The 250,588-nt window shown below is 50.5% G+C and overlaps 1 protein-coding gene across 5 annotated transcripts; it reads left to right on the top strand.

Annotated features, from left to right (window-relative positions):
* The first annotated feature begins 4,277 nt into the window (after positions 1–4,277).
* LOC116945009 (pre-B-cell leukemia transcription factor 1-like) lies at positions 4,278–239,422 on the top strand. 5 transcript variants are annotated; one of them, XM_032959053.2, is made up of 10 exons: positions 4,278–5,279; positions 5,534–5,596; positions 33,939–34,012; positions 191,518–191,771; positions 193,044–193,234; positions 195,979–196,114; positions 208,186–208,234; positions 211,366–211,478; positions 215,549–215,638; positions 236,665–239,422. In XM_032959053.2, the coding sequence occupies exons 1-10, from the start codon at positions 5,071–5,073 to the stop codon at positions 236,755–236,757; spliced, it is 1,272 nt and encodes a 423-aa protein (XP_032814944.1). In that variant the 5' UTR covers positions 4,278–5,070; the 3' UTR covers positions 236,758–239,422. The 5 variants fall into 5 exon arrangements, with proteins under 5 accessions (XP_032814944.1, XP_032814940.1, XP_032814941.1 ...); XM_032959049.2 differs by having other exon boundaries at positions 4,281–5,279; positions 208,186–208,345; XM_032959050.2 differs by having other exon boundaries at positions 4,283–5,279; positions 191,518–191,762; positions 208,186–208,345.
* The last annotated feature ends 11,166 nt before the right edge of the window (positions 239,423–250,588 follow it).

Raw genomic sequence — 250,588 nt, forward strand, 5'->3', positions numbered from 1 at the left:
TTAAACGGGGGGGGAGGAGGGGCAGTACAGAAAATAGGTTGTCGTCTTACCTGTTCCAAAACTGTTGAACGTTATCCTCCCTCGTACGCGTGGGTTTTTAATTATTATTTTATTTAATCCAGGTCGATTCCAACAAGACCTAGCTCATGGAGGGATTTGCCAAAAAATATAAGTGAGTCTTGAGCCTCGGTTGAGCAAATAAATTGTTGTTGTTGTCGACGCAAGTGGTTGTTGTAGTAGTTTTGAATGAATGACTCCCTCCTGCATTGGGAATGTGGAATTTCCACCACAGGCTCAGGATCCGTGAACAGAGGGTGAGCGTTTGATTTGGGTAGACACTGATTTCATCATAATCATCGATTGTCAATAATCATCATCAATTGTCCATCATCGTTATCAACAGGTGTCATCCATCAGCATCATAATTATCAATACTTGCTCATAATCAATAACTGGCAATCGCCATTACAATTTCTTTATAATCAATCACCATCTTTATCAATGAGTGACCATCGTCATTAATATGGCATGCGGCCATTGTTGTCGTCAGTAACAGCAGCATCATTAAACGGCAATCATCAGCTAAACGAACTATACGACCACGTGAGAGAAACCTCGAGATTAAACAAATACAAAGATCTCCCGTATAGCTTTGACAAGCTATTGGATGGAGTGCTGTGAGCGAGCATCTATTTTGGCCGGCATGGCACACGAGGGTGTGTGGGTGGTGTGGGTGGGTCAGCACCACCCCCGGCCCACTTTGTCTCCCCCAGTGCTGATGTTTACACACCGAACTAGGTACTCATTTAAGGCTGAGTTCACGCACACACACAAAGTCAGGAGGACAGGGTTTGTCGCGAATGATGTGCCGGTGTTAAGTGATTCGAGCCGTAATCTGCGATGGGCCTTGGGGGTAATTGATTCCGTGGAGGTGACACATTTGCAGGAGAATGCCTTCCACGCCTGTTCTTCGGGTGCTTGGTGTCCATTAACCGACGTCGTGTGGATGTGCGTGCAAGGGTCTCGTTATGTAAGTGTACGAGGATATGTTTAAAGTCAAGGACAGTGCAACCCGGAGGTTCCAATTTCGATTTCCCGGTGCGGCAATTGGAACAATTGGTAAGTTTTCTTAAATTCCCACCCGCCACCCAGAAATATAAGTGGGTCCACAGACAGTCCGTTGATCGTCGTGTCGCATGTGGTAAGGTAAAGTTTTGGGTGAGTACTTTCACCTCTTCCGAGACGTCTCCAGGGATTCTCTCAAGGCTCCCTCTCGTGATGAAGGGGACTCCTCCTTCGATCATTGTGCGCGAGTTAAGCAATTGCAGGTGCTGCGCCTTTACCGTCACCGCACGCGTGGGAAATACGATGTACACGGTATGCATGTGCCTTGTCGCCGCTATCAGGAGTTGGGGGTGTGGGCTCACTTTAGCTCACTTTAACGAAGGGCGAACATCTCTGGTGGCCACCGTGGGCTGGTGTGGGAGTTGAAACGGGCGCCACGTGGGTTACAACAGTAGCAGTTTAACACGGAGTCGAAGGCTTTCGCGACCAATATTATCCATAATATATGGGGGGGGGGGGGGGGGGTTAAACCCGTCACCACGCGACGCAGCCAATTAATAAGGTTTGTCGCGTAAACAAAACGTGCCAATTACTTACCGGTTCAGCAAAACCCGGCGTGTTGGAGAATAAAAACCCACAAAACTTTTACAATTCGAGTAACTGTGACGTCCCGCCGGTAATTACAACCAGCCTCACAAGGCGACAGGCAGAATTGTCATTCATTTATATTGAACGCGATCAAACCCCCTCCAGCCCTCCCACGTCTATTATGCACAACAATAGGCGTTTAGAGAGAGAGGCCACGGGGAAGCGGTTGCGGGTCCGACGTTGTGCCGGCGTTCGTGGCGGGCTTGCAGCCGGAGGGCAACTTTTAATTTCTCCCCCCAAACAAACTCCACGAAACGCACGAAGGTGGCCCTTGGCATCCTCGCCACTGGTTCGGGAAACACGCGTGCTCTACGGCAGGGGGTCAAACGACAAACATCAGCGACAAACGACGACGACGTCGATCGAGTCGACGTGGAGAGCAAAAGCATTTGTTGACTGCACGTGCTGGCGTGCTGATACGCATTGGTTTAAACTGGTATAAAGGCGCAGGCCCTGAAAATGTCTTGCTCATGCCACTGCTGCCGGAAGGACCACCACCACTAGAGAGAGAGAGAGAGATAGCGCTCGAGAAGCTAGAAATCTTCGTGTCTTGGCCTACTCTTCCACACTGTACTGTACAATGTTGGCATTGCGTCTGTTTGTTTGGACGGCGAACTCTTTAAAATAGTCGGGGGGGATAGGGGGGGGAAGGTACACGTTGGTTTCGCGTCTCGGAATGTGTGGGCGACGATGCAGGCGGGATGCGGCTGCTGTTTCCCACGTCACATGGTTATTTTTTTTTTGGTATAGCAATGGACAGTGATGTTTTACTCTCCTTGGAATCGGCTATGATTTGTGCCTTTGACGTCCCTGTCGGCCCTGTTGCTGCTGCTGCTGCTGCGTCTTGATAATTCACGTGAAATGTCAATTATGCATCAACGCAGTCTGGGTTTTGTTTGTTTGTTTATATCTATAAAGAAAACCTCAAAAATAGGACCCTCCCTGTATTTGTTATGGTCCCGTTCCGTGTGTTCACGCGAAGTTTTAATATAGAGCGCAGTTTTCACATGCACTGTCAACAGTAAGTTTACAGATTCTGCGTTTTATAGGTGGAGATCTTGTTCACAGTCGCTGCTGGCGAACTCGGATCAGTAAACTGTTCAGGGTTATGAGTTGTGACGAACACGCCAATGTACAGCGTAGCCCAGATGTCACGGGACCCCCATTTAATTACTACAATTTAATTTGTTTATTTTAAAAGTGTCGTTTATTTAAAACAGAAATGAACATGCAAAGGAATGTAAAATGTTAGGGGTCAATTAATTGGAGGTCACAAGACATCTGTATCACGCAGGAGATAGCGCGCGTGAGACTGCATGCACGTGTGGAGCGAGCGTGTTACAAGGCGGTGGTGTCTCAGACACAGAATAGCCGAGCAGGGTTATGAATAAATAAATAAACTACAATACTAGTTTTATTTTATTTAACCAGGTAAGGCCCACTGAGCTATATAGATCTTTTTCAGAAGCGACCTGGCCACAAATGATAGCTCAACGAAGTGGCTTATCATGTGGAAATGTATAGCAGCCAAATGCTCTAAACGCACATTTCTGAAAATGGAGGGGAAAAAACCGGAGGACTCGGAAAAAAATCCACGCGACCACGGGGAAAGAGGACATGAAAACTCCAAATATACAGCAGGCGTCAGGGTCGTGATCGAACCCACGATATTCCTGTATACCAGGCGAGGCAGTTAACATATCCTAGCCACCGTGGCGCCCGTAACAATGTGGAGTGGAGTGTGCGTGTTTCCTAACACACGTACACAAAAAATACTTGAACAAAATCAAATATATTGGCCCAACATCCCAAAGGAAATCTTCCTGGAAATGAATGAAACTTGCCAATGCTTTTCATGCACGGTTAAGATATAAATGAGCGTGTTGGCGTTCATTTGGTTATCGGCAGTCCGTATGATTTTAGCTCTTGAACTGAGAATGCACATGCAGTTAAACATGAATAGGAATGTTTATGGCTTAATATTGTCCAAGGGTATGGTTTCCACATTTTAGGATTAAATGTTAAAGCATATTACCATTGTGGTATACTTCTTTTGAATATATAACAATTTCTAACAAAGCTCATGTTTGAAAATAGACATGTCGAAATACATATTTATAAGATGTGAACAAATTTTAATTACTGAAATTTGTGATAACATGGAGTAAGTTTAACACGGTACAATTAGTAGTCAGTAGCTAACGTTTTATTTAGGATTTTACTGCAAGTTAAATGCATATATTTGTTTTACATTCAACATGTAACCCAGTTTCTCCATTGAAAAATCAGAAAACACTGGGGCAAGAAAATGCCATGGAATGTGCAATGGCCTACACAAAGCGTAATCCACAACACAGCCCCGAACAGGCACACAAAAAAAACCACACGGAGCTAATGTGGACGGGCTTTTCGCTTAGCTATATAAAGGACACCATTCAATCAATGCGCGTCTCCGTCCAATCACACCGGGCGGCAGGCGGAGCTCGCGATGTGCAAGCCACGTGCCATTGGCTTGTGAGCCCCGGCTTGGTTTGATGATGGGTTGTACTGGGAGTAAAGCAGAGAGAACAGAGGGGGGGGGGGACACAGCGAAGAGAGGCAGTGTGGTTGGTGGTGGTGGTGGTTAGTAGTGCTGCCCATGGTGGATTGCAAATACTACCTCGGTCAAGTTTGCTGAGCCAAGGGCCCGCACGCCCGCACGCCCGCCTTTATATCCCTTGAACACTGGGGGGAGTTTGGGTTTGGAAGAACGACGAAGAGGGGGTAGCAGGCGACTGTGGTGGTGGTGGTGGGGAGGAGGAGGAGTGGAGGATAAAGGGGGAGTGAAATAAGAGAGAGAGAGAAAAAAAGCCACCCGAGCTGACACTCGGCGCGGCGCAGCGTGGGCGCACAGAGCACGCGAGAGCGGTGAACGACGGAGGCGGGCCACGAAGACGGACAGCGCGCATCCACGTCCCGTAGCGTTTCAAGTCGGCGCTGTGTTCCTACGCCGGGGTGGGGGGGGGGCTTTTTAGCTATCGACTGGCGGGCGGAGAAGCTTCTTTGTGCTCCTACCAAAGACAGGTTTCTTCACATCACCAGCTGTATACAGTGCAATCGGGAGAGGAGGGGGGGGTGGGAGAGACTGTGTGCGTGTATCTGTCGGATAACCTACAACAGCGCACGGCAGCCGTAGCCCCAAAGAGACGAGCGGGGGAACCCTTTTACTCTTAATTTGCTACGAAGCTCTCGCAAAGCAAGCGGCAAGCGAGCCCCCGTCCACCACTTCGACTGCGCGGGCACAACAGGGGCGGATCTCGCGCCACTTCAATTCGCCCAGGTCGCGGTTTTAAAAAAAAAATCATTGCGGGGTTCCAAATGATGGACGAGCAAGGTCGACTCTTGCAGAGCCACATCGGCGTAGGCATGGGCGCCTTGTCGGGCGCCGTAGGCATGGGTCACCCGCACATGGGGCCTCCGGATGGGGTGGACGGTGGAGGAGGCGGAGGCGGCAAACAGGACATCGGCGACATCCTGCAACAGATCATGACCATCACGGACCAGAGCTTAGACGAAGCCCAAGCCAGGTGAGATGCTCTAGTTTGCAATAAGAGCTGTAACAGTTGTTGAGTGGTTAACCGCGCGCACACACACACACATATGTATGTATGTGGTATTAGCGTTTGAGAGAGTGTGTGTGTGTACATGCGCGCGTGTGGTTAAATGTTGAGTCGGTCTTAAGTGTCTCTCAACTCCGTTGGCAACCCTGAGCCAGCGGGTGGAAATTTCACGTTCCCTTGTTGTGTCTTCCATGGGTCAACCACCGTTGGCTTTCCACAAGGTGGTGCTCGATTTATCAACCCCGGAGCGATGATGATGGGCTGAGTCGACCCGCGCGACCGAGGTTTGAACTCCCAGCCTTCCTTCCGATCGAGTGGCGCACTCAGAACCCACCAACTCTACCTGCACGTGTAGTCTCATTGTCCAGTTTTTTTTTCTATCGAAAGTGGTAGTCATGTGGATAGACTGGGACCCGTCATGGGAATGTGGAATTTACGCAAACTGGATGAGGCCCGCCACCTGATGAGACCCGTTTTGTTGCTAGTTTTGGAAAAACGCGGATTTAAACACAGCACGCGTGCTTCTGTAGAGAGCTACTTTAAGTAAATTAGTCTGAGGAGTGTGTGTTTAAAGTATAATAAGCGGCGGGCACTCCCGTGCAAGGAAGTCTTGAGACTCAATGAGGCTTTACTCGGTAAACTATTACTCTCATAATGTATGTATATAAATACACACACAATGTGTGTGTATATAAATACACAATGTGTGTGTGTGTGTATATACACACACACACATTGTGTGTATATATGTACGTATGTAAAGCGTATCTGGTGACGAAACTAATACCGTCCCCGTGTTTAAATTGTGTAAATTGTTTGGGTGCGCGTTGTGACGACTTCGCGTGCAACACGCGTGGAGCGGGCCCAGTGTCTTCTTGCCACGCGGGGGGAGCGGTGGCGCTGCGGTTAGCGCGCTACGCTGCGCTACGAACCCGGAGTCCCGAGGTCGATTCCCGCTCACGGCCAATCCCCAGGTGACGATTATCTGAAACCGGTTCCTGAGCCAACTCCGCGTTAAAAGAGTGACCCGTTGCGGTGTGCAGTGAACATCGCCACCGGGGAGACAAAGGCGGTCGGGCGTGGTGCAGGCCACGGCACCCCCTCGTGCGCCACAGTGCCAGTGGCCTTCATAGGTGCTGCTGCTCGCTCACGGCACTTGCCCCAACAGTCTGTTAAGGCTACACGGGGAGATAGATCTTTGTCTTGCCGTGCACCATATGTGTATACAATAACCCAATGTGTTATTGTATAACATCAATTGCTTAGGTGAAAATAAATGTCTCGTATTTTATTGAACGCTTATATAGCGCACGTTACAGTGTCATTATTTGAATATAAAATAAAATCAATTTATTTTGCACTATTTACATCATCAGCTGCAGTCGCACACGATAATACGCCCAGCCGGGTTATTGCGCCATATATTGTGCTGATACAATGCATAATATTGTATCGCTGACGCTCATTGACCAAGTGTGGTGAAGTATGGTCAAACAACCCCACGTGACCCCACACGCCGTGGGGGAAGCCTTAATCTAGCAGCGGCTTTCACAAAGAGCTGCAAATATTATTGTTGTTATCATTATTATCCGTAGCAGTGTAATTGCAGCGCATGAATACGAACGCTAGCCATTCCTGCCTATTATAAATAAGATGAAACATTGCCCAAGCATTCTCCTATAATGTACACAAAAAGGCAAAGATCACCCGTGTAGCCTTAATAGACTTGGGGCAAGTGCTGTTAGCGAGCACCCTAGGAAGGCCGGCATGGCACACGAGAGGAGGTGGGTGGACCAAGCACCGCGCCCGGCCACCTTTGTCTCCCCAGTGACGATATTGACACATCGCACCGGGCAGTAATTCGAGGCCGAGTCGACCTAGAGGGGAAGCCCGTAGCCACGCCACGCTGTACAACATACCGAGGTGTCTCGTCTCTACCTGCTACTTGCACATTGAACGTGTGTGTTGGTGTATTTGTGTGTGCGTGCTCGTAGCGATGCTCGCTACGAGCACGTGCTCCTTACGGTCTACTAAGGGGGGGGGGGTGGGGGGTTCTGTTGTCTTCGTGGCACACGGCAAGAGTTGAACGAGCAATGTACGGGGGACAACATTCGTAAAAATGGCTATGCTCTCTGCACGTTGTGTATATATATACACAAAGACAGAGATCCCCCGTATAGCCTTAACAGACTGTAGGGGGCAAGTGCTGTTAGCGAGCACCTATGAAGGCCGGAAAGGTACACGAGGGGGTGGGTGGCCAGCACCACGCCCGACCGCCTTTGTCTCCCTAGTGGCGATGTTTACTCACCGCACCAAGTACTCATTTGAGGCTGAGTCGACCTAGGGGAAGCCCGGGACCGCTTCAGATACTCGTCACTGATGTTGGACGTGAGCGGCAATCGAACCCGGGTCGCCGGGTTCGATTGCGCGCTAACCGCTACACCACCGCTCCCCACTCTATACACACACACAGGCGGAGCCCGTGAAGAGTTCGGCCGTGCTAAGTTCATGGAAACTCGGGGGGGCTCACCTCTGGTGGTGCAGCAGCAGCAGCAAGAGACTTGGGGGGGGGGGCTGATGATGAGCGCGAGACGTCGTCCTCGTCTAGAGAGGTCTCCGTCAACTTCGCACAGAAGTTGTGCAAAGTCGTCGTTTTGCTCACGATGTTTGGGGGGATGTTGGATTTGGCTGTACATTGTGCGAGTTGCTTGTGCATAGCGTACGTGTGTGTGTGCGTATATATATACACACAATTATGTGTTTTAGTTTCTACACCTGGAAGTGTAACAATGCACATGCGTGTTTGTATATACAGTACACACATTTCCGCGTAGTGTATATACTATGCACATAGTTGTATTTGTGTGCATATACAGGCCACAGCGTAACGTATGGTTTGTGTTATCGGCTTATTGTGTGTGTGTATGGTGAGTGGGGGGTAATTCCACGGTAACGCAATTACACAATATTAACAACGCAATTACACAATATTAACAATGGAATTACACAACATTAACAATGGAATTACACAATATTAACAATGGAATTACACAACATTAATAACGCAATTACACAATATTAACAATGGAAGTACACAACATTAACAATGAAATTACACAACATTAACAATGCAGGCGCAAACAATAGCCACGGCACAGACTTCCATTGTCTTGACATTCAACAAAACGACGCGAGCCTAAATTTATAATTTCTGTGAACTTCCGTGATTTGGTAAAGGGACTGCCCCCGTGCTGTGATTCCGTACACCCTGGAGCTCCGTCTCAACGTATACACACACACACCACGCAGCTATACAGTACTCCTATACCAGATCTAGTAATGTGTTTTGTAAATGCACGAATGTGTTTACGCGTGCCCGATGCGTTTCTGCAGATAATATCGCACGGGATATTCTGATCCGTGTACTCGTGACGTTTTGTTAATGCAGCGTATTGCATGCAATGATGATACGATTCGACACATACCTATAAGGTTGTGAGTGAATGCTTGCAATGGCCCAGTGAATCACTGCTACGTTACAATATTGACTTGGCGTTCATTGCTACGAGTTGCTAACCCAGTCGTCGTCCACACAGTCCTTGCTTCTTGGTAGAATGACAAAATCGGTATCCCAAACCCAAATTGTTGTGTGCTCGTGCATACGCTCATAAACAAAGCCCATATGGCGGCTGTTGGCAGCGTACCGTGCGAAAGAAGTTTAACACACGCAGGGCAGACAACATTGGTTCATCGTGGCAATTGAACTTCGCCTGCCCAAGTACGTGTACGGTAGCGTATGACGAGCGCGCCGATCGATATACATCTGTGTGCACAACACTCGCCTGCGTACCGGGCGTGCGTAATTTAGTGCGATAGGACTTCACGCACCGCACGTTGATCTAAGCGGAGTTAGTCACCAAGTGGATAAGGCTCGACCCGCGGTTGGGTGAGTTCGTAGTAGCGTGCACGTAAAGTAAACTGGGGGGGGGGGGGGTATGGCATCGTTTACGCGAACTCGTGATAAGTTTCGATTGCGTAATTGACTCATTAAGTTCCGCGAGAGATTAATAATTCACAAACGCCACGAAAACTAGGCACAAGTAAATGGCGAGGCACGCGCTCACACGCACACACACAGCATGGTGATCATTTAAATTCTACTAAAACACCCAATACTAATCTCTCGCGCGCCTACGTGAAATGGAGTGGAGTAGTGGCGCAGTGGTTAGCGCGCTCCGCTATGAACCCCATCAACCTGAGTTCGAGTCTCAGCCCTAGCAAACATCAGTGACGAGGGATATCTGAACGCACGCACCCCCTTCACAGATCCGCATTGACCAGTGTGGTGAAGTATGGTAAAAAAAACCCGTGGCAAGACTAATACGGTGCTAGGGGAGGCATTCATCCGGTAATGGATTAACAAAGCGCTGCATAGTGATTGCACAGTCGTATCTATGCACGTGTGCAACACTTCTTAAAGCAAGTGCAGTTATAATGCTTACAATGTCTTGCGGCCTTCAATTAAATTTGTAAAGATATAGTTTAAAAGAAGACTTGACCGCACATATTTCTCGGAGGCGATCTCCGCGTGACAATGTTACGGTCACGTTAGAGCGATGCATCCATAATAATCGCAACATTTAGGCGAAGTCGAAGCCGCGTCCTCTTACCGAAATTAAGGCCAGATGATATGGCATGTTGTGTCCAGGTCACAAGGGTCAAGCGCATTACATTGGCGGTGATGTGGCCGCTCGTTGCGGTTCAAGGACGAACGGCCGTCCTGGTTAATACTGCGGTTTATATTCCTGGTTAACGCTGCGGTTCGTATTAAATATCCCGTGACGTTATTTGAAAGAATAAAAAACTCGGATCCGAATATCAGAATCCGAATATTTATTTATACCGGAGGAATCCGATGAGCCATAAAGCTCTTTTTCACAGATGTCCAGTCGGGTCGCAGGCTCGGTTGGGCACGCGTGCGGGCGACGGTCGTCGTCGAAAAAGTGTCCGAATGTTGAGAATTACTCGCAAATTACCCGATTGGGTGAAGCCACGTGAAGCGACATCGCCCCACGCCGACTGCGCAACTATTGCAGACCACGTCCCGCGAAACGCAGCGCCTTCGTGAATGCGTCGCGCTGTTAGAATGGCGCGAATACTACATGGCCCTCGGATTTAAATTTGGTGATGCATTACATCGTTGTTCAAAAGGATTTTGAAAAAAAAGTATAATGGGCGACATTTCGGGCAATGGTTCTTTTTTTTAGCGCACAAACAATTGCCCAAAATGTCCACTATTATATATTTTTCCCTATTAAGGCCACCGTGTTATTGACCAGTGTATTGAATATATATTCTCGTTAATTGCGCTTGTGCACCAATGCAGCAAACCATTTGTAAGTGTTCAGCACAAGGCTTGAAGCAATATTAAAGAATATGGGTGTACCCAATCAATTTAGAAGCTCTATATTATTTGGGTGGGGGAGGGCAAGGTAATGTAGCATTTCAGATGTTTCTAGTTCTAAGCAATAGGGCTCACGGCCGTATCTGTGCGCGATTGATTATTTCTAACGCTTCGAGAACACCATTAGAATTTACATCAATCGTTCAGCCACGACTTATCTGTCGGTGCGCACTGGATGACACATACAGCAATCTCGTAATCACGTCACTTCCGTGATACAAGCGATGTGTGGAGGCAAGGGTTGGTGGATCACGAAGAGATTCGTGAAACTCGCAGCCGAGCTGCGATGTGATCGCGGCTAATGGTCTGAGAGCCCAGTGGGTTGGTGAATCCGTCTGTGTGGAACCTTGAGTGGTTATCTCCTTTTTCTCATCGTCGTGAGCATCGCTCCCAAAAGGGAACCAAACAACTAATGATAAAAAAAAAATATCTGGCCAAATATCGCTCCTGGAAACAATTATTGAGACTCGACTAAAGTTATTGTATAAATAAATAACATTAATATTCTTATTTTTAGTGACATAAACAAAATTTGGAGATCTGCCTATTGACTGTCAGGGAAAGTGAAATAAGCTTGGGGCAGGACAACGTGACGAAGAGAGCATGTTGACCGCTGGTCGGTCGAGACCAGCGACGGAGTGGCAGCCAAAGGAAGGGAAGCCCGAAAGAGCGTCCGCCGAGGAGATGCAGCGATGAGATCGTCTGGAATGTACGGCGAGCAAGATGTATGTTTTGTTTTGTTTGCATCGCATGAACCACGAAAGACGGCGACGACTTGTGGGGAAAGGCCTTCATCCAACAGAGGCTAGATCTCGACTGACGGTGATGACATCGCTATCGAGAGAGGTGCGATTGCACGTGGTCTATACCCAGGCCAAGGGATTGGCAAGGGAGCACGCATTGCTAATGCACGCATGCAATACACACAATAGTAATCGTATACATTCTGTAACTGAACATTAAGATGCTCACCAACAATAATGTGATAAATTAAACATTTATAATTTACCGCACTTTGTCAATCCACTGCCGGATGAAGGGGGCATCCTCGCGGTTATTTGGCTGTACTTGGCGGCGCTTTGCCAGTGTACGTTGGTGAAGACGAATGCCTGACAACCGGTTCACGTAGCAAGCGCCACTGATTTTGGCCGTGGCCGGAAAATTTATCTGCACTCGCCCGAGATTCGTAATGCCGTGCGCCAACAACTGCGCCACCACCACTGTGACCTCACCCACCACCGCATTGCGTCGCACCGCAATACAAATGCGACGCCGTGTATTAGCGCTACCTATACGTACGACTGTATTGCGTTGCCTGCACATGGGAGGATGATAACTTGGAAGCGTGGCGGCAATCGTCGTCGTAGATTCATTCGGTGTGCCTCGTATGAAGGTGTGCCAACCACGGACGCTCTAGTCTACCGTGGCGGAAAGGTCGGCGTCCTCTCTTGGGCTACACATTCTTCGTTTTCATAGGCCACAGTGCTATTGTCAGAATGTTGTTGGGTGTTTTTTTTTATTACCTGTGCTTGTGCACCACTCCCTGCTATCACAGCTTAATCCACATCATCATCATCGCCGAATAGTTCTAAGCAACCGATTGGTTATTTTTGTTCCAATCTCTCCGCTGACCCCCCCTCCCCCCCATGCACACGCGTGCAATGAGTTAGATTCCTAGGGCCGCCAATGCCCAATTGTGTGTTGTTGTTGTGACCTGAGCCATTCGGTCACTGCGCTTTAGGGTCGGAGCCCGTTTATGTTGTTGCTTTGTTTGGGATGTGGAGCTTATTATGTCCCAACAGAATGTGGGTGAGGAATGTATAATGCGGTGTGTGGGTATGCGTTAGCACAAACTATGATGAATAAAAAATAAATATAGTGTCAATTATGAGCACGGTAGGTCTTTAAGTATAAACAAGATATGTGTAGTAATACAAACGATATGGTCAAGATAATTTTAGATTTAATTGCAAGAGCAGCATACGAGAAAGAGCAACGTTCATAGCTAAGTTTGGGATGTTCGGAACGTGGTGGGGTTTTGTCTTTGTCGACTCAAGACTTGTCATGAGGATCCTGCATCGATGTGTTTGCCCAACAGCGTATTAATTATTATTATTTAAAAATTATGATTCCTTAGTGTATGAGAAAACCTAAGCGCGTAACAAACACAATACAATCTGCACGCATCGGCACAGAACCTACTTGTTGTGCTGCCAAAACCTTCCACATTGACTTTGGAGTGACAGAATGCTTCGGGGGTGGTGGAGGTGGAGGGAGACATTCCGCAAGTATTAATATTGCGAGCATTATTAATTCTGTGAACTACACACACACACACATACACGCACGCTTTTACGGGGTTACTATTCGGCGAATTGCGACAATGCGTCTGTAAGGAGTTACTCGAACGATCAGATCTCGCAGTTGCGAATCCGGCCTCTTATAATTGCAAACCGAATACTCACTCTCTCGTGTTACTTATCGTCGTATTCGCGATTAGTGCGCGCTACTTTTAAAGGCGCGTCACTCCACTTGTGCAGTGCATTTGCAATGCGCCCCGTTAGTTCAATGTTGCGTGTATATTTGTCTATATATATTGAGACGTAAGTAAGGGGACTATGAATCGCGCAAGTGCGCTCCGCATTGCACGTTGCATCTTCAGTCCGCCTAAACAAACGCTTCTGCAGAGTTCAGACAGAGGGATTAACGCGGTCTCGTAACGATACCTGTGAGCATTACGCACCGCGTCGTTTAAACGCATCCCGTGTAAAGATAATAACACTAATAATCACCTTCACACGACTGCTAAACACCCCGTTCTAATTACACACTGTTATGCACGGGTTCAACCCTGACACGATATGCTTTATTGCACGTGCGGGGAGCGGCTGCGTCGTGCAAACCCCGAGTTGGATGCCCGCTCACGACCAACAGGTTTGGGGGGGGGGGGGGTGCTGACCAACTTCTGACACCGAAGCCCTGGGACCCCTTCCGCCCGTAGGTTTACTCGGCCGTAAATCGTTTTGAGTGGTGCCCCAGCACGGTGTCTTTTTTATTATAATTATTATTACTACACGCTTTTATTTAACTAACTCTGTCTGTTGTTGTTGTATGATCAAATCTTGCAACTCCATTTGTACCCACTTCCCAATGTGGTATCGACTGCAAACTTGGTATACTTAAGTCATACTGATGACAATACTATATTCTATCATAAAAAAGACATTTAAACGTTCCTTATTTAAATGTTATGTTTCGGCTTAGGTCTAATTGTCCACGCTCAACTGACGTTGGCTGTAAATCACCACGGGCCCTTACGTTGTGGCAACCTTCGGGACCACTTCCTGGAGTCCTTCCATTACTAGTACGGTACATTTCATTAAAGCGTGTTAAAAAAATACGTTTAAAAAAAATATTACTTATTTAAAACATCGGCACCGGCGCGGAGACAAAGGCGTGGTGGTGGGGGGGGGGCGGTTTTGTGTGTTGGGCAACCCCAACAACATCCACGTGCGCCGTGCTGGTGAGAGTTGTGTGGTGTGGGGGGGTCTTCCTCTTCGTGCGCTGAACGCACGTGGCCTCTCGGCCGCTTTATACCGGCTGGCTGCAGCGTCACGTGTAGGGGATGAACGATTTGGGGGGGGGGAAATAATCATATTGCGATTTTGCTGATCGATCGATTGCGATTTGATTTGCGATTAACATTTTTTTAACGTCAAGCTTCTGTTCAATATTCACTGTGTAATCGATTTATAACACGTGATGGAGCATTTACCACGTGATCCCATCGACATATGAACTGCTCTTCTCTATATATTCTAATGCAAGGATGAGAACTTAAAAGATATTAATTGCTTCCAACGTGCATTTATTCAAATGTTTTCATTGAAATAAAACAATCAAACATAGAACAATTGTTAAGTTTAGTAAATGAAGTTATAATAAATACAAAATAAATCAATTCCAATAAGAAAGTAAATAGGACTTTTCAAATCGCAAAAAAATCTCAGCCTTTGTGATTTGCTAATCGCATTGTGTCAAATTGCGATTTCGATTTTAAATCGATTAATCGTTCAGCTCTAGTCACGATCTACCGAAAGACGAATTACTCTGTTTGCCGACGACGACGATGACCACCATCATCATGATGATGATCATGATGATGATGATCGTGATGGCAATCGCCTGGGATGACCGGGGTATCGAACTGCGGTGTGTCCGGGTTTCGTAGGCTCGGCGTGCTGACCAACTCACGTACCACAACTCGCACGTGAAACAAGGCGACTGTATACCGAGTGTAAACCGAGTAATAACCATGCAGGAACGATGTATGTATGATATGTGTGTGTGTATAGAACTTCCAAGCTCATTTAATATGGATTATAATAACAACATCTCTGGGTCTGGTCCGTGGCCACCTGCCAGGGTTGGGAGGGTGGGGGGGATAGCAGACTTCGCCAAATCCACGTGGTTTTCTAATGTGCACCTAGCCTGGCACGAGCGCCGTGGTGGCGCCACGTGCACTCTGTGCGGAATTGTGTCTGCCCGACACAGTGCTGTTCCTAACATACAGGGCTCCTGTCTTCTGCATACAAACACGCGTGCACGTGCTCACGTTACACGACGAGTATATTCACAGTGATTCTTTTACGCGAGAGAAAACCCCCCAAAAATTAAAACTCTGAACGGGCTTCGCTTGCGGGCAGACACCGAGGCACGGGAAACCAAAGTAACCACCACACACCACGACTCGTGACACACCACCATCACCACCACCATCATCATCATTATCACCGCCATCATTACCACCATCATCACCACCACCATCATCATCATCATCACCACCACCATCACCACCATCATCACCACCACCATCATCAACACCACCACCATCATCATCACCACCACCACCATCATCATCACCACCACCATCATCATCACCACCACCACCATCATCACCGCCATCACCACCATCATTACCACCACCACCATCATCATCACCACCACCATCACCGCCATCATCACCACCGCCATCATCACCACCACCATCATCATCACCACCACCATCATCACCACCACCACCACCATCATCATCATCACCACCACCATCATCACCACCATCATCATCACCACCATCATCATCATCACCACCACCACCACCATCATCATCATCACCACCACCACAATCATCATCACCACCACCATCATCATCACCACCACCATCATTATTACCACCATCACCACCACCATCATCATCATCACCACCATCATCATCATCACCACCACCATCATCACCACCACCATCATCACCGCCATCATCACCACCACCACCACCATCATCACCGCCATCATCACCACCACCACCATCATCACCACCACCACTATCATCATCACCACCACCACCACCATCATCATCACCACCACCATCATCATCACCACCATCATCATCACCACCACCACCATCATCACCACCGTCTCCCGGAACGTAACGAAACGACTACACCGACGAAGTGAGAGACGGCGAGGGGAGAGAAAGAGAGGAGAGAGGGGAAGAGGGAAACTCATTTAACAATCTGGCGACGTCGCTGCGGAGTGACTGATGATGTCATTCGAGGCGGTAGTGGTGGTTGTTGTTGTTTGTTGTTGTTGGTGGTGTTGGTGCCGGTTGTGTAGCCACCCGGGTTCGACTCCACCAACACCAGTGACGATTATCTGAACCGGTCATGGGTCTCCCCTGGGTCGACTCGGCCTCGAATGAGTACCTGGTGCGGTGTGTAAACATCGTGACTGGGGAGACAAAGGCGGCCGGGCGTGGTGCTGGCCACCCACCGACTCGTGCGCCGTGCCGGCCTTCATAGGTGCTCGCTAACAGCACTTGCCCCAACAGTCTGGTAAGGTTACACGGGGGATCTTTGTTGTTGTGATGCTGCGACTGCGTTTTTTTTGGGGGGGGGGAGGAGGATTGTAACAACACAAACAACAACATCACAAAACACATTCCACAATAACACCGTGGACTTAGAAAGAAAAATATATATTACAAGAGATATTTAATGAGTTTGTGTTGGCACACCGCACAGACTTCTCTCGTTTTGGGCCGAGTCGATCTAGGGGATAATAAGTTAAAATTTTCTTGTTGTGGTTTTCACACCTGATGATGATTGCTTGTGTTGCAGTCGAAACGTCGTGAGAATTTTATTGTTTTTTTATTTTTATTATTTTATTGTTTCCCTTCTACGTGGTGACTTTACCGAAAGAACCAAGAATATTACAGAATGTTATTGTTTTATATTTGTATTATTTTATTGTTTCCCTTCTACGTGGTGACTTTACCGAAAGAACCAAGAATATGATAATCAGTTCATCTGTCTGGCCGGTTTCGTTTCCTTCACTTTGCCAAGAGAGGAGCTTCATGATTTACTATTATACAACAGGATTATACAACCGCGTACACTTGCGAATTACTTGCAAAGCGCTTCATACAATTAGAGTATCTCCCGTAAATTAAAAAAGGCATAGTTAGTAGTTGGCGCTCTGAGAATACGTGATGCGTGTTTTTTGTTCAAACTGCGCTCATCATTATACAAAGGCAAAGATCCCCCGTGTAGCCTTAACAGACTTTTGGGGCAAGTGCTGTTAGCGAGTAGCACCTACGAAGGCCGGCATGGCACACGAGGGGGTGGGTGGCCAGCACCACGCCCGACCGCCTTTGTCTCCCCAGTGGCGATGTTTACTACACACACCGCACCGGGTACTCAACTTGAGGTTCAGATAATGATTGTCACCGGTGTTGATGGCCTTGAGTGGGAATCGAACTGGGGTCGCCGGCGTCGTAGAACAGCGTTGCGTGCTCACCGTTACCCCACCGCTTGCGATGACTTACACTCATTCTATGCACAGGTTTATTTTGTTTTGCATTCCGGCCGGTGTATCGACGAGGCTCGAACGCCGCGAGGAGGAGGTGGGGGGGGCGGTGGCTCGTTCTCGTTCTCGTCGTGCGCGGTGCGCTTGACTCGACGCGTCAATCGTCCGCCAGCCAACGCAGCAGACTCGTCGCAAGAGCCTCCCGCCGCTGCCGCCACCACCACCACCACCAACAACAACACCACCACCAATGCGCGCTTCGCTTTATCTTCACGGCTTTTCATTTCGCTCGCGGCGACTCTTCTTCTCGCAACGCAAGCGCGTGAGCGCGCGCCGCGCACTCTCTGGGTCGGTCGCGCCGTGTACCGCGGCGAATATCAATAACGGCATGTATTATTAACGTTATGGCGTTAGCATGTGCGAGTACAATAATGATTTCAGCGCTTTATAACACGGGCAGCCCGGGGGTGGATGGGGTGGGGGGGGGTGTTGCAAGTGGATGCCTTGCGGCGGCGGCGGCGGCTTTGGCACGCCACGATCCGCAACCAGAGCCGTGCGCGCGCATCGGTCCTTCTGGTTGCCGAAAGGGCTGCATTGTGTGACGTCGTGGTCATTGCACGCAAAGTGATGCCACAAATGAACCACAATACCTCGCCGATCTCGTTCGAGGAGCGGAGACCGTCGTCACGCGAGCTCCGGTCGTCATCCTTGCTGCTGCTGCTGCTGCTGCAGCGGCGGCGGTGGCTTTCGGCTTCTCGCCACCGAACAAAGACGGCGGTCACCGCATCGCGCGGCGCTTTCAGATGCGCTTTTGCGGCCGTCTGGAACGCTCTCGCTTCCGTTATTAGGAAGCCACTCGAGCCTGTGCACTTTAAAATCTCAATTGACAAATTCATTTCTTTAGAACTGCGTTTTGTGTTTAGTTTGTTGTACTTCCCCCCCCCCCCGCCGTACCTCCAATTAACATGGTCGGCTACGTACGGGGCGAAAGAAGTTCAACCGACACGCACGCGTAACGCGGAGGGACGGTGGTGCAGTGATCCGGCCACCTGAGTTAGATTCCTCCCCCACACCCCCGCCCACGGCTAACATCAGTGGCGAGTGATCGTTGAGCCTGTAATGTGTTCCCCACCCTGCCCCTTTGCTAATTCGCATGGACCAGCGTGGTGAAGTATGGTCAACCAACCCACCCTCGTGATGGTGACGAGGCCTTCATTCATGCAGCAGCGGATTGAAAATAGGTTTATATGAAATAATAATTGTATTTATATCACGTGTATAGTGTATGTATACGTCTTGTATAATAGTCCTGTAGCTGTGTATGTAGTAATTAGTAATGTGTATGTGTTATGTATGTAATGTGTGTGCGCAATGCCGCACTTGTGTGTGTAAGGGTAGAATAATGTACGTGCAATGCGAATGTGATGTATGGACGCAATCTGTATGTATACACGTACGTAATGTATCATCAGATTTCTATGCGAGACTCATAATAAAACATGTAATATACGGGCATGAGAGTTGGTGTCTACTATTCATTCAGATAACCCGTCTTTACGGAAAACATTATCAAAGCTATCCACTGCACTTGGCTATAGGCAAGAATAATATATACAATAAACTCTATGCTACCAGAATAACTTAGACTTGCAGCCCACGGATCTTGCATTCTATAAATAACAGTGCTACATAATATCTGACAAAGCGGGAGCAGCATATGTAGTTACGTTAAGACCAGCTTGCTCTGTGGTATACTTATATTATGCACGGTGAAGCACGTGTGTGTGTGTGTGCGCGCACACACTCGTCGACACCTATAGCATATTCAAAATAATCATCCAGTTTTATCCACTGCTGGATGAAGGCCTCCGCAAGCGATGCCACGGATCAATCTCCCGTTGTATCTTCTCCCTCCGTGCACGTGACCCCCCCCCGACGATCTCGCGGTGGTACCGTTTTCCTGCAGCCGTGGCCCTCTCCCGTTGCGCTGGCTGCCGTTCCGCCGCCAGTCTCGTCCACTGGGTCGTAGGGCCTTGGGGTTCTGGCGAAGTGGCCCACCCTGGCCAACCCCAATTATTTTGTCCTCGACAGCCGATGCGGCGATGCCTCATTTCCATTTGGTAACCGATCCGCGTTCTCCTCCATTTCTGTCTCGGTTCCCAGCCATGGATATCTCCGTGGGTTAGTGCCCACTTTTCAGATCTTGTTCCGCTTTTAGATCGATCCGTTCACGCTTGTGTATCCCCATAATTTAACAACAACAACAACTATATTCATAGGAGTTGGTGCTAGTTTGACGGCATATATATTTTGACAGCATATATATTTTGATCGTTTTCCCCCCTCGTACGTGTGGGGCTCCCCAGGCACTCCGGGCTGCTGCCGCTCGCAGAATTTGCTCGTTAAGGAATTGGACAAACTACTCGAGCAGGGCTCCCCTTGAAAACGAGTCTTGAGACTCGACGGCAAAGATGCCGAGTAAAATAAAGAGTTGGCCTATTGTGAGTGCACCTACAGTAGGTTGGCAACTGGGGCAGGCTCGTGTCGATTTATAGCGACGCATCGGAATACATTAGTTATGCTAAATTAATGATCAGTGTGTGCGTATGAATATTTGATGTGTGTATACGAACCTCACTGCTTCCTATCAGAATAGGTTTGTATCTTAAAAAAAACTAAATATAGATGTTATTATATAATTGTTTTCCGGTGGCCTTAATTCAGCAGTGAGTTGACAAATGACTTTATACACAGTTCACCTAGAAGAGGGTTTTTGCCAGCTTTTTATCAGCTTTTGCGGCACACTCCACGGGCAGCGAATCGCTCAGGTTCGCTGATGATGGGTAATGGGCACTGTGTTTGTAAATGTTTACTTGCCGCGAGATTTGAAGACATTTGGAACTTTGGGATGAGCCCTGCCTCGTGTGAGTGAAACCAATCAACTTCCAGAGCGTTTTTTAACTTTCTGAGCCACCCCTACTGGACATCTGTGTGAAAAAGAGCTTCACAGCTCATTTGATTTCTCCAAGATATTTAATCAATCTATCACAATTATCAATCTTCATTAGAGAGCTGACTTTATACTCGACTTCCTGTCCCGCCCATATATTTTGTAATCGGCAGGAACGCACAATAAATACGCACATTGCATACGCACATTACATACACACGGTACATGCGCTCAATGTAAAAATCCCACGTTTAGCTATACAGACACGTAGGAGGCAAGCATTGTTAGCGAGCACCTATTATTAAGTAAGACCGGGGACGTCACACAACTGCTGTCCGCGCAATGGCACGAATATATTTAAACATCAAATTGTAATAATTATGATGTGAATAATTTATTAATCTTTTGCGCAACCAACGTACAAATTGTTTGGTGATCCTGCCGCGGGAATCGAACTCGGGTCACCAGGTTCGGAGCGCTAACTGCTACACCACCGCTCCCCACACACAGACACATAGAGACCCACACACGCACACACATAGAGACCCACACATGCACACACATAGAGACCCACACACACACATAGAGACCCACACATGCACACACATAGAGACCCACACATGCACACACATAGAGACCCACACACACACACATAGAGACCCACACACACACATAGAGACCCACACATGCACACACATAGAGACCCACACACACACACATAGAGGCCCACACACACACATAGAGACCCACACACGCACACATAGAGACCCACACACGCACACACATAGAGACCCACACATGCACACACAGAGACCCACACACACATAGAGACCCACGCACACACATAGAGACCCACACATGCACATAGAGACCCACACACACACACACATAGAGACCCACACACACACACATGGAGACCCACACATGCACACACATAGAAACCCACACACACACATAGAGACCCACACACACATAGAGACCCACACACACGCATAGAGACCCACACATGCACACACATAGAGACCCACACACACACACACATAGAGACCCACACACACACATAGAGACCCACACACGCACACACATAGAGACACACACACACATAGAGACACACACGCGCACACACATAGAGACCCACACATGCACACACACAGAGACCCACACATGCACTGTGTTAGGTGTGGCTGGTGGGTGGCTGAGAGATGGGACGCACGGATAGAGTGGGGCTGCTGCTGTGGCCCCTGTGCATGGGACACCAAGACACTGCGACGTTACCGCTGTGTCGTAGCGCATTGATTCAAGGGCAATCCCAGCAGCAGCATTCTCCTGTAGCGCCAAGTACGCTGTCGTGCCTCGCAACGTAGAGGGGCGATACATTATACACTACAAGGCGTACAGCGTATTAACGCCGACTGTGATAGCTGAGTCTGTATCGCTCCTCTTATGCAGAGGCTAACGCTGCATCACATATGCATGGTGTGTACTACTGGTGTGTCGTGTACGTGTGTGCACATGGCAGTACAATACGGTATATACCTGGGGTGCACTGACACGTTGTACTCGTATGTCTAAAGTGTAGACGTGATGTGATATACAATGTTGTATACAAACGGTATCAATACAATGTTTGTGTAGTGTATACGCAATAGTCTATACCATGCACTGTATACTTTTGTATTATATACCTAATGTAATATATAATGTATACAAAATGTGCTTAATACACTCTGTTCTTAATTAAAAGGAAGACATCTTAATTATTTGTCGTTATATATGTAGAATGTTGACCTAATATGTGGAATGTTGACCTAATATGGTATGCGTTATATACATGATGTGATCTATGTATACGTTGTCCTCATATCTAGTGCGTGTGCACGTAATACGCTGCATCCTTAACGCATGCATGTTGATTTTATATGCAATACACGACACAATGTATACATAACATGCGTTGATACAATGTGCTAGTCCCGTATGCAAAGTCTGTGGGCAATACGCACACATGGGGCTCTGCTAGGCCATACCCAGTAAACATGCAACGTTGAGCCAACATCCTATGCATACTGGGTTAGCTAGGTTGAATGTATGATATGTGAGACCCTGCATAGACACACATGCGCACTGTATATGATTTAATATATGTCTGTGTGTTATTACTGCGCTCTGGATTGAATATCCAATTGTGTGGCTTTGTAGATGATAAATAAAATGGAAATGGTGTGTTGCGTTAATAGCATCGGTTAAGATATATGGATGGTTTAATTGCATTGGCAATCGAGTAGGGTAGTGTAACTGATTCGTTAAAGTATAATTCTAAGTGGGATTTATCTAAGGGTAGCGATTCGGTTACGCATTGGGTTACAATACAATAACATTATTGCATTGTATACAATACTATTGTGTTTAGTTGTCAAACGGCACGTGTTGTTGTCTAGAGTGTAGCGGCGATTACCTTCTAGAGCGCTCTAATTGTGTTTGTGTTCAAAATAAAAACGTGTTGCCTGCCGAAGCTGCGATGTTGGCAGTGGCGCACGAGCATGCATAACAAATAGACACAATACAGAAGTCAATAACATCGTGGCCTTAAGAGAATAACATTTCTCGTAGGCACCATATCAAGTAATGCAATGATGAAGGGCACTTGCCCGTAACGTTGTCTCTTATAAAACATTTTTTTTTTATCTTTTAAGGCCACAGTGTTATTGGCGAAATGTGAGATTTCGTCTATTTTGTATCTATCGCATGTATAATACAGCAGAGCGTGTCAATAACAACGTCTGTCATGAAACAACGTGATCTCTATATTCTTGGTTCTTTCGCTAAAGTCACGTGATCTCTCGTTGCCATATTCTCGTTCCTTGACCCGAGCATTCTGATTGCATTTCGTCGTCCAACAAGCGGCGGCCTCTGCGTGGTTTTTCAATCAACGGATCTGTTTGCGGCGTCATGATTTTGCCAACGGACACGTTGGGCCATACATCCAAGCCCGCGTACAGATTGTGCGACTGAGTTTCCAGAATTTTGCTTCTGCTCAATCAATGCTGATAAAAAAAATGATGCACTCCCAGACGGCCGTATGCGCGTATGATGAATTTATTTCGCCCACCGTACGTAGCCAACCGCGCCGATCGCAGGCGCGGTGCGAAGGGCAACAAAGTAAACACACAAAAAGCAGTTCTAAAGAAGTCGATTTTAAATCTAGACGATTTAAAAGGGCACAGCTCCAGTGGCTTCCTCATACCGGAAAGGAAGAACGTCCCAGCTGCCACCGAAGCGCCTTCTGAAAGCGCGCAATGCAGAGTGACCGTCTTTGCTCGATGGTTAGCCGTTGGGCCGAAATGTTGTGAAATAAATACTTTCATGTCTTTTTGTCATGGTGGAGAGACGTATAAGCGAAGGAAGACGTATTGTTATTTGTGTGCTCCACGACGATGCTGGTGATCATCATGTCGCACGCTTTTTTGTGGGGTCTGAATACTTGTCGTGTCGTCACGTCGCATAATTGACAGCCCCCTTGTCAATCCGCCGCTGGAATAAGGCCCTTTCCGCGCCGCGCCGCTCGTCACGTGGTTCAGCTGTGCTCCACCCACGCTTGTCCATACTTCACCACGCTTGTCAGTGCGGCTCGATGAGGTGGGACGAGGAGGCAGGACCGGTTCAGATGCCGCTTGTCGCTGATGTTTTGGCCGTGCTGGGGGACTTGAATTGAGATCGCTACTTTCGTAGCGCAGCCACTACACCCCCCCCCCCCCCTCCGTGAGGGTTATGTATATCTTGCAATGCGTATTCTCGGCTCGAGTGTATGCCTGCACATTCATTGTATACTCCTATAAGTGTATTGCTTATCATGTCGTATACGTGCTTTAACCATGTAAGTGCAGTGAGATTCGCCGTCTCAGTGTTTAAGGTTGACCATGTAAAGAGTCAATGTATTCTATATGAAAGTAAAATGCCCTTTCGCCATGCGAGAGCTCAATTGCATTCAATACATGTTTATGTGTGGGACTGAAGATCACCTTGTACGCATCGATGGGGGTTTGTATATGACGTTGTGCACATGTGGGTTGAATGTTAATACAATTAATCCTTTTTAACATGTAGGCTTTCGCGACCAATATCATCCATAATAGAGTTGGTAAATGTTGTGGCTTGGCTCTCCAACACACCGGTGTGCTGTACTAGTGACGAATTGGCATGTTCTATTTACGTGACAACCCTTACTATTTAGCTGTGTCGGGTGGTGGCGGGTTTTAACGACACATATTTACGCTATCTAACCTAAAAACCTCTATTATGGATAATTAATCCTGTTTAAAGTACATGCCTGTCATACATGATAAACGCATACCGGTGGCATTGGCCAAACACCCCAGGGCAACGGTCACCTGTAAATGGGCCTTGAGACTCAGTGAGGTTTTTTGATGAATAAAAAGTATTATTGTTACGTATATAACAGGTAGTGAATAGACACAAACAGGAATTGTATATATAGTAGAACCTGTTTTCTTTTAAGAGGCCCAAGTATGCATATTAAACACATCTTTAACATTTTACACGTAGGCTTTCATGACCAGCATCGCGATTTCGTATTAGTTTCTTTTGGGGTTAATATCACTGTGGAGGTCGGATGTTCTTTTTTTTAAACTTATAACAACCCTCCACTGACGGAGTCAGTCAAATCAAGTTGCCGCAATGGACAAACCAAATCAGTTGGCACGTTTGCCCATAGCGTCACGACGTGACTGGCGCTGTCGGATGGTGAAGGGCTAAAGGTGAAAACATTTCACTTATAACTACGACGATCGAACCCAATGTAAACCGATTTTACGACTTAACTCTGGAACACATTTAGTGTCTGTCTAACGCTGATCGATCGGAATGCAATCCGATCATTAGAAAAGTACGAGCACTCGGCTAGGATACCGAATTCAACTCGTGAAGATGCCTGCAGCAGTAGCGCGTGGAAAAAATCTGAAGAAAAGGTGAGCTCCTAAACGCGCAGCTCAATCTGGAAAACTACGTTTGGATTGTTCCAGCTTACCGCTTTGTCGTCCAGTTAGCACGCTGGCACACGTGCGCGTACAGTATTCACTCGTTATTCACGAACTTGCTATCCGCGATTTTGGCGATCCACGAATCGCATCTAGAACTCGATACGAAGTGCAGAGAGAGTGAGATGCAAGTGCTCAGTTAAAGTGATGTGAGAGAATTGTCACGTATTTAATCGCTTATTTATGCATTTATGAAAGAAATTCATTAAAAAAATGAGCATCTCCGGGATGTATCCCTCGCGAATAACGAGAGAACGCTGGTATTTATAACGGAGGCTATCCTCCGCTCATATCCTGCGTCTTACCAATCCTACAACCCATATTCTACCACAGAGGTCATCCTTCGGCTATCCCTCACCGCGGAGGTGGATATTCTGCCGCGCTCGCACACTGAGCATTTATGCAGACATATCTGTGCTCGCAGGTATACCTACGTAGCGGGTTCCGTGCAAACAACTGTTATTACGACAGCCGCGAATATAAAAAAATGTGTATCTCTGAATTTTGACACTCTAACATGAAGCCAAATGACTTTACGCGTACAAGAACGTGCGCACGCACGCGCGCTCTAAATGCAGACGAATGCGTGACCGCCACCCACCCTGGGCAGGTTTGTATCGGCATGTGCTCTTGTAATCAGAAGCCCGGCGCTCGTATTATTAGGGCAGTAAACACGCGCGGGCGCCAGCCGGCAGGCGGGCGGTGCGGGTGTCACGCGTTGCCCGCGCCGAGAGACCTCACGATGCCGTAGCCGCCCGCCCGTGTATCTGTCGCAAAGTCGCTCGCCGCATGCGGTGTCTGCGCGGCTGCAAGTCCGTGGGTGCACGCACGCGGCCGTGGCCTCACTGCGGCGAGACTCACTCACTGACTGGCTGGCTGGCAATTGGAAGGTTCTGAGTTCCAAATCCCAGTTGTGTGTGTGTGTTGGTGGGGGGCGGGGGGGCTGTTGGGGTGGGGGCTGTTTGTCAATCTGGACAGTGGTGGAAGCTGTCGACTGTTGCAGAGGCGGTGTTGGGGCTCATGGGTCGGAGAGGGCCCAGGCGCTGGGGTTACGAAGAGCAGGGATGTCGGGTGGGGCGCCCACTGCCAATTTAACGCCTTGCGCCAGCGCCCACGCCAACCACATTACGCCGCTGAACTTGGCTCATCATTTCTCTGGGGTCGATGTAAAATAAGCACCGTTTGGTGCAGAGTTGCACCTGCTTTGCAGTTTTATAATGATGATAGTAAAAATCTTGCATCGGGCATAGCATTGTGGAATTTCCACCAGGAGATCATTGCGTGTGCGGTGGTTTACACGTGCGTTCGCGTGTGAGCGTGTCTCTGCGATGTCGAGTTCCTCACGCGGTGAAGGCTCCGTTAATCAATCGGCTTATTGGCTTGTTTTATTTAAAAAAAGTGAATTTGCTTGTAAATATTTTTTGGCTTATAATGAAGGTACATTTTGTGGGGCTGTAAAGTAGTATTGCTACGTGGATTTGCATTCCGTATTGGGTGCGCAGTTGATATGTTCTGTAAGCCCTGCTCTTTAGACGTGGGATTTTTGTTGTTGTTTAATTACCTATGGAAATATTCAACTGCAGGGTAATGTGGTAGTCTAGAGAGTAGGGGTTGTTGGCCTATCCGTGCGTCGTTTGGGCTGTTGGCTTATCCGTGCGTCGTTTGGGCTGTTGGCCTATCCGTGGGTCGTTTGGGCTGTTGGCCTATCCGTGCGTCGTTTGGGCTGTTGGCCTATTCGTGCGTCGTTTGGGCTGTTGGCCTATCCGTGCGTTGTTTGGGCTGTTGGCCTATCCGTGCGTTGTTTGGGCTGTTGGCCTATTCGTGCGTTGTTTGGGCTGTTGGCCTATCCGTGCGTCGTTTGGGCTGTTGGCCTATCCGTGCGTCGTTTGGGCTGTTGGCCTATCCGTGCGTGGGGTTTCTCCCGGAGCACTGAGTTCCCTCCGATGCTCAACCAAAAGAATTCGAGAAGGAATCGGCCAAACATCCCAACCCGGACCCTTCTTGGCGGAGGCCCGCCTGTTCAAATGAGGCCCTTTTTGCTGGGGGGTCTTTGTATTGCAAAGCGGAGCAGGGTCACTGTTTAATGCACTTTCTTCGATTGCCGGCCACTTATAAAATCGGTGGTCCTGGGCCTCCTGTGGGTCAACTTGGCCCGAAATAAGTACCTGGTGTGTGCGTACGAGTGCAAGGGGACAACGGTGCTAGCGCGTGCCATGCCGGTGTTAAGGGGCGCTCACTATCAGCACGCTCGCTCCTGCAGGAAATGGGGATCATCACGTCCCTTGTATGATAGGTGAATTACCATACACAGGAGTGTTAATTCGAAGGGAGAGAGATAATGAAATACAGTCTTCCAAAAGAATGGGCACGTGGGAAAAACGATAATATGTAGGCGATGATGGGATGAGATTTGATTCTCGTGACCAGCTTGTTCTGAACAATAGGTGTTCTGCTGTTGTGAAGTTAGATTCAGGACACCATATAATGTACGTGAATATATATGTATTGTGTGTATTCTGTGACGGATTTTCGTGAAGGACGCTCGTGGGCAGTTGGAGGCAGTCTCCCTCCAACAAAAATGGAGGGCAGAGGAGCGACGCTCACAACAACCGGCAGAGCGCCAAGCAGCTAAAATGCAGCGAGTGGGCACAGCTGGTGCAACTGCCAGTCATCTCAGTCAGTCAACCAATGGCACCTGGGTCTGTCCCGTGACCTCCTGTTCGCGAGCCTTCGACAATCCACGTGGCCTCCAAGTGCACCTGACATGGCACAGGTGCCGTGGTGACGTCACTGCCACTTAGTGTTGTTGTGTGTGTACGGTATGTCCACAGTTTAATGTGTAGTTATAGGTGTGGCACTGTATTTATTCGTGTGTATATTCTCTGTGTGTAAGGAGCGGTGGCGCAGTGGTTAGCGCACTGTGCTATGAACCCGGCGACCTAAATTCAATTCCCGTTCACGACCAAAAACAGTGGGGGATATTTTAAGCGATCCTGGGCCTCCCCGAGGTCGACTTCGCCACAAATGAGTATCTGGTGTGGTGTTTAAACATCAACACTGGGGAGACGAAGGGTGGCCAGGCCTGGTGTTCGTCGGTACTACTCGCAAATAACGCTTCCCCGAACAGTCTGTTAAATACTTCACAGTGGATCTGCATCTTTTTTTTTACATGCCGCTTTCGCGACCAATATTATCCATAATTGAGGTTTTTTGGGTTCGATATGGTTGTCGCCTGATGAGGCTGGTTGTAATTACCGGCGAAACGTCGCACTCTAATTGTAAATGTCGTGGCTTTCCTCTCTAACACACCGATGTGCCAAAGTAGTGACTAATTGGCCACGTTATGTTTACATGACGAGCCTTACTAATTGGCTGTGTCGGGTGGTGGCGGGTTTAACGGCACATTTATACTTACGCGAGACCTAACCCAACCCCCCCCCCCCCTCCCCACCTCTGTTATGGACACATGCAGCAATTTCATATTTTACCCATGGAATGTAAAAATGGGTCTTCAATGCTCTTTTTCAGGGGGTTCCTGCCATGTAAAGTCTGCTGAGTCATTTTTTTTTGGGGGTTCGATCCAAATCGTCTCCAGCGGGAAGCAAACCTGAGTGCCCAGAACAAAAGGCCCGATGTACAACAAGGGGGCGGGGGGGGGGGGGCGGGGTGGATGACCCTAAACAAAAATCGACACAAGTCGATCAAAAACCCATTTTGGTGAACTGCCTCTCGCTAGGCCCCACCTCCAGGTCGGTATCCCGCACAGCACGATCGCTGCGCCTCCACGCAGCGAACCCCCGCACGGGATGTAGTAGATGGCAATGCCCCCCACCCCCCACCCCCCCCCCCCCGTTCTTCAATGCCCCCTCCTCTTCGTACCCCAGGGCGCCCCGGCCAATCCGGTGACCTTGGTTTAGATGGGGGGGGGGGCGGGGCGGCGGGGGTGGGGGCTGGTGCAAAATCCCGGGGTGGCACAAGACAGTGAAGGTGAAGCAAACGCGAAGCGCTCGAGAAGACCGAGCGACGGGCACGGTCCGTTCCGCGTCTTGTCGCCGTGCGCTCAGCGCTCGCTCTCTCAGCACGCTGCGTGTATGCGAGGAAAAGGCCGCGGCAGCCGTCGCTTGATTGCTGGTCAGTTTTTTTTTAAATCAACATTTTGACTTGATTGATTGTAACAATTCGGAAGGTGCGGGGCGGGTGGGGGGGGGGGGCGCTGAACGTAGCCCCCCCCCGCTAGCCCCCCTACTGCTTTTCGACTGTCCTGGGCCCTGGGGTAGTTGCACCGCTTGCAGCAAATGTGACCGACCGTCCGACCAACAGGCAGCAGTGTGATAGAGACCCGTTTCCTCATTAGTCGTGGACCGGTTTTCTCATTATTAGGACTCATCAGTAGAGCACAGTCATCGTTCTTCACTGCTGCCAATATCTTGCTTCTAGAGACCTCAATTTATAGAGTCCCCCCCCCCCACCACTTCTACAGCATGGGGGGGGGGGGGGGAACCATAAGCTCACCTGACGGCAACAATAATTAAAACCTGCCACTGATGGGGAGAAGACAAACAAAATCGTAACAGAGAGAGAATTAGTGCCGGACGAACAGCGAGGCCTTTGAGCGGCAACGCAAACGCTCCCGTTTGTCCCGGGCCTAGTCATGGGGAATATCTCATCAGCGAGCGATCTGAGCTACGCCGTTGGAGGATTTGTGCCGCCGGCCGAGCGCACCTGGCCGTGGGAGGACTGCCGTGAACGCCTGATGATGGACGGACGGAGGGGAAAATCCTGGGCAGAGTTGTTTGGGCAGGGAGAGCCGTGTCAACATTGTCCTGGCTAATTAATTCATTAAGCGAGGCATATATTTTCTTTACACACACACACACGCCCGTATACATATTTATTCATTTTACGCGCCCAATGATATATTGCCCCAACGAGTAGGACACGAAGGTGCGTTTTACGACGCCAGGGGTTTCGGATGTGTTTAATGCGGTTATAAATGTGACAAACACGGCGAGCGGACAAGATGAGCGTGCGGCACGTAACGCCGCACGCAACGTGGCCGCCTCCCTGCGTGTGTGTGCGCGGGCGCGTGTACACGTGTGTGTGTGTGTTGTTACACGCGTGTACACGTGTGTGTGTGTTGTTACACGCGTGTACACGTGTGTGTGTTGTTACGCGCGTGTACACGTGTGTGTTTTTTACACGCGTGTACACGTGTGCGCGTGTGTGCGCCTGTGTCGCAGTGGCCAGGCGACGTATACACGGTGCTCCTCCATCAGGGTCGTTTAATGGGAAAGTGAAGACATAAATAAAACGTGTGAATACACACACACAGATATATGTTTTTACGCGGTGTGAGTATTGTGCTCGGTGCGTATTGTTTGCAATAACGCGCGTGTCCCCGTGCAAGCGGTTCCCTTTTTTGTATTCATTGAACTGAATGAGCCACTATAAAACATAGGCCACACAGCACATGCATATGCATGCGAGTGGTTTTAGAGTGCATGCATATGCCTCCTCTTTGTCATATGCCTGCACATATTGCACTGTACGCGTGTTCTGTATGATGCCTGTTTGTATACGCGTGTTACACAACGGGGTAGACGGAGAGGTGGCATAGTGATTGGCGCACTGCACGAACGAAACCGTCGGCCTGAGTTAAATTCCCGGTGAGCGGTAATCTGAACCGGTGCTTTCCACTCCACCTGCCCCCCTTCGCCAAACCCACATTGACCGGCGTGGTGAAGTATGGTTTAAACAACCTCATTGACCTACGGCAGGATGAGCAACCTTACATTCAGCAGTGGGTTGAATTTTTATTTTTGTATTTTTTTAGCTCGTGGTATGGAGAGCTTGGGTAACTTGGCCGGGGTGGCACTGCGGTTGTGAGTTCGAAACCCAGGCAAGAGCCGGTTCAGCCGATCGTCCTTCCAGCGTCGATACGATGAGTATCTTTTGCGTGAAAAATCAAGAGTGTGTATGTATGTTGCACTTCTTTCGCACCGTACGTAGCCACACTTTGCTAATCGGAGGTGACCATTGTACTAGAGGGACCGGCCCCCCCCCCGCCCCGCCCCGCCATAGGGAATGAGGGATTTTCACCACTGTCTCTCCCCGGACGAGCCGATGGGGACGATCCGCCCCACGTTCGACACGTACACGCCCAGGTCCTCAGAGCACTTGGACACACAAACACCGGTCGCTATCTACGTGCAGCGGCGCCGCGCGCAGAAACGCTCGCATCCGTGCATTGCGTGGCGTCTCACCCCGTTGTGGTTTCTCGTTTAATTAGAGCGCTCGGGTTCCCAGAGTCCGTGCCCTCGTGTCGCGCAGGCACGGAGCGTTCTCGCCTCCGCGTGCCCTGTCTGTACGTAGCGGCACGATTGCGCGAAAAGCCTACACGCCTGTGCGTGTGTTCGTGGCAGCTTTAACAGCGTTTTTTCGGACTTTGATTGACAAAAGCGATTTGCTTGGATTGGACTATCACCCCACGCAAGGCCTTCTTTAAACTGCCCTGAGACTCGGTTGCGGCTTTTTGCGTGCATACAGAATTCCGGTGATAAATAATATGAGTCCGTGTATAATTTTTCGATTTAAAGCTTTCGTGACTGCAAGGATTCATCTTCTTGGTTCTTTCGGTAAAGTCACGTAGGATGTGACTTTACCGAAAGAACCAAGAAGATGAATCCGTGTATAATAACTCGATTCCTTAGCGCACTCCTCACACATCTGGTGTATCGGCTGGCCCAGCGGTAGAGCGAGCGACGCACAATCGGAAGGTTGCGAGTTCAAATCCTGGTTGTGGGTTGACTCAGTCCATCATCCCCCTGGGGTCAATAAAATGCATGCCAGTTTTGGGGGGGGGGGGGGCGGTAAGTCAACAATGGTTTCTCTTTGCCTCAACTCACCCTCACCATAGGAACGAGGAATTTCCACCAGTGGCTCAGGGCTGTCAATTGGAGATGAGCATTGAGGTGGTAAATCACGTGCCTTTATGTTTCCACCCCCCACCCTGAATGCCTCCCTGCCCACTGCGAAAACAGACGCTGCTCCATGCAGCTCACTCCTTCCTTCTCTCTCTGTCCTCCCCTCTCATCATCATCATCATGTTCCGCCTCTCAGTCCCCACATCCTTGGCCCAGTCATTCATTCTCCTCCCCCACGTCCCGTGCCTGTCTCGAGCTCCTCCCTTCTTCCTGCTGCTCATCTTGAGCCACGTGGCCCCTTTGTCTGTCCCAGGTCCCGTTTCACCGTTCCCCTGTCCGTGCATTTCCTCTTCTTTCTCATTATTTCTCTTCTTTCGTCCCTTTCCCATTACACTTTTCTTCGTTGGTTTATCATTTCATCGCCTCTACTCCCCCTCCTCCTGCGGTGTGCCACGGGTTCAAACAAAGAGTTTTATTTGTGCAGAAAATCACTTCGACTTTGAGGCTGTCCACTGCCCGTAAATGCAGGGCGCTCGGGTACTGCTGTACCGCCCTTTATTCTCGCCTCGCAGCGTATTCGGATATAAAATGTTGCCCCCCTCTATGTAGCCCGGCGCCTGTGCCCCTCCGGCCCCCCGGAAGGGCCCCGTGGAGTTGCACTGCCCGCACACTCCTCGATAAGCTGCGCTGGTGTGCCGTGCGGTGCGTGGGGGATAATGCTGTCAACTGTTCCGTCCTCGCGTATGATGGCAGCAGCGATACGTTCCGCAGCTAAAATGCCAATGTCGAGGTCTGCTAGCCATGACGAGAGGGGGCTTCAGGAGCGAGAGCATTCGTGTAGGTCTCCTCCTCCTCCATTGAAGCAGCACAGACTAGAGTGGGTTTACTATGCAATCTATAGCATTGGGTTTCATGGCCACTGAAAACTTGGACTACCCTCAACAGCTGGAGGACAGGCCTAGAGAAGATGCGGTGGCCACTTGCTCTACAAGTGGAGCGTGAGGGTGCAGCCCAAATTGTGGCCGTGGCGACCACCCGAGTCAGACGATGGCCTCACGTACCGAACTCCTGGCCCTGAGAGATCCATTCCCGGCGGCATCGCGACCGCTCTCTCTCTGCCTCGCCTGAAGCCGTTAAATGGATCGCTAACCTCGAACTGCTTCCTCAGCCATACAGAGGAGAAGAAGAAGAAGAAGAAGATGATGGCATGGTCGCAGTCGCACACTGGTTTGTCATGTGTCTCTATGAATCTCTACGTATCTCTCTGCGTGCCTCCTTTAGGTTTACTGTGTACGGTCCATAGTTTGGGTTGCACGGCCAGTTGCAGGACCGTGGCTCGTCTTTGACTGCGGTTGTTTGTGCCGATTGCAGAAAACACGCGCTCAACTGCCATCGGATGAAGCCCGCGTTGTTCAGCGTGCTGTGCGAAATTAAAGAAAAGACAGGTAAGTCCGGGACACTTAGCGGTACGGCTTGCGAGCGTGCGTGCGTGTCTAAATGATATGTACCAGATGATTGATGCGATTGCCTTGCGCGTGCGCTGTCTTGACGGCTGATTGTATGTGTGTGTGTGTGAATGCGTGGTATGCGTGTATGGAAATATAATGGGGAGCGGTAGTGTAGCGGTTAGCTCGCTGCGCTATGTACGATTCCTGCTCACGGCCAACACCGGTGACGATTATCTGAACCGGTCCTGGGCCTCCCCAAGGTCGACTTGGCCTCAAATGAGTACCTGGTGTGGTGTGTAAACATCGCCACTGGGGAGACAAAGGCGGCCGGGCGTGGTGTTGGCCACCCACCCCCTCGTGTGCCGTGCCGGCCTTCGTATCATTCACACGAGATTGTGCTCCAAACCTTCTTTTAGCTCGTACCATTCCCAGCGATATGCATTATATTTACATTTGCGGTGTGCGCATGTGTTAACGTATGATAGTATAACTACACATTATATATCATTGCTAAATACATTTCCGGGACTGTGTGAGCAGCGGTGCGGGAAGAGAGGGCTGAGCATTTTACCACTATCATCATTAAATTAAAACATTGCAAAAAAACACGTGTAATAAAAACATTAGCATATTACTTGTGCGTTTTTAAATATACGGAACCACATTTGTTATTGGCAATAGTCGTCACATTTTCAGCCAGCACGCTTTTACTATATTCTGCTATAAATTTGTTTATACATCTTTAAAAAAAACATTGCTTAAAGTGTGTACGCAAACATACACAGAGTGATAAAAGTATGTGGTGTGACAGAGAGCGATGCATGCCCTTGATGAAGCTGTGTCATTTCTCAACATGGTCCCCTTGAAGTGCAATGCACTTGGTCCATCATCATTATCATCATCATCATCATCGATGTCCCAAGGCTTTTAATCCCCACCCGGACAAACTCTTTATCTCACTCGCTCACAGCTCACGTCGCTTCATCTCCGCTTGACTCAGTCACTTTCCCCACAAGTTGTTCCTTAACTGGAGAAATCGGGAAGGCAACGGGAGCTCGGTCCAGTGAGTATGAGTTTTCTCCAGATTTATTAGAAACAAAAATTCATAATTTTTGTACCATATTTCTCTGCATTTCTTCTCATTTCACACCAGATGTCTCTGGATTTCCTCTGATTTTAGACCAGATTTCTCTGGATTTACTATGATTTTACACCAGATTTCTCTGGATTTACTATGATTTTACACCAGATTTCTCTGGATTTACTATGATTTTTACACCAGATATTTGAATATCTTTAATATTTCACGAGCTTCTCAGGAATCCTCCTCTCTCAATTTTGTCAAGATTTTTCTGAAGATAGTTTTTTTCCTCCTCCATATGCACTTTATATGCACTTTTTTATTGAATGTAACAATTTCAAACACCTGTAACATGATAGTTAATCCACGACACTATTTATCTAAGCAGTCACCCTTTGTCGAAGGTCCCCTCCTTCTATGTCGGGCCACAGGCAGGCTTCATCGCCTCTTTTATCCGGCGTTGCATTTGCGTGTAAGCTGCTCGATGTTGCGGTAACAGCTGTAACAGGAACCCTTGCGGTAAATTTTTCAACGCAAGCTTTCGCGACCGGTATTATGATTCATAATTGTTTTTTTTTTGTCAGATCGCGGGAGTAAAATGTGTGTCGTACACTCTGCTCCACCCAACACAGCCGATTTCTATAAATCGCCCGTGGTTGGGTGGTGGAGGGTGTACGACACACACTGTTTACTCGTGCGATCTGACCCGCAAATCAATTATGAAACCATGCAATACACACAAACACACGCACAGATTTAAACTGCACGCAAAACAATACCTCCGGAATTCTTAGCTCTTTCGGTAAAGTCACGTTGAAGGGAAACAATAAAATAATAAAATGTATATAAAACAATTATTTTATTGTTTCCCTTCAACGTGACTTTACCGAAAGAGCTAAGAATATGAATTACTGCAGTCACGAAAGCTTTAAATCAAAATACCTCCGATATTAATATAAACGACGATAACACAATAAGAGAGAGAGAGAGAGATTCACTTGCGGGTGCATTTTGCCACCGACACGCAAACACATTCTACGTCGGCCATAAGTTGACCAGCATTGGCCCCGGCGCGCGGTACGTGGTGGCGTGATCGTGCGATGGAATCGCGACACGGCAGTGCGATACGCGGCAGGATCTCCTAAGCCGCGTCGTTTGAAACGCACCGCTCATTTGCATTAATTTCGAGGTCCTATCACGTGCAGAAGGCACGCATTTACTCAAGCATAAATCCACATCTATTAGATGTGGCACCATTATTAAGCTGCACACACTGTCCCTTGTATAGAATTAGCAAACAACATTCTGGTAAATGTCCTATCATGTTTCAAAACCCACACAGTGTCCATGTTATATATTTATATTTCTGCATATAAGCGAGCTGCATCCGTTTGTGTTTGCATAATGTGTCCGTGCACATACGAGTGTGTGTGTGTAATGTATAACATGCTGTGCGTACACACACACACACAGCCATTCTCACTCCACTGCTGTATGAAGATCTCCCCAGCACAATAATAAAATGTATCTGTAATCCAGGTCGCCCTCTGACGCCTTCATTACTCAGGTCTCATTTCGAACCCGTTGTAAAATATAAACCGCTCACGGTCGCCAACAAACAAACAAAAGCAGCCGCGACCAAATCCCCCACCGGCGGATGAAGGCTTCACGGCTGCCACTTGCCGCCATCCCTTACGCGGCCTCGCCGTGCGCGGGCCCCGCCGGCTCGGCACGTAACGTCATCGCCCCATCCATCCGCGGCGGTTTCGCTCGCGCGCGGCTCCCGTCCTTCGGCTGCCGTTCCGTCGCCAGTCTCCGCCTCGTCGGCCGCCGCCTCCGTTGTCGTCGTCGTCATCGTCGCCTCCGGCCAGCGTCGTGTCCTTCCGAAGCACGATATTTATGTTCCTCGACGGTCAATGCGGACGCCTCTGGTTTGCGTTGTGGGTGAATCATTACCGCACCGCCCTGTTGTTGTTATGAAGTGCTGTCCTATTGAATGCGCGCTCGTGTGTTTTGACACCGCCACGTGAATTTGAAAACATGGTCGCAATTTATGTGTTTTATAGATGAGCTCTGTGGCTTGCGTGCGCGTGCCTGTGTGTGTACTATGTGTGTATGCATGTTGAACTTCTTTCGTACCGTACGTAGTCAACCGTGCGAATCGGAGGTGCTACATGTGGGGGTGGGGAGGGTGCCTACGAGCCCGGCAAACCTGAGTTTAATTCCCGCTCGCGGCGACAAAAATATCTGAACCGGTCCCGGGCCTCCCCTAGGTCAACTCAGCCTTAATTGAGTACCTTGTGTGGTGTGTAAATATCAGCACCTGGAGAGACAAAGGCTACCAGGAATGGCGTTGGCCACCCACCCCCTCGTGTGCCGAATCAGCCTGAGTAGGTGCTCGCTAACAGCACTTGACCCGACAGTCTGTTTAAGGCTATACGGGGAGCTCTGGTTGCCTAACAGCCCTCCGACTGAGCCAGGCAGTGGCTCGAGCAAAATACAAAACATGGTGGGGGTGGGGGTTTACGGTAACCTAGCCCATCATCTCTCTGCGGCGATAAAAAACAAAGTACCACTCTGGACAGTCACAAATTGCATCGTTCTACGGACGTACAGGCCTTCCTCGTGAGAATGTGTCACTTGTCAACGCTGGCTCAGGGTAGCTGACGGAGATGAGTTTGTCCGCATGTGTTCCATGGGAGCGTTGGGAGACATCCTCGAAAATTCTCGCCCAGACTCATTACCCTTCTTCTGCAAAGGGAAGCAACACGTGTGTGCCCGTGCAATTGCTCGGCACAGACACGCGCTCGGTCGCTTTACGGTGCGGTTTTGTAGCAATTTTAAAATCTTTATATCGGAGCTGGAGCAAACTACCCCGCAGTCGATGAACCGTATTTCGCGGGACGTCTTCACAACACTGCGTGGGCAATTTTCCTCCGCTGAAGCACCTCGCCGCATCATTTGTTTACGCATAAAAAACAGTTTTGTGTAATGCACGGACGCGCGTAAATACATTAGTCCCCGCGCTCATATCGGGGGCAGTAAACATCGTACCGTGACGTGTGGACGCCGCCGCCGGCCACAGGCCGGCCGTGCGATACAGGAACGAGGACTCCTGGCTGATTCACGATGGCATCGCACGCACGCGCGCGCGCACACACACAGTCGGCGGCATCGAGTCAAATCAAGCCGCGCCGTAGCCTCTTTCTGCTCGAAACGAGCTGCAAAGGTTCGTCGCTCCGTCTTTCATTTGCTCGGGCCCTTAAGCCTGCGCTGGACATTCTATATTTCCATGGCAGGGGCCCGCTGTCTGTTCCCTGGGATATAACGGCCAGACGACTCTGTAGAAATGCGGCGTGCGCCGTTTTGTATTGTTAGCCGCCAAAGAAATGTGCACGAGTGCGGTTGAACGACGGTTACCATTGCGAGCCGAGCCATCTCACTGCTGCGACACCTCAGAGCAGTGGGGAGCGGTAGTGTAGCGGTTAGCGCGCTGTGCTATGAACCCGGCGACTCGGGTTCGATTCCCACTCACGGCCAACAGCAGTGACGATTATCTAAACCGGTTCCTGGGCCTCCCCTAGGTCGACTCAGCCAGTGTGTAAATTTCGGCACCGGGGAGACAAAGGCTGGGCCACCCACCCCTTCGTGTACCATGCCGGCCTTCATAGGGGCTCGCTAACAGTACTTGCTGCTACAGATTTTGAAGGCTATACGGGGGATAGCCGGCGCCTAATTTGTGTGAAGATGCACTGGTGTGTCTCACCGTGTGTGTGTGTACGAGCGTGCATATTGACGCGACACGAAAAGCAAAACGAGGCTCCCCTCGCGAAGTGAACAATGTGCCGGCAATTACCGTTTACGATTTAATTGTTTGACAAGATGATCGTTGCACCTTGTCTTTGCGTACTCGCTGCTTATTATTATTACTACTATATCGCCAACTATATTGCCTAAGCATTTGTAAAGAGCGCACATGTTGACGGCGGTCGCGTTGCGCACAGTATGCAAGCGAAGGTGGTGGGATCATTTAGCAAAAAGTTATCTTTCATTACAACACGTTTGGTTTTGTGATGCTGCATTACAACGCGCTTGGTTTGTGACGCTGATCGTGCAAAAGCACAATCGACAACGACAAAAACCTGGGCACCTTGGTCAGTAGTAATAATAATTCTAATGTATAATGCGCGTTCCATTCTCGGATCCCAATGTGCGTTCACACCGCCCTACGGAAGATTAATTCTGAACGACAGGAGATGGCCCTGTGCAGATGGGCCAATTGGAAGTCTCTGTTCTGTGTTTAAAACAGTTGTTGTGTCTGTTACAGACACTTTTATAACAACAACAAAAATGGATTCAACGCGTGAATAATAACGTAAATAATGTATTCGAATGATCATGCGCGGCGTTAATCTTGCACATAAAACTTGCACGTCGTTTGATCTGCCATTATTGTTGGTGCGACGATCACATTTAGCCGAATACCATAAATAACCGTCGCGTGGACAAGAGTCGTGAATTGTTGGGTGTCTCTCTCCTACACTCGACTGTATTCGCAGCGTGTGCGGGCCTCTCTGTTTATAAATAACCCTGTCATGTGTGTATCGGTTGACGGACAAAAAAAAAGCAACCCTTTTGGCCGGTCACCCAAGTAATTACCAGCGGAGTGGCTCGTCTGGTATTTTCGTCCGTCCAGAGCGGTGCAGAGACGCGCCCGCCCGCCCGCTCGCCCGCTCGCCCGCCCGCGCACCTGGAGACTCTTAGCAACGTTGGCTTGCTCGGCCACGGCTCAAGCAAAAATCCGCGCGCGCGTGGGAAAAAAAAGGAAGTACCGTCAAAAATTACCCGCGCGTGTCCGTGCGCTTCAGAAATTGCGTTTGGCGTTTGGATCGGAATGACAAACCGCAGGCACACGAGAACTCTGACCCTCCCGGGTCTCGTCAGAATATCGCAAATGTGTGTATAACGACAGCTGTCATAAATATGCCACGTATTGCCCCGTGGGCAGTTTGGCCCTTACGGTGGTTTGGCCTAACAGGTATTGCAATGCAACTTGACAGAGCGCACACTGTACGGTGGACGTTAATGGAGCATCATAATAATAATTTGCACCTATATAATGAGAACGTCGGTGCCTCCTTGCGTCAGCGACCGTCCGGAGTGTTGCTCACCTCAATTGGTGGTCCTGAAGCATTGCTGGAAATTCCACATTTACATGGCAGGGATCATGACGTCCATAATAGAGCCACTGTTCACTGCCAATAAAGCGGTATCTATTTTATCGACCACAGAGGGATGATGGACTGAGTTGACACCCGGTTGCGATTTCAGAATTCGCTGTACATTTGAAAGCAATTATGGACAAATTAATTTCATGCAATCCTTGCCATTGGAATGTGGAATTTCCACCTACACAAGGATAAGGACAACCCAGTGCTCGTTAGAGAATAGGAAACACCCACACCTTTTTAAATATATTATCGCTCGATAATTTGCATAGTTTGAATCTTAAACACGATTCAGGGTTTGTTAGACAGATTTTCTCTCAGAATATTGCAATAACTTTTGCTGAATTTTGCAAATAAATTTCCCTTCCAACTCTAATGCATTTTTATTCCTGCTACATCCCTCTTACCAAATTTGGGCAGTGTTCATGAAATTAGATTCCTCGTTTACAATTTATTTTCTGCGTCTTAACTCGGATCAACTGAAACACACTTTTTTGCGTCATGCTGCGTATGCTAATGATATCGCAATTGCAAATCAATTAATACCAAACAAACAGCACACAATAAGCAAACGGCGCCATATGGCAAGGGTGGGTTGCGGATGATCAAACAGTGGATAAAGACTGGCTGATTCACTGGAGAGAGAGAGCGAGAGAGAGACGCGGGGAGAGAGTTCACTCGATACAGAATTAGAATCTTTATCTTTTTCCTGCAGGAGGAATCTGATAAACTAGGAAGCTCTTTTTTCACATGTCCAGAGTGCACGCGGGGATCAATGCGCTCTGAAGTCCACAACCCTCTGCGCAATTGTCTTCTCCGCTTGAAAGGCCTTCCCTCTAGCTCAGGGGTGGGGAACCTTTTTTCTGCCAAGGGCCATTTGGATATTTATAACATCATTCGCGGGCCATACAAAATGATCAGCTTAAAAGTTAGCCTGTTATATTTGGTCAAACATTTAATTAACTCACCCCTAATGTGGTGGCTGTAACTGCTTCTCTTTGGTGAGGCGTGTGATGATGTTAGCTGATATTGACGATGTTGCTACTCGCAACTGCTTTTCCAGGTTTTGCTCTACTTAGATTTATTGGATTTCAAGTCCCGCCCTGCGGTTGCCTTGGCAGGGCCAGAGACCAAATGATTTCGCGGGGCCTCATACGGCCCGCGGGCCGGACGTTCCCCACCCCTGGCCTGTGTCTGTGTGTGTGTGTTCGCGGACAGACGCGGAAGCATTCGCTTTAAACGGAAATCTCAGACCGACAGTCACTTGGCCACTGGCAAGTGTGCTCAGTCTGTGTGTCATTATATCGACGACGTTATGTCAATATTTTGCTGCGAAACATAAAAGCCATCGGTGGCTGGAGGAGTAACGGGGTGATGACTGATGATAGCGACTTGTGGTCGTGGGGTTAGGGTTATCGTTTGTACGGCAGTGGCTGTTGTATTTATAGGGTTGTGCTATTTTGACTGTGGGACATTTCGGTACGGTCCTGTGTGCGTGCTGTAGAATGCCCCTTAGAACGCAGGCACTGTTTGCGCTCTGTGTGCTACGCTAGTGCTGCGCGCCTAAAATATTCTGTGTATGTGTGTATATACCACGGTTGCGTTACAGTGGGGGAAATTCCACATTCCTATGGCGGGTGACATGATATCCATGGGAGCAACCATCACTGATCGATCCACCACCAAGTGGTGTAGCCTCAACAGTCAGTAGCCGTTTTATCGACCCCAGAGGCATGATGATGGTGATGACAGTGAATATGATGCGAGTGATGATAATGGTGGTGGTGGTGTTTACGATTGAAGAAATAATGGCGGTGATAGTGGCACTGATGATGATGGCGATTAAAGTGATGATGATTAAAGTGATGGTGACCAAGGAGTAGATGATGATGAAGATGGTAAAGAGGACGGTGGCGACGGCGATTTAAAACGTTCACGACGTTGCGGCGGTGACGATCTTTTGCCGTCCGAGTCAATCCCGGCCGGGGTTTTGACCCTTGACGACCCCCGTGGCCCGAATCCGCGCGCCACCACCGCTGCTCCACCTCCTCCTCCTGCTCCCTCTCCTCCTGCCCCCGAGCCGGAGTGGGGGGGGGGCAGCCTGGTCTCTCCCATGATCCGTGAGGCTGGGGGTGGTGGTGGTGGTGGGGGGCGGGGGAAATGTGATAATTGCAGAAACCGTTTGCGGCCCCTAAAGTCTGGCCTCCCTCCCCCCTCAGGGCAGCCCCTCATTAAAGTGCCCCCCTGCAGGGGCCCCGGGCTGCACCACGGCGAGGGAGAGAGAGCGAGCGAGCCTCCTCGTGTCCTCTCCGACGTTGCAGCCAAACTCCTGCGCTAAATTTAAAGCTGCTTATGTAGCCGCTCGAGAATTTGACCTGTAGCTGCCCCCACCCAGCCACCCACCCACCCACCCTTTCCTCCCCCCACTACCACCCCTCCCTAACAAACCCAGCACCAGATTTGGCAGCGGCCAACTTCGTCGTTGTTGTTGCTGTTGTTTACGGGTTGTACCCAAGCTCTGTATATTTTGGAGTGTTTGTCTGTCTCTCTCTCTCGAACCCGTGGTCGTGTAGATTTTACTTCGGGTCCTCCGGTTGATTTTTTTCCCTCCACGTTTAGAATCAACGTCGCGCGTTTAGGGTCTTCGACTGCTGCTTTAACAAACAACAAAGTCCACGTGATGATGATGATGACGATGAGCCACTTCGTTGGGCTATCATTTGTGATAGGCGGGTCGCTTCTGAATAAGAGCCCTACAGTCCAATGGGCCATACCTGGTAAAAAAAAAAATGTTGTTTAGTTATAATTGTTGTTGGGCACGATGTTCAACATTTCGTTCTGTACCCTCCTGGGAGCTTCTTCAGCAACTTGAGAACTCTTGTTGGTCGGATGACATTGAAGATGTAACAAGGAAATCTATAATAGTCCAGTAAACGAAACTCTAAACCGTCGTACCCTCTGAGCAATTGTCTCTCTCTCTCTCTTTATTCAGAGGCGACCTAGCAACACGTGATAGCGCATCAAAGTGGCTTGTATCATCACCACCATTGCACGTGGGAATGTTAGTCACTGCCATATGATCTAAACTCATGTTTCTAAACGTGGAGGGCAAAACCGGAGAAACCCGGAGAACAATCCATGCGACCACGGAGAGAGAGAGAGAGAACACGCGAACTCCAAATATATAACGGGCATCGTCAGAGTCCAGGATCGAACCTACTACCTCCAGTGGATAGTGGCCACTCTAAGTCGTAACTCACGGTGAACGTTTTATCTCTCCTAAACGTGTTATTTGGTTGGATGTTCTAAGTTCAAAAGTAATTATATCCGTGCTTTACTACCATTGGGTGGGATTCATAATATACTGGCAGCTCTAAGGCATTGGTGGAAATTCCATAGTATCATGGCAGGGTCCAGTTTATCTACAGGGCAACCACTGTTACGTTCTAACAAAATGGTAACGGATTTGAATACCCCTAGAGGGATAATTCATGATGCCCTGCATTGAAGGCTTTAGATTTTTTTTTAAATAATAAACTTAACATCGCAATAAAAGATAATAGCAACATGATAGTTGGTGCAATTGGGGTAAAATGAAACAAATAATAGTACTCGCACGATTCAAATCGTGTGTATCGTAAGCATAGGGAGCAATAGCAATCGATGAAATGATGCATTTTTATTGCTTTATATTTTTATTTTATTGTTTCCCTTCTACGTGACTTTACCGAAAGAACCAAGGATATAAATGATGCATCATTACAGCCTTAATATAAAAAAGACAAAGATCCCCCGTGTAGCCTTCAGCATACTATTGGGACAAGTCCTGTCATTGACCAATCATGACCTAATACACACACACGCACACACGTACTATTTAATTGGCTGCATTAACGATTCTGGAAAATCCTTGGCTGTGGGAGACTGGCAATGGAGACCCAACGGGGAGGCCTAGAATGGCCACTCTATCCAATCAGAAATGAGACTGTTTTTTTTTTACGTTTCAATGTCCCTGCAGATCTCCGCGAGGTGAAGTGTGTGCGATGCTCACAGTGCTTGAAGTGTCTGTCCAAAGTGCGATGTCTTTACACGTTTCAAGCGTAATAGTGAAATAAATACAGTATGATATATTTCCCCCACCTGCCATCTCAAGTTATTTCTGCATTTTATAAATCCCGCAGGGTGCAGCGTCCACACCGTGCTACTGCCTCTGCCTTTTTTTCTGTCTCCCTTTCCCATCCGACAGACAGGGGGGAGACGAACGGTTAAAGCAAAAAACAAAAATCCTGCAAGCGTCCTTTAACCTTACCACGATTTGCAGAATTGTCCTTAAAAACAAAAAAAACATTTCCCGGTAGTTTCTCCCAGAGCCGTTCTTCTGCTCGACTGGAAATGAGTCTCAAGACGCTGATTCCCCAAACAAAGACTTTGTTTTTCCTCTCTGGAGTTGAGAGCGACAAGGCTCTCCGTTGTCAAATCTGCTGTTTTTGGCTCTTCACGCATCGAATCTCAAATTCACTGGGCCCAGAAACTCGCCCTCCTGTAATCAAGTTCTCGAAGCCGATTATATTTTGAAACCAGTTCACCCGAGAACTGAACCTCACACCACCAATTTCTAAAATCCATTCTCCGTTTTTTTTTTAGACACAAGTTACTTACAACTCATTCGAAAACACATAGTCCCAGCCTCCTGCAGCCAAGTCAAAGTGTTTAAGGTAAAGGCGCATCCCTGCGGAATTGCTCACTCCACTTCTGGCAGAAGGTCCTCCGCTAGAGAGACCTTTACGCTGTCCGTACAGCTTGGGAGATGTGGGAGTACCTACACTTTGCCCCACCATATATATCAAACCAATAATCTGGAAAGCCCAATTCCCCAGTATTAAATCCAAGCATCCCGAAGAAGCATCTTTGTGTTAGACGGGATGAATAAGCTCAGACTCCTGCCGGCTCTTTCTCTCTCTCTCGCTCGCTCACTCACTCATTTGCACGCTCGCGCGCTCCCTCACTGGCTCGCTCACTCGCTCCCTCACTGGCTCACTCACTCGCTGTCTCGCTCACCCACTCACTCACTGGCTCTCTCGCTCACTCACTCACTCGCTCTCTCCCTCACTCACTCGCTCACTGGCTCTCTAGCTCACTCACTCACTGGCTCTCTCGCTCACTCACTGGCTCTCTCCCTCACTCGCTCGCTCTCTCCCTCACTCACTGGCTCTCTCGCTCACTGGCTCGCTCGCTCTCTCGCTCGCTCACTCACTGGCTCTCTCGCTCTCGTGAACGAGCTAATGTCTGCGACTTGAGGCTCCTTTGGCGCTGCAGCGGATGCGTTGACCCATGCCCTCTTGGGATAAAGCAGGAGGGGGGTGGTGGGAGGCGGTGATGGGGCCTGGTGGGATGGAAGGGCGGGGGTGGATGTGCTGGCCGTGCGGATGGGGTGGGGGTGGTGGGAGGGGTGGGGGAGGGGATGGGTGCATGGGTGAGTAGCGGTGGGGGAGGGTGTGTGGAGGTGCATTGGGGTCAAAAGTTGCCACTTGTGCGACGGGACACGTGTGTGGTGGTGTGCGCGCGCTATGTGCTCGCCGCGTTTGCGAGTGTGCGGTGTTTATTCCCCCCTCCTCCTCCCTGTCTCGTGTTTGTTTTGTTTGGCCAGAACTAATCCAAAGTGGATTAGTGGGGGGGGGGCTTTGGAGCATCATAATATTTGCCAAGACCGCCCAGGGAATGCGTGCGGTTCCTCTCTCTCTCTCCGTGTCTCCCTGTCGCTTCTCTAAACAAGATGCAGAAGCCTGAATATTTCGTGTGTTGCACGCAATGAGACCGTGTGATCTCTCGCTATAAATCACCGCGCGCGTGCGTGTGTGTAACGTGTGCGTGCGTGTGCGCGCGCGTGTGTGTGTGCGTGTGGTCGCCTTGGCCTTAAATGGGCACCAAAGCGCGGTGTGCAAACATCACCACTGGGGAGACAAAGGTGGCCGGGTGCCGTTGCTCTCCTTGCTATTGTTACGTGTGCCATGCCGGCCGGAATAGGTGGCGTTCGCTAACAGCGCTTCGCTCCAACAGCCTGTTAAGTTTACACGGTGGGGGTGGGGGTGGTCGTTGTCCTTTGGAATGCAGAGCTCTTAAGAGGGAAAGGGATGAGCTTAAATCCCAGTGACTTCATCGACGAGCATCATCATCCATCGTCGTCATCGTCATCATCACGACATTTCGGTCATTGGTGTCTCAATCATTGATCTCAACCATCCTTCACCCAATATCAGCGTAATGAAATCGCCGCATGGTCGTCGGTGATATCATCATCATCATCGGCAGCCTCGTCACTTTGCGACGTCCTGACCCTCTGGGAGAGCACCACCTGGACGGTGCAGTCAACAGCGCCTGTGCCCGGTCACTGCCATGGGAATGTGGAATTTCCAACCAGTTTCTCTGCTGCCACTCCCTCCACGCGCGGCGATGTCCGTGTGAGCGCGGTGCGTAGATCACTCCACCTCCCTCCCCGCCCCCTCCCCAAGGGCTGTCCCAGCCGTCTCGTTCTGTCTGCCTCGTGGTGCTCACGGGCCCCCCCCCCCCGTTAACTCCGAATCTCGGTCCAAGTCGCGACGCCGCCGTGTCCCCCCCCCCCCCGTCGCCCCCCCCCTCGTTGCCCCCCCCCCATCGCCCGCGACTTCCCCCGGCCCTTACCAAACCAGTTCTGCATGGGCGTCTTCGCGCTCCCTGCTGCCGCTACGGCGAAGTTGTCCTCGTTTGTGATTTGCTCGGCTAATTTGTGTTTCACTTCCATTTAATCGCTTGCCTTGTGTTCCGTGTGTGTATGTCTTACGTAGACTTGTGTGTGTGTCTTACGTAGACTTGTGTGTGTGTGTGTCTTACGTAGACTTGTGTGTGTGTGTCTTACGTAGACTTGTGTGTGTGTGTCTTACGTAGACTTGTGTGTGTCTTACGTAGACTTGTGTGTGTGTCTTACGTAGACTTGTGTGTGTGTTACGTAGACTTGTGTGTGTGTCTTACGTAGACTTGTGTGTGTCTTACGTAGACTTGTGTGTGTGTGTCTTACGTAGACTTGTGTGTGTGTGTCTTACGTAGACTTGTGTGTGTGTCTTACGTAGACTTGTGTGTGTGTGTCTTACGTAGACTTGTGTGTGTGTCTTACGTAGACTCGTGTGTGTGTCTTACGTAGACTTGTGTGTGTGTGTCTTACGTAGACTCGTGTGTGTGTCTTACGTAGATTTGTGTGTGTGTGTGTCTTACGTAGGCTTGTGTGTGTGTGTGTCTTACGTAGACTTGTGTGTGTGTCTTACGTAGACTTGTGTGTGTGTCTTACGTAGACTTGTGTGTGTGTGTGTGTCTTACGTAGACTTGTGTGTGTGTCTTACGTAGACTTGTGTGTGTGTCTTACGTAGACTTGTGTGTGTGTGTGTGTTACGTAGACTTGTGTGTGTGTCTTACGTAGACTTGTGTGTGTGTGTGTTACGTAGACTTGTGTGTGTGTCTTACGTAGACTTGTGTGTGTGTCTTACGTAGACTTTTTTGCGTCTCTTACGTAGACGTGTGTGTGTGTGTGTCTTACGTAGACGTGTGTGTGTGTGTCTTACGTAGACGTGTGTGTGTGTGTCTTACGTAGAGGCCCGGTCCCGGCCATACAAAGGTGGAAACGGCCACCGCTGCTTTAAGACGAGCATCAGACCAATTCCGCTCACGCTCTGTCTGTACACGATGAGAGACGCTCGGCCATCGATGCCGTTGCAAAGCTTTGCCTCGACACGTTTCGTCATAACGACAAACAAACAAAACAAAAACAACCATGGCAGTTTTCTCTTAAAAGTCCGGGTTCGTCGATTTACTCAGACGCATGCCCTGCAACCCCCACCCCCCCTAAGGTGGTGGGTCTGAGCGCCCCCCCCCCCCTCTAAGGTGGTGGGTCTGAGCTCCCCCCCCCTAAGGTGGTGGGTCTGAGCTCCCCCCCCCCCCTAAGGTAGTGGGTCTGAGCTCCCCCCCCGTAAGGTGGAGGGTCTGAGCTCGTGGTATACGAATTTCCGCATTCACGTGGTCGGTAGGTAGGTAGGGGCCCCCAGTGTCTCTTTCTCGAAACGGCCGCTTGTTGAACCCGCCACACGGAGCGGTACTCGCTTTGCTGACCTCAAAGTGATGATGGGCTGGAACCTGACCTCTGGGTCCCGGGTGTAAATGTTTAACAAATCGCGAGTCCCAGGGCTTGGCGCGGGACATTACTCGCCGTCGACGATAGCCATGGCCAGGAATTGAACTCGGCTGGCTTGGGTCAACAGCTTGCGCACGCAACTGGGGTGCTTTAATCAAGGCAACTTCACTTCACATCTTCCACCCCTCCCCTCCCCCACCTCTTGCCCGATGCGCCACCAGGAATTATGACGAATGTTTAATTGTCTGGCGCGGGGTTAAATCAAGGATAGTTAATTTCCCAATGAACAGTTGTTGTTGTTCTTGCCTCTCCTGCCCCAGGTTTCTGAACCTCTTTCTTGCTGTTTGTAAACTGTGCCGCGACCACAATAGGGCGACGGAGCAAAGCGTTCAACGAAAATCGTCGTCGTGGTGTTAATCTGTGAATGTGTGTGGGCCTCCCCCCACGCCTCCTCCTTGACTGCGTTCACGTTTAATGAGTGCCCAACTGCGCACGATAAATAAACACGAGCGGGGAAGGAGGGGGAAAAAAAAGCCTCTTTTATTTTGAACGTCTCCGAAATAAAACCACGCTGCCCCCCCCCCCCGGCCCCCCTCCAGGTATGGCCTTTTTCTGCTTGGCCAGCGAAGACTTTGTCCTACGTGGTTGGCCCCACGAGATAAGGGGGGGGGGCTGTATGGACGTTGGCAGGGCTGGCCGTGTGGCAGCGGAGAACAGCGGCGACACTGAGAAAGGGAATGCTGGCGATGAGCGCGCCTGTGTGTGTGTGTGTTCATGTGCGTGTGTGTTCATGTTTAACTCGTGGTTTCGTGGTAATTAATTGAAGGTGGAGGGGTTACCAGCCCCTCGCACCCGTCCAGAGCCCCCGTTTAGCCCCTGTGGTGGACACATATGCCATGAGGGGAGGAGCCAATCAAAATTGGATCTCCCCCCCACAGCACTGTCCACGACAAAGTTGCCCGTCCGGCACCGCGAGGAGGTAGGGGGTTGTTTTGCCGACCAGTCGACCCGTGGCATCTGGGTATGCCCCGTGACCTCCTGCCAGCGGGCGTTCGACACTTCACGTGGCCTCAGGGTGCACATAGCCTGGCACAAGCGTCGTGGTGACGTCACCGCCACTTAGTGGCGAATGGCGGTTGTTGTTGTGTGTGTTCATGTGTGTGTGTGTGCGTGTGTGTTCATGTGTGTGTGCGTGTGTGCTCGTGTATATCTGTGTGTGTGTTCATGTGCGTGTGTGTTCATGTGTGTGTGCGTGTGTGTTCATGTGTGTGTGTGCGTGTGTTCATGTGTGTGCGTGTGTGTTCATGTGTGTGTGCGTGTGTGCTCGTGTATATCTGTGTGTGTGTTCATGTGCGTGTGTGTTCATGTGTGTGTGCGTGTGTGCTCGTGTATATCTGTTTGTGCGTTAATGTGTGTGTGCGTGTGTGCTCGCGTGTGTTTGTGTGGAGCGGGAATTAGTTCTCGGCTTTGCCTCGGTCGACTCGGCCTCAAATGAGTACCTGGCACGGTATGTTGTAAACATCGCCACTGGGGAGACAAAGGCGGCCGAGCCGTGGTGTTTGGCCACCCACCCCCTCGTGTGCCGTGCCGACCTCCATAGGTGCTCTCTAACAGCACTTGCCCCAACAGCATCTTAAGGCTATACGGGGGATCTTTGTCTTTTTTGGGTGTTCATATGTGTGTGTGTGTCCGTGCCTGTGTGGGCGTGTGTGCTTGCGTGCTCGTGTCTGTCCGTGTGTGTGGTGTGTGCGCCAGTTATCATCGTGTAAACTGTGCCTGTTGCTAAGCCACCAGGCAACACGATGAGCCTTTTGATGCGCCCACCGCATCGGCTCCGAGACTCGCCCCCCTCCGCCCCTGCCCCCGTCCACAGCCCTAACGAGCACCGGGTGCGTTCATGCGCCCCGAAGCCCACGCGCACGGCATTACCTGTGCCGGCAGCGACGAGCTGCATCTGAGACGAACGAGCGACTTGAGATCGGGCAAGCGCTGTTTGACAAGTCGCGCCGATGAAGGCCTCGGAGAGCACAAGACTGTGTGGGGTTGCCAGCACCGCGCCCTGGGCCATCCCCTGTGTATGTTTACACATCGCACTGGGTACTCGTTCGAGGCCAGGTCTCCCTTGGAGAGGCCCAGGACCGGTTCAAATATTCACCACCGTCATTGGATTTGTAGCGCAGTGCAGTGCTAACCACTGCGCTACCGTTCCCCCATTTGAGACGGACGCGGTGCTGATAGCAACTGTGTCGGCCTATAAGGTGCTTGGCAAGGGGCTCTTGCTGTCAACCGTACGAAGCTACGCTGAGCATCGTTGTTGGCGTCCGTGTGGCGTCGAAATGGATCCGGCGTTGCTCCACGCGCCGAATTACAATCCTGGAGGCTCGTGTGCTTGTTTCCCGGTCCGCGCTGCAATCTCGGCCTGGTTTGGGCTTCACCTAGGTTAGCTCGGTCAACAACAAAAAATACCTGCCGCGATTTTGCCAACGACGCAAGTCCCGACCACACCACCACCGCACACGCCCGTGTGTGTGTGTCCACGCTGTGCCAATGGGTAACAGATCCTGGCGACTAATTGGGGCGCTTTGGCCAGTCGGCGTTACGCGGCTAAATAAGGGGCCCTCGCTGTCTCGGCGGTTCGTACGCTTGAAAATTCATCCGTCCAAAAAAATATAACCTGACGACGCATTGAAGCAAAGCCTCCCCCCCCACCTTAACAATCGCACAGGTGTTTTACTTCTTCCCTCTGTCCGATAAACAAGACCGATATTTCCACATCATTGCGGGCTCGCCTCCAAGACAAGCCGCAACCAAACCTCTCCTATCCGTGCCGAGTAATTTATTTCTCATTCTCGCCGGCTCCCCCGGGGACACGGGCGAGCGGGCTTTTTTTGAGCGATCAATTGTCCTCGCTCGACTTGCCAGACTCTTACTCGGACCCATTGCGAACTCTCAGCATTGATTTTGCGGTAGGGCCAGGTACCATTTAAAAAAAACAGCACCCACCTAATGGACGAGGCGTTTAAAAGCCTCGTATATTTTTTTTAAGACGTTTGTCAATGGTGGTCACGCTATTGATAGACTACGCCTGGTCACAGGACTGTAGTATTTCCACCACTGGCCAAGCAAACAGATACAGGCGCCTCTCATTGCCCCTTTGAGCATGGGGGTGCCAAGGTGGTGAGATGTTAACCACCTCGCCTCGTATACGGGAGGTCGTGGGTTCGATCCCGACCCTGGCGCCTGTAGCTATATATGCTTGGAGTTTTCGTGTGTGTCTCTCCCCGTGATCGCGTGGATTTTTCTCCGGGTCCTCTGGTTTTCCCCTCCGCATTCATGAAACGTGCGTTTCGAGTGTTTGGCTGCTATACATTTCCACGTGAGAAGCCACTTCGTTGAGCTATCACTTGTGGCCGGCTCGTTTCTGAAAAAAGAGCTACATAGCTCAGTGGGCCTTACCTGGTCAAATAAAAAAAAATAGTTTAAAAAATCGTATCAGTAGTAATGACTCGCAAAGGCTGCGAGCCGGATATTTTATTCTCGAGTTTGTTTTCTCGATATCCTGCGCCCTTTAATACGTTTAATAAGCCAACCCTCCATGCATGTTATTAGCGAGCGCTGCCCACTCGCTTTGCTCGGCGATGCGTGCGGCGAGACACCCCACCCCCCCCCCCCCCCCCTGCATTACGGAGGCCGCATATTCATGAACCACGCAAAATCCTTGTCGTGGCGCAACCAAGAGTGGAACAAACTGTTAGGTTCTTGCATTAGTCGCTTGGGCGAGACAAGCTGCCGGGTCCGCGCGTGTCGGAAAGCGCTCCCGCGGAAGAAATCACGCAAACGATGGCAATTGTTTATTTAGAGCAATTGTTGCAAAGCCGTCGGAACGGCCTCTCCGTTAACGGCCTTGGCGAGTCCCAGCTTTTATTAGCTCTCAATCTGGAGGGCGTTTTGTAAAGGCGTGTTGGCGTGTGAAGTTGGTTTTATCGTGGTATATATATCCGTATGTATATAGATGGCCTAATTGGTAGGTTTTGTTGAATTCCGCGTTGGTTCTTGGCGAGAGAGGGAGAGATTTGACCGTGACTGGCTTCTGTCGGAGATGGGGTGGGGGGTGGCACCGCTGTGACGCTCGTTTTGCACCAAGGGTCACTCGCGTGTGCGGAGCATGTGCACTTCCACCTCAACGTAGTGTAGCGGGAGCGGTAGTGTAGCGGTCGGTGTACTGCGCTACGAACCTGGCGAGCCGGGTTCCATTCGCGCTCACGGCGAACACCGGTGACGATTGTCTGAACCGGTCCTGGGCCTCCCCTAGGTCGACTCAGCCTCAAATGAGTACCCGGTGCGATATGTAAACATCGCCACTGGGGAGACAAAGCCGGCCCGGCGTGATTGTTGGCCACCCACCCCTCCGTGTGCCGTGCCGGCCTTCATAGGTGCTGCTCGCTAACAGCACTTGCCCCAACAGTCTGTTAAGGCTACACGGGGGGGGTCTTTGTCTTTGCACCTCCACCTCAACGTTGCACCGTCGCAAAAACCCGCCCTTATTCGCGTCCGAGGCTCTTATTCGCGTCAATTGACGCACATTCACCGCAGGCTCTCGTTGAAAACAACAACGACAACACAAATGGAAGCGCATAAACTTGAGCTGTGCCGTTGACGCGCGACGGTTCACCCCGACGCAGTCGGATGCCAACGTGTGGGCCACCGGGCCGTTTTGTCCGCGGCACTACCGGCACGGCTCACTCCGTTAACGGATGGCACCGCGTCACCAATCGCCACGTCCCTGGGGAATCGAACCGTCGGACCGGCGTGAGCTGCCTCCCGGGGTTGGGGCTGGCATGCAATCGAGAGACAATTTGGGAGAAAGCGTGTGTGCTCTCTCTCCTCGCTCCCCTCTCTCTCTCTCTCCTCACTCCCCTCTCTACTCACTCCCCCCTCTCTCTCCTCACTCCCCTCTCTACTCACTCCCCTCTCTCCTCACTCCCCTCTCTACTCACTCCCCCCTCTCTCTTCACTCCCCTCTCTCTCCTCACTCCCCTCTCTACTCACTCCCCTCTCTCCTCACTCCCCTCTCTCCACACTCCCCCCTCTCTCTTCACTCCCCTCTCTCTCCTCACTCCCCTCTCTACTCACTCCCCCTCTCTCCTCACTCCCCTCTCTCTACTCACTCCCCTCTCTACTCACTCCCCCCTCTCTCTTCACTCCTCCTCTCTCTCCACACTCCCCCTCTCTCCTCACTCCCCTTCTCTCTCCACACTCCTCCCTCTCTCTCATAATTCCCCCTCTCTCCTCACTCCCCCTCTCTCTCCACACCCCCCCTCTCTCTCCTCATTCCCCCTCTCTCCTCACTCCCCCTCTCTCTCCACACTCCCTCTCTCTCCACCCCCCCCTCTCTCTCCTCACTCCCCCTCTCTCTCCACACCCCCCCTCTCTCTCCTCATTCCCCCTCTCTCCTCACTCCCCCTCTCTCTCCACACTCCCTCTCTCTCCACACTCCCCCCGCTCTCTCCTCACTCCCCCTCTCTCTCCACACTCCCCCCGCTCTCTCCACACTCCCCCCGCTCTCTCCTCACTCCCCTCTCTACTCACTCCCTCTCTCTCCACACTCCCCCCTCTCTCTCCACACTCCCCCTCTCTCTCCACACTCCCCTCTCTCCTCACTCCTCCTCTCTCCTCACTCCCCCTCTCTCCTCACTCCCCCTCTCTCTCCTCACTCCCCCTCTCTCTCCACACTCCCCCCCTCTCTCCACACTCCCCCTCTCTCTCCTCACTCCCCCTCTCTCTCCACACTCCCCCCTCTCTCCACACTCCCCCCCTCTCTCCTCACTCCCCCTCTCTCTCCTCACTCCCCCTCTCTCTCCACACTCCCCCCTCTCTCTCCACACTCCCCTCTCTCTCCACACTCCCCTCTCTCCTCACTCCCCCTCTCTCCTCACTCCCCCTCTCTCTCCACACTCCACGCCGCGACTCTCCAGAGAGCCAGAGAGAGGCGATCGGAGGCTCCGCAGAGCAGTCAAAGGGTGGTGGTGGGGGGGGAGAGAAAAATAAATCAGAGTGCTACAAAGGAACTCATTTCGCATGCTGACTCGAAGCTGGGGGGATTTGACCCCTGCCATCCTGGCATTTGATTTAAAACTTCAAGTTCACACGAGTGTCCTTCCGTCTCCTCCCCCGTCTCCTCCTCTCTTTTGTTGTCCCACTGTCTTCTTCCCGCCTGGTGTGACACGCGGCGGTGACGTTATCAGTTGCCCGAGTACTCGCTGGTTTCGCGCCCCGTCTTAACCTAATCCCGTATTCGATGCTTTCTAAGCAGCGTAATCCGATTTGCTCGATTGTCTCGATCGGTCGTCACGAGTCAGCGGTGGAAACTCCATGTTCCTCGGGGTAGGGCTTAAACTTTCTGAAGCAAATCAACCGTTAGTTTCTCACAAAGTGGTACTGACTTATCCATCCCAAGTTGATGATGAGGTGTATTTGCCCCCATACCAGGATTTGAACTTGCACCCTTTCAGATCGCGAGTTGGGCCACCTGTCAGTCTCCGCCCATCGCGGTTGACAACATGAGTACCACTTTTGTGCAAGGTCAAAAAAGTGGTCATGCGATGGACAAACTTTGCCCCACCATAGGAATGTGGAATTGTCACCACAGAATCGGGACCACCCATGAAGATGTGCAAGCCTCCAATGCTCTTTTAGGCAGGTGAACGCTCAGAGGATCATGATGATGATCAGCAACATCAATCTACTGCCAGATAAATAAATCTCTCACAGAGCCCTGAGACTCCTCTTCGAAAGGAATTTTGCGCAACACCTTTGGCTGATTAATTTACTCAGTATTTTACGAGACATTTAATTCACTTGTAGAGCAAATGTCTTTCGTTTTTTTTACAAGTCCCGCAAACGATCGGTTATATATTTATTTTGCAGCAGGCACCGCGTTAGGACACTTTATATATTCCACGTCCGTGGCTGCTTTTCAACGTTGCCGTGTCACTCGCCCGCAAACGCTCTACGCAACGGTTCGCGCATGCGATCTCTGTGCACGTGTGTGCGTGCGCCTGTGAATGAACACTCGCGCGCAAATAATCATCTTTCGTTTTAACCCTGCGCGACAGAGAATCGCGCGCGAATATTTATCCCGTGTCCTCCACCTTTCGCGTGGCCGCGTACAACGCTTTCTCTCGCATCTCTTCGCCTGTTCGGCACCGGGTAGCCGCCGCCCGTGTGAATGGAAACAGATGTTGCAGCATGATAGGGGCAACCCAGGGCTGTAAAAGCAATTGTCCACTTAATGATCTTCGCAAGTGAGCACAGATCATAAACCCTAATCTCTCTCCAAACGAACACGCCGCTCTATCCCATGCCCGCTCTGCTCCCCGCCTCTGCTGCAACAGCCCCGGCCTAAGCTATGCACTGTGGCCCTAAACACAACACCACAGCATTCACCTACTCCCCCCCCCACCCCTACCCCCACGCCTTTCAACTCGCCACACTCATTGCTCCTCGATCCTAACGACGCAGCCTGATTTACGTTCATCGTGCGGCGCACGGGCGCTCTGTTTGTGTGTGTGTGTGCGTGCCATTGATCGTGCCGTCGTTGCGCGCGCGCGTGCCCCCCAATCGCCGAGTGAACTTTGCGGTGGAGGCGAAATTGTTGGGAGTCATTTATGTTGGTTGGAATCCTTCATCGTCTTCGTGACTGATTCGTCGTCGCCGTCGCCGTCGTGGGGGTGATGTGACAGCAATTGTGAGAAGGCGCATTGAAGATTTGAAATCGGCTGGTGAGAGGTGGGGGGGCTTAGGGAGGCCTTCATCCAGCAGTGGATAGACCGCGGCCGATGACGATCAAGGATATCATCTTAACAGGATAATGTCTTTTTCATTGTGAAGCTATTTGGTGAGTAGAGCAAGTAGGTTGCTACATCTACCCCCCCCCCCCCACCGTATTACGAGGACAGTGTCGCATTGGGTTTTCACTGCTGATTTGATTTCCTCCCATTGAGCAAAATGATAAACAAATTATTTGGCCACGCATCCCCAATGCAGGACCCTCATGCAAATAGCTTTTTTTTATCTTGAGACACAAATGCATTTCGACAATATCCTTAGAATATTTTCTTTCGTGAACATCTGCTTTGTTTATTATTATTATTATTTGACGTACAGTACCACAGCAGTGTGTGTAGTCAAGTCATCGTCTCTGCCACATATTGCCCTGCTTTGGGCTCATATGGATTACACCCACGTCATATTCCTCTCCCGACGTGAGCAATGCTTCAGAGCGGGCCCGCTCCGCAACATCACTACGCGTCTTCCGGGCGGTTATTTTGCACAGCCCGCAGTGCGCAAACTTCCTTGGAGCCCAAGCATTTATGTCGGAGAAGAAGCCGCGGCTGGTTTATAAACCGGTGACCTCAGGACCCGGAGGCGCGAGTGTGCTCACCGCTGGACCACCCATCCGCCCAGCGAGAAAAAAAAAAGAATACAGGGAGCCCATTGATAGATCGACTTGGAAATGTGCTAGGCCCCGCCGCCATCGCCGTTGCCGCCACCTCCCCCGCGCTGTGCGCGAGGGCTGCGCCGAGTTCAGGCACAGCTGGTGACATGGAGGGTGCGTGGGGGGGTTTCTCTCAACTCGTGAGACCCACGGCCCTCCACCGCCCCCCTCCCCCCGCCGCCCCCCCCCCCCCATCATCGTCCCTCCGTAACCCGCAGCGCCCGGCCTTCGCAGCTTGAAGACCCAACAAACACAACACTATTTTAGGACCGTTAAGAATACAGAAATGTCGCGTCGGCGTTGACCTTAGGCTTGGCTGTGTCAGCGGCTTGGGGTTTCTCGCTCAAACGATTGTTGCATCAAGTGGCTGGGTATGCAGCCGTGGGTTCAGCCAAATTTGCGTGGGAGTCATTGGTTCGATTTCCACTTACAGTGGCCTGATAAAAAAAAAATCATTTTCCGTTGGGATTTATCACCACATTCCGTTATAATGTCAATGTTGATATACGTAAGTGCATCTGGTATTTGCGGCATTCAAATATCATAGAGGCTATCGCGAAGGCGCCATGCTTTGTAAGCTTTAGGAGAACATTTTGTCTTGAGCCTACGGCGGAACCAGCGTGAGAGTTGGCGACAAGTCGCCAGCACGATAACCGGCGATGAGTTTCCACGTGGGTGAGCCAGACGCTGCAAAACTGCGGGGGCTTATAAGTACCTCATGAGCATCACTCCACCCAGTGAGCTACTGTGTGTCGTTTAAGGAATTGGCCGAAGAAAAAAATCCCAGCATGCGATCCTCCTGAAAACGAGCTGTTTCAGCTCGGTGAAGCTTGACAGAAAAAAAAACGAATTTTTTTAAATCTTTGCCAGAATTCTCAACCGGAACGTGTTTATAGCAACAGAATTGAGACATTGTCAGTGGATCTAATTTTCTATCGTAGTCCTTGACCCCCTTTGGCAAGAAGCTCTTCAGCAATTTTCAACTGCCAATTAGTCATTGTTTGTTTGAAGCCCAAAGTGTCCCCATGCTCGCATGAGTGCGGGGCCTTGCTTGTCTTCATTGGCAGCAATGAGCCAGTGGTGGGAGCTCTGTGTTCACACGATGGGGTCCAGGCTCTCCATGGGACCACAGTTGTTCACAGCCCACAGAGCAGTACTTTATTTTATCATCCCCCAGAGGGATAATGGGGATAAGCCGACTCCCGACTGGGATTTGAACTCGCGACCTTGCGATTGTGAGTTGATGGCTATAACCGGCGGCGCCATCTGGACAGCAAGTTGGTTATTAATGAATAATAATCCGCTGTTAAATGTTTCATGACAGATATGTGAAACCGTGGGACAGCAGCGGCCAGATTTAGTTCGGTAAAAATGTTTAATTTGCATAATCTAGCAACAGAACTTTGCCCGTGGATTCCTCCACCTTTGTCGAGGTCTACCAGACGGTTGCTTCTCATCTACGCACTGCGTCCAACCACCGCACTGCAGGTCATCTCACTTCGCTTTCTGCTCCTTTATTCGCACTGCTCGCTCGATTGAAGAAACGTGTCAACTCTTTAGCTTATTACACCTCTTCGATTGTCGTTGGTGTATTTGGTTGCTTTGTACTTTGGGTCCGTGCTCAGCAGCGCCGGTTGAAGACGATAATCTGCGCACCGTCTGACGGGTGAAGTATTTCCGAGTCCCGATGAGATGCGTACACGCTCGTGTGTGTGTGTGGGGAGCGGTGGTGCAGCGGTTAGCGCGCTACACTACGAACCCGGCGACCCGAGATCGATTCCCGCTCACGGTCAACACCAGTGACGATTAATTATCTGAACCGGTCCCGGGCCTCGCCTAGGTCGACTCAGCCTCAAATTAGTGCCTGGTGCGCTGTGTAAAACATCGCCACTGCGGAGACAAAGGCGGCCGGGCGTAGTGCTGGCCACCCACCCCGTCGCGTGCCGTGCCGGCCTTCATAAGTAGGCGCTCGCCAGCCGCACTTGCCCCAACAATCTATCGAGGCTATACGGGGGGGGGGGGGGGTCTTTGTCTTTGTTCGGCAGTGGTCTCGGCCTCGTTGTGCGTGTCACCCGCACGCTGCAAGACGCTCCGCCGCTCGTCGCGGCGCAGTTCTTGGCACAGAAACGATTCGTCGCGGTGGTCCCGGTTGCCACGAGAGAGAACCACAACGGAAACAAACACAAAAATCACGATCCCTCCGTCGTGTTTTTTTTATTGAGCGGGAATTTTTTTTCCCTTCTTCAAATGCCAAGATTGGCGTTACATAATACCCTTGGGAACTTCCAGCCAACATTAATGAGAAGCTGCAGGGCCTCCGGTGATTAATTCCTAGCTTGTTGTTGTTGATGTTAACAATGGTGAAAGAAAAAAAAAGTTAATTCAAATGAAACTTAAAAGCAACGAATGTGTTGGCAGTGGTGTGCAGTCCCGGACAGCAAGACGTGCCAGTTGACGCCGCTAGATCCCAGAGAAGCGCACCACATTAGGCCGACGTTTCGGGCAATGGCCCTGCTTGAGAGCGGAGTTCTTGCACGTAACTAGGATCCGTTGACTGAAACCCCAGGCTTTGTTCGGTTCTCGAGTGTTTGGCTGCTATAAATGTCCACGTGATCAGCCAATTCGTTGAGCTATCGTTTGTGGCCAGGTCGCTTCTGAAAAAGAGCTGTATAGATCAGTGGGCCTTGCCTGGTAAAATAAAAAGAGTTTAGTTTAAATAGTTTAGTGTCTATGTAAAAAAAACATTCAGTGAATTTGTTAAATTAATGTTGGTAGGTTAATGCGTGCAAAAAAGGCAATATATGTTAAAAACAACCCTGAGTAATGAATTGGCCAGGCAGGTATAGCATGCATAACCCCCTCCTGAAGATGAAATTAGACTCCGATAAAGATTTGATTGGCCATGGATTGTAATGACTGTGGTAAGGATTTGATGGGTCATGGATTGTAATGACTTTGGTAAAGATTTGATAGGTCATGGATTGTAATAACTTTAGTAAAGATTTGATAGGTCATGGATTGTAATAACTTTAGTAAAGATTTGATGGGTCATGGATTGTAATGACTTTGGTGAGGATTTGAATGCAGTGTAATTACAGCGCCCACTATTAAATGACCACGTGTGCATGGCAGTTATGGGGTGAACTTGTTTGAAAGTCAAACTTAAGGCGATTATTAAAAAAAATATGAGGCGCAGTCCATGTGAACATAAAATGTACTTTTGGTTGTACGAAGGCAACACAGTGGGCAAGATTAAACATGTTATCGTACAGCTGTTTTGACAATGATAACAAACAAAAAAAATCGAACTCTTAGAATTAATAAAGAAAAAGTTTAGATGTTACAATGCTAGGAGAGCAACGAGTGCGTTAATTTGAGTGTCTCGAGGTGTGTTGTGAAAGTCGCAATGCTGCTGCTGGGAGAGGTTTCACTTTGTGTGTGCGAAAGAGCTTTGGAGGAGGAGGGGGGGAAGGGTGGGGGGAGAGCCGGGGGGTGGGGGGGGAAGCCCAGAGGGAGAAAATACAAAAGTGTTTGTGGCTGCATATAATTTACAGCCAATTGTCAATCCACTGCTGGATGATGGCCTCCCCATGCTGCGTCGGCCATACGACTTGTTTAACTCGCATGAGCCAAAACCTTTACTTTGTTTAACTCGCATGAGCCCAGATCCTTACTTTACTTTGGTAAGGATTTGCCTCCGAATAAGTTAACCCCATAACTACCAATGCACACCGAGGTAAAGATTAGATATGCAATGGATTGCAATTACTTTGGCAAGGATTTGACGGGTAATGCAATGTAATTCTAGTGCCCACTATTTAACGACTCGTGTGGCATGGTAGTCACGGGGTTTAACTTGTTTGAGAGTCGAACTCGCAAAGCATTTATTTGAAAGTTGCAATGTCGCTGCGATTGAACTCTGTGGGAAAGAGACCTTGGGGAGGGTTGGGGTGGGTGGGGGGAGCCGGGGGAAGGGGAGCACGGGGGGGGGGGCCCAAAAAAAATCAAAACTGGTTTTGGCCGCATATTTGTGAGCGCAACGTGCAAAGTGCAGACGCCCAAACGTTCTCGCTGCTCGGGCAAAGCTAAAAATAATAGCGGAGACTCTGGCGGATTTTTTTTTTTATATTCAGGGATTGGTGGGGCTCGGATTTTTAAACCTAAAGCGTGCATGCGTGCGTTCGTTCGAGGCACTCCCCGCTGGCGTTTGTCGGGCGCCGGGTCCCGCGTGTCGTTCGGGCATCGTCCCGCGCCGGTGTATCGCGAAGATCGCCTCGATTCGGAATGGCGCGGCTGGACAAAAGGTTCGGGGAATTGACTTTTTGTCTCGCAACGGTGAGCGAGTGAATGCTGCTTCGTAACGGAGAAATGTGTGGTGGTTCAAAGCAACAAATTGTGGGCGATTCATGTATTTTTTTTTTAGTCGCACTGTAGTGTTTGCAAAAATCATTCTTGCCGCTACAACTATTATTCTTGTTGTTATACAATTTACCGCTCTGGTAAGTTAAGTGGTTGCCCGATGGAAAGTTTGGCGCTTGCCATCGGGAATGTGGAATTCACACCACTGAAGGGTCTCGCCGTGGGAGATGAAAAACGCATTCCAATTATTCATCAAGAAGTCTCTCCGACTTTGCCAAGGGATCGCATTTCTTTTTTGTTCAGTGTCAGTCATTAATATAACAGTGTTGAACAATCAGATGCTTCAGAAGTTGGTTAGTGGCCATTCCTGAACAGTAAAAATCCATCCTTGACCAATCTTACACACACAATGCACCTAAAAAAACAGGTAATGCTTTTTAAAACAAATTGCAATGAGGTGGTTTTGAGTAGTTTTTTTTCTATTTATACAGTATTCAGAATTCAGGCAAACCCTCAATGTCAGCAGTATTAACATTTGTTTTGCTACGTTGCAGTATTGACAAATTTTGCCGAAACGTAAAAATACAAAAAATATAAAAGAGAAAGAAAACCCAGCACGTCGGGTGTCCCGTTACGGGAGAAAACAACACGGCGCTTTTACATGTAACATCCACACGAGTCTTTGAGTTTGACTCTAATCAGCTACGGCCTTGACGCATCTGTGAGCCTGCGTGCGCACGCAGTTGCGTGCTATCAAAATGACACAATAAACCCTCCGCTGTTTCCCAGCAGTTGTTGTTGGTGGCACAGCGGTGCGCACTGTACCGCACTGCGGACCCGGCGATTCCTGGCCATGGCTATCACCGGGAGCGAGTGACATCTGAACCGCTGCCTGGCTGTAGCCGCCTTCACTCATCCCACATTGACCCGGCCTGGTCAAGTATGGTTTAAACGACTCGCATGACCGACACAGCATAGGGAGGTCATTCATTCAAATTGTGGATCGACAATGGGCTGTAAATAGATGTATTTTCTCGCAGTTGTCCTGCCCGCCTTTTCGATGCGGTTTTGCGGGTCGTTACCGCGCGCTGTTCGGGAACGGTGTCCGACGCTTCGCTGCACGTGCTCCCGAAGTTCACGAATTACGTTTTTTTGTTGCTGGTATCGGTTCGAGAAAAAGCGTCCCGACACGCGGAGCGAAACGTCGGACATCGAAACACGCGGCACAGCACCGAAACGCGCGGGAGGGCGCTCCGACCCGTGCTCTCGTAAAAGGTCAAAGTGCAGCGCACCGATTTCACCCTGCACCTGAACACTCGCACACCTCCCGCTGTCGCGCTTCGCGATCACCGTACGTGTCGCCGTTCCCTCGCTCTTTTGTATTCCTCTCGCCACACCTCGTCTTGGGGTTGTTGTCCCATTAACGACCCGGCAAGGCGCCACAGTGCAGGCAGAATAGTAATACCACGACTTGAATGGCGCGAGGTCACTTCCTGGTCCGCTGTCGAGCCTGGTACGTCGTCTCTCTGAGGTTGACCAAATGAGTAACCGCTTCGTGGGAAGCTGTCGTGTGGATATCCCTCGCCCCCGTCATATGAACGTGGAATTTCCACCCGCGGCTCAGGGCCACCGAACGGATTGAGCACCCGTCGGCGTGCCGGCTTGAGCAGAGAGTTTTTGTTAAGTTCGCTTTAAAGTGCCATCGCGAGTGAAGGCGCGGCGTTCTCAAACGTTGCATTTCAGTAGGGGCCCCTACTTGAGATGGCGAAAAGGGTAACGAAATTACGATTATTGACAATCGTACGATTCATTGTACCGTTTCGCAACAGCGCCATTGTCTTTGTCGACGTGACACGAGGTGGTGGAGTGGTGGTGGTGGTGGAGTGGTGGTGGTGGTGGCGGGGAGGTTTCTCAGCCGGCTGCGTGGAACCACTTTCCGCGCGGCCGGCTTGTGGGGGGCAGGGGATCGCGGGCCCGGGTTAGGCGCAACACAAAGGCGGAGGGGGAGGAAGACATTGCCTTGGGTCATGAGGCCCCGTGTGTGGGTCGTGCCTGTGAGCCAGCAGCAGCACCCCCCCCCCCCCCCCGCTGGTTAATCCCCTCTTGGTTGCTCCTAACAACCAGCACGAGGTGAAAGGTCACGCTGGGCAGGGGTCACCGCAGTTGAAGTCCCCAGCGGTGCGGCTTTATTTATTTATTTTTGTTTTGTTTAATTTCTCCGGCCGGCCCCCGGCCGCGGCGTTCCGTACAAAGCCATTCCATCGGGGGCCATTGTGCTTTTATTTCCTTTAAATATTTTTTTGTTATTCTCTTCCTCGCCCGCAATTGCAAAGCGGCTGGGTGGTTTTCTGGGATTAGTGTCTCTTTAAAGAAATAAAAAAACGCGGAAAGATAGTGGGGGGGGGGGGGGGAGTGCACACGATGGGGGGGGGGTGGGGGGAGAAACAACAACAAAAAGCAGAGAGAGGAGAGAGAATCCGTCGGTGGCTCTGTCGGAGAGATTTGCGCAGATGTGTGCCCGTCTTAATAAGCAAGGGCCCCATCGCATCGTCTCCTGGTGCCCGCAATTTGGCTGAAGGCCACCCCCCCCCCCTTTTAAAATACGATTCATCACTGCATGCCGTTTGACTGCGCGGTAAACTGCTTGTTGTCGGAGCCGTGAGGAGCGCGCTCTGTCAGCGCGCGGGGGTCACTTACGGGCAGCGAGGATCGGGGGGGTGGGGGTGCCTTTTTACCCTTTCGACCTGTCGTCGCGTCTGACCCCGGGCCCATCCCGACGCCTGTGTCAGCAAGGAGGAGCTTGCCCAGTGGCGGCGCAGGCCCACGTGGGGTTCGGGCACCCCCATATATAAAGTTTTTTTTTTATAATTTTTGTGTTAAATAATGTTTTTGTAGTTAGGATATGCTGCAGATATATATAAAAATGAAAATCCCGTTGAGAGGACAGAAGGGAGGTAAAGATAAGAGTGATGTCGATCGTAGTGAGCTGAGAGAAATGTAGACAAGCTGTAGTGATGACACATGCGTACAAGAGATGATACGCACCCCTATATTTTATTCACGAATCCAAGGTCTCTTGAGCTACTTGGGGGGCCCTATGTTTTTTCGTGCTTTGCTCACGCCCCAGTATCGTGACTGGGCTCGGCGGTAAATATGACACGTGCCCTTAGAATTGATTCACGGGCCCTTGAGAATGTTCACAAATGGTACGTAACAAGTGGGCTTCAAGAGAGCATCAGATTGTATGAGCTTGGTTTTGAGGCGGTGGTCGTCAGCCATAGCGTACTGGTCTCCTTGGTTCTATGCGTGCTGCTGTTAATGTATAAATAATAATAATAAGGGTACAAACGATGCGGCTAGAGCGCTTGAATCGCAATTGTCATGCCGTGAGTTCATATCCCGGTCAGGGGTCAACTCAATCCATCGTACCTTCCACGATCGACAAAATGAGAACCGCTTTGTGGGACGTCAACAGCGGCGGATCTCCGGACGGACCGGCTCCTGCCATGGGAATGTGGAATTCCCACCGTGGGGCTCGTGGCCGCCGGGCAGGGATGACCGCCGGCCCGTTGCTCGTGCGAGCTCTGGCTTTACGGGACCAATCGTGGGCAAAGCAAAAATAGTCTTGATATCTCCACAAAATAATAAAAGTAGCGGAAGCTCATGGAAATAAGTGAACGAGTGCAATGCTACCTTAAAAAGGGTGCGTGTTTAGACAAGAACCGCAGCGTCTTTCTCAAAAGGAACAAAAAAAAATTGCCGTTAAGGAACAAAAAAAACCCACCCACAACTCGACTTTGGTAATTATACATTTTCGTTGGAAATGCATCCTAATGGGAACGGTAGCATCGCGCGCCGCTGCCACTCATTGCTGGTTAACGTTGTAATTATCTGCGATTCTTGGTACCGGGGAGGGCAGAGAGGAGTCGCGCTACCTGGTATGCGCACGCAACTGTAATTAGTCTCAAGTATCATCGGCCTTTGTATGCGGCCCAGAACACGCGCCGCTCTGGGGCAAGGACGGGGTTTTGTGAGCGTTTTTTTTTTCTTGCGAGTGTGGTTTCGTGAATGTCTGTCCGTCTTTCCGAATGGGTTTGAAACTCTGTCTTTTGTCTGTTATTTGTGGAGCGGACGTGTCAAAAGGGTTGGCGCGGCGCTACGGACTCTCACCAATGTTGGCTTTGCAGCCAGGCTTTGCAGCCAACATTGGTGAGAGATTATCTGAACCGGTCCTGGACCTCTCCTAGGACGGCTCGGCCTAGTGCGGTGCGTAAACATCGCCACTGGGGAGACAAAGGCGGCCGGGCGTGGTGCTGGCAACCCACCCCCCTCGTGTTCCGTGCCGGCCTTCATAGGTGCTCGCTAGCAGCTCTTGCCCCAACAGTCTGTTACAGGCTACACGGGGGATCTTTGTGTACACGTGAGTACTGTTATCAGTTGTGTGTATGTATGCGTGTGCCTCGGCGTATGTTTGTATGTTTGTGCGCTTACATGTGTCTCTGCGACGTGCGTCCGTGTGTCTTTCTCTTTTGTGCGTGTGTGTGTGTGCGCACGGTTATATTTTTAATGTTGGCCCAGGGACCTGGCTTGAGAATGCGGTGGAATTAATTAATTGTGGAATTTGACGCTGACTCTTGGGCAGTGTCAGAAAACCGCCTACAGGTGTGTGTGTGTGTGCTCGCGTGTGAATGCGCCTGTGTTTTTGTGCATGCGTGCGTGTGCTGATTCCTGTGTGTGTGTGTGTGTTGATTCCTATGTGCGTGCGTATTCTGATTCCTGTGCGCGTGCGCGTGTGTACGTGCATGCGTGTGCCGATTCCTGTGTGCGTACGCGTGCGTGGGTGTGCTGATTCCCGTGCGTGTGCTGATTCCTGTGTGCGAGCGTTGTCGCGTGTGCCGGTTTCTGCGTGCGTAGCTGCGTGTTTGTCAACGTGTCCGTGCGCACCACCGCTCTTCGTTTGTAGTGAAGCGGTTGTCGTCCTGGCCACCCGAGTTCAATTCCACGCCGTGGTGCCCGACACCGGCAGCCATAATGGGAATCGAAACGTGGCACACACCTCCCCCCAAGCTTGACTTGGCCTAAAATGAATTCCCGAAGCTGTGTGACTAGTAACAGCGGTGCGGGCGGCAAAGGGTGCAGTTTTGACTGCACATCACTGCCATGTGCACTGTTCCGGCCTTGATAGGTGCTCGCTAGCATAATTTGCTGCACCATCTTTGAGGCTAAATGTATTGGAGAGTGGTGGGAAATCTGCACGCGCTGTTCCCGTGAACTACTCTCAGTTGACTCTGCCACCTGTGTTAAGGACTCAAGTCTCTCAGGTCATTGAACCCAGGTCATTCGGATCAGAGTGCAGTGCTTGCATCCATATCAAGGCAAACCACTCACCAAGGCACACAAAGACACCGTTCCCGCAGTTTAGCATCATAGACGGTAAGGGGCCGGTGCTGTTAGCGAGCACCTATTGAAGGCTGCCAGGCTGTTTCCTCTCATCCACACCACGTTCACTCATCGGTGCCACCGCAGGTCACCACCTCTCTCTCTCTCTCTCTGCGTCTTGCCTCGCACTGCTCCACTTGGGAATTCGCTTTCCCCATCATCGTCTCTGTTTTTGTTTTGTTTCCAAAGCTCCGTTCATAACCTTGGTCAATTCAAGAAACGTGTTCACGTCTCGTATTCTGTTTACAACTTCGAGAGCGCTGTTTGTTGCCGGCCACTCGATGGTTTTGGGCCTTGGGTCTCTCTGCGCCGAGCCAGTGTGTGAAATGACCATCATCACACATGGCTCTGACACGCGATTGCTGCACCGCGCATACCCACAGACCTAGAGTGAAAACTCGTGTCTTTAGGACCGCTCTTTGTGTGTGACAGTTTGTTGTCCTTCCCCCGCACCTCCGATTCGCACGGTTTGGCTACGTACGGTGCGAAAGAAGTTCAACATACGTGTACAGACCCCCCCCCCCACCGCCCCCATCTCATTCTCCGGGCAGTTGGGTGCCTCGCTCACGCGATGAGACGGCTCCCATCTTTGCGCGATCCTCCAACCCCACCCTCGTGACCCGAGCTCCCTCTTATCGACAACTCACCCCCCCCCCCGTGACGGTGTCCATTGTGTTGACAGCACTCGCTCTCTTTAAGCAGTAGCCAGGAGCACGCTTGCTCTCTCCATCCCTCGCCTCCATCTCTCCCCTGTCCCTCCTGCACTCCCCCGCTCGCTCCCCCCGCTCGCTCTCTCGCGTCTGCGGCCAGGGGTGAGACAGCTGAGGCCTTTAATGTGCGCGGCAGCTTCTTCTGCCATCGGGGCAGCAGTGTTTGGGTTGCAGGCGATTTGTGGGGGGAGGGAGGCTGTGCTTGGGTTGCGAGTTGCAAGGGAAGGCGCGCGGAGAGTGGGGGGGGGAGGAGGTACGGGCAAGGGGTGAGCGGTGTGCGCGCGCCCCACGTTGTGTTTGTGAATATGTGTGCGTGGGTGCACGTGTATCTGTGTGTGAGGCACAAAGAGCCGAGAGACCGCCCGCAACCCCTCCACAGACCCCCCCCCCCCCCTCTATAGCCATGCAAACTGTTGGGTGGGGAGCTGTTAGCGAGCACCTGTTGAAAGGCAGAATGGTTACACAAGTAGGGGGTCGCCATTGAAAATTATATTTTTTAGGTCAATGGGCTTCACCCGAAATAAACCGTGTGACCAGTGCCAGCCTTTGTCTGCGCGCTGGACCAAGTTCTTGGTTCCAGGCCGAGTTGCTCGCTTGCGGTCAGGACTCGAACTCGGGTCGCCGGGTTCGTAGCGCCGTGAACTGACCGCTACCTGAGCGCCGTGCTGCTCAGGCACGTGGACACACGTGGTGTGCGAGGAGTGTGAGGACGTGGAACAAAGGCGCTGTGTCCCGCTCATGGCCAACACCGGTGACGATTATCTGAACCGGTCCTGGGCCTCCCCTAGGGAGACAAAGGCGGCCGGGCGTGGTGTTGGCCACCAACCCCCTCTAGTGTGCCGTGTCGGCCCTTCGTAGGTGCTCGCTAACAGCACTTGCCCCAACAGTCTGTTGAGGCTATACGGGTGGGATCTTTGTCTTTGTACTTAGGAGGTCGAATCTAAACCTATCCTGCGCCTCCCATAGGTCAACTCGGCCATAAATAAAGTATCTCATCTGGTGTACGAACACCACCACTACTTATTTGTGATGCGAATGTTTGGCGCTGGTCCTGTGGACCAGTGTCCCTCAATCTATGCGGCAGTAGTAGAGTTAGTCGTAGTAGTATATGTTGTCGTAGTAGATGTTGTATTAGTAGATGTCGTGGTAGATGTGTGTGTGTGCACACAGTACAGAAATAACAGTACGCACACAGTACACGCACAATGTTGTCCCACGTTCGAACGCATAGCTTGCACGTGAGTGAATTGAAACCGCATCATGTCGCGAATTTTGGGTAGAAAATACGTCAGCCGCACACACTCACACACATACACCGCGCGAAATCGCACAAAACGGGACCCGCGTGGAGCGAGCGAAACCAGTAATCCCTGCTCGCGAACGGGCAAAGTTTCTCCCAAACAGTCTGTCCGCGCGGGTATAAACTTTTAAAGGGGTCTGTTTCAGGATATCGCAAAGCGGCGCTTGCTGCTGCTGCGGTTTGTGAGGCCAAGTTGTGGGGGGGGGGGGGCGGGGGGGGGAGGTCTTTGTATTGGCGCGTGCCAATGTCGGTACTGCGCAGCGTGTGCACGACGGCACGCGCCAATAGCCCTGCGAGTACCACTCACATCCTGTTATGAGCGGTACACGGGGAACTTTTTGGCAGCGGTCATTTTATTCCTTTGCTACGATGTTTGCGCAGCGGGAGGTGGGAGGGGGGTGGTGGTGGTGGTGGTGGGAAAATGCCAGTTCACGGGTGGAGTAGGTGCTGCCGGTCGTGGCGGGGGTAGGCTGCGTGTACCCGGCACGTCCATGCCAATTTTTTTCCAATTCGGCCACTGGGCAACGAGCGACACCGCAGGGCGGACGGCGCCGCGCGCGGAGTTCCCGAGTTGGGAGTCCTGGCCGTGACGCCCGTCGTTCCTGGCCGCCACCGTGGGCCCCGTTCGGCGTCTGAACCCCTCTATTTAACCCCCCCCCCTATTTTAACCCCCCCACCACCACCACCACCACCGTGATATCCGCCAGGTCAGCTCGGCCTAAAGCAGCAACACGTGGAAGAGGAAAATGGGGTCAGCGAACATCAGCGGGCGCGTGGAAGACGGGGTTGGGGGGTGGCTTGGTGATCGTAGGGGGTGAGGGCAGGGGGTGGGTTTGGGGGGGGGGTGTTTTGTTTCGGAAAGTTTCCATCTGGGAATCTTGCCAAGGACACGGGGTGTTTATTTAGATACGCGTCTGTCTCGGCCACTAATTTATTCATTCGCGCGGCCATAAAATTATCTGTTGGCGCGCGTGCTCGTGTGTGTGCGCGCGCGCGCGCCCATCTACGTGGGGAGCGGTGGTGTAGCGGTTAGCGCATCGCGCGACGAACCTGGAGACCCGAGTTCGATTCCCGTTCACGGCCAACACCGGTGACGAATATCTGAACCGGTCCTGGGCCTCCCCTAGGTCGACTCAGCCTCAATTGAGTACCTGGTGCGGTGTGTGAACATCGCCACTGGGTAGACAAAGGCGGTCGGGCGTGGTGTTGGCCGCCCATCTCCTCGTGTGCCATGCCGGCCTTCATAGGTGCTTACTCGCTAACAGCACTTGCCCCAACAGTCTGTTACAGGCTACACGGGGGATCTTTGTCTTTGTGTTGCCCATCTACGTGGACACACATTCAGCGGTTGGCGCACTGCTCTCTACGAGCCTGGCAACCCGAGTTCGAATCCCGCTTATGGCCAACAACGGCAGCGAATTTATAAACACGTACATGGGTCCATCCCGGTGTGTAAACAGCACCACGTGCCAGTGCTAGTCAACGCAACTCCACTTGTCCGCCGCTCTCACCTTAAGAGGCGTTCCCGAACAAAAACTTGTGCCCCCCAAAACAGTCTGCGGTGACTACTGGACGTCTGCTTCGTCTGCTTCTGCGCGTGTCCAGCTCCCAACTGTTGTGGCGTTGCCAAACGGCGCCTTGTGGAAGAACAATCGATGCCTTCGGCTTACTTTCACGGGAGTTAGCTGGTGGAGCTGGTGGTGGTGGTGGGGGGGGGCAGGAGAAAGTGTGGCTGGCAGGAAAAAGCTTTTCCTATACTTAAAAAAAATGCTTTAATGATTCCTCACTTGGATTAAGGGACTTTGATATGCTAATTCTGCTGCATTATGGCCTAAATAGGATTAAGGGGATAAAGGTTGGTGGGTGTATTTAGGGTGGCGGGAGTTTTTTTTTAATGTGTGCATCCGTCTGTGTGTCCCTGTGCGTGGGCGTGTGTGTGCGTGCGTCCCGGTATGTGGGGGTGTGCATCCATCTGAGTATGTGTGCTTGTGTCCCCGTGCATGTGTGTGTGTGTGTGCGTGCATCCGTGTGTGTGTGTGCGTGTGGATCCCCGTGCGTTTGCGCGCGTGCTTATGCGCGCGTACTTTAAATTAACCCCTTGGCCCTCTCCCGTTTACGAACAAAAATCTAAATGTGTGGTGGAGGAGCGGGCGGCGTGATTCCACCACAATGGCTTTCGTTGTGTCCCCTCCACCGCGACATGGGAACTCCTTCGAGCGCCACTCCGCTCACGCCATTATTACATTCACGTGGAAATGCATTTCCACGCTCATGCAAATGGCCCGACGGCCGTGCTCCCCGACCGAGCGAGCCACTTTCCCAGGGCTAGGCAGTTGTGCGTCGGCCAGTTCGGCAGTTCGGTTGCCGTCGCGGCTGCCTGGAAAAATTGTGGTATGCGCCCGCGCGCGTACGTGTGTGCGTGTGTGCACGTGTGGAGGAACGGTAGTGTAGCGGTTAACAAACCCGGCGACCCAAGTTCGATTCCCGCTCACGGCCAACACCAGTGACGACTATCTGAAGCGGTCCTGGGTTTCCCCTAGGTCGACTCAGCCTCAAATGAATGCTTGGTGCAGTGTGTAAACATCTCCACGAGGGAGACAAAGGCGGCCGGGCGTGGTGCTGGCCAACCAACCCCTTTTTGTGCCATGTCGGCCTTCATAGGTGTTCGCTAATGGCACTTGCCCCAACAGTCTGTTAAGGCTATTTAAGGGGTGGGGGGGGGGGATTTTTTCGTGAGTGGAAGGAAATGAGAGGAAAGGGAAGAAGGAAAAACATGGTGGTGAGATCCAGCGGTTCGAACAAGGAGAGAGAAAAAGAGGATCGGGATTGAACGGGGCGGCGATGCTCGCCAAAGATAGAGAATCGTGGCGGATATTTATTTGGCCACATCGTCGCTCGTGCGGTGATGGGAGGGACAGATCATGCCGATCCGCTTGTTGATATCAATGACTCTGTGACAAAATTGTTCAGAGTGTGCCACTTTATGCCGAGATATTTGTCCCAAATATTATGGGGGGGGGAGAAAAAAAATTCCCACCGTAACTAATGTCAGCACGAACATTGTTGGAGATTTATTTAAAAATGAAGCTGAAGGGCGACAGGGTATTGTGGGATTTTCCCAGAATTCATTGAGGTTTTTTTCTTCCGCAGCCTGTACTTGCACGGTGCTGAGTCCTGTGAGGGATTTCCTTTTAAACTCCAAGGTTACCAACTTCAAAATCTCACGTTTTCAGAACTATCCGGGCTGCCTCCAGTGCATCTCTCGTCGTTAGATCCCCACAATCTGTCTCGTACCTCGGTAAAGCACCGACCTTCGATATCACAAATGAAATTCATCTTTGGTTTCTTAATTTACAGCACAACATCTGTTTCACTAAATAATAGCTCCACAATAATAAAAAAGCAACAACTCTTGTTGAAAAAAGGAAATGTTGAGTTATGATGTTAATAGCACGAAGCCTTATTTATTTTACGGACCCTTATTTTTTTATTTAATCACCGGGCCTCGAGCGTGGTCCAGGGCTACTGTAACCGCGTTGCCCATTCGTTATAAACAAGCAAAGTGGTAATTGCGCTAATTTACTTAATTGTGCAAAATTTAGTCAAGTGTTATTAGCGTAGCGTTGCGTTGTGCTTTGTATCATTTTACTGCTCCCTGATAGCCACTTGTAAATTAGCACTTAATAAAAACATGAAATAAAACAAAAAAGATTGGACCCCTGCCCACGGGCTCAGCTTCAGCGCATCGCAGCCTCGTTAATATGGGGAACCCATCGTGCTGTGAGCAGCCCTCGTATGGGAGGGCAGTCGAAAGCGAGTTAATAGTTGCAAGTGATTTCCCGCTCAAATGAGCGTTCAGGCTGTTGCTCGTCTCCTGCCTACAGCCCCGAGCCGACCGGTGGAAATTCCACATTCCTACAGTGGGCGGAGAGGGCGAGTCTATCCGAGAGGTCGGCCACTGATGACTTCTCCACAAAGCGATGCTAGTTTTTGATCCTGGAGGAATGACGAGCATTTGAACTCACAACTTTCCGATTGCCGCTTGTCGCAATTACCACTGAGGCTTAAGCATTGGCCGTAGTACGATTTAAAAAAAAAAATTGTTCAAAGATACCGTCGTAGTTTGATGTTGAAGATGGTGTGTGGTTGGGAAGAGCTTTTGTTCGGTGGTGTTATCTAAGCTGATAATTATTGTCTGTGTGTTAAGGATAGACTTGCCCCTGCCATCGGAATGTTTGATTTGAACAATTGGTTTACTATTATGTGTCGAGATGGGCACTTTTATGAAGTTAGACGTGAAGACACTTAGACTTTTTTGACTGGACAATCGATAGATTTTTATTTTAGTTTATTCACTTCTCCGCCACAATTCTTCAAATACACATTACAATTAAAATTGACATTGCATCTAAATGCAAGTGCATCTCAGGATGCTGAACTTAATATTTAAATGACGAAGACGATAACGACCATGTAAAAAATATCGAATTGAGCCAAAAGCCACAAGCTGTGCTTAACGCACAACATGGTGGTGCCAATAAGAAATCCTCACTTTACCGCTCAACGCCAAAAACCACCCCGTGGTTTTGATTAGCTCAAAAATAAACACGGGACGTGCGTGCGTACGTACGGGACACCGAGGCATTCGACCAAACGTGTCGAGGCAAATCTAACAGGAAAGTGTGATAGCTGACAAGGGGTAAGGTGAGGTGGGTGGGGGCTGGGGGAGGGTGGTGAATTACGCAATATTTGTTGTTGTTGTTGTTGCTCATTTGTGTTGAAATATCGTGTTGATTATTTTCTCTGGCAAGGGTTTGGAGCGGGCAGACGTGACCCGTTGCCAACAGCGCGTTTCCCAATCGTACGTTTGGTTGAAATGGTTTTTTTTGCGTGCTTTGACGTCCGCCCTGCTTGAGTCTAAACGCTGTGGCAAGTTTTAGGGCGCCCGCGTTTGCCAGATAAATTTGACACTGATGCCTTGTTTTTTCAGCACTTAAAAAAAAAATCGCGAGTGGCCGCTCCATGGGGGCTGTTCCTGCGTGCTGGCGTCCCCCCCCCCCCCCCCCACAATGCTACAAGCAGTAGACCTGCGATGTCATGAGCAGGCCAAAGTCGACCTCTTGACGCGTAGTAGGCCGCCGCCCCCCCCCCCCCCCAAAAAAAAACAGTCGTGACATTTTAAAAAGAACGTCAAGAACGATTTCGAAAAACTCGTAACCTTTTTTTGCACTGGGTGCGAATAAGAAATCCTCACTTTACCGCTCATCCACAAACACCACCCCGTGGTTTTGATTAGCTCAAAATAAACAAGGGAAATGGTTCTCACCCGGCCTGTGGTTCCGTTAAACTCTGATGAATGCACCTACTACGTTCTAAACTGTGCCACAAATGAACCACAAAACCTTGCTGATCTCATCAAGGAGCACAAACCATCATCACGTCAACTCCGATAATCCTCGCAGCAGGACAGAAACCCTAAACGGGGTTGAATTTCTGAAACGCCTTTTAAAAATAAATGTCCACAATTATATTTGCCATACGGGAGCCATTCAATTGCGAAAATTCAGTCAGAAGGTAAATATATTTTGAAAGAGGAATATTTGTACGGCATGTAAAATATACATTTTCTGTTGGTCTTAATCGCTTACGAAGAAAGAACGAGGTCATTGTTTTAAATGTGGACAGATTTGTTAAGGAAAAGCCCAGATTTAGTATGATGGTTTTTGGCTCGGGCTCATATGGTAAAAAAAACGTTAACAGGCTAACACTGACACCAATACAAAGTGAAATTGAACACAACAACAAAAAACACACAGCCTCCTGTTAAAACAAGACACCTCCTTGTTTCTCAAGCTACTGTGAAACACAAGATTTGGCCAGTTAACTCTCAATTCTCAAAGCGCCCTCCCACTCCCAGTCCCCCTTCAGCCCCCCCCCCCGCCCGTTCCAACTCCCCAGGACGCTCCGATCCTGGGCCATTTTCCCACATTATCACCGCTTCCCTTTGATTTTCGATCTGGCCTCCCACCGCTCGCCAACAAACTCCCGTTTTCTCTCATTTCCACATTTACTCTTCGGCTCCAAATGCCTCTTCCCCAGTGCCTTGGACAAACAGGCTCCGTGCCATTGTTTCCTCAACGCCTCCCTACCCCCCCCCCCGTCCCCCCCCCCCCAAGTCTCGCCTGGGAAAGTTGTAAATGCGGCTTTTAGGCACAAATGGCTCCACGATTTGGTCCTCTCCAGCCTGCCCCCTCCTAACGGGCCTTGCCGCCTTGAATTTAAATGTGTATTTATTTACTTTACGCGGCTATGGTGTCGGCGGTCGTTTGTTCAGACTTGGCCGCTCGTTGGGTTGGTAACTGTGGAGTTGTGTCACGATTAGGCTTGGAATGCTGGGTTTAGATGTTGGGAAGACAACTTACGTGGCAAGGACTCAGAAAGAAATATCACACGTGGGCTCACGCATTGCTCCGAATCACAGAGCATGTCCTTGGATCTTATTTTCGGGAACTCGGCTTTAAAATGTGTTCAATGTGGCAAAATGGTCCAAAATCTTGCAACATGTTGAAATGTGTTTGATGTCGGTTTAAAGTGGGTGTGTGAATTATTGGTTCCCAAACTCTCCCTCTCTCTAACACAAACACATCCCAGATTTAGGCTGTTGGTGAAATTGCTGTTAGCGAACACCTATGAAGGCTTCAAGGCTGGCGTGGCACATTCAGAGGGTTGTGTGTCCAGCATCACAAAGGCTCTCTCTTCTGTGTCCACACAGTGCGGATTTAAATACTTTGCCATACAAAAGTTCCTCAATTTAGATTAACTGGTTCAGATACCGACATCCGCTGGTGTCGTGTGTCTCGGTTAGGAATCGAACCCGGTTATTCAGATATAAAACTAAGCTTTTTATTTTACCAGGTAAGGCCCATTGAGCTGTGTAGCTCTTGTTCAGAAGCGACCTGGCCACAAATGATAGCACAACGAAGTGGCTTATCACGTGGAAATTTATAGCAGCCAAATACTATAAACGCCGTGACGTTGATTCTAAATGTAGAGGTGAAAAATCAGAAGACGCGGAGAAAAATCCACGTGACCACGGGGAGAGACAACATGCCAACTCCAAATACACAGGCGTCAGAGTTGGGATCGAACCCACAACCTCCTGTATACCAGGCGAGGTAGTTAACATCTCGCCTCCGTGGCGCCCACAGTGGCGCCTAAAGTGGAAAGATGCTCACAATGTAACTCCGGCTCTGAAAGCTGCTGCATTCATTCACTCGCTTCACTCTCCCCGAGTTATAAATACGAATGTAAAAATAAATAAAACGGAGTCAGGCACGAGTGAGGCCCAATACAGATATGCGGGACTTTGCATAACATTTCTTGGAAGAAAGGCACAGCACTAAAACGAGCATCGTTTTTGGAAGCGAACGTGTGTGTGTGTGTGGTGGGGGGCAAAAGTGTAGCGGTTAACGCACTGCGCTATGAACCAAGTCACCCGAGTTCGATTCCAGCTCACGGCCAACACCAGTGACAAAATATTCTGGGCCCTCCCCTAGGTCGATTCAGCCTCGAATGAGCACCTGGTGCGGTGCGTAGTAAACATCGCCACTCGGGAGACAAAGGCGGCCGGGCGTGGTGCTGGCCACCCACCCCCTCGTGTGCCGTGCCGGCCTTCATAGGTGCTCGCTAACAGCACTTGCCTCAACACAATGTTAAGGCTATACGGGGGGGGGGGGGTGGTGGGAATCTTTTGGCTTTGCCTGTACACACATGCACACGTAAACGCGCGCGCGTGCGCGTTTGCTTCCCCTCCTTCCCCCCCTCCCAGCTCACATCTGTTAATGACGCTTTTCCATTGACAGTAGGGGGTACCACAGTTATTTGCATAATGAAAAACAGCCTGTCACTTTGATTGGCAGTGAGGTTCAAAGGCTGGAGGGGAGGTGTTTAGAGGGAACACGGAAAGTCTGTCACCAGAAAATAACGGTCCGTCGCAACAACAAGAAAACAAATTTGGGATGCGTTTCGTTGTTTATTTATTTGCTATCTCTCCTTATTTATATAGCTGTGTCTCCAAAACGCACGCTGTGCTCAATGGGGGAGCCAAACTTAAAATGTTTATGACGGAAATTGAGCACCGAGTCCCCTGCTCGCGGCTGCAATTACTTAAAACGATAAAAACCTAATTCACATGATGACACAAATCTCGGAGAAGTTATTTTGAAAATTAGCACTGCACAAATATTTTAATGGTGACATTATTGTAGCAGGGGGTAACGAATGTAGCAGCTCCAGAGAAGACCATTTGGTATCTTTTATTTTATCGTTTTTTTTTTAAGCTGTGAAACATCTCCCCCCACCTCGTCCTCCTCCTCCCCACCACCTCGCTTGTAAGGAGTGTCGCGGTGGAAATGTTCGGTCTGTTCGTTGCGCCGATTCGGTTGACGGAAGGGGCAGATACACGAAAGGCAGCTCACGTTTAAATGTGAAGTTGATTTCGTGGGAAATAAGCACCCTGAAATAATAACGACGACGACGAAGCAGCGCAAGTTTCGCTTTAGTGAAGCCTCACTGAAGGGGATTTTTTTTCCTCCCACCCCCCCCCCCCCCGCTTGACACACTTCGTCAGTTTTTCGGTTGATTTGTTTTTTATTTCTCACGAGTTTGACGAAAACGTGGGACGCCTGAAGAAACCCCCCCCCCCCCCCCCATGGGATGCGAGGGGATAATTCGCGCGTGTTCTCACAGCACCTTTACTTAATGTACCCCCCGCCCCCCCCCCCCCTTTCGGCACATGTCAAAATCCGTGACGGTTTTTTTCGCGATCCACCAACCCCCACGCTCACAAAAGCGCCGTCAACCACTACCCGGCTGCGAGCAGTTGTGGGGAAGCCTCGGGCCAAATTTGCGGCGGGGAAATAATTGGGGTGAATATGAAAGCTCTCATTACAGTATTGTAGTTAATGTAATTGTAAAAAGTTGTTTAGGAATATTGCGCTAAACGTGATCCATTAAGACCGAACATTACTCCAAAAGTAAACTACAGAGTTCCTTTGAAATTTAGCCACAGGGAATGCACACTTAAGCCATAAATCAACTTTATTACTGCACGCGAGAAGATCAAACCCAAACAGGCTTTTTGAGAGGCAACTAAAAAAATCCCTTTGGTTTCTATCCAAGGGGGTTATAAGTCTAAATGAACGGGAGTCGTGTCAATTAAATTAGGGCTGTGGGCAAGAACACAACATTATGTTTATATATTTTTTTTCTCCCTCCGTGTAACTTTGAGAAATGTGTTTTTTTTATGGAGGGAAAGGAGGGGATTAAAAACTCCGCTCGGTATGAATGATTTAAGAAGGAGGGGGGCGGGCGGGGGTAGTGGACGTGGCCGCGCGCTGCCCGGTAATTGAATCGAGTTGCGGGCCGCCCTTCAGGAGAAGTGCCGCGCGTTCGCTCCTCGGGAAGGGAGAGGGCTGACGCCGCCGCCGCCGCCGCCGCCTGATCGGACTTCTGCCAACCGAAGTGACATTGACGCGCGACGGCACCGTCGATAAACACCGCGCACCGCCACCCCCCCCCCCGCTCGGGCCCTCGACCCCGCGGGCCGCGGGGTGAGGCGAAGTCGGCCCCCCAATCTTTAACCAGGTCCGGGAACATGGCTCGCTTTGACCCACACAAGCCGGCTGCGGTGGCCCTTATTTGTTGTTGCAAATATATTTTTTTAAAATTCTTTTTTACCCTCCCCCTCCGCCAATCCACCAGCCTACTTGGAGTTGTTTATTGAATTAGTTTCACCACGAGTGGAAGGTGGGTGTCGTATTGAGGGAGGGAGGGAAGGGGGACGGAGAGGAGAGCGGTTGGAGGGAGTTTTGCTTCGAGGCACGCATGCGGTAGCAAGAATTCGTTCTTGGAAATGGAGGGCCCTGGCTCCTGGGGCTGATGATGTTACCGGACTCTCGTGGTGCCGTTTGTGGGTCGTTTTCAATCGCGTGGCCCTTGTCGCAACACGAGAAGCACATTCGAGCGCTATCTGTGCGTGCAGGACAACAGCGACGTGCCCCTGTGGTCTGAGAGCCTCGGTGCGTGCCTGTGGGTGAAGCAGTGGGGAGCGGTGGTGTAGCGGTTAGCGCGCTGCGCTACGAACCCGGCGACCAGAGTTCGATTTCTGCTCGCTGCCAACGGCAGTGACGATTATCTGAACCGGTCCTGGGCCTCCCCTAGGTCGACTAAGCCCTAAAGGAGTATCTGGTGCGATGTGTAAACTTCGCCACTGGGGAGACAAAGGCGGCCAGGCGTGGTGCTGCCACCCACCCCCTCGTGTGCCGTGCCGGACTTCATAGGTGCTCGCTAACAGCACTTGCCCCAACAGGCTATATGAGGAGGATCTTGTCTGCGTGGATGTGTAGGTGCTTGCTAACAGCACTTGCCCCAGACTTCTGTTCAGGCTATATGGGGGATATTTGCCTTTGTAGCGTAGGAGACGTTTTTTGGTGTCAAATGTAATGACTGAAATAAGGGGCTGTCAGATCTGCTTAGTCACGGATTTTTCTTTCCCGGTCTGGCAAACGAAGGCACCACAATCCTTCCATTCAGAGCAAACTTGATGGCAATATGTGGAGCTGTAACAACCACTCCCCACGCGGGCCCCATGAGGGGGATGGCTTTAATGATAAACACGAAATGAAAAATGGATATTGCCGCGCACCGTGGTAATAATTAGGCTGAGTGGACCCCCGACCAGGATTTGAACTTATTACCTCACTGATTGTAAGTCAGATAACGATCGTCTCTCTAGGGCCGATAAAATGAGGCACTGCTTTGTGTAAAGTTAATAGCGGTCGCCCTCAGAAGAGAAGCGATTCCCGTCACGGGAATGTGGAATTTCCACTGCTGGTTCAGGTGCGCCATTGGGAGTCGAGCCACCGCCAATTGCTCGACTGGAGTGGAGGAGAAACACCACATTTGCTCGGCGATTTGACCGGTCATTGTTAACGGAGCCATCGGTCACATGCTTGGCATAAAGCTGTATGAATATGCGCACCCGCTGAACGTGAGACGTTCACTTTGCCATGGACACGCTCTTCACGCGACGGCGTCCAAGGGTACAGCCCTGAGGTTGCCGACTCGCACGACCGCTCGCCCAAATTGCGTCACGCTTGAGAGGAACCCACCCGCCCTCCCCGTCCAGGAGGAATTTTGGCCTACTCTTCCATGCTGACCGGACCGCCTTGAAAGAGGTGGGAGCACCTACACTTTACCCCACCGTGTGTGGTGGGGTAGCGGTTGGCAGGGTGATTTACAAACTTGGCCGTTGTTTCAGCTGCTGCGCCTGGAGGTTCATCCTCGTCGGCCGCTGAGCAGGACCACCTCATTCGACTGCTGAGGATCAGCGAGGCCTTTCTGTATAAATAAATAACCATTGCTATTACCACAGATATTATGTTTGGACGATTGATAGCCTTTAATTGTAAGTATATTTTCTGGACAAATGTACGGTGGACAGCTCAGTCCAATTGGTAGGCATTTCCCAACATTATGCCTGCTAACGTGAAAATAATAATAAGAAAAATTCTATCCAATTTAGATTTTTCATAACGTTGGACTTGGCGTCAGTGGGGGGTAAAGTTATTGCAATAATGTCTGCATGGCTAAAGAAGCCTATTATGGTATATATATTTTTTAAATATGCAGACTGCCCAATTTAATATATCAAATTAACACACGGCCAGGCATACGGCAATTTAAATTTTATCGGAATTATTCTTTCTTATTATGCATTTTTTAAATCTTTCTCCGATTCTTTATTATATATATTAAAAAAAAAACCTCCGCGCGGTCTCTCAGAATGCGCGCACGCGTTCTCGCTGCCACTATCGCCGCCGCCGCGCTCGCCGAGAGCCTCCCGCTTAAAAATGTGAAAATTGAGTTTACGGGAAAAACCCAATCTCGCCTCCTCTCGCATTGCCCTCCACCCCACACTCGGTGGCTGGCGACAAAAAATAATTAAACGTATTAACGCATGCCTGGTCAGTACTAATAAGAACACGATAATTAATAGTCTACAAAAAGGCTGCCACCAAATTGTGCGCTTGGAAGAAAAAAAAAAGGGAGACATTTTAAATCCGTTTCGTAATGAGGTTTTCTTCTTCTTCTTCTTCAACACAGAAAAAAAAGCATTGTAAGCTTTTTGAATTACGTTGGTTCAGACGGGTAGTTTTTTGTTTGACGATTTTGTTGTTCCCATTGCACTCAGTGAACGTATGTCGTCGCACGCAACGACATCGCGTGCGCCCTCAAGTTATACGGATTTTGCGGGCGATGCTTTAAACCAAGGGCGCGAAAGAATTATTTAGGGGATTTGTCTCTTTGTGTGCTCCCGTGTCGCGGACGTGAAATTGACACGGTGAGCTGATGTGGTTGATGTGGTTGACGCCCGATGTGGTTGACGTCACATCGGTGTGGTTGACGCGACATCGGCGTGGTTGACGTCACATCGGCGTGGTTGACGTCACATCGGTGTGGTTGACGTCACATCGGCGTGGTTGACGCCACATCGGTGTGGTTGAAGCGACATCGGCGTGGTTGACGTCACATCGGTGTGGTTGACGTAACATCGGCGTGGTTGATGCCACATCGGTGTGATTGACGTCACATTGGCGTCGTTGACGCCACATCGGCGTGGTTGACGTCACATCGGTGTGGTTGACGTCACATCGGCGTGGTTGACGTCACATCGGTGTTGCTGACATCACATCGGCGTGATTGACGTCACATCGGCGTGGTTGACGTCACATCCGCGTGGTTGACGCGACATCGGCGTGGTTGACGTCACATCGGCGTGGTTGACGTCACATCGGCGTGGTTGACGTCACATCGGTGTGGTTGACGCGACATCGGCGTGGTTGACGTCACATCGATGTGGTTGACGTCACATCGATGTGGTTGACGTCACATCGGCGTGATTTACGTCACATCGGCGTGGTTGACGTCACATCGGTGTGGTTGACGTCACATCGGCGTGGTTGATGTCACATCGGTGTGGTAGATGTCACATCGGCGTGGTTTACGTCACATCGGCGTGGTTGACGTCACATCGGTGTGGTTGACGTCACATCGGCGTGGTTGATGTCACACCGGTGTGGTTGACGTCACATCGGTGTGGTTGACGTCACATCGGTGTGGTTGACGCCACATCGGTGTGGTTAACGTCACATCGGTGTGGTTGACGTCACATCGGCGTGGTTGACATCACATCGGTGTGGTTGACGTCACATCGGAGTGCTTGACGTCACATCGGCGTGGTTGACGCCCGGCAACGGAGTGGGCTTCTTTGCAATCCTTATTGCTCGGCTGGCATGGCAGCCAATTTAAATGACTTAACATATATACATTTCTATTTGCATAGACACACACATATATAACAAAACCAATACGATTGCATTTGACTTGATGTGTAAAATAGGGTCGGGGAAGTTGAAAGATTTAAAAAACGGTCAAGCAGCAAAGAAATGGGAATAATCACAGCAGCATATGAAGCGTTAAGGAATAAAGTGTGCCACGTCATAGGTAATTCATCACATTAATGTATGGGTACTGCTAAGGTTTAATATTGGCTTTCCCCCCCCCACACCTCCAATTTCTTTTCCCTCTCTCTTCATGTGGAAAACACAGTCGTCTTTACTTACGCTATCCGCTTTAGCCACTGCCTTAGCAGAAATCCGTGTAAGAACGGCATATGCGCACTTAGTCGTGTCCAACAATTCGGTGGACACCGATTCGGGCGCCGATATGCGAGCGTGGGTACGGTGGCGGAGCGGTTGGCACGCTTCGCAAAGCAACCGAAGTTCGATTACCTAACCGCGGTTAACGTTGCCGGCAAGTGGTATCAGTACCCGTCCTGGGCCTCTCCCAGGTTGATTCGGCCTGAAATGAGTACCCGGCTCGGAAACGTGAGCATCGTTGAACGGGCGGACGAAGGCATCAAGGCGTGCGCGTTGCCGGCCATGCCATTCTGACGCCTGTGCGAAGGAGCTTTGTAGCTCATCGGATTCCTCCAGTAACGAATACACATTTTGACTCTTGATTCTGATCTCCCTCTTCTGCCGCGTGAGCCTTAATAGGTCAAAAAACACTCGGAACGTGCTCATTCAGCGTGCGTGTCTGGGTAACACTAGCGCCACTGTCAGTGTAGTGCGCTGTGAACTCGGCAACCCGAGTTCAAGTCCTGCTCACAGCCTCATACCGGTGACGATGATCGGAACCGGTCCTGGGCCTCCCCCTAGGTCGACTCAGCCTCAAACGAGTACCTGGTGCGGCGTGTAAACATCACCGCTAGGGAGACAAAGGCGGTCGGGCGTGATGCTGGGCCACCCACCCCCTCTCGTGTGCCGTGCCGGCCTTCATAGGTGCTCGCTAACAGCGCTTGTCCCAACATTCTGTTGAAGGCTACACGGGGAATTTTGTCTGCGTGATACTCCGAGACTCGTAACGAGCGATGCCACAAAATGGCACCCTGCCTGCCAAAATAAATCTGTAAAAATACTTGAGCCAGCTTCGCGAAAGCTAAATAAGTGTCCAATTTATTTACTTACTCCAGTGGAAAGTTCATGAGAAGTTTTTAAAACACACGAAGTTGTTTTGTTGTTGTTGTTGCTCTATCTGCTCAATAAACATTGATCGTCGGGCCAACGATTCTAACTGCATCCCAACGTTGGCTCAATGTTGGCTGAACGTTGGCATGTTTACTGGGATGTCTCGGGCAGGTTTAACTGGCACATATTTTGGTCATGCCTTGGCATGCATGAGTGCATGAGAGTGAATTTTGGTGTTTGCTTGAGTGCACGTGTGTGTGTCTTTGTCTTTGCACACCGCGCTGCGCTACGAACCTGGCGTCCCGGGTTCGATTCTTGCTCACGGTGACGATTATCTGAATTGGTCTTGGACCTACCCGAGGTCGACTCTGCCTCAAATGAGTACCTGGTGCGGTGTGTAAACATCGCCACTGGGGAGACAAAGGCTGGCCACCCACCCCCTCGAGTACCGTCCCAGCCTTCATAGGTGCTGCTCGCTAGCAACACTTGCCCCTACAATCTGTTTCGTCTGTACGGGGAATCTTTGTCTTTTGTGTGTGTGTGTAGGTGCGTGTCTGTGTGCGTGTGTTGCTGGAGATGTTCTGGCTCCGCGCCACGAGCGATTAGGAGGGGAGCGGGGAGGGTTGAGTAGCGGAGGCTAAGCGAAAAAAAAGATCTCCCGTCCGTGCTTAATTGTTTTTACAGGATATGTAAATTATGCAAATGAGCCCGTTATGAATATCGGGCATAATGAGAAGGCGCCCGCTATAATAATTTAGCGGGTTAATTGCTAAAAAAAAAACCTCTAATTGTACGTCTGACTTCGTTAATTGATCGTGACGAGAAGGCGCGCGGGCGGGCGGGGGGGGGTGTACTGGGCGCTCCTGAGCCCGCGTCCTGTGCTGTTGCGCGTTCGTTTTATTCCTTATCGTTGTCCCGCGATATCGTCGATAATGTTTGCGTTTTATTTTTTCTTGCTCCTTCCCTGGCGGGCGCTTGGTGGCCTGCCCTCAGCCCTGCACAGCCACTAGAGGCCACGATACAAATGTAAACAACGACAACAACGATACAGATGTAAACAACAACGACGAATGAATTGACACGTGACCACCGCCCTCACCGCCGAATGAGTGGAGAATCGTCACACCCTCAATTTTTTTAACGTATAAAATTGAGCCCAAAAAGATATAAATCTCAATTTACCCCCTATGCACATGAATAAGATAAATGCAAAGATGCAGGTGTAAGTCATGGGTTTAAGTGTCATCGTCATTGGCAACACAACCGTGCAGTCAAGGAAGTGGCACCTATCTCCAGCTTTGGTCTTGAGCCCTGTGGGGCAACACTTAATTCCATACTCCCACGGTGACTCTCCGACACGCGCAACGAGCCGGGGGGTTGTGTCGGGGGGGGGGGCCTGCAGTGCGCAAGTTCAAATCCCTAGTTTGGCGATGGTGGGTGGGGGAGGTCGTCTCAGCCCGTCGTCAATTTTCTGAATGAAACGAAATAACGTGGTAGCACGTTGGCAGCGGTGCGTGATCACAGATAGCAAAAGCCCAACGCACCCGTCGGTAACACCGTGCGGCTGTAGTCGATTCGGGCAATGGTCCTTCGTTGAAAGCGCAGCACCTTTTGGAGGTTGATAAAGGCAGAGTACCACATTGTGCAACGTCACCATGGGAACGTGGAATTGTTGCCACTGGCTCGAGACCAAAGCTGGGGAGAGGCACCGCTCTGCGGCACGATTGTGCTGGCAGGCAACGACGCTTCACGCACAAGAGTTACACACTCATCTTAACATGTTTTTACATATCCTTAGCTCTTTCGGTAAAGTCACGTTGAAGGGAAACAATAAAATAATAAAATATATATAAAACAATAAAAATTCTCACGACGTTTCGACCATAACACAAACGTCGTGAGAATTTTTATTGTTTTATATATATTTCATTATTATTGTATTGTTTCCCTTCAACGTGACTTTACCGAAAGAGCTAAGAATATGAATTACTGCAGTCACGAAAGCTTTAAATCAATGTTTTTACATGCGCGTAGGATTCGCGTCGGTGTTTTTTTTTTGTCAAAACGATTTGAAGTATCAACCTAGAGGTGTGACTATTCTCACACGTGGGAGGAGACCGGAGCACCCGGAGAAAACCTCAGGCGTGCGAGGGGAGCAACACTCCATCCCCGCGCAGATGGAAAAGGTGGGAGTGCACATCTGGAGTACCGCCTCCTCCTCCTGGTAGGCAAGGGCACGGCACCTCCTGGACGCCCGCGGGAAGGGAATCTCACAACACTCTGTCGCACGAGTCGCAGTGCCTGCCGTGGCATCGGCGACACACACCGTATTGAAATACATAAAATAGGAATGCAGACAATATACGTCTCCCCCATATATCTGCCTCTCCGCATAAAGAATAAAAGTACTTCTCACGCGACGCATCGGCCCCGCGGCCTTGTTGGGAGCGTGCAAGGCTGTGTGGCGTCGATTTGGTGCGAGGGACCCCTGAGCCGGTTTTGACGCACGAGTGTCTCGTCAGCGGAGCCAGGTGCCGCTCGAGCCAGTGCTGACGAACTTGCCGGGTGTTACGGGCAAGGGAGAACCCTCTCTTGAAGATACTGGCCTTGGTTGGACGCAAAATCATATTAAATGTGAGCGTCATTGTGGGGAATGTACATAAGACGAGGGATCAGCTGGGCATCGTATCGGGATTTGAGAGATTCCCAGATGTTTGCCGAGCATCTCACGTGCAATGGTTTTGAGATTTTCTGGTTTCTGTGCCGGTGAAGATCACTCGAGGTTTTTAACTAAATATAATTTGGCAAACCCGTTGTCTTTCACGTTGCACCACAGTTGAACCACACGGTTTCCGTCCGCTGTCTTTGTTATAATTAATGAATAAATCGATTACCCCTTTAATGGACACTCTGCACCAAAAACACACACCCATTCACTTATATGTCGGACCCTACTGATGTAAGTATAACAGGGCTCGGAGTAATAGGACTTGTAATTACACTTCCAATGAGCGCTGCAATTGGCACATTAACCTCAATTAATATGCAATTGCATTTTGACCAAATGTATATCACACAAAGTAATTACGGTACCCGTAATTTTTTTTTGCCCTGCACCCCCACCCCATACCCCGCTCTGAATGTGAGACGCCACAGATAATGCATCATTGTAATTGTACCGTTTAATTTTTTAAACGCTTTGTGCACTTGGATATGTGTGCATGTGTGTGTGCGTGTATGATCCGGCTGGGTGGCGCTTGGGGTTCGTGTTCGGTTCATAGTTGGGAGGGTTGGGAGCTCAAGTCGCCGTTGATGGTCGAATGCGACGCAGCTCATCATCATTTTTTAGCGGTCAATAAAATTGGAGTCTCCGGTCGTTGGCATAGGAACGTGGAATTTACACCATTGTTTTAGAGCAACCAGTGAACACCATCCAACGTTAATTTGAGTATGTATGCACTTTGACCTTTGCTGTAGGGTTTATTAACTGTATAACTGTGACCTTTTAAGAACACGGTGTATGCATGTGTGCACGTGCAATGATTGGAATACTTGCAGCGCTAATTGCAGTGAGCTAACATTTCACTCCGACCGTAAGTCGATCAAGCATCGGGATTCGGTTGTATTCAGTGCATGCAGAATCTATCATGGTATGAATCTATTGGGGGAGGGGAATATCTGGACCGATCCTGGGTATCCCCTAAGTCGACTCATCCATAAATGAGTACCGGGTGCAACCTGTAATCGTCAGCACTGGGGAGACAAAGGCGGCTGGGCCTGGTGCTGGTCACCACCAAATCCCTCGTGTGCCGTACTGGCCAGCACTTGCCCAAACAGTCTGTTGAAGCCACCATACTGGGGATCTGTGTGTGTGTGTGCGCGTGCTTGTTTGATTGTGTGCGTGCGTGTTTACAGAAAGTGCCATTAATAATGCATGCAAATTGCGGCACGGCTCCGAAATTGATAAATCACAAGAGCCGTTATTTATTTAAGGATTTAGATTCCAGAAGACAGGACGGAGATATGTTAATTTCTCCGCCATATATACTCACCATATATTTTAATTTCTGTTATTTCTAATGTCTAGAGTTATTCTACAGGATAATTTAGCATTGTTAAAGAAAAAGAAAAATGTCGAGGCACAACATTTATCAGATAAATCCAAAGCCAGTTTTTTTTGGTAGCAATGACATTTTTTTTCTCAGTGAAAAACTAAAATACATTTAACAAAAATCCCAGTGTTGGGCAGCTGTCAAACACCGTCCGTCCACCTTGTCTCTCTTCCACCAACACAATCTCCACCACCTTGGCCACACACCCTCTCTTCACCCGGCATCCACCGTTCCCCAAACAGTGCCACCAATATCAGTTGCCCCATTACTGGCATAAATCCTGCTTGGGACTTTCCCGAGGCTTTAGACTTTTCAAATTTGTTCCAGCTTTGTTACCAAAACTGTAACAATTCTTTTTTTCAAACCTGAATTTTTTTTCATTTTTCAGAAAAAATATTTGTGGGTTCTCAACAACAAACAAAAAAATTAAACAATTTTGTATTGTCAAAATATCCTCAATGTTCATATTCCACAGTTCCCAACACCCATCCGTGTCCCAAATCAGTCCACTCACTGCAGAGATATGGACTGTGTGCCTTTTGAGAGAGACGGGAGAGAGGGAGGCAAGTGATCGTGAGCAGGGGAGGGGGGTGCTGTGGTGCAGTACATGAGACGAGGGTGGATTATTTTCCTAATTAAACCGGGGTTGCATTCTGCTAGCTCAGTCGGACAGCTGTCGCCCTAGGCACGGGAAGCCGAGAGAAAAAAAGCCTGGCTGAGCTGCGATTTCAGGAATAATTATTTGTATATATAAAATTGTCAGCGGACAACAAATGCCCGAGCGTGTACGGATTTAATTCCAAATGCTAATATTGACAGCGCTTGATTTCAACTGGAGTTGTCCGAGGCTCAACTCTGGAAACATATATTTTTCAACTTCCCGCCATGCTGGTGTCAGGGGAGGGGTTTGGGGGAGGAGGGGGGCTGGGGGGGCCCACTAAATATTTAAATATTCCATGAGAATTTTAGCTCTCAATATATTGCACCCTTCCGTTTTGTTTGTTCCTTTAAGTCGTTTCAGCCGGACAAGAAAATCACAACCGGAGCCATTTATAAAGCAGGGTTTGTGCGTGTTTTTTGAGACTCATATTGAAACAAGGCGCTGCTGCCTTCGTTGAGATTGAAGGGAAATGACTTTGAAAACCACTTCTGTGAGAAAAAAATCACCGAAAACTTTTGCAATATGAAAGGGTTTTGAGCCAAGAAAAAAAACCCACTACTTATTTATCCATTCCCTGCTGCCACTGCCAACTCAGCGAATGTGGAGGGGGGAGGGGAAATCTCAAGCTCTGCTTTTCACACAGGTGTTCATTTGACCAACACATCCCGTTAAATATTTTAACGGCGAGACGGCTTCCATGGGGAGAGGCTGGGGGGGTAGGTTTTGCAGGCGCGGTCGCGACAGGATACACGCAGCCTCACGAAATTCCCGTTTTGTCCATTAGCAGGCAAAGTGTTGCTATTTATATCGTTGCGTGCCAAGGCTCACGTGACGTTGCCTTTCGTGGGAGCGAGTGGGTGAGAGGTCGGGCGCTAGCGATGGGAGTTGGTGATTCGGTGGGGGGGGGGGGGTAGCTGAATGGACATCTCTAGACGCACCGTCGGTCGCGGAAGTATGTATGCTGAACTTCTTTCGCTCTGTACGTAGCTAACCGTGCTAACCGGAGGTACGGGCAAAGGACGAAAACACTAAACACAAAAAGCAGTTAGAAAGAAATGAGTTTGTCAATCTAGATTTAAAAGTGCTTATCTCCAGTAACTTTCTAATTTCGGAACGAAGAGCGTTCCAGACGGCCGCAGAAACGCATCTGAAAGCACGTGGTGCTGTGACCGTCGTTGTTTGATGGTTAGCCAAAAGCTGCTGCTGCTGCGAGCATTTGGTACCATGGGTGGTGGCAAGTATTTCGGGTTTCCAGGTTCTGTATTGTGGAGGATATGTGCCAACGTATTAATACGGTTGCTGCAAAAGTTCACTATTATATGGCGATTTAAAGATGTTGGTTCATCTCAAGTTTGCAGCCGCAATGCGGTACCGAGCAAGTCAAATATTTGGTCTTGGCCCCATGAAAATATTCCGCCATTTAAGGGCTGCTGGGCCAAGTGCTGTTGGGGAGCACCGTTTAAGCCCGGCATGGAACGCGTGGGGGTGGTGTGGTCTCTCCAGTGCTGTTGCGTACTCGTGGCAAATGCCATTTAAGGTTAAGTTGACCAAGCAGAGGCTTATGATACGTTCGGAAAGCCCTTGCCAATGAGGTACAGGGGTTTGGTTTTTAACCGAGGTTGGCAGATTGTAGCCTGGTGCATGATGCATCACAACTCAATGCACACGTGCACACACACATGGACACAGATACCCCGTTTCGCCTACACAGGCTACACAGTCTTTTGGAGCACTTATGATGGCCAGCACGTCATACGAAGGATTGGTGTGGCCAGACTCACACTCTGCTGCCTTTGTCTCCCAGTGGTGATTTTTCCAAACCACACCAGGTACTCATTTTAGGCTGAGTCGACCTAGGGGAAACCCAGCACTGGTTCAAATAATCGTCACTGATGTTGGCCATGAACGAGATTTGAACTCAGGTCGAAGGGGTTCGTTGTGCAGCGTGCTAACCACTGCACTACTGTTCGCTTACCAACACACCACGCACAACAACAACAACAACCGCCGTTCGCCAGTGACATCACCACAGTGCTTGTGCCATGCTAGGTCCACACACACACACCACACACACCACACAGACACGTAGGCAAAAGAAGCACGGCAAACTATTGCAATGGGTCACTTAAAGATTGTTTCCAAAACGTTATTAATTACAGCATTTAATTTCAGTAATATGTAATACCAATCTAGCCCTAGCAATTTTGGTATAATATACATTCATATTATAAAACTTCTTTGTAAAATAAGAGATGTTCTTTATTACATTGTTACTGTTGCTTTGCTTTATAAACTAGATTTTTTTTTACTTTTACATTAAATAACACAATATCAGTGTCTAGACGATTGCAACTCTATATAAATTAGAGGCAAATGTGCGCCCACAAGCGTGTATCACATGTACATACGCTGCACATGAAATCAAAGATTTTCTGAAGCGCAAAAAGTTTACACTGCTGTTAGGGAAAGAGAAAAAAAAGAGAGAAAAACATTTATTTAAATGTTTAAAAGTTTAGAACTTATGTCTAACACGCGTAGATTTTTTAAAAAAAAAATCGGAGCTATATCAGAGAACACCAAAACAATATAACTTGAATGCCATTAGATTACATAACGGCAGGGATTTCATGGGCTCTGAACACTTAGCTCACAATTATAAGATGGCGAGTTCAAATCCCGGTCCCGAGTTTACCCAGCATATAATCCTTTCCTTCCATTAAATCGAGTAGAGGACAAGGCCGTCACGTGTCCACTCCGACCAATCACCCGCCCAGACATGTGAATAGACATTCACATCTCTGATATTTTCACAAACGGTCATGCGTTCTTAATCTCCCGTTCGGCAAAAGTATTTTCCCGTGTTTAAAGATATTTTGCTCTTCTTTGGCATTCTGTAACCAATCGGTGCACGGTGGCGTCACTTGTCATTTTCAATCGAGGTTAACACACGTGACCTCATGAAAAACAAGACTAGGCTTTTTCTAGCAATAAAACAAGGGGTGTTAAGACGTTCAAGCACCAAGTAGAAACCTTTTGCTAGGCATCCAGTCTGCGATAACCACACACAGTACTTTTGGCAAACCATGCAAATAAACATGTTCCGACAATAGATGGGCATTGTCCTTGAAACTACAACCAGAGGCAGCCTTCTTTATGGCCTTATCTCAACCGGTGTTAGACCAGAGAACAACGCCAAAAGGCGAACAGCACAAAGGCAATGCAAGTACAGGAACACTTTTAGCTCGGGTCGAGCAGTTGTATCTCTGTGCCGGTATCCAAAATGATCAAATAAGAAGAGGTTTAACCCTTTCGGGCAATAGTTCATAGTTCATGTATTTGGTATAGCCCTGTGAGCCATTCGGCTCTTGAATCGGGTGCAACCGCAACAAACAAAAAAACTTGAACAAGAAAACATATTAAAGTGATTATGTGACTGTGCAAACAGAAAATACAGGGAAAAAATATCAAAATATTCCTGAAATAGCACCGTACACCAACGCTGTGTGCAAAAAATCCCAGTGGGATGCAAGTCAAAATAACAACAACAACAACAACAACCACAAGACAACTAAGATTAAGGACATCAGTCTAACCCCGTATACAATAAACACAAACATGGAAATCACCAAAATAAAAGCCATAAATGCAATGTAACAGTGATCATAGGGACTGTGACCGAATTTTTAACAATAAACTGCATAAATAAATTATAACACCAAAATCTAGAGCCATATTTTAGGCCACTGAATAGCAGTGGCAGCTAGGGGTGTACAACTCCTCTAGAGCAGTTTTGAGTGAAGATCTCATAGGTAGTGATTCAAGTTGCAGTTTATTGGCAATAAAACAGGGGGTGTCAAGATGTTCAATCGCCAAATAGATGCCACAGTTCCCAGCGAGTTGGTCGTCCGTCATTGTGCTACTCCCACAAATGATAACGCCGCCAGTTTGAAAATCCTGCTTATACCGGGCCACTTTTGCGTGTCACCCCCTCGCCCCCCTGGGCTCAATAAAATGACTCTCACTTTCTGGAACGTCAACGGATGCCCTCCTTTGGAGATGCTCGTCTCCACCATGACAATGTGGCATTTCCATTGCGGCCTTAGGTGGGCTGCCAATGGAGACAATTGCTGTCCTGGTGGGCACTTGAGGAGAGAGACTCCATTTGACTTCTCGGCAATTAAACCGACTTAGTGGGCACACTTTGCCATCCGACCGCATTTGCGTCGCCGCAAAGGAAACATATATATGGATAAATATTAAAAAATAAAAGATAATACTTGAGTATTCCTCAGCCAATAAGTCTTCTGTTTTTATTTTGTTATTCCACTCTCCTGCCCCCCCTCCCCCCTTGGCATTATAGCTTCAGTGCACGGGCACACGATGCAATGACGTCCCAATGAGGAATCGCGAGCGGCAAAGTGATGAAAATTTCATCGGTAAAAAAATATTTCCGTAATAGCGTCTCATTGTTGTTAAGTGCTTTCATCACTCGGAGTGATTCCAGTGCTCGTACCCTTCCCTACCCTTCGGCCACCAAGTGAGAGTTGTACGGCATCTCACAAATACAATCGCACAGCTGTGCGTTGGCGCTTGCTTTACCCGTTCATTCAATACAAAACGATTCCCCTCGCTCAAATTATGAGCATTGAGGCAGGCATTGGTGGTGCCGCTCCTGCTTACAGCCCCGCAGAGCCAGTGGTGGACAGTCCACATTCCTATGGCAGGGATGAGTTTCTCCGTGGGATCAACCACTGTTGATTCCCCCACAAAGCGGTACCTATTTTATCGGACCCCCCCCCCAGTGATGATGGGCTGAGTCAACCCTCTTAGCCAGGAGTTGAACTCGCGACCTTTCCGATTGTGAGCTGCTCGCGCTGCCGCTGAGCCACCCGGCCGGATATTATTTTGTATTCGTTACAAAACTTTATTTCATCACGTTGCTTATTTATATATTTCGGGAGGGGCACATTTGAAACATTGGTGATGTTGACTCCTTGTGGCCACAGGCAGGAGCCCGGGGAACGGATGTTATATTTTGGTCGTCTTAAGTGGGCTGCTAATGGAGTCTGCTCATTAAAATGTCTCAGTGCGCGCGTTTGTGCACGTGCGTGTGTGTGTGTGTTGAACTTCTTTCGCACCCTACGTAGCCAACTGTGCTAATCATAAAAAGCAGTTTTGGGATGATGGGCCGAGTCTCAATCGTCTGGGGAACGGCGCCGGGAGTGGCGGCGCAATGGTTAGCGCACCGCGCTACGAACCCAGCGAGCCGAATTCGATGCCCGTGCGCGGTCAACGCCACTGATGAATATCAGAACCTGTCCTGGGCCTCCCCTAAATCGACGCAACCTTCAACGAGTACCTGGTGCGGCGTGTAAACGTCGCCACTCGGGAGACAATGACGGCCAGGCGTGGTGCTGACCACCCACCCCCTTGTGTGTTGTGCCGGCCTTCATAGGTGTTACTCGCGAACAGCACTTTCCCCAACAGTTTGTTCAAGAGCGGTGCTGCGGTGGTGTGTCTCTTTGCCATTTAAAACAATCGCATGAAATGAGGTCACAAGATAACATCAACATTAAAACTCCCCAATAAAATGTGGACCCTTCGTCGGGATTTCAACTTGTACCCTTCCCGACCGATAGCTGTGGCGAGTTGACCATTGTGCCACCCAGCCAAATTGTACTCCGAGACTTGCCCCTCCGTTATGGCCTCCTTTCGGGAAATTAAATATGACGTGGCAAATATCCCGTGTTCTGAGAATACGTATATATATAAATAAGCAAACACTCAACGCGTTCATCAATACCACTGACTTAAAAGTAACAAAAAATACATTAAAATTTATATTTAATGTTTACTTCCATATCGAGATGCAAAATGAACTGCGCAAAGCCAAGCGCAAATCTGCATCAAACCGAACGCTTTAAAACAAAAAAAAAGGAATTCCTACAATATCCTCGTCCGATGCTATCACCCCCCATAAAAAGTGACGCTTCGCCAATCGTGAAGCATCCAGGGCGCTTACCGCGAAGGGGCCTGCTGCCGTGCGCGACGCCGCCGCCTAAACAAGACGCCGCGCCGCCCCTGTCGGCAGCGGTGAGCCGCGGTGAGCCGCGGTGCCACCGCAGGAGCTTGCGAGGCACCTCGCTCGCCGGCAAGCGGAGCGTCTTCGTGCACAGCACACGGTAATGAATTCCTCTCAAGTCAATTTGCATGGCGGCTATAAATAGAGCAACAACGCCCGGCGTGCGTGCGTGCGTCCGTAGAGGGTGCGTGTGTTTGTGCGCGCGTGCGTGCGTGTGCGTGGGGAGCGGTAGTGCATGTGTTTGTGCGTGTGTACGTGGGGAGCGGTAGTGCATGTGTTTGTGTGCGTGGGGAGCGGTAGTGCGTGTGTTTGTGTGCGTGGGGAGCGGTAGTGCGTGTGTTTGTGTGCGTGGGGAGCGGTAGTGTCGCGGTTGGCGTGCTGCGCTGTGAATCTCGGTGCACCCGGAGTTCGATTCCCGCTCACAGCCAACACCAGTGACGATTATCTGACCTGGACCTGATCCTCCTCTAGGCTGATTCAGCCTCAATCGGGTACCTACAGTGCGGTGTGTAAACATTTCCACTCGGGAGACAAAGGCGGCCGGGCGTGGTGCTGCCCACCCACCCCCTTTTGTGCTGTGTCGGCCTTCATAGGTGCTCGCGAACGGCACTTGCCACAAAAAAGTATGTTAAGGCTATACGGGGGATCTTTGACTTATGAGAGAGAGGGGAGTAGTGGCTCACACTACTTGGGGAAACACACACACACATATATGGGGGGTATACCACATATGCCCCCTGCAGACCGCGTTCCTGTTTTAATAAAAATATACTTGCTGTACTACCATCACGTCCATGCCACTAATAACTGCTTGGTTTAAATCGCAGCAGATGTGTTCTAACTCGCATCAGCCTTCGCACAGTACAAGATGGCTGAATCTATAGTCCTTGCCACGTGAATGAGGAATTTCCACCACTGACTTGGCGCAGCCAATGACGATGATTACCCCCCCCCCCCCGTCGTGTACGATCGAACGGAGAAGGGACCCCTTGCACTCGATCTTGAAGGCAACGCCGCTCGGCTCTGTCGCTGAACCCACTTTCACCTTTCTTGGAGATCATCAGCCAGCACCGAACTGTGGGTTTCTGCTTCCCCCCCCTCTGCCTCCCCCCCCTCTGCTTCCTGTGCCTGTTGCGTACGACAGCCACGCCGACGTAACCCCCCCCCCTCCCCCTGCTAAGGTGGTCCCAGACGAGCGTTTCTCCCTCCCGCGGTCGCAAGCAGCGCCCCAGTGCCGGCTGTCTCATTACCCTTCACTCTTCATCGCTCCGCACCATCCATCATTTCCCACGACGTCCCCCGAATCTCCTGTGATATTTTTTTCAGACGCGTGCACGTGTCTGCGTGCGTGTCGCGTTGGGGCGTGTAGCGTGCGGCGGCACGGTGGTTCGTGCACTGCGCCGCGATTCCGGACGACACGAGTTGGATTCATGCACCTGGTGTACGCCACAAGAGGCGTGGTGGCATTTGGCATGTGTCTTTCGGCGCCCTAGGTCGACGCAGCCTCAAATCAGTGCCTGGTGCGGTGTATAAAAGCACCGCCATTGGGGAGACAAAGGCGGCCGTGCGTGGTGCTGGCCACCAACGCCCTCGTGTGCCGTGCTGGGCCTTCATAGGTGCTCGCTAACAGCACTTGCCCCAACAGTCTGTTAAGGCTATGCGGGTGATCTTTGTCTTGTTGTGAGCTCCTGCAGATGGCTGTTCGTCACCGTGCACAAGTCCGGCCTGGCCACGAGCTCATAATGCGCCACGGTGCGTCGTGTCCGTGCTGTAAAGTCGCTTTTTTTATCTACCTCTTTAACCGTAAAAAAAAAATCACCACATTCGTAAATCGCGCTGTGGCCTTAAAAGGAGAAATATAATAGGTGACGCAGGGCCATTGCCTGAAACGTTGCCTGCTGCATACCCACTGCACTACTGCTCCCCCCCACACACACACACCCACATCTATATATCTAAATCAGCTCGAGCAATCCTGTAAATCACGTGACTTCTGTATGGCCACACCAGCTCTGAAACTCCCTTTCCCCTCTCCCCACCGCCCCCTCTGAAAACGCACGCCGCTCCTCCGTGCAGCAGCTTTGAGGCCTCTTTCCTCCTCCCTCTCCTCATCGCTCCGGACGCTCTTTTCTCTCGCTCTCCTTCCATCATTTTCCTTCCTCTTCTCTCTTCCGTTTTCCCCCCTTTTTTATTTTTCCCGCACGTTGTTTCCTTGACACCGCTCCCTCCCCGTCCGTACTCCCCGTACCCGCGGAGTGCCGCGGGTACAAAAGTCGCCCGTGCGCACGAAACGTTGAAGCACGCTCGAGACAGATCTCCGTATCGTGCGCGGTATCATCCACGCTGTAGCGGAGCGTCCGATTTGCGCGTTCACATTCAGGTCAGCGATCGGGTTAATCCCATCGTCGCTCGATGGTTTGTCAAGTCTGTATCGCTTTGCGAGAGAGAGGCCCCACACGGCTGGTCGTCCTGTAGAGAGACCGGCCCACCTGCCATAGGAATGTGGAATTAACGCCACTGGCTCAGGATCGCCGACAAAGTTGAGCAGCGCCCAACGCTAATTGAAGGGGGGGGGGAAGGTGGGGGGGGCGGAGGGGTCACACTTTGACTTTTTAAATATGCCCCGAGAAATGTCGATCGCTTAAATCTCTCAGCAGAGATCAAATGTTCCCATTACCGAGGTTTCAACTTTAGACCGAGATTGAGCTTTCTAGAATGTTAATACCGTGATAAAGGAGGCCATTCCTTAAGGGAAATACATTTATTTTATTTAAAGACATATATTAATTATAACATCAGATTATAATTAATTGCTGTGTAAGCTGTTTAACTGGCAGGCTTGTGTTAATCATAGTGCAGCAGCGATTAAGGCGAGCGGACTGGGGTTTTTTTTTAACCTCCGCGTTGTGCGTGTGACAGGCCACGTGCAGTGTTGTGTACGTGTGTGTGTGTGCGTGTGACAGGCCACGTGCAGTGTTGTGTACGTGTGTGTGTGTGCGTGTGACAGGCCACGTGCAGTGTTGTGTACGTGTGTGTGTGTGCGTGTGACAGGCCACGTGCAGTGTTGTGTACGTGTGTGTGTGTGCGTGTGACAGGCCACGTGCAGTGTTGTGTACGTGTGTGTGTGTGCGTGTGACAGGCCACGTGCAGTGTTGTGTACGTGTGTGTGTGTGCGTGTGACAGGCCACGTGCAGTGTTGTGTACGTGTGTGTGTGCGTGTGACAGGCCACGTGCAGTGTTGTGTACGTGTGTGTGTGTGTGCGTGTGACAGGCCACGTGCAGTGTTGTGTACGTGTGTGTGTGTGCGTGTGTGACAGGCCACGTGCAGTGTTGTGTACGTGTGTGTGTGCGTGTGACAGGCCACGTGCAGTGTTGTGTACGTGCGTGTGTGCGTGTGACAGGCCACGTGCAGTGTTGTGTATGTGTGTGCGTGTGACAGGCCACGTGCAGTGTTGTGTACGTGTGTGTGTGCGTGTGACAGGCCACGTGCAGTGTTGTGTACGTGTGTGTGTGTGTGTGCGTGTGACAGGCCACGTGCAGCGGCAGGTGCGTGTGTGTGGTAGTGTAGCGGTTTAGCGCGCTGCGCTACGAACCTGGTTACCCGGGTTCGATTCCCGCTCATGGCCAACACCAGTGATGATTATCTAAACCGGTCCTGGGCCTCCCCTATGTCGACTCAGCCTCAAATGAGTACCTGGTGTGGTGTGTAAACTTCGACACTGGGGAGACAAAGGCGACCGGGCGTGGTGTTGGCCACCCACCTGCTCATGTGCCGTGCCGGCCTTCATAGGTGCTCGCTAACAGCACTTGCCCTAACAGTCTGTTAAGGTTGTACGGGGGATCTTTATCTTTTTGTGTGTGTGTGTGGGACATGAAAATGGATTTGCCCTGTGTGGGGTGAGTGATTCGCTCGTCGTTCTTCTTGCGTTCGAGATGAGTGCTGGGGATAACCGTCGCCTTTCTTCAAATGCACGCGCCTCTTACACATTGCGTGCGTGTACAACGGTAATTGATCGCTCGCAAAAATGCGTCGGGTAAAATTTAACATGCCATGCATATTTTAATAATTACTATTTATATTTTGATTTAAAGCTTTCGTGATTGCAGGGATTCATATTCTTGGTTCTTTCGGTAAAGTCACGTAGAAGGGAAACAATAAAATAATAATAATATAAAACAATAAAATTCTCACGACGTTTTGACTGCAACACAAGCAATCATCATCAGCTGTGAAAACCACAGCAAGAAAATTTGAAAGTGGCATTTTTTTAACGTTAGCACCACGGAGAGCGATTTGACAGTTTGTTCAGATGGACGAGTCCATCTATGTTCGGAAAAGAGGAGGGGGGAGACGAAAATAATGAATGCGGTCTGAAAGCCACCGTAAGCGTGAACAATCAATTAAGACCCGAAATGGTTTATCAAATCCTTCCAACCGAGAAGATGGATTCTGGCTTAGCAATCAAGAGGTCGTGGGTTCGACCCCGACCCTGATGCCTGTATATTTGGAGTTTGCGTGTTTTCCCCATTGTCGCGCGAATTTTTCCTTGCGTCCTCTGGTTATTCACTTCCACATTTAGAATCGACATCGCGCGTTCAGAGTATTTGGCTGCGATGAATTCAACATGATCGGCCACTTCGTTGAGCTATCATTTGTGGCCGGGTCGCTTCTGAAAAGAGCTACGTAGCTCAGTGGGCCTTACCCGGTAAAATAAACCAAAAATAGTTCATGGTTGACTGGTCCGCGTGCTCATTTTTTACTTTGTAAGCCTACCGGGTCCAGCTGCTACCGCTGTAGTGCACCATAGCCAGGAATTAAACCCGGATTGCCAGGATCGGAGCCAATTTCACGTTGTATCTCGGCGAGCAATTGGTGAGACACTCTGCAGGACTGTTGAGTCCACCTGAGGATGAAACCGTTCCACAGTCGTGCCTTCGTTTTCACCGCTGCCCGCTGGGACATCCATCCGAGTCTGTGGTGCTGAATGACAATGTGGACACATCATTGGGCCTCCTTTGCCAGTACCAAAAATATAATAATAGGGTTTTCCCCTCTTTTTTCTGGCAACAAAACTGAAACCTGTTTTTACAAGGATTCATGTCTGCATTAACCACAATACCTGCAGTCAAAATGCAAACAAAAAACACACTGATAATATATGGCATTGTCCTTGAAACTGATTGGTCCACACCAGAGGCAGCTTTCTTTAGAGCCTAGTCTCAATTGGTGCTAGACCAGATGTGGACACACTTAACAGTTCTCTTGTGGTGGTGGTCTGGATAAGGCCGAGAGCTCTTGTGCATGCAGTGCAGCAGCACACCTCTCTGCGCGTTGTTGAATCTGCTCGTTGTCTCTTGTACAGCGAACCTGTTGTACGTGACCGGCAGCCTCTTTTGTCATACAGACATCTCGATATGTACAGCACACCGGACTGTCAGCTTAAAAACAACAGCAAAACGGCACGTGATTATCGTTCATGCTAAACAAACGATTGCAACAACCCGAACATACGATGCAAATGCGATGACAGTCATCCCCCAATACAGCTCCAACAGACTGTTGGGGCAAGTGCTGTTAGCGAGTAGCGCCTATGAAGGCCGGTACGGCACGCGAAGGGGGTGGGTGGGTGGCCAGCACCACGCCCGGCCGCCTTTGTCTCCCCAGTTTACACACCGCAGTGGGTACCTCGAGGAGGCCCCGGGAACAGTTCAAATATTTGCCAGTGATTTTGAGTGCGAGCAGGAATCGAACTCTGGTCGCCGGGTTTGTAGCACAGCACGCTAACCACTATACTACCGCTCACACGCGCACGCTGACATACACGTGCACTGTGTACAAATATAACACGCACACAACAAACACGCAAACGCTGCGTACAAGTTTGCGTCACATACACAGTGCGCAAATGTGCGTCAGACACAGACACTCCCGCACAAACACGTACATACGCACGTGCACAGTCTCACACGCGCGCGCGCGCGCACACACACACACACGTGCGCGCATGCTGCTGCTGCTGCTGTGTGTGTGTACAGGTCACTTTGGTGAGATTGCTAGTGCTTGGCTCATGCCAATTCCATGCCGGGGCATGCGCCCCATTCATCAGCCTCTATCGCTCACACACCATCGATCCAGCGCCACACTCCCACTCCTGCCACCAAATTAAAGTGCTATTGATTTTTTGTGTTGCTCCCCCCCCCCCACTTCTCCCTGCCCCCGCCTCCACCCCCGACCGCCTCCTTGCAGTCTTTTTTTCTTCCTTCCGCCGCCACCGCCGCTGCAACCTCTCCCGCGCCGCTGCGGTGATGATGGGTGGCGGCGGTGAAACCGGTTTTTAGTTTGTGCTGAACTTTATTGTTTGAGGAAATTGCATAGAGGATTTCTTTTGAACGGCCCCCGGCCCCCACCCCGCACCCCCCACCCACCGTTTATTTCGATGAATTTGCCGTGCCGTATCGTTGAGTGGCAGGGCAGCAGTGGTTAGCGCAGCGTGCGTTGAAACCGCGTGACGCGAGTTAGATCCCTGGCCACCGCTAACGTCGGCGGTGAGTGATATGCGAACTACCCCGGGCCTGTCCTTGTGCGCCTTCGCCACTCCACATTGACCAGAAATGGTGAAGTATGGTCAGAGAGGAGCCTGGCATCCTACATTGCTTCGGGGAGACATCCATTCAGCAGTGTGTCGGCAAATGGCCGTACGCTTTAAATTATTTTGACCGTTGTGTAAAAATCGAGCTTCTGGTCACAGTGACGCACGCCTGTAATAATGCAGTGATTTGAAACGGGGCAGGGTTGGTGAATTTCGCAGTTATTACCATGTGGGTGAAATGCCCATCTACACAGCTATGCGATTGCTCTTTAAAAAGCGCAGTAGAGAAAAACAAAATTTGACCTGTACGTGTGGATATTTGGCTTGTTATTCCACTATAATATGCGTGGTACTCCTCCAGTGTATTCTCATCCGCCAAAATTACCAAAAATAAATTGGCCAAAAAGCAGGGCTCGCCTGAGAAACGAGGTTTGAGGCTCGCACGTTAGTGGTAGGCTTTCCTCGTGTAAAGAATGGGACTTTTCTATTGTTATATATTGTAGCACCTGAATCTTAACACGATTATGAGGGCATAAGTTATCCAACCAGGTACCACGACCAAAATCTGTAAAGTGCTTTTTGATTATCTTCAGCGTTCAAATATGCATGTGTAATCTCAGAGTTTTATATCAAGAGATTTGAAATGCAGAATCTTTAAAAAAATTATTTTATATAGGAGAGACTCAACTGCACAGTTATGAAAGAATGCATTAATTTACAATGGGCGAGCAGATGAAAAATTTAAAGTGTCTTTCATAAAAAAAAAATCCAATCCAACCTTTTCTAAGAAGCCCAGCATAAATAATTCAACCGTTGCTTTGAGTTTGTGACACAAATGATTGTTTTTAATGTAAAATGTATGGAGAGTTCTATCGCTGGGCTGGTGGCTATGAATATTGACGCGCAATGATGGCCTCAAATATTCACCGCATTCTGTTTCAAGCACCTTTGCCTGCCCTTCTTTTTTTTCCTTCCCAAGCAATGCCGCATTCCCATGTCACGGCGGTCTTTATTATTTATTACCGCAAGAAAGGCAAGAAAGAAATGAAGAGAGAAAAAATAAAAATATATCTTCACCTCCCCGCCATCCCCCCCCCCCGCCCCAAACCCCACCCCACGAAAAAAAGAGAACGGCGCAGTTTATTTTTATATTGCGTTGATAATCATCGCGAGCAATGTCAAGACAATGTTAAATATGCGCCAAATATGTTCTAAAGATTTGTGCCGAATGGTGAGATTGAAGCAAATTGCGAAGGGTGGTGGCGGCCGCGGCGGCGGCGGCCGCGGCGGCGAGCGTGGGGGTTTTGATGCAGATGAATTGAGTTGTGTACGTACGGCGGCGATTTATAGTGCGGAGGAAATCGCGAGCGTGCTGCCATTGACCTGGTGACATTGACACGAAATGCGTTTCATGGGTAGGACGGGGTTGGGGCGAGGGGGCGGCGGGGCGTCGGGTAGGGGGGGAGTGGTGGGCTGCTGATCCATTTTCCTTTTGGTGCTGGATCATAAATGCGTGATTTTGCGCGCGCGTTAGCGCTGCATTACGAGGACCCCTCCCACACCCCCCACCGCCCCCCATCGCGAACCTGCGTTTGATTCCCGGTCACGCACACACCACGAGTGCCATTTGATATCTGCACCTGTCCCTGGCCTACCCGAGGTCAACTCGGCCATAAATGAGAAATCTGGTGCAATTGTAAATCTTGTGGGTTGACTCTCCAGCACACCGGGTGTGCTGTACTCTTAACGAATTGGCTTATGCTGTGTTACGTGACAAACCTTACTAAATGGCTGTGTCAGGGGTGGCCGCGGGTTTAATGGCACATTTATAATTACGCGATCCACCTCAAAACCCTCTATTATTGATCTGGTGCAATGTTCTAAACAACACTGGGGGGAGGGCGGGAGGGGGATACTCATGTGGGTAGGCATGGTAGGTTCATGTCTTGTGCCAGCATTGATAGGTGGTCGCTAACAGCCACGTTGACAATTTCGTAGTCTTAAATCGAGCAAAAGGCATAAGAGGCTGTGATTTTTCACGAATACAGGGTGACCCAAACATCAGGAGACACAGGGTTATTTCATTTATTTTAACAGATGTTCAAACTGACTTCCAGTAACATTCAGGCACGCATGAATTATCTTTTGAAAAAAATGTTGGACTCTTTTTTTTTAAAGATTACAGGTGCAACCTTTGAACATTCATCAATTACGTTTGGTCTCAATTCAGTCAATTTTCTTTCCACTTTTTAAACGTCATCTGAAAAGGAAGAAAAAAAAATAGATATTAATGATGATAAAATAGTTCAAATATTAACTTGAAGAATAAAAAATATGTTTTAATGCCATTAAAAACATAAATATATTAACACCAATGTTTCCGGACTTTTGGGCCACCCTACAGATTATCGGCGGTGGCGAGATGTTAACTACCTCGCCTGGTATACAGGAGGGGCGTGGGTTTGAACCCGACCCTGACGCCTCTATATATGGAGTTTGCATGCTCTCCCCGTGGTCGCGTGGATTTTTCTCCGGGTCCTCCGGTTTTTCCCTTCACATTTAGAAACACACGTTTTCGAGAATTTGGCTGCTGCTATAAATTTCCACGTGATAAGCTTTGTGGTCAGGACGCTTCTGAAAAAGAGCTGTACAGCTCAGTGGGCCTTACCTGCTAAAATAAAAAAAACAGTTTAGTTTTATCCAAGTTTAAATCTGTCAAACACAGACGCATTGTATACAACTTCCTCTGTACGTGCCAACGGGAGAGGACCCCCATTGTCGTGAGTTTCCCCGAGATGTCATTGGTTTCTTAATTCATTGTCTCCGTGCCAGAAATTCCTTTTTGGCGGTAGGGCTTATTTCGCTAATTGCAGACTCGTTAAAACTAATGCAGGGCTTAGCCTGTTGAATGGACTCCACTGAAATCCCTGTCGTCCTTTCATCGCCATGGAATCCCCCACTCACGCGCGCGGGAAGTAACGCACGACGCCAATGTCAGTTGCCGGTTCTGAACCGGCGGTGGAAATTCCACTTTCATATGGCAGGGAATCGTGCGGTTATTCCAAAAGCCACCTGTTGACTTGAGCCCAAGCGCTGCAGCCTTGCCAGGTGGCACTCATTTTACACAGCCTGGAGGGACGGTGAGGTTGTTTATGGTGATGAGAATGAGAATGAGGATTTGGTGAGAATGATGATGATGATGGTGATGATAGACCTGCCTGAGATTTTAACCTGGTATATTACGTTTAGTACTTAGAGCAGTGACAGATTAACATGACAGAATTGGCTCAGGTTCAGTGTTTCCATCCCCAACTGAAGTGGACTTCAAATAAGAATCTCGACGGGATTTGATCGCTCTTTCTTAAACAGCCTGCGACTACACCACACCATGATGCCAGCGTGTGGGCATCGATGGGGGGTAGTTGACGGGCATTCATTCAAATTAAGGACCGCACATATTTCCGTGCCAAACGTAATCGCCAGGGCGCACTGACTCCCACCCATCCACACTGTCCTGTCTGTGACCTCGTAACCTCATCCCATCCTGCCCCATCCATCCCGCCTGTCCGTCGGGCCGTCCGTTTGACCCGTGCCGGTCTGTAGCTCTGGGTCAAACGTTTGATGTGTCGGCAATGGATGCATCATCGTGTCTGTGTGTATGTTGAACTTATTTTGCACGGTATGTAGCCAACCATGCTAATGGGAGGTTTGGGGGAAGGATAACGAATGAAGCACAAACAGCAGTTTTAGGGAAATTAGTTTTCAATCTAGATTTAAAAGTCCATACCTCCAGCGGATTCCTAATGTTGTGAAGAAGAGCGTTCCAGACGGCTGCAGAAGCGCGCGATGCGGTGACCATCTTTGTTCGACGGCCAGCCAAAAGCCGCTGCTGCGAGGATGGACCGGAGTTCGTGTGATGACGGTTTATGGTCCTCGACGAGATCGGCAAGGTATTGTGGCTCATTTCTGGCAAGCACTTTGCGTGCAAATGAGTGCCGCCTTATAGGATTTTTAGGCCACAGTTGGACGGCACGGTAATTTTCCGCCGTGCCCCTGAAATAGGGAGCACGAAGCCGCGCCACCGGTCGCGGCTTGGCGCCCTCACGGTTGCCCCATCGCCGCTGTGCCCCACCTACTCGGCTCCCTTGGCGGAAAGTCAACGAGCGAACGAGCAAGCACATTGCGTTTTGGTTTCGTTTATTTTGGGTTGTCGATGGCACCCGCTCCCGGTTTCTGAGCACCTGTCTTTGGATGGATCTGGCCCATGCGGTGCCGAGATTATGACTACTAACTATTTAAACTAATTTGTTTATTTTACTAGGTAAGGCACCACTGAGCTATGTAGCTCTTTTTCAGAAGCGACCCGGCCACAAATGATAGCTCAACGAAGTGGCTCATCATCACGTGGAAATTTATAGCAGCCAAATACGCGCGATGTTGATTCACGCAAACTCCAAATATACAGCAGGCGTCGGGGGTCTGGATCGAACCCACGACCTCCTGTATACCGGGCGAGGTAGTTAACATCTCTCTACCTTGGCGCCCCAAGAGGGGAAGACTCGACTCGCAGTCGGGAGGTTGGAGTTCCAATCGTAGGCAGTGGTCATCGCATTTGGGTAATTCGCTGGCAATTGTTTCAAATTTGTATCACGACGCTGGCACACAATGGGCCCACTCTGGCGACCGACATCACGTAATCTTTTCCGTCATACACCCACAGTGTTACAAGAGGGCAGTCGCCCACTTTTAAAATAAAGTGAGCTCGATTATTCTGATACGCCCTACGTCTGAAATTGTATTTGCGGGCAGCGTATTTAGACGTGTTTATTGACTCGCAGATATCATTAACATGAGTCTAATTTGCTAAAGTGTGTGTATAGAAATGTTAGCCGTTCAGAAGTAACCCAACATTGATAGATGTGGTTTTGGTGGAACAAGAATGACGGTCAGAAGGTTATGGGACGAAGAAATTGATTGGTTGACCTTAGACCCTGGGGCAGTAATAGAACGATGCTTACGTGAGAATGTTGATATGAGAATGCGTGGAGTTACCCAACTTAAACAAATACAACAAAGCAGTATGAAACCCTGTACAGGTTGTTCCTCTAAGTAACTTGCTGGATTTATATATTTCTATACTTTTTTTCTGTCGTGGAAAAAAACACTTTATAGTCGCAAAGAGGACAACAGACGACAATTCCTACGACGATGACGTTGGTGACAGCAACGATGATGATCGATGGCATTGAGGATGGTGCCGTTTGGTGGTGATGTTAATGACAACAACGATGATCACCCAGGGAGATGATGATGGTGACAACGACGATGAATGTGACATTGATGCAAGAAGGTGACAACGACGATAATAATAACAACAACGATAATGACTATCACGATGATGATGATGATGATGAAAATAATAATTTTGACAATGAATCGAATATAATAATGATTAATCATTATGATGATCAAGCCCAGGACAATGGCGATGAAGATGATGATGGTTCAAGCTAGACGAGCTCAGCATGCATCCTCTCTCCACCCCCCTAACGGCCTCGGTGTTTTTAAAGTGCCGACCAATCGGTGTCGTGCAGAGTGGGGCCTGCCCGGTGCCACGGCCACATCCCGCATGGAGCACTGCTCTTCAGCTCATCTGTCCATGCCGTGATTAATGTCCCATCACGATTGGGACGCGATCCATCAGCACCGCGGGAAAGAGATTTTTTTTTTACGGGGCCCAAGTAGCTCGCGCGATCACATTTGATTTGCGTTGGCGGCAGTGCGGCGTGGCGAACGAACGTGACATGCCTTGTAGAGGCCGTTCCCGCAGAGCGCCTTGATCCGGTGAGCGCCGCTATGTCCGGATTCGTGCAGCCTTGATGGGCAATTGAGAGGAGCGACGTTTTGGTTCGCCCCAAGGTAACTCGTCTGCCGCTCCCCCCCCCCCCCCCCCCCCACCGACGACGACGATGCAATGAGCATCGCCGTCGTCTCCGTCGAGGTTATTTTCTGCGCCGGCGTTTTTGGCCACGGCCACATCGTTTTGACGCGGAGACGGGGGAGGAGGGCGTTTGCGTTGGTTGGTTGGTAGGTAGGAGGCGGTCGGAGGTCGGCTCGGTTTGATCGCCTCTGTCCGGGCCTCGCGTTGCGTGAAGTCGTCCTTCTGGTTGTTTAAGTAGCGAGAGACTGGATCCCGCTGTGGGAATGTGACATTTTTTGCCACTGGCTCAGAGCCGCCCAGGAGGGATGAGTCTCACTCGTCGTTTAATTGAGTACAGAGACGCTTCTACATTCGTTTTTTTTTTTCCCCCCTTGGAAAGGTTTATTCCACCAGGGTGGGTCTTTGAGTTGCACCGCGTGACGTTTAGCTTGATGTCAGACGTTTCGCTGCCCGTGCCGCGAGCTTGAACCGAATCAAATTCCCTGACGGACGCCGAATTACATTCCCGAAGAAGCTCCCAAGCTGTGTGGAGCGAAACGTCGGACGCCGTGCCGAAAACGTCGCACAGGGGCACGAAGCGACAAAATCTCCGAGCGCTGTGTTCATTACGAGTGCGAAAAATGTCAAATTACCGAGGAGCTGCAGTGACTCACGGTCACAGCTGCTGCATTTCTCAAAGAGAAAAAACCAAACCCCTTCACATTTATTTCATTAAAATAGTTACGCGAATTAAATAATAAAATTCCAGACACATCTCTTCCATTTGGGGGTGGAGGTGGGGGGGGGACAGAGGGGAAAGCATTAATAAATAAATAATGGTGCACACAATGTATTATTTTTGTGGACGGGCGTACAAATTTTAATACGCCAAAAAATTCCACGTATATTTTTGGCAGGCCTCAAAATTCCATGTCACTTAAAAAGGAATTACGCCCCCTCATTTCATATGCGGAGAGTTTGCCAGGGAATTTTTTTTCCTTTCTTTCTGCGCCAGCCTTTCGTTATCGTCTTGCAATTTTCTCCTGCCAAGATTTTCTCTGTGAGCATAATGACAGTAATAAGGGTGCCTATGTTTGTTGCGATGTGCTTAGTGTGTTGAGTGTGTGTGTGTACGTACGCGTGTGTGTGCGCGCGTTCGTTCATGAGTGGAGCGGTGGTGATGGTGGTGAGCACAATCTACCACAATCCTAGCATCGTGTGCTCATTTTTCAGGCTTGCAAAGCACCAGTAATTGGGCCTGTTCTAGGTTTGCTCAGCCCTAAATTAATACCTGTTCTGGTGGTGTATACAAAGATAATATTTTAGTGATGCCGCTGCGTTGGCAGTTATGCACAAGCACAACCGACAAAATAATAAATCGACTCGACGACAAAATGTTGCTTTATGTGCCATAAAGAAGGACCATCGCCTGAAACGTTGCCAATCATATATTTTTCTTATTTCCGGCGGCGGTGTATAAACGCTACTCGGGGGTGCGATTCGATTGCAACAATCAACAACAAAAAAACGTTGAGTCGTTTTTTTTTTACGATTTCGACCTCCCGCGCACCGGGCGAGGTAGTTAACAACCCGCGCAAACCTCGGCGGGCCGAACGCACCGCCCAGGCGCGGTGATCCGTGGCGCGTGCCTCCCACAAAGCCGTGTGTTCGCTCGCCGGGCACAGCGAGCGCACGATGTGAGATTATTGCCCGGTGGTGCCATGAGAACGGGTGGCAGGGTGGGCGCGGTAATTCCGCCCTGCGCGCCACGTATATTCCAAAGTGGTACATTGGCTACTAATTAACAATAGGATGCGTATACATTTAGCAGCTATTTACACCCGAATGGGAATGGGTCGAACCACGAATCGCTTTTTTTTTGCAAGGGACACCTGGTGTAGCGACACACAAACACCCCCCATGACATTCCAGTGCAGAAAGTGAACAACTCATTAAATGATAAAAAGCTGAGATGACAGGTTTTTTTTTTTCTTTAGATGGGGGACTTTTTTTAACGGGTGACTGGAAGACTGGACATTGCATGTCAGTGTGTCGGGGGGGGGGGGGCAGCTCCCTGGCAAGAAATATAAAGGGGGTGGGGGGGCCTCAAGTATATTATTCTCCGTCGCCACTGTGGGGTAAATCTGTGTGGGAGACGGAGGGAGGGAGCACGGAGTGTACGTGACACTCGCGCGTCGACGTGGGGAGAAATCAAACTGGTCCCCGGGGTGCGCAGACACCCTGTTACCACGATGTAGCTGTCAGCAGCGCGTACGGCTCTCGTGTCGCGCAAAATATGGCAACCTGCAACCTTCCCTACACCACCCCCCACACCCACCTTCACCCCCACCCACCTTCACCCCCACCCACCTTCACCCCCACCCACCTTCACCCCCACCCGCCTTCACCCCCACCCACCTTCACCCCCACCCGCCTTCACCCCCACCCACCTTCACCCCCACCCGCCTTCACCCCCACCCACCTTCACCCCCACCCGCCTTCACCCCCACCCACCTTCACCCCCACCCGCCTTCACCCCCACCCGCCTCCACCCCCACCCGCCTTCACCCCCACCCGCCTCCACCCCCACCCGCCTCCACCCCCACCCGCCTCCACCCCCACCCGCCTCCACCCCCACCCGCCTCCACCCCACCCGCCTTCACCCACACCCGCCCCCTTGCTCCCTCACCCCACCCTCTCGCTCACTCACTCACCCACTCTTTCCTCACTCACTCACCCCACCCACCTACCCTCGTGCTCCCTCACCCCACCCTATTGCTCGCTCGCCCCACGGATGTCACCCGATGCCCTGGATTTTCCTCCTCCTCCCTCCACCTCAGCGAACCCCGCGGGCCCCGGTGTCTAGCATTTAAATATGGGCCCTGCGAAGTATTAAACAAAGTGCATGTGACAACTGACCCTTTCGGTGTCCCAAGTATTGAAATGAAGTGAGCGAGGAGGCGTCCGAGCTATTTGCAGATTGTGGTAACGCGTCCCGCTGGAGGTGTTTCTGCGTGCGTGCTCACGCCTCTGTGTGCGTACGCGCGTGCGCGACTGGGAATTGTGATCGGTGTCACCCTTAATAGGTGCTCCCAAACAGCACCTGCCCCTGTGGTCCTATAGGAATGGCAGTGCACCCGTGCTCGTGCGCGCGCGTGTTTGCTGGAGAGCGGTGGCGTGCTGGTTAGCGCAACGCTGCGCTACGAACCCGGCGAGCCGAGTTCGATTCCCGCTCGCGGACAGCGCCAGTGACCATTATCGGAAACCGGTCCTGGGCCTCCCCTAGGTCGACCCAGCCTCAATTGAGTACCGAATGCGGTTAGTAAACATCGCCACTTGGGAGACAAAGGTTGGCCGGGCGTGGTGCTGGCCAACCACCCGCTCGTGTGCCGTGCTGACCTCCATAGGCGCTCGCGAACAGCACTTGCCCCAACAGTCTGCGAAGGCTACACGGGGGATTTTTTGTCTTTGCGTGTATATATGTTAATTAGTGCGTGCGTGTGTGCGCGCAAGCGCGTCCGTGCTGGTATGTGTGCAAGTCTGCGCCATGTAGTGAAGGTGAATGGAGGCTCCCTTCATGGTTCCTAATTGTATTGAGCGTGGGGAGAGAGCGTCTTGTGGTTGTATGGATCCATTGTTCGGCTACTTTCAATGGGATGTGTGTTGCACGGTGACACAATGACTCAACTTTTGATCTCATACAAGGCGCTCTCTCTTGTCGCAACAGCGGCTCCCATTTATTACATTGAATTCATCTTTGCATAATAACACGTGCACCCGTATACCGTATAAAATATAAATTAGAGTGGATTAAAACACTGTACAAAATGTGGCTCGCCATCGGAAGGTCGTGATTTCTGGTTGGGGGGGGGGGTCGACTCGGCGCATCATCCTTCTGGGGTCGATAAAACGAGTACCGCTTTCGTGTGGAAGTCAACAAGGGTTGCCCTACGGACACACTCGCCTCCGTCATAGGAATGTGGAATTTTGTACCACTGGCGCAGGAGATCAACAACCGCCTCGTTGCTCAATTGAGCCGAGGGGAGATCGCTTTGAAGGAGCGATGTGCGGTGGCCATTCCCACTGTGGCTCCTGAGCCAGCGCTGGGAATTCCACATTCGTATGGCAGGACGGACACACAGCGTCTACCGACGAACACTGTTGACTCTCCCGCCAAGTGGGGCAATGCTCATGTACGGAAAGGTGTACAGTGCGTGTGTTACAAAGGCGGCCAGCGTGGTGCTGGGACACCCACCCCCTCGTGTGCCGTGCCGGCCTTCATAGGTGCTCGCTAACAGCACTTGCCTCAACAGTCTGTTGAGGCTATACGGAGGATCTTTGTTTTTGTCTTTGTGCGTAAATGTATTCATTGGGTTATTATATCCCAATGAACATTTTATTCCTTGCATGAATTCCACCGCAGCTGAAATATTACACCGGATAATTCAACGCATTCTCGGCCAGCCACGCAATCTGCAGAAAACCGCAAAATGTTGCGCCCAAGTACAGTAAGCGTTCCTTCTCATCGAATATTTTTTTGGCAAAAACACTCCGATGTCTCCATCACCGGCAAAGGGGGGGGGGGGGGGGGGCGAATCGCCAAGGTGGTGTTTTCATGCCGTCTTGTTAAGATGTGAATCTGACTCTGGTGTAAGCGTAGAGTGCATCGCACGCGCGGTCGTGTGCGTTCGCCCGTGTGCGCACGGCCGGATGCACGGGTGAGATAATTGCACGAGTGTGCGCGCACGTCTTTTCTCTTTTGTCGGGAGCGGCAGTGGTGGTGGTTGCTGCACCGCGCTACGAACCCCGGTGGCCCCGGTTCGAGCCTCAAGGGCCACTTATTCTCAGTCGCTGCCTTGGCTGTCATCGGTCCCAGGCTCGAGCCGCTCATTCGCTTCTAAAGACACGTGCGGCCGGTATCTCGGGGCTCAAACTTCCGTGGAAATCCCTGAGCATGGCTGCGACCACGCTTTGGAGCCGGCTCAAGTCGAGCCGAAGCCGAGCACCGGGCCGCCCAGCCGTGACTAGGAATGCCGGCCTCGGTCTGTCAACGACAAAGCGGTGCGACATAAGAGTGGTAGCAACGCTCACACTCATTCCCAGCCACGGTTAACAACAGTGGCGAATAACTGAACCAGATTCTGGGCCTTGGCCGCAAATTGGTACCTGGTACGGTGTGTAAACATCGCCACTGGGGAGACAAAGGTGGCCGGGTGTGGTTGCCGACCTTCATAGGCGCCGCTCGCTAAAAGCATCCATAATAGAGGGTTTTTGGGTTAGATCGTGTAAATATATAAATGTGTTCCTAAATTCGTCACCACCCGACGCAGCCTAATAGTAAGGTGTGGCTTTGCTCTCCAACAAACCGGTGTGCTGTACTAGTAACGAACTGGCGTGCTCTGTTTACGTGTCGGGTGGTGGCGGATTTAACGACACATTTATATATTTACGTGATCTAACCCAAGAAAAATCCCTCTATTATTATGCACGATATTGGTCGCGAAAGCCCCCGTGATAAACTCGCTAACAGCACTTGCGCCAAGAGTCTGTTAAGGCCACATGGGGTGGGGGGGGAGGTTTGTGTGCGCTTGCGTCTGGCCCTTGCACTCTGACGCCAGGGCCTTCCCCAAAGGACCCTCCGATTCACACCATAAATTAAAGATGAGCGGGGACAGAGGCTCATTATTATTAGGGCAGACTCACTCCTCGACTGCAATGGCGCAATCATCGCACGATCCGATCGCACCTTTTAACTTCTAAATGTTTCATTTTCGTCATTGTTTGAGTCTTAATTAGTGAAAACCTGTGGAATGTTTTCGACAAGTCTCAGTCTGTGGAATTCATGGAGTCATTCTCTTGGTCCAGACAAGTAAATAATATTATTGTTATGAAATGTTAATGTGGGGGGGGGCACAAATCCTCCTCCCTCCCACCCAATATTATGAGGCGAGCCAACCGGTGGACTCAGTGAAGTCTTATTCTTGGTTCTTTCGGTAAAGTCACGTAGAAGGGAAACAATAAAATAATAAAAATATAAAACAATAAAATTCTCACGACGTTTTGACTGCAACACAAGCAATCATCATCAGGTGTGAAAACCACAGCAAGAAAATTTGAAAAAAGTGGCGGTTTTTTTAACGTTAGCACCACGGAGAGCGATTTGGCAGTTATTCAAATGGATGAGTCCATCTATGTTCTGAAAAGAGGAGGGGGGAGACGAAAATAATGGATGCGGTCTGAAAGCCACCGTAAGCGTGAACAATCAATTAAGACCCGAAATGGTTTATCAAATCCTTCCAATGATTGCTAAGCCAGAAACCATCTTCTCTGTTGAAATTGTCTCTGTGTTTGTATTTGTGGATAGCCTCATGAACGAATCTCTCATGGTAGCCAGATGGCTTGCAAAGAACCTCTGTCTTGGAGAAGTCAATGTCATGTGAGCCTACCGAATTATAACAGGATTTGATAAACCATTTCGGGTCTTAATTGATTGTTCACGCTTACGGTGGCTTTCAGACCGCATCCATTATTTTCGTCTCCCCCCTCCTCTTTTCCGAACATAGATGGACTCGTCCATCTGAACAAACTGTCAAATCGCTCTCCGTGGTGCTAACGTTAAAAAACCGCCACTTTTTTCAAATTTTCTTGCCGTGGTTTTCACACCTGATGATGATTGCTTGTGTTGCAGTCGAAACGTCGTGAGAATTTTATTGTTTTATATTTTTTTATTATTTTATTGTTTCCCTTCTTCTACGTGACTTTACCGAAAGAACCAAGAATATGAATCCCTGCAGTCACGAAAGCTTTTAATCAAAATGTAAGTGAAGTCTCTCTATGTAATATACATATTAACAGACGATCACCATATTTTGGTCTTCCTCGGTGCACCGCAATCTTTAATGGCGTTATTAATGACCTCGGCCCACGTCTGGATTCACGTTCGTCAATTGCGCCTCCTCACTGTACAGCATGCTTCTGCTTTGGGTTGGTGTCACCATTGTCGCGCTCGATGATGTCTGTCCACCGTATCGTCATCCTCATTTTAGCTCACAAAATTAACGTTGTGCGGTCTGAATAATAATAATCGCATCGTCAATGTCTCCACTCGCTGTCTCCCTCCCTCTCTCTCTCTTTTGTCGTGACGTCATCACAAAGTCTCCCGTTTTTAACTTGCACTATTCAAGCAGGATGAACCACATTACTATATCCACGTATGGAGAAAATGTGATAATCGGGTTATTAATTTTAATTGGTTTAGCTCCTTACACTCCTGTTTTGAACAGCTTTTTTGTTTGTTTTTATTTATTTATCTTACTCCGGTTGGATTTGCTTTACTGCACGTCTCATCAACGTTTCAACAACGTATGAAAAAGCTTATTAATAGTATTACATATATGATTAATGTATTCATATGATATTTATTCATGGTTTAGACAAAGTCAGAGAGCCTCCCTACTCAAACGAGCATTGACTTTGCCACTCATCTCTCTTCGTAGCCCCAAGCCGGTGGTGGGAATTCCACGTTTCTATGCCAGGAACAAAAAGCAACTTAAAACAGATAATAACAACAACAACAAAGTTACTAATAATGATTATTTTTTAGCCCTTTGTTAGTCCATTGCTGGACGAAGGGCTTTCCCACACCGTGTTGACGATGGGGGCCGTTTGACCATACTTCACCATGATGATCAGAGCAGGTTAGTGAAGGAAGAGACCCATGACTGAATCAGATATAGCCACTGATGTCAGCCGTGACTGGGACCTAAACTCTAGTTGGGCAAGCGAGAGCCGCGGCTGGGATGATAATTGGTTGAATATGTTATTCGTTTGGGAGGAAACCAGAATACACGTGCACGAAGGGTATAACACTCAGCAAACTGCACAATAACGAGCCTACTTGCTGTACCGTCTTCCACAGGATCATGCCGTGAGCTCCTGTGAATGCTTATTCCACTAGATAAACCTCTGCAGAAACCCATTTCTTCGGGCTAGGCTCATCGACGGGCTAGCTGAAAGAGGTGGGTGGACGGTTCTCAGTGCGCGTGTGTGTTTTTTTTAAGAGGAGGTGTCAAAATTCACACCTTTTTTTGCTGTCAAGGTGTGGGTTGCAAGCAATTACAACGGAGGGCAGCAATGTAATGCAGACTAAATCAGTCCTAAAAATCTGCTTTGTCTACCACTGGAAGAAAGCGCCTTCATATCGAGTCAAAAGGTGTTGTTCCATCCTTGGCAATTTCAGGCGCTGCCACGGTTTGCTCAAAAAAATAAAAAATAAAAATCTATATTCATCGCCGAGATGGGATATTTAAACCCCCAAAGTGTGTCGGCTCAGACGAGCGTGGGCTGGTGCTCGTCCCTGTTGGTGGACCGCGAACCAGCTGTGTCTTCCTCATGGAAAGCCAGCGACCTCACTATAGGACAACCGCTGATGCTTCTCCACAGTATTCCCACATTTCGTTTTTCTCTTTCCCCACTCAGAAGAGAGCGGGGGAGGGCCCGCATCCCCGAAAACATTCGCTCGGCATTTAATTTCTCACGCGCAAGCTGCAGCGTTGCTGATGATGGCGACGGCTAAAGCATCCTCGGCCTGTGCAAACCGCTGTCAAGGCACGCGTTTTTACCCTAATAGGGCTCTGCCCATTCAGCCACCCGCAGCGGAGTTTTGAAAATTACTGCCGGGACGCCCATTTGTTGATGCCGTGGTGGGATAAAATAAAATAAACACTCGATTGACTGCTCGCAGGAGGGGGAACGTGCGCTGCAAAAACAAACAGCAACATCGGGCCGCGGATTACGCCGCGCGTTGTGGAGTTTTAAGTTGACAGGTGATATTTTAATGCATTTTAATATGCACGCTATTTAAATTGAGCTTGATTGATAGCGTCGTTTGAGACGCGCTGTTCGACATTCAAGATGTTTACGCCGCATTGATAACACAGTCGGCCAACCGAGATATAAGGTCAGCTTGAATTTAGAGACATGCAGGGTGAGAATTCATGAAAACGATAACCAGATGAGAGAGATATAGAGCGAGCATGCACGAGTGCGATGGAGTGGCGGTGCAATGGTTAACTCACCATGGTGTACACCCGGAAACCTGTGTTCGATGTGCCAGTCTACGGCTAACACCAGTGACAAGTGATATCTAAACCAGTCTTGAGTACCGCACTTCAACAGCTACGGTGGCGAGATGTTAGCTGCCTTGCTTGGAATGCAAGAGGTCGTGGGTTCGATCCTAACCCAGACGCCTGTATATTTGGGGTCTGCACGTCTCTTTCCCAGCGTGGATTTTTCTCCGGGTCCTCCGGTTTTTCCCCTCCACGTTTAGAATCAACATCACGCGTTTAGAGTATTTGGCTGCTATACATTTGCACTTGATTGAGCTATCAGTTGTGGCCAGGTCGCTTCTGAAATAGAGATATATAGCTCAGTGGGCCTTACCTGGTAAAATAAAATAAAAATAGCTTCATAGTTTACCAGTGGTGGTCATAACATTCAAAACAAGTGACAATTGACATCTGAATTTGACATGGGCCTCCCCAGACTTAGTATAAAATTAGTTCCTGTGATGGGAGACATCACTGGTTAAATAGCTGCTCACTAACAACACATCCCCATACATCTTCTTGGTTCTTCCGGTAAAGTCACGTAGAAGTGAAATCATAAAATAAAAAAATAGAAAATCATAAACTATTTTATTTTATTATTTCCCTTCTACGTGACTTTACCGAAAGAACCAAGAAGATGAATCCCTGCAGTCACGAAAGCTTTAAATCGAAACATCCCTATACAATCTGAGAGGCTAAGCCTAAGAGTCTTTCTTTTCTGTCTGTGAATACACAAAATGTGGTATGAGCACTTCTTACTGACATATATGAAGTATATGTTTAATTACGCAAGACAAGGTGGAATCAACCTATTTATAACTATATATTTAATGTTAATTCTGGTAGTGAGCAGTACTCATCTCCGCTGACGGTCTCTTAGCCAGTTGTGGAAATTCCACGTTATTATGGTACAGCTCAGTCTAGCGATCGCATGGCTACTTGTGATTTCCCACCCAGTGGTGCAGCCTTGTCAGGTGGTGCTGTATTTTACAGACACGAGGGGGATGCTATGATGACGAAGACAATGATAGTGATGCCCGTGATGGTGCTAATGATGACGACGACGATGATGATGAGGGTCATGAAGACAGGGCTCGAGCCAACCCAGACCGGGATTTGACCCCGCGATGCTGTTCGGCGTTTGCATCTTTTAGTTTAGGACCGGCAAAAGTGCACCGCGCATTATAATATTAACATAGTCAAATTCGCTCTCCGACTAAATATTTAATAGGAATATGAAAAATAGAGCACGGCACGTTCTCTTTTAACCCCTAATTGTGTTCTCACCAGCGATCAATTATGTACAGTGTGTGTGCCGGTGCGTACGCGCGTGTGTGTATGCATATAATGTATGTGGAGAAGAGCGGTGGTGTAGCGGTTAGCGCGCTGCCCTACGAACCCCTAACGACCCGAGTTCAAATCCCGCTCGTGGCCAACACCAGTGACGATTATTTGCAAGGGGTCCCGGGCCGCCCCTAGGACGACTCAGCCTCAAATGAGTACCTGGTGTGGTGTGGAAACATCGTCACTGGGGAGACAAAGGCGGGTCAGGCGTGGTGCTGGCCACCCACACCCCTCGTGTGCCGTGTTGCCCTTCATGGGTCGCTCGCGAACAGCACTCGCCCCAACGGTCTGTTGAATACAAGGGGCATCATTGTCTTTGTATAATGTGTACTGGCGTGGTGCTGTTAACGCCACCCCCGTCGCCAGCCTCCATACTGGCTCCACCACCAGCTCCGCACCAGCCTCGGTAGGGCTCTAGAGGAGATCTTTGTCGTCCCCTGGGTTTGATTTGTCTGGTGCCTCGCCGGCCCGCTCGGATTACATTTTTCCAGCCCCTTGCTTCTCCTTGGTGGACTTAGCCTAAAAATCGAGGACCTGATTACGGTGCTGGGCAGGGTGAAGGATTTTTTTTAGTTGCTTTAATGATGCCGGCTCAACCGACGGCGCTAGAGCAAGCCTTGATAGGTATACTGACCAAAAAAAAACCCACAATACCTGCCCTGGCAGTCTATCGAGGATGAATGGGGATCTTTGTCTCTGTCGTGCACGCGCATGCGCGAGCGAGCGAGCGAGGGAGCGAGATCAAAGCCGCACGCGCGACGACGTACACCTCACAAAAAGGTCGCCCAGTGAGCACCGCGCTTCGTTTAAATCGATAACCGAAGCGATCCATGCGACTGCCGATGGTACATCAAGCCAAAATTAATACCACCACCCCCAACCACCCCCCCTCCCCCCTCCTGCACATGCGCCAAACATTTAAAAATCTAAATGAAAGCTCAGGGACAGTGTTATCAAATCCGTCCCATGATTTGTGTGCCTCTTTTAAAAGCCCTAGGAGCTTCCTCCCCCTCTCTCTCTCTCCCGCGTGTGTTTATTCTGGGCTATAACCCCCCCCCCCCCCCCCGCCTGTGTGTGTGTTTTAATCTTCCCGATTCCTGAATGCCGGCTGCAGCATGAATGCCTTGCATTCATATTCAGGCTGCCAGCCTTATCAGGCGGCCCCTGCCTGCCTGCCTGCTCGCCAGTGAGATATAAAACCCTGCTACCCCACACGCCTGCCATTGTGAGCAGAACCCATCCCTATACCTTCAATGACACCATTACTCTCTCTCTGTGTGTCTCTCTGTGTCTCTTTCTGCGTGTGCGTGTGTGCGTGCGCCTTTATCCATATCTCCCTTGTGTGTGTATATGCGTTTCTTTCTCTCTCTATCCAAATCCCCCATCCTCCCGTGCCCTCCTGTGTTGTGTGTGTGTCTCTCCCTCTTCCTCTCTCTCTCTCTCACTGGGCAATGATCCCCGATCAGCCAGGTTAGATTCCTTGGGTGTAATTCGCCACCAGGGTTGGAAAAAGGAAAAAAAAACTAAAACCGGTCACCACTCTGCGCAACCGAGCGATGGAGAGACTGTGCTCGTCTGCATTGGCACCGCGGATACGGCGGTGGAAATCCCACGTTCTCATGGCGGCGGAAGGCATTCTCGCCATAGACCACACAGACCCTTGCTCACTTCCCCCCCTGATTGTCTCTCAACTTGTCGACACCCGACGCTTGACGATTAATCGTTCGGTACGCCTCGCCTCCGTGTTGCCCATTTAAACAGGTTCATAGGATTATCAGACTACAGTGTGCGATAATGTAGGATTATTTACGAATAGGCATACCTCTAGTGGTAGTGCCTTCTGCCAATAATCCCTAACACCAACTCACACTTAGCAAGGCCCCGGACAATGTCACGTGACGAATCAAGCCACGGACGGTGAATGGCTGAATTGCCCTAGACCGGGGATTTGAACTTGCGACCTTCCGCTTGTGAGTCGAGCTCTCTAGCCTTGGTGCCGGAGGGGTGGCTAAGTGCAGGGACCAGCGTAATTGTGGTGTTTGCTGTGTTTGTGCCCGCGCACGCGTCGGGGTCGGACGTGCCTAGCGCCGTGCCCGGCGTCGCGTTCCCACCGTGCGGGAGAGCGCCAATAAATCATGCGAGGGGGGCCGAGGACAATCGGCCTGCTTTCCCGTTATCGCCGAGCTCGAACCCAATTCTCCCAATTTAATTCCCTATTAGCGGCCTGAAATAGGGTGGTAATTGAATGCCGCCGATTCATTATGCCAGCCCTGGCTCTCTCCGAGAGAGCGGCATTGCTGAGTCTACGCGCTCGCGAGTCTACGAGTCTACGTAAGTCTACGTGCGTTGGGGGGGGGGGGGGGGGCAGCGCTAGCGACCGACCTTTTTTTTTGGGAAAATCCGCTCGTACGAGGAGGTACTTTTCCGCTGCCGTTGCTTTGCCGCGTTGCCCGTGCGCCTGGACTGGTGGCGGATTTGTCCCACGGGGTTTTGCCGACCGTTGAGCGTAGAGGGGGTGCGGTGGCTCGCTGACGCCACTGCTGGTCGAAAGGCCTCCCATGGAGTGAGGCCTCGTGGGAGCCCCTCTGGAGGGTGCTTTGGCCTACTCTTCCACATTGGCCAGGCATCTTGGAAGAATCAGAATATTTATTTATGCTGGAGGAATACAAATGAGCTATAAATCTCTGTCCAGTAGACAAGAGAGATTATAAGTACCCACACGACAAGAGAGATTATAAGTACCCACACTTTACCTTACCACACGCGATTTGCCGATCAACTAAAAGGTGGCTACCCATTTAGACTGCGGGGTGGAGAGGTGGATTTAAGAACCTTGCGCTGTTTTTTCAACCGCCGCACCGGGCGATCGACCCGGCGATCTCTGGGTTGTCCTTGTGGGCGAATCTTTGCAGAGCGGTCCTCTCTCACACCGGCAATCCGGCACTTCCAATTTGGTTGGCTCCGTACGGTGCGAAAGAAGTTCAACATACACACAGTCGGCACCGTTCGCTCCTTGACGGCTAGGTTTTTTGGCCCGGTGATATTTCACAGTCTGGTCGCGTCCGTCTCGAGTTCCTCACCTTCCCAACAGCGCAAAACCGAGCCTGAGTGTTTTTTTTTTTATCCTGACCAGTCTCGCGACCTCGCTCGGTGCGCGTGATTACGGATGGAAAGACGGACGGACGACTTATGATTTAAAAATAAATAACCGTAGCGTGTATGGCGGCCGACGGGAGATTAGCCCTGCACCCATGCTCATTTGAGCGGGCATGGTCGTTCACTTTTTTGACGTTTATTGACAGTGCGTGCCTGTGTATAGGGAGCGGTGGTGCAGCGGTTAGCGCTACGCTGCGCTGCGAACCCGGCGACCCGGGTTCGATTCCCGCTCACGGCCAACACCGGTGACGATTATCTGTACCGGTCCTGGGCCTCCCCTAGGTCGACTCAGCCTGAAATTAGTACCTGGTGCGGTGTGTAAACATCGCCACCGGGGAGACAAAGGCGGCCGGGCGTGGCGCTGGCCACCCACCCCTTCGTGTGCCGTTCTTGGCCTTCATAGGTGCTCGTTAACAGCACTTGCCCCTACAGTCTGTTACAGGCTATACGGGGGATCTTTGTCTTTGTACAGGGAGCGAGGTTGGACAGGTCGAGAAAGGGATGGAGACCGCGTTGTCTAAGGCGCCGTCCATATATGACGTCACGCACCTGGGGGGGGTGAGACATTTGTGACGGTGTGTGACGAGGGAGGGGGTTTGAGAAATGTGACGTCACATCAAAATGCGCAACTTTAAATAAATATAGACAACACGTTCTTCTTAATTAAATAGATTTTTTAATAAATGTTTTCTCCTACAACATCAGTGTGCAGCGCCACATTGAATACTCACTACAATGACGATAGTTTAAAGCGATTTGAAGCATGTTTTATTTTTTATGGGGGGAGGGCAGAGCTTTGTGACGTCATATTTGAGGGGGGGGTCTGACTTTTGTGACGCCGTGTGACGAGGGGGAGGGGGGGGGTCAAAAATCGTCCCAAATCGCGTGACGTCATTTATGGACGGCCCCTAACCGGGTGCGAGCCATTGGGATTACGCGTCCCTCCTGCAAGGGAGGGAACCAACCCAAAGTTCTTCGTCGCTTTAAGTCCTCGCGCTATAGAACACTTGAACACCTCCACACGGTGGGACGCGATCATTCGCCTCTGGTGGTGTGCGATGATAAAGTGGTGCTAAGCGTGCCGCCCGTTACGAATACAGTGTACATATACATGTAGTATAATGCACATTACATTCAATACATTCAAACAGGCGCACGCACCGCACGAACAGCACCGTTTTAAGGCCGGTATGGCACACGAAAGGAGTTCACTCCATGCCTGGCTCGATGCAGTGTTTAAACACTGTATCAGGCACTCATATAGAGGAGCTGAGTTGACCTTGGGGAGGAGGCCCAGGACTGGTTCAGATATTCACCACTGCCATTCTTTACACCCACGCGGGACCTCTGTCACAGACAAAGATCCCCCGTGTAGCCTGTAACAGGCTGTAGGGGCAATTGCCGTGAGCGAGCAGCACCTGTGAAGGCCGGCACGGCACACGAGGGGATGAGTGGCCCACACCACGCCCGGACGCCTTTGTCTCCCCAGTGGCGATGTTTACTACACACCGTTCCAGGTACTCATTTGAGGCTGAGTCGACCTAGGGGAGGCCCAGGACCGGTTCAGATAATCGTCACCGGTGTTGGCCGTGAGTAGGGAATAGAACTCGGCCCGCCGGGTTCGTAGCGCAGCGCGCCCACACACACACACGCGCTGATTTGTCGACTTGGCTTTCAACACAAATAATCAACGGAGGACGCAAAGGGAAGAACGCACAACCGCCACCTCCGCCGCCGCCAATAAAAGACAACTCGAGCTCCCGGGAGCGCAAACAACAACAACAACCGCGTATAGCGGAGGGGAAGAAGGCTTTGAAGTGGGGGGGGGGCGGAAAAGGGGGGCCTCGCATTGACACGCAGCTCATATTAAGCGAGGAAATTTAAGAGCCGTTTAAGGTTTTTATCGGGAGGTCTTTCTCCTCCCCTGCTGGCCAGATTAGAGCGATCGTCCCAGTCGTGCAGCTGTGCTGAATTACGTACGCAGTGGGGGACCCTATCCTTAATCTCCCTAAATGACACCCACTAATGCTGCCCGCTCAGCCACCGCCCGCACAGCCGCCTCCCGCTAATGCGACTTTAATGTAAAAATACCGGGTTGTTTAAAATGCAAATGTTGAAAAGAGGATCAGTCTGCCGTATGGCTGAAGGTTTTCCATTACTGCGGTTTATTTTATTTTTCGTTCGTCCTTTTTTTTATTTTCTTCTTTTTTTCCCCGCTCCACCTTTCGCTCCTCGCTCAAGTCGTCGCTCAGGGAACTCCTGCGACTTTCCTTGCTGGTACCATCGGCGAGTGGTAACGCGTCGATTGTGGGTTGGGGTGTTTTGTTAAATAGGCAGGGACTGTGCAATTCCGTTGCATTACTGTGTTGACATTGGGCACATCAGATTACTGTGTTGGTTTTTTTTTGTTAACTAGCTGTGCTTTTGGTTGATTACAGTACTCCTTGAATTATATTTTATAAGGGGGGGGGGGCGGGGAATGTTTAGTTGCATCCCTACTGTTTGGTTCTTTCGGGAAAGTATTTTATACCCACGTGGCTTTACCGAAAGATACGAAGAGTATGGATCCCTGCAGTCACGAAAACTTCAAATCTAGGTTAGTCGCATGCCCCAAATGCTGGCGTCGGCAGTTTGTATTCATGCAAAGAGACCAGCGGCCAAAGCGGTACAGATCACAAGGCAAAGCCTAACGGTGATAAAAAAAAAACACATTTTTACTCCCGTTCATAGCAGCGGAGAGACTCTCTCTGCGGTAAAATCATCCTCACGTTTGTTAACCTGAAGAAATTCCGCCTTGAAAGGAATCGGATGACGTTCCCGCGAAAATACAACGCACGTGTCGAGACTCGAGTGATCGGTGAAAGCGACTCTTCAAATCGACAAGTTCTAGATTTAAAGTTTTCGTGACTGCAAGGATCCATATTCTTTGGTTATTTCGGTAAAGTCACGTAGGTGAAAAAATTAAAATAAATTAAATCGCGATTTAATTTATTTTATTTTTTCACCTACAATCGAAACGTCGTGATTTAATTTATTTTATATTTTCACCTACGTGACTTTACCGAAAGAACCGAAGAATATGTTGTCACACGTGTTTATTTTCTGTTTCCCTTTCTAATGTGCCCATCTCAAACAAACGAATGCGCCCGGTCCCATCAGAACTCATAAGCTAGGCAGGTGGTAAGCCTGGATAGCGCTTGGATGTGGGTGGCCATCAGGCGTTAAGCAGGCGTAGTAGAGGGCAGTGCAACAAAATCCATTGTTGTTCCGTACTTCCCATACCTTCAGCAACCGGGCACTGAGGTATGGTCAAATAACCCTCGCTGCATCCAGGCAGTGGATATAGATTGTCAAACTGGCTGCTCACGTACACGACGTGTTTCATCGTGCGGATGTTGCACCTGCCTCGAACGGCTCGATAACGTTGAGTGAAATATCTGCGCTTGCAACCGGAATGAATGGCCCGGAAGAGCGGCACCTTCAACAAAACAACGAGAAACGAAGCTTACGCCCTATGCAGTAGCCCTGCCTGCCCAACACACGTGGAGCTTTGGGCCAACGTTGGTACAATGGTTCTAACGTTGGCTCAACGTTGGCACGTTTACTGGAAATGGGGGATACAAGGAATTTCGTGGCAGGATTGGGTTAGAGTAGAACGTGTGAGCCTGAAAGAAGTGTACGATCAAGAGAAGGTGACTGCAAAGATGCAGCGTAGCTGAGGGAGGGCGGGCGGGCGGGTCGTGACCGAGACGGACATCAGAGAGTCCGTCCCCCCCCCCACCCCCAGAGGTCCCGGCGACCAAGGGGAAGACCTCAAGCCGCCAGATGGTGGGCGACCGTCAGGGTCAGACATTAGGGCGTCACAGCATCTCCTGGAGCTAGCAGGAGGGAAGCGAGCAGAAGGAAAGAGATGCGGTTGGGCATCAAGGGCATTGGCCAGATGACCTCTTGACCTTGAACTGTGTTCAAAATTCCACAATCAGGGTCAATGCCTCACGCGCGGCATGTGGGAATGTGCACGGCGGCTTGCGGTAGAACCGTGCCGCGTGGACAGCTCACCCCTTAAACCGAGAAGACGGTGGCAATTCCTCGTAACCGTGGCAGAGACCGGTTGTCGGGACAGCCGCCGTTGATGCCACGCGAAATTATTTTCAGGTTCGCAAAGCGGTGCTCATTTTACCAACCCCCAGTGGGATGATCAGGTTAATGATGATAACGATAATTATGTTTCAGCGTGCGTGCGGGAGTGTACAGTACTGTATGCTTAATCACTTATTTATGAAGTGCGTCTTAAAAAGAAGAGATTCATTGATTTTATTAAGTGCTGTAGGTATGGGGAATGGCAGAGTGCATACACGAGGGTGTGCTCCTTGTCCTTGTGTGTGCACAAAAGAGTGTGTGTGTTGTACAAGGTGCACATAGCCTGGCACAAGCGCCGTGGTGGTTGCTGTTGGAGCAGTGGTGAGCGCACTGTGTGCTACCGGAGTTAGATTCCCCGCGAAGGACATCATTGGTCGTGAATATTTGAACCGGTTCTGAGCCTCCCCTAGGTGGACTCGCCGTTAAATGTGTGTGTGTAGCGGTAAACTTGGCGGTTAGGGCACTGCACTGAAAACCTGCGTTCGACCCCTGACCGCACAGAGGAGGAGCGGCAATTTGCATCACCCGACTCGACCTGTACCTCCACTAAGTCAACTGAGCCTCAAATCCTTTGCCTGACCCAGTAGTGCGTATGCACGGGGAGGACAAAGCCGCCACTCCGGAACGTGCACGGCACTAGTCCCACCACCACCACCGTCCTCGTACGCTAATAGGCGCTCGCTAACAGTGCACAACCCCCCCCCCCCCACCGCAGCCCCCCGGCAACCGCTCGCTGCGTCCGCGCGACAGTGGCGTGCGGACGCGCAACGAGGCACGTTGCCCCCCCCCCCTCTTCTGTAAGGAGATTCCCTGCGTTACCCGACGGCCCGTAGTGTCCCATTGCATTCCTTTGTTTCTAATTGACGCCGCTCAATAGCCGAGCGATGCAGTCGCCGGCTGCCTCTGAATAATGCACCGCGTGGCATCGCAATTCGCGGAATGGAACGAGCGCCCGGCCTGCCCCCCCCCCTTTCACGTCACGTGGTTAATTGTGCGGTAACGGAATTACGGGCAGGGACCCCCCCCCCCCCTCTCTCCCACGACGACGATCGTCGAGCGCCGCCGCGCGTTCTCACGCTGCGTGCCGATACGGGCGACACGGACGGGCGGACGGGCGGGTGGGCGGGCAGGCAGGCAGGCGGGCGGGCGGGCGGGCAGGCAGACGGGCGGACGCGCCTGCACGCGAGAGAGCCAGCGTTCCGTGGCCCCGATCGGTGCGCGGCTGCAACGTTTTTTGATTCCGTTACCGAATTGGTTTGTACGCCCCCACCCCCCCACCCCCCCATCGAGATACTGAGATGTATTGTGCGAACGAACGCCGCCATATTCGTGGGCCATGTAGATACACAACGAGACGAGACCTCCGGTTAGCACGGTTGGCTACATACGGTGCGAAAGAAGTTCAACATACGTGTACGTACATACAGACCCCGCCACTCCCCTGCCCATTCCCCCCCCCCACCCCCAGCCAACGTTTATCATGGATCGTCATCACGGCTAGGACTCGAACCTAGGCTACGACCCACTGCAACACCACGTACATCCGTTCAACGCGCGTTCACATTACCCAGACGTGTCCATGTGAACATGCAAACACTGGGATCAACGCTGGTTGACGTTGACCCAACGCTGCACGCTGACTTGGGTGGCGATGTGGTGAGGACGACACCTGACTGGCAATCACAAGGGTCGATAAAATGAGTACTTTGTCTGGAGGCAACATTGGCTGTTGTTTGGACGGACTTGCTCCTGCCATGGGAATGTTGAATTGCTTCCACAGGCTCAGAATATAATGTTTATACTTGACTTTAAAAAAAAAACCCATAATATACTCAATAGATAGTATTACAAAGGCCTTCATCCAGCAGTGGATTGGCCATGGCTGATGATGAATATACTTAATATATGTGTATGTTGCCTCAATGGGAATGTATTGGAGGAACAATAAAAAACTGTCGTACCCCGCATTATATACGTAAACGGACGGTGGAACGCCTGGCCTTTGCTAGCAAGACAATGCGAGTCGTTAGATATAATGAATTCTGTCTTGAAATTCCGCCTCTTTATAAACTGGCCTTTACCTCCCACCCGTTGTGGCGATTTACCCGGCAGGTTCCGTTTGATGTCTCTGCTTTCCATACACGCGTGGCGGCGTTGGGGATCTATGGATGAAATGCGCCTTCACAAATGTATATCATTATTCTCATTATGTACGAGCGGTGCCACAACCACCCCATCGTTATTAGACCACAGCCTCTTTGATGACCAACAGCAACAACAACAACAGCAGCCGCCAGTCCCCACTAATTGGCGGTAACGTCACCACACCGCCTGTGCCGGGCCAGGTACACTTTTTAGGCCACGTGAAGTGTCGAAGGCTCGCTGACAGGGGGTCATGGGGCAGACCCAGGTGCCATGGGTTGACTGACTGAGACGACTGTCATATATAATATACGCAAACATTCACTAGCAATGAACAGAAACTCACGGCCCTTTATGAATTCACCCGCTGTGCCCGTGTCAGTCATGGGAGTTGTTTGACCATACTTCACCATGTAGATCAATGCGGGTAGGTAAAGGGTGGAGGAGGGGGGAAAGGCTAGGACCTGTTGGAACTCAGGTCGCACTAACCGCTGCACCACCGCTCCACCTCATAAAAAGACAAAGATTTCCCTTAAAACCTCAGCACACGATGAACAATTGCAGTTAGCGAGCACCTATGAAGGCCGGAACGGTACACGAGGGGGTGGGTGGCCAGCACCACGCCCGACCGCCTTTGTCTCCCTAGTGACGATGTTTACACACCGTACCAGGTACTCATTTGAGGCTGAGTCGACCTAGGGGAGGCCCGGGACCGGTTAAGATAATCGTCACTGGTGTTGGCCGTGAGCGGGAATCGAACCCGGGTCGCCAGGTTCATAGCGCAGCGCGCTAACCGCTACACTACCGCTCCCCATTATATATATACACACACGCACACACATACACGCATCATGCACGTGTACGCTAACGTTGTGTATTGTATCTAGGGCGAAATGTGTACACGTGTGAGTTCGTGCACCTGCGGTGGCAGTGCAGCTGTGTGGCTGTGCGCGCTCTGCGCACGTTACAGGGACCGCTCGAACAGCACAATGGCCGTTGCCTCTTAAATTAACAAAGGCGGTGTGTGCAGCACGGGGAGGGAGAGAGAACGAAGCAAAATGAGGAGAGAACGGCGAGAGAGAGAGAGAGAGACCCGCCGTGTAATTGAAAGTCAGCCCACGTCTCATGCTGCATTAAGTCAAGTCAATAGCTCTGAATGTTTTATAAGGCAACACATGATCTCGCAGCAGTGGATGCTAACGGGAGCTGGAAGCGAGCAGGAAGTCTGCTCGTACGGACGCGCGCACACGCGTGCGCGTCTCAGTAGGTGTGCGGGCGAGGGCGTTCGTACGCGCGTCTGTGTGGGGCGGTAGTGCAGCGGTCCGCGCGCTACGCTGCGAACCCAGCGACTCGAGCTCGGTCCCTGCTCGGTGACGATTATCCGAACCGGTCATGGGCCCTCCCGTAGGTCGACTCTGCCTCGAATGACTACCTGGAGCGGTGCGTAAACGTCGCCACTGCGGCGACAACGGCGGTCGGGCGCGGTGCTGGCCACCCCCCCCCCCACCTCCTCGTGCGCCGTACATGCATTCATAGGTGCTCGCTAGCGGCACTTTCTGTGAAGGCTGTCGTGGGGATCTTTGTCTTTGGAGCGGTGGCATAGCGGTTAGCACGACCTTAGTTTGATTCCCGGCCCCACCCAACGTTGGTGAAAAGGACCGCTGGAGGGGCATTGTTTTTTCCGGCTACACCACCCCCTAGTGAGCAGTGCCATCCTTAACAGCAATTGCCCCCAACAGTTTGTTTAGACAACACGGGGAATCTGTCTTTGCGTGGGGCATTGGGTTTGCGCATTGGGTTTGCGCAGTGTGACTTCGAACTAGGCGGCCGGGGTTTGATTCCTGGCCCTGCACAATCTTCTTGGCAAGTGGTATTTCAACGTGTTCTGAGGCCTCTCCTTGGTCAACTCAGCCGTAAATGAGTGCTGGAACGTGCAGTGTGAATGTCAGCATTGAGGCGACAAAGGTCTGGTCATAGCCACACCTGCTTTAATCGATGCTCACCATAACCGCACCGTGCCTCTGCATCGGTATCTCTGTCTGTGTGCGAGAAGCTGTGTCAGAGCGAATCACACACGTCAGTGCAGATCCAGCAACCCAGAAACTGATGTCAGAACCTGAGCCTGGGATCGTCCGAGGTTTACGGAGCCTAAAATGTGCACCAGGTAGAGACAGTGGTGGGAGCGGCCAACATCGACAGTGGGGAGGCAAAGGTTGGCGAGGCATGCAACAGTCTCTGGTTTTATCTCCCTCCCCTCCGCCCCCATCGATTTGTACTCTGCCGGCGTTCATAGGTGCTCGCCAACAGCACTTCGCCCAACATTCTCAGAATCAGAATCTTTGTTTAGACTGCAGGAGGAATCCGAGGAGCTATGAAGCTCTTTTTTCACAGATGTTCCAGTATGGGCGGGTCAGCGAGTTGCAACAGCCAAACAATGCAAAAAAAACAATTGTAGGAGTGCAATTGTAAGCTAGTCACTAAATTGTAAGCTAGTCACTAAATACAACTAAATAATGCATTTATAATAAATGTACAGTATTATGAATTATTATTGCTTCATTTATTATTTGGTTATATTTATCCGATTTATAAAGATTGGGCAAGGCGGCGAAAACAAAAACAGTGCCAGACCCCACCAAGATAACAACCACACAGCAGTAAGGACCTCAATACAATGGCTGCATTAACGTTGAACTATCGATGCTACACAGGTACGGATCAAAGTTACAAATCACATTCGCAAATGTGACTGCTGTGTCCGGCACTATTTAATCTTCTTCCCCAGGATATTCCGTCCAGAGGTTAGAGCCCATGTGCACTCTCTCAGACTCGCCGTACCTTGGAAAAGAATGAATACATAGAGGACTTGTGCCACCGGGACATTCCGATTTAAATGTATAGTTTTATTAAAATCACGTGCAATAGTTTGACTGCCAAATTTCAGACCCCGTTTTTTTTTGTTAAGAATGGCACATCCATAAATTGTGAGTTAGCCATAGCCAGAGACAATGAAACATAACAATCACATCCGTATGCTTGGCCACTTAATTAAAAAAAATTCGAATTTAATTTTATTTAGTCGATCCACCGACAGTTGAGGGACAAACATTTACATGAAAAAATACGTTTTTTTAAAGATATTATTTTGTTACATTTAATACGCATATATCCGGGTGTGTAATAATTGCGGCTCACAAGTTCCGAAGGTTTGCAGATTCAGAACCAATCGGGGTTGGGAGGGGGGGGGGATCACTTCAGGCGTCCATGCTTCCAGGGTTGTTAAAACGGGTACAACTTCGTGAAAAGTAATGGAGAAGACCGAGCCCTGCCACAGGGATGTGGAATTCCTACCACTGGCTCAAGCCTGTAAACGGCAGATGCACCCTACCGCACACCTGAGGGCTACCCCATATGATTGGCTAACCACCCTGACATCCTTGGTTTATGAAGTATTGATTTATTGTCCTGTATTCAACCAGGTGAGTGCCCGTTATATTCACAGTTGTTATTCTAGTTATGATAGATGAGAGGGGAGAGCGGTGAATCGGTGATTCGTCACAACGCATCCCGTTACCTAGCTACGGCTAACATCAGTGGCTGGCGATACCTGAACCGGTCATGGCATCACCCCCTTCACCAACCGGTTGCTGACCAGCATGGTGAAGTAAAGTAAAAAACGATGAGGGACACGACACAGATCTCCCAAGCTTGATGTCATATGATGGTGACAGTTATTGCTCAAACTATCGATGGGTTGGCACTTACCTCCGTCGGTTGACCTATTCTAGGGGTGGAGATTCCACATCCCTATGGCAGGAGTTTCTCATTTAATAAACCTCGGAGAGATGACGAGCCGAGTCGAATCTTGTCCAGGATTTGAACCCACAGTGTTACGACTGTGAATCAAGCGCTGTAATCACAGCGGCGCCACCTTTTAGTAAAGTTAGTGCAAACTAACGTTTGCACTAACTTTACTAAAATATCACCCGTGGATGAGAATAATCGACGCTACTCTGCCCCTGCGGTGGTTATTGTGATTAGACTGTGAACAAACAAGTCTCTTTAGTCATTAAAAAGTGACACATTTTGATTTAAAGCTTTCGTGACTGCAGGGATTCATATTCTTGGTTATTTCGGTATTGTTTCCCTTCTACGTGACTTTACCGAAAGAACCAAGAATAAGTAACACATTGTGTCACGAGCATCGTCCTCGTGTCGGTGGCCGTCAAAGCAATTAACAATAGTTAAATCTGCATCTGTTTTACTTGTTCATTTTCTATTCTTTGGCTTAGTTCGAACAATAACAGTATTAAATATATGTAAAAAAATAAGAGCTAAAATAATGAATCGGTGTTACAGTGTAAAGTTTTTTTGCTCAAGCATTATCAGCTCTTCGAGATCAATATCTTCTCGGCTTTGCAGTAAATTTTGCATGAATATCGCTGTAAATCTCAGAGGAGCCAAATTAGACCACAGATTTTGAGGTGTTCCGAATGTTTTGCTTCTCCTCTGCGGCCATTAAAGTTTCACCGAAGTCATTAAAATAATTTAGAGACGGGAATTGCACGTAACTAAGCATCTTGCTATGACCTGTACTCGCACCAATTACCATTGAAGTTCTTTAAAAAAATGTTCAAGCCACTCGTAAATCATTGCGGGAAGACTGGCCCCGAAGTGAAAGCGGTTAACTGGCACGCGAATCCTCTAAAAATCCCAAAGCCTCAAGCGAACAAACGTTGGCCTCATCGCTCAGGCATCCGTCCGTTCATAAATCAAAACAGCATGGGTGGGTGATCGCTGGCTCCTTATCGATAATGAACACTCATCGATATTTTTAATGCAGAAAAGCCTCAAGTGATTCTTATTACCCTGTGTTTAGAAGGGGGGGGGGGGGGCCGGCACGTGAAGCGACGGATCATTCCTGATTGAGTATTTTTGTGCACGTGAGGGAATTGTCGCTGGGGTGAAAGGGGTAACACTCGTATCTGGACAGGTTTGTCCAGCGGTCTACTTGCTGTACTGTAAAATAGTTTGAAGGGTGCATGTTGCTGCCTGAGCCTTTCTAGACTATTCAACAAACAGGAACAACTACTCGCAGGTGCGCTATAGCTTGCACGTTAAAGACTATTTTGAATTTGTATTATTCTCAAGTATACGCAACTGTATGCCAGTTAAACTCAAAAAATAGAAAGTATATGTAGTGAACTTGTAAACAATATTATCTGTGACAGATCATCATGAGCAGCAGCATTTTCCAACTGATTTTCTGTCCTCTTTTCTCAAATCTTATCCTGATTGTGCAATCGGCGTCATACCACGAGACAAGGAATTTGTTGGGACATCTCGTGGAGGAAGTGTACCCCCACTCCGTGTGAGGGAGTGGCGTGCAGAGAGAGAAAGAGAGAGATCAGGGAAGGAATTATGATTCTTCTTCTTTTCAAGTGACCTCTTCACCACACTTGCCGGGCAGCACTTTCCCACCCGCCCTGCTCCGGGAGAGAGAATTGTCTGTCGCTTGACGAACCAACGTTTGAAATTCTCAGAGCTGCGATTTAGCCAAATCAAGTGTGAAGCTAAATTAAATTTAATAGTTTTTCGATGTTGTGTGTGCAGTCACTGGTGACCGGGCTGATACCATAAACTCGGTGCACTTGAGAACCCCCGCGCTCGATCACAGACGGCCGTCTGGATTTAAAGCCAGGATATCGGCGGTACCAGCTCAGTGTCTCTCACTCTGCCACCTCTCCATCACGGCTTCGAGCGACGGTGTCAGTGTGTAACCTCAGACACATTTGCAGATGTAAATACCTCGAACCGGTGTTGTGCTGTTAGGTGTATTTGGGTTTTTTTCTTCTTCAGTGTGGATTTTCAAACCACTGGGAGTAAGCTATAAGTACACAAGACCAAAGGAATTAAAATAGAATGTTATGAAAATAACTATTTCACGGCCCATGCTGGCAGTGATCAGAATCGGAATCTTTATTTATCCTGGATGAATATGATGAGCTATGAAGCTCTTTTTCACAGATGTCCAGTAAGTGCAGGTCAGAAAGTTACAACAACAAACTATTACAAAACAACGATCAGAATGCAAAGAGTGTATGAAAGGTCAGCAAATAACGAAAAATAAATAAATACACTGAAACTAAACTATTTATATTTTACCAGGTAAAGCTCGCTGAGCCATTGGTTCTTTTTCATAAGCGACCTGTCCACAAATGATAGCTTGACGAGAAGTGGCTTATCACGTGGGCGTTTAAAGCAGCCAAATGAGCAACCCCCAACAACAAAAATTCTGTTTCGGTTTCGAGACATTCAAAAAAATGCTTAGGACATTAAACGCCGCCCGAATAATTCTCAGACGCAACATTAGTTTCTCAGGCCGTTGTTCATTAATCTCGACATTCGCTCGCATGCAGTAACTTAAATGGACGGAATGCAACAAAACCCGTACAGTCGCCCCCCCCTCCCCCCATAAATAGAAACATGGCGAAAAGTAGCCAACAAGGCAGAAGGGGAGAAAGCAAAGCATTCAAAATATAAAAGCACCAGAGCCGGCGGTTCTCAATAGAGACTGGAGAGAGAGAGAGAGCCAAGGTCAAAGGAAAGCATGAATATTGCATGATGGACAGTAATACACAAGGGGGCCGTGGCAAATGGACGCGCGCCGAATCTTTTGGAAAGGAGACGTGGGCTCTCTGAGAGCGGTGTGCAAGCCCCCAGCCTCCTCCTCCTCCTCATTCCTCCTGCCTGACGTCCATCGGGCCCCGGTGTAAAAATAAACACTCGGAATAAATGCAATAAACACACACGACAAAGACAAAGATCTAGCCCCCCCCCCCCCCACCGCGTATAGCCTTAACAGACTGTTGGGGCAGCTGCTGTTAGCGAGTCGCACCTATGAAGGCCGGCACAAAACACGAGGGGGTGGGTGGCCAACACCACGCCCGACCGCCTTTGTCTCCCCGAGTGGCGATGTTTACTACACACCGCACCGACTACTCGTTTGAGGCTGAGTCGACCTAGGGGAGTCCCAGGAGCGGTTCAGACAATCGTCACCGGTGTTGGCCGTGAGCGGGAATCGAACCCACCGGGTTCATTGCGCAGCGCGCTCACCGCTACACCACCGCAATAAACACAATACACACGCACACACACGTGCGCACGTACGCCCACGCACGTGCGCGCACACACACACACGCGCGTCAGATAAACACAATACACACAAATTTAATTTCGTGAGAAAACAAGCAAGCGATGTTATTTCATGTTGGGAGGTTAAAGGGCACCTATATTGAGGGGGGTGGGGGGGGGGAGGAGTGCTGAGGCGGGTGGGAAGCGGTCAAGGTTTTTGAGGTGGCCAAATAGATTTGGAGGCTCATAATGGCCGTGTCAAAAGCGATGCGCCGCTGACAACTTGAGTTCGAGTCTGGGCAACGAACCCCCACCGCTCCTCCTCCTCCTCCTCAAGTTGTGCTGGAATTTGACGGCCTCGGCCCAGTCACCAATTACTGTGCAGACACATCTCATTGTTTGCAAGATAAATAATCGGTTTAGTGCTTAACGCAATGAAGCCCCATCTCTGAGGGTTTCTTTTGCAGACGGTCGTGGATTGGCCCACTGCCTCGTCAGTGGATTGGCCCACTAAGATGGAACCTTGAAGGGCGCCTGACAAAAAAAGCCTGTACATTTAGAATAACTCCACAATATTAAATGTGCTTGTGTTGTTCAAAGGAGTTTAAATAAATATCGTAAGTGCTTTTTAAATCGAGTCAGCATCACCACCACCAGACTGCACTACTTTGGTGGGTATAGTCAACAGTGATTGTGCTGTGGATAGCCTAGGCCCCTTGCCATATGAACGTGGAATCGTCATCACGTGTTTTCATAAACCGCACTGCACATGTAGGTCAACACTTCCCAAAGCTTGTTGCACGTTGAGACACTTATTTTTTTTGTTTTCAGAATATTACTCAAATTACGGCATTTACATGATTGGTAGGCCTGCTGAGTAGGACTTTGGGTAAAGGGGCCGCCGCTGTTTGCGGAATGACGAGCTGATGGAAATCTGCCCACCATGCTTTTGGCTTCCTGGGTTTTAGTCTTCCTTGACCACCGCCTGCTGTCGCTCTCTCACCGAAGCAGTCTCTTCCACTCCACGCCTATGGATTGCCGGGATCAGACTTAATTGATGTGCATCGGGGAGCGCTGCTGATTGATTCGCGGCTACGGTTGGCATTGAGGACACGCGGTCCAACGGTTCGATGCACCCGGACGTGGAACGTTGCTGCACACGCTCACCCAGTCACCCCCTCGCTCGCTATTTCACTCACTCACCCGCTCGCCCGTTGTTCACTCACTGGCTCGCCCTCTCACCTGCTCATTCGCTCGCTCACCTGCTCACTTGTGCACTCGTGCCCACGCACCCGCTGGTTTAGTCACCCACACTCTCACTCAATTGTCCACTCGCCCACTCGCTCACTCGCTCACCCGCTTGCTCTCACGTTCATTCATTTACTGAACCACTCGCTCGCTCGTGCACTCACAGACTCACTCGCTCACTCGCCCTCTCATCCGATTCACTCGCCCTCTCACTCACTCACTCGCCCTCTCACTGGCCGACTCACTCGCTCGTTCACCCGTGCACTCACTGGTTCACTCGCACACTCGCACGTGGGTTCACGCTGAGAGAGTGGCCACTTGAACTAAATGATTTAGGAAGCTCGCGGACAAACGATGATGGAGCAGAAGCAAAGTGCGATATCTACGGTGTAATGTGATGAAGAATCATGACGTCCGTACGACACAACGCATCGCTTTCATAATTTACACGCGGATTGCCGCTCACAAGCAGCTACGGCTAAAAACATTTAAAAAATACTTTAAATAGTTATTTAATGTATATGACAACCCACCTTAGCAGCAATGAGGTGCTTTTAGGTGGCAGTGCAGCAAGTAGGTTTTACAAAATATCTGTTTTATATTTCTTATTTTTTTGTTTGGTTCCCTTACGTGATGTGGGTTTTTATTTATTTTTGGAAATGTCCAAATAGCCTGGGTTAGCATATGTCTGAATTAGCCTTTTGAGACGCGGTGAGGCTTTCCTGGATGCATACACGTCAATGCCATCCACGTCATTCTACGTGCCGTCTTGCTCAGACGGGCATTGAACAATGTTCACGTTCATCGGTGGCCCTGAGCCAATGGTGGAAGTTCCACATTCCTGTGACGAGGAGCCGTTTTCTCCATAACACCACCACTGTTGCCTTCCCACAGTGGTACTCATTCTCTCCCAACCCTGATGATGGTGATAGTTGTGATGAACCGCGGTCAGGATTTAAACCCACAGGTGTAAATAATCCTGATGCTCTCAGCAGCAGCATGGACAATGGGCGGCGGGGAAGAGGTGCGTGAGGGGGTGAAATTAATAAACAAGCAAACCAGGTCTCGGTGATAATCAAACGGAGGCGCCGCTTGCGATAACAAACTGCAGGCGTTGGCGCACACTTGGCGCGGTCGCGAGAGTGTGGGCCGAGGGAGCTGGCGAAGGTGTAATTGTTTAAATTCTGCAGTTAAGATGGCAATCGCAATGGTCATTTTTCCTCCGTGTGTGGCTTAGTCGTAATTGAAACCGAAAAAAATCAAACGCGGTGCTTTTTTTTCTGCCAGATAACGACGACATCGATATTGCCTCCCAGAGCGCTTAACCCTTGCTCGGTCTGCCGGCGCGCCACGGACACTTTCGGCAGGTCCGCGCTTTAACGTAAATTAATTAAGAAATAATGATAAAAAAATAGTAATGATGCTTCGAGAGTGAACGTCAGGTCAGGGACGTCTCATCCCGCTTCCAACGCAAGCGGCGGGGCAGCGTTTTAATCCCTGTTGGCAGCCTGAGCCGGCGCTGGAAATTCCACATTCCCGTGGCTTGGTGCAGTTCATTGAGCGGTTAGAGTTCTCTTGACATAAGTTGTGCGTTTAACTCCTTCATCGGTGGACATTTCGGCCGATCTTTTTTCGGGGGCGGTTAAATAAATAAATAAATAGATAGATGATCTAGATTGTAGTCGGCAGCGAGAGAGCAGTGGTTTACGCTCCGCTCTACCAACCCAGCGACCTGCGTTCGATTCCCCACTCATTGCCAACATCGGTGACAAATACCTGAACCAGTCCTGCGCCTTCCGTACGTCGATTTGAGCCTCGAATGAGTACCTGGTGCAGTCCAGGGAGAGAAAGGTTCTCGCCACACTACCCGTGGCACACTGTTCGGGCCTTCATAGATGCTCAGTAACTGTACTTGCCCTGTAAACCATACGGTGGGGGGGGGGGGGGAATCTTCGTTCTCTATATATGGAACACCGTCTGTAGCCAGATGTGATACGCGCTCACATTCCGCGCAGTCACTCAGAGGAGAGGGCACGACGCTCGGCTCGGCCATTCGACGAATGCGCACTTTCCTGGCCCATTGCCACGCAGCCTCCCTACCCAGTAAAACCTTTTCACAATTTTTACCGCGCTCCGCCATGCTAGGCCAGAGAATTTCGAACCCGGTTATGAAACAAGGTTCGGATCGCTCGCTGCTGCCGTGAGCTTACGTGCTACCGATTTTCTCACGCACGTTTGGAATGTTGTTGTCGCCAATCTAATCCGAACCAAACTGAGCGCGCGCGCGCGCGCACGCACGGGGCACGCGTTCGTTCTGATCCGCGTTTGGTCTTCTCTCCGTTTCTGCAAACATCTCGGCTTGGAGGTCGCGGGTCAAAGTCGTGGCTTTCTCGTGCCCTCGCTCCAAATGATTGTGTGTACGCGACAGCGTATTTATGTTTGTCATAGCAGCACTTTGCTCAAATAAAATAGAAGGTGCCGCTGATGGGAGGATTGGCGGGAGGTTAGGGGGCAAACAGGGGACAGGGTTTCATGTCATGGCGAAAAATAATGTGTTTGTTGCTTTTTGGGGTGGGAATGTTTTTTTTTAAGTCTGGGGCAGGCGCTGCGCTTAGAGTGATCGACACGCAATCAGGTCGTGAGTTCAAATCCCCAAGGGGGAGGGGCGGGCAGGGGGTCGGTGGGTGGGGGGGGGTCACCTCAAGTTGACCCAGCCTGTCATCTGCTCTTGCATCACTTAAAACGAGTACCCGCTTTGTCGTGGAAAAGTTGGTTACTTGCCATACCCCCCCTCCCCCGCCCCACTAACACGGTCCTGGACTCCACCCCGTCACGGTAATGTGGAATTTCCACCGCCGGCTCGAGGCGGTGCGGGGGGGGGGGGGGGCGGCGAGTGGCGGCCGCGAGGGGTTAAAGCTCGGCACTGCGCTGTGGCGGTGTCTGGAAGGGTGTTCGTGATGGCCGGGGTCCCGCGGATCGATTTGTAGTGCTCGAGATAAATCGCCACTGTCAAAGCCGTAATGATCGCCCCGTAATGATTCAAGCTGCTGGGAAGGGAAAGGGTTTGAGAATTTGAAGGGGGTGGGGGTGTTCGTGGAGGGGAGGGGGGGATTGAGGCGGGCGGGGGGGGGGGGCGGTGAGAGTCTGGGGTTGTGGGGAAGGGGGTGAGAGAGGGGAGGGAGAGTGGGGTGGCATGGACTCAGGGTCTGGGATGGAGGGGGTGGGTGGAAAGAGAGAGTGAGAGACGGAGAGAGAGGCTGATAGATAACGAGAGAAGCAACGCCACGTGTGCACGCAGGCAAAGGTAGAGACAAAGATCCCCCGTATAGCCTGTAAACAGACTCTTGCGCAAGTGCTGTTCGTGAACACCTTTTAAGGCTGGCGTGGCACACGAGGGGCTAGGTGGTCAGTAGCAAGCCTGCCCACCTTTGTCTCCCCAGTGCTGATGTATACGCACCAGGTACTCATTTTAAGCTGAGTCGACCTAGGGGAGGCCCAGAACCGATACATATATTTGTTACCGATGTTTTGCTGTGCGTGGGAATAGAGGTGAGGTCGCAGGGTTTGTAGCGCAGTGCACTGACCACGCGACACAACCGCTACCCACGTGCACACACGCGCACGCACGCCAAACGCGCACACACGCGGGCACGCACGCGTGACCGTGCGCACACACACACCTTCACATATCCATGCACACGTGCTCGCACACTCGCACATAGGCAGATCAGTACTCCTCGGCACACACAGAAGCACTGTGGTCAAGTTCTTGATCCACAATTGGAAAGGTCGCGATTTCAAATCCTGGATCAAACCCCGACCCGGCATCCCTCCGAGGCCAATTAACGCACATTTTGCACCTTTTGGGAAATAAATTGACCTTTTTGAGAAGTCAACACTGGGTGATGTCCTCTGGAGGAATTGGTCCCCCACCATGGCAATGTGGAATCTCCACCCGTGGCCTCGGGCTGCAAGCGGTCACGAGCGCTGCGACCGAGGTGACTGCTCGGCCGCAGCACCACCTGACCGCACCCGGGGCTCGGCGCAGATCCGTTAACGTGCCGCGCGTGGCGTGGAGGTGGAACGTCGGCGCAGGGGTCAGCGCACCGCGCTGTGAACCTGCGTGCCCCAGATTCTGTTCCCGGTCACACTGTGAACACCGGCATCGAGTGATTTCTGAGCTGCTCCTAGACTCCTCCCCCACCCCGTCCACCCCCGCTAACCCCCTCATCTTCACCGTCAACCGCATTGTCCAGCGCGGTGAAGTATGGTCAAACGACCTCTGTGACCGGTACGGCATGGGGGGTGGGCCTTTGCACAGCTGTGGATTGACAAAGGGCAGTCAATTATAATTATCGTGATATTCGCATTATTATCCTGTGCCATTTGTCAGGGCCCAGGGTTGTTAGTCCGGGCGCTGTTCGCTGGTACCGTACTGCATTGAGCTGAAGCGAAAAAGCTAAAGGTGCGACCCCTGCAATTGCTCTGGCAGAAGGCCCTCCACCAGAGGGAGCTCGAATTGAGGACCCCTCTGGAGGATATATATTGTCTTTGCCGACCACAGGCGCCGTGGATGAGGGCACCGAGCAATGTGGCGGGGGGGGGGGGCTAAACGTGCTGTCCCACTCGACACGGCGTTCGGGAGCGTGGGATCTCCCACGCAAGGGCCCAGCGCCACCAACAGAGATGAGCAAATGGCTTCCTCCTCCCCCCCCCCCCCCCCCCGACGCTTGTTTCGGCGATGGATTAACGCTTCCATCTCTTGCCGGGGCTAAAATCGGCCTCGAGCCGTCGCTCAACTTCCCAGCGGTGGCCGAATCGCTCGGTGTGTGCCGTGCTCGCGGTGAAAGAGGGCGGCTTAGTTATTGGGGTTTTTTTTTTGGGGGGGGGGGGGGGGTGGTGGGCGTCACAGGTGATTGGAAACCTCCGGACCCCCCTCATTTGTTCCTTCAGCGCTTCCTTTACCTTTCTGAAGCCGAGAGGAGCGGAGAAGGAGGAGGAGGAGGAGGAGGGGGGGGGGGAATCTCTCTTTTTTTTCCCGTTCGTTAAAATGACAGCGCTGCCAACAACCCCCTAGGCTACGTGCGGCGCGTTGTGCTCGCGCGCGCCGGCGCTGCTGACGTCTGCTCACGTTAGGCACCTGAAGGCTGAAGCCGGAGCCTCTGACGGTGAGATCTTAAGGTTTACACGGAATAACGAATGTCACTGCGTGGGGACATTTGAGAAATCAAGAATCCCGTCTTCATCTTTTGCTCTCTCATCTCCTTCCCCTCCACACCCCCCCCCCCACCCTCCTCGCCTTGTGCTTTTTTTTTCCCTTCTCCACTTTCTCTCATCTGCTACGGTTCTGAAGCTTTTCCTTTTGTTTTCTTATTCATGTTCAGCGTTTTGATGTTGTTTTTTTAAAGTTCTCCCCCTTTAACTACACCCCCCCCCCACCCCTTAAGGTTTTCAAATTTAATGGGGGCTGTTGTTTAACCATGCCCAGGAATACATTATAGCTTTGTCCTGCTGTTGTTTACGCTTTTCCTTTGTGTGCGTTTTACTCGCCTATTTCATTGCGCGGTTGATTTTGCCAACGATCATTACTTACCGATCGTTTTTTTTTAACAAAGCGTGTTTGTACGTACGCATGCATGTTTGAACTTCTTTCGCACCGTACGTAGCCAACCGTGCCGATTGGAGATTCGAAAGAAGTATTCGAGTGCCGAGCATTGTTACTGCTTTACAACTCTCCACGAGCGGAGCAGTACGCGGTGCTCGGGGAGTTGATTGCATGGGTAACGCAGAGATGATATGACAATGTATACCAGCATCATTTCATCGTTAGTATTCTCTGTTTACATATCACACTTGTCAAGGTCAAAGCTTCTCCCTGCTCCCCGTAGCATTGGGTGGCAACCTCAAGCAAGGGGTGGGAAAATTCCACGTTCATACGGCAAGGCTGAGTCGTCCCGCAGGACAACCACTGATGAGGTCACGGAGACCGATGAGCCTTGTCGCCCCCCTCGTTCCAGGATTTGAACTCACACAATTCCGGTTGCGAGACGAGCGACCCCCCCCCCGCCTCCCCCCGTCTCGCCCTCATTGCCGTGCCGTCGCCTGGCCGCACGGCGACAGCAACAGCCGTGGAGGTGCAGGCGGTCAACAAAATCGGCGCCTAAATCTTTTCCCCAAAAGGCGGCGGTGCAGTCAATGGGGTCATTTCCTCTCAACAGCGCACCAAGGTATCGCTCTCGCTCGTTCGCTCGCTCGTTCGCTCGTGCGTTCGTACGCGCACCCATTGGTCCTGCAGCCCTCATTTCCCTGCGTGGTTCGCGCCGCTCGGCCGATCACTCGCCAACGCGCCTGCACGCTTACCAGCGCGCCTGCACGCCCGTTCGCTTGCTCATCCCACTGGGCCATCATTTGGGCCCTACGCCCCCAGTTTCCCTGCGTGGTTCGTGCCACTCGCCCGCGTGCCTGCCCGGCCGCACGCCCGCACGCACGCCCGCACGCATGCACGCTCGCTCGCTCGCCCGCCCGCCCGCCCGCACGCGTGCCTGCCCGCACGCACGCTCGCTCGCTCGATGGTGCACGACAGCCCACGGGAAGCAGCTGACAGAGCCGCGATGGGGGACGCCTTAGCGGTGATGCGCGGATGTGGCACAAACGACTTTGCATGTCTCACCGAATGTTAAACAAACGCCATGTTTAAACTCCCATCGATTTATTTTGTAAAAAAAAAATTCAAATTCACACTCCACAGCAGTGGGGAATACAATGTATCCTGCCTTGTCTCTCGACTGCCCCGTCCTGTCAGCCCACATCCACCGATTTGTTGACCCCTCGGCGCCCTCATCCAAATCTGTCGGCGAGTGGAGGCCGCGCGTAGGGGCTGCTGGCTCACGTCGTGCCACCAAGCCGTGGTTCGATTCCCGTTGAGGCCCCCCGTGCAAATCTCGGTCATATCGGCAGGGATTTGTCAGAGCGCCCTTCTGTTAAAAAAAAACACGTGGCTATTGAAACATCCCTTACAATGTCAATTGACTTAAAAGCTGGGATTTATAGAATATTATATTATTGAATGTATGTATTATATTGACTTGTTGGCTTTCTTAGATAATACATAATAATGGTTTATAGACAATAATAACACTACAGTTATCATGTATGAATACATACACATGAGATGCATAGAACTATGGATAACATACCATAAGCACACATCCATCAATTTACACACTCCTGTTTGTCAATATTTGTCGATGGGTTTTAATTGTAATAGAATTCAAGCAATGATAAACACATCAACGTCGTATGTATGTTGAACTTATTTTACAGCGCACGTAGCCAACCATGCTAATCGCTGTTTTAAATGCATTTTTATATGTGTGTATGTATATATACACAATTGTGTGTATATACATACACACACACTCTTGCATGTTTAAATGTGTTCCGATTGCAATGTAATGCATCTATAAAACTCGCACTTGTATGCTATGCATGAATTACATTTGCAATATAATACGTAACTGACTGATGTAAATAAATTGTAATGATGCTCTCGAAGGGGGTAACAAAAGCTGAATTTTGGCACATCGATAATTATGATAACGATAAAATGGGAACACCTAAAATGTTAAATTTGGACTTCCAAATCTGATGGCTTGGAGGTTTATTGGTTTTTGCTCGCAGGGCAACGCCAGGCTGGGTTCAGCATCATGCTGAACAATACATCATTGGTGAATCAAGTAATTTGCCCCCTGTGGAGCTGAACAGAAAGCCAAGGAGAGGTGGCAATGCCCGTTACCAGCTGATTGTATTTATACACACACACACACACACCTCGCTGCGTTTAAATGCGTTTGAATGATCATGCAATACGCAGACACAGACACGCACAGCATAGATTTGCATTTGCTTCATTAGCAATGTACAAACACGAACGAAGACAAAGATCCCCTGTATAGCCTTAACAAAGTGCTGTTCGCGAGCGCCTATGAAGGTCGGCACGGTTACACGAGGCGGTGGGTGACCAACACCACGCCCGACCGCCTTTGTCTCCCGAGCAGCGATGTTCACACACCGCACCAGGTACTCATGAACACATACACATACGATCAATACAATACAGATATTGGTAAACTCTCTCGCACACACACACACACATCATAATAACATGTTACATTCTCTATAATGCATAAATTATTTTGATTGCAAATCTAAAGATAAAAATGCATGATTGCAATCGCCGGTTCAAGCCACTGCTTGAGTATTTGGCCTACTCTTCCACGTAAAAAAGCATTCTTATTTGCATCGGTCTTTTAATTGCCTTATTCCTGACACTCAGCGGACCAGGTGAGAACCCGTTGTGACCAGACGTCCTCTGTCAAGGGAGTCCCTGGTAGTGCGCTCACACTGAACAATCATCAAGCACGGAGTTACGCCGACATCAACGCGGACACTAAACGAACGCACGTCACTCGAGCACATCGCACGACCACGAACGTAAACACACATCGGTGACGAGGGCGCGCATTGTCGCCGAAAGCGAAGGCAACGGCGGCATCTGCGCGCGTCTGCGATGAATCCCGCAGAGAGCGGGATTCATCGCAGACGCTCATCGCGCGCCGCGTCGGCGGAACACTCCGGCCGCCGTTGGGCGCGTCAGCGTGGCGATACGCATCCCGTCGTTTCCCCCATCAAGCCACGCGACCCTCGCGCGCCGCGTCCGTGCCGTGGGCCCCCCTCCCCGCCCGCCGCCCGCGGACGTGTCGAAGTGACGGGGAGGAAATGAATAATAACGTCGCGGCAAATTCGATTTATTTCAGTCGATGACCGACTGTCGGCGGCAATTCCCCGCCGATTCTGGCGCACCCTCGCGAGCGGACATTTTATATTTATATATATATAAAAAAGATAAAGGTCGCGCTCCGGGTTTTGCGCGTCTGTGTAAACCGTTGCGGGATGCCTTCCCTTGGCCTGCGCGTGTGCCTGCTGCAAGGGAACGTTAAAACGCAGGCAGTAATAATGCAGACGGCCACGAACGTTGTTCGTACGTCTTCGCCATCGTCGCCGTCGTTATATCGTTGTCGCCGCCGTCATGTGTTTTCTGTCCACTGCTGGATGGAGGCCTGCCCTCCCTCTCGCGGTTTTGCGATGCTGAGAGCCCCGTGAGAGCCCCGTGAGAGCCCCCGTGAGAGCTGACCTCCTCGCTCCAACTTCACACGCCGGTCAACCACCTCTGGGGCGCGTTGCCTCCCTAGGCTGCCATTCTGTCACCGGTCTCGGCCGTCTCCTGTCATCCCCCATCAGCACTGTGTCCTGCCCAAGGCCACTCTTATCTCTGTCATATTGGACGAATGTTAAGAATAATACGGGACCAATGTTAACAATAACATTGGGCAAATGTTAGGAATAACATGGGACCAATGTTAATAATAACATTGGGCCAATGTTAAGAATAACATTGGACTGGTATGGGCTGGACATATAATTTTTTGCCAAGGTACAAAACCTCATTTCGTTAAATCAACAAGGTGTCTCTCGTTACTTTGTTTTTTCTCTCTCGGATACACGTTTTCCTTTTGATGGTCCCTCTTCGTAATTCCCAGAATGCATCGCTCTCAATACCCGTTTGCATTCTCTTCAGATATTCTTCCATTTTTCCAATTCGTGCCATGGCAGGCAATTCGTAATTGATTGAAAACCCTTGCTCTTGTGGCACGTGAATATGTTGCTTTTCATTATCCGATTACATTTTCCAAAACATATTTGCTGCGTACGCTTGCTTGTTGATGTCATCATCTTGATCCCAGTCTGCATTCCATAATTTCCCTAAACATATATACACCCTCACTCTTTTGATTCATTCTTCACTTGTGCATCTCCAACAATTAGTTCCTTTTCAGTGAACTTCTTGTCCGTGGCATTTGTTTTCCTCATTGGTCTGTGGCCCGTCTTTGCAGCAGCCCTCTCTGTTAATTTCCTCAATCATTGCCTCTAGTTGATCACCGTCGGTTGCTACCGTCGTCAGCAAATTTGACCTGGTGAATAATTCCGTCATTTACCTTAGTGCCTTTGTTCCTCGAATCTTAATTATGTAAAATACCCTCTTCTTTGTCGAACTCCTCACCAATCCTACAACTACACCGAGGTATTCTTTTCCAACTACATATTTTCTAATTTGTTGGGGTTTGTTTTTTCCCCCGCCGTTTGTGACAATCGGCAACTTATGAGCTTACGAGAAGAAGTGGCCCAGTCGGACTCCCTCACCCGATGTCAGGCTCCGCGAGCTCCTCTGTTCCTGCTTTGCCCAAATTTGCTCTACCAGTGAACGCGATCGCAGAAGAGGCGTCGGTGGTCCTCCGAGCTCGGTATGAGGCGACGCGTGATTGGCACCGAGGCCTTCGCGGCGACTGCATTCTCAAAACGTCCAAACCCCAACACACGGGGATTGAACCGAGGGTAAAACCTCTCTTGCCAGTTCAGTGAGCAAGCACCGTAACGTTGGCATTAACCTTTTGAGCCACTTGGCTTCTTGAAGAAAAAAAATATAATAATACTCTGTTTCAGCTTCTGAAGAATATATACGTGAACAATTTAAGTGTAGAACCTTTAATTTGTCATGTGACGATGACAACCGCAATCCAGCCTAGGTTCCTGCCCAAGGAAAGTGAGCACCGATTAATTAACTTACGATACCATACGTCGAATCGCACGCGCGAGAGAAAATATTTTGCACTTCGCCAGCAAAATGTCTCGCGCTGACCTCTGGTAGGAAAGGTGTCTGTCGGATTCTTCTTACCTAGAGGGCTGTGTGATAGCCTGCAGGAGGCAGTAGGCAAAGTAGGTGCGTGATGTGAGTCTTTTTTTTGTTTTTTTGTCCGGGTTACTTGGCTTTCCTTCCGAAGCACAAATGTCGTTTTTGTGAAACATTTTTTTGCAGGATCTTGAGAAATGAGTTTTGAGACTGAACGAGGATTTTTTTTTACTTTGAATGGCATAATTTGGAGAAAAAAACCCCTAGACGTTTACTGCGTCTCTTACCTAGGGCTGACACCCTTTCCAAATGCACAAAGACAGAGCTTAGGCCAATGTTACAAAATCTACAATCGTAAGACTGCAACAGTACTGTAATGTCTAAAGTTACATTAAGCCAATGCATGTTAATTTTAACAAATAATCATAGTGCATTCACAACAGAGGTTTTTGGGTTAGATCGCGTACAAATGCGTCGTCAGACCCGCCACCACCTGGCACAGCCAATTAGTAAGGTGTGTCACTTAAATAAAACATGGCAATTCGTTACTAGTACAGCACACCGGTGTGTTGGAAAGCAAACCCACTACAACATTACAATTGGTCGCGAAAAGCCTACGTGTTAAACTGAATCAGAATGAAACATAATCAAGGAATCAGATTACTTCACTTTCAAAAGTACAAGATTGGGATGTGACTTCTAAATCCAGTTTTAATCAGTAATCAAAGTACTTTGCACAAATAACACTAATATTAACTCTGTAATGTCTTAATTCCCATGGATGTTGTGACGTGATCTTCGCTACCAGTTATAAATCTCGTATATGATTTTGTTTTAAGTACTCTGTGCTAAATACAGTCCTGGACAGTTTATGGTGGAGATGGTGATGATTCTGTGATTAAAGTGGTGATATTAACGATGATGTTCACGATAACGGTGCTGTTGGTGATCATACTCCCAGTAAACCTGCCAATGTTGGCTCAACGTTGCCACGTGGTTGGAACCCAGTTGGCCCAACATCGTTGGTCCAACTTTCCAGTGCTTAACTGATGGATATGGCTGAAAGCTACGATAAAATATAACAGATAGCAGGGGAAACTAATACTCATAATTTAATAGTAATTGTAATTCAGAATAATTACACGAAGCCTAAACGTTAATAATAACAGAAGTGCATAAAACTGTGGAAAAATCATTCAAAATGTCAATAACGCTAATGCACCGTATCTGTCATGACAACGAACTTGCATGATTGTGGCCTTCGTAACCTGTGATGGAGCAAGCGATATATTGCCACTGACGCAGAGACGCAAAGTTTAATTTTACATCGACAGCACAGACGGTTCAATTTACTCTCTGTTTGCAATTCTTTACTGCTTTTCGTGCTCATCATAATGTTTAAGTTAATCATATTCGCATAATTGATATATCATAATATAAACTCTGCAACGGACAGACTTTTATGTTAGTAAAATATAAATACGGTAGAAAAAAGTAATTTGTGGAGGAATATAATAATTATTGATATATACACAGTAGATATCGTGTGGTGGTTGCGTGTTTCACATTAAGCGTCCACATCGGACGCTGGTGCTTTTTAAATGAAACTTACCGTATTCATAACAATTTAATTTGAAAAACCACCTATGAATATATATTTTTTTAAATACAGTGTTATAATTAAGCTCCTAGTGACACAAAATATGCAAAGGGTCGGCAAAAAATATATATGTGAAGGCGGGTTTCTGGTTGGGCAATTTAATTTTTATTACGAAAATGCCACGGATTTAATCACACCCAATGTTAATTTAAACGCAACGTAAACGCACCAGCGACAGAACCTTAATTTTGTCTCCACCGGATTGATGGTGTCTGCATTTTTAAAATTATTATTCGTAGTCGTGGGGTGTGTGCGTGCGTGTGCGTGTAAGTGGAGAACGGTTGATGATTAGCGGTTTAGCGCAAACTGCTCGCTCCAATCCCGGCAACCTGGGTTCAATTATTGGCCATGCCCCTAGCCTTGTGTGTCATGGCCAGGAATTGAATACAGGAAACCAAGAATGTAGAAAAGAATTATCGTTAGCTGTGGCACGAACCGCTCCAAAGAAAACGACTCCCACCCCCAGTATAGCCTTAACAGACTGTTGGGGCAAGTGCTGTTGGTGAGTGGCAGCACCTATGAAGGCCGATATGGCACACGAGAGGGTGGGTGACCAGCACCACGCCCGGCTGCCTTTGTCTCCCAAGTGGCGATGTTTACGCACCAGGTACTCAGTTGAGGCCGAGTCCACGTAACGCTCCTTACGCGCACACATAAAGGCCCATCTCTTTAGCCCTTTATATCGTTGAGGCAAGTAATGATGTTAGCGATCACCAATTCAAGCTCGTATGGCACATGAGGTCGCGATGTAGTCAGCACCATGACAGTTACCTTTTTTCTCCGGTACTTTAACCAGTTATCTTTACGCCGTTAATTCTCCAAAATAACTTTCTGAAAATATCCTATCATGTTGCTCGCAAAAAAAATTGCCTCGACGTTTTACACACCACACCCCCAGGTTCTCGTTATTGTAAGATTGAGCCAACCTAGGAGTGACCCAGCAACTGTTCGGGATTTCCGCTTACCCACCATCGTTGCGCGTGGCCGGAAATCGAACCTGAGGTGGCCAAGGATTGTAGCAAGGTCCCCCCCCCCATCCCACCACGGTAGAGCATGCAGTCAGCAGAGACATCTCGCCGGGAGCCGTCTCAACTCCGTCGCCACAACCAGGACTGAAAGCCGCAAATTGACGAGTCATATCGGCAATCAATCTCACTTCGCGGTCGCGACGCTCCGCCGCTGTTGGCAGAGCCGTCCCGTCCCGTGGCACCTGGTGAAGAACTCCAGGCCCCGAGCTCCACGAGTTTCACCGCCGTTGGTGGACGCGAAGGCAACGGTGCCGCCCTGCCCATTTTTCCTGATCGCGCCCGCCGCTTGTGCCGGAAGCGACTCCACGGGAGGGAGCTCCAAGATGACTCCTCTAGAGCAGTGCTCCTTAACCTTTGCTGCAGCCCTGCGCCCCTTTGGTTCTCAATCGTAAAAAAAAATGTATAATGTTGATAAATGCACAGGGGTTTAACGAAACAAAGCAGTTGTACGCATGTGCCCGTGCTTAATTTGTCTTTCGGTGAATTTACCTTCAAACTAAAATCTGGCCACGTCTCGCACTCCCAGAAAGGGCAACTCGCGAAAGCCTACGTGTTAAATTGATAATTATGATGTTTGCGACTGCGTAATTTAACGTACTTTCCCGTAGTAGCTTGATATCAATCACTCGAAGCCTTTCTCTGCGTGTTAAAAAAGAGAAATACGTTAAAAAAATCATCATGCTTGTCATTTGAAAATGCACGATTCACTCTCAGCAAAAACGCACAATCATTACACGTGGGCAATAGGCGTGATTATCTTGCAAACAGGAGGTACAAATTTTAATTTTTTAATGTCAGACAAAAATGAATGCACAAACCCATTTGTCATTAAACGTAGTAAAGTAAAATACTTAACATATTTAATACGTTAGGCGTCTGCACCGGCTTATAATTGGGTTGCAGAATGTGAAATCGGCTGTTTAGAACTCGTGATATGTCTGTATAAGAGTACAAGTTGATAAAATTCGAGAGAAATGAAGTGTGCTTATGTCCGCAAGTGTAAAATGTTCGCATAACACAGTATTGGGTATATCTCTTCTTTCCTCTCGCTGGTAATTATCTGTGATATTTGCTAATCAGGACGATGCTTTAGGATTATTCTTCTCATTATCTGTGGCTTTTTTTTCTGGCTTTAACACTGAATTTATTTTCCCAAAATTTGTCGATTGCAACGGGCGAGCGCAGGCACTGTTCGAATGTTTAATTGTCCCCGTAAATATATCGAGAAAACACTCTTGCGATGGAAGGTGTCGTCGTCGTCATCGATGGCCTGGGCCCTCTCGTCGGAGCCAAAGAAGGCACATCGTTCAAAGCATCATTAGAGAGGGTATTTTACACGAGAGGTGTTTTATTCACGTTTATTTTTTGCTTGTGCATAACTACCAATGCAAAGTCGCTTTATTTTTAAATGTAAATTTGAACAAAATGTAATATGTATTAAAAGCCTATTTTTTTTCATTTTTTTTTTTTAAACATTAAATATCAATAACTTTTTCAAATATCGCCGTAGTGTTGGCGATAACAGTTTGCTGATGATAATTATAATAACCACACGGCAATAATTTGTCGATAATTATTCCGCGATAACGGCAGTCCCATCACGACCGATCGATAATAATTTACCGCAATAGTAATAAAAGTGGCCGCGTGTTCATGCTGGACTGTTTTTGTGTCCGATTCACAGTAATTATCACCTGCTACAGAATGCGGGGTGTTGTTTTTATACAGCGGTAACACTTAGTTTCCTTCCATCCTTGTCGAGGTGATGAAGGGTTGCTTGTCATTTAAATATCTTAGTGTGTGTGTGTGCGTGCATCTGCGCTTGCGTGCGTGCGTGCGTGTACGTATGTGTGGGCAAAATGTGTTGCAGCTTGCTGCTTCCAAATTGAAGCTCCTGCCACCTTCCGTGGGACATTGCTAATTGACCATAGCAACATTCGCTGCCATCCACTCTAAATTAGGTGGCTTGTTTGAGGGTGGCAGTGTGACGCTGTAATGTATTCCGCAAGAATTGCGTCCCTTAATGATATAGAATATGCGTATTCATTCGAAGCAATCCTATTAATTTTGCAATTTTATCTTCCTTATTTTTGGAGGCCTGTTATCTTTCCTCGTCACATTTATTTGTTAGATTTTTTTTCCCCACTGTCTAAGAAAATGTGTTTGGAGCTTCATTGTTTTGTGTGAATGTGGTTGCTTTGCGTTTACAAAACTAATTTTTCTTTGCTAAACCGTTTGATTACTTTTTTTCATTGCTATGTATTCTTGTAATAATCTATTTACACCATCGTTGTTTATGCAGCGCACGTATTTCTTTTTACTATTTTATTTACCAGGTATAGGCAAAGCCCACTGAGCTCTTACCTTCTTCAGAGGCGACCTGGCCACACATGATAGCTCATAAAGGTAGCTCCTATCATTATACGTGGGAATTTATAATAGCAGCCAAACAATCTCAATGGGAGGACCCAGTGACAAATCCACGCGACCACCACGGGGAGAGAGAAAACACGTGGGCTTCAAACATGCAGGCATCAGGGTCGGGATCGAACTCAGGGCCTCCTGCGTATCAGGCGGGGGAGATCACTTCTCACCACCGTGGTGCCCCGTTGACTCACGTGATGATGTTCACCGCCTTTGTGTACACATGGCGTCCTTTGTCATTACTTTACGGGGTTAAAATGGCAATCAATATTTTATTTAAAAGTAGATGTTTAGTGGCCGTATTCGGTGGAATAATGAACCCGGCCATTGACCCTTGATTTAAGCAGTTGCGAATCAACATAATCAGATCTATTGACCCTTCTGGGAGAGAACGTCGCGTTTGAATGTTGGGTTGTTGGCAACGAGACCAGTAGCCTATGCGTTTTCAAGTAAAATATCGCAGGGTATTTAAGATCCACCTTCACAGCAGCAGACTTTGGTAATGACACCGTACAGACATTCCCAGCGGACGTTTTGGAATTTCAGCTGTTGAATCTGCACAATGCAACATTGAAATAAAAAAACACATCTAAAATTAATGTTTATTCATCTTGATTTGAAGCTTTCGTGACTGCAGGAATCCATACGCTTTGGTTCTTTCGGTAAAGTCACGTAGGTAGAAAAATAAAATAAAATCTATAGTGATATATTATTTTTTTCCAGAAAAATAAAATAAAATATATAGTGATATATTATTTATTTTATTTTTCTACCTACGTGACTTTAGCGAAATAACCAAGGAGTATGCATGTTTATTAATAATGTAAATGAGCACAGCATTAATTAATAAGAGCCCATCTCGATACGTCCTTGTCGCATTGAAAGGGCACTTGACATTTGCCCCAACTCTACGATGAATGTAAACTCTCCGCCATAGGCAAATGAAAAAGCACAGCATTGCCTTCCCACAGACACACAACAAAAAAAAACAATCATCAGCATTATTGCCAATCCGGCGATATCGGGCTAAATGTTGTTGTTGTACGCGTGTTTGTCTCATCAACGTAAGACATTTTCAGCGGCTCGCTGGGATTTAAAATTGTTCGCGACTGATATTTCATTTAATGGAAACGCAGCTTATACGCGCGCACACATTTCCCGTCTTCATTTGCATGCCCCGTATGCAAATGCGGCCCGTTCCTTCGCGTGGGTTTTCATAGCCGTGTGTGCACGCGTGCGTGCAAGCGTGCGCGCGCGTGTGTGTTGGGGGGATTGAAGCTTAATTAGCGACGTGGTTTACATATCGGTATCGTATGCCGGCGACTGCTCCATAAATCTAAGCTGACAATTACTCTTTTATTCCCCCCCAATTAACACTTGGTCGCTAATTAGCGGTGTGGTGGTGGCTGCATGCAGAGTTTATAAATCACCAAACCAACCGGCCTCATCGGCCTGGCTATATTCTGTAAGGCGGCGCCGGGTGTCGTGGTGGTTATCGCGTGCTGCGCTCCGTACAGTGCCGATGCGTAACGTCGTCGCACGTCTGGACGTCGCTCGACAAATCGGCCGAGGTTCGATCCCCGGGGTGCCGTCGTGCACTTTGCTTTGGGGGGGGGGGGGGGGAGCGCTCCCGGGTTGGGGAAATGTGTGGATTTGAACCTGAACTCGGTGGCGGTGGTGGTGTGGGGGGCCCCCGTTCGGGTTGAATCGTCGCAAAGCGCCTGGTGCTGCTGCGCACACGCGCTTCTAGCGGCGAGCGCGTGTGCGTGTCAACGATAAGGGAGACAAAGGTGGCCCTGGTGGCCCCGCGTTTTGCTGTGAACCGCGCCACTCTCGCTCGTGGCAATCCGGCCCTTAACAATAACAACAACAACAATAACAACAATCAAAGGGGCGCTTGCCTCCTCGGTCTAGACGCCTTTGTCATTTCGTTTGCTTGCGCCTCCGTTGTCGAATCGATGGTCACTTAATTTATTATCAATACCACTCGGTGTTTATTACGTTGTTGTTCCCCCGCCCCTCTCCCCCCTTCACGGGTGCCAGTGAAGTGGTGGCAGCCTCGTCCGATCGGGGAGTGGGTGGGTGGGATTCGCACTTTACAAATAGATGGGTGAGTGTGTATGTGTGTGGGGGGGTGGTATACTACCAAGTTTAGTTAATGTCTGAGGGTCCAGTGGAGACGGGGGGGTGGGGTTGGAAAGGCGCCTTGAGGGGCCAGAGAGGGGCCACGGGGGAGTTGGCGTCAATTAAAAAAATCAACACATTCCCAAGCCGACAGCTGAGTGGTGGTGAACCCAGTAGGTGGCTCATTAGACGCCCGGGATTCGGGTCCTGACTCCATCTCGAAGCCTCCCGAACCGCTCCCCTTGCCTGAGGGGGGTGAGAGTGGCGGGCAAGGGGTAGGGGCAGCACCCCCCCCCCCACCCACCACCACTACCACCACCCCCCACAATGACAACAGCAACAGCAGCATCATCCCGGCCCTTAACAACCACAACCGCCACCACGCACCACCCCCACTCCGCTTCACCCTTCTCCCCACACCGCCGTCACCCACCGCTTGCGAGCCGCCTCTCTCTTATTTACCATTCAGGCGCGCGCACGCACACCGCCGCACCAACCGTGGCACACCGCGCGCAACACAACCGTGGCACACCGCCGCACCAACCGTGGCACAACGCCGCACCAACCGTGGCACACCGCGCGCAACACAACCGTGGCACACCGCCGCACCAACCGTGGCACACCGCCGCACCAACCGTGGCACACCGCCGCACCAACCGTGGCACACCGCGCGCAGCAGAACCGCCGTAACCGACACAGCCGCTCTCGATGTAATCTCTCCTTTATGGCTCATGTTGCCTCGACCCTCCGCGCACTTCCTTCAATCATCCTCGTAACCCTTGACTCCCCTTCCTCCTCATCCCCCTTATTTCCGGGCTCCCGTGGCCGTCCTTTGTGTTCGCTATGGCTTTGCTCCTGGGCGCCTATTCGCCACTCTCTCTCTCTCTCTCTGTCCTGTGCTGGTGTCAGATGCTCAAACACCTTGATGACCTCCAGTTGAATTTGCGATTTTGTTTGTTTCTTTCAGATTGTCCCCATGTGTATGCCTGTTTCTACATATGGGGAGCGGTGGTGTAGCGGTTGGGTGCGCCGCGCTGCAAACCCGGCGACCCGAGTTCGATTCCCGCTCACGGGTCAACACCGGTGACGATTATCTGTACTGGTCATGGGCCTCCCCTAGGTCGACTCAGCCTCAATTGCGTACCTGGTGCTGTGTAAACATCGCCACTGGGGAGACAAAGGCGGCCGGGTGTGGTGCTGGCCACCCATTCCCTCGTGTGTCGTGCCGACCTTCATAGGTGCTTACGATCTGCACTTGCTCCAACAGTCTGGTAAAGGCTATACGGGGAATCTTTGTCTTTGTGTGTGTGTATATATATCCATGAGTCCTTAGTTCTCGCTTGTATAAGAGCTGACTGGTTTCCAATTCTCTCTCAACTGGTTTTATAAAGGGAGCTTATTTTGCGTGTCATGCAAAGAGCACAAATCATTAAAACTCGCCATGTCCATCGTTAACACTGCCTTATTAAAATATAAATATAATGGGAGTGAACTAACATGTGGCCCGGGGTGGCTCAGCGGTGGAGCAAGCGGCTCTCAAACGGAAGGGTCAGAGTTCAAATCCTGGTTGGGGGCTTGACTCAGCCCATCATCCATCCGGGGGTCAACAAAACGACTGGCCCTTTGTGGGGAAATCAACAGCGTTTGTCCTGTGGGTAGACTTGTTCATGTGTCATTTCCACCGTTCGCTCAGCGCTGTGAACAAGAGACGAACACCTTTGCACCTCAATGCTCATTTAAGCAAGAAATCACTTTGACTCCTGCTAACATTGCGGCCAAAGGGCCACTTCTTTCGAGAAAATGAACTCAAACATATGTCAATAACACTGGCAATGGTCCTTCTTCATAGCACGTACAATTATTTCATATTCTGTGCTGTGAAAAAAGATGAGCTATTGGTTGCAACATCACCTATTATATATATTTTTTGCCTTTTAAGGCCACGGTGTTATTGATGAGTGCAGTGTGTTGAGTGGGTTTGTCGTTTGTCCTTTTGCAGCGCTGCAAATGCGGCAGTTTCACCAGGTCGTTTGTTTTGCTTCCTCGGAGCAGAGAAGACTGACTTGTGGTTAAACATATCAATTTACCGAAGACGATACCTGTGAAAGCTGGGATTTAAAAAAAAAAATAAAGTTTACAGGGAAAGGGCTCAGAATATACGTTATTTTTTTAGGTAAGGTCAAAGCCGATGATGGCCTGCTCATCAGCATGTCACCGTGTGTGTGTAAGCCAACATGTCTGTGCAAGTCCCCCCGACCTTCCGTAGTTTAAAAAAGCTCAGGGGGAAAAATAAAACGCGTTGTCACGAAGTTTTATTTTCGCATAGCTTCGCGCGGCGGGAGTTATCCACATTACCAACCTTTTGAACACTCGCAATACAACCACGCATTCGGCTCCGTCGATTTGGTGGCTTAGACAAGGCTGAGAGCGTTGCAGTGCGGTGGTCACATGACGCACGCTTGCAAGGCATGATGGGAGTTGTGCCATCCTGCTGTTTGTGAGCACACCTGTGTGTGTGTGTGTTGGTAAATCCGTCGCTTGGTGTATACTGGCCAATGACGTTTGATTGCGCCAAGGAGGTATTGGCGATTTTTCTTGCACGCGAGACGTGGGAACGAAACATTACCACTGCTTTGACCACATGGTGAAGGGGAGGCTTTCAACTAGCAGTGGATTGACAAAATGCTGTACATTATTGCTTACATGTAGATGCACGAATCGGTATGGACGTAATATTATGCATACTTTAGGCTATTAAAATTACGTCTACAAATGTGTGGATGGTAACAGAAACATACTCGCATATACATACGTAATATATCCATTATTTCACACATGGATACATTCATAAACAAAGATCACTCGAAATAGCCTTAACAGACTGTTGGGGCAAGTGCTGTTAGCGAGTATCTATGAAGGCCGGCACGGCACACGAGGGTGTGGGTGACCAGCACCATGCTCGTCCGCCTTTGTCTCCCCAGTGGCGATGTTTTTTTTACGCACCGCACCAGGTACTCATTTGAGGCTGCGTCGACCTAGAGGAGGCCCAGTACCGGTTCAGTTAATCGTCACTGGTGTTGGCTGTGAGCGGGAATCGAACTCGTACACGTACACACACACACACACGCGCGCGAATATGCACGCATATGCATCAACCAAACAGCCTTATTTTCTCCCTTTGAGGAAACATGAAAGGGGACCACAAGCAGCGAGCTGCGTGTAACACAGAGTGCTTTGGACGTGCCCGTCTGCGGGCGCGTAATTACTGCCGCGGCGAAACTGTTTTCCGTGCCGCCCTCGTCTCGGACTTCGTTAGGGGCAATTGCCGCCTCCAATACCTCGTCCGCAGATAAACACGGCACCCTAGCCAGGTATCACAGACAGGTGCCATCGAAGGTTCTTTTGTTCGCGAAATCTACGGGAATGCCCAAATAAATATTGGGAGGAGGGGGGGGGGGACAAAGCTTGCTTTCCCCATCTGGTCCCTTTATCTCTCCGCGTGTCCGTTCAAAAGCGCCGCTCGGCCGATAATTACAGCCGACAATGGTGTAATCACCCCGGCTGCAATGCCTTCCTTCCCATACAATCTGCATTAAGGATGTAGAATTTCCAACGCAGCACGGTAATTATAACCGTGCCCTTTGTTTATGCAGGAAAAAGCCTCTCCGAGTCTCTTGGTAAGCTTTTGTAGGAGGAGGTCTTCATGCCCTGGGATGTTTGGCCAATTCGTTTTTTTGTTTAGTTTTTAATATTGTATTATTATTCATCTAATGCCAGATTATTTTTTTTTAAATTCAATGTTAATCGTACACCATTTAAGGTAACTGCTTGATTTCATGGGACCCCCTTGCCAGGATCAAAATATTGTACCATACTCGGTGCTCCGAGTATCGCGTTGGAGTGAACTGTTATCGTTTTTTCCACGTAAAGCCAACATGACGAGTGGATTGGTTACGTGTGTGATATGTTTAGCAGCGTATATAATAATGCATTCACTTGCTTTTACTGTATGCATGCAATTAACAGCGGAAGGTCGCATACATATGCCTGCATATATCTATTACATATATATGCACACATATCAGACAAAGACACGCACACCCTTCACGAATTTTACACACGGTGTGGAAAATTAATAGTCGCATAAGACATCCAGTAGTCTATACATACTTATATACGTACAAAAATAAAGACAAAGTTCCCCCATGTAGCGTACGTAGACTGGCGGGGTAAATGCCTTTAGCGAGCACATACACGCACAATAATACGTACATTATACATACATGCATTACATTGTTAATAAACACATGCATTTCATGCATAGATTATGAGGATAAGGATTAAGCAAAAGTGCCATTAGGCTATGTAAAATCATACGTTTAATTTTTCGTAACATTTGCACCTCGCGTCGTAAATAATAATAATATTACTCCGTCAGATCTTGCAATTTTCCAGCAGGCTTGCCTCGAGCTCTGTGTTCCACCACTGCCGCCACACGCGCTCTCTCGCACGCACGCACGCACACATCGGCTCCAGCTGCAGCCTAATTTCCTGCGACTCGCTTAATTACCGCCATTACTCGTTAATTGTCGTTAATTACTCGCACATCAGCTCATGGCGGGGAGCGGCTAACGCGCGCTGTCGTGAGAGCGCGCGCGCGCGCGGGCGGGCGGGCGGGCGGGCAGTGGCTTTTCATCCCTGCCCTCCTTTCAGCGACAGGGACATCAAGGAGGAGGAGGAGGAGAGAGCGGGCGGGCGGGCGGGCGAGGGAATGAGGTGGGGGGGAGAGAGAGAGAGAGAAAGAGAGAGAGAGAGGAATTAACTGTCGCTTGCGGCAAAGCGGGTAGCCTCCGTGGCTCGTAAAGCAGTGGGGCATGCAATGCCAAGGCGCCGATCACGCGCGGAGCGCAGTACACATGCTTCACATGCCGCCGCCGCCGCCGCCGCGGCCATCGTTCACGGTGCTCCCCGCGCCCCGCTCATTCAGGAGGCATCATTAACCCACTTATCAGTCCGATTTTAGAACAAAATAAATAAATAAATAAACCGGCAGGCCTCCCCCCCTCCCCCCTCCTCCATCTGTTCATTTTTTTTTGCCGAAATAAAATAGCCTTTTTTTTTTAAAGCCCATCGAATGATTGGTCTCCTTCCGGACCGATGTCCTCCCCAGTCGCTTTTGTTGAAAAATGCTGGGGCGGTTTTTGACTCGTCTGATCCACATCAGTAGGGCTGCGGCCTGTGAAAGCAGTGGCGCTGGGTCGCGTCGGCGTCGTGCTCAAGAGCTGTCCATAAACACCGGGAGGTTCCAAATTAAGTTTCCGCAGTGTGCGGCACAATCGTGCAGAATCGTTATCTGCCGACTCGGCAGCTTGTTGGTAATGAAAAAGGCTGCAAGATTAGCAACGATGACAAAAAAAAGCGTTCATGTCCGTTCGTTGACCAGTGGGCCGTCCAGACCCGGCATTTTCAACGAACGTTTGTTTAAACGACGCCAAGCCTGCAACGGGTTTTTACCTCTCTGTGTCTCATCAGCACACTGTGGGCCCGTTAAATACATTCCACCGGCTTGCCTGACGTTGTAGGCAAGGGTCTTACGCAAACATCTATCTTAATATAATCACATACACTATTCTCGTTGTTAGTATTACTCGCATTCTACCAAATACGGCAGTGTTCTTCACTAATTTTCGGGGGGGGGGGGGGGGGGTAGGGGTCACTTATAAGACATCACCAGTGCGAGGGCCACCACACTGCCTGCAAGGGGTGGTGTCTTCACTCGTTGTGTATCGTCGGGGGCCACACGTCAGTGGCCGCACTAAAGGCCACCACGGGCCGCCAGTGGCCCGTGGGCCTTGCAATAAAGGACACTAAAGTAGCGCATCAGCAATTCTTTTGCATAATTTCGGACGCATTTTTTTGGGATCAAATATGGAACGCTTGGGGCAAATCCACAAACACAGCGAGAGGATGACACTGAAATACCCACACGCATGGGGTAGAGACCAGCAACCTACTTGTGATATCGGCCTTTTACTGGCAAATGATAAAACATATTTAATAAACGTGTTCACACAACTCGTCACGGACACACGAGGGTGAAAGAAACATAAACATGCGATGATTGTAAAGATGGTGATGAGCAGGAGGTTGACAATGATGACGATGATGGTTGGCAATAGTAGAAAAGGTTTTTTTTTTCCCTTTTGACTCCCATCTCACGCGTCTCATTCCTCTGACCGGAGACGTCCTCTGTTGGTATCTGTAATGGGTTATTTTGCCTAACACGTGTTATTTACAGTGCTTTGTCATTTTTATGTAAACCCGCCGAGACATAAATCTCGAACGACACCCTACTCCGTGTCGTGAAGCAGCGCAGGCGGGAAATGCTGCGGATGGGAGGAGGATGCCCGTTTTGCCCACTCTGAATATCGCAGACTACTGTCTATCGCCGGAGTACTCTCACACGGACATGCGCCGCCGCAGGTTGAATGAATTCATGGACCAAATTTGCCCGTGATTCTTTCCGAGGAGGTTTCGGCCTCATCTGGTAGGCGCGTTGCGCCGGATTATTCCGCGAAAGCTGCCTCCGTCTGCAGGCAGGTGAGTTGTGTTCAACTTGCAACGTGGAGTGAATTTTTGTAATCGTTGAATGGCACCGCTAAAAAAGGATGATTGCAAATAGTTTTTTTTCGACACTTTTAAGTCGGGCAATTGAGAGCAACTTTTATTACATTTTATTGCTTGATTTGATTTGAATTGTTGCGGCAACATCATTTTTCACGTTTAGTGTTTCTTAAATTAACATTACTTATTGTATTTTAAAATATTGATATTGCACTATATTACCTTGATCGCATTGTTGATTACTGCATAAAAAAGTGTTTACATTTTTATTTTCACTCTGTAATATTTGTTTGCATTTTTTTCATAAAAACCCTACATTCAAAAGACTATGGCGCCACCTGTCATTTCCATTTGGTCGCCATGAACCATTAGCGGAAATTCCACATTCTTATGGCAGCGCCCAGTCGATATTGAAAGCCAACGTTCACTTCTTGCAAAAGTGTTAAGTTCTTTTATGATGGGCTGCATCGCCCCACGACTGGAATTAAAACCCTCAACATTTTGAGTTGTGATTGAGGTTCATGTGTACCGCAGTGGCACTCAGTCAGTCATGTTCATAAATATGTGTTTCACGCCTATATATGGAAAATGACGAAATCTATTCACCGAGAATCAAACCCAGCGCCCGGAATTCTTGAGACAGGCCTGCGAAGCCCTGCTTCAGTGCTCCACGTCTGCTCTCAGTGGCAAGTACTCGAATAAAGATTTTTTTTTTAAGTCAAAGGTGCGGCCCTGCAATTGCTCTCTCACGCCACTGCCGGTGGTGGGGCCTCCACGCAAGCGGACGCTCAATGGCATTTGGCCTACTCTTCCACATTGACCAGACGTGTTGGAGTAGGTGGGAATACCCACAGCTTATTAGCCCCCTCCCCCCAAACACGACCTGTGGCTTAACCTACGGGTGAATCCATTTATCGTTTAATTTGTATATTTTTTCGTGATTTGTTTTTTATTTTGTTGTAACGTTCTGACCCGCACTCAGTGGACGTCTGTGAAAAAGAGCTTCATAGCTCATCGGATTCCTCCGGTATAAACAAATTTTATTCTGACATAGTTGCTGGATGGACAAAGAAAAGCAAGGGTGGTATTGTGAGAAGCCTGCCCATTATTTCAACTGCCGTGCCAGAGATGGTTTCGAACCGGCGACCTCGGAATTGTCAGTGCGGTGTGCTAACCGTTACACCGTGGCAGCTCCACCGAGCGCTAAAATATGACCTTATAAATCCAAACCCAGGTCCACGCATGCGCGTCACATTAATACCTTATTGGAATATAGTGTCGGGCGGGTGGGGGGAAAATAAATAAGAGAATGCAAGCGGACATTTTTATGAAGCTTTTGTTTAGAGTAAAATGTGTCTCTACAATGTGCTGTGCAAGTTGACTTCTTAGGCCTGGAGTGCGACGTGTCGCAGCAGCAGAAAAGGTGCGATTCCGCCACTCGCGAATTTTTTTTGTACCCACAAAGAAAAACTGGTTTCAATCGCAGACGTTTTCAATACGCGCACTTGAAAAGGTATTCAACATTGTACACACACACACGCGCGGAGGTTTGTTTCCTGACAAAAGTCATTGCTGCTGCCTTATCCGTATAATTGTGCAAATGCTACTTCGCTGACATTTGACCGACAAAAAACAATCGTCTAAATAATAATACAGGCCTCTACGTTGAACTTTCGTTGCACCGTTCGTAGCCAACCGTGCCAATCGGAGGTGAGCTTTCATTCCTGAAGAATGCTGCGCAGCCCCTACGTCGTAGTTGTAACAAGAATTCAGGGTGAGCGCCGGGGGTTTGTGTTACGTTGAGATTGTCTCCCCCCCCCCCCCCACTATAGAAACGTGGAATGTCCACTCCCACTCCTGGCTCGGGGGCTGCATTTGGATGCGAGTGCCGTCCCATTGCTCCCTCTGTGCCGGGAGGCACTTTGACCTTGACCTGTTCAAATCCTGAGCTCTGTTTTTGCCATGGCGAGAGGGGGGTGTGCGTGGTGGCGGGGGGGTGGGGGGTAAAAGTTTTGAGTGGAAATAAGTTTCCCACTTTTATCATAACAAAAATTTAACCGGAGAAATATTGTCGCGCGCTCCCCTCAACCCCCAAAGAACAAAATCCTCCTCGCCCCTTTCCCCAGGCTGGGTTAGTCGGGGGTGACATTCTGCACATGACTTTGTAATCTCTCAGGAGACCTAAATCCCCCTCCCTACGACTCCTGCCAACTCTCCCCTGCACCCAGACTCCCCCACATTCCCTCATGCTCCTGGCGCCTCCCTCCCCTCTTTCTCGCTCTCTCTCTCTCACTGAAAGTCCAGTCAACAGGCGTGCATCATCGCCACCGCCGTCATCGTCACCGTAATCATGTCTAACAGTGGCATCGTCATTAGCAGCAGCAGCGTATTGGTCACCATGATCACCACCCTTTTATTATATCTAATATTGTTATTTTAAAAAAAATACTTGGAAAATGCCTTGAGATGGGACATCTCCTTGCCAAGGGATGTTCGTGGGGTGTCAATTGACACACACATGGCCTTTAATCTAACAGTGGCAACATCACCATCATCCTCTGCAGCGTCACCAGCAATAGCAGCAGCAGCAGCAGTAGTAGAAGTCGCTCATTATCATCAACACAACAATGTTTTCAGCATTATCATGAGTAGTAGTTAACATCGCTGTTTTTATTATTATCACAAATTACCTATCTGAATTATATTCGTCATCGGCGGCCAGCAGCAGTTTCAGTGCCAAAAGGGGCAACATTCTAGAATGACTCTCTCGCCATTGAAGTGCTGCAGTCATCATAATCATCAGCATGCACAGCTACAATCCCTCAATGCTGAAAACACAGCCATACTTCATGATTCAATCTCCCCGTGAGAGGGCCCCTTTTCTTAATTCGCAAGATCGCGACATCTCGTTCTAAACAACGAAATCCGGGGCTGCTGTTTGTTATGCACATTGTTGTGACTTTTATTGCCACTTTTAAAAGAAACAAAAATGAAAAACATGTTAATGTCGGAGTTGCTGTGACGATGACCTTACAATAACCTTTTGCTTGGAGAGGGAAGAGGGAGAGAAGGGATATCGTTATGGTTGTGTGTGTGTGTGCATGCTCGTGCGTTTATATGAGAAGCGGTAGTGTAGCGGTTAGCACTACGCTGCGTTTCGAAAGCGGCGACCACGGCCAACACCGGTGACGATTAGCTGAACCGGTCCTGCGACTCCCCTAGGTCGACTCTGCCTCGAATGAGTACCTGGTGCGGTGTGTAAACATCGCCACTGGGGAGACAGAGGCGTACAGGCGTTGTGCTGGTCACTCACTCTCCTCGTGTGACATGCGGGCCTTAATAGCTGCTTGCTAACAACACTTGCCCAAATAGTTTATAAAGGCCATACGTGGGATGTGTGCCTTTGTATGTGAATGTGTGCGAGTATACGCGCCACGGCGGTGGGATGCTAACTACCTCGGCTGACAGACAGGGGTCGTGGGTTCGATCCCGACCCTGACGCCTGCTGCTGTTTATTTGGAGTCTTAGTAGATCTCTCTCATCACCATCACGGTGGCTAGGAGATGTTAACTCTCTCGCCTGGTATACAGGAGGTCGTGGGTTTGACCCCGACCACTGACGCCTGCTGTATATATGGAGTCTGCGTATCTCTCTCTCATCATCATCACGGTGACTCGGAGATGTTAACTACCTCGCCTGGTATACAGGAGGTCGTGGGTTCGATCCCGACCCTGACGCCTGCTGTATATTTGGAGTCTGCGTGTCTCTCTCTCTCTCTCATCATCATCACGGTGGCTAAGAGATGTTAACTACCTCGCCTGGTATACAGGGGGTCGTGGGTTCGATCCCGACCCTGACGCCTGGTGTATATTTTGACTTTGCACGTTCTCTCTCCACGTGGTCGCGTAGATTTTTCCACGGGGTCCTCTGGTTTTTCCCTCCACGTTTAGAATCAACATCGTATGTTTCGAGTATTTGGCTGCTATAAATTTCCACGTGATGATGAGCCACTTCGTTGAGCTATCATTTGTGGCCAGGTCGCTTCTGAAAAAGAACTATGTAGCTGAGTGGGCCTAACCTGGTAAAATAAAATACAAATATGCAGAGCGCAGTGGCATGATAATTAGCACTCTGCGGCACTCAGATAGCGACCCAGAGTTTGATTCCCGGCCACAGCGAACATCAGTGGCAAGTGATCGCGAACTAATCTGCAGTGTCAAACAAACCCCCGTGACTGCAACACATGGGGCGAGAGGGGGAGACCCTCCTCCAGCAACCGGCAGTGAATCGACAAAGAGGCTGTGAAAGTATGGGGGTGGATTTCATCCAGCGGTGGATCGACAATGGGGACTAAGTTAAGTGGACTGGAAGCACGTGTGTACGTACACACATCATACACACACACACGGAGAGAGGCTCAGACAGAGGAAACCAGTTTGCTGGCTGCCCTGTCCCTTACGCCGGTTTCCTTTCGAATTGCCACAGGAGGCCTCGTGGAAATTTCTTGATGAAGCCAAACTCCCTCGAGCGTTCACCGAACCAACACAAATAATACTGCTAGCATTAAAAAAAACATTAATTGTGCGCAATTTTAGATTTAGTTTTTTTTTACTTATTCTCTCGGTGAGAGAGCACAGCAAGCCTGCCGCTTTGGTTTCCGTGCCTCAGTTGGGCCCAGTGAGTGGAGAATTCCTTAAGGTTCTGCCCATGGGCTCTTCACTACATGAACAATGAAACGTAACACTGTCTTCAATAGCAGTGGACTTTAAATAAATATATAAACAGGTGACGTTTTGGGCAAAGGGCCTGCTTCACAGCGCATACAATCCACGAAACGTGATATTATGGCCCATTGAAAAGCCATTTTATTGCCGAGGGTCATTGCCCGAAACGTCGCCTGTTTTTTTATTGTTAGGCCACACACTGTTATTATTGATGAATGTGTTATGTTGTTGTTGTTGTTAACTGTGCTTGTGCACCACTGCAAACGCAGCAGCAGCATCAGCACTAAATAATTTGTTTCATTTTTACACATTAGGTGGCGGCCATATTGATTTTGATAGTGAAGCCAGCAGCCATTTTTTTAGTTTGTTTGGTTTAGTTTGACTGCTTTAGTTTGACTGCTTTAGTTTAACTGAAGAGGAATTAATTTAATCACTTAACTAAGAATTGCAATAATATACGACGGCGTAGTGCGACGTACGTAGTGAAACCAACGGGTGAAATTTCCAACAACTAAATATTTGCGTCCCATGAAGAGAGAGAGGTCATGAAATAAGAACTCAAACATGTCATCATTTGATTTTTATTGAAAGTGATTGCAGCTCTTTTACATACATAGTTATTTAACTAGTCTTGGTGGCCCTTTCTTACCACATTGATTGTGGAGCGATGCATACTCGCCGGTGTATCAATAACGAGCAACTTAGCTCGGGGCGAGCAGTTATTTTTCATCATTTTTGAAACTGTCAAAAAAGGTTTCACAGACACAATAGGTGATCGCTGACAGCACTTTTGCCCCATCAGGCTCGGAGATTAAAGGGTGGCTTCTTCGTGTTTGTATAGGAAAGATGGGTGGTTTAACTCGAATAACTATGTTAGTATTTGTGTACAGTGAGATACAGCACAGAACATCTGGCAATGATGAGAGAGAGAGACGCATTGCACGATGGAGGAGGAGGAGCGGTGCTTTTCTTTAGCAGATTGTCTGGAAAGGATGCCTCATTACCAGTACTGTAAGAAATCTGCAGAAATCGCGAGTAAAATCCATGCGTCCACCAGTCATTACCATATGCCACGTTCTGCAGCCTTTTAAGTTGATGGTCTGAACCCAGTTACCGAGGACTGTGTGTGTATTTTGAGCTTCTTTCGCACCGTACTACACGAGAATCAATACGCACTGCGACATTCCTTAATTCTTAATTCCACCTCGCCGAGTTTCTGACTGTGGAAAAAAGAACAAAGCTAAAGAAATATCGGACAGTTGACACGCGACGAACATTATTTAAGAGAGCGTCACGGAGCACCGCTCAGTGTCGGGTGAGAGAGAGACCTAATTTTGAAATGATACAGTAGTTCTGTAATGTCCACTTACAGGGCTCTTGACAATGACGCGAGGCCTCCACCTATTGTAAGAATTCCAAGAAGACTCCGTGTCTCCGACAGATCCAAACAAATAATAAGGATGCAACAGATAATGCACACCTACAATTTAAACGAAAATAAACCAAAGACAAAGATTCCCCGTACAGCCTTAACAGACTGTAGGGGCAAGTGCTGTTAGTGAGCACCTATGATGACCGGCACGGCACACGAGGGGGTGGGTGGCCAGCACCATTCCCGGCCGCCTTTGTCTCCCCAGTGGCGATGTTTACACACCGGACTAGGTACCAATTTCAGGCTGAGTCGACCTAGAGGAGGCCTAGGACCGGTTCAGATAATAGTCACTGGTGTTGGCCGTGAGCGGAAATCGAACTCGCCGGTTTCATAGTGCAGCGCGCTAACCGCTACACCACCGCTCCCCACGAATATATACATACACACGTACAGAGTACGCACGAAGACACCGAAATGCAATTAATGCGTTATAATGATTGCACGTGCGGCACGTTACAGCATGAAATAAAAACGGACACCGGTATTAGATGAGATCGAGTGTCTGTGCTTCCGCAGATTTCCACCGACCTTGTTCGCCCATAGTTTCAGAGCCAATTAGGCACAGAAGGGGGGCAGCACATTAACGGGAGATCGCTAAGGGTCTGCCGGCCCCTGGCTGATGACAACCCGTGCACTCGCCCTTTGCTGATGACCCTGTCTCACAGTTGCGGGTCAGCGTGTTCTTAGCGGTGTCTAATCGTCCTCTCAGCTCACACGACCCCGTAATGAGCATCTGCACTAATGTAAGCGACGGGTGTTGTGCGTTTGCGCGTGTGCGTGCGCAGGTGTATGCGCGTGTGCGTGCGCTTGTGAGGAACGGTGGCGCAGCGGTGAGCGCACTGCGCTACGATCCTGACGACCAGAGTTTGATACCGGCTCGCTACCAATAGCAGTGACGAATGTACGATCTGGTCCTGGACCTCCCCTAGGTCGAGTCAGCCTCAAATGAGTACTTGGTGCATTGTGTAAACATAATCAGTGGGGAAACAAAGGCGGCCGAGCGTGGTGCTGCCCACATCACCCCCTCGTGTACCGTGCCAGCTTTCATAGGCGCTTACTAACAGCACTTGCCCAAACTGTCTGTTCAAGGCTATACAGATGATCTTTGTCGTCGTCTGCATATATGTTTGTTGAACTTCTTACGCGCACCGTACGTAGCTAATCGGAGGAGCCTCAAGATCGACTGGGCCCCATTGTTTAAAGATCACGACCACTCCGCCGATATTGGCGATCTCTCTCCATTATTCCACGACGTCCACCAGCCTCCTCGGTTGTCGCCTGCATTTAATTGTTCTCATCGCGAGTGCGTTGATTGGTAGACCCGCAATGCTGGACGAAGGGGGATTTATAGAGCGAGTTGTCTTTTTCCTTTCCCGTATTGGCTGGATGCTGTGACGACCTGCGACTCTATAATGCAGTGACCCGGAGGCAGGATAGGCGGTTCAATGCGAAGATTGACATCTCGTGCTCATGAGATAACCACTTTCAAGGCAATGATGTGGTTGGGGGTGGCAGTACAGAAAGCTGGTTTCTCTCGGGCTATGTGAAGTGTTGTTAGCTCTTTTTTATGGCAGTTTACCCAGGAAAACCCTTACCAAGTCCTCCAGACGCCCGTATTTTAGATGTCTGGCCATCCCAATAATGTTGCGGGATTTATTTGCGTACTCCAGTTTCTGCTCCCTTGTAGAAATACTCACAACAAAAATAATTTGTCGAGAATCAGTGCTCGGCACAGGAATCTGTTGTTGAAAAATGTGCGCATGGACGTATGTTGAACTTCTTCCAACCGTGCCAATGGGAGGCGCGGGAGAATAATGTTGAGGCTCGACCGATGAATTCCTGGATAAATAAAGCGCATCGGATACGGCTCTCGCCCCAACCGGACGACTCTTTTTACTTGCACAGCATCGCCGTAGAGGCGCAAACGATCAACAAAAGGGGGTTGGGATTGAGCCGCTGAATAGACTCCCCCCCCCAACCGCCCAAACTTGTAGGCGAGCGTGCTGCCCGTTTGGCCACGCGTCCGGCACGCGTAAGGGAACGACGGCAACATCACCACGCGGTGGGTACCGAGGGCGGCGTCGCTCGCAAAGAGCGTAGGCAGGAGCCGCCGAGCAGGGGGAAAAAAAAACGACGACGACACGGCGGAGTGCCGCGACGGAGCGACGCGGTCCCGACGCATAGCTCCGTAACGACCTGACGTGAAATCAATGCGGAGCTTTATTTTAAGAGAGCCTCGCATTACCGCAGTCGCGCAGCCAGCGAGAAGAGAGCCCCCTTCGGTCACAGCAGACGCGGGCGTGCGCCGTGGTGAAATACGGCTCGCCTGCCTGATTGTCGTGTAAAGGGAAGGTTTTATTTCCTTGGCCGGCTTGGCCTGGCTACGGCATCTCAATGAAGGCGGGTGGCGGCGGCCCTGGTGGCGTGAATATTGCCCGGTCGTTGTTTGTGAGCCGATGTGTGGACCGCCGACAAAGCGCACTGCGCATTGAGGAGGCGTTTACCGGGCCCTTGCATCCCAACTTAATCATTTTTAGCTTTTCCTTATTTTATCAGTACAGTCTGTTCTGCTATCATGCGTGTTTTCACAACGCGAATTAGATATAATGTGATGAATGTGTGAGAGAACAAATTTTTTTGTTATAACGCGGATGCTGATTGTATATAACGCGATCGAGTGAACGGAAGCGCGTTGCGCGAGTAGCAACAAGCGGTGGTACGGCTGCCTCGTCGTGGCATCGCACAAGGCGGTGGGATGCTGCTGGATGCTTCTAGATGCTACCCAGGCGCCTCAGTCTTTGTTCAGCCTGCGTTACGCATATCACAGTGTTTATCGCGGACTGTGCTTTACTTTATATTATATATATTTTATTATAACGCGATTTTACCATAACGCGGTCTTCTTGAGTCATGCAACTACCACCTCGCTATAGGAGAACGGACCGAAAAGTAAACACCGTTCACATGTACATACGTATGGTTAGGATTTTGTTGAAAAATTTTTTTTTTACAGATCTGCAACTACAATTTTTATTCAAAGTGTTGCCATTCTCAGTTTGGTGAAAAGTCATTCAATGTAGAATATGCGCAGCACGTGTGTGTAGTGCACCGTGAGCCCGATGACCTAAGTTCAATTCCCAGGTGCACGGGTAGCATCAGCGGCGTGTGGCATCACAACGTGTTCAGTTCTGAGATTGTTCACACAAGCTCAAATATATATATAAATCCACACAGGGGGTTGGGTGGATTTATGGGAAAGTAATCGGCCTGGTTTTTTTTTATCCACAACAGCCCCGACCTCCTTTGGTTTCCGGTGGCACCCTGCGGCTTCCACAATTCCGTAAGAAGGACCCCTTCGTTAACAAACGCGACCCACGTGTATTGCATATGCGTACACGTGTTCGTGCGGGGGAGCGGTGGCGCGGCGGTTAGCGCTCGCACTGCCGAGCCCGGCAGAGGCCCGAGACTCACGTGCCCACCAGCAGCGGTCGGCGATTATCTGCACCAGTTTTGGGCTTCCGCAAGGTCGACTCGGCCTCAAATGAGTAACCGCTCGTGTGCCGTTCCGGCCTTATCTAGGCACTGCTCGCCCTCGTGCAGCACTCGCCCCAAAAGTGTGTCCGAGGCTAGGCGGCGGGGGGGGGGGGGTCTTTGTTTGCGCCGCGTGTTTTCCGCGCCCGTGCGCCCCGCCGTGCGTGTGCCGTTCTGTTGGCCCCCAAGGGCGCCCCCCGCGATGCAGCAGGGGAGAGATCTCGCTGTTGCCATGAGGCTGGGTGAGCGAGAGGGCTGGTCCCCACCGCCGCAATTAGTCAGCAAGACCCGCAGAAATCATCAAACGGAATTACAAAATAAAAATAGCAATGAAAGCTCGGTGTTCGACATGAGGCTGGTGTTGGTAATCCCGTCAGTTCCGGGGTTGGGTGGTGGTGGCAGTGGGGGCGGCGGGCGTCGTGGTGGGGGAGTGGGGGTGGCGGTGTGGTGGGGTGGGTTGGCGGTGTGGTGGGGGGGTGGTGGTGTGGTGGGGGGGTGGCGGTGTGGTGGGGGGGTGGCGGTGTGGTGGGGGGGGGGTGTCGTTATTTGCTTGTTTCTGGCCAGTGTGTTCCCCTTAGGGTCCGCACAGAGGAGCGACGCTTAAATGGCCTTCGACAGGAAGCAACACTAATGAGCACTCGGACTTGGGGATTTTGAGTGCAGTAATTAGCCACCGTGGATCCTTGAGTGAAGTCCCAGGGTTTTGTGATGTTTTTTTTTTATCCCAATCTTTTTCTTCTGCGCTTGCCGTTGATGTTGTCTTATTAAATGTGTGCTTATTTTCTTTTCGGCCCGCATTTACGTCTTCTTATTTTACTTTCAGCTCACTTCTTATTTATTTCAGTCCCCCGCCCGCTCCTCACCCTTCCGTGTATTTTCGTGAGATTTATTTTTTTTGTGTTTTTGCGGCACGCAGCAATCCTCTTCATGCGTATTCCCAACAGGGCCTGCAATGCTTCAGCCACTGGTAAATCAAAATAATTGTGGCAGAAGGAGAAAAATATATATTTTATATATAAAACATGCACACACAGACGCACTCACAAGCTCGCGCACAAATGCAATAATGTGAAGGGGAAGGGGACAGATCGTCTCATTCTGAGCTGGAGATTGAAAGAGAAATGTTGTCTGTAGCACAATACTGTGTTCTGGTCGGAATGTATACCTCGTCTCACATAATACATCACCATGATCATCCCGCACCTCCGATTGCCACGGTTTGCAACGTACTGTGCGAAAGAAGTTCAACATACGTACGTTATCATCATCGACGATCAATCCGTTGCTGGATGAAAGCCTTCCCAAGCCATCGGCCATCTCTAATGGTTCTATAATGTAGCTAAAAAATGCACCCAGCACTTGCACACGATGGTGATTTCATCGCTCCATCTCCTTGGGGGTACATTGTCTCTGGGATGCGTTATAACAATGCGTACACACATAATTATGACGTCAGCTGGCAACGTAAGGGTTTGCAGTGCACGAATATTTTGATCGTGGGTTATCTGCTGTGCGCATACTCGCACTTGTTCCGTACCTTGTGTTGGAGTTGACCAATGACGTCGCGAAAGGAGAATCTATTACAGTACAGTACCACGTTTACATATTGGTTTGTAAAATGCGTGCGTGGTTTAGGTTTTGTTGGATATAACTAGCCAAATGGTGTTTAGGGTAGCTCTCATTATCGTACCGGGCACGATTCCATGCGAGCCACCTTGTGGAAAGCAGCATTGGTTGTGCTGTTTAAATCCTGGTCCCTGGCATGGCAATGTGGAATTTCCACCCTGGCTCAAGATGTGTGTGATGGCGGTCAGCACCACCTTTAAGTGTAGGTGGACTTTCAAATTTGCCTTTTCCAATGAATTAAACACGAATTAAATTATGCTCGATTTTATATTCACGGATTAAAATTTAACACGTTTCGGTTTTTTTGTCTGAGCGGAGTCGCAAGCACCGGTGTAGTGAAATATTCAAAACAAGAAACGGAATACATAAATGTTTGAATCGTAATTTTTATAATTTTTTTCTTCAACGTAACTTGCAATCAAATCAAGATTGCAATGATTTGTTTTGAGAAATATATGCTAAGTGTAAAAAATAAAAAATAAACTTTTTCGTGAAGTATGGAAACAAATTTTTCCCTGCTTTACGGTGCACAAGCGGTGACGGATGAAAAGTGAACGCCTTTCGCGAGTCTCGTTGCGTTAAACGTTGAAATGCGTTCATAATAAGAGGCCGCAAATTCGCGTCGAAGCGCGCCAAGCGGGAAAAAAACTCCGCTGTCGGTTTTAGATGCACGGTTTTAACATTCACGGTGCAGAGCGCCGCTTGGAAGCGGGAGGCTTTAGAGAGCCTTCCAGAGGTTATTACGTTAAAAATCGCCGACAAAACGTTTCTCTGTCTCTTCGTCCACCCCCCCCCCCCAAAACCGCATTTGCGGAGTATTCTACAATACACGGCTCTTGTTTTTTCCCACGGTTAATTTCAGTTGATCTGTGAATGTTGCCCCTAACCCGTGCATCAATGCTCTGAGGATGTTTCTTGTTGTTTGTTTGTTATTGTTTAGCTCGGATGCCATACGTATTGAGCCAGGACCTTAAGGTCGTGCGTTCACATCGATAATTATCCGGGACTCTCATCTGGTTCAAAACCCCACCAGGCAAATGACAATTGGATTACAGATCACCGCATTTACAATGGGATTTTCATTTTAAGCAATAGCCTTTGTTTGCGATGACGCGTGCGTCGTGCGCGTGCGTTTCCACGCACGTGCACGCGCAGACTTTTTGTCAATCCACTGCTGGATGAACCCCTTCCTTACAGTTATTTGCTGCTGGTGGTGGGTTATTTGTCAGAGATGCAGAGAACACAGCCGAGGCTCGTGGGTAGCGGGCGAGGGAAGTGGGGGTCACCAAAACAACTCTGTCTGCGTCACGTCTGCGTGGCCATTGCGGTAATTGGCCATCGTTGAGATTCACGAAAAGCGACCGCTGGGCGGTGGCGTGGACGCAGGGGAAAACGAGGGCTGCTCGTGACACCAAAGGTGTGCGGAACCTCATTTTTATTTGACCGTATTTCATTTATTTGACCATATTTCAACCGCGCCTGCTCGGTGTGGGGCTTGCGAAGGCGGGGAGCGCAGATGCGGTGAGTGAGGTGAGCAGTGTACGGGAAAAGGTTGCGTTACTCCTCCCTTCTGCTGTCCACCACGTAGCCTATAACACCTGCCGTGCACGGCGGTCGCTCATCAAAGTGTCAACACTGCTTCGCCGAGTTTCCGACGTTTGTCGAGGCCGGGTAGATTTTGGTCATTTGTGGCGGTGCGGCATTGAACGGTTGTTATCAGGGCGCAATGCAAACGGTTACCCTGCACAGCAGGTGACTTTTAACCAAGCCTGTTAATAGTGTTGAGTTGATGCACAAAGAGCTAGTGGTGGAATTGGGTAACTATCATAGGACAGAACCACTGACGAGCTTGCATTTATTTGCTATAGACTTGACCACCCGACACAAACATATTTTTGCTAGGATAGAGCAATATAGGAGTGTAGGCGATAGGATATTGTTGTAAAATAGGAATATGGTGGTAGTATATTTAAAAGGAAGGCCTTGAAGCTGGACCCCCTGCAGCACAGTACATCCTAACACTGATGGAACTCCTGTAACACAGTACCCCCTAACACTGATGGAACCCCTGTAACACAGTACCCCCTAACACTGATGGAACCCCTGAAACACAGTACCCCCAAACGCTCTGCTGGACCCCCTGACGAAACCCAGTCGAGGCTTGCGAAGGCCACGTGGAGATTTGCCAAGTGCCACTCGCACTCGGCCAGCTGTTGTCCACAGCCATCCAAGCGCCGACCAACTCGTGCTGAGCGCCGGGGGTCGAGTGCGATGAGAAGACGGTGGACAGCCCCGCGTTAGCGTCGAGGGAGCTGGAGGAGAGGGGGCTCGGCCCCCCAGCCTACTCCTAATGACCCCGTATTGTGTCAAGTCCCCGGCCTTTCCTCCTCCGCTCATTGGCTGAGAGAGCGATGGCAGAATGCACGACGGACAAAGACGGCGGGTCAGGTTGATCATTCCGTTCGGACTTTAACGTAAACCGTGTCGTGCACTCCCCCCCCTCATGAGTTTTTGTACGGGCCCCCCCCCCCCCACCATCGCTGTAAACAAGGCCACACTGCGGGTGTTTGCTGTGGAAGGCCGTTCGGTTTGGGGGGCCACGCGTACACAGCGTGTGAGTTCGCTCGGGGAAGAGCAGCGTTGGTGCCCGCTCAGTCACCCGCCTCTGTTCCTTACCAGATGAGAGAGGTCCCAGGTGAGATGCCTCCTCCACGGGACGTTTGCAAGCAAGGCCTGTAAATGTCTACTACGGACGATAGTATGAATGGGTCATTGCGGGGTTTGTGTTTTTTTTATATATATTTGATCAGAATGTCAATCCACTGCCGGATGGAGGCCTGGTCCACACACCGTGTCAGTTATGGGGAGTTGTTTGAGCCATACTTCACCGCTATGGTCATTCGTGTGGGTTGGTTATTTATATATTTATACATTTCAAATATATTTCGGATTTGTAACATTTGTTTATTTGTTGTATATGGAAAGTTCCATTTAGCCAGTTACCCAGTTAGGTTGTGAAGTGAATTCATACGACTTTCAAATGTGACTTGCCACTCAAGATGCCGCGTGTGAGTGAGGCGCACCCAATGGGAGAGGGAGCGGTGTCGACGTTCGGTGCTCGGGAAGAGGGCGGGAGAGGTGGGATGGGGGGGTGATGGAGAGACGTAGTCGGTGTTGGCAGAGGAAACGGCGAAGGAAATTGAGCCACGTGCGTGTGTTAGGTTGGCTCAACCTCGAATGAGTACCTGGCACGATGTGTAAGACATCACCGCTAGGGAGACAAAGGCGGCCGGGCGTGGTGCTGGTCACCCACTCCCTCGTGCGCCGTGCCGACCTCCATAGGTGCTGCCCGCTAAAAAGCACTTGCCCCAACAGTCTGTTCAGGCTATACGGGGGATCCTTGTCTACACGTGCGCGAATCCGTTCGTCTACGCATATGCACACGTGTGTGTGTGTGCGCGTGCGTGCGTGCGTACACACGTGTACACGCCTGTATGTGTGTGTCGCTCGCGAGCCCTCTCGAGCGCGGGCGGTGGCGGCTGTCGTCGTAACGCGGTGTCCGCGGCACGGAGGCCGCGGAGGCATCGAAGCGCCGGGCTAATCAGACCGTGATTAATTACGATCCTCTCCCCAGGGCCCATTCACACCTCCCCAGCTGGGCAGGAATGTGTGCACGCCCGCCTGCCCGTCCTCCCTGCGCCACCCTGTCCCCCACAGCCACGAGCTCCCCAGGATCTCAAAAAAATACATACGCGCTCCGTGTGCGTCTGTCTTGTCTTTCTGCATCCCTATACTATACCGATTTGTCTGTACGGCTGATTGTCTACTTGTATGGTTGTCTTACCGGATATCTGTGTAGTTGTCCATTTGTTTGTATGGCCGTCTGTCGATCTGATTGTCTATGTGTACGTCTGTCTGTCTAGCTGTATGTGTTGGCACAGTAGGGGGCACAGGTGGTGCATCAGCCAGTCATCTCAGTCATCTCAGTCAGTCGACCCGTGGCACTTGGGTCTGCCCCGTGACCTCCTGCCAGCGGGCGTTCGACACTTCACGTGGTAGCCTCAAGGTGCACATCGTCGTGGTGACGTCACCGCCACTTAGTGGCGAATGGCGGTTGTTGTTGTTGTTGTTTACCTCCCTACTTTCTGTCTGTCACCCTGAGACACACATTCCATCTGTCTGACACAAATAATAATATATCGAGAGTCTTTATTAGACAGATGTCCTGTATCAATGTATCGCCTCGAGACTGATAATATCTCTTCAGCATCACATATCTGGCCTTCTGTCTGAGGCAGCTAATCGATGATTCAATCCCCCTCCGTGCATCTACATAAATCATCCATCCGTCTCAAGCAACTTCTCACCTTTCTATCTATCGCAAGTGTGTGTTTATCAAATAATAATTTTGAAACTATATACTTAAAATCCAATTGGCCAAACGTCCCCTTTGCATCGCCCTAATTAAAAACGAGCCCTGATACTCCGCGAGCCTTTTCTTGGTTATCCACGTTTCAAATTGCGTTAGCCCATCATCATTCCGCATTCACCTTTCACGTTCGGAGCCCAATGTCACGACGTTCACCGGCTGTGCGTCGTCTTCCCGCACACAAGCGCGGTACCGTCGCGATTTATTTTCTCAAGCGTTGCCGGCAGGCGACGCGACGGCGAATTTCTTGGAGTCAAACGGAGGAGTCTGCGGTCACAACGCGAGCGCCGCGACGCCGCCTCCCTAAGAGAAGCGCCACCCCTCCCTCACCTGCCACCGCCGCCACTGCCTCTGTCGGGCCCCGGCAGAATGGAACAAAAAAAAAATGCGCGCAACCGCAGTCAGCTCGGGGGAGGGGTGGGAGTTCTGCCACGTGCGTGGTGGGGGTAAAGTATGGGGGATTCTCTCACCTCTTCCAAGATGTCTGCCTGGCAAGTGTGTCCCACCTCTTCCAAGATGTCTGCCTGGCCAGTGGCCCACCTCTTCCAAGATGTCTGGCTGGTCAATGTGTCTCACCTCTACCAAAATGCCTGCCTGGCAAGTGTGTCCCACCTCTTCCAAGATGCCTGCCTGGCCAGTGGCCCACCTCTTCCAAGATGCCTGGCTGGCCAGTGTGTCTCACCTCTTCCAAGATGCCTGGCTGGTCAATGTGTCTCACCTCTTCCAAGATGCCTGGCTGGTCAATGTGTCTCACCTCTACCAAGATGCCTGCCTGGCAAGTGTGTCTCACCTCTTCCAAGATGTCTGGCTGGTCAATGTGTCTCACCTCTTCCAAGATGCCTGGACAGTGTGTCCCACCTCTTCCAAGATGCCTGGCTGGTCAATGTGTCTCACCTCTTCCAAGATGCCTGCCTGGCCAGTGTGTCTCACCTCTTCCAAGATGCCTGGCTGGTCAATGTGTCCCACCTCTTCCAAGACGCCTGACCAGTTGTGAAATAGTCGGCCAAATACTGTGCGGAGGGGCTCTCTAGAGCTCGTGACGTGAGGTGAGCACGCACTTGCGGTGGCTGCTGGCGCCTTTACCTTTTCTCGATACACAACGACAAAAAAAATCATCGCCTCAGTGAACTCGCACCCACGTGCAGTGCGGCCTGCATTGTGCGGCCCAGAAGTGATAGATTTCAGCGCAGACAATGGGCCTTTATTTACCCAGAAAAGCCTCGCCGAGTCTCAAGGCCCTTTCTCAAGAGGGCGCTGCCCCTTGCTTTGTTTGGCCAATGTCCCCGTTGTTTAATTTGGGGAGGAAATCGGAGCGACCCCCCCCCCCCCAGAACAAACCCGCGCGCGCATATGAGCTGTGATTAAACGATCGCAGCCCCTTCAGACGGTCACGTCAATTGACCTAGTTGCTGTGCTGCCTCCTACTGGACATCTGTGAAAAAGAGCTTTGTAGCTCTCATCGGATCCCTCCGGTATAAATAAATATTCAGATTCTTAGACAACGAGGTCTCATTTGAGAGGAGGAAGAGGCCCCGTTCTCGTCACGTGGGCTCTCACCTGGCCACCAGTGAAGACTGCGTCGGCTCGCTCGCTCAGCTTGCCCCGGGCTGTCCCTGCCGCCGCACGTGTCCCGGCACAACACAGCATCGCATCGCGATCCAGCGACCCCCGCATTCGGGTCGCTGGTGTTACAGGTGTGCACAACCACACCTCTAGACAGTTGTCATATGGGGGCGTGGGGGGCAGCGTCCAGTTGCTGCCTCACTCCACCGGGTAGAATTCAACTCAACGTAGAGCGGTCGTGCGGTGAATGATCGAGAGCGCTCACTGACTCACTCCAGTCCCTCGCTCGCTGGCGGTCAGCCGTCTCCTCGCCACGCTGGAGTCGCCACGAGCGCTGTCACTGTCCCCGTGAGCTTCACTCGGCAGATTCCTGCACCCGTGGTGAGGGCTCGGGTGACTCAGACACTTGACTGTTTTGTGTCACCCACCACACCGTGCTCAACCACCACCACCACCACACTGCAGGTCACAACAGCACTCGCTCACCAGCTCACCCGCTCACCCGCTCACCCGCTCACTCGCTCACCCGCTCACTCGCTCACCCGCTCACTCGCTCACCCGCTCACCCGCTCACCCACTCACTCGCTCACCCACTCACCCACTCACCCGCTCACTCGCTCACCCACTTACCCGCTCACCCACTCACTCGCTCACCCACTCACCCACTCACCCGCTCACCCGCTCACTCGCTCACCCACTCACCCACTCACCCGCTCACCCGCTCACTCGCCACACTGCGGGTCCCCTCACTTCTTTCTGCGTCTTCCCTCGCACTGCTCCCGTCGTTCTTTCCCCCCCCCCCCCTCCAGCTCTTATAGTAACAACTTGGCTCAATTCAATAGAATATGCTGTTATTACCTCTTGTCTGTTCTAACCATTGCTTGTGCTGTTAGTTGCTGGCCACTTGATGTTTTGGGCCTGCGCACAGCAAATGTCAACAACATCTGGAAAAGCGCTGTCGAACTGGCAGAGGTCGAGGTTTGGGGGGCGAGGCAGGTCGAGGAATATCAAACCAGGGTTTGACCAAATAGGAGACAGGAACAATGAAATCGGGGCTTGCCAGCAAGGTAGGAACATTCGCAGTTCCACACAAGAGTGGCATTAGCATCACTAGGTGGGCCTCATGCAGTCGCTGGCGACGTAGATTGTGACCATGATGACGACGACGTGGTGGTGGTGGTGGTGATGGCAGAAGTGATGATGGTGGCCACGATGATGATGAGCGGAATGTGAACTCTGGTCTGCGTTTGTGCAATTATAATCTCAAAGATCACATCAGCCGGCACTAAAAGCTTTTCGCTGGGAGGCATGCCGGTCCATGTTGACTAAACATAGCAGGAATACCTGTGCACGGAGAGCAGCACACAAGAGTTATTTTGATTTGATCCCAAGCATCGATAAGCCGTGGGTCTTCCTCAAGGCGAGGCGAGCGCGTGTCGCGATCTCCTGCTCGGAGAAACTGATGAAAAAGTTTTCTTTTTTTGGGTTAGATCACGTAAAATATAAATGTGTCATTAACCCCACCACTAACCGACACAGCCACAATTAGTTACGGCTTCATCACCACCGACGTGTCGGAGAGTAAACCCGCAACATTTATCATCGGAAAATGAATAATGTTGATCGCAAAAAATTATTGCGCGTTAAACTCGGAGAAGCTGCTTCGTTGAGCGACGTCGGTTTCCATGAGGGGGCAAGGCGGGGGGGTTTCCAGCCTTCGCTATTGACGAATGTTTTCGCTGGCGCTTCTCGATCCGCGTCGCTGATCCTAATCCGTGCTCGTAATCAGCGATGGGCGACGTTGATGTCCTCCCCCCCCCCCCCCCCCCCCGGTGTCCGTGACGCGTCTGGCCGAGTGTTTATGTTTTTGGCGAATCGGTGTGAAAAATGCCATTTTGCTGTTGCAGAATGTTCCAAAATGTTCTAGAATGTTACAGAGTTTACGTTTGCAACGGAGGATGTTTTGCAGACGCGTTCGTACGTTGGCTCAAATGGGCGCACGCGCAGTTATCTTGGCAGGGGATGCTGGGAAGTTAGCCACTATTTTCTGCCAGTCTTGGCTCAATATTATTTTAGTTTTCCTCCAAAAAATACCACGACAGCTTGCGTCCTGCCAGAGATTAAATTGGCCACTTGGTGGCTTTGCACGCATGTGTGTGGTAAGTAAAAAACGAATTCCAACATTGTTTGGTAATGACGTGCCATGCGTTACAATTGACCTCAAGCTCGCCATCGTGTGAAACGTTTTTAATAAAATCCATTCAGTTTGGCCAGGGAATGACCTTCGGTGACTGACGTGCAGTGGTACCGACTGTTATGCCACCACGCGTGCACACACAAGCTCGCAATCTTGAGTTTGTGATACCCATGTAAATGCAAGCACGTACACTCATTACACACAAAGTGCTTGCCACGAATGAACCACACACGTGCGTGTAACATACATAGAGACCCTCACAAGCGCGCAGGCTGTCTGATACACACATCCTGGCAAACCACTGTGTACACATATACACTCACACGCACGCACAGACACACATTCACCTATACCCACTCACAAACACCTTAACGGGCACACAAACGCAAATACACACGAACAAGCACCCTCTCTGACGTGTACATAAAGACAAAGATCCCCCGTACAGCCTTAACAGACTGTTGGGGCAAGTGCTGTTAGCGAGCACCTATGAAGGCCGGCACGGTATACGAGGGGGTGGGTGGCTAGCACCACACCCGGCTGCCTTTGTCCCCCCATTGGCGATGTTTACACACCTCACCAGGTACTCATTTGAGGCTGAGTCGACCTAGGAGAGGCCCAGGACCGGTTCAGATAAATGTCACTGGTGTTGGCCGTGAGCGGGAATCGAACTCAGGTCGCCGGGTTCGTAGCACAGCGAGCTAACCGCTACACTACCGCTTAGGTAGGGTCAAAGACACACTGGCACACACACTCGCGCACACACGCACGCACACACACACGCGCGCACACGGGCACACACACACGCGCAGGCTATCTAATGCACACATCCTGGCAAACCACTGTGTACACACACGCACGCACAAGCATACATGTGAACAAGCTCTCTCTCACGCATACACACACGCACGCGCGCGCGCACACACTCTACACGTACACACTACACGTACACACGCACACACACAGGCTTTCTTAATACACACACCCTGAGCAATCAGACGCCCAAGCCTTAGGAAGTGGAATGTGTGACACTTCAGATAACCCGATCAGCCTTGCAGCGAGCCCTTCTTGAAAGCCTGGAATTCAAGTCACTACGAGATTGATAGCTACATTTTAATCTCTTATGACAATGAAACGGCCTTTGCCGATCGCGAGTACAATAGTTTGCTCGGAACACAGTTGTTGTCGCCAGGCTAATATTTGCGAGTTCCCAAAAAAAAAACCCCATCGGGTATATAAGTTATAAATGTACGTATATATACGTACACACGCACACGTGTGAACAATTGCAACGTGATGGGCACATTTGGTTGGAGTTGTATCGCAGCGGATGCAAAAATCAGAGCTGCCAGTCGCGCGATCGCGGGTTCAAATAGTCGCTGGGATCGTCCCATAACTGGGAGTAATGATCATCGTCATCAACATCGCTGTGGTCGTTATCGTCATCATCGCTGTCATCATTGTCATCATCATTGCTTTTTTTGTTATCGTCATCATCATCATCATCGCTGTCATGATCATCGCCGTCGTGATTATCGTCATCATCATCATCGACTGCTTGTTGTTGCCGCCGCTGCCGCCGCTGCTGCTGCTGCTGTTGTTGTTGATGGCGTTTTGTCGAGACGGGGCCGGCCCCCCTGGCATAGCAACGTGGAATTTTTCACCAACGGCAGATGACCGCCTTCCGAACGCTCGACGTGAACCGCAGGGCTTGAAACGGGCCGCGCGCGGCGTCGTTTGCATACGAGTTCATTCTCAGAGCCCGATCTCATCCCCAGTGGGGGGGGGGGGGCGGGGCGGGGGACCCCCGCTTCGGGATTTACGGATAGGGGGTGATGATGTATTGAAAAATAACGCAATAAGTGTGAGTCGGTGTAGTTTTAATATTGCATCGCCGAAACGTTTTTTTTTTTCTGCCTCCCCCCTATAAATATGGTGAATTTATGGATTGTGTGAATGAACGGGCGCTCTCGTTTATCTCGCGAGCCGTGCCTATCGCGACCGACCGAAATACGTAGCCGCCGCACCCGGCTCTGTTTACGCACAAGCGCGTGAACGTGTGCACGCGCGTGTGAACGTGCGCGTGAACGTGCGTGTGAACGTGCGCGTGAACGTGCGCGTGAACGTGCGCACGCGCGTGTGTTGCTTGCGACACGGGTTTTCATTCTCGGTGGACGTTGTTCGTTCCACGAGTCGAGCAAGTGTTGTCGGAGCATTGGCCATCACTGCGCGCACAAATATTGGTGGGAAAGTTCTCCGTGGAGGATATTCTGAGTTTGCGCGGATGAGAGCTGGAAACCATTTGGAGATTGGATGTTCGTTGCTGTGAGGTGTGTGTGTGTGTCAATTTATTATTTGTTTACGCAACATGTTTTTGCATCTTTGTATTCAAATTGGCTCAGCCCTGTCACCCTTCGGGTTGGTAAAAATAAGCACCGCTTTGTGGAAATGCAACAATTGTCCTATGGGTAGACTGGTTCCTGCCATATAACTGTGGAATTTCCACCACTGATTCAGGGCAGGCGATGTAAACGAACACCCAACTATGCTCTGTTGAGCACGAGCACTATAACTTATATTGTATTTCATTGAAGATGGCTCGCTAACAGAATGCATATCCACTCTTGTAGTGAGTTACAGCTCAAATATGTTGGGCGTGCATTACTCCGAAGACTGAGCTTTGTTTGCCTTGGGCATGTTCCCCGAATCTTACGGATCTTGGGATTCCCAGCCACACTTCATGCCTCCCAGGAACGTGTGTTTCTTTACTTATTCATGGTTTTATTTTAGTATTTATTCAGTTTACGTGGCTGCTGCAGGAACATCGACACACCTACTGCTACTCTCATTAGGTCACCGATTTAAAAAAATACAATTAATTCAAGGTAATTTGATTTCCCATAATAGCTATGCAAGCACATTGAGCTCGCATCGCTGAGGTCCTGGGTTTAATTGCAGGTTTCATCCACGTGCAATGAAACTGGGGCTTAAGTGCAATGAGTTGATGGGCCCAGCCCGATCACAATTCGCTGCACAATGAATAGATCATCACCAGCAGCAGCAGCAGCAGCAGCCATGATCAATCTGCTGCTGGATGAAGGCCTCCCCCAAGGTGCTTGCGATGTCTCTCATGGCCTTAGGACCTGCACACATTTGCAAAACCAATGCTGGATGATGACCCCTCCATGTACGTGTCGGGCACGGGGGTTGTTTTATCATACTTCACCGCACTGGTCAGCGCGGGTTGATTTAAGGAGTTGGCATTGCACGACTCGTTCACGTAACATTCAGCGCTTACATTCAGCGCGACCGGGAGTCGAACTCGGGTGGCCGGGTTCACTTGCGCAGTGCGGAGAGTCAAAGCGCCCGCCGCTTCACCCCTGCAGCCGGCGAACCCAAACCCCCACACATCCTGGGGGGGGGGGGGGGGCCCAGTGGAAGTACGTCGGCAACCTACTTGCTGCGCTGCCATCTCCTGGCCACCTCGTAGACCTGCGGCTTCGCGAGCCTCACACTCCCCCCCCCCCCCCCCCCCCGGGGGAGCCTGCGTGCTCCCAGTCGGTTCCCAGCCGTGAGCGCCGATCGGTAACTCAGCGGCGGTGATGGCCGTGCGTCACGAGCGGTGCGGAAAGCCGCGCCCGCCACCTCCCTAAGCCCTAAGCCACCTCCCTAAGCCACGGTGGCAAGGTGGTATCTAACTCGCCTGGTATACAAGAGGTCGTGGTGTTCGATCCCGATCCTGGCACCATTATATTTGGAGTTTGTGGTCCCGTGGATTTTCTCTCCGGGTCCTCCGGTTTTTCCCCTCCACATTTAGAATCGACTTGCATTTAGAGTGTTTTGCTCCTTAAAATGTCCCGCGTGATAAGCCACTTCGTTGAGCTATCATTTGTGGCCAGGTCGCTTCTGAAAAAAAAAAATATCTATACAGCTCCATGGGCCTCACCTGGATGAAATAAAAAAAAAATTATAATCTAACCTGGCCCGGGCAAGACGCGGGGCAAAGCTATCCACACCGTTCTTCCATGTGCCAGTGGTCGTCGGCGCGGTTGGCGTGGGCCCCCCCCCCCCAGCCCCCCGGTGCAAGGAATGAAACGGGCTGCCCCCTCTGTCCAATCAACCCCTGATCCCCCCCCCCCCCCCCCCACCGAGCTCGTGGGCCCCTCTGACTCATGGGCCCTGGGTGCAGTTGCACCGTCTTCACACTCGACAGCTTAGCCGCTCGTCGCGCGGCCTCGGGCGTGCCTGCATCGATGCTCCCGCGTTTGTTGAGCGGTGTGCGCGCGTGTTGTTGTTGTTGTTGTTGTTCTTTCTGGATCTTGCTCCCAGGGCGGCGATTAACACTCCCGTTCCACCCGTATCGCTCACCGATTGCCAAACAGAATTTGACTATCTCGCTCGCTGTGAACGCAGGCTCTGTCGATACCGGGCCAACGTTGGTGCCGCTTTGAGTCGAGTGGAATACAGGACAATCGCAGAATGCAGCTGTTGCTTGTGTAAACAAATCTATATGAGTTGGTTGGGTGTCTCTGTGGGCTAATACTTTGTCAAACCACTGAGCCAGCATGGTTGAAAGCCTGGGTTTGAACCCACTTAGCCACCTGCGATTAAACCAGATTCTCATGTGCAGTGAGTTGATGGTCTTTGGCTAGCTAACAATGACACGAACAAATCAACAATGCGTTTTTAATTTGGATTGCTGCTTAATTTGCATCGTTATTCTACAATGACAATTTCAACTTTCAGTTCGATCGACAACACTCAACGCTTATTCTTTGACGGATTCGCGCCAGACATTTACGCCCAGTCCAGCGAATGGACCAAAGCTTTCCGTGGACAGCACCAATTGGTATTCTGCCATAAAATACTGGTAACTCGTGGCACCTGGCAACACCTGGCGAGCACCGAATGTGACCCGTTCAAGCGCTCTCCAGCCTCAACCCTCGTAGGCGTCTGAGATCCGATGAGATTGTGTGGTGCGTATGAGGTTTAGTCGGTCGTAGGATTCAATTTCGACACAGCCAGAGTCATTGTCTCCCCGCTCAGGCGTGTATTGGTCAATGTTCATCGCCCCCCCCCCCCCCCGTTGGCAGTAGGACAGTTGTGGAAAATTCCACATTATCTATGACATGAACCAGCCTGTCCACAAAACAACCAATTCATAGAGTCATGCCTATGACTCTAGAATGTTAACCTGGAAGGGGTTTGTGCGGTGGGCAGTGCCTCGCATCGTGAACGAACCGCTACTCCACCAACCTCCACTGGAGCAGAATGGAAGGCCTTCATCCAGCAGTGGATCGAAGATGGGGTGTAAATAATAACAATAATTGGTAATTGAATAATTATGAATGAACAATTATTATTATTATTCCTGATGGAGTCTCACTGTGTTTTCTAGCACACACGTACGTGTATGTGTATATACACGGAGTCTTTTGAGGACTTGTGACTTAGGAACAGCCGCAAGAGATGGTAACCTTCGGGTCCCAGTGTTTGTACAAAAAAACGGACGGGCTGAAGCAGAATTAATGAATGAAAAAAACCCTTTATTTGAGCCAAATAAATGTGTTAGATGGGAATTAATTAATGGCAGGGGATTTTGTAAATATTACAGCTGCGATGAATATCTTTCCTACTCCTTGGCTGGCTAATGTCATGCACACGCGAGCACACACAGGAAGATATCTCTCCGCAAGTGAAAAACGCTGCCTACATCCGAAGCGATTTAATTCGCGCAAGTTTAGCTGCCGACGATGGCTTTTGCGGGACATAATTAGCGGGCTTGGCATTTGAGAATTGGTTTGGATGCTACGCGAAGCTTAAAGTTCACCAACAGTGGGGACATTCGGTTCGAGGCCACGCACTCGGCCGGGCTTAATCGGAACGTGACCCTTTCTGATGAGATGCGTTTGTTTCCGTGCCTCCGCTTTGGCTGGAGATCAAAATGTAAATGGTCGCAGGCAGCGGCTACGAGTAACCCGGCTTCTAATGAGATTGTGGAATTATTTCATTTATTGACACCGCCATCATCATTGTCGTTGTCTCCATTTACTTACGCGTCAATCGTACTGCCGTGAAATCATCGTTGTCGTCGTCGTTATCAATTGTATCATCATCATCAAATTGCTTTTCAATTACGTCAACGTGAAATGACCTCTGGAATCATCACCATCATCATCGCAAAAAGTCATTGCCATCATCACTATCCACTGTCAAATTCCATTCATGCCATTCATATCATCAATTCTGTCAGCAGCTGCAGCGGTTATAAGATGTGTAACATAATGTGGCAAGTAGGTTGATACCCCTATTGACATGAGGGCAGTTTGAGTGCGCTCCCTTGGTACGTTGGCGAACGTCACCGCGATGGGGCCCTCCTCGAGGCTTTCCGTGGCGGGGATTTGAATTTTCTCCGCCGCCTTGTTTGTCTCTTAACATTCCCCTTAATCCGAGCGAACAAATGTGCCAGGGAGTGAAAGGGTGGCACTCGGCAGTAGTTTAAATTAATTTTGGGCAGGGATGATGGGGTTTTGCGGTGGCGGTGGTGCGGCGTGGGGCGCCCCCGTTGGGCTCCGTATGGATTATTCGCACGACCGCGGTCACAATTATCCACAACGGTTTGGGAGAACCAGTGTGAAATCAATTGCAATCATTCCTAATGAAATCGAATCATTTTAAATCAAATAGACTTAATTGCAACAGAACTGGGCACGCGCGCATTCAAAACAAGAAAACGTGGATTGCCATGGGCGGCCAATGTGGAAGCATGCATTTTTTTTTTTAGGGGGTGCGTTGTGAAACGGTCCCGTGGAGAGTAGAGTTAGTCTTGGTTGGCGGAGAGACACCAACTCCTGTGGAACGAGAACTGCCAAGAAAATTGTTTCGCCATTGCGAGCCTGATTGTGGCTGATGGGGGGCACCTGACGGATTGTCATTCGGTGGGGTGGTGGAGCGGTGGGGGGGGGGGGGGAGCCGGGGTCGGTTATTTGTGCTCTTACATTCCAGGGGTAAAGAAGGGGGGATGTCGTGTGGTCGCACACAAAGGGCGGCGATACTCCTTCGCCCTCTTGGTAAACACTCTCACCTGCCCGGTGCCTCTCTCCGCCGCCCCCCCCCCCCAAAACAGGGGCACCATTCACCCCGCGATGAATAAATAAATGAGCGCGCCGCCGCCGCCCGCCGCACAAAGGCAGTTGGCGACGCGGAACGCCGTCAACGGCCGGCCGGCCGTGCATGCACGCATCGCGCGTGCGTGCACGCGGTGGGAGATTTGTTTAAAAATATATATATTTTTTAAATATGCAGCACGCGTGTATTTTCCATGCGCAGGTCCGCACGCGGATACATTATTCACACGACGCAAACGGAACGACACTAAACCTCACCAACAGGTCATAATGAACACTGTAGCGGAAAGGTGTGTGGATTGGGTTTGGTTCCCGTTGGCCACAGGTAAGCCCCATTTGGCAATGAATGCCCATTTGCGATGGAGAGCTGGTTACACAATAGAAACATGGCGAGTGTGTGCGCGTGTGCACGTGTGTGTGTAGCAGGCGAATATCTGAATCAATACCCCTTAGGTCGAATCAGCCTCAAATGAGTACCTGGTGCGGTGTGTAAACATCGCCACTGGGGAGACAAAGGCGGCCGGGCGTGGGGCTGGGCCACCCCTCGTGCCGGCCTTCACAGGTGCTGCTCGCTAGCAGCACTCGCCCCAACAGTCTGTTAAGGCTATAACGGGGTATCTTTGCCTTTGTAGGAGACTAAAGTTGCGCGCACGCAGATGCGTAAAAGGGCTAAAGGTGCGATTCATTGAATTTCAACACCGGAGATGTGACAGGACGTGCGATTGTGCGATGAACATACTCGGCGACACGTTCCGCGACAACAGCAATCGACTGCAAGACGTCCACTCTCCAACCCACGTGCCATCGCGGCCCCATTTGCCCCAGCACAGACATTACAATCGTATCCGCTCGACGGAAGAGCATCGAAACGCGCGCACACGCGCGTTGAACTTCGCGCGCGGGCCGCACGTGGCCAGCCGCGCTCGTCGGAGGCGCATTTTGGCCTGACGAGACTGGTGGGGCCATGGGCGACGTCAGCGCCGCGCCCATGGCTGGAGGCGTGGATAGGAGAGTGCGCGCGAGACCGCGCCGCCTTTGTCTCCCTCGCTCGGATACTGCCCAGGCCTCTGCAGCAGAGGCTGCGTCTCGCCCGTCAGAGCCCCCCGGGGTTTAATGTGTTGTCGCTGATGCTCCCCGGACGGGTGGTGGTTGTAGCCAGCGTCACACCCGGCCACCTTTGTCTCCCCCCAGTGCTGATGCTTACACAGCACGGCAAATACTCGTTTCAAGGCTGTGGCAACCTAGAGGGGGTCCAATGGTCATAGCACGATGTGCGGATCACTGCCGACACTTTATACACAATGACAAGGAACCCCCATATTGCTGTTAGCGAGCACCTATGAAGGCTGGCACAGCACACGAGGGGGTGGGTGGCCAGCACCACGCCTGGCCGCCTTTGTCTGCCCAGTGGCGACGTTTACACACCGCAACAGGTACTAATTGGAGGCTGAGTCGACCTAGGGGATGCCCAGGACTGGTTCAGATAATCGTCACTGGTGTTGGTGGCCATGAGCGGGAACCGAACCCGTGTCGCCGGGCTCGAAGTGCGGCGCTCTGTCCGCTACACCGGCGCTCCCCCCCGCTACTTTATATAAGCACGCACACAGGGCCACGTAAACAGGTCACGGAATAATTTCAACACATTCTTCAATAACGCTGTGGCCTTAAAAGGAAAACTGTATATAACGGGTCACCTTTTGGGCAATGTCCCTTGTTCATAGCACATACTTCGAGAAAGCCAGAGAGATGGAGAGGGTTGGAAGACGCCACTTGACGCCGCGGGGCCCGATGAGAATTTCATTTTATAATGTGTCTTGACGATACCATTTTAAACTGTCAATTAAATAGTCGCCTATGAGTAAGACCCATTTAGGCGTGGAACGTTGCGCCAACGTTTCGGGCCAACGGTTGGTCCTAACGGTTCTGACCACACGCCAACGTTGGCCCAACGTTGCCGTGTCTGCTGGGTAATTACCCCATTAGTATAAACTAGTAAGGCTGCCATTAGCGCGTGAGGCCACTTTGGCTGCCACACCGCCGGGTCGCTGTACAAAGACAAATATCATCCCGTGTAGCCTTCATAGACTGCTGGGGGCGGGTGATGTTAGCGAGCACCTATGAAGGCCGGCACGGCACACTAGGGGTGGGTAGCAAACACCACGCCCGGCCGCCTTTGTCTCCCTAGTGGCGATGTTTACACATTACACCAGGTAATCATTTGGGGCTGAATCGACCTAGGGGAGGCCTAGGACCGGTTCAGATAATCGTCACTGGCGTTGGCCACGAGCGAGAATCGAACTCGGCTCGTCCGGTTCGAAGCGCCGCTCGCTAACCGCTCCACCACCGCTCCCCACGTGTGTGTACATTGCTGCACAGACACACGCACGCAGACACCGGGACGGGATGCACCGCGCAGTGCCCTCTGTTGGAAAGCCAATTGTCTTCCCCAATTGCCATTTTTTTCCAATCGCCACAGCAAGCCTATTTAGGCACCGCAGGGCGAGCATTACAACACGTTACAAGAGCATTCAGGTGTGTGTGTACAATTTAGCACTGCTAGAGAGAGTTTGATTTATCCGACCAAGTGTGCAGTACGGCGGTTTGAAGCTATGGCTCACATCCGAGTTGGAGATTCATTCCCGCCCGTCGCACTTGTAGGGTAGGTAAAACAAATGCCGCTCAGCGGATATTGCTCAGTCGTTGTCCAGTGGAGAGACAAGGTCCCCGCTGAAGGAATGTGGCATTTCCATAATTGTGTCAGGGCGCTGTGAACAAGACACTGAGCACTTGCCCCCACCTCTTGATCGTTTTACGCCGCGCAATTTTAAATCATCCCTCCGTCATTTTGTCATAGCGTCCCGTCCGTTAGTCCTGGACTGCTTGCACGAGGCCACCGTCGCCTGCAGACGCAGGCCGCCCCTTTTACGAAAGAGGGACGCGAAGTCTCGGCGGGAGGGGGGGGCTCTCTCGGCGGGGGGGGCCCTCCCGCCCGGCGAACTGAAACGCTCCGGGCTGGACGGGGTCGCACGCACGAAAGAACCCAACGAAAACGTGGGAGGACACGCGCGCTTCCCGCCTTTCGGCATTTCGTTTTCGCGTTGGGTCCCACTCCCCACCGCCCCCCCCGTCGGCGAATGACAAAGTCGCAGACGCCGGCGTTGGCGCTGCAAGCGAGCCACTTCAGCAGGCGGGAGAGAGGTGGGGGGGGGGTAGCTCGCGGTGCTCCGTATTGTTCTGTCGTCGCGCTGAGGTTCGTTCCACCGCAGGTACAATGGAAAGCAACGTTTGCCTTCGAGCGAAGGTCTTCGGATATGGCCTGACCTTATGCGTGACGTCACTTGACATTAGTGAGGCTGATGCAGGCATGATGTCTCCCTCCTTGCAAGTCTCCGTCAAAGCGGGGGGGGGGTGGGGGGAGCCCGAGCCCAGATGTATTTTTATTTATTTGTGTTTTTGTTTCGCAACAGAAAACATTTACATCAAAGTGGATTACGCAAAGTGGCATCTTGGCCAAGGGGTTTATGTGTGTGTGGGTGAGTATGTGTATGAGTGGATGGGTGTGTGTGTGTGTGTCTAAGTATGTGTGCGACCCGGCATGGTGCTGGCCACCCACGCGCTTTCTGTGCACTGCCGGCCTTCAAAGGTGCTCGCTAACAACACTTGCCCCAAAAGTCTGTTCAGGCTGTACGCGGGAGGTCTTTGTGTGCGGTTGTACGCACTGTGTGCAATTTGTCGGTGCCATGGCGTTGCAATGTCACTGCATGCTTACGGCCCTTTTGCCAATCCACCTGTGGGGGACCGACTCGTCGCACCGTGCCAGTGGAGGGGGTTTGTTTGACCGTACTTCACCACTCCTGACGAGTGTGTACGTTTTAACCAAATGGTGCTGGTTAATGCAGGCATAGAAGAAGGCCAACAGCGCATTTTACACTAAAATACATTCTACGTTGGCCCTGCGGTGATACAGAACATAGGTTGGTTGTTGTATTGCGCACGCGAGCGGTGCGAGTAGCTTCCTGCCAGACTGATGCCTGGCTGAAGGCCACAATTAGACGCAAAATGAGTCACGGGAACGCGTCTCCTTCCCGACCTCCGCAGGCGTGAGTACGCGCGCCTGCTCGCGCGTTGTACGCACGGTTCGTTGTTACTCGTTTTACGTGAAATAAATATCTGTTGGCGTTTCCACGCCAGGTCTTTTTTTCACCTTGCACGTCGAATCTTATTTTTAGGTCATTACCGAGCCGCGTGCGTTTGACGTTTTTAGTTTGTGCACCTCACCCAGTTTTGCTGTTGATGCTTTAATTAGATTTTTCTGGGGCGTTTTTTCGTAATTTGAATTTTTTTTACACCCGGTTGGATTTTTTTTCGTCGTCGTTTCATAAAACACCCTTGAAGTCGCGTTCGTTCTCTTCACTCGGATGGCTTTAATAAGCAAAGCAAATGGAATATTCCGCTTTTGGTATTTAGAGCGAAACTAGTCTACCCTCGAGCAAATGGATGCGTTTGTCTCAGTGGGCTGTTCACCTGTCTTAAAATAAACTCATTGCGAACGGTTACCGCAATGAGATGCCGCTTGTGTGAATGTGGTGGTGGTTGTTGTGGTCAATGTGGTGGTGGTTGTTGTGGGCAGTGTGGTGGTTGTGGTGAATGTGATGGTGGTGAATGTGGTGAATGTGGTGGTTATTGTGGTGAATGTGGGGCTTTGTTGATTATGTATTGGTTGTTGACATGTTATAGTTGGTATGACGCTGGTATCGGTGTGGTGATACTCAGAGTGTTTGGCAATGTTACGCCACGCACTCAACAATATTTATTGGCGATAACCTTATTCATTAGTAAGCAACGTTGCACTGTTATTTCTATTAATCGTGCAGTATTTTCTCTTCAATACAAATGTAATATATTACAATGCAACGCTATTGCTGAAGTAAACAATAACAGCATAACAATAACCCACGCGCAGCATGTGAGCGTATCAATTGTTGTCCAAAATAACTTGCGATGAAATGTTATTAACAGGTCACCTCCTGTCATTCTTTGTCTCTCCCAATACGTTCCCACACCTCCCTCTGCCTCCTCATGTCTCCCGATACCTTCCCATACCTCTCTCCATGCCTCCCCGTGCCCCTCCATGTCTCCGTATACCTCCCTCTACCCATCAATACCTCCGCACGGCTCTCCACAACATCCCTTTACGTTCCCGTCACCTCCCCCACGGCCTTCCGCGCGCCTCTCCCTCCGCCTCCCCCAACCGCCTTCACCGCGTGCAGTGCTCAGTATCCGGGGGGCCCAGGACGACGATCCACCGGACCCCCAGCTCATGCGTCTGGACAACATGCTGCTGGCCGAGGGGGTGGCAGGCCCCGAAAAGGGCGGGGGCTCGGCGGCGGCCGCGGCGGCCGCGGCGGTGGCCGGCGGCGCCAACGCCGACAACTCAGCGGAGCACTCGGACTACCGCGCCAAGCTCGCCCAGATCCGGCAGATCTACCACACGGAGCTGGAGAAGTACGAGCAGGTGAGGATGGTCAGTGGCTTTGAAACTCACGCAGGTTCACGCAGGTTCACGCGGGTTCACGCGGGGTCACGCGGGGTCACGCAGGTTCACAGACACGCGCGTCCGTGGCGGCGGCCTTCACGGTCGTCGCCACGGCGGCGGCGGCGGCGGTGGTGGTAGCCGTTGGTGGTAAAGGTGGAGTTGAATGAGCGACGGTGAGGAAGTGGATGCGACGGCGACGGTGGCGGTGGTTCCGATGATGGATTTTTTGCGATGGTAGTAATGATGATGATGATGGAAAGGTGGTGGGTTATATGGTAACAGCAATATTAGCATATATTTCAATGTGGAATTTATGATGACGATGGTAACGGTAGAGGGCACCTGATGCATAAATGATGATCATGATCTGGCTAATGGTAAAGGTACTCCATCGTATAAATTATGTTGATAAATATTGTCTTGTGTATAAAGGATGTTCATGATGATGAAAGTGATGGTAGTCTACTCCATAAATAGCGATGCTGATGCATCCCTGTCAACCCACACGGTTTACTCCGTAATCTTGTACAGGGAAATTGAGTTTTCACGTCCACATGGTGTCCAGCCGTTTCAATACGAGCAAAAAAATTGTGTTTGTTTGTGTTCCTCCCTTGGGATGAGACTTTGTAGGATGAACGTTGAGATTTTATAAGGGCACGGGGACACCAATAAGGTCTGAATTGGTCTGTTAGAAGGTAGGGCACTGGTAAGGGGTTGACAGGTGTGCTGATGGTAAATAAAAGTATATTGTGATGAGAAATTAAGACAGGTGTTAAAATGTTCAAACACCAAATCGATACCTATTGCAAGGCATCAAGTCTGCATTAACCACATGTACTTGTGGCAAAACATGCAAACAAACTATTATACAATATAAGAGTATGTTGTCCAAACAATGATGTTGATGATGACATCATCACCATCATAACAATTGGAGAAATACAATGAGTGAAATTGGGTCGGCCTACATTAGCGGCAGCGGCCGGCAATCGAACATGAGCAGCAGCTCCGTTCCGTTGTGGAAGAAGCTCCGAGCACGCGGAGCGGAACGTCGGGCATCGTGCCAAATGATGACAACAACGAACACGCACGGGAGGGCTGCGATCGCGACGATGCCGCCGCCGCCGCCGACGACGACGACGATGAAGCGACGGTGCTGACGTTGGTGTCACGATACCCCCCGCCCCCGCCGCCTCCCCCGCCTGCCCCTCCACCCCCCCCCTCCCTCCCTCCCCCCCAACCCTGGACGTGGTGCGGCAGGCGTGCAACGAGTTCACGACCCACGTGATGAACCTGCTGCGGGAGCAGAGCCGCACGCGGCCCATCTCGCCCAAGGAGATCGAGCGCATGGTGGGCATCATCCACCGCAAGTTCAGCTCCATCCAGATGCAGCTCAAGCAGAGCACGTGCGAGGCCGTCATGATCCTGCGCTCGCGGTTCCTCGACGCACGGTGAGAGCCGCCCGGCGGGAAACGGCGGCGAGGTGTTGACCACCTCGCCTGGTGCACGGGAGGTCGTGGGTCTGATCCCGACCCTGACGCCTGCTGCTGTATATTTGGAGTTTTTCGTGTCTCTCTCTCTCTCTCTCCGTGATCGCGTGGATTTTTCGTCCCGGGTCCTCCGGTTTTTCCCTCCGCATTTGTAGACGCCGCGCGTTTAGAGTATTTGGCTGCTATAAATTTCCACGTGATAACCTGCCACTTCGTTGAGCTATCATTTGTGGCCAGGTCGCTTCTGAATAAAGAGCTATGCGGCTCAGTGGGCCCTGCCTGTTCAAATACAAAATAGTTTAGTTTTACATTTCGTTTAGATGATGGGAGGTGTATTCTGAAGAGAGAGGAGAAAATATATTCGGATGAGAAGAGATGGGAGATGTGGTAAGAAGTGCAAAGAGATGAATTCAAAATAGAGATAGGAGAGAAGAGAGTGGTGTGCGATGTATTCAAAAGACAGAGGAGATGTATTGAGAAGAGAGACAGATAGGACTTTGTTAACAAGTAGTAGGCTTTCGCAAACCAATATCATCCATAATTGAGGTTTTTTGGGTTAGATAGCGTAAATATATAAATGTAGGGTTTGTCACGTAAACAGAACATGCCAATAAGGAACTAAACAGGAGGATTTCTCCACAAATCTGGCTGTCGCCTGATGAAGCTAGTTGTAACTACTTGCAAAATGTTAAACTCAGATTGTAAATGTTGTGGCTTTGCTCTCCAACACACCGGTGTGCTGTACTAGTGACGAATTGGCCACGTTCTGTTCACGCAACAACCCTTACTAGTTGGCTGTGTCGGTTGGTGGCGGGTTTAACGACACATTTATATATTTACGCGATCTAACCCCAAAAAACCTCTGTTATGGAAGAGAGTTAGAAGATGCATTCGATAGAGAGAGAGATGGGAGATGCGTGTTTATGTATGTGTGTGTGTGTGCACTTGCGCTCCTGATTTGATATGTCCAGAGACGCACGAGTCACATGGAGGCCATTCAGGGAAGTGCTGGTTTGTAAACTCATCAGATCGGTGACATTGCCACATAAATTTGCCGGCTAATAGGAAAGAAACCCTTGACTACAAAAAAGTCCATAAGACGATAAATTACCAAAGTTAGAGTGAGTGATTTCCCGCCGCTCAAATAAGCAACGAGGCGCTGGTGCTCATCTCCTGTTTATTATTCTGCAGAGCCAGTGGTGTAAATACCCTCATGGTTGGGGCCATTCTACCCATGGACGATCACGTCTGTTCTCGTCTTCCCCACCGTGCGAGACTCAGCCCATCGACCCCAGAGGGGCCGATGGGCTGAGTCAACCGCCCTCAACCAGGATTTGAACTCTCAACTTTCCGATTGCTGCGAGTCCCCCTCGCTCGCTCCCTCGCCAGCTCCGCCTGCTGCTGTGCCGCCCGGCCGGTTAGATGGCGATGAAATATCTCGAATGCCGCGTTGTCATCACGGCGCCGGCAGAGGCGTCGGCGTTAACGTTGTGCGTAATAACAGTAATTAAAACAAAAGCGTCACGGGGAGCACGTCAAGGTAACGCACCATCGCTGGCGGGGGTCTCTCCAACTGCGGAATTTACAAATGAGGGAAGGCAACGCCTACCCCACCGCCCCCTTGCACGAGCCCCGCTAATTCCACAGGAGGTGGGACGTTCCAAAATAAATCCGCACGCTCCCGCGTTCGGTCACGAGTGCGACAGATACGGGAGGGGGTGGGGGGGGGGGGGGTTCGCAGTGGTGGTCTGTGCCGCGTTTTTAAACGTAGGCAAGCGCGCGCCGGTCGGCAGGGAACGTTTCTCCCGCTGCCCGAAGAGTTCTCCGTAAGTTTCGCTTTTGTCCGTGGTTATTTTTTGCCAAATCCTTCGTACATATCTGTGATTTACTTGAGCAGCTCTTGGCAGCAACGTCCACTGATTGTGGACTGTATTCGTCTGATTGCATTTTATTGTTACTAATGTATTCCTCTGCTACGAATAGCGTGATCACGTGGTGCGGGCAATTACGGTGCAATGCGCTATTGCGAACAAAAACGCGAGGTCGACTTTTTAACTCCCGGGCTGTTTCCACCATTCTATTCACAACGCATGGCAACGAGCCGCGCCACCACCACCACCAGCACCGCTTTCGATTTCACACTCACCCATCCGAGCGGCGATAGCGTCAAATTATAGCCCCAAATCATGGGGGGTGAGGGGTGGCAGTGGGTCATCGATTCGTGGCAAGATCTTAACTACCTCGCCTGGTATGCAGGAGGTCGTGGGTTCAATCCCGACCCTGACGCCTGCTGCATATTTGGAGTTTGCATGCCTCTCTCTCCCCGTGGTCGTCTGGATTTCTCTCCGGGTACTCCGGTTTTTCCCTCCACATTTAGAATCAACATCACGCGTTTAGAGCATTTGGCTGCTGCTATACATTTCCACACGATAAGCCACTTCGTTGAGCTATCATTTGTGGCCAGGTCGCTTCCGAAAATGAGCTATACAGTTCGGTGGGCCTTACCTGGTAAAATAAAAAGTTTAGTTGAGTTAATATTAAAAAAAAAGTTTTGTTTAGTACAGTTAGGTTAGTTTAGTATACCTCCACCGCATTGTGACGTTATCGAAAGACGCAAACAAAGCCGAGCTGAGCCCCGTCTCGTGACCGTGTGATGCATAATTGACCGCCGCTGCTGCTGTTGCCTGCTTTGGTGTTTTGCGCAGACGCAAGCGTCGCAACTTCAGCAAGCAGGCGACAGAGATTCTCAACGAGTACTTCTACTCACACCTGAGCAACCCCTACCCCAGCGAGGAAGCCAAGGAGGAGCTGGCGAAAAAATGCGGCATCACTGTCTCGCAGGTCAGCCATCCCGGCGCCTCTGCGTCCTCCGCGCTTGTGTGCACCCGTGTGCGTGTCGTGTGTACGTATGGGGAGCGGTAGTGTAGCTGTTCGCGTGCGGCGCTATGAACCCGGCGACCCGAGTTCGATTCCCGCTTACGGCAACCAACACCGGTGACGATTATCTGAACCGGTCCTTGGCCTCCCCTAGGTCGACTCAGCCTCAAATGAGTACCTGGTACGGTGTGTAGTAAACATCGGCACTGGGTAAACAAAGGCGGCCGGGCGTGGTGCTGGCCACCCACCCCCTCGTGTGCCGTTCCGGCCTTCACAGGTGCTACTCGGTAACAGCACTTGCCCCAACAGTCTGTTAAGGCTATACCGGGGATCTTTGTCTTAGTCTTGTGTATGTGTGTGTGTGTCTGTCCGTGTGTGCCTTTGTTTTTGTTTGTGTATGAGCGGACAGAGTTTCGATTCCCACTCACAACTAACATGGGTGACGAATATCTGACCCAGTTCTGGGCCTCCCCTAGGTCGACTCGGCCTTAAATGAGTACCTGGTGTGCTGTGGAAACATTATCATTGGGGAGACAAAGGCGGTCGGCCCGGGTACTGGCCACCCACCCTCTCATGTGCCGTGCCAGCCTTAATAGGAGCTCGCTAACAGCACTTGCCCCCAACAGTCTAATGAAGACTATGTATGGGGTCGTTGTGTTTGTTTTTGTGTGTCAGTCTGTCTGTGTTGTGTCTCTGTCAGCCTGTTTGTATTTGCATTTCTATCAATATGTCCATATTCTCTAACTGTTTGTGCGTCAGTGTGTCTGCCTGTTAGCGGCGTGTCATTCTGTGTGTGTGCCAGTCTGGTGGGGAGCGGTGACGTAACGGTTAGCGCTACGCTGCGCTACGAACCCGGCGACCCGAGTTCTGTTCCCGCTCACGGCCACCAATCGTCACACCGGTGACGATTATCTGAACCGGTCCTTGGCCTCCCCTAGGTCGACTCAGCCTCAAATGAGTACCTGGTGCGGTGTGTAAACATCGCCGCTAGGGAGACGAAGGCGGCCGGGCAGTGGTGCTGTCCACCCACCCCCTCGCGTGCCGTGCCGGCCTTCACAGGTGCTCGCTAGCAGCACTTGCCCCAAGAGTCTGTTAAGGCTACACGGGGGATCTTTGTCTTTTTTGTGTCAGTCTGTCCAACAGTCTACCAGTGTGTTCATCAAGCCAAGCGGTCATTGAGACATTCTCTGGCTACTTGCCCGTCATATTGTCATATACGCTATGTATATGAGGGGTGATGGACAGGCGTGTGGCCCCATGCAGCGTAGGAGCGGTGCTAAATAAAACACAACGGTTACGGAGTCACCACTCTTCTGACTGCACGTCCATCTGACCGAACATCACGGTAACGCAGGGTCTTCTGGAAGACAAGGAGGAGGAGGGGGGGGGGGGAAACGCAACGTAAGACTCGGCGAATCTTGTGTTCGAGTGATAACGTGTAATTCACTTACTCTTTGGTTCTATTCGGTAAAGTCACGTAGGTAAAAAATAAAATAACAAAAATCACGACGTTTCGGCCACAACACAAGTGGCCTTCATCAGGTTGTGGCCGAAACGTCGTGATTTTTGTTATTTTATTTTTTACCTACGTGACTTTACCGAATAGAACCAAAGAGTATGGATCCTTGCAGTCACGAAAGCTTCAAATCTAGAATTGTAATTCACCTATTCATTTAGCGCGCACGCGTGTGCGAGATTGGGACTAGCTGGTGGGACCGTTGGCTTCCTCGGGCGGGTAGGTGTTAGGGGGGACTTGGGGGTACGATGTGTAAAACGATGCTGAAACAGCCAATAAAAATGTCATAGGCCAAGGTTCCGCTTCTGGTGGATGGACCGCTACGTGAGCGAGCTCTATGTGGCCCCTACTGTCGTTGCTTGGGCTACTCTTCCATCAGAGCTAACTACAAAACAAATATTCACGAACTATTTTTTTTATTTTACCAGGTAAGGGCACACTGAGCTATTCAGCGCTCTTCAGAAGCGACGCTGGCCACAAAGGATAGCTCGTCAAGTGACTTGTCGCGTGGAACATTTATACCGGTCAAATACTCTGAACAGCACATTTCCAAATGTGGAGGGAGGCTCTGGAGAACAATCCACCCGACCACGAGGAGAACACGCAAACTCCTTAATATACAGGCATCGTCAGGGTGGGCATCGAACCCACGATCTCCTGTATACCAGGCAAAGTAGTTAACATGTCATGCTTCATAAAAAAAAACTCCTGCACACAAACAGGATACGAATGTGGATGTCATTTACACGTTTTCCCAAAATAAACGTGCAGCAAATGCATTTGCAGGAGGAGGAATAAGCAGCGTGTGACAAATTCCATCCAATCGCGGATGGCTCCTGTCGTGAAATAAAAAAAACTGTCAAATCGCCGTCCAAATCGCAGCAGAAACTCAATGCAGCGGGATGGCGAGAGACCAAAAAGTTCCTTTTGAATAAATGGCAAAAAAAATCACATCACGAACGTGCAAGCCGAAGAGAGCACTGAACAACGTTTTTAGACCCACGCCTAGGCTGCGTGTTTCCGGCTATCCGACTCGAGCTGAGAGATTTTGCGAATGGGCAGACGAAAAAGAAGAAGACGGAGAAGCAGAAGTGAAAAAAAGAAGTAGCAAAAGAAGAAGAATAGAAAGTGAAGAAGCAGAAGAAGAGAAAAGAAGAGAATAAGATAAAAATAAGAAAAAGAAGATTAAAAGAAAAGGAAGACAAGAAAAAGAAGACTAAAAGAAGAATAATAATAATAAAGGGAGACGGAGAACGAAGGAGAGGATGAAGAATGACGAAGAAAAACGTAAAGAACCGTTAAAGTAGATCGGACGAGCTTTCGTGACGTCGCCGCAGTGACGTCGATTCCAGGAGCGGCGCCGGAGAGCGGTGCCCCTGCCGTGGCGTTGGAGCCTCGCCGGGCTCGCCGCCACGCGCCACGCGCCACGCGCCGTGCTCACGGCTGTCGGGGGGGGGAAAAAAATACGGACGAAAGTTTCGAAGCCGTTGCATTTCTTCGCGTGAAAAAAAAACATCGTCCACACGCACGAGGGGCCTTCGCAGTCGAGGAGGACGAACAACCGCAGCTTGGGTGGCGCTCAGGAGGCGCACGCCCGTTGACCCGAATGTCGGCACCTGCTTGATTAGGCCTCTGCTTTCGAGTGTGTTGACGTGTGGGGGAAAGACGAAGACAAACTAAAGACGAAAAGCGCTTCAATCTCGATTTAAAAAGTGCATCGGCTCCAGGGGCTTCCTGACAGCGGAGGGGAGAGCGTCGCAGACGGCCGCAGAAGCGCATCCGAAAGCCGCCGCGCGATGCCGCTGGCCGTCTACACGACGGGAGATGTCAAATTCGCGGGATTGCGTCTCCCTTGAACAGGCGACGATTCTTTGTTGGGGCGACCGTTTGCGTTCGTCTCGCACACGCAAACGGTGACGTATCAGTCGGACCGCTCGCGAATTGAACAAAAAAGCGTGCACGCGCGCCAGTGGTTTTTGAACAGGAGAGACGCAACGACCACGACCTCTGTCCGTACTCGAGACGCAGTCGCCCTCCGGAATCTCGTAAAACCCCTGAGAGAGAGAGAGACGGGCACCGGGGCGGGCTGTGATCGGTGGCCAAGGGTTGCCCGCAACTCGGACCGTCGACAAGTCCCCTGGGGGCGGGGGGGGGGGGACTCCATTGAGGCGTCTTGGCCGCCACTCTCATTTTGCTGACATCTCCATAGGTCGAGCAGAGACGAGTGGTCATGGATGGTTTGCGTATGAATTGGGTGCGTTTTATTGCGTTTTGTGCTCATGGGCGCGCGAATGTGTGCGAGTGTGTTCGAGTGTGTGTCCGAGTGTGTGTGTGTGTGGGTGAGTGTGTGTGTGAGTGTGTCCGAGTGTGTTTGTCTGAGTGTGTGTGTGGGTGAGTGTGTCCGAGTGTGTGTGTGTGCTCATTCAGAGGAGGAGTTGGAGACGCTGCTGCTGAGACTGGAGCGTGCCACTAAGAGATGGGGCCTTACCATCAGCCCCAAAAAAACTAAGCACCTGCCTGGGTATTTTGTACCATCGGACACTCCACCCCCACAACTCCCAATCGGTGATGGGGCAGTTGTGGAGAGAGTGGAGAGTTTCCCATACCTGGGCAGTGTGCTTATGACCGGCTCCAGTTTAACAGCAGAGGTCTCACTCCGAATCAGTCGAGCGGCAATATCTTTTCATCGGTTGCGTAACGCTGTGTGGAAGCAACCTGGTCTGTCGCTCCGCACTAAGCTTCAGGTCTTCTCGGCCACGGTCATTCCCTCCCTTCTCTACGCTTGCGAAACGTTGACTCCCCTAATGGAACATCTTCGCCGGTTAGAAACATTTAGGCTAGCCTGCCTACGATCCATCCTGGGTTTAACCAGGCTGGATTGTGTGAGGAGCTCACAAATCCTTGAAAGATCTGGGCAAGGTCCCATCGGTGAGCTCCTCCGGCAGGCAAGGCTGCGTTGGCTGGGTCATGTAGCCCGCATGCCCAGCTACCGCATGCCAAAACAGCTTTTGTTTGGCCGGATCGAGGCGTGATGTGGTACAGGAGGACGTGGAGCTGAGTGGACTTGCCGATGACTGGTACCAGCGGTGTCAAGGTCGGCCTCTGTGGAGGAGGCTCGTGAAGGATGCTACTGGGCAGTTGGAGGCAGTCGCCCTCCAACAACAACGGAGGGCGTAGGAGCGACGCTCACAACAACGAGCGGAGCGCCGGGTGGCTAAAGCACAGCAGGTTGGCACAGTAGGGGGCACAGGTGGTGCATCAGCCAGTCATCTCAGTCATCTTAGTCAGTCGACCCGTGGCACTTGGGTCTGCCCCATGACCTCCTGCCAGCGGGCGTTCGACTCTTCACGTGGCCTCAAGGTGCACATGGCCTGGCACAAGCGTCGTGGTGACGTCACCACCACTTAGTGGCGAATGACGGTTGTTGTTGTTGTGTCCGAGTGTGTGTGTAAGTGTGTCAGAGTGTGTGCGTGTGGGGAGTGGTGGCGTAGCAGTTAGCGTGCTGCGCTATGAAACTGGCGACCCGAGTTTGGTTCCCGCTCACGATCAACACCAGTAACGATTATCTGAACCAGTCCTGGGTCTGCCCTAGGTCGAATCAGCCTCAAATGAGTACCTGGTGCGGTGTAAAACATCACCACTAGGGAGGGGAGACAAAGGCGGCCGGGAGTGGTGCTGGTCACACACCCCCTCATGTGCAGTGTCGGCCTTCATAGATGCTCGCTAAGAGCACTTGCCCCAAAAGTATGTGAAGGCTATATGGGTGATCTTTGTCTTTGTGTCGACACAACACATCATGAAACTTGTCTATCCAATAACAGTAACAACCGCGATATCGGGTGCGGTTACAGCGCTAGCGCAGTGACAGTAATCACATGAAACATTTTAACAATGCCCAAATTATCATAGCTGCTGCATTCTTCACAATTGGTGGCCCTAAGCCGGTGGTGGAAACTCCACGTTCCTGTGGAATAGGCCGGTCTCTTCATCGGATAATAATCACTGCCTGCTTCCGGCCAAAAAATAAAATCGGAATTCATTTGTGTCCGTCCCAGATGGATTATGAGGCGTATCGTTGTTCTCGATTCTTGGATGATAACCAGATTCTTACGCTAACAATACACGCATTGAAATTTGTACGTAAGATTTCATTACTTAGAATTAATGCACATTATATGCTAATCTTATGTGGAGGTCAGTGGAATTAATTACACGGCTTAGAACATATTAGGCAAACGAGACGGACAATGCAAATGGGACAATGCAAATGGGACAATGCAAATGGGACAATGCAAGTGGGACAATGCAAATGGAACAATGCAAGTGGGACAATGCAAATGGGACAATGCAAGTGGGACAATGCAAGTGGGACAATGCAAGTGGGACAATGCAAATGGGACAATGCAAGTGGGACAATGCAAATGGGACAATGCAAATGGGACAATGCAAATGGGACAATGCAAGTGGGACAATGCAAATGGGACAATGCAAGTGGGACGATGCAAGTGGGACAATGCAAGTGGGACAATGCAAATGGGACAATGCAAATGGGACAATGCAAGTGGGACAATGAAAATGGGACAATGCAAATGGGACAATGCAAGTGGGACAATGCAAATGGGACAATGCAAGTGGGACAATGCAAGTGGGACAATGCAAGTGGGACAATGCAAATGGGACAATGCAAATGGGACAATGCAAGTGGGACAATGCAAATGGGACATTGCAAGTGGGACAATATAAATTGGACACTAAAAATGGGACAATATAAATTGGACACTAAAAATGAGACAATATAAATTGGACATTAAAAATGGGACAATATAAATGACACAATGCGAGTGAGACAAACAATATATTCCTGAGTGGACTCAAAAACCCCCAATTGTGACAATTAATCAAATTGATAGGGGTGGCAGTGGTGGGTTGGGGTGAATCGTTACACACCCTAATTACAATGCAATTAAATACATATTCGGTAATGATTTGCATGTTTGTGCGATGTGATGTTTGAGCGAGAGAGAGAGCCAAGGACACGCGCTCGCGCGCCACGCGTAGCCCCGATGACTTTGTTCTTGGAACAGAGGCTGCCCTTTGCTTCACGCAAACGCACCCAGTTACGACCCCCCCCGCCTCGCCACCTTAACACCAGGTGGGAGAACACGATGTGACTGGGATTCGGAACGTGGCGGCCCATTTTGTTTACGTGACAAGCCTTACTGATTGGCTGCGTCGAGTGGTTGGAGGGTTTTGACTACACATTTACATCCATTCTCTTTGGTTCTTTCGGTAAAGTCACGTAGGTAGAAAAATAATAAACCACGACGTTTCGATCGCAACAACAAGCGACCGTCTTCAGGTGAGAGACATTTGTATTCACTCGATCTGACCCAAACCAAACCCCCTTTATTATGGATAATATTGGTCGCGAATGCCTACGTGTTCAACTGAGAGAGATGCCTAGGTGTTCAACTGAGAGGGAGATGCCTACGTGTTCAACTGAGAGAGAGAGATGCCTAGGTGTTCAACTTAGAGGGAGATGCCCACGTGTTCAACTTAGAGGGAGATGCCTAGGTGTTCAACTGAGAGAGAGAGATGCCTAGGTGTTCAACTTAGAGGGAGATGCCTAGGTGTTCAACTGAGAGAGAGAGAGATGCCTAGGTGTTCAACTGAGAGGGAGATGCCTAGGTGTTCAAGTTAGAGGGAGATGCCCACGTGTTCAACTGAGAGAGAGATGCCTAGGTGTTCAACTGAGAGAGGGGGTGGGGGGGGGGAAGTCAACCATCGTACCGGCGACTGTCATAACAGCACACAGGTTCCGGAGTGCAACGCAGAGTGACGGCACCATCAATCATGGAACCCAGTCCCCCCACTAATGTAGATCACTGACCCATGTAACCCAGTCCCCCCACTAATGTAGATCACTGACCCATGGAACAGAGTCCCCCCACTAATGTAGATCACTGACTCATGTAACCCAGTCCCCCCACTAATGTAGATCACTGACTCATGTAACCCAGTCCCCCCACTAATGTAGATCACTGACTCATGTAACCCAGTCCCCCCACTAATGTAGACCACTGACTCATGTAACCCAGTCCCCCCATTAATGTAGATCACTGACTCATGTAACCCAGTCCCCCCACTAATGTAGATCACTGACTCATGTAACCCAGTCCCCCCACTAATGTAGATCACTGACTCATGTAACCCAGTCCCCCCACTAATGTAGACCACTGACTCATGGAGCCCAGTCCCCCCACTAATGTAGATCACTGACCCATGGAACCCAGTCCCCCCACTAATGTAGATCACTGACTTATGGAACCCAGTCCCCCCACTAATGTAGATCACTGACTTATGGAACCCAGTCCCCCCACTAATGTAGATCACTGACTCATGGAACCCAGTCCCTCCACTAATGTAGATCACTGACCCATGTAACCCAGTTCCCCCACTAATGTAGATCACTGACTCATGTAACCCAGTCCCCCCACTAATGTAGATCACTGACTCATGTAACCCAGTCCCCCCACTAATGTAGATCACTGACTCATGTAACCCAGTCCCCCCACTAATGTAGATCACTGACTCATGGAACCCAGTCCCCCCAGTAATGTAGATCACTGACCCATGTAACCGAGACCCCCCACTAATGTAGATCACTGACCCATGGAACCCAGTCCCCCCACTAATGTAGATCACTGACTCATGGAACCCAGTCCCCTCAGTAATGTAGATCACTGACCCATGTAACCGAGACCCCCCACTAATGTAGATCACTGACCCATGGAACCCAGTCCCCCCACTAATGTAGATCACTGACCCATGTAACCGAGACCCCCCACTAATGTAGATCACTGACCCATGTAACCGAGACCCCCCACTAATGTAGATCACTGACCCATGGAACCCAGTCCCCCCACTAATGTAGATCACTGACCCATGTAACCGAGACCCCCCACTAATGTAGATCACTGACCCATGTAACCGAGACCCCCCCACTAAAGTAGATCACTGACCCATGGAACCCAGTCCCCCCACTAATGTAGATCACTGACCCATGTAACCGAGACCCCCCACAAATGTAGATCACTGACTCTTGGAAACCAGTCCCCCCACTAATGTAGATCACTGACTCATGGAAACCAGTCCCCCCACTAATGTAGATCACTGACTCATGGAAACCAGTCCCCCCACTAATGTAGATCACTGACTTATGGAAACCAGTCCCCCGAATTCAAAGTTCATCCCGGTCTCACTTGCTTGCAGTGATAAATAGTAATAACAACAATAATAACAATCATAATAAAAATAATAATAACAATCATAATAACAACAATAATAACAACAATAATAATAACAACAATAATAACAACAACAATAATAACGATGATGACGACGATGGTGGCAGTGTCGTTGACAATGCTGGAGCCGGCTCGAGTGGCGCTGGTGCTGTCGGCACGGATTCACCTCGTGGTGGAGGAGGCCCTCACCTTGCCAGCAGTCCCCCCCCTCCCCCCTTACACATCGCACGCCGCTATTTCACATTTACACAGCTGCGCGACACAATTATCATCATTTTTCCACTCTTTCCCCCCCCCCCTCCACCCTTTCATAAACGAGCGAACAAAAGCGTGTTTAATTGCAGGCTCCGGACAATGATGGTAATTATGCGTGCACCTGCGTACGCCAGCGGTGCGGAGGAGAAAGAGAAACTGGGGGGGGGGGGGGGCAGTGGGGGGGGGGCAGTGGGGGGGGGGTTGGGAGGCGGGGGCGGTGGGGCAGGTGATCGCCTCCTGCCGAAGTGGAAGCACGTTGATAGCCATGCAATTAGACGCTGGGACTTTGTGTACCTAAATTAGGGTGGGTAGCATCCCTTGCACTCAATGCTGCCACCCCCCCCCCTGCGTCCCCTCGTCCTATTGAAGGGTAACAGATGAGCAGTGAGATGATGGTTGTTGTTACATTATCTAACAGTGCCGTGAGATAGCAGTTCGGGGCGATATGAACGTAAGGTCGCGCCAGACGCTTGTGATTTCAAATTGGGCGCGCATTAGCTGGGGTGGGGCGGGGGGGGGGGGGGACAAGTTTAGCATCTTACTTTTCTTGTCGACCCATCGATCTGATTAGTCTGTCCGGTCGATCCGATTGTGCGAGGCACAGATGGAGAGAGACGAGAGCACGTGGGGGAGATGGTTTTGCATTTGAAAGACCCAAAACGGGGGGGGGGGGTTCTTATTGTTGACGTTTAGATAGCGATTCGGTTTCAGTGGTTAGGGTTTCTGTTAGCAATTGAAATACGTTTATATATGAATAAAAACATAATTCTCAGCCCTAATGTAAACAGATAATCCAGAATAAAAATGGACAACTGCTGGATGATGACATCCACGTATTGTGCATCCACATCAGCCGCACGAAGAAGAATGTGGATTGATACTCAGAATTTTTTTTTTTTAAATCTTGTGAATAAAAACATGCTGAAGTTTGTTTTACTAAAACCGTGTATCTCGAGCGGGTCCATGACGTCATCAACCAAGAGGTTGACGTGAGCGTGCTCCATTCAACATACAACAGTTTAGCCCCTCCCCCCACCATCGTAGGTGATGGGGTCAAACCTGGCTATTGAGTCTCATGAAACACGTGGCAATGGGACCTCCCAGATCATTCAAAGAGAGGACCATTGGTTTTTGTTTGTAGTTTGTCAACAATTTTCAAACGTGGTTACTGTTGGACCATGAAGATGCACAATGCGAACCTGTCCCGTTCCTTAGAACGGTCAATTCAAGATAAATTATTGATCAGTTTGCATCTTTTAGTTATATTTAAGCTAATTAGAAAATGTTTTCAATGTACGTCATTGCTAAGGTATTTATAATAATTATCATCATCCTTTTAACAGTTATTATAATCCGTGCTCATACAAGCACTGTTGGTGACGGTCATCTCTCCATTGGCAGCCGAGCCAAGCGATGGCCATTCCACATTCCCATGGACCAGGCACAAACACAGGAGCGACAAATCAACCGTAGGTTGACCTTGCACGAAGTGCCCCTCGTTGCGGGAAACAAGGGAATAATGGAGTGCTCCGTGCACCGGTTTGAAATGAAATATTGGTGCCCAAGAATCAAGCCTGTAAACTTTTAATGGTCCCTCCAAACGCGTGTAATCTTTCATGATCAGACTTGGCACTCGGAAGACACTGCAATTGACAATGCTTCCTGCTTAGGCATTCATGCGTTCCTGTAACTCCATGCCCGTGTTGGCACGCGGTGACGAGCCACATTTTTCGCCGTGGTCAGCAGTGGTTAGCGCCGTCATCCGTGAAAAGGCGCAAAACCCAATATGACAAAACCGTAGCGGTGGTCTGACAGGTGAGGTCGTAATTTTGCATCACATCCAATTACCACTTTGACACATTTAATTTCCAATGCTGATTGCGGTACTTTTCACAGTGGGTTTTTAATGCCTTGCCGGCGTGTGGCTTCCGAAATTGGCACTGTTTTGCACAGAATAAATTGCATTTTATAGCCCCGCCGATTAATTGGCTCGCACTTGACCTCTGACCCTCCGCGGTAGGCCAATCGGAATTGGAGCCGGGCCAGCGGCGCTTCAAGGAGACCCTGGGTGGCAGCTGTAACGCGAGCTTCAGGCCACGATACGATCTCCGAAAAATGTAAAATAAATCAAAAACTCCGCTGGGATGGATTCACTCTGTCGCCAAGTGCCAATCTCCAGTGTGACGCTGCTGTTGAGATGCACGGCTGTCATACATCGTCCTACGGAGGTGGGACTGGCAGAATGCCCGCCACGGAGGTCATTGCTGTTGCGAGTCACCCGACCTGCAGCTCCGCAAAGTGAACGGCGGCGGATGGAAGTGAAGCGAGGAGGTTTGCCGATCTGTCTGATGCTCCTCGTATGCGTGGGTTTGCTCTGGACACTTTGGTTCCCTCTCACACGGCCAAAGAAATAAATAAGCCAAAGTAAACTCATTAAGGAATAATGGCTGGACATCCGAAGAAAGGACCCCCTCCCCGCATGGGAGGTCATGTGGGATTGTTTGGCCATTCTTCACCACACTGGTGAAGTGGGTAGCTCCCAGGACCGGTTCAGATGTCACCCGCTGCTGACGTTAGCCGTGGCTGGGATATTGAAGTCTGGCGGCCGGGTTTGTTGTGCGCGTATTGTGCTGTGAGCCACTGCACGCACCCGTTCACCCCCACATGGGCTCTCGCCCCCATATAAAGAATGAAAACTTTCCCCGCTGCCCAGGTAAGCGGAGTAAAACGTTCGCTTCAACACGAAGGCCTTCCGCGACCAATACGATTCGCATTTATCCGCGGAACGTTCACATTCGACCCCATCGACACCATCGCCGCCTTCACTCTCGTTCTCTTCCCTCCACCTTCCCCCGCCCCCTTTTCCCCTCCGTTCCCTTCCTCCTACCCAACTCTCCTGCCCATGCGCCCCCACTCCTCCCCCCCCCCCACCCGACTACTCTGGCTCCCCTGCACAGGTGTCAAACTGGTTTGGGAACAAGCGGATCCGCTACAAGAAAAACATCGGTAAGTTCCAGGAGGAGGCGAACATCTACGCGGCACGGACCGCCGTTTCGGCCACCAGCAGCGTGCACCACGGGAGCCAGGCCAACTCGCCCAACACCCCCACCTCCGCTGGTACGGCCCGCACTCGCAGAGCACTGCCAATGGGAGCAGGCCCTACCAAGTCGCAGTGTGAAGGGGTGCTTGTGTGGGGGCGGCCTCGGGTCTTTACGCTTCTGCCGAACCTCGTGCCTGCGCTGGGGAGTGCGGGGTTAGCGGCGTGTGTGGGGCTGGCCGCCCTGGTTTTTTTTGGAACTGGTACTCATGCTGGAAGGGGAGTTTACACAAAAAAATTGGGACAGACCGAATGTTTTTTGGCCAGTGCAAGGTTTTGTCGGCGTCGGTTATTTAACCGAGTGAGAGCCCGCCGAGGTCCACGTCTCTTTTCCGCGAGATGAGAAATTCAAAGGGTGGCGTTTCTGGCTGCCCCATGCGATTGTGCACTCCGATATGAGCATACTCATGATAATAATAATCTTAAAAAAATAGTCAACGTGATTTGCTGCTCAAATGAGCGCTGGGGCAGACCCGGGCCAGTCGTGGAAATTCCACATTCCAACGCCAGATTCCATTCGATCCACAATGATGATCACTGTTGACTTGCCACAGAGTGGCACCATTTTCCTGGCCGCAGAGGGATGAATTGGCTCGGTCAACCCATGACTGGAGTTTGAACGCTCGACCGACTTGACTGTGAGTCATGTGCTCTAACCGCTGTTCCACTTGTGGAAACACAGTTAAGTCAGAGGCGAGTCAAAGGGTCTCGATGCTCTGACGAGCAATGCGAGCGGCACTCATTTCCAGTGGCAGCTCGTAAATGTTGGTGGGAATTCCACATTCCTATGGTGGAGGCGGCAGTCTTATCAACAGGTTAAACCAAAGTTGACTTCAATCGAAGTGGTTGGGGGGGGGGAATCTTACGAAAGGCACTGGCAATAAAATCGAATTGAAAAAAATACTTCCATTATTATTGTCCAGCATGTGTACAAAAACACTTTTTTTTGCGGCATGGAGAGAATGGCGATGATGATGACGACGACGATGCTGATGCTGCTGATAATGGCGGTGGTGATATTTTTTTCTGTTTGATGTCGCTGCTGCTGCTGCCGCTGCTACCGCTGTTGTTGTCGTGTTGTTAACGATAGCACCGCTTCACATCTGCATTGGTACGGCCTGCCTTGACACGTGCTAATATTGGGAACGAAATTTACCGGGGAGGGGAGGGGGGGGGCAGAGGTATCTTTTTGATTGTTAAACTCACGAGTCGAGGTGTTGGGTGGGTTCCTCATTTTTAAGTCACACAAATTGTTTTTCGGCAAGGCTCATATCTATTTCTTGAACACTGACTGCCCATGTGTTTGATGGCGAAGTAAATGTTTGCCTGTGCAATTAACGGAAGCAAACTGCACGAATTGATGCCTTTACATGCGTACGTTGTTTCAGATTGCCGCTGACGTTGCCGATGTGATGTGAATTTGTTATTCTGTATTTTTGGTTCGCACGTTTAACTTTTTTTTGGGGCGGGATTTTAATAAGATCGGGTTTTTTTTTAATATATATTCGCATTGGGAATCTTTCACCCAAGTCAATAGGCTGATATAATTCGAGCAAAAACAACAACCATAATAATATTATTCATAATCCCATATCAGTTAAGGCCTAACGGAGGAGTCTCAAACTATTTTTTGTTTAAACTGGAGGTTTGTGTGGTGGATTGTTAGGCCAATTGCTTACTTCTTAATATAATACATATATAAAGGTTTCATAGGATAAAGCAACAAAAAATTAGGCCATTTCATTTTATGACCCAAAAGGTGTCATTGCAATATCCCCTTTGAATGTATTTCTCTTGGTAGCTTTGTGTTTGTTTTTACGACACTACCACTTCCTCTGCGCACTTTATATCTCCTGTAATCGTATTCCTTTATAAGCATTGGCTCAAAGAATCGACCAAACCTTTATTATGTAAAAAATGCCATGAAAAAAAATGTTTTTTTTTATCCCCCGTACAATATAGCAAACCAAAAATACAGAACGCTAGTCTTGCATGTCATCTACATTTGCATGTTTGTGCTTGCTCGTTAAATGCCCTTCAAACTGACTCCTAGCCTCCTGACAGTGCCGAGAGGGAGGCCACCACATTTGGCCAAATGCACGGGACATTTTCCGACCGAAACAAGCGTGGGAGGAAACTGATTCTTGAGTGGGATTCGAATCTAAATAATTTACATAGTACCAGCGGGGTTCATTCTAAAACCGACCATGAGCCTGGCAGGTGAATATTCCACATTGCTCAGGCAGAGTCCGTCTATAGGACCACCACTGTTGATGTCTCACAAAGTGGTACTGATTTTATCCACCCCAGAGTGATTGAAGGGCTGAGGCGACGCCCATCCCCCTGCCACCACAACTGGAATTTGAAGAACCTATTCAGATTTTTTTTAAACCTGAAAATTTACCGTTGATAAAAATGTGTGGAAAAAATAAACATTGCAGCAATAGTACAGAAATGTGTAAAATGTTTTAAAGTATGTGATGAGAGAAGTGGCTTACGGGGTTCATAAAGGCTGTGTTTGAGACACTGAACCGGCACCAGCGAGACATCCTGGGTCAGAGGCCGGGTTTTAGTCACCCGTGATTAAACCGGGTTCTCAAGCGCAGCCAGTTGATGGGCTCGGCCCGCTAACTATTTGCAAATTGACATGAGAGCTCTGTGTGAGCTAGGAATACATAGGTCCACTAACTATTACCTTTGTTTCTGTCCCCTCACTCCCTGATCCAATCCCCTCATTGCTGTTCTGGCCCCCTTCATGACCCCCCCCCCTCCCATTCAATTTACAACACCCGCTCTCCTACCACCCGCCCACCATTCACGTCTTCCTCACTCCTCTCCATATCAACCCCATGTGCTTCCCCCCCATGCTATATCTCATCACCGCCTCGATCGTTCAAACATCACTATTGACGCACCCCACGGCCTACTCATTGGACTGTGCCATGCCGGGCCCTACTGCCCACCCTCTCCCTCCGCCGCCTCCCCCCCCCCCGACCCCCCCTCCCCCGGTGTGTCCCCGTTCGTCCCTGCGCCCCCCAAGGCTCCTCTGGCTCGTTCTCCATGCCAAACCCGAGCGATATGTTCCTGGGCATCCCGGGTATGAATGGAGACTCGTACAGCTCGTCCGGGGTGACTCCCAACATCCAGTCGCAGGTGAGCGATGAGCGAGCGCGGCGCAGCCGGCGCTGCGACGCGGTGTCGTCGTCACCATCGGCGCTCCCAACGTGGGGCCCGTGGCGAGGAATCCTCGCCACCAGCCACCGCCCTCCTCCACCAACGAGCCGATACTAAAATGTCACTTTCGTCATCTTCGGCGTCGTCATCATCACCATCACGAGCACACTCACCGCCCCCTCCCAGGGCATCGTCCCCACCATCTCCATCGTCAGCACTCTCCATCAAGACATCGCTACACATATAAACAGGACTAGGTCAAGCTAGAGTTACATTTATTTAAGTAAAAAAATCTGTGATTGCAAATGTCCTGATTTTGGTCGGGACAGTCCTGGTTTCAGAAAGGCTATCCAGATGTTCTGATACTTTTGTGAAAATGTTAATTTTGTCCCAGTTAAAACTTTCTGGTTTCATACTCGACTCATGAGCAGTGAGTGGAAGTGGCAGAGGAGAGGGTTAGGCCTATGAGGGGTATGCAGGGGCGAAGTCATTGTGTGGGTGGGGATAGTGGTTTGGTGGGCATGGCTGTGTAACATTGGGGCGTGCCTAACAAAGAGACGGGCTGCCCAGGCTCCCGCGTGTCCCAGTTGAGCCTCCCAGATATCTGGCAGCTTAAGTGTTGGAACTATTTGGAAAGAGTGCGGGAAACATATAGCCGGGGCTTATCTGTTTATGACAATAAGAGCAGCAGAGTAGAAGGAGGAGACACGTGGTACGGAGATAGCTGGACAGAGAAGTCAGCATTTTCTGCGATAGAGAAAGCCGGGAGGCAGAATAGATGGGAAAATGAAATCACAGAGGTTAGCTAAAGCAGAAATATGGAGGACTTTCAGTACACTAAGAGATAATTTACAGTTTGATGGAATGCCAGTGACGAGACCAAACTATTTTGATACTAATCAAAATGTAACATTTTTGTACCACCTAGCTACGCTGTTGTTTTAAAGAGCCTTATATATTTTACGTAACCTTTCGCGAGGCGACATATTTCAATGTCTAGTGACAAAGCTGACACTCAATTAAAACCAACAGTTTCCCTCGCATCGTTAATAATATTTGGAAGGCCCAAGGCTGTTTTCTTTTGAAACGATAAACCCGCGGTGGAGACGGGGAATTTCCCGAGATAAATATTCTTTATCGGCGGTATTAGCGCATTTTTACACACGCTTAATGTCGCCGTAAAAAAAATAAAGTTAAAATATGTTTTTGTCGTTTTTAAAGGCTAATGCAATTTTACGTGAGCCATCAACGCAGCAGCACGGGTTGCATCTGGTTGACGAAATGTTTCGAAATAACGTTTTTGAGTGAAAATTGTAATTTTCATCGTGGAGAAAACGGAATGCAAGCACCGTTTCTTGTTAGCCAGCTCCTCTATTATTTAACACTGCTGTTTTTATTTGTTCCGTTTTATTTGTTGCATTTTTGTCATCCCGCATTCCAAACTGCACCTTTGTTTTGTTTGCGGAGTGAGGCGTTATTACCGTACTCAAAATTAAATCACAGCGTCCTTTGCAGGGCCTATCGGAAATCCATTTCACACAAAACTAGAGAAGCATAAGGTAATCGAAGATCAATGTGATATCACTTTCTGTGATGTCACTTCCTGAAGCCATACTCGCATGACAGGTAGGAGGGGGGGGTGGCCAAGCTTTGAAACCAATAATGACATCGTTTCAGTGCCTGTGATTGGCTGTTGATAAGGCCACGCCTTTTTTCGCGACATCGTTTTTCTTATATACGAGCGCCCCTTTCTAGGGCTTTATATGCATCCGAAATAGAATAGAAGCGATAGCTGATGTCACCTTGCGCGACAACGTCGCTGTCAACAACAGCAAAAATCCCCGCCGAACATTGCGAGAAGATAGCGAATCAGTGGGCGTGCTAACGGCATTATCAGTGGCTGGCGTAGTAACTACATTATCAGCTCAGGGGTTGCGGCAATCGGTCAGGTGGGGCCCCGATATTTCATTTGTCTCGCACGGTCGCACCTAGGCTATCTATTGTGACTCCTCTTGCCTAATCACATCATCATTACGCTCATGGTCTCGAACATTTAACGTTGTCGGAGCGCTCCGTCTTCGTAAAGCGCAGCCACAACAGCTTCGTAGTTGTACCTCTTCATAGAAATAAATTTAAACCGCGTTTGTTTTAAATACGTCTTTGTGTTTTTTACACCGTTGTTGAAAACAAATCTCATGATGGTTGTCGGGGGGCGGGGGGGGTCCAACACGTAGCTTTGGCCACCGGGGGGAGGCCAAGGCACCCTCTGCCCCCCACGCTGTATAACAATACTGTCCATAGTGAAGGGGTTTTTTTGGGGTTAGTTTGTGTGAAATATAGATGCAACACGTCCTACTTAATTAAATAGACTTTTTAATAAGTGTTTTCTCCTACAACATCAGAGTGCAGCGGCACATTAAATACGCACTACAATGACAATAGTTTAAAGCGATTTGAAGCACTTTTTATAATCAAAATGGAAATATGGTTTGGGGGGGGGGGGCAGAGCTTTGTGACGTCATATTTGAGGGGGGGGGGGGGTCTGACTTTTTGTGACGCCGTGTGACGAGGGGGGGGGGGGGTTGTCAAAAATCGTCCGAAATCGCGTGACGTCATTTATGGACGGCCCCTTAGCCGGGATTGTGTCGCTGACCGCAAGGGCGAGGGAGTCTCCGTTTGGGCGGTCGAGCCGTGCGCCGTTAGCACGAGGCGGGCGGGGGGGCCCTGTCGACAGCGATGGAGCCCGAGCCTGCGAGGGGAGGTCCAAGCGCGGCATGAAGCCGCCCCTTGTCGGAGCTGTCGCCCAAAATGAAATCGGCCAACTTGTGTTTGTCTTTCGCGGCGTCACTTTAATTCCCTCGCACTTTGCTTAATTACAGGGAACCCATATTTGTTATCTGGGAGGGTTGAATAATTGCATTTTTTAACGAGCACAAGGGTAATTATTTTTAACAATTTATCACGAAGTGGGTGGAAAATCAATTAGGGTTTTTTTTTTTTCAATAGTAATGAGCGATGACAGTGGGTTTATAAAAACCCAGGTCATTTTGACACAAGCGGGTGGGTGTGTGCGTGTGTGTGCGTACATTTTTTTCGGCACAGTTTAGCTGTCGGATTAGCTGTGTCAATTTATTGCCTCTTTCTCTTCGTTCAATCTATTATTGTTTTTAATTGCAGACATTGGTGTCAGCCGCAATCACAGATTTTTCACTCGCGAAAGTCCTGGATGTTGAAGATAAACATGATTTTAAACAAAAGAACTCATCCTAGTTTCTGTACAGCGGTTGACATCCAGAGACAAAGGTCCCCCGTATAGCCTGAACAGACTTTTGGGGCAGGCGCTGTGAGCGAGTACCTTTGAATGACGGCACGGCGCAGTGGCGATGTTTTACACATCGCCCAGGTAGTCAGTTGAAGCAGAGTCGACCTAGGGGAGGCCCAGGTTCAGTTCAGATAGTCGTCGCTGGTGTAGGCCGTGAGCGGGAGTTTAACTCGGTTCTCGCGGGGGTTCGTAGCGCAGCGCATAAACCGCCACGCCTCCGCTCCTCGCACGCACGCATGCCGACAACAAGCGCGCACACATTTTCTCGGACAAATGCAAGCTCTGAAATATCATCCGATGTCTCCCGCAGTCTGCGGCGGACGGACGCTCGCTCGCTCGTCAAGCGATCTTTGCGTCCGCGCGGCATTCGTCATCTGCACAATCTCCGTCCAGTTTCAATTCGCCCGATTGAAACAAGAGATCCCCAATCGCGACCGTGGATGCCGGCAGAGGCTGATTGTCCACGCCGTCGTAGTTATTTTTCATTGACTTGTCAACTTTTCTTTCCATTTCCATTAAAATCGTGGGGCGGTGGCACAAGCGGTTGGCGTACTGCGCTAGGAATCGGGCAATCTGCAGGCCCGGGCCTCCGTGACCCTCTGGGTGGCCCTCGCCGTACACAAGCAAGAGAGAGACTTTGACTTCATGTTTTATTTGTGCCCCTTTGTGCCGTGCCCATCGCCCCACCCGTTCCTGCCCCCCCCCACCACCTTCCCCCCCCCGTCAGGTGGATTCCCTGCGCCACGTCATGAGCCAATCGAGCGCCTATGGGGACGGTATGGCAGCCAATCAGCTCTACAGCCCCCCGGCCATGAGCGTGAGTACAGCTTCGGGACGTTAAAGATCTCTTGGGGGGCGGTATTCGTAAAAGAGCGGGACTTTGCAAATAACTACCTGCGATATACACGACTATGCGTCCCCTTCGTATGTCTTGTCTCTCCGCATCACAAATACGTTTTGTTGTATTACTTGCCAGCGGCCTCTTATTTTCACACACACACACATTTTTTTTTATATACGGCCGATTTGCGACTCGCACGATTGGGAGAACGCGTCGCCCCGACTGCGAAACTGCCGAATAAGTCTCGCGGCTTGGCAAGGCTTCTTCCGTTCGCGAGCAAAGAGTCTAGACTCTGTCATCTTCCTGAAGAAGCCCCAAGCTTGGACTGTAACCGGTCACTCCTGGATTTAAAGGGCTAACGGCACCAAAACGGTACAAGTAGTCGCGTGTTGGGTCTGCCTAATGCTACTGATGCATTGCGAGGTGTGCATGTAAGGGGCAACAAAGACAAAAATCCCCCATATAGCACCCATCAAGGCCGGTACAGCACACGAGGGGGTGGGTGGCCAGCACCACGTCCGGCCATCTCTGTCTCCCCAGCGCTGATGTTTACACAACCGCACAAGGTACTCATTTGAGGCCCAGGACCGGTTCAGGTATTCGTCACACATTTTGGTCGTGAGCGGGAATAAAACTCAGGTCGCCGGGTTCGTAGCGCAGTGCGCTAACCACTACACTACCAATTTCCAGGTCATGGGTGACGCACACACACAGTTACGTGATAACCATCAACTCGCAGCAAGTGACGGGGTTATTACCGGGTCATTACTTGCGTGAGGAAAGCCATTCTTTGTTCGTCCAAAGCCCCCACGATGTTAAGACTGGACCTTGAAGGTTTATATGGAGTGTTCTTGCCAGTAACATCTTGGTTGCCCAGCAGCGTCAGTTTAACAAGCCTCATGAGACCCAAAGGGCCAAAACAAGAACAGACTTTGCTTGCCGAAACAGAAGCTGCTGAATAGCTTTTTGTCTGCAAAGGCAATGGGCCGATGAACCAAGACTCAATATCGCTGACCCGCCGACACTGAGCATCTGTGAAAAAGAGCTTCAAAGCTCATCGGATTCCTCCAGCCATGAATAAAGATACCCGATTCGGACTCTACGCTCTGTAGAGATCAAGGCTGTAATTATAATATATATTGGGGGGGGGGGTCATCCCAATATTCAAATATGCTCAAAATGTCCCCCCCCAAATATATTGCTATAAAATAGATTTCTGTTTATATGCTTGTGGTTGTGGTTGTACTTTATTAATCCCTAATCTCTGCCATTACATACAATGAAACAAGAAAAGGTCAAAAAGAAAAAAAAACAGAGCAATGTAACACAATACACTATTAGACATTATTGTAAAAAAATAAATACAAAGTCCATCCTATGTATTTGTGAATTTTTTAAAATATTTTAGCCAGGAAATTCGTTTTCAAATCTAGATTTTTTTTCTGGGGGGGGGGGGGGGGTGACCCCCAAGTCCCCCTGAGGATTTGGTCCCCGGCGAGCGCCAGCCTCTCGTGTTCGCTGACGGAGGGCGAGCGGCGAGCGGCGCTTCGCGCTACGGCGTCCTGGGCTCTTCACCGGGGGGCCGGGCGTCTCGGCAGACGAAGCGAGCGGCTCGCAATCGGATGGCGGCACACGTTGAAGTCGTCATCGGGCGGGGTGGTGGTGGGGGTGGGGATGAATCTTCCCGTCATCCGTCCAGGGGGGGGGGTGGGCGGGCGGTCGCTACAATTTGCGCCACGTTGCACGGATCTCGACGGTGGTTGCTTGCCCCTCCTTTGGCCAGGCTCAGCACCACCCGCCACAAGAATGTGGAAAATGTAAGCGCCGTAGACGAGACGTGAACGTCGGCCTCGATCGCTCATGCGAGAAGCCGGGGACATCACTTCGGACTTTCTGTCATTGCTCGTTGACCGATTAGTCGAGCGAGGCTCGGACGCAGAACAAACTTTTAACGAGCGCTCGCGCGCGCGCGCTGTTGGCGTTTATCCGGCGAACGGCCGGTTGGTCCTGCCGAGTTTCCACGGCCGTCTATGCCCCGCCCCCCGCCGCTGCTTCCACCACCACCCACCCACCATCACCCACCCACCATCACCCACCCACCACCCACCCACCATCACCCACCCACCCACCCACCATCCACCCACCACCCACCCACCATCACCCACCACCCACCCACCATCCACCCACCACCCACCCACCATCACCCACCCACCACCCACCCACCACCCACCCACCATCACCCACCCACCATCACCCACCACCATCCACCCACCACCCACCCACCCACCATCACCCACCCACCCACCACCATCACCCACCCACCATCCACCCACCACCCACCCACCATCACCCACCCACCACCCACCCACCATCACCCACCCACCACCCACTCACCCACCACCCACCCACCATCACCCACCCACCATCCACCACCCACCCACCATCCACCACCCACCCACTACCATCACCCACCCACCCACCACCATCACCCACCCACCATCCACCCACCACCCACCCACCATCACCCACCCACCACCCACCCACCATCACCCACCCACCACCATCACCCACCCACCATCCACCCACCACCCACCCACCATCACCCATCCACCACCCACCATCACCCACCCACCACCATCACCCACCCACCCACCACCACCCACCTCAGCAGCGCTCCAATTAGTCGCAGGCCGCGAGCGCGCGCTGACATTTTCTCTCTCGCCGCTGCGGAGAAAGCCAACGGATGTTGTTTTGTTGATGGTCATATTTTTTTTAATGTTTTTTTTTAATATATGTGTCGTTGTTATTCTTACGACCAGATAGGCAGATGTATTTTTTTTGCGGTGACAATGAAATGGTGGAGGTTTTAGGACTCGCGTGCATGCGCACCCATGTGTGTGCGTGTGTGTGTGTGCCGCGAGGGTAATAAAGAGGAGGACTGTTTTTAGTTTTTCTTACTGGAAGGAATTGGAATGTGGTTAAGTTCATACAAAGAAAAAGATCCCCCGTGTAGCCTTAACACACTGTAGGGGGCGAGTACTGTTAGCGAGCACCTATTGAACGCCGGCTCTGTACATGAGCGGGTGTAGATGGGTGGCCAGCACCACACCCAGCCGCCTTTGTCTCTCCAGTGGCAATGTTTTACACACCAGCTACTCATTTGTGGCTGAGTCGAGCTAGGGGAGGCCCAGAACCGGCTCAAATAGTGGTAACTGATGTCGGCCGTGAGCGGTAATTGAAGTCGGGTCGTGGGGTTCGTAGCGCAGTGCGCCACCACTGCTCCCCCGAGTTTGTAAACAACAACAACGAGCGCCGTTCGCCACGAAGTGGTGGTGATGTCACCGCGGCCAATTAATTTACCACTAAAACCACGAATTAAACCACGAATTGTACACACGCACGCATACACACGCGTGTGCACAGACCTGGCAATGTGATGATCTTTTTTTAGTGCAAGTTTACAATGCGTTTTTGATTTAAGTAACAGTGAGCGCATCGCAGTGGCCATGTTTTATCCTGCAGTGAGGCGCAGTTGGTCATAGGCAGAGGGGGGAACAGGCTCGGCTCAGACCTGTACTTAAACTCATAACAGACTGAATGAATGCGATCATCTTCATCGCAGAATGCCACAACGCCGTTGCGCTGTTGTTGCTGTTGTCGTGCGCACTTAAAACTTCAGTCTGTTGCACGATTGTCTACGCCGTCGTTAGTGTTTCCATCGCAATTCTCAAACGTCCTCTCGGACTCCTTAGATCCAACCGCAGGATCATAGATCCAACCGCAGGATCATAGATCCAACCGCAGGATCATAGATCCAACCGCAGGATCCTAGATCCAACCGCAGGATCATAGATCCAATTGCAGGATCATAGATCCAACCGCAGGATCATAGATCCAACCTCAGGATCATAGATCCAACCGCAGGATCAAGGATCCAATCGCAGGATCATAGATCCAACCGCAGGATCATAGATCCAACCGCAGGATCATAGATCCAACTGCAGAATCATAGATCCAACCGCAGGATCATAGATCCAACCGCAGGATCATAGATCCAACCGCAGAATCATAGATCCAACCGCAGGATCATAGATCCAACCGCAGGATCATAGATCCAATCGCAGGATCATAGATCCAACCGCAGGATCATAGATCCAACCGCAAGATCATAGATCCAACCGCAGGATCATAGATCCAACCGCAGGATCATAGATCCAATCGCAGGATCCTAGATCCAACCTCAGGATCATAGATCCAACGGCAGGATCATAGATCCAACTGCAGGATCAAAGATCCAATCGCAGCATCAAAGATCCAACCACAGGATCCTAGATCCAACCGCAAGATCATAGATCCAACCGCAAGACCATAGATCCAATCGCAGGATCATAGATCCAACCGCAAGATCCTAGATGCAACCGCAGGATCATAGATCCAACCGTAGGATCATAGATCCAACCGTAGGATCATAGATCCAACCGTAGGATCCTAGATCCAACTGCAAGATCATAGATCCAACCACAAGATCAAAGATCCAATCGCAGGATCATAGATCTAACCGCAGGATCATAGATCCAACCGCAGGACCAAAGATCCAAACGCAGGATCATAGATCCAATCGCAGGATCATAGATCCAATCGCAGGATCATAGATCCAACCGCAGGATCATAGATCCAACCGCAGGATCATAGATCCAACCGCAGCATCAAAGATCCAACCACAAGATCATAGATCCAACCGCAAGATCATAGATCCAATCGCAGGATCATAGATCCAACCGCAGGATCATAGATCCAACCGCAGGATCAAAGATCCAACCGTAGGATCGTAGATCCAACCGCAGGATCATAGATCCAACTGCAGGATCATAGATCCAACCGCAGGATCCTAGATCCAACCGCAAGATCATAGATCCAACCGCAAGATCAAAGATCCAATTGCAGGATCATAGATATAACCGCAGGATCCTAGATCCAACCGCAAGATCAAAGATCCAACCGCAGGATCCTAGATCCAACCGCAGGATCCTAGATCCAACCGCTAGATCATAGATCCATTCGCAGGATCATAGATCCAACCGCAGGATCAAAGATCCAATCTCAGCATCAAAGATCCAACCACAGGATCCTAGATCCAACCGCAAGATCATAGATCCAACCGCAGGATCATAGATCCAACCGCAGGATCAAAGATCCAACCGTAGGATCGTAGATCCAACCGCAGGATCATAGATCCAACCGCAGGATCATAGATCCAACCACAGGATCCTAGATCCAACCGCAAGATCATAGATCCAACCGCAAGATCAAAGATCCAATTGCAGGATCATAGATATAACCGCAGGATCCTAGATCCAACCGCAAGATCAAAGATCCAACCGCAGGATCCTAGATCCAACCGCAGGATCCTAGATCCAACCGCAGGATCCTAGATCCAACCGCAAGATCATAGATCCAACTGCAGGATCATACATCCAACCGCAGGATCATAGATCCAACCGCAGGATCATAGATCCAATCGCAGGATCATAGATCCAACCGCAGGATCATAGATCCAACCGCAGGAGCATAGATCCAACCGCCGGATCATAGATCCAATCGCAGGATCATAGATCCAACCGCAGGATCATAGATCCAACCGCAGGATCATAGATCCAACCGCAGGATCATAGATCCAATCGCAGGATCATAGATCCAATCGCAGGATCATAGATCCAACTGCAGGATCCACTTCTGTGAAGTCACTACGAACTCGCGGTCTCCGAATGTTTAAATGCCAACTTCGCCATTATTATTTTTAATGAACCCATTCCAATGACGTACTTGTACGTACGTGTACGCCATTGTACATGTACGTCATCGGGGTTTTCTTCCGATTCCGTTCCGATTACACTTTCGATTGAAGCCCCTTGCGTCGTCGCTCAGCGACTTGCGCTCCTGAACCGCTCCACGTCCTACTGACGAACGAACCCCAAGCCACAGGATTTTTAATTGGGCGCATTCCGCACGGACCTTTGGCCACTCCACCGCCGGATGGAAGTGGTTCACGTCCGTGCGACAACGGTCGTGCCAGTTATTTGATCGTACTCCGCCACGCTGCTTCACTGGAGTTTGCCGAAGGCAGCGAGCATAGGAGTAGAGTACAACAAGAGACCTGACTGCGCCGCCCCTCTGTGCTTCGTGCACGGTGGCGAGGTCCCGTTGAGGTCGGAGCGTTCCGCCCGACTCGCTCATCGGCGCTGAACTTTTCCGCCGCTCCCGAAATAAATTTGGCGCGATTTATTTTAAATGTTATTTTTTGACGCTGGCCGCGACTCGTGGTCTTCCGTCACCTCGCCCGCCCGCCCGCCCGCCCGCCTGCCCGCCTTCTCACACTCCCCGGTGTCTCACTCCCTCCGAGCCAGCTCACTGTCTTCCCGCTCGCCCGCTCCCCCATCCCCACTCGTTACGCACCCCCCACCTTCTCGCCCGTGCCCCCTCCCTGCTCCGTGCTGCCACTTTATTTCGTTTGAGTTTGACGAGAGAGAGAGAGAGACGCGGCGCATCGCTTCTGGCTGAACACAGCGGCGTGCGCACGTCTCCCGCAATCCGGCCCGACAGATCACCGGGCACGCGGGTGACGGGGTGGGGGCAGCCGGGGGGGGGGAAGGAGGAGGAGGGAGGGAGGGGAGAGAGGGTTGGGTTTGGCGGGGGTGGGGGGAGAATGCGGTGGTGGAGGTCTCGGTGCTGCTGCTGTTGCTGCTCAGCTCGGTGTGATCCTCAATCAGGGAGGGGAGCGAGGGAGGGAGGGAGGGGAGCGAGGGAGGGTTGATGGTGAGAATAGAAAGAGACAAAGAGGAGACGGAGGAGGAGCGAAGGAAGGGAAGAGAACGAGAAAAACCCCGAAACAAATCAGAGACAACATGAGGAGGAGGAAGCCAAATAAAAGCCCTTAATCACGTGACTTGTTTCAAGGAAGGTCCTGCTTGGCATTTTTGTCCGGTTCCTTGTTGAGTGTTCGTATAGGAAACCAGGGTTCCCCATGATAACCGGCCCCAGCCCTTGCCACAAAAATAAAATACCGTGCGTACGTACGTTGACCTTTTTTTTGCACCGTACGTAGCCAACCATGCTAATTGGAGGTGCGGGAAACGCGCACACATAGGTCGCAGTCGCACCCGCAAGGTCACCTCCCGGCTCTTCCGCTGCCACCACTGGGAGTCTCGTACACACGCATAATGATCTCTGTGCGTTTGCTCCCCGCCCCCCCCCCGAGTCACGGATATGACTGGAGGGGGGGGGGCGTTCCACATGTGGGGGGCAGCCACACGGCAGAAGGCCACCGCCCACCCCTCCCCCCTTCGGAGCGAAGTTTCGACCTCGCATTGTCGTCGTATCAACGTCGCACTACCCAAATTGTAAATGTTGTGGATTTACTCTCCAACACACCGGTGGGCTGAGTAATAACTACTTTGGCGTTTTGTTTACGTGACAATTCCCTTACTAAATGGCTGTGTCGGGTGGTGGAAGGTCACGACACAACATTTATACTTGCGCGATCTAACACAAAAACCTTTACTATGAGAGTCGTATCAACGTTTTGGAAAGAGAGTTCGGGAGTGCACCGAGGAACAGCGTTAACAGCTGGGTCGGCAGCCTACTTGCTCTACTGCCACATACTTCGGCCGCAATAAGCGTGCCGTTCCCGCAGAGCAAAACAATAAAAAAAACCACTGCGGGTTCTTTGACAGTGAGCACCGATGGTGTACGGGACCTCGACCGGACGTCTCAACACCTGTGCAGTGGAGTGCCCCCCCCCCCCCACAGCGCAGTCGCAGCTACGAACTGCTCTTGGTCGGGACATCTCATGAGTTTTAAGTGAGGAAGGGAGAGGGCCACCTCCATGACGCTACTCTGATAGTTCATAGTTCATTTATTTGGTATAGCCCTGTGAGCCATTCGGCTCTTGAATCGGGTGCAACCGCAACAAACAAAAAACATGAACAAGAAACATCTTAAAGTGATTATGTGACTGTGCAAACAGAAAATCCAGGAAAAAAAACATCAAAAATATTCCTGAAATAGCACCGTACACCAACGCTGTGTGCAAAAAATCCCAGTGGGATGCAAGTCAAAATAACAACAACAACCACAAGACAACTAAGATTAAGGACATCAGTCTAACTCCGAGCGTGTGCGTACGTGTGGGTACGTGCGAGCGTGTGCGTGCGAGCGCGTACGTGCGTGTGGGTATGCGCAAATCAAAGTGTCTTGCAACCCGAACCGGCGAAGGAGCAAAATCTTAGCTGTGGAAAAATTCAACTCCCCCCCCCCCCCCCGCCACTTCCAGCAATTCAACAATGAATTGTCACGATTCACGCTCGCAACTCGAAAAAATAATCAATTTCTTGTTTTAAACATTGCGAGGGTGTGAATGGCAGCACCTTCAGTGGTCGCAGGGGTGATGTGACCCCATTGCATGGAACCATCTGTGAAACTACTGGACATCTGTGAAAAAGAGCTTTATAGCTCACGGGGATTCCTCCAGAATGAATAAATATTCCTACTTTGATTCTGAACACACACACACACAGTCGGTTAACTGCGCGCATGATTGGACGCGCGTTTTGTGATCGGTCTCGATGGGTCGATGCGCCGCCGTTCCCACCCGGAAGGCGACGGTCGTCGTTCCCCCAGCGAGCGGTGGAAATTCCACGCTCCCATGACAGGGGGCCAGTCCCTCCCTCCGTTCTTCCCTCCTTCCCTGCCTCTCTACCTCCCTCCCTCCCTGCGCCACAACAGCACGACAACCGCACGCCGCCACGGCCTCCCCCGCGGAGCGGCGCAGCGAGTCATCCTAAATAAACAAACTCGGAAGGGGGGGGGGAAAGAAGATTTTAGATTTTTTTTTACAAAACACCAAACAAGAAGGAAGTTTTGGGCTACGACCCGCAGGAAATGAACAAAATAAGGAAACGTGCAGATTGATGGCGCATTAGTCACTGGCTGGTAATTGGACGCGCAGGTCCTTCAAAAGCAGCTTACGGTGCATGCCGCCGAGCTCCGCTCACAAATGAGCTGTTAATATCCGCACGGAGACAACGCGCGCGCACGGGGCTAAGCCCAGCCGGCTAATGAGACACAAGCGGGAAGGGGTGTAGGGACTCCTCGCGCGTGGAGGGGTTTTTTTTTGCTTATCCCCCCCCTCCCCCACCGCCGCCGCCCCCCCTCCCTCCTGCCACAACCCCCAACACTCCATAAACGCGGCTCCGCTCTCGCAGGCGGTGGCGACGGAGGCCTCCCGGGACGTCTCCCTCGGCCCGTTCATCGCTCAAAACGCTTCTCCGCGCCCCGCGTCTCTCGCCCGACGCCGTCGTTTTTAATCGTCGCTCCTCCGTTTCGTGAAGGCGAAGTTTGAACCGCGGAGCCTCTCGACCGCCGGCAACACCCGCCCCCCCCCCCCCCGCTTCAGACGGCGGTGGAAATTCCACGTTTCCGTGGTGGGGTGCGGTGTGGTGTACTCGGCGGCGGGGGGAGGGTGGCAGTCTCTCCGTAGTTTGACAGTCGTTGGCTTCTTACAGGAGTAGGCCCTTGTTTTGGCGGCCGGGGAGGAACGGCGAGCCGAGTTGGCCCCTAACCGCCGGTGCTGCCAGCTAAGTAGAGCACGGCCCGTGGAAGGTGGAGGTTGGTGACGGCCACGGAACTTGCTTCTGAGATCCCCCTCGGAGAGAGGGGGGGGGGGGCCGGGACGTCTTGTCCACGCTGGGGGGCGGCGCTCTCCGACCGTGCCTCGCAGCGAACGCCATTGTGCGGCACGGTCGGGTGACGGGGAATTGGAATCCTCAGGAGCCGCGGTCGTGCCACGTTGAGGGGAGTGATTTGTCCACCGGTCCGAGAGCATCGCGACAATTACCAAACCCGCTTCTTTAGAACTGCTTGTTGTCCCGTTCCCTCCCCGCTGCACACGGCGTCGAAAGAAGTTCAACGCGTTCACGCACGTACATCAACCCCCGGCACACTTTAATCACGGGCGGCCGGAGCCCGCGATTCAAAACAAGAATCTGGGCAGTGCCCTCTCAGCGGCGTGACTCGCGAGCTTCTTGGCCGTTGCGCGAGTTCACCGTCTGCCACATGCGAAATTCTTGAATGCAGGCGAGGGGAGAGAGGGCAGGACCCACCCTGGCTCGCAGTGGTGGCCTGCAGGTCGGCGTGCTTGTTCTAAGGCGGCAGTCCAGCCCCGTGGCGGTACTCGGATCACGTCGGCAACGACGTTCAAATGGTCCCGTGTCATCGCGGTTCACGAGGGTTTGCATTCGAGTGGCACGGCCACGTCTGCGTTGTTTTTCCTCCATTGATCGACCGCGGTCCAAATCGTCTCGGTCAGCCCGGGTTTGCCGTTGCCTGCCCGAGGTCGAGCGGTGTCCAGGCATGGAGGTACCGTGGGAGAGACGGTACAGCAAGTAGGCTGTTGGCAGGCTGTCCGCGTTGATGAGTTGTTCTCTCTCACGCAAACCGCTCGGCAGTGAATCTGTAGTGAAATCGGCAGTGAAAATCGGCAATGAATCGACAGTGAAATCGACAGTGAAAATCGGCAATGAATCGACAGTGAATCGACGCCACATCCCAAAGCGGGGACCATCCTTGCAAAGGGGAGCGTCGAGGCTCATCGAGGTCCTGCCATGCATTAATGGAAGACTAGTTCATTGATAACGAACGACCTGAAACAGAAACAACAGACTGCTGAAGCCATCACTCGCCGTCGCGGCAGCTGCGCGTTGCCCGAGCGTCGTACGCGTGGGTAGCTGCCGTGCACTTATCCGCACAGCGCGCTGCGTGAGAAATATATCAACGGATCCTGGGCACCCTCCTCAAGGTCGACTCGGCCTTGAATGGGTACCCGGTGCGGTGTGCAAACGTCACCACTCGGGGAGGCAAGGGCGGCTTGTGCCGTGGTGCTGACCCTCGTGTGCCGTGCTGGCCTTAATAGGTGCTCGCCAACAGCACTTTGCCGTAAGAGTCTGTTAAGGCTACACGGGTGTGGGATCCTCATGTGTGCAGAGCAGGGCTTGAGTGAATCTGTTGCAAGCATTCATTTCGGACAAACACAATTGCATTGCTAAATTCCCATTTTGTGGTCATGCGTTCTAGTTACTGTTTTAACTCTGAGCCATACAGAAGCGACCTGGCCACAAATGACAGTTCAACGAAGCGGCTATCAAGTGGAAATTTATAGCAGCCAAATGCTCTACACGCGTGACATTGATTCTATATGTGGAGGGAAAAACCGGAGGACCCGGAGAAAAATCCACGTGACCACGGGGAGAACATGCAAACCCTAAATATACAGACAGGGTCGGCATCGAACCCACGACCTCCTGAATACCAGGCGAGGTAGTTAACATCTCATAGCCACTGTGATGAGAGAGAGACACGCAAACTCCAAATAGACAGCAGCAGGTATCGTCAGGGTCAGGATCGAATCCACGACCTCCTGCATACCAGGCGAGGTAATTAACATCTCATAGCCACCGTGGCGCCACCTCCACGCACGCATTCATAAAAAGCGGGGCGGGCTGACACCGTTTAAACTTACCGCACGGAGAAAGAAATGTTCCAAAACTCCGAAAGCGACATTATTATTTCTCAATTTTTTTTCCCTCCAGGGTGTGAACCCGGAGTCTAGGAGGCGCTGTCTCGGTGATCTGACACGCCGGTGCATTTAGCCCCCAGAGAGAGCTGGCTCAGACAACAACAAAAACGAGCAAAAAAAAAGAAACCGGCCTTTTCAAAATGTACTCATTTATTTTCGAAACATAGCCGCAGGAGCGAGCCATTACACCGCGCCTCTGCGCACAAATCCCTCGTTTTCCAAGAAACGCGTAAATCCTTCCGCGAAAATTTGGACGGAATTATTTCATTGCGGGAATAAATCGGCGACCGGGGTTGGTCGGGGGAGAAATGTTTGTGGGCGGCAGCGGAGGGGGGGGGGCGGGGGAATACTGGACGTTGGCTACAGAGGAAGAAGAAGGGAAAGTGTTTGAGTGGCAGGGGCTGCTCCGGATTCTTGATCCGGCACGTTGGGCAGAGTCCAGACAAAACCGTAGCCTCCATGGCGGCGGTGGCGGATTCCCCAACCCTCCCCGCTGGTGTGCGCCGCTCGCCGCCCGCTCGCTTTGAGATCGATCTCCGGGATATAAATGAGAGCTCGGGGGTGGCGGGAGGCGGGCGGAGAGACGCCGTGACCTTTCGCATTTCCAACTTGTCAGGAATACAGCAGCAGCAGCGGCAGCGGCGGCGGCGGCGTGCACGCTCTTCTCTCCGCGCGAGCTCGCGCGCACGCGAACAAATCGCCGCCGTTGATGATGCCCAACAATAATGCACGGGGGCGCCCCATTTTGCCATGCCACCTCCGTATTTAGGCCTCCTCGTGCCGTCTGGGTGTTATGGGGCGGGCGGGGGGGGGGTGTTTGACCATACTACACCACGCTGGTAAGTGTGGGTTGCAGGCGGAGGGAGCGAGGGAGGGGCCAGGTCCGGTTCAGATGCCGCTCGCCGCTGATGTTCGTAGCCGTGGCTGTGAATCGCGTGCGGGTCGTGGGGCTTGTCACTCGGTGAGCTCACTGCGCCGCCTCTGCTCCCCGCCGTTAGTGACGACCGCGGTGCCGCATTTTCGTGATTTACCCGTGAAAGATTCAAGTGTGCAGGAGGGGTCCCGCTTCGACACATTTTGGCCGATGATGCATTCCCAGTTTAATTATCCGTTATGTTGTGCCCCGGCGTCAATGTGAGGGCGCGGTAGAAAATAAATCCCACGCACGCAAAAAAAAGGGGTGAAACACCCAACAACCCTAGCCGGACCAGGTCGGCAACCTACTTGCTGTGCTGCACTCCACAGCCAGCTCGCTCGCACACACTTCGACGGCGACGATGATGAACGCGTGCCTCCGGATCGCTGCTTCTCGAGCATCTCAGGCATCCTCCTCCCCAGCCTGATACATATGCTGATGTGCGGTAATTAAGATAATTTGCCATAATATGCCGTAATTACTTTTACCATAGGCTAGATATGCTCGCGTTGATTTGAATGGCTCCTGAGTTAAACTGCCTTGAGCACCACCTGACATATGGCACTGAAAGATATATAACAAAAATTATATGAACACAAAGACAAAGATTCCCCGTATAGCCTTCACAGACTGTTGGGGCAAGTGCTGTTAGCGAGCACCAATGAAGGCCGGCACGGCACACGAGGGGGTGGGTGGCCAGCACCACGCCCGACCGCCTTTGTCTCCCCAGTGGCGATGTTCACACGCTGCACCCAGTACTCATTTGAGGCTGAGTCAACCTAGGGGAGGCACAGGTCCGGTGTTGGCCGTGAGCAAGAATCGATCTCTGGTCGCCAGGTTCGTAGCGCAGCGCAGCGCTAACCGCTACACTACCGCTTCCCACAATATATACACACATACACAATCATTATATAGACTGTGCATACCGCGCACAGCTCAGCACAACGTGTAAATGGAGTTAGAGCAAAGATCCCTCTTCTAGCCTGGGTGGATGCTTGCTCAGGTGCTGTTCGCGAGTAGCTGTGAGGCTTTACAGCGTGGTAGGGCCAGCAACCATGCATTAAAGGATGTCCTTTCGTTGCTGGTGTGCAAATTCGCTCATTTACCCAGGAAAGCCTCGCCGGGTCTCATGATTATTTTTCAGGAGGATCCTGCCAAGTTGGGCAGGGAGCGGTGATGGTGCTTCGTGGATTCCAACGGAAGTAATTTGCGGCAATTTTTTTCTTTCTTTATTTCAAATTTAGCCCAATTTGGACCATGAATGCACTTCAACATTCACTCGTTTAAGGCTGAGTAAACCTAGGAGAGACCCAGGCCAGGATCAGGTACCAATTGCTGCTTATGGTATCCTTGGTAGGGAATCTAACCCAGGAATATCGTGGATACATGCAACAGCCACCATTTGTCACTAACTGGCAGTGACATCACCACAGCGCTTGTGCCAGGCCATGTGCACATTTGCACACGATGCACATGCATGCTGCACACACACTGTATACTGCAAAGGCAAAGATCCCCCATATAGCCTAAATAGGCTGTTAGCGAGCACCTATGAAGGCCGGCACGACAGACGCAGCTGCGGGTGGCCAACACCGCGCACAGCCGTCAATGCCTCCCAATGCTGATATTTACACACACCGCACCAGGTAATCATTTCAGGCTGAGTCGACCTAGGGGAGAGCCCAGGACTGGTTCAGAAAATCGCCACTGTCCGTGAGCGGGGTTCGTGGCGGGGCGCGCTAACCGCCGTGCTGCCGCTCCCCACCGCGCACGCACGCACGTACACACACGCGCACGTGTACACACACGCGCACGTGTACACACGCGCACGTGTACACACGCGCACGTGTACACACACGCGCACGTGTACACACGCGCACGAGCGTGGGGAGCGCGCGCGAGTGAAGGATGGTCGCGTCGCGGGGGCCTCGAGGACTTGGGGGCGCTGGCTCCGATCCCGTGACGGGCGGCGCTCGCTCCGTTAGTCCCGAGAAAAATGATAATTGGGGCTCGCGTCTGTCGCGTGGAATCCGCGGGTCCTGGAGCTCGGCGGCTCGACGAGACGCGGCCGTCGCCGGAGACGTCCCCCGTCGCCCCCCCCCCCCCCCCGCCGCTCGCGCTAATTGCCCGAGGTTCTCGCGCCGACCGTAACCGTCCGGCGTGGCTATCGCGCGCCCAAAACAACCGGGAACCGGGACGCGTCGCGGGAACGGGGAGCGGGGGGGTGTGGGGGGGGGAGACGTCGGCGGAGGGGGGAGCCGCGCGGTGAACGCGCCGAGCGTTGCCGCGTCGCGGACGGGGAATAATTCGCTTCCGACAAACTCGGGAGCGAATTGCCGCTCAAGCGGAGCGTTGACGAGGTGGCGGCGCTCTGCTGCTGCTGCTGCCGTTAACCGCTCCGAGCCGGGGGGGCGGGATGTTGCGGTGCTCATCAGAATCAGTATTTAGAGTGGAAGAATCCGATGAGTTATTACGAAGCTCTTTTTTTTCCCACGGATGTCCAGTAAGGGGTCACACGGGGTCACAAGGTTACAACAACAAACGGTACAAAAACACGAATAGGAGTGCAGAGTACAGGAAAGGCAACCAAATCGGCCAAAAGCATACAAATTAAACCAAACCATCCCCATCCTACCAGGCAAATCCTCACTGAGGTCAGCACGGGCAACCACCGCTGACATGCGCACAAAGGAACGTTACTTATTCTTCTGTCGAACTCGGGAGGAGGGATGATGGGCCGAGTCCACCCTCCCACCCCCTAACTGGGATCGGAACTTGTCATTTTTACCGATCCCTTGCTCCACCGATTTCCCAGGACTACTAACTGCTTCAACAAGGGCACAATGCTGGGAACACCAGCACAGATGGCAACCCTGCCCGGGAGGCGGGGGGGGGGACAGCTTTTTAAACTAAAAACATTTTTCATGTTAAATTTTGATTTAAAGCTTTCGTGACTGCAGGGATTCATATTCTTGGTTCTTTCGGTAAAGTCGCGTAGAAGGGAAACAATAAAATAATAAAAATATAAAACAATAAAAATCTCACGACGTTTCGACTGCAACACAAGCAATCGTCATCAGGTGTTACCAGGTAAGGCCCACTGAGCTATAGTAGCTCTTTTTCAGAAGCGACCTCGCCATCACAAACTATAGCTCAATGAAGTGGCTTATCGCGTGAAAATGTATAGCAGCCATATACACTCTAAACGCGTGGTGTTGATTCTAAATGTGGAGAGAAAACCCGGAGGACCCGGAGAAAAATCCACGCAACTCCATATATACAGGCGTCGGGGGTCAGGATCGAACCCACGACCTCCTGTATACCAGGCGAGGGAGTTAACATCTCCTAGCCACTTGTGTTGGCCTTGCCCACAGATACGGTTTAATGCGGTCCGGCGTCTCCGCTGGCGGTGGAAGCCAGGAAAGTCTGTGGTCGGTTCGTCCACCGAGTTTTTCAGCTCAGTCCGGTTGAGGTGGAACAACGTTCGGGGCAAGGACCCTCGGCATCCATCCATTGATGGCGCGTTTTTCCTTGACGGATTTCTGGACTTCAGGAAGAGCTGTCTTTCGGGCACACGGTGAATCGGGGCGGGTGCCCCGGGCCCTTCGCTTTGGGGGGGGGGGGTCCCCACATTTCGACATCACGGTGTTAGTTTGAAGGCGTCAGGGAGGAGGCAGGGATCCCAGGCATTGTGATTTGTCCCAGGCCCCGCAACTCCCTCTATGGACGGCCCTGACTTGAGGCATCACCTTGGGGGTTTGTGGCACGGCCGTGATCTTCTGGTTCCGTACACTCGACGTTTACGGCCTGAGCCTCTTCGAGTGACGGAGGGTTTGCGATGTTTGACAAACGCTGGCGGCCAGGGGAGCGCGGCGGAATGTTGGGTGGGAGTTCCAGAGAAGCTTTGGGATCTGTGCATCCGTGGACGTGGCCGGAGTGCTAATCGGAGGTGCCGGGGGAAGAACAACAAACTCAACACAAAAAGCAGTTCTAAAGAAATGAGTTGTTCAATTTAGATTGAAGATGACCTCCCGATCGACTGGTCTCCGTCATAGGAATGTGGAATTTCCACCACTGGCTCAGGTCTGCCAATGAAGACGAGTGACCCGCAGTGCTTGTGTGAGTGGGGGAGCTGCTTCGACTTTTTGGAGAGGGCTTCTTTGCGGGAGACAAAATGTACCGTTTCTGCTCACACACAAAATACAAACAAAGACAAAGATCCCCCGTATAGCCTTCACAGACTGTTGGGGCAAGTGCTGTTAGCGAGCACCTATGGAGGCCGGCACGGCACACGAGGGGGTGCGTGGCCAGCACCACGCCCGACCGCCTTTGTCTCCCCAGTGGAAATGTTTACACACTGCGCCAGGTACTCATTTGAGGCTGAGTCGACCTAGGGGAGGCCCAGGACCGGTTCAGATAATCGTCACTGGTGTTGGCCGTGAGCAGGAATCGAAACCTGGGTTGCCGGGTTTGTAGCGCAGCGCACTACCTGCTACACCACCGCTCCCCGCACACAAACACACAACATTATTTGGCTAAAGACATCCAAAGTGGCACCCTCCTGGAAAGTCTACTCTGGTTGAATTCAAATCAAGCCTTGCTACTCAAGTATTAAAATTAGTTCACGAGAAAGAAAATCCAAACATCTGCGGAAAGCTGACCTACATAGATATATATTTATAAATGTATAACTTAATACTCATGCATACAAATGTACGTCCTGTATTCATTATTAAATTATCATCATCATCATCAATTATTATCAACCGTCGTCGTTATCGTTGTATTTCATACATCCCGCTGCCATGCCTGGTATACAGACAGTTCACTAAAACGTTAAAAAAGCAAGGAACATGCAAAATAAAACACATTTGGGAGAAAAAAAGGGAGAAAGAGGGTAGTAGGGAAAATATTTTTTAAAAGCTAAGAAAATTCCAGTACATTTCCACGTAATCATTGTTGTGCTGTCAGCTTAAGTTCAGCCCAGGCAGGCAAGCGCGGCTCCAATCCAGGGAAATCCACGCCGGGTTTTAGCCGGAGGCTCGTGCAGGTCATGGCAGAAGCTCCAAGGTCACGCTCAGTCCCTTGCACAATTGAGGCGGCGGACGATAAGGCAGGGGAAGTAATTTATCTTAAATTTTCTCATTACTGTATTTTGCTTTCCAATCAAACTAATTTGATTTTCAACCCACTTTATGATAAATTGTTAAAATAATTACCCCTCTGCTCGTTAAAAATTCAATTATTCATCTCACCGAGATTATAAACCTACCCCTAATTCTCTCCCTTAATTCACAAAAAAATTCACATTACGGCTCTGCGCTTTGTTGAAAATGTCATTATTATATTAGGAGCGGTAGCAGTGATATCACGGGTTATGGTATCACGGTGCTATCATTACAGAATTATCGCCGTTCTATATTTTTTATTCCGTTTTATTATCGGTGTTATAGTTGTCCATCACTGACAGTATTATTAGTTTATTGCCGTGTTATTATTATTATGCACTTGGAATTGATAAAAGTATTATACTGTACTGAATGTTAAAATTCTATTTTTTTTTCAATAATGAAGTAAAAATTATATGGTGTTCTAACCTATCAGGTGTCATTATAAGTGTGCATTAATACACATATTAATCATACGCGGTAATGTTATGATATTATTAAAAAAATGATTAACTGTAAAATGAATAGCGGTAATTTACAGCCCCTTCCCAAATCAACTGCTGAATGACTGAAGGCCTTCCTGTGCCACGTCAGGGGTTTTTGTGAGTTTCCGAGACATACTTGACCAGGCTGGCCCCAGCCAGGGCGGGTTTCCGTGACAGGACCACACGCTTATAACGCACCGTTATTATCACTTCATCACAGAGCACCAATTTGAGACGAGGCCGCCGCCGCTCTCATCATTTCGAATTCCTCTTCTGCCGCCGGGGCTTCTGCGCGGAGCGTTCCGTACATTTGCAAACACAAAATGCCACCGCCGCCGCGCGTGTTCATTCGAACGCCTCCGCTGATTCTCCCGGAACGATTTCACAAGCCGCGTGCGCCGAGCATATTTTATTCGAGACGAAAAAGGATCCGTTTTTTTTTTTTTGAGAGCAGAGGAGGCAATTTGGCTCCGCGGCGATACGCCAGAGCAGCCTTCCGCCGCGATAAGGGGGCACCGGCGGCTTGCTTGACAAACCCTCGCCGCAGATGATGGGACAGCCGCAATAAAATCTTCATTATTCCTCGAGCAGGCGCGGCCGGGGCCCTCCCGCGCGAGCGCTGCGGCTGTGCTGATAAAGTCGAGGCGCACGCCCGCGTAGGGCGGACGGGCGGGCGGGCGGGCGGGCGAAGGCGCGGACGCGAGAGCCGGCGGAGTTCCGCGTGCTTTACGCGTCGCTGGGGAGGCTGCGGTTAGAGCTGTTGACTCGCGACCGGACGATGCCGGTGGGCGGCTGGGGCCCGCGGTTGCTCGAGGGTTTAAAGACCGAGTAGCGCCTTTGTGCGGAAGTCACCGGCCGGCGTTTGTCCCATGGACAGGCCGGCATCGCCACGGCAGGAGAGAATTTCCGCGACCCGGCTCAAGGTCGTCGAACGGAGATGAACGCTGCCGCCCCCCCCCCCCCACCTCCCCCCCCCCCCCCAACACCGCGTTGCAGCTTTGCGCACGGAGACACAAACACGCAGACACAAACACCCACATAACAGGCTCGCGCACACACGCTCACGTCTTCAAACGCTCACGTGTTCACGCGTACACCCTCGCATGTACACGCTCACGCGTGCACGCTTGAATGTACACGCAAGCGCACGAAGGGGTTGGGTGGCCACGCCCAGCCGCCTTTGTCTCCCAAGCGCTCAAATTTACACACCAGGTAATCGATGTAGGGGAGGCCCAGGACCAGTTGAGATACTCGTCACTGCTGTTGGCTTTGAGGGGGAATCAAACTCGGGTCACCGGGTTTGTAGTGCAGTCTGCTGACCACTGTGCCACCGCTCCCCACACACGCACACATACACACACTCACATACACACACACACTCAACATACACACACATACACACACTCACATACACACACACTCAACATACACACACATACACAGACTCACATACACACACACACTCAACATACACACACATACACACACTCACATACACACATCACATACACACACACACTCACATACACACACATACACACACTCACATACACACAGATGCACACACTCACATACACACAGATTCACTCCGATAGCCTGAGCAGACTTTTTGGGCAAGTGCTGTTAGCGAGCACACACATACACACACATACACACACTCACATACACACAGAGACCTTGACTTACTTCCCCTAAAGGACAAATAAACGCAAAACAACGAACAAAACAACTTTTACTGCTGTCGGCAAGAAAAAAAAACAAGCAATAAAACGCCGACCCCGCTGAGTAATTTCATGTTCATGTGTTTGTTTCTCAGCATTTTACATTTTCTCCGTGCAATAGCTATTCATTATGTATCCAGGAGAGCCTCGGTGAGCCTCAGGAGTGGCTCTACGGGAGGGTCCTGTTCTGCCCTGGTTGGCTCCCTTTGTTTTCTCAGTCGTTTTGGTGTGTGAGTGGGTGGGTGGGTGGGGAGGGAGGGGGAAACCGGAGCACCATAATTAAACCCACAAAGGAGATTACTCTCCTCGAAATCCACTGTGCAGATTAACCCCCAGCAACCTCCTCGATACCCTGCGAGTGGGGGGGGGGGGCCTTCGAACACCGATCTCCGAGCGGTCCACCGACCCTGGAACGGAGAGGCGTGCGGCAGTTAGCCGTACGCCCGGCGTGGTGGGGTGCTTGTTGTGGTGGTGGAGGTGAACCGTGTAATGCAGCCCTTTAGAGGTGGGGTTGGTGGATCACGCAGAGATCACAACGCGCGCAACACTCCCAGTGCGCCGGACTTGCACGTTGGCCAGGAGAGGCGAGTGCAGCAAAATGGGTTTTCGTGACCCCCATCTGTGTGGTTTTTCGTGACCCATCTGTCTCCACGCGAAAAATAATCTTGAGGCTTCCCTCGATAAAGCACTCTCATCGGTATTGACAGTGGGACTCGCCAAACAGCGAATGCGGCGGCGGGGTGAAAACCATTAGGCGCATCACCCAATTGACTGCCCTGTACGCCACACGTACTCTGGTGGCACAAGCGGACTACTCCGCTCGGCAACCAATGGCTCGCAACATTTAAAATACAATTGTGCCCCGGTGCTTTTTTGAAACGGCGTATGAAAGAAGAAGAATGATTGACGTCGATCGTAGACCACATTTGACGCAGATTACGCTTAAAGAATGCAATGTGTTTTTTTGAACGTCATCGCTCATGCGTCCTCGTCCGCAGTTCCGTGCGATCTGCTGACTCGCGTGTGGGCCCCCTCTGCCCCCTCTGCCCCCCCCCCCCACCGATCCCCCGCGTGGCACCGCAGGCTAACGGCGGCTGGCAGGACGCAACCACCCCTTCCTCCGTCACGTCTCCCACCGAGGGGCCGGGCAGCGTGCATTCCGACACCTCCAACTGATGCACTCGCCTCGCAACCCCCCAAACCCACCTCCCCCGCCTCGCCCCTTGGTCCCCCACGCCCCTCACCCCCCTGCTCCCACCCTCCGCCCCTCCACTGCCCTGCCAGTGCGCACCACTGAGGAGCCCCCCCCTCCTCCGCTCCACCCCTCCCCTATTTCTCGTGGTGCATCTTTCAAGGTCAAAGGTCAACGTCTCCGTTGGAGCGTCTCTTCCCACACGCTCGAATAACCGAGCGTTGTGGGCGGCGGCGGGGGGGAGGGGCGCCGCGTGTTCTCGTTGACGGCGCACGAGCCAGTGGGGATATTCCACATTCCTATGGTGGGGACCAATCTCTCTCTGCATAGGATAACCACTTCTCGCAATTTCGTCGCTAATTTTATCGACTCGGGAGAGGCGATGGCCCAGGATTGTAAGTCGCAACATTTCGATTGTCAGGCCCTCTCCACCGCACGATACCGAAATTCGATTTTTAAAATTTGTTGTTGCGGAACGTCTTCGCTTTGCGAGCAGCTAAAAAAAAACCCCCTCTTGGGTCTCGCCCATTGGCCGATTTGAACGTTTGTACTTGGCGTGGCCCTCCCCATTAGGTCGACTCAGCCTAAAATGAGAACCCGATGCAGAGCGTGAGCGCGCTCTGCTCCCTCGCAGCAATCCCAAGTAAGAGGCGTCTGCAAGCAGGGGAGGCGGGATGATGTAAATGTCATCGCACATTTGTGCAAATGTGAAGCTCAAAGCTGATCGCTATCAAGATTACAAATAAAGAAATCACAATTATACAGTAAGGTATAATATATTCAATAATAGCCTAGACCGTGAAACCTCAAGGGCCCTCCCCCTCCACCCCCCGAACCATCGTTCACTTATTTTCAGAGTTAGGGCTCCCAGGTTTTGAGCGTCCCCCGCGAGAGGACTCGTTTGTAAAATCTTCCTTTCGTCGAACCGAGTTGCGTTTTTCCAAAATCCATTTCTTCGTCTCGCTCGTCGGCGGGGAGAAGTCTCCAGCTCGTCTCTCTAGCCACGCCGGGAGGATGGGGGGGGGGGGTGGGAAACGGCTGACTACGCCGGCGGAGCGCCGGATAAAGGCCCGGCGGGGATCGCTCGGCCCTCGGCAGAGCCAGCAGCGGCGGGAGGGGCTGAGGGAGAGCGACTTGTCGGGCTGACTGCGGAGCTCCGCAAAAAGTGTGCCAATCTCACCGCACCCCCTGTCCCCCCCCCCCCTCAACGTGGGTCTGTTCCGAATGGCGCCACGTTCATTTCACCGTGACTTCACGTCGCGTCCGCTATCAGAGGACAGGACGAAGGGAAGTTGCCGAAAAAGTTTTCATCCGGCTCTCTCTGTCTGCAAAGTTGGGTCATTTCCAAGCACGACGTTTTCGGTGAAAGTTATCGCAAAATGAACCGCGGGACTTCCACGCGGAGCGGTTAAATTAGAACAATCACACGGCTTGCGGAGAGTTTAACATGCTTTGAATAAAGTTAAATAGGTGACACGCAATGCGCTGCGGGAAGTCTTCTTGCAAGTGTGACGTCCACTAAGCCAGGTAGACGTAACGCAATTTGGATAACCGTTCAAACAGATGCAATAAATTCGGCGAATTATCACAACTCCTCGTCGCACATCCGCATTGACGGGCATGGAACCTCGTGCACTTAGCAAGAGGTGTTTTACGGCTACGAAAATAAAGCTCTTGAGAGAGAGAGCGAGCGAGCGAGCGAGCCGGTGACGAAGCATCGCGCTCCCGTGCCCGTCCGAACCGTCGCGCGGCAGCGACGCCGACGCTGCGTCCGTCGATGAAAACATCGGTCCTGTAAAACATTCAAGCAACCGCACGCAAGCCAAAGCGGCTTTCAGAAGGCAGAGCGACTTGGCCGAGACGAGGAGTGAGAGGAAGTGGGGGGGGGGGGGGAGGTGAAGGTGGAAGTGGGGGGGGGGGGAGAGCTGTCCCTGGTACCTTAAGCGCATTTCGTGAATCTGCGGTTCCCCAAGTCCGTTTCCGACCGTCGCTCTTGACGGTCGGCGCGGGGCAGACCGTCCAAAACCGAGGCCGAGAAACACGAAGTGAAGGTCGAGGGGTGGTGTGTGGGGGGGGGGGGGGTGAACGTCTTGGCTCCAGGTTTGGTTGCCCGGTGGGTGGTTTCGCGCCGACGACGCTCAAGATTCCGATCGATCAGAGCCGCGCCGACCTCCGGGTTCGGAATGCGGAACGTCACGCGGGGCTCGAGGTGAACTCGTTTCCGAGTTAAACCGATGGGGCGATTCCCCCCCCTCCCCCCTCTTGGCCACGGCCGCGGGGGGAGGGGATTTCCACCTCGGCGGAGAGGGACGATGCCAACTCGTCACCGGTTATAAAGAGCATCTGCCCAGCTGCCTACGTGCGCCATCAAGCCCGTGACCTCAAGCGTGGCGACGCTCGAGCAACTGTGCGTCGAAGCTCCTGGAAGTGAATGGCGTGTTACTTGTACTCGGATTGCTGACGTGTGTAGGTGATAACTGTCGTCACAATTACGTCCTGTGTCTGCACGTGCATTCGTTTGTTAGGCATGCACAACGGGTTTCGATCTCAAATGTAGTCGGATACATTGAGTGTCTTAGAGGAGTGTTGCCGTTACCTAAAGCTTCTGCTCTACTCGAATGAGGAAGGAAGGGCTCATTCCCTTTTTTTTTTTTTAAAAATACATCGTAACTTCAACAACGGTGAATATATTCAAGACGAGACGAGATTTTTTTTTTAGGTCGCGATCCTTCATCTGCGTTTGTTTCCAATTACCGCCCCCCCCCCCCCCCCCCAACAACAAACACCAAATCCCTCTTTCATGTACGGACACCCGCGCAGCTGCAGAAACAAATTCAGAGAGGACCCCGCGGCCACGGCCCGATGGAAAGGCAAGAATCGCGGTCGGAGCGAGCACCGGGGGACAGAATTCGCGTGTGGTGCACGTACACAACTGGGCAGTTGTTGTCCTCTGGGTGTTGTTGTTGCTTTGCGTGCGCGCGCTCCGCGGCCGGAGGAGGCGGTGGCGGGGGGTGGTGAGTTGGGCTGGTGTCTCTGCTCGTCGTCATCGTCGTCGTCGTCGTCGTCCCGCATTTCGTTTCGCGCTCCCCCCAAGAAGCCGGAGACGCTCCCAGAGTGGCTTAGGGAGACGAAGCAGAACGCGGAACGGGTCTCTGGAGGGACGAACGCACGCGCGTCCACATCTAAATCTGTTGGGGGGTGGGGGAGGGGGGGGTTCCGAGCGGGTTTGTGGATGACCATTTCCAGAAAATGAAACAAAAACAGGGTGTGATGGGGACGGGGTCCAGAGGGTTCCAAGGGTTTTTGGGAGGTGGGGGGGGGGAGAAGACACTGCCGCGTCTCCACCGCTAACGAACGCTGAGCGGCATTCGAAGAATGGGGATTTGGCTTCTTTCAGGTAAATGTAAATAGCGTAGACGCACGCCGCCGCTGACGACGGCCGTTCGGAACGGCGGCGCACAGCGGGCGCGGTGAGAAACACCCCCGACGGGCACCCCCCCCCACCCCCCCCACCCCCCCCCCGTCGCGTGGGGCGCCGCCGCTGTCGTCCGGTGGACTCCCGAGGGAGCCGAACTCATCACCGCGTCGATCGATCCCTCGTGGAGCGGCTGAAGGGTGAACGGAGTGGCGGGTGGGGTGGGAATCTCCCATCGCACGTCGGAGTTTGATGGGCCCGGTGCTGTTCGTCGGGAGCTTAAAGTCACAGCCGACGGTCGCGCGTTAAAACCCCCCAGTTCCCGTGCCCCCCCCCCCCCCCTCCACCACCACCGCCTCTTGCTAAACCCCGAACTTCTTGGTCGTCGCTTGTGTAAAAAAAAAAAAAGAGAGAAAATAACTGATTCCGATGAACACCGTCGCATGTGAAACCCGTTTGCCTCGCGTCTCCCTCCATCTCCTCTCCTCTTCTCTCCCGGTTTTTATGGCTCCACGTGGCGAGCGGCCGAGCGTTGTTGTGCCGATCGAGCCGGGGGGGGGGGAGGAAACGCGCCCCCCCCCCCTTGTGAGGTTTTCGGGGTTTTTGTTTGTCTCTCTCTCTCTTCCTCATCTGCATGGGGGTCTCGATGGGGGGTCTTGATGGGGGTCTCGATGGGGGTCTTGATGGGGGTCTTGATGGGGGTCTCGATGGGGGTCTCGATGGGGGGTCTTGATGGGGGTCTTGATGGGGGTCTTGATGGGGGTCTCGATTGGGGTCTCGATGGGGCTCTCGATTGGGGTCTCGATGGGGTCTCGATTGGGGTCTCGATTGGGGTCTCGATGGGGTCTCGATGCGCGCTCCGCCACCGTTCCCTGTCCACGGGGCCGTCGGCGCGACCTCTGCCGAAAAAAAACGCAAACGGGCATAACTTTATCGCTTCCTTAGTGCCCTGTGCTGTAACGTTTCATCAATTTAACATAGCAGCAATTATACCTCACGCAACTTAATCTTAGAACCAATGGTCATTGAAAAAATAAGTTTAAAAAAAATCAGTAAAATAAGATGATGATAATAATATTAAAGGTCAGTCCTCCTCTGTCTTTTACAAATGCTGATACTTACTACCTCTTTGCAACAATATCTGGACATCGGTTTAACAACTCCTCCAAACAGCGCGGCAAGGTATAGCTTTAATGTACACGCAAAACTGCTGAGTGGTTTTTTTGTCCTCGTATCTGTTTCACGTCTCTCTCTCTTCTTCTTCTCTCTCTCTGTCACGACGAATCAGGGTTACAGCTGAGGTGACTTAAATGAGCGGTTTGGGAGACTCGTCTCGGGCGTGACTTTGCGGACGTGCGGTAGTATAACCTCCCACCCCGCGAGGCGCTGGTTTTCCCACCACCACCCCCTTTCAAAAAAACTTTTTATGTACTGTACGTTGAACTTCTTTCGCACCGTACGTAGCCAACCGGCGCTAATCGGAGGTGCGGGCAGGGGTGTGGTGAGGTTTAGGATAACAAACTTAAGTACACAAAAAAAAATCACTTATAAAAGAAACGAGTCTGTCAATCTAGACTTAAAAGTGCAGAAATCCCAGCGACTTCTTAATATCGCAAGGAAGAGCGTTCCAGACGGCCGCAGAAGCGCCGTGAACGCAAATGCTGAAGGCGCGGGTGGGGTGGGGTGGCTTGCTCTATCCCAGGAGAACTGTGGCATTCCAAATCTCGTCGCACGCAACTGTGCTGTAACGCTTGGGTGGAAGCTCGCCATCTCTCGTGGGACTTGATGCCGTCTTTTTTCGCACCACGTGAGAACTTGTTTTTCAAGGCCAGCGTTTCTAAGAATGAGGCTGAAAGAGATAATTCACCTTCGAGGGCAAAACGCCCCGGGCATTAGGCCTCGGTTCAGGCGCCTCACGTGTGAGGCCTGGGCTCAGACATTGTGTAACAAGGCCAAAGTAAGACCAAGACGATGCCAAATGGTGCAACGACAAAGCCTCGAGAATCAGGCCAAAGGCAAAAAAACGTCCATCGTGGTTGTAACGTCTCATCAGCTCAACTCAAGCCTTTAACAGCGACATCGAATCAAAGGGCTAAGCCCTGGCTACTATCTTTAGCCTTGAAACACAAGTCTTCTCAAGAGCTGTGGTGGTGTTGGATCACTTGCTGGACTTTATTATCATCTTAGTTTTCTTTTTATCTTTTTTTTTACTCAAAGTGAACAAATTAAACCTTTTTTTCTGATTGCACCCCCTCGCAACATTACTCACACACCCGTACAGGGTCCCTTCACGTTTGTTGACTCCCCCTTCTATCCACACCATGTTGCATTCGTGTTGCCTGCGGTGTTACGGAGGGATGGTTGTTGTGATGTTTACGGGCTCTTCTCCTGTGTTCCGAGTTCCATGCGGGGATGACTCATGGGGGGTGGGGGGGGGGCAAGGCAATTTCAACCGAAATTTGATGTGGAAATAATCCGAACGAACGGGAACTATCGACGGTGTGTTCCATTTCCCTGGCAAATATTGGTGGAAACTGCATTTCGGTCAACGTACGAGTGTATTTTTGTTTTCAAAGAGTGATGTTTTAAGACCCGCTTTGCTCAGTTGGTGCACTGTCTATCACAGTTATGGGATCAGTTCGTTGAGGATTGAGCCTCAATACTACACAGCCAAACTTGAGACTGATATACACCCAGAAAGTATATTCGGGAGAATATAATTCCAATGGGGTATTCATTTATGGTCTACTTTTTTGCGCAGTAGATTCACGATGCCTGAAGGGTGTGGACGATTTGTTCCAATTTAATTTACAATCTGGAAGCATGCGACCAATTTGAGCTAATAAAAATCAACAAATAATTTTCCGCAATTTCGTGGGATATTTTAGTACTGCATTCGTACAAATTGACACCCCCCTCCCCCGCAAAGGCTCAGGGAAATAAGTAAATAAACATTCGTGGTTCTTTCGGTAAAGTCATGTGACTTTACCGAAAGAACCAAGAATATAAATCCCTGCAGTCACGAAAGCTTTAAATCAAAAGTAAATAAACGTTTACTCTTTTCGAAAACCACGTCGTGCTCTGTTAACAAACTCAGAGGAGTTTCGATGCTAAGTAGGCAATTCGACCGGACCTGATCTCTTACGATGATGAGATATTAAACAAATGTGGGCTGTAAGAAAAGGACTTGTGACTCCGGGAGTGGTCGTGTATATTTACACGGTTGGTTATATCACAAACATAGCTAAGGTCAGATTATAGTCTTACACGTGCAATGGACAGCCCAAGACAAACACAGCTCCATCCTCTCCTTGTCACTCGTAGTTACGTGCCAATTGCTCTACTAAATTCTGAACTGATAGGTGACGTTTCATGCATTTGAAACAAATCAATGAGTCTCCTTGCTCAAAAGAGCGTGGAGTCCAAAGCTTATTTCTATTCGTGGATGTGAGCCGGCGGTGGAAACTCCATATTTTCATGGCCAGGGGCGAGTCTGTCCATCGTACGTCCATTGTTGACCTCCCCAAGAAAAATGGTACTCAATTTTCCGATTCCCCCAGGGGCACGTTCTGCCAAGTTGACCCTCGGCCAGGATTTGAACGTTGTTAGTCCTCGAATTGCGATTTGGGACCATCTTGACGTCGGCGCCACTCTCGCAGGTAGTTCATTTCATTGCCGTTCTTCAATATTTTTACAGCCCTTGCACACGCTGACCAAAGCTGTTCTCTTTCTCTCTCTGGCATAGAACGTCATCTCGTTTCCCCCCCCCCCCCGACCCACCCCCCGCCCTTTGAACCGCCATTCCATTAGGGTCACGTTTTCAGAACGGTTGCTCGGCGGGTTAATTGGTGGTAACGGTGCATGCACCCATATAATCGGGCCACGTTTCGTAAAATAAAACTTAAAAAATCCTACGCCGGACCACCCGTGCCAAAGTTTTGGGAGTCATGAGTCGCCAATTATCTGCCTCTGTCCAGCATACCACCAATTAATATTTATTCCTGCCTGTTCACCATCTATTTTTAACAGCACACCCGACGCGCTGTCTCTCTATTTCGTGACGGCCGCGACGGTCGCGTGAAGCTCTCGGCGGGGAAGGGGGGGGGGCGGGGTCCGAGCCAGCGTTCGCTTTTTCGACCGCGTCGTGCACGGGATGCGTCTAAAGCCTCGTTTCCAAACGCGCGCGCCCCGGATCGCGTGCGATCGCGATCCGCGGCTCGCCACGGCTACCCCCCACGCCCCCCCCCCCCGGCGCACCGAATGTCGGCGTAGAGACCGCCGCAACATCAGCAGCGGCAACAGCAACAAAACACCACGTCTAACATCTCTCGGCTGATTTGTAGCGGTTGGAAGGGAGCGTGGTGAGTTGGCTCCTGCACCCCGGTTTCCCGAATCTAAACGTTTGGACCCCGGAGATAATTTTCCATTGGTCCGCGTAAGCTCGTGCGCAACACCGCTGGCACAGCCCCGGGTCGCTTTAATCTGGAACCCCCCCCGCCCCCACCCCCCCGCGATGCCCCGTGACGTTCAGACACGATCGTGGTGGCACCGTGCGGAGCCGGGGAACGTTGGGACCGCTGCGCGGCAATGTCGCGGTGTGGCGGCTTCGTGAATTCACGAATTGGCCTCCTGAAAGAAGAAGAAAAAAAATGATATCGAATCCGCCGCCTTTAAAAGGAAAGGTGAGACGATGCGAAGGCGAAGATGGCTCGCTTCTTGTACCGTCGACAATGTGGGCTGATGCCGCTCGGCTTGTCGCGGGAACCAGGCTTTAGGAAACCGGCTCGCTGGGGTGCGGAACAGGAATGAATGTGGGGGATGAAGGGAGGGTAACGGAAAAAGGATTTATGGGCCTTGGGAGGGAAGGAAAACTACACCTAAATCCACACGCGCGCCCCCCAAAATGTACATAACCGGTACTATAACCATTAGGGTGACGGAAGCGGAAGAAAAGGAAACAAAAATGTCATTGCGTTTGATAGAGCCTTTTTTATGGATGAAATCTTGCGCAAAAAAAAAACAAAAAAAGTATAATTAGGAATCATTGTGTCGTCTTTCACTGCTTATTGTATAGTGGACTCTGTGTTATGACACGGTTACACTTGTTGCTGGTTGAGTTAATTTTTTTTCCTCCTCTCTCGCTCTCTCCTTTGTTTTTGTATTGCAGAAACATTGACTTTAAAAAAAATGATTAAAAAAATACAAAAAAAAATATTGATATTGACCAGGCAAAAAAAATAATCACGGCACAAAGGTTTCCCTCGGCAGAGTTTCCTTTTTTGGGGGGGGGCTTATTCACGCACGCGTCCATATCGGCCCGGTGTTACCACTCTAACGTAGCTGTGACCGTTTAAAGAAAATAAGACAAAAACGGAGTTTAAACAAAAAAGGTTTTTTTTTCTTCCGATGGATCAGAATAATCCGTCTCACACCTGCGGTATTCATCAGATGAATGAACAAGAGATCATACTTTTTTACTTAACTTTAAACAACAGATTTTTAAAAATGTAAAAGTTAAGGCATTTTTTTTGTCATCGTTTTTATTTTTCATTGGGATTTTTTTTGGTTTGTTACAAGGGTCCGGTATACAATTATAGTACTGCCCTTGCGATAACTGAAAAAAATATATAATTGTGTACATTTTTGTTGTTTAGTTAGAACTTAATAAAAATAATGAAAAAAAAATCTGTAATGCTAGTGCATAAATCCTTGTAGGTATCCACAAACATAATGCAATACCAAATACTTAGGCACAGGCTCTTGTTCAAGGCATACGACTTGTTGAATTAAAAGATCTTTATATACGTTGGGACTCCCATTTTTTTTGTTTACTGTGGATTTATTTTTGTCTCGCGCCTTTTAACTGACATTTTTTTTCTCCTGTGTATATTTTAAACGAGTTGTACAAGCGTGCGGAGTAAAATGTAACCGCTGACCACATTGTCCCTCTCATTTTTGTCTTCACTCGACGCCGGGTAGAGCGTGTTCACCCCTTTTGCCGCTGCACCAAAACTAAACTATACATTTCGATTTAAAGCTTTCGTGACTGCAATGATTCATCTTCGTTGGTTCTTTCGGTAAAGTCACGTATCAATTTATTTATTATTTTATTCTCATTCTACGTGACTTTACCGAAAGAACCAAATAAGATCAACTATACATTTTTTATTTTTTTAATTTTACCCGGTAAGGCCCACTCAGATTGTAAATGTTGTGGATTCACTCTTCAACACACCGGTGGGCTGAAGTAGTAACTATTTGGCGTTTTGTTTACTGATTGGCCGTGTCGGGTGGTGGAGGGTTTCGACACGTTTATACTTACGCAATCTAACCAAAAAAAACCTCTTATGATTAATATTGATCGTGAAATCCTGCTACGTGTTAAACCCATTGAGCTGTTAGCTCGTTTTCAGAAGCGACCTGGCCACAAATGATGGCTCAACGAAGTGGCTTATCACGTGGACATTTACCGCGGCTAAATACTCTCTAAACGCTTGTTTCCAAATGTGGAGGGGAAAACCGGAGGAACCGGAGAAAAATCCACGTGACCACGGGGAGAGAGAGACACACGCAAACTCCAAATATACAACAGCAGGTGTCAGGATCGGGATTGAACCCACGACCTCCTGTATACCAGGCGAGGTAGTTAACATCTCGACACTGCTGCACCAACCCACGTTAAGGCAGTGGTTCCCGCTACGCTTGAAATTGCAACCTTTCGATTGCTTGCACATTCGCTCTAAACACGGCCGGTGTCACTGTTTTATTAGAGCCAGACTCTCCGAGTATTGGATCACACGGAAATAGAAAAAAAGTCTAACCGCCGTCCCCTCGTGTGCCGCTGGATGGGAGGTCGTGGGCGGCGCTTCGCGAGGTCATCAGCATCGTGAGCCCTGTCCCGCTGGGCGTGGCTTGTAGGGGTTTTCCCGCGTTCGAAGGACGCGGTGTTGAGTCCCGGCAGCTACATTAAAAGGGGCCCCGCGAGTACCTTACACAAAAAAAGTAGTTGACAATTATTCGTCCCAGCTGCATTATTTATCAAGCAAAGCCCGACTGATGTCGCAAGACTCTTTTTACGATGTGAGGCCAATTTCCTTTCTGAGTACGCTATTTTTAATCAGATCTACCATACATACGCATAGGTTTCCTACCAAGATATTGACAACTATGCCAACAAAAAAACATTCTGCAGCATGCAAGCAGAAACGTTTCATTCATTCATTGTTAATAATAAATAAAAATGTAATTACAAATTCTTTTAATCCATTTCGTTTTATATCCTGGACCGCATGGGCACAATTGGCCGTAATGTGCCGGTACGTAATTGCGGTGGTTCCTCAACTGACCACAATCCAGTCATAAGTCACTAATAACAGTTTATATTCGAAGCACAATTGCAAAACAAAGGTGGGCAGTCGGACGCCTGTAAGGGGGGGGGGGGGGCCGTGCAGGCTACCATGAAACCGCGACGACGCGTTCCTCCGAAAGGGAAATGTGGAAATTGGGCCGTAGCAGCACTTTGCAATAAAATAAAAATGCTGAAAAGTCAAACAATAATTTCCCCCGGCTCTTGTCCGTGCGGTCGCCGGCCAAAAACGCTCCTCGTAACGACGACGGAAGCGGCACGTGGCACAGCCGCGCAGTTGAACATTTCGCAAAAGAGTGTGACAAAATTTCCATTTCGGTCTGCTTTGCTTTCTGCCCGAGTGAATTTTCAAATCTGACGTTCTGACCTCGCGCTGCCTCTGTAATCAGTAAAATGCAACACACGCGCCGGTGAAGACTTATCTTTGCGAAGTCATGAGTATTATTGAGAGTCAAGACTCGAGGCTCTGTTCAAGCTCCCAGTGAACCTTTGCTGAGGTCACTCATTCTCCAATGTTGCCCTCCCCGCCCCACCCCCCCCCCCACGTTTTGGCTCAAGATCCAGGAGACCTTGGTAGGACACCCTTAAAGTAGACCATGGAGATCCCTCTGTGTTGCAGCCTCTGAAGGCTCTCATAGAATGAAGCAACGATGAACCGTGACGGGCTACTTGGATCCAATGAAAATTACAAACGAGGGTTTTGTTATTATTTGGGCCTTTCAGTAAAGCCACGTAGATAGAAAAATAATTTTAAAAATCACGACTTTTCGATCGCAACAACAAGCAATCGTCTTCAGGTGAAAAAATAGCGAGAGAGTTGTATGGCCAACTCCGCAGCTTCCTCGTCGTGGAGGTAGCTCAGCTCTCCGATCTTACATTGACATGCAAATTTCTTCACTAGCCCCGCCCACTTTTCTTATGACCCTTGGGCTACACCCATCTCAAACCTTTATAACATCCTGCCTCGGCAGCTCTCTCGCTATTTTTTCACCTGATGACGATTGCTTGTGTTGCGATCAAAACGTCGTGATATTACTTATTATTTTTTTCTATCTACGTGGCTTTACCGAAAGACTCAAATAATATGAATTCCTGCAGTCACGAAAGCTTTAAGTGGAGGGTTTTGTTATTGCTCACGCCATGCTCTTTCAATCTGACTACACATCAAAATTGATTTAGCATTCAGAAACACATTCACGCTGGGGTTAGTATCATCGCCCATGGCCAAATCGCTCGGAATGCGCTTAATACAATCGTATCTCAGAAGCTAAGCATGGAGATTGAGCCTGGACAGTGCTTGTGTAGTGGATTAACACCCGCATACAGGGGGGAATGGTAAAGACGCGCGAGTTATGGACCAGTGGGGTTACGTAGGGCCAGCCAGGTGTGGCGGCGGGTTAACTGTGCGGTACTGACGGGCCAATTAATCTGGAGAGCGATGTACGGCTGTGATTGGCTGGGGTTGTTGTCAAGGGCGAGGTGGCGCCGGGATGTCTGGGAATAGAGGGGGGCAAGTAACAGGTGCGGGGGGGGGGGGACGCGGGGCGTCGCTGGAATATATTCGGGAGACGGGAAGAACGAGGGGAGTTGTGGTTGGGACTGGAACGACGGAGGTGTGGGAGAAACGGGGAGAAGACATAGGAGACAGAACAGCTAGCAGTGAAGCAGAGACAAGCAGAGACAAGGAGTGACTGGGAGGAGCAGAGACAAGGAGTGACTGAGAGGAGCAGAGACAAGCAGAGACAAGGAGCGACTGAGAGTGACAGAGAGAAGCAGAGACAGAGTGAGACAAGGGGGACAGAGATAGACATAGATACGGAGAGGGTACAGAGACAGAGATAAACAGAGTGAGACATAAGAGACAGAGTGAGATAGAGGGAGACAGAGAGAGACATAGCTACGGAGAGGGTACGGAGAGAGACAGGGAGAGATAACCAGAGTGAGACATAGAGACACAGAGGGAGACAGAGAGAGACATAGACACAGAGAGAGTACAGAGAGAGACAGGGAGAGATAGATGGAGTGAGACAGAGAGAGACAGAGATGCAGAGTGGGAGAGACAGAGACAGCTAGCGACGAAGAGAGACAGAGACAACGAGTGACGGAGAGAGACAGCGAGTGATGGAGAGAGACAGCGAGCGACGAAGAGAGACAGAGACAGCGAGTGATGGAGAGAGACAGAGACAGCGAGTGACGGAGAGAGACAGGGACAGTGAGTGATGGAGAGAGACAGAGACAGCGAGCGACGGAGAGAGACAGCGACAGTGAGTGATGGAGAGAGACAGAGACAGCGAGCGACGGAGAGAGACAGGGACAGCGAGTGACGGGAGAGAGACAGAGACAGCGAGCGACGGAGAGAGACAGGGACAGCGAGCGACGGAGAGAGACAGGGACAGCGAGCGACGGAGAGAGACAGAGACAGCGAGTGACTAAGAGAGACAGAAACAGCGAGCGACGGAGAGAGACAGAGACAGCGAGTGACGGAGAGAGACAGAGAAAGCGAGTGACGGAGACAGACAGCAAGTGACGGAGAGAGACAGAGACAGCGAGTGACGGATAGAGACAGCAAGTGACGGAGAGAGATAGAGACAGCGAGTGACGGAGAGAGAGACAGAGACAGCGAGCGACGGAGAGAGACAGAGACAGCGAGTGACGGAGAGAGACAGAGACAGCGAGTGACGGAGAGAGACAGAGACAGCGAGTGACGGAGAGAGACCGAGACAGCGAGTGACGGAGAGAGACAGGGACAGCGAGTGACGGAGAGAGAGACAGGGACAGCGAGTGACGGAGAGAGACAGACAGCGAGCGACGGAGAGAGACAGAGACAGCGAGTGACGGAGAGAGACAGAGAAAGCGAGTGACGGAGAGAGAGACAAAGACAGCGAGTGACGGAGAGAGACAGACAGCGAGCGACTGAGAGAGACAGAGACAGCGAGTGACGGAGAGAGACAGAGACAGCGAGTGACGGACAGAGACAGCGAGTGACGAAGAGAGACAGAGACAGCGAGTGACGGAGAGAGAGACAGAGACAGCG

The sequence above is a fragment of the Petromyzon marinus genome, chromosome 22, assembly GCF_048934315.1.
Source record: "Petromyzon marinus isolate PM22_M1 ecotype Great Lakes invasive population chromosome 22, UKy_Petmar_22M1.pri1.0, whole genome shotgun sequence".
Classification (NCBI taxonomy): Eukaryota; Metazoa; Chordata; class Hyperoartia; order Petromyzontiformes; family Petromyzontidae; genus Petromyzon; species Petromyzon marinus.

What these genes read in the sequence shown, in the direction of transcription:
- LOC116945009 (XM_032959049.2), top strand. Translation starts at nt 5,071, where the DNA reads ATGATGGACGAGCAAGGTCGACTCTTGCAGAGCCACATCGGCGTAGGC. An exon ending in CGAAATTAAAGAAAAGACAG is followed by an intron (nt 34,013 to 191,517) that starts GTAAGTCCGGGA and finishes CACCGCGTGCAG; the next exon opens with TGCTCAGTATCCGGGGGGCC. An exon ending in ACAGCCCCCCGGCCATGAGC is followed by an intron (nt 215,639 to 236,664) that starts GTGAGTACAGCT and finishes GTGGCACCGCAG; the next exon opens with GCTAACGGCGGCTGGCAGGA.